Source organism: Tasmannia lanceolata, unplaced genomic scaffold (assembly GCF_043159265.1).
Source record: "Tasmannia lanceolata isolate RefF3 unplaced genomic scaffold, GAP_Taslan_0.1 ptg000015l, whole genome shotgun sequence".
In the NCBI taxonomy this organism is placed as follows: domain Eukaryota; kingdom Viridiplantae; phylum Streptophyta; class Magnoliopsida; order Canellales; family Winteraceae; genus Tasmannia; species Tasmannia lanceolata.
Window position 1 is genome coordinate 23,582,539 of NW_027518692.1, and position 288,358 is coordinate 23,870,896.

Sequence of the window (288,358 nt, forward strand, 5' to 3'; positions counted from 1 at the left end):
GGAAGGACAGACTCCTAAACCCTCTAGGACTGACTCTAAAGAGGAAGAAATCCCTTAACCTGCGAAAACTCTAAGGCAGGAAGGGAAGGGGTTGGCTCAAGATACACTCCGTCATAGCCCAGACCCGACAGAAAAATTCTGAAGTCGATGGACAAAATGGGAACCCTGAGATCTAGGGAAAAATTCTAAAACTAAGAGAAGCCTCGAAAGGGAAGGAAAGCGAAAGATAATGGCGCTCAATAGCAGACGAATCCGGCATATGGGACAACTCTTGAAGTGGAAGGGGATGTCATCGACCTCATTTTTTGGTGAGAAAAAGGGGAGATAAAAGTACAAGCACAGGGCACTTTGACACAATATCCGCTTCGGACGACCTTGAGCAAGATAGGATTCAATACAGGTTCCACATTTCTGGGCCCGAGACTAATGAAAATGACCAACATATTCATATATATTTCTTAAAGAATATATACCATAAATCAATGCGACCGAACCCGCGCTCCCCAGAACTAAAATTATAAGATCAGCATAAACAGAAATGAACAGGGGCTGAGTCACAAACGGCACGGGCTGAGCCTGTGCTGAAACAGGGGGCAGCAACGGACTAGTATAGTGCTGAAACAGGGGCAGCAACGAGGCCGAATCTGTGCCGAAACATGGGGCTGAAATAACTAAATGAACTTACACCACCAGCCCTCTATACCTTTTCCACAACATCAGATGCCCCATTATTCGGAAATTAACATGCATGTACTTAGATCAGATACCGCTCAAACAATGACCAAAACAAAAATCCAAATGTAGAAGGATCGGTTATCGTTACCTAAAGCATGTGACATACTAAACAAATGTAAATATAAAATATATATGAAGGAAAACTGAGGCTGACTCTAGCAAAGTTTAAATTAGCAACTATCTCTGGAAGGCACTATTTCCTTTGAAATAGGATCTTAAAATAGAGAAAGGGATGTACCTGAAGATCGCTACAAACTCAGTTCTGATGGCGGGATGCCAGAATGGTATGATCGGTGGAAATGGGTGCGATTGGTGGATGGGCAGAGGCCGACTGGAGGAGACGGAGTTGAGGGTCGAGCTCCCTCTCTTTCTCTCTCTTCTCTCTCTCTCTCTCTCTCTCTCTCTCTCTCTCTCTCTCTGCTCGAACTTATTAAACGAAAATGGTTTTTTTTTTTAAAAAAAACAGAGATGGGTTGGAGCAGAGATGGGGTGGGAGTGGAGAGGCTTGATGGGTTGTGGCGAGGCTTGCCGGATTCCGGCAAGCTCGCCGGAGATGGTCGGTGAAGTTGATGGGCGAACGGCAGATGTGGGTTTTCAAGATGGTTTTTTCTTTTTTTTTTGGGAAAAGGGGGGTAGAGGTGGTGGTGGTTTAATGGAGGTTGGGTGGAAGAGAGGGCAAGGTGGAGGTGGTGGAAGATGGGGGTTGCCGGAAAAGGGTGGATAGCCGGCGGCTGTGGGGGAGGTTAAAAAAATGATTTGGGTTTTTGAAATAGGTTCGGAAAAATGACAGAGGGTGACCGGTGGTGGCGGTGGTCAATGGAGATGAGGGAGGAGAGGATGGCCGGTGGGTTGGATTCCGGCAAAATCGCCGGAATCGATGGGAATGGGGTTTGGAGCTCAAAAAAAGGTGGTTCGAGGGTGGTGGTGGTTGGAGGTGGAAGAATGTGGATGGAGTGGAGAAAATGGGTTTGGGTCTTGGGGATTGAGGATGGCGGCTGGTGCGGCTGGTGCGGTGGAGGTTGGTTTTAATGGTGGATGGGTTTCGGATTTTTATTTTTTTTTTATGATGGTGGCTGCAATGGTGGAGGTCGCGGCCGATGGAGGTGGTGGCTCGGTGGAGTGGGTTGGAGGTGGAAGAAGGTGGGTTGGTGGAGGCAAAGGGGGAGGCTTGCCGGATTTGCAGAGGTAATGGTCCGGTGGTGGCTTTTTGGTTTTTTTTTATTTGAAATGGGTTTCGTTTTTTTTGGGGTGTAGAGGAAGGGGATTTCGGTTTTAGGTTTGGAGGGAGGTGAGGATGGAGATGGAGGGGATTTTCGAAGGGTTGGGTGGTGGTGGCTGGAGGTAGACGATGGTGGAGGTGGGTGGAGGATGGGGAAGCTTGCTGGTGGTGGAGGTTGCAGAGAATGGAGAGGATGGAGGAGGAGGTGGCGGCTGTGGGTGGATGGTGGTGGTGGTTGGCAATGGAAGAAGGGAAGAAGAAGAAGGTGGGGGGTAGGCTTGCCGGATTCCGGCAAGCTTGCCGGAGAAGAGGGTGGCGGCTGCGGATTTTTATTTTTTCTCTGCCTCTTTCTCTCTGTGTTTTCTTCAACGAGAATGAGCTCCCCTCCCTCTGTTCTTGGTTTTTTTTCTTTGAAAGAAAATCCTCCCTCCCCTCTGTTGATTGATTTTTCTTTTCTTTTTATTTTTTTTTGAATTAACTCCCCTCCCTTCATGCAAGAACCCTCTTTGTTTTATACTTAGGGTTGAATCCCTAACTCTAATCCTAACCCTCTATGGGGCATCTTCCTCTCCTTGGGTGATCTCCACCCTTGATCTCCTCCATTGCCTTTACAAACCCTAGAAAATCTCTTCCTCACCTCATCCTACCCATACATTTTCCTCTTTGATCCTATGGCTTAGACTCATTGCTTCTCAAGCAAGCAATGAGAACATCCAAGAATACCCTTAAAGATGGGTTGATTTCCTCTTTGCCCAAACCCTTATTTTGAGGAATGATATGATTGACCCCCCCTTTTTGCTCTAGACAGCCCTATCCAGTGTATTTTAACTACTCTTATCCTTACAGGGGGGGCTCGGGTAGAAAAGGGGGGCGGAATAAAATAATGTTTTTTTGATTTGCCTATGGTAAGCTAGTATTGACACACCCATGCCCTGCTAATTCACCCTCCCTTTTATATTTCTTTAAGCTACGCCCGGCTCGAGCTCGAGACACGGGTTGGGATGCGACCTGGGTTGATTCATGAAATTCGGGTTGAGATTTTCCACTGCCAATCGGGTTAGGCTCAGATTAATTCCACTCATTGTCCGCCTGACCTCGGGATTTCATTCGAATACACGGGTTTAGGGCCCTGTCAAAATGGGGTGTCTACATGCTCCATCTGATTTGCCAGTTTGCATAGTAAACATCGAAAATTCATATCTCCCTCGTTTCTTAGTAGATTTCGACGTTTTTGTGCATTCCGAAAACCTTAGAAACTATTTTCCTTTAAAAATAATTTCAAAATAGTTTGAAGCTTCCGTAGTGCCGTTATCCACCTATTTCCACGAGAGACTAGAATTACACACTAAGACTTGACTTCTTCATTTCTTCGAGAATATTCAACTCTTGAAGTCATCTCTTTTTCTTGCTCCATGGATCTTCTTCTTCTTCCTTTGGCTCCATGCTCCGATCTTTGTGCTTTGATCCATGCTTCTATTTGTTCCATTTTGACCTTTATGAAGAATTCCCAAACACACTAAACACATTAGTATAAACATGACATATTGTGTTTGGAATCATCAAAATATGAATTGAGAAAGCGGCCAAGGTTAAACTCTTGGGCTAATAATAATACTGGGAGCCGTTATTTCTATAAATTAGAGTAACTGTATAGAATAAGAATAGAGGATGCGGAGGATATTTTCAGCCTCGTGAAATTTCAGAGCCGCTAAGCTAAAGTCACGCTAAATAATTTGTCTTTGACTTTGTAATATAGGCGAAAACAACCAAGAACGAGCGGAGTGGAACAAGTTCCTTATTCTTCGACTTCTATTTTTGTTATATTATTTGTAGCTTGGTTTTCAGGCAATAAATCTTGTCGATTTGGCTTGATTTTGCTATCTTTAGAAGAATTTTTCGATTACCTATCTAACGAGCCCAAGATAATGAGATTTGGACATGATTTGGGAAGTTAGGCGATTTATGGAAGTGATGTATGTCTACTACTAGATTTGCATTGTAGCGTTATTTTAGTCACGTTTATAGATTTTATTTTAAGTTACTTTAGATGAACGACTAAGGTTAGATGCTTAGGTCTTAAGTTAGATTTTATGGTTTCATTTACTTTGAAGGTGATCAAGGGCCCCTTTTCTTCTTTATTTTGCCTTTTTGTCTCCGCTATTGGGCAACGAAGAACCTTTGGGTTTTTGGACTGCATCAGTTGGTATTAGACAGATTCTTTTCTTAGGTTGAAAAAGTTTAGTAACGACGTTTGTGCGATAGCTATAGAGTACCTTCGATCACTTCAAATGAGAGTTGTCGAATGCCAAGACTAGGACGTAAATCCAAACTTGAAATCATTTTACTACTTAGAGAAAAAATTATAAATTGAGAGTCACCACCAATATATGATGAATATTCATATGATGTATATTTAATCGTTGCTAAAAGTTTAGTTAATCAGTCGTTTGCTTTTGGTGGTGACAAAATGATCAGCGAATCACTTGAAGAGATGATTGATGTGTCCTATAATATTAGGAATGAAGGACCAAAATAAATTGAATCTGGCAGCATATTAGGTGAATCAATAGAGATTGAAGAGATGGGTGGATGAAAAAAAAATCTTATATTGATTTCTTCATTAATTTATATCGATTCATTTATATTAGATCATCCATTGAAGCCTGTAGTGGATATTTATGAATTCAAGCTGGTTCAAGATCAAGACAGATTATCTTTTCGTCCTTGGGAATATGTAGCAGAGCTTTGTCATCAAGAGTTTTAGTTGATAAATGTTCTTCGCTACTTCAAAATCCGATGACAAGTTTTCTTGAACTAGGGGAGAATAATGCAAGTGCAAACAACCAAGAATGGGTGGCGTGGAACAAGTTCCTTATTCTTCAACTTATATTTTCATTATCTTATTTCCGTCCTAATTTTCAGGCAACAAATCTAGAAAGGTTTTTTGATTACCTATTCAACGAGCCTAAGATCAAGAGATTTGGACATGATTTGAGGAAGTTAGCATATCTACTATGAGATTTCTATTTTAGAGTTATTCAAATCAAGTTTATAGCTTTTATTTTTAGTTACTTTAGATGAACGATTGAGATTAGCTACTTACGTCTTAAGTTAGCTTTTAGAGTTTCTTTCGCTTATAAAATAGAATGCAATTTTTCTACATTAATAAAATTTTAGGCACTACCCGGGTCCCTAGGTAAATTGTAGGTTAGTATGTGATCACTCTTGTTGTTTCCTTTGAGGGTATGGATGTTGAAACAATTTCATGAATTATGATAATCAAGCACAAGTGGCAGTCTAAAGGCATATAAATGTTCATAGCATTAAGTTGATTAATCTTGATATTTTTTGGATGTTTTGGTGTGTTGAAAAGTTTTTCCAAGAATTTTTAATAGAAAATAAATTTTTCCAATGCCTGGTAAACTTATGTTCTATGTATTATTTTTTTTCAAAATAAAACTTTTCTCTATTTTAAAAGAAAATTAAAAGCATACTACACCATGGATTTTTTCATAAAATATTATCGTCCATGTTTTTTTTTTGCATAAAACCCTCTAGACCCAAACATGGCCTCAAGCAATGTTTGGATTGAAGGAAAAACATTTATGGTCCTTATATTTAGATTTGGAATTCTCACATTTGCAGTTGAGATTAAGATCCTTAGATTTTCAAATCAGCTACAATAGTGAAAAAAATCCGATTTTCAAATCTGTTCTGCAAGACATTATTTGGAAATATTTGTGGCAATTAACTTCACCTTCGCTGCTTCTCGACCTTGTTGCAGCAGCAGCTAGACGTCCCTCTCTCTCTCTCTCTCTCTCTCTCTACAACATGAGCATGAGGATGATTGATGTGTTTTGTATCCAAAACTCAAATCCAAATCCAAGTACAAAAGCATGAGGTATCCAAACGTCGCCTAAAAGAATTATTGTGAATTTCTTCTCTCAATCAGGACACATCGGGGCATGTTTGGCAACCCTAAAAAAAAATATTTTATGGAATATTAGTGAGTCGGTTGTTAGCGAAGCATGTAAAGCCCCTGAAAAACAGAAAAGAAAACCGGATTTGAAGTAGCGTAATAATTTTCACAATTTTAAGGGATTTGTCATGCTCTCCCACTTGTGCCTCAATAATATTCCATGGAATATTTTTCATGATTGCCAAACATGCCTTTAGTGACTATTTAATTGACCACTAGTTGAATAGACGAGTGGATTTCTACGGCAGCACTATCGGGGCTGGGCCCGCGAAATGGACAAATTCTTAATAATAATGATTGAACCATCCACTCTTAGACCAGAGTACAAAAGTTCTCCCCGAAGATAGCTATCCGGGTATTATTTTATCCTTGGATAAGTTTATAATCCTCGGCAAACATCGAGAACAGCCCAAATGCGTAGTGTGGGGTTTCTTGAAGATAAAATTATCCAAGCAAGATAACGTAATAACTTATCTAAGGACTTCAATCCTTGGGGAGAATAGCCCCAATATGGGTGCCAACGTTGTCCCTACTTATAAGTTATAACCAAGGTTTGAAATTTTGGTTTCGGTTTCGGCCTAAGCTGAAAACAAATTTTTGGTGGCAATTTTGGTTTCGGTGAAATTTCGATGTAAATCTTATAATTTCGGCTAAAATTTTTAAATTTCGGTTTCGGATTTAGATTTCGGTCCCTGCGAAATCCGAAATTTAAAACCATGCTTATAAGTAGAGGGCCACTGGAGGTCCGTAACAGCCCACTTCAAATTGCCCCATATGTTCAAAACCGCAATAATAACTACTTTTTTTTTGTAGTAGGACTAACCTTGGTTTTTTTTATAAAATAACAATATACCCTTATAAGCGAAATGATATTTCCACTCCTTTTTTCAGCATTCAAATTCCTTTTTTATTTTTTCCTAAAAAAAATCCATATTTTACCATTTTTTTTTTTTTGTCTTTCCCTAAAAATGGAAAAGTGCAGTAGGGCCCACCTACTTATTTTGGATGATCCGAACCGCTCATTTGTCGGTCCCTCCCGTACGTAGGCTGAGCCCTAAATCTCCAGTATATTTGGTTTAAAATGGACGGCTCAAAAAGTTTAAAAAATAATGGGGGCCATCCAATGCAGAAGATTTTTTGGGGCACAATCTATCTACCTCCGAGATCAACAGACGAACGGTTTAGATCATTCAAATAGGTGGGCCCATGTATATTTTTATTGCAAAGGCTGAGCTATTTGTGAAGAGAAGTAGAGAAGGGGATAGATAATGTGCATGAAATATTGGCAAGGTCATGACGTGCATTAGGGACCACTGTTTGTTGGTGTGGTAAAATTAAAAAGGAGAAAAGGGTGACATGCTTTCCAATCCCCTAAAACAAAGCCTCATAATTAATTTAATGGCGCGCGTACGGTGCAAATACTAAAAATATCCCAAATAACATGATAAACCTAGCTGTCGATGTCCTGTCACAAAAATAAAAAGGAGACATGACTCATGAATATGTTGGGGGCCCATTTCTTATAACATGTTGGTGGGTGGAGAAACAGTCACTTAAAGGAGAAATTGAGGGCCAAGTGTTAATGGATAATCCAAACTTGGGTCGGGCCAACCCAAACTCGATGGGTTTATCATGATTTCAGCTCGGAATGGGCTGGCTTTCTCTCGGGTTAGGTTAGGGTTGGGAAAAGCCAACCTGATTTGATTCCGGGTTGGTTTGCAATTGAGGGCTTGTGCAACCTGACCCGACCCGAACCCGATCATATCCCCCTAATTTTATTGCGACTCAAATATGAGACCAACATCCATTTTTTGTATGGACAAACCCGAACCCAACCTGACCTGATTTCAAAAATTAGGTTAGACAGGCTGGGTTAGGGTTGACCCTCCTCAACTTGAGGTTCGGGTTGAGTCGGGCTAGGGTTTGCTTTAACCTGGTCTAACCCGGCCGAGTTGCACCCTTATGTTACATGACTAAATGGGTCCCACCTTGGCTGTGATAAATCTGTTTAGTTATTTCTAATTTCATATTTGCTTTCTGGTTATGTAGTATAGGTAGGAGTCTTAGAGATAATGGTTCTATAGATTAGGGTTTTTTCTATAATTTATTAAAATCAATGAAGAAATTTGTTCCAGAAAGTGTCTTTGTGCACAAAGGAGGATTGAACCTTCCCTCAAAGTAGATCAAGAGGCTGATCTTCCCTCTGAGAAGATCAAATCTATTACCGATTAGGGTTCCTAACACCTTATCGTTACAAATATTCCTAGCAAGCTGTCAACAACCAACAAGGGAAGTATACAATGAAAATAGGAGTATAAATATTAAATCGAGGGGATGCTGATTTCATCTCCCACATGGCAATATATCTTTCCTTCTTTTATTGTAACACAAGTAAGTCAACTGTACAAATGCACACTAGAAGTTCTTTCTTTGATCTTGACAAGATCCTATTCCACTTCTCGTAGGTCACATAGCAAACAAACAAGTTAGTGGGTGACCTTTAAAGTCCTAAAAAAAAGATAAATTTCTTTTGATAGAGTGTTAATCAAGGACTTGAGATCATTTGATCTTGATAGAAACAATGGAGCAGATTTTTAATTATACACGTGTGTTACGTATTTCCCCGATGGTTTTTAGTCTCTGCCGCTAAAAATTAACAGATACGGACGGTTTTATATTTATGATGTACGGAATATCTTCCAAGGACAACTTAATGTCTCACTTGAAAATAAGCCAATTTTAGTGGCACCCAATAGAGATAAGGTTTCAGTTTGCTGTGAGTCACACAATTCAGTTGAACATCATGAACTTCACCCTCCACTCCCAAAGAGAAATGCAACACACAAAAAGACATTCAGCATAGATGGGACTGAATAGATGGATTTGGATACCTTTATTTTTCTAGGCGTTGGTGGAAAAGATGGGGAGCTAAACATGTGAGCATGTTTCACTTGATACAATTCCATTTTACATGTGTAAACATGTGGAGTTTCCCATGTCTTTCTCAGAGTTTGGTTAATGAAAGTGACATGTGGAGACTCACCAAGTGGCTGGGGGGCTATCTCCCACTTCTATGTCTAGTCATTTAGTTGGTCATTGTACTAGCTTGATGTCAAAATAATCGGTACGAAAGTAACTGGTCATGAGTGTTAAAAGTTTGTAATGTTGGATCTCTTTCAAGGCTCACAAGATCACTTGAATTGGGCCATGTCATTGAGTGGACCTAGCCATAGATGGGTGATGGCTCACCTAATCGCCCGTTGTCAGCATTCGACTGCTGGAAGCTGGCATTGAACGTAAACAAGAAGGTAGAAGAGAGAATGTTCTATGTAAACGGCACTTGCACACGAGTTAGTCAATCCCAATAGATGGGAAGCTCATCAAATAATGTGCAACACATGAAGACCGACTGCTTCTCGCATCGGTCTTACTCTAACTGCATCAGGTCTCCAAGGTGAACAACCTCTTGTCAATAAACAATGTGATGCAGACCGTGAAAAAAAATTGAGAAAATGTGAGAGAAATAAACGAAATTGAATAGAATTAGAAGAATAGGGGAAGAAGAAACGAAAATAACTTGAAGAATAGACGAATTTAGGGAGAGAAGAGAAAAAAATCAGAAGATAGAAGAAGAAAACCAGAATTAGAGGGAGAAGAATCTTTATTCAATATCAATAATCATCAAAAGTTACAAAATAAGCTGTAAAGAGGCCTATATATAGGCATATAAACAACCTAAAAGATAGAAACCTACTAAAATAAGAATTCCTAATAGACTAAACTTCATAATTCTAAATAATATGGAAAATAAAATCCTAAAAACTAAAATAACAGGGAAATAAATATCTAAAAGTCCTATTGGGCAAATATGCCTCTTATTGGCCTACTATCTGCATCACAATGTAGGCAAAGAAAGTCGGCAAAATGGATCCATAGCCTCGAGAAAAAGGCTGGCTCTCAAGCTTGGGCACGGCAGTCGGGATTTAGTTGAGCCGCACTGAGATTGGGTAGTCGAGTGTCGGTAGGGGGAGAGACTTAAAATGACCTCTTTCGGGAGCGTTACTCGTCGCTTGTTCGAATTAGGGCCCACCAAATGGCCAGCAGTGAGATAAAAAAATTAGATGTTTGTCAATTTAAGATCAATAGGGCAAACTTGGGCATAACAATTATGAGGTTGTTTTCAGGGTCCGGCAATGCCCATTATCATCATAAATATGAGATAATGGTCCATCCCGTGGGCCTCCCTGTGGATAGAAACTACACTAAGCCAAACTCTCTCATCAATTAGCCTTTTACTCAGCTTCATATGGTTTACAGACCATTTTAACGACAGTTAAGATCCATCACTTGATTTTTGGATTGAGGCCCATCAAAAGTGAGGCCCATTGGACCCGGTTTCTCCTTAGGAAATTTAGACTTGAAATGGACTCATTAGGTATAATCGTATAATAATACTGTATAATCGTCTGAAATTTTGCAACGCTGAAAGCCGTACATGTAGCGGTAGCAAAAACAAATAACGTGGGACCCAAATTATTGGGTGATCTAAACCTTTCATTTGTTGGGGCCCCGAGTAGACAGACCATGCCCCAAAAATCTTCTCAATAGAACCCATTTGTGGGTGTTTATAATGGACAACACAGTATAAAAACTTCCACAGATCGGAGGGTTAAGATGATCCTATGAAGATTTTCAGGGCATAAGCTATCTTTTTCAAGGACCACCAAATGAATCGTTTAGATGGCCCAATAATGTTCACAATACTGTATTTTTTTACATGCCGATAAGAATCCAAGAATGAAGCCCAATCTCGTATTCTTCCCTGGCTGACACTTGAGAATGTATAGATTTTAGAGTCCATAAGGGGCATCATGTCCATATGACTTTATTAGAGTCCATGAGGGGCATGTGAACTTTGTCTCCCCCAAAGTTCGTGTGTGTAAACACCAGCAGAATAAACAAATTGCACATGAAAGTAGAGAGGAATAACAGAAGGTCCACTTAATTATTCCTTTACTGTTATTCGATGACATTGGGGTGCCGTTGCGTCTTGTTTTTGCAAAGGCATCCTTCAGTTTAGCATTCCTGTATAAAACAAAGCTACTGATACTGGCACGACCATGTTTTGATAATGAGACTCTCTTTGTTTTACACTTCTCTAATGGGCTGCCAAGAGCTTTTTGGGAATTGTAATAGCCATTGACAACTGGTTACAGAACGTAAAACAAGGCGAGTTTGTCTCACTATCAAAACATGGTAGTTCACCCCCCTTGCTTTAAGGCAAGAAACATTAGTTGAACAGGGATGTCCCATTGCTTGCAGTCTGTATAAGTATGGCAGATGATCATTCAAGGTATAAAAATCGAAATTCAGTTTGTATTCTGTCTCTGAGGCCAATCAAAACTCAAATCAAATATGCAATCGAGTTTTACAATTTAACAGGCTTTTGTGGAATCTGATCTTTTGGGACAAAGGCTTTTTTTAGTTGAGTTGGAGTTTGTGGAATCTTATCTTTTGAGTTTTTCAACATTCAATCTAGTTTCTCAAGCAAAAGTACCTTTCCATTTTACGCTCTAATTCAAATGTTTCTTTTCAGTTCTTCAAAAACAGATGTCTGAAGCATGAATTTCTAAATTTTGACCATACAGAGAAGGCATTTGAGTCTGCAAAGAATGTCAGAAAGAAAATGCTCAATGGCAGTTTCAGAACTAGCATACAAGTAGTTTGTTACATAACGGTTTGAAGAACAATCTTCACAGGCTACCCAGTTGTGGGTGGTAAGGATAGAATGCAAACCTCTGGTTCATATTTGCACTCTCCTGCGACAAGCACCAAAAGCATCTATGCTTGGGACCCCAGAACTAATAGACTGTTCTTGTAGGAGACTAGGGTAACACTTCCTGCTTCAAGGTTTGGGTATTTCATCACTGATATAAAGAAAGGTTTAGTCAGAGAAACTGTGTTGAGTGGGCATCTACAAGTGATTTTTGATACGTTTCATCAAGGTTTCCCGGGCTTGAGGTAGTTCGCAAGATCCATGTTCAACGTTCAACCCGCTAATCATCGAAGGCGATTCTGCATTCGTCAATTTAATCTAGTAGTTCTCTTCCGTCTCCAATGTACAACAAGAAAAGGAGACCAATATGATACAATGAATATAGTATTGAATAAGAGTTTGTTTAAGGTTTTAGGCTTAGGGGAGGGGATATAGCAGCAAATACTAGTTAAAGAAGAGCTAAAAGCGGAGTTTAAATTGATGCGGTACAAAAAAGAGTCCACACGCCCACATTATGTCCAACACTTCTAGCAATACATTTAAAAGTGTCCAAAGGAGTGTGAACACGCATGTCGTGTCGGACACGGCACGACACATATATCAGCAATAAATTTAAAGTGTAGGTTAAATCATAGGATATAAGAGTTTCTAAGTCATTGATAAATGGCTTAAATACCCTTGCTTAAGCCACGGCTAAATACTACTCTCAAGGTCTAATATGGTCCAAGCTTAGTTATGAATTTTGTTTTGTTCTGTAATTCATTTTGGCCAGTGGAACGGAGGGCCGTTTCGGAAAAGACGCTATGATGACTGGAATTTTTTTAATAGTTAAAAATATTTAAAAAAAAATCGAAAAAAATAAAAAATTGCTAAAAATTGGAACAACGCGGTCATCCGATGCAACCCAATCCAACATTTACTTGAATGAAAATCAATGTCAACTGAAATGCCTGTGTTGACCGGTGCCTGATTAGATGAGAAATTTTTAGACACTAAATTATGAGATTTTTTACAAGACTTTTGGGCTTTAATAATGTTTGGATATGATAGAATTTATAAATTTTAAAATTAAAAAATACCACATCGTTTGGAAGTTAAGATTTTGACCTGGTCTGAAATGACAAAAATGGTCGAATTTTGTACTTAGAACTGGAAATTTGACTTTTTATCCTTTTAGAATTGGGTCTTGAAACTATTTTTAATAAATCCTAATGGGGCTAATTCCCTTATTTATATGTAAATCTTAAGTAAATGGACATTTAATTAAATGACTTTCCATGTAAAATACATAATTCTAGCAGGAAAGAAGAAGAGAACATAACTAAGAAGAGGAGTAAAAAGGGGTGTTTCGGTCGAAACAGGACAATTTGCCATATTTCGTTCAAAACATGGCGAAACAAAAGTTCCAGCTAAAACCGGAGGCAAAACAGAATATATAGCTATTCCGTTCCAGTTTTCCGGACGGAACGAATTGTTCCACCATTTCACCTGAAAGGAAACGAAATTGATAAGATTGGGTCCAAGTGTGCAATGAACCAGGGTGTGAGGTGGTGTGGCCCTACTTGATGTAGACAACCCCCACATTTAGGCCCCAAAATAGCAAAAATAGCAAAATAAAAAATGTACCAAAGAAAAATAAAAACTATAAGTAAAATATCCCTGAAGATGTCACATCAATAGATCAGCCGCTCAGCAAGAGATCTTGTTTTACATTTCAGAATCTATAATTTTGTCATTCATTTTCAGTTTATGTTATTGCTAATACTCGTCAAATATAGGAATCGACGTGGATCTGTCCTAAAGCAAACTGAAGTTCAGATCTATCTTGTATCATTGTTTTCACACTGAAATTTACATCAGATCTATCCTAAATCAGATTGTTTCCAAATAACAATACAGATCTGTCTTAATCAGTTTGATTGCAATTTAGATTTGTCCTATAACTAGTTTGTTTATAAACCAAAATTCAGATCTACTCCTGCATTCAGTCTGCTGCCCAAACTAAATTCTAGCACTTGTATGAACAATGAACCAGTATTCCTTCAATTCTGTTACTTTTTTTTTTTCCATCCTACTCTTTAGATCAGAAACCTATCACCAAATTGTTTCTGACCAGAAATCCCTATCAGTCAAGCCAAAGAACCGGCTGAATTTTACTTTTACACTGAGCTTTCCAACAATTCCACATCAAGGACAACAGAATTGCAGAGATCTGACCTGACCAACTGAAAATAAATTACAGCACCACTTGTCGGAACCAGTATTCCTTCACTTCAGTTTAATTCGGTTTCTATCCTACTCTTTAGATATAAAACGTATCACCAAATTGTTTCCAACCATAAATTCTTCTCAAGGTTTTAAACTTCGGTTTCAGTTTCGGCCGGCACGGAAACAGAAGCATTTCGGTCTTGGTGGAAATTTCAGTGCACATAAACAAGAACGCCATCCATAATGGCTGAATCATATTGAACACCTAGTGGCATGTGTCGTCGCACGTGCTGGAACAGTAAAGTCAATAAACAAGTACAATGTAATGAAGTATAAGAAAGTACAATGGCCAATCTCCCCTCCAAGGAACCCAATTCTATGTCAATACCATATAAGGTTAAGAGGTATTATTGGTCCCATGCCAGTATGGCATCCTAATCATAAGATACGGCTACGTTGTTGTGCAGTTCAATGATGTTGCCTACCAAATATCATTCTATACATTAATGAAATGAAATGCAAATTATAACATGTTTCCATTTTTGTTATCATTCCGACTGTTTCGGTCAAATTTTAGTTGAAAATTTTGGGAATCTCAAAGGAAATAATGACGTAGAAGGAATTCATTGAGGTTTCATTTCGGTGATGGAAATTGAAAATTTTCGATCGTTTCGGGAAAATTTTGGGGAATTTAAAACCATGATTCCTATCTATCAGGCTATAGATTACTTTCTTTCTTTTTTATTGGAAATGAATCATTAAAGAGAGGAAAAGAATGTACAACACCGACCGAGGAGGTCAGCTAAGAAAGAAAATAAGAAGAAGGCAAAAAAGGACCCATCATGGAGGAAGAAAGTAAAAAAATTAACACCCTTTTTGCTACTCCTTCCCGGACCAATCTACCCGCCTTCGAATTTGCGGACCTTTTCACTTGATGGAAGGAAATTCCGAATTGCCCCACCCACACCACAATCTCATCAATTCAACTAGAAAATCTCCATGGGTGCGAACTACTTCCTTTTAACCATTTGATTACGAGGAGTTCCCCTTCACTATCCCCCTTGCCATTGTGTCCGGCTCAATCAATTTAATGCCCTGGAGGACTGTCCTGACCTATGCTTCATCAGAGTCTGTAATCCCTAGAGGTCCAAAAAAAGCCCAAAGCATAGACAGTGTTTAAAAATGCGGATGCAATGCGGAACGCGGCCGAAGAAAATCTTAGTCGACTCGAAACGACACGATCGAGTACTGAGTTGACGCGGCTGGGTACTCGGTTGATGCGGTCATACTTCGGGAAAGTCAAAGGAGTTTTTGTTAACTCTGTAGGGCAAAACGCAGAAGAGCGGCGGCGAAATGCGATACATGGCCAAGGTAAAAGGGAGTCAACTCGGGGGAGTCCACGATGACACGGGGGAGTTATAAAACTATGAGCGAAGAACCATTCTCGTTTCTAAGGAGGCTGCCCACCCAGGAGGACAAGGATTTCCAAAGCTCGTTCCATCAAAATGCGGCTGACTGTTACTTCTACACTGAGCTTTCCAACAATTCAACACCAGGGACAACAAAACTGTAAGATCTGTCCTCCAACTGAATTCTGTGCCAGAATTTTTCTTCTCACCTGTGCCAACTATATTAGGCTTTTAATTCTATAGACATGTTAGCATGCCAGCTATGTCACCTTTATTGGCAAACCTGGCATCCATTACAAGCACCAAGACATCTTCACCAATGACATCACTAAATCAGTGAAGAGTTGTATGTTCCATAGGGGGGTTAAGGTGACTTTCCTTATGGCATACCCAAAGCAGCTAGCCTGTCGGCTTCAACTTTCTGAAAAGTAACTAGGGTGAATCTATTGCCTTCCTTTTTCTTTCGGAGAAAACATGCAGATAAACCTAGCATCCTTCCTGCCTTGCCTTTTGACAAGAAAAGTAGCTCGTTTTTGGTTACGAGTAGTTGTTCGAGTAAGTCAACCCACGATTAGATAGACTAAGCTCCCCTAGACTGGTTTAGGGAGAACAACCACCAGCATTAACAGTGCCCAATGGCGACTGTCGTTCTTCCTACACTCTCTGGCCACACATGTTTGGAAAGCTACGAAGAAACAAGTCAGCGAGAAAGAAGGATTCAATCCTGCCAATGGTTTTCCCCTATATCTACCCTGGTACGATATCACTCGAACATATACATAACTTGAAAGGTACGATACAAAGCGCACTCGAACATATACATAACTTACTTGAAAGAGCCCTCAGATGAAATTACTCATCGTGCCTCAAAGCATGGGGAAGCATTTATGACGTCTCTGTAGAGGAAAGGTATCAATCGATATGTGTGGCAGGGGTCACTTAATCACCAGCATTTCGCCCCTCACATAAGTTAAGTTTGCTTGTTGGAACAAGATAGTCAGTTGATTGTTGGTTTCCTACGAAGGCTCTATAGTTCCATGAACAGTCTTTTCCTAAATAGCCAAGAGGGAAGGCAGTTACCGAACCTTTGCTCTTTTTCCAACTAAAAGGTCGATAACACAAGAGAGAGCCCACTAATTTGGGATGACTTCAAAATGAGAGATGGCACGATAACTCTTTCAATTTTGTCAACCGATACTTGCATTCATGGCGTGTTCCTTATCCAAGGGATGGAGACCAAGGAGTATAAGGAGAAGCCCTAGAGTTTATTTCGAGACATAGAGACCGATACATATAAAACCATTATGCAGAAGGCAAGTAAGCCCCTTCTTCATCCAAATGGCTAACTGATGCATTCACACCTATGGTCTAATAGCTCAACCCCTATCTCTCTTACCAGCTGATGCACTCTCCAGACTAAGGTTGCCAGAGCGAGAAGCGAAGGCTCTCGAGAAGGTGGGAAGCGGGAAGGTGGGAAGCGGGAAGAGGGAAGGGTCGGAGAATTTTTTTTACTAGTTAAATATTTTTAAAAAATTACTAAAAAAATATAAGAAATAGGGATTTGTTAAGGTCCATCGCAAAAGGCATTTTGCGGCTGGTCTGTCACATGTCAGATCAGCCACCTCGTGAATGAAGACAACAGCTTTTGTCTCCATAAATGAGGTGGCTAGTAGGAAGTGCGACAGACCAGCCGCCAAATGCCTTTTGCGATGGACGCTAGCAATTCTCTAAGAAATAATTATATGAACCAGATATTAAAAAATAATTTTTATTAAAAGATCTAATATTCACTTAAAGGAAAATCACATGCTACGACGGAGATAAAATGGAACGATTGTCTAGAAGAAGGATTGGCAATGTCGCCATTGTCACTATCATAATTTCAGTTGGCAAAAAAATTGCAGAATCGGAAATCGAATTTTAGTGACATCAGTTGCGGGGGGAGGGGGGTGCCTTCACAAGAAATCGAAGGAAAGGAAATGGGAATTGGCACTACCCTTCCTGTCGGTATCTAAACTATGTGTGGCGAGACAGTAGTCGTTGGTGCTGCCGGAATAAAATTATTCCAAATGGAGGTCCCGCCCTTCTTCCCGCCCCCAACCTACCCGGACTTGGTCCATGGGCAGGGCAACCTTTGGCCTAATATTGGAACTATCTCTCACAAGATTGGGGGATCTCCGATATTGTGCATTTCGGGTAAGGAAGTGGATGTGCGGATGGAATCCCTAAAATCCTGTTTGATTGGAAAAAAGAGTACCCCTAACGGATCTTTAGAGGACCTTTTGGCTTTGGGCACAAAAGACTTGGAACATCCCATTGCTGCCATGCCCATGTATATTGTCGGAAGACGAACTTCTGTTTATGTTTGACTCTGAACTGCAGGCCTCCAAAATTCTCTGTAATAGCCCTAAATCTTTGGAACTTTATTTGTGCTCACTCGCTCCATGGAATAAGGAGTTTGTTCAAGGTGAGGAAGCACTGTGGGTTAACCTTTACGGCATTCCCTACATGCTTGGGCCTCATCAACGGTGGAGGCTATAGGAAGTTTGTTTGGAAGAGTCTTAGAAACAAGATTGGAAGGCAACCATCAGCACTGCATGAGCTTCGTCTCGGTAAATATTCTAGCCTTCCGAAGAATCGTTTCAGGCTCTTTTGCTAATCTTAGAATCTTGAACCATGTTTACAGAATTGGGATTGAAATACTCGAGATCTTTGCGCTTCTTGCCCCTTTGGCTCAACGGGTGCCTTCTGCCCGTTTGGCTTTGGCTCCGTCTGCAGGGCCGAGTCGGGGCCCGTTGTCCCTCCTATCCCCCGCCTGGATTCAAATTTCAAATCCCCTTTTTTGGTGGTCTGCCCAATGTGGACTGTTTGGTGCCTGCGATCGGCAGGTCTTTTAGTCTGGTGAGTTTGGCGGTAGTGCCCGAGGTTTTGGTTTCCCTGGCCTCTAAGCGTAAAGTTAAATGGCTTGATGATGAGGGCCATCCGGTCTCAAATCCTCTTGTCAGGGTGGGCCAGCCTGGGCCTTGACTCATCTTTTGCCTCTAGGGTTGGCTTTTGGAGTCTTTTAGGGTTCTGCTCTTTTTCTCTTCTAGGGGTAGTTTTGTCTTTTCTCCCGTTTTGGATTGTTTCTTCCTTTTTCCTTTCTGGGCCTTTGAGCTGGATTTATTGCTCTTCTTGTTCAGCTTAACCTATTTTAGGTCCCCAGTAGTAGTCAGCTTTAGGGCTTCTTTAGGTCTGTTTGGTCTCTCTTCTCCTATTCTTCGTATTTTCAAAGGATCTTCTTGGTTGCAGTTGCTAGGTTCTCGGGGCTTTTATCTCCTTGGTTGACTTTGTATCCGGTCTTCAAGAATCTAGTTTTGAGAATGGAGTCTCAAGGCGATGCCAGTAGTCCCTCTGCCTCCACCGATGGAAGAAGGAGGCGTTTATCAACAGAAGTAATGATTTTGGAAAATATCCTTCGGCGGATTAAAACGATGGTTTATGATGAAGAAAAAGCTGCTCTAATGGACCCTTTGCCTAGAGAGGTAGCCGATGACTTGCTTCGAAAGCAGTGGGATATCTTTAGATAGGAAGTCCAGGACTGCCCGTTTACCCTAACTCATCTCACTGGGACTAGTGAGATTAGGATAACCCAATCGCCTCTCTTCGCGCATCCCTTCTTTAAATTGTTGGAGTTCGGCAGGTGGAAGAAAGGATTGCTGATAGAAAAATCCCTAGCCGTTTGGAGCAGGTTCCGGATGAGCTTCTTTAGAAATGCCGAATTTTTTAATCCAGCATATTTTGGATGACCTAGAGAAGTGTGCAGCGTAGATTCCCAGGTAAGCACGACTTTTTGCTCATGTCTGGATCCTCTAGCTTGGCCATATCTTTTTGGTGTTGTTTCTTTAGATTAGAATCTAAGAGTGTGAGATTGATATATTTAGAATTAGCAGTTAATCAGTCGTTCAGAGGTGCTTGTTTTAGGCTTATTAGGGTTTTGTGTAGTCTGGAAGGGTACTGGAAATGCAATAGATATTCTTAAGAAGGCATGTTCAGAAAAGAACGGAAAAGGATGGAAAAAGAAGGATGGAAAAGGATAGTTTATGTTTTGAGGAAATATTTGTGTTGTTTCTTTTCCATTTGCTTCGGGCATGCCCGTGCCAGTATATGTTAATTTTGTACTGCAGGCTGGGACTGTTGGTCTCGAATGCTCTTTAAGTATTAATGAAATATGTCAATTTTCAAAAAAAAAAAAAAACTTAAAGGAAAATCACTATCAGCTGAAATGCTTGTGTTGACCGGTGCCTGACAAGATGAAAAATTTTTAGAAACCAAATTATGAGATTTTTTTATTGGACTTTTGAGATTTAATAATGTTTGGATATGATAGAATTTGTGAATTTTTAAAATTGAAAAAATACCCCATTGTTTGGAAGTTAAGATTTTGACCCGACCCGTATTTTTCGAATTTGTACTAGAAGTGGAAAGTAGAGTTTTTATCTTTTAATATTTGAGTCTTGAAACTATTTTTAATAGATTGAAAGGGACGGTATTTCCTTATTTACATGTAAATCTTAAGTAAATGGACAATAAAAATAGTAAAGACATTTACTAAGAAGAGGAAGAGAAGAAAATAGTAAAGACATTTACTTAAATGACTTTCCATGTAAGTACTACGAATAGGAAGAGAAGAGGACCACCAAGAAGAGAAGAGGAGCAGTAAGAGACAAGGAGGGTAGATAGATGCGCTTCCCACTCTAGAGACAAGGAGGGTAGATAGGAAACGTGCTTCCCATACAGTGGGAATCGCGTTTCCCACATTTCCGAAATGGGATTCCAATAAATTGGGGAATTGAGAAGATTCCCGTTTCCGAATCGTGTTTCGGGAAACACGATTCCCCATTTTGAGTAGAGATTCCTACTTCCTTGCTTCGGACTTCCTATGCTGCTGATGATGATGAGATAATCAAACACATGGCTTGATGGCTCTGGTTGACTATTTCGCTTAATTCTCTTATGTGGTAGTCAATGATGACGTTCAACTTGAAGAGATTTTGCCTCCACCAGTCACCCCCAACATGTGCTTCAATCGGATCAATGGTTCATCAACTAGGTTAACGGGATATGAGACCGAACCATCTTTTTCTAGCCATCCAAGATGTTTAATGCTTTGTTGTCGAATAGGTCTTTTTTTTTTGAATGGTTTGTCGAATAGGTCTTTCCTTCGTAGTAATTATATGATATATATTTAAGGTACAATTGTGTCATGACCTCGACCGGGAACCAGTGATGTGGGAGGGGGTAGAGAGCCTCGGGTGTGCTGAACTTTGCTGAGAATTGGTTGAGTCATTCCCTTGACCCCAAAATCTAGTTGCACATCCCTCCTCAACACGGGGCCTACGGCACCCACCATTCCCAATTGTGAGTCGTCGATATATCGCATGTAACAAATCCTGATCAGGTCGTAGTTATTTAAGGGGGGCAGCTTAAGGGCTAGGCGCCTCTGGTCTGAGAAATAGTATCGCATTCATAGTATGTCGGTCTCTCTCTATCCGTCTTTCTTTGTGTAGATTATGACAAGTTATATGAATTGCCAAGGAGTAGAACGAGTTGTATAAATTACCAAGAAGTAGGACGAGTTGTATGATTTGCCTATCTCTAATTTGTGGAGAAGAAATCAATTTGATGATCCTGTTGCAACCAACTAGAAGCTTGGAGCTGTTGTTGTCGCCAATCCAATTCAACCAGAAGAGGAGGAGGGGGGGGATCTAAGATGCATTGGTAGCAAAGATCTGGATCAAGATGGATTAGTTGCTAGTAGCCAGTGGAGATCTAAGCTTTTCAGCATCAAGCAAGCCCCTCGCTGGACTGCAAAATAAGGACTTCCAAAGTTTAACTCTATCCTAGACATCTACAACTGAAAAGTAACACAGTCCATAATTTTGGCTCCGCTGTGACTGTTGTCAGCTCTTATCACCTAGGAATTGGAAAACTTGACCATTGCTTTCTATTTTAGCAAGCAACGAAACAACTGTTTTATAAATAAATAATACATCTTGGGTGGTTAAAAATGATTCCAAATATGTCTATTCAGGAACCTATTACTGAGTAAGGTTTCTAAAAATATGCACGGACAGTAGCTTCAACAAAAAAAAAAGCGTATGGATTGCAATAAACATCAAAATGCATGTACAGGGTTCAAGCTGAACAGGTGTGACTGATTCAAAGTTTCAAACCTCAGATTCCATGCAGAGTGCTCTAAAGAAAAACTCTTTCCATTTATTCTCTACATAATTAGGAGTCTGATGGAGATATTTGAAGATATACCATCTGGGTGTATCCATTAAACACAGAAGTTTCGAGTCTACTTAAACCGAGTCTCTGAAACAAGCCAAACCTCCCATCTTCAACAATTGGATCCGGTGCACGGGCAGGATCATATCTTGTTTGATGAGTAAGGGAAGGACCTGCCACTGGTGGGAGCTCCCAATAGACATCTAACACTGACTCCACAAACCTGCTGTTCTGAAAATGTTCTGCATAAGAAATAACTTTGTTGCTGTGGTTGAAATCATCCCGCATCTCCCCTCTAACCCCCCACCATGCTTCCCCCTTCCCACATAGTTCCTCTATGTCCACTGCCTTTTCCCAGAATTTCTTCCTTTTCATCCTTATCCTAGCTTCATCACTGTCTCTAAAGCAACTATGCCCACCACCTACAAATAATAACATTTACAATAAACTTAAATAACAAAGCTTTAAAGATACCGCATGCAATCAATAGCACTAATCTTCTCTCAGATATATGATAAGTACCCACTTCAAAGAGGTTCAAAAACTTGGTACAATCCATATATACGGAGGGACAAACAAAAAACCCAGACAATGACTTCGCCACATTCACTGATCAAATTGGCATTCAAAAGAAATTTTGAACATACAAGACTCCGACAATTGAATCACAGATGACTGTTGCAGCTTATTCTCCTAAACAAGACTTCTAATCGCCCAGAAATGTTACAATTTTTGTTCCCGATTCTTAAAGAAAGGTTTGGATAGTCAGCTAAAAATATTTTGCAGCGATCCATAGAACTCATTCTGAGTAGCATCAACTCCATTGCTAATTTGTTTTCCTGTCAAATGTTTGTTGGGGCTTTCTTTGTTATATTGGCTAGTATTTCTGCCAACCCAAAACCCATATAAAGTTTCCACTAGGTCATGAGGCAATGTTTTTTAGTTCTGATTATATTGCTTGACTAATGAATGTCTCAGATATGCATGACAATGAAACTCCATATATATCACCTAAGAGACAAAAAGTAAAAAGGTAGGGTGCACACCTCTTATGTAGAACTGGTCACATATCTGCCTCAAGGAATAATGGTCTCCGGTTCCAGTATCATAATTATCCTCAAAGACAATATTCCGAAAGCCAGCTTTCAACGCCTGCTTTAATCTGCCCACTCAAGGATAAAGACAGAAAATTCAGAGTAAAAAATCCAAATTAGTCACTAAATAAGGGAAGTAGAAAATGATCTATCCAAGTATCAAGAGAGTTCCAAAACAAAAGCAGCACCCTCTTTAGAAGATCCAAGTCGTGTGTGCATATTCTACATGCCATACACTCTTGCGCAATACTTGGGTAATATGTGTGGGTAGTGTTGTTCCACCATGTATGCACATTATATAATTGACATATAAAAGTAACAAAATTGACAATTCACAGAGGCCTATACCTCCTCAGTTCGTTTTGATGATCATCAAAGAAGACAAGAACCCGATTGAGATCTGAAATTCCATGTTTCTTCATCACACTTCCCCAATCAAGGCTTCCGAAATCCACAAAATTTTTGCCTGCATAGTATGTGCAATTCCCATCAACATAAGCAGGCCCTTTCTTCAGATACTTCTCTGGATGCCGAGGAGAAAGTGACACAATTGGTGTTTCTGGCCTGGCTTGACGAAGAACCCACGTGGAGTGCCCCTTAAAAGCACCACTCTCAATCATCAAATCTGGTTTTAGCCACCGTGCAATGAACCAAAGTCCAAAGCTGTGGTCAAAACCCATCCCGTACATGTTGTTCTTTATTGGACGGGTTTCATAGACCGGGACAAACTCTTCCAAGCCCTTGAGTAGATCTTTTGATGTCCACTCGATTGTTCGCCCATGTTTCGATCTGCCTTTTGCCAAGAATAAGAATTAAAGGGCAGTAGAGTGTAAGAACCCAGTGTTTACTTAATTATCTTTCTCAAAGCTAAGCTGAGTTGCGAGTTGAATAACTATCCATTTTTATCTTTGATCATTATAGGCTTCCTATTAATAAATTATCATTTCAAAAAAAAAATTATAGACTTAGAGCTCATCGAGTTCTAGTCAGGAACCAACCAAATGAATTGTAGAATAATAAATCCGAGGGAGCGGAAAATCCAATCAGAAAGTCAAATGATCTAAGGAGCATAAACTATGAATAAAATGCCATTAAAAAAAATCATCTAAGTCTACCATAATTCTCTTAAAAAAGTTAGATGATGAAATAAAATAACCACAAGAATTTATTGTTATCATTCAATAAAGAAAAAAACGACAAGAATCCACAAGACCTAATTGAATGATTGAAACCCTAATAATAGAAAACTTATATATATATATATATATATATATATATATATATATATATATATATATATATTTTTAATGGCAATAGAAAAGTTATAATAACAACGTATTCTACATTACTTAATCATAAAGGCCACGATAAAATGGTACATCCACAGAGAAAAAAAAACATGAAAATGAGATTTTACAAGAAAAGATTTTCCATATTTAAAAAAAAAAAAAGAAGCTAAAGAACCAAAAAACACACGAAAATCCTTAAAAAAACATGAAAAATGGGATTTTTCGAGAAAAGATTATCCTTTTTAAAAATAAAAAAACTAAAGAACTAAAAAACACACAAAAATCCTAAAAAAAATGAAAAGTTGGATTTTTAGAGAAAAGATTTTCCTTTAAAAAAAAAAAAAAAAAACACACACACACACACAAAAATCCTAAAAAAAAAAATGAAAATGGGATTTTTCGAGAAAAGATTTTCCTTTTTGTAAAAAAAAAGAGCTATAAGAATAAAGAAACACACAAAATCCACAAAATCACATCTGATAACAAAATCCCCACAATAAACAAAATAAAACCATGTAATTTAGAGATTTTGAGCAGAAAAACTTACAGCAAGGCACACCGAGGGATCCGAAATCGGAATCGAGACCGTCTACAGCAAAGAAATTAGTCCGAGAATATGATTGAGAGGTAGAAACACAGACGAGATTGCGAGAACGGAAGAAGAGAGAGGTGATGAGAAGAATGAGACAGATAAAGAGGCATTGACCTAGGGTTCCAATTTTGGTAATAAGGTTTGTAAGTTTGATGGAGATAGAGGTGTTTTTCCTTGTCTTAGACTCGTCGTCTTTATCTTCTTCTTCTGGAAATGGTGGGACTCGGCGAGCTGAAAGAACATTCTCCTGCATTTTGGAAGATGAGAGAGAGAAAGAGAGAGAGTGGAAAAAAAGGGATTTTTTTTTGTTTAAGTAGGAGTGGTCACAGGGTTTTGGTGCTTTTGGTATGAGATGAGATGACCATGGACCTTAGTCTGTGGCTTTGCCGTTCTAGAGTTATGAGAGAGGGGCACTTTTGGTTAGGGCTGCAAATGAACCGAGCCGGCTCGCAAACATGTTCGGGTTCGGCTCGTTAAAAGCTAGGCTCGGCTCGTTTAGTAAACGAACGAGCCGAATCCGAGCCCAAAATTTAGGCTCGCGAAATAAACGAGCCTAATTTGAGCTTTGTATAGTTCGGCTAGGTTTTAGGCTCGGTTCATAAACGAGCCGAGCTTTAAAGCTTGGATTATGTTTGCTTTTTATATATAAAATAAAACAATGTGGGTTGTTTTATCATTCTTGAGCAGAGCCGAGCTTTTTCGAATACTAAACGAGCCGAGCCCGAACACCTCAAGGCTCGGCTCATTTGCAGCCCTACTTTTGGTTATTTAATTGGGACAGCTAGCTGTTGAGTAAGAGAGAAGTCATAAATACACCAGAGGGGCCTGTCCCAAGTAAAACATATTTTGGGAAATGTTATCAGCATAAATACACTATAGGGGACTGTCCCAAGTAAAAATTATTTTTGGGAAATGTTATCACTTTATTAAAAGTACTGTATAGCCCGCACCATACGATGATCCAAACTGTCCATTAGATGGGCTACAGCCTAAATAGGTTGTGCCCCAAAAATTATTTCAATCCTAACCCTCTATAGATTGGAAATGATTTTTGGGGCACAACCTATTTACGCCGTGGCCCATCTAATGGACAGTTTGGATCATCGTATGGTGCGGTCCATACCGTACTTTTATTGAAGTGAGGAGTGCCCTCATCAAAATACAGTAGTTCTGATAACATTTCCCATATTTTTTCATATAATGCTAAAAGAGAGTCCCGTATTAATCTTTAGGCCTAAGATTGATTTATAAGCTTCTGTTAGGTTTTGCCAAGAAAAATCCGTTGATTTTTAATTGTATACACAGAATGTCCGTCCGAAATATGAACAAGTGCATGTGAATCCAATATGAACAAGACCATGTGAATTGCATACTATTATATTATATTACAAGATCAACATGTCAGCATCACCCAACCTTGGCCTGTTTGGTAGAAATGCTTCTTTAACCCAATAGTCCATGGACCAAACCATGGGTGGTGCCTCAAGAAGAAGAAAGCATGAAGAAGAGGTATTCTAAAATGCCTTTCATTTTTTCCCTATGAAAACAAAAAGATAAGCATGTGATTCCTCTCGTAAATGAAAGTATAATGACATTGTTTTTCCTTTCCAAGGATGTTTGGATGTCAAACACTCCTCATTCGACTTTCCTTGTCTCCAAGAAAAATTTCCAAACAATGGCCTTCTGAGTGTGTTTGGTAGCAATAAATATACAAGTAGAAGGATTATTGATTCCCGTTTCTTTACTTTCCTTTCTCTCTTGATTTGAGAGGAAAGTGGAATAGTGTAAAATGGCTAGGATTTGGTCGACAAGGACTACCATGTGAATAGTTAATGGCAACCAAACAAAGGTAGGAAAATTGCCTCTTTTTTTCACCTTTCATGAATCCTCTTTCCTTCATTTTCCCATTTTTTGGTGCATCCAAATGAACTTTTAAGTCTCCTACCAAATCAAGAGGAAAGGGAAAGTAAACAAGATTTTGCCTTCTACTTTGTTTTACTTGAAAAATAATGTCATTTTACTTTCTAGTCTACTTAACATGCATCCAAATTGCCACAGTAAAGAGTTTGGCCGGTAGACATAAAGTTAAGATCGATAAATTGTTTAGATTTTTGACAAGTAGCTATTCAAATTTTATGAGGAGTTGTAAAACTATAGTTAAGACTTGTAAATTGTTCATTTAGAGGCCTTGTGTTTCCACAAGCTTTCTCTTCTTCCTCCTCTCTTCCTTAGGGGAAGTGGTCTTTGAACAAGAAGAAAAAGAAACACAAAGTTGAAGAAGACGAGGAAAAGGAAGAGGAAAAATAACTGCACTTTTTATAGAACTGAGCAATCCTGTGAGACCCTTGAGAGAAAGTGCTTTTAATCAACCCAATTTGACTTTACTACTATAAAGCTTGGATGTTTTCTTGAAATTGTATCGGATGTAGCGCGAAAAAGGTTTAGTATAATAGTTTGATCAAGTGCAAAGGCTAAATATAGATCACTGACTTTACCACTATAAAGGTTAGTTGTTATTAATTTTGGTGACTTTGGGGTTTCTCTCTCACCAACCATTTCTCTTATGTGACAACATCAATGTCTTGCACGTGACTGTGAATCCAAAGTTTCATGGTCGAATAGAACACATCGAATTGGTTTGTTACTATTTCAGAGATAAGGTGGCTCTTATTATATGCATGCTAAAAACATTCTTCATGCAATGAGTATCTCCCAATTTGACTCTCAAGAGTGACGCAACTCTTCCGTGTAAATCCATCTTTCTAGTCATTGTGAAGGTTGGCATTTAGGAAAACCTTCACGCGTAGATCTTTGTAATATTTCTGTTCTTTGAAGGTCCTCTACTCCTTTATGAACACCTTCCCTTTGTTCTTTTGGAAGTATTATAGTCTTTTAGAACACAAATATACACTATTGTGTAAATTGTAGTCCTTATAATAAGCATCACTGCAAGATCTCAGCTGGACTTGGATTCATTACTTGTTGTCATAAGCAAGAAAATCGGTAGGGAAACTTGAGCTCGAGTGAAGTTTATTTATTTTTAAATCTGCTGAGAACTACAGTTAAAAAAAAGATTCTTCTTCATAAGTGCTGAAATCAAATCTTCAAGACATCAAACTTCTTCCAATTTATCGTCATTAGGTCTGAAAGTTTTTTGGATTTTTTGGACCTAATCTTCTTGAATCTAATTCAGGATTTGTTGAAAAAATGCATTACTTCTTTGTTGTAACCGAAAAAATCTTAGTGCAGATCTTAAACTAAGAAGCAAAACAGTTTATATCTATTCACTGTCTATTGGTGGATTACTTAACTGTTGGATGGTAATTTTTGTGGGAACTCTTGCCCCCATCCTCAACTGATTTCACACGTGGTAAGACGATCCAAGTTCATGTATAGCGAACTCAATAGAACACAGAAGCTAAGAAGAAATTCAAACGCCAAAAGCAAGATCAACAACTTGGAGAACTTATGATCTCATAGCTTCGGATTTCTCATACATAGCAACGATCAAGTTAAGTTATCTAGTTGGAATTGTATGTTAATTTCATTAGAATACAGAAGCTAGCAGGCGAATTAAATTCCAGAATCCAAGAATGTTAGCTCAATTATTGTCTATGATCGAGAAACTAAATTTCTGAGATAGACAATAAAAAAAAGAGCACGATCCTTATGCCACTTGACTTGTTTGATTGAGTTCCTTCAAACGAAGATCAGACCTAACAAAAGCTCTGAATTCTAGCAAGATATTGATTCAAGTCAGTTCCTTGCTGAATATATATGCCTATAAGTTGTTTTTGATTTCTTTCTTAATGATCAGATATGGGGTCATTTACGAATTTGGATCAGTTCTATAGTAGTTTGTTAAGGGATTAGTGGGTTCATAGATTCTTGTGACAGGATCGATTTAAAATGACCTAACACTCTTGCTTAACTCCTTAGTTGAACCGAGGAATTATTCCCTGTAAAAACCAGTGAATTCAGGTAGACATGTTTACTGCTAACCAATTCAGTTGGTGGCCAAATTTTGACATCACTGAGAATTTCATATCCACCTAAAAAACTATTTTTCACTTCTTCAAGTAATATAATTCATTGTGGAGGAAATATGGTGAAGAAATACTTCTCAATCCTGGCTTATTTCTTACCTTTCTGGTTTGAACTTGGGACAGAATTGACTGCAGCTAAACAAATCCTCAACATAGACTCTAATTCTGATTTCTGCTACAAGGTCTGATCAACAATTATATTTTGGCTTCTGTTTTAGCTTCAAGACTCCTTGTTGTGTTTCTCCAAAGCAAAGGAAAAGGCTACGGATGTAACTTGACAATCATTAGGAGATGTCCTGCCCTGAACCGGGGTCCCTCATCCTCACAGGTGATGAAGGCTGACATATCAAATCATTACCTGTTTAATAAGCTAGTATGCAGAGCAGCTAAATTTCATAATCAAATTAATTATCAATAAATCTTACAAATAGTTCTTTAAAGATAAATCTCCACTCATAAAGGTCCAAACCAAGAATAAAATAACCAAAATAATGTCTATGTCAATGACTCTAAATTATATAATAAAACCTGGTGATATCCAAACTAAGCTACTCCTCGCTCGCCCAGATCCCATGTCACACATCTGTACCTACTGTTGTATTCAATTGGTTTGACAACTTTTGTGATCAGAAGTTCAGAACACATGAGTATTAGATGATGTGTTAATTGTTTGTTAAGGACATTGTTGTGTAGGAAAATGAGGGGGTTTTCCTATACATTTCTGGATGCATACAGCCTTCCTAATTGAGAATTGTTGTATGGATCTTTCATTTGGGTGATGATATCGTAGAAAAATGCAGCACACAGCTCCATGATATAGGACCATCATTTTATACCTCATGTTTTGATGTGATATGGCCACCATTTTACACCCATGCATAGCATGGGCCCAGAATAATAGTTTAGAGTCTTTAGAGTAGAGAAATAGTAACCATATTATCAGTATTGAGCTACCAATTGTAAAATAATTGACCCCTGAAGTTGTGTTTTGGTCCTTTTTGTTGGAAAATTTGTTGAGGGTACTGTTGATGATAGAAAACAGAAACTTGTTGCTTCAAGGCGTGATATCACTTTCCTTAAGACAAGATTCGCCCCCACTAGTAGTGTGCAAAGGGGATCCGCGAATTGCCTCCAAGATACAATGAAGCCTAGTAGGGAAGCCCTACTAATGTTTGATGACGCGTAGCACTAGCGGAATCAAACCCGAAATGCCCTTCCGAAATTTCAAGCCTTAGAGAAATCTCTAGATTCTGTTTCTGCAGAAAAACAGTATCTAGAACAGTAAACAAAAGAAAAACAGTATGTAGAAATACTTGGGGATTTTTGTAGGAGTGTAGAAGAGAGTGTAAAATCAGTCAGAATTGCCAATTCGATTTCTATTTGAAATGACTGAAGTTTGCACATTTTTATAGACCATCTGGTGTCTTTTCAGTGTGAAAAACACCTCTACAGGGCACCTTTCCAGAATGTTTGAAATCTGACCGTTAGATCGCATCCATTGATATTGAACGGTCCTGATCGATCCTAGATGTGACTGTTGGCTTGAGTAAAACCTCTCTCCAACCCAGTCATCGTTAGATCAACCATCTATGGTGTGGATCGCACCCCCTTGGCACATGACCGTTGGGGAAAGGGACACAACCCATTTGATCACACCTTTGATCGTTGGAGTCATGGGTCCGTTGGGCCGACCGTTAGGCCCGAACCGAAACGGGCCCACCGTTAGGCCCGAACCGAAGCCCAACCCAACTGAACCATTCGGCTTGATGGGCCTGCGAACCATTTGACCCACCCATCCGACCGGTCCACCTTCATCTTGATCCAACAGTGCAAAGTGCGCCTAAAAAAGCGCCAATAAAGCGCCACTATGCGCCCTATAGCCCATTGCCCATGCCGCGCGCGCGCGTGCGCGTGTGCGAACGGTGCGTTGCACCGTCCCGCGGGTCCAACCATGGGTTCAACCCAATGTGCAATCAACAAGAGGTAGAAAAGGTAGTGCTTTATAAGCCCTTCTCTTTCTTTTCTCTCATCCGATGTGGAACTATCTTTTCAACTACACTTCTACATCCTTTTGTAAAAGCAAATATTTCCAAGAAAACATTTTCTTTTTCCCAAACGCTTTTGATAAAACATTTTCCAAAACACTAAAACATGTAATATACATGATTTTGAAAATGCAAAATCACTAACAATCCCCCACCATTTTCAAAATCAAAGAAAATTTTCTCATCAGGCTTGGAAATCTTATGCATAGATGAAGGTATCTCTCGATTTGAACCTTCACTTAGTGAGGACATATCAAAGTTAATCAGAATTGCATAGTAGACGTATCTTTGAACTAGCTATTCTATTTGGTTAACCGGATACGTCTCACACACGAGATTTCACCTCTTTGGGCAATTTCTAAAACCGACACATGTACTGGCCTTGTGTCTATATCTTGGTTTCATGAGCGCTCTAGAGACTAGCCAGGTCTCATAGGAAGCGGCACCACTTCCACACTCACATAGGTAGGCTTATCAAGAGTGCCCCTGTAACTAAAACACTCCAACACTATGTTATAAGCCTATTAAGAGTTTAAATACTCAGCCTTCTCCTTTTAAACATTACAGGTACCAAGCACTTTACCTTGGGATGGCAAATAATACAGATTATAGTGCTTGCAATCACTCCATATGATGTACTTGGACTCATTGAACTCAAGACTTGATGTTTATTCAAGTGTTGAGTTGATGTTCCATCATTGGTGACTATTGGTTAATGGCTTTAACCCCATCCCTAATGATGTTTTACACACCAGATCTCTTGCAAGAGCTTTAGTGAATGGATCGGCCAAGTTTTGGCTCGATCTCACAAAATCAATAGTTACTACTCCATTAGTAAGTAACTCTCTTATAGCACTATGTCTAAGTCCTATATGTCTGGACTTACCATTATAAACATGATTATATGCCCTTGATAGTGTGGCCTGACTATCACAATGGACATAAATCGATGGCATTGGTTTAGACCATAACGGAATTTCCAATAACAAATTCCGAAGCCATTCCGCCTCTTTACAGCATGCTGCCAGAGCTATAAACTCTGCTTCCATAGTTGAAGTTGTTATGCATGTCTGTTTCTTAGATGCCCAGGAGACTGCTCCCCCACCAAGGGTGAAAATCCACCCACTGGTTGATAAATGGTCTATACGCTCAGTTATCCAACTAGCATCAGAGTATCCTTCTATTACAGTTGGATACCCACTATAACATAAACCATAGTCTATAGTTTTCTTTAAATATTTTAAAACTCTATAGACTGCATTCCAATGAGAAAAACTAGGATTACTGGTAAACCTACTAAGTTTACCTACAGCATATGCTATGTCTGGCCTAGTACAAGTCATAGCATACATAAGACTACCAATTACACTAGCATACCCTAGTTGAGAGATAGTCCTACCAGTATTAAGATACAATTTTATATTTGGGTCAAAAGGTGTTGAAATGGGTGAACATTCAAAATGGTTAAACTTTTTGAGAACTTTCTCAATATAATGTGATTGTGTTAGAATAAGACCATTATCCTGTCTTATGATTCTAATACCCAAAATCACATCAGCTTCACCCATATCTTTCATATCAAAGTTTTGAGAAAGATATGATTTAGTACTTTGAATGCTTGCAATATCAGAACCAAAAATTAACATGTCATCAACATATAAACAAATAACAACACCTTTGCTGCCCTTAAATTTACTGTATATACATTTATCTGATTCATGTATCTTATAACCATTTGACACTAAGACTTTATCAAATCTTTCATGCCATTGTTTAGGGGCTTGCTTAAGCCCATACAAAGATTTGATAATAAGCTTACATACTTTATGCTCTTGGCTTGGCAGAATAAATCCCTCAGGTTGTTCCATATACACTTCTTCATCAAGTTCACCATTTAAGAATGCGGTTTTAACATCCATCTGGTGAATGTGAAGTTTGTATATAGAAGCAAGGGCAATCAACACTCTAATTGTAGAAATCCTAGCAACAGGTGCATATGTGTCAAAGTAATCAATACCGGGTTTTTGAGTAAACCCTTTGGCAACTAACCTTGCCTTAAACTTTTCTATGGTCCCATCTACATTGATCTTCTTCTTGAAGATCCATTTACATCCTATAGGTTTAGACCCAGGTGGTAGATCAACCAAAATCCAAGTTTTATTACCCATGATAGAATCCATTTCGTCATTAATTGCTTCTTTCCAAAAAGCAACATCTTGTGACTTTATGGCTTCTCCATAGGTTTGAGGGTCACTTTCTATGCTTAAGTTTAACAAGACAGAACCTTGGAGTTTTTCCCTTGTCCCTTCTACCAGGTAGGTTACAAAGTCAGGGCCAAAACTCCTATCCCTTCTATCTCTTGAACTTCTTCTTATTTTACTAGGTTGTACACTAGGTTCACCAACTTCTGTTTGTGATTCTAAAGGATGATCTACAGAAGTTGTAGGTTCAATTTCTTTAGGAATTGCAGTGAACCTATTTTCATAGAAAAAGGCATCTCTAGATTCAATTATGGTATTGACATCTATAAAATCATTGGGTTCTATAACTAAGAACCTATAGGCCTTACTGTGACTAGCATATCCCAAAAAGATACACTCAATACCCTTTTCACCTAATTTCCTTAACTTAGGTTTAGGGACTTTAACTATAGATCTACAACCCCAAACTTTAAGGTAACTTAAGTTTGGTTTCCTTTTCTTCCACAATTCATAAGGGGTTATATCAGATTTCTTACTTGGTACCCTATTCAAAATGTGACAAGCTGTAAGTAAGGCTTCACCCCAAAAACTTTTATTTAAACCAGAATTAACAAGCATAGCATTAATCATTTCAGTAAGTGTCCTATTCTTCCTTTCTGCTACACCATTTTGTTGTGGTGTATAAGGGGCAGAAGTTTCATGGACTATGCCTACTGATTCACAGAAATGAGGAAAGTGATATTCACCACCTCTATCTGATCTGAGACATTTAATGCTTGTTATACATTGGTTTTCTACTTCAGTTTTATAAATCTTAAATTTTTCTAAAACCTCATCTTTATGACTAAGTAGATAAACATAACAGTACTTAGAATAATCATCAATAAATGTAACAAAGTACTTTTTACCTCCCTTTGTGGGAACACTATGAATGTCACATACATCACTATGAATTAAATCTAACAAGTTAGAAGTTCTATCTACTTTAGGAAATGACTTCGTGATTATCTTGGTTTGCATGCATGTTTTACATCTATCTACTAAGTCATTTTCATATTTAGGAATTAAGGTTAACTTAACCATATCATTCATTTTCCTAGTATTTACATGTCCTAAACGATTATGCCATAAAGATAAAGAAGAATCCAAAATATAAGCAAAGACATTCACTTTATTGATATTAAGTTTGAACATCCCTTCATACATATATCCCTTCCCAACAAAGGTACCCCCCTTAGAAAGAATGAACTTGTCAGATTCAAATACAAGTTTGAAGCCATTCTTGTTGAGAATGCTTCCAGACACTAAGTTCTTTCTAACTTCTGGTACATGGTAGACACCGGTTAGAGTGAGTCGCTTGCCGGATGTGAACTCAAGTTCCACCTTGCCCTTCCCTTTGACTTCAGCTGTCGACGAATTTCCCATGTATAACACGCTTCCATCTTCAACTGTTTCATAAGTTGAAAACAGGTTCCTGTCTTTACAGACATGCATCGTCGCACCAGAGTCAATCCACCAATCATTGCCATCTTCAAGCATATTTGCCTCTGAAATCATGGCGACAAACTTTTCTTTGTCTGTTGGTGCACTAGGATAAGAAGTCGGCACTCACTCTTGTAATGGCCTGGTTTGCCACAGTTGAAACAAGCACCCTTTCTTTTCTTATTCTTATTAGTATTCTTTTCAGGGTGTTTGTTTCTCTTCCAATTGCCTTTTCTTTGTTGGTTCGAATTCTTGATATTTTCCACCAAATGGATCTTAGAGGATACAGTTTCATTTTCTTTCTTGTCTCTGATTCTTGACTCTTCCTCAATCCTGAGGCATTGAGCCAAGTCTTCAATAGACATTTCCTCTTTCTTGTGTTTTAGACTTTTTCTAAAGTCTTTCCAATTTGGTGGAAGTTTGTCAATAATTGACGGGACAATGAAGGAATCATCAAGAAGGATGCCTTGCAAATGAATTTGATTAATTACATGTTGTATTTCATGTAATTGATCAATAACAGACTTATCATCTACCATTTTAAAATTTAAAAATTGACTCACAGTGAATTTCTTGCTACTGGCATCTTCCGCCAAGTATTTGGCTTCAAGTGCATTCCAGATTTCACTTGCTGATCCCATGCCTTGATATATGTCAAATAGTGTATCTGACATAGCATTTAGGATGTGCCATTTGCAAATGTAGTCATCATGTTCCCACTTCATCCTTGCACGAGCCTCCGCCAAAGTTTCATTTTCATTTGCTGACGGCTTTAGAGTAGTGAGAACATGGACCACTTTGAGTGATGTCAAAATGAAGTGCAACTTCTTCTGCCAGCGCTTGAAATTTCCTTTGTCGAAACGTTCGAGTTTGACAAAGTCTTGGGTCATTTGACGAACTGAATAAAGTGCCATTGAAACAACAGTAGAAAATCTTGTCTTAAGATTGTTGGAAAATTTGTTGAGGGTACTGTTGATGATAGAAAACAGAAACTTGTTGCTTCAAGGCGTGATATCACTTTCCTTAAGACAAGATTCGCCCCCACTAGTAGTGTGCAAAGGGGATCCGCGAATTGCCTCCAAGATACAATGAAGCCTAGTAGGGAAGCCCTACTAATGTTTGATGACGCGTAGCACTAGCGGAATCAAACCCGAAATGCCCTTCCGAAATTTCAAGCCTTAGAGAAATCTCTAGATTCTGTTTCTGCAGAAAAACAGTATCTAGAACAGTAAACAAAAGAAAAACAGTATGTAGAAATACTTGGGGATTTTTGTAGGAGTGTAGAAGAGAGTGTAAAATCAGTCAGAATTGCCAATTCGATTTCTATTTGAAATGACTGAAGTTTGCACATTTTTATAGACCATCTGGTGTCTTTTCAGTGTGAAAAACACCTCTACAGGGCACCTTTCCAGAATGTTTGAAATCTGACCGTTAGATCGCATCCATTGATATTGAACGGTCCTGATCGATCCTAGATGTGACTGTTGGCTTGAGTAAAACCTCTCTCCAACCCAGTCATCGTTAGATCAACCATCTATGGTGTGGATCGCACCCCCTTGGCACATGACCACAACCCATTTGATCACACCCTTTGACCGTTGGAGTCATGGGTCCGTTGGGCCGACCGTTAGGCCCGAACCGAAACGGGCCCACCGTTAGGCCCGAACCGAAGCCCAACCCAACTGAACCATTCGGCTTGATGGGCCTGCGAACCATTTGACCCACCCATCCGACCAGTCCACCTTCATCTTGATCCAACAGTGCAGATCAAATCTGAAAAATTAAAGGCTCCAATCGCTCATCGCGACGTTGCGTACGTGCGCCTAAAAAAGCGCCACTATGCGCCCTATAGCCCATTGCCCACGCCGCGCGCGTGCGCGTGCGCGTGTGCGAACGGTGTGTTGCACCGTCCCGCGGGTCCAACCATGGGTTCAACCCAATGTGCAATCAACAAGAGGTAGAAAAGGTAGTGCTTTATAAGCCCTTCTCTTTCTTTTCTCTCATCCGATGTGGAACTATCTTTTCAACTACACTTCTACATCCTTTTGTAAAAGCAAATATTTTCAAGAAAACATTTTCTTTTTCCCAAACGCTTTTGATAAAACATTTTCCAAAACACTAAAACATGTAATATACATGATTTTGAAAATGCAAAATCACTAACACTTTTCTTTCTCTTTGGAAGCTTTTGTTGATTCTTATGTTTTTTCCTGTTCTTTTGTCATGTAATATTGGTGGTCTCGGAAATAATATATTTATCAAGATAATCTAGAATTAGAATCAACCCACCGAGGGTTTTCAAGTTTCAGTTACTTTCATGCTTCACTAGACAAAATCAATGAGAGAAATGGATCATTGCAAAGCTTGTACCCAATGAAATGGGTAGGAAAAGGCCATGTATTTGTGCATCACTATCAGAGAGTGGGGAGTATCATTCACAGAGACCACGACCCTCTCTTGGACACCAACAACTCAATATCCATGATATAGCATGTCATCGTATAGTTTTTCATTGCAAAGGTTAAAGTTAGGATGCTATTCTAGCGAGAATAAAGTTCATAACAAGGAATTTTACACTTCTCCTTGGCTAGTTTTCCATTGGGAACTGGTTGCTTTAATCCTTTTGTAAATTATTTGTTGCTCTGGTGTCAATTTCAATATTTTCGTGAACGTACTAGTATTTTCTTTGAAAATTTTGACAATACAATGGTAAGTGTGTTGTAGAAAATAAGACAGAACAGAATGCAGAAAATAAAACAGTAGAATTTGTTGGGCAAGGCACTTCCAGGAAGCTATTTTTAAGATAGTAATTTCTCACGTATAGTTGCAGATGGTCTCTTGAAATTATATCTCCAGGATACAATGCCCAACAGTGAGAATTTTAACAAGACTGCACTTCCTGTATTCTCCGAATCAGAACCCACTCAGAAAAAAGTATGAAAAACAGAAGAGAAAGACTAGAAATTATGGAAGAAGAAGATATTTTTCTTAAACAAACTCGGATCGAGTCCCTTTTAAGGACTTCGAATAGGTGCAAAGACACCCTTCTAAAGAGACTCAGAATCGGTGTAAAGACACCCTCTCATGAAAAGATTAGCATCATTCTAAAGAAGAGGCGCAACTCTTCAAATATAGCCATTTAACAGGAAACTGTTTCGGCAATTAAAATTGTTTATGTTTAAAAAATGACCGTTATAGCCGTTAGGCCTAACTGTCTTTTTATTTCTTCTTCTTCTTCTTCTTCTTCTTCTTATATATATATATATATATATATATATATATATATATATATATATATATATATATATATATATATATATTATTTGAAGTTCTTTCATGGTGCTCTCTCAGACAGAAAGTGCTCCAAAGAACTTGAATGAGATGAGAGAAACTATCTCATTTTAATAAATGAAGGAGTTTGAATCCTAAATCTCCATGTGGGTTTCACCAAATTTCAAATAATTCTCACCAAAGCATTTGAAAAGATTCCAAATGAAAAAGATGGAGGGAACTTTGCACAACTTTCAAGACTTTGATTTTTTTCCTTCAAATTAATGGAGGGAACTTGCACAAGTCTCAAAAATCTGATTTCTCCCTTCAAAATATATTATTATAATATAATATAATTTATAATACCAAATACATTATTAGTAATATACTATATTTTATAATATATAACAAAGTGATCATGTTTTCTAGTGATGATTGTGGGATCTATTAGTTGTTCTACTAGTGGATCCAAATTACTTCATTTGCTTTCAACTCTTAAAATGATGTCAACTTAACTAGTAGATATCCTTGACCACTTGAGATCATTGAATGTTTTTCATTGACACTTTCTAATTGTTATGATTATGATTTTTTGATGTATTGCAGGTGATGATAGTGTCATATTGGAATTTATAAGATAAGTTATGGTTGTTGCATGAGGGAGGAAGGGATGGTTGCATGAGAGAGCTGTATTATTTACCACTTTTTTTCCTTATTTTGACTTGGGATATTCGTCGTCTTGATAGTAGACTTGGGATTTACACTTTTTATGACCATGTTTATTTTTAGTTTCGTAGTGTGGTGTGCATGGTTTGAATGTTATTATTTGGTGTAAGATGATGTTATGGTTAGAATGAGATACGAATGAAAATTGAATGAGGTAGATCAATATATGGTAATGTAGTTTTAATTAAATTGAAAGTGGTGGCATACAAAGTTTTTATTGAATGTGGTGTTGTAAAGTGAATTGAATGTATATTTAATGTTAAAATGTTGAATTTAACTTTATCAATGTAAACGGGTTAAATTTAATCATGTACCCAAATATCTAGGATTTTTTTTATAATTAAGAAATATTTAAATTAAGAGATCAGCTGTCTGGACTGCCTGCATCTTAAACAGTGGCGGTATTGAATGCCTGCATATATAACAAAATTAATCGTATGAAACCACCTATTGAGGCAGTCCTGTATGTCCGTAAACACCGGCGGTCATCTAAGAAACACCGATTGCCAAGACATCGGCGGTGTTTAAACCGCCGCCTAACGGGCGGATAGGGTATTATGTAGCATCGGTCTTGACCGCCTCTTAATCCCTAGCAAAATTAACTTGACCTTTAAAGGTCAAGTTAATTTTGCTTTTCTTACTTTTATGATGCAAACACTAACATGTCGGCTGAAACTAGTGACGACCTTCATTATTACATCACTTTACATTTAACAAAATCTGTATTGAATATGATAGTCTTGTTCTTGTTGATATTATTAATGGTGAAGAGAAAGTTCAATGGCGTGCCCATTATATCCTAAAAGAAATAAATGATATATCATCAGGTATGGAATTGGTCATCTCTCACATTTTTTAGGGATAACAACCTTGTCGTGGATAGCTTGGCTAATCATGCTTGCACTACTAAGTTTAATGCAGTCTGTTGAAATTAGGCTAGCTTCCCTATAAATTCTACAGGAGCTGCCAATTGTAACTAGTTGAGCATTTCCTATATTCAAATTAAATAATGAAATTCTTTCTTTTCTTAAAGGGATTTTCTCCTATCTTTCAAGTCTAAGGTCCTCTTGTAATCTTATATTTTCATTAATAAATTTAAAGTTCCGCCTCGAGTTCTTAGTTTAATTTTGGGTTAAAAAATGAGGCTCGACAGATCAAAGGGCCTAGGATCATCCGATCAAAGCTATTCTCAAAGGCATTTTGTTCGAATTACAGTTTCCATTCGGATCAGTGGATATGACTGCATACAAGAAGCACAAGTAGGGTCAATAAGCATCTTTTATGAAAGAGTGTAACAACCCCTCTTTCACACCTGGTTAAACAAATATTCCATGGGGTTTTTTTCATGGTTGCCAAACATGACCTGTAAGAAATATATAAATGGGATAAATGACGCACATGACTTCACCTACACCCCTTGAATTTCTTTACACTATAGAAGGCAACTTGAATTGAAATCGCGGTGCCTTGTTGCTGTCATGAGAATAATGAAGATTTTGTAGGTAGATATGCACCTATTTAAACTCATTTCCTGGAATGGTTTCTGGTCATACAACCTATTTGATTTATGCAATCTCCCGTAAACTATTCAAAGCACCATCCTCAATATCAGATTTGTTAAATTATATAAGATTCTTTCCCAATCCATATTTTTATCAGAACCCCATATCTTCGGCCAACAGGATTCCCATTTTTTATAAGATTTTGGTGATTATAGTCCTCTCTCTCTCTCTCTCTCTCTCTCTCTGATAAGACTTAAGAGTATAGATAGATTGGAAAACCAATCTCAAGGTTGGAATGTATTTACCCAGAAGTTGCATTAACGAGTCCTTTATTATTATCTGATCAATCATCATACGATTAATGTTTCATCTTCCATAGCTTGAAATTTTGAGGTCGATGAGAGCTTTTTTGTAGTTCAATCCTTTTCAGCTTCGTCATTGCCGTCTTCCTTAACTTTTCATCTTCGCATTTCCCAATAGATTTGATTTACCATTCAGTATTAGAAAAGGGTGCTGATATTTTCCACCCCCTTGGAGGGAAATGCTATTTCCCTCTGACGGCCACTAACTATTTAGTAGTCACTCCCTTTTTCTCTCGCCTTCTAGGAACTAAGGATAAAATCACCCTTCTAGGAACTATGATCTAAACCATCCATTCGATTGCCCACAACGTAAATAGGTTGCACCCCAAAATATTATAGATCGGATGGTTGCTATCATCCTGTGGAAATGATTTTTGGGCACAACCAATTTACGTTGCGGCTCAGCAAATGGACGGCTTGGATCATCCTACTGTGTGGACTGTACACTTCATTTTGAAAAATATATATGAGGCCTACAATTAAGCCTTAATGTTACTGTACGACATGAACCATAGGATAGTCCAGACCATCCATTCGATGGCCCACAACGTAAATAGGTTGCACCCCAAAATATCATTTCCAAAGGATGATCACAACCCTCCAATCTATAGAGGTTTCTCTTTAGATCGGAGCTCGGATCATCCTTTGGAAATGATATTTTGGGGTGAAACCTATTTACGTTGTGGGCCATCGAATCGAATGGATGGTTTGGATCATCCTATGGAGGGGCCTACCTTGTTCACAGATTGAAAGAAGTTAATTGTTGGGCCCACCAACCGTTCATGCATGTTGGAGAGACAGAGACCGGACTGCTTTATGGGTTACGCCTCACTTTTACTTTTCTAGTTAGTGGGCCGTCACGGGGTGGGGAGGGGGGTTGCGTGGAATAGCCTTGGGGGGTGGCGGGGGGTGGATATCAGTGCCCATTAGAAAAACACCAAACAAAACAAAATCATATCCAAGGTAGATCCTGATGGTGCGTCGGATGTAAGTTCTCTAGGAGACAAATGAGATCGTATCATTAAAGACGACAAGAATTTTCCTTGACATTATTAAAAAATCCATGTCCTTAACAGGGGAGTTGACGTGTGTAGCATCTCCACATGTGGGCATGAGCTCTTTTGCTTATCTTCTACTACTATATAGCTAGAGAAAAAAGGAATTTCTTTTCTTTTTATGTGAGATTTACACATCAGCATTACTCTTTTATCATTAACTCATTTGCTGATATCTAACATCTATCTCTATGTGAGAAATTATTTGAGGGTAAAATCGTAATCTACATATGAAAAGTACCGACCAGGGTACCTATCTATGACAATTACGAAAAAAAAAACTACCAAGAAGAGGTAAAGACATATGACAATGATAAAAGAACTACTTTATATTACTCATGCAGTACACTTGCAAAATATTGACGGATTCCGAGCACATGAAGAGGAACAACAATTATGGGAACCTCTATCGATTAGAGGGCTAGGATCAGCCTATATCGATTGGAGGGCTAGGATCAACCTATGGAAATGATTTTACGGATACAACCGATTGATGTTGTGTTTGGATCAACATATGACCCGCTATAGATCGAAGGGTTCGGATCAACCTATGAAAATTATTTTTGGGGCACAACCTATGTAGGCAGTGGCCCATTTAATGGACGGTTTGGATCATTCTATGGTACGGGCCATACCGTACATTTTAATAAAGTGAGGAGTGAGATCATCAAAATACGGTGAGTAGTGCTATTATAAAATATGGTAGTGAGGACATTAGCACTATATATAATTTGAAACCATCGTTGTTACTTAGATGTTCTCACGCGGTCAGGTTCAACCCGAATTTGGGTTGGGTCGGGTTAAGCTTTTTTGCAAATCGGGTTGGGTTGGGTTGGGAAAAATCAACCCGAATTGGAAATCGGGTCGGGTCGGGTTGGGCTGTCGGGCAATCCGACCCGACCTGAAACCCGAATTTGGGTTCCATCTAAAGAAGTTATCTATATGTGTTTTTCTTTTTCAACATTGAAATAGTCTCCACAGTCCACGGTGCGGGCCATACCGTACTTTAATAAAGTGAGGAGTGTGATCATCAAAATATAGTAGTGCGGATAACATTTCCCTTTGTTAATTGTTAGTCCCTGTTTGGTTTGGATTTTGAGAATCGATTGTGAGTTAAAAACTGATTATTGGTGACTCATTATTGGTTCTCAAAATCCAAAACAACCCGGCTTGATTTGAGGTGGTCAACAATTGGTACCATATCTAATCGGGTCAACTCGACCCGAATTGAAAATCAGGTTGGGTTGGGTTGAGGAAATTGCAAATAAGGTTGGGTCGGGTTGGAAATCGCGAACTACTTTTCCTTATTCACTATGAGCGGGTCAAATTACGGAAAGTTTGATATTACGAATGCAGGAAACCTATAAAAATATTGACGAATTCTGGGCACCTTAAGAGGAACAACAATTATGGAAACCTCTATAGATTGGAGGGCTAGGATCGGCCTATGGAAATTATTTTTCCGGCACAACCTATTTATGTTGTGTTCCCCTCCTTTATGCTTTTTTAATAAAAAAATCTATAGGGCAATCTTAACTATCCGATTTAAGAGGAACAACATGTTATGGAAATCTCTATAGATTGGAGGGATAGGACCAGCCTATGGAAATGATTTTTGGGGCACAACCTATTTATGTTGTGTTCCATCACATGGACGGTTTGGATCAACCTATGATGTGGTCTGTACAGTTCTTTGTCGGCCCGTGCATCGCACGGGGTTTTTTACTAGTATATATATATATATATATATATATATATATATATATATGAGGAAAATGATTGTGCGCTCGACCGCACCAAGCTTAGGTGCGGTCGAGGGCCCAAAACACATGGGTCCCACATTGTTAGGATGGTCCAAAGCATTCATTTGCATGGCCCCATCATAGATAGGGTGTGTACAAAAAATCAGCTCCATAGGATCATCCTAACCCATCCAAAAATGGAGGGCAAAATGGACAGACACCGTTTGCCACAAATCTGCCCATTTTTGCCCTCAACTTTTGGAGGGGTTAGGATGATCCAATGGAGCTGATTTTTTGTACACACCCTATATATGACGGGGCCTTGCAAATGAATGGTTTTGATCACCACAAAAAGTGTGGGACCCATGTGTTTAAGCCCTCGACCGCACCAAAGCCTAGGTGCGGTCAACCGCACACTCCTTTTCCTCTATATATATATATATATATATATATATATATATAAGAAGGCCCAACAATATACGGAAGAAAATCCAGGAAGACTTCATGATCAGAAAGCAATATTCTTTACTTAAGAAAACCCAATTTTGATTGATTAAATTTAGGGGTAGAAAGCATGGAAGCTGGATATTATTTTAATGCGGAATCAGAAAACTAGAACCTCTTTCCATCACCCCCATTCGGCACAAATCAGGCATCCATGAGAATCCTGTGATTCATATCATTTGGTTTAATTTAGGGGAGTGATAAATCGACTCCCAAATTGATAAATCGACTCCCCATGTGTCTTTCTCTCTCCTCTAGGCTAGAGAGAGAAAGAGGAGAGAGATAGACACATAGGGAGTCGATTTATCACTGCCCTTAATTTAAGGCAATATACATTTTGAAACATTTCAATATGTGTGTGTTTAGAGAGAGAGAGAGAGAGAATGGAGAGAGAGGAATGCTAAACTAATCAAGGGTACCCTTGGAAAAATCAGCTGTAAGGGCGGCCCCATAGGATCGCGTCACCAATGACACCAAAAGAAAAGAAAAGAAATAATTAATGCCCTTTGGTGACCAGGCGGATTTATTTTACTCTTGGTGAAATATTTGTTTGGATAAAAAAATAACACACAAAAAAAAAACCTGTGCCCTAAACTTAAATTTCATTTACCGACCGTCTTTTATTTGGTGCTGATAAAGATCCTTTTTTTTAAAAATAAATTTAAAACTATTTTTTTTTTTTTAAAAAAGGTCTTTACCGGCGGTCATGACCATCTGTAATCTGACATGTATATTTGTCACCGCCGTTAAAGATTATAACAGCAGATTTTAGAACTTTTACCGGCGGTCATCACCGCGGGTAAAACTCAGTTTTCTTATAGTGACAATTGTAATTGAATAAATTGGATATTTGAAAATATAAGTAAGTATTTCAGCATAACATTTAAATGAATGTCACATATTAAACTAATTAATTCATAAATTAATTTGAGTGCATAGACCCAAATGTGATTTTATACGTGCGAGATTAAGTGGGTAATGTGATAATAATATGGGAAATGATATATTTTCCCTTTTTTTTACTTGGCACAGCCCCAAGTGTAAACGAGCGGTCATAAATACACTAGAGGGGGCTGAATGTATCACTTGTCTAATAATAATTGTTGAATAATTAATTGATTGATTAGAAATGAATATTAGTTTGTAATAAGGTATTATGTAAATAATGTGACATTAAATGAAATAAGGTATAAAAGATCACAATTAAATGTAATGAATATTTCTAACGGTAGTAAAATTTAAGAACAAAAATGCATAACAAGAAGAGAACAAAGATGTTTTTTTCTTGAAACTAAGAACAGACGAGTGGACATTCTCTTTTTCTTGTATCACTACTTTATTTCATATCTTAATTCCATCATCTCCAAAATAACTACAATTAGCCCTTTAAATAGAAATGTTGCTTCATATGTTCAATAGCAACCAAAACCCAACATGTTTTTCACTTTTTACAATCCTAACTTCACATGACTATAACTGATAAGCTTCTCTCCCTAATAAATAGCATCTGGACTAAATCAATAACATAAGATAAGAATAAACAAGAAAGAGACTCCTTGAACTATTCCAACTTCTAGAATACCCACAAGCTAATTCATAGTTTGGTATATGTTTCCTAACATCCCCCTTTATTCAAACTGTGAGGCTAGATCAGCTTCCATCATGTAACCAGATCTCTTGAACTTTTCTTCGACAATGTTTCTATGAAGTATCCACCATTTGGTCTTTAGTGTTACAACAAATTTGAATGTGCTTGGTCCTCCCTTGATTAACTGGAATCTTGGCCTCTAGATTTGAAAGTACAATGAGGAATTGATTCTTAGATTCCCAATCACTATCTCTAAACACACTTCTAGAACTCTTCGCATCTTCCTTTTCAACTCCATTAGTAGTTGTTTCAATCTCTTCCTTCAATGTTTCACACCATTCCTTCTTTGTCACCACATCGTCAAAACAAGTAGGCTCCATGGCAAAACAAGGAGTGTGGCTAGGCCTATGGGTTGATAAGTGTGGAACCAGATCCGGGACGGGCGTGAGGGGACGGGCCCCCGCGCGAGTCTCTGGACCATCCACGTGAAAGAGAGCCCCACCAAGGAACCCTCGAAAGAGTGCCCCTCACAGCATGAGCGGCGATGTAAAGTGAGATACCTCTCGATTCGGGGACTAGCCCGGATTCGAGACGCACCTTAAGCAAAGAAAGAGTCGCCATCCAAGGAAGTGGGCCCTGGATCCCATGCTGTGCTCTGTCGCAACAGATAACCAGAGATACAAAGGGTTCGTGCCTGATGACGAATGGGGAAGGGATTAGGCGCCCCCAATTCGCCCAAGTGCTAGCACCTGGTCTCTTATGCCATTTATTATTAATTTTGAAGAGTTTTGGGAGAAAATCATGTGAAATGGGAACGAATATCTCCGAGATAACGTCTAGCTAATCATGCATGTCTCGGAGATGAATAAGAAGCACACACAAAAGAAATGAAAGATATGTCGCCTAAGAATAGTTAGATTATATGTGACATGCCTAATTGGTGTCTAAGTTCTGGTGGACAAGCACATGCATGCTACAGCTAAAGGTATATGATCTGTACATGAAAATAAGAAAACACAGCAAAATACGCAACACACGACTCAACAAGACAAATCCTAAAATTCTAATGTAGGACTTGACTCGGACCAGGATGGCCATCCATCCTAGCTGCACTACGTATCCCGGCCTCGGGAAGAATCAGAGCCAACGTAGTTCGGTGTCCTATGCTAAACTACAATGCCTAAACCTCTAGGACCGCTATCCTAGACTCGATCAACTAGACTCGACTAGTTTTTAAAGCTTTTTGTGCGATTGCTTAAATTCAAGTGGATTGTGATTTTTAGGACTCTCTATATGTCCTAACTAATGCAGGTTGTTTAGCCTTAAGCTAATGCAGGTGGGCCCTACATCCTATGTGTATCTAGGCTGTGCAACATAAAGAAAACCATGGGCTGACTATATGCTTCCTAGTCTAGCCATCGGTTCGACTAAGTGTCTGACCGATCGACTCGAGGCCTCCTAACTCTAGGGACACTCACACGACAGGACACACCACATCAATACAAATCAAGACCGACTCCTAACTCTAAAACACCCTAAATATCTAGGATAGACTCCTAACTCTAGGGGAAGATCTTTTTGAAAAGGTTTTGAAGTTTTTTGTATTTTTTGGAGGTTTTGAAGTTATGAAAAATGGTGAAAGTTGTGAGAAATATTTATAAAAAATGGTGACTGAAAATGGTGAAAGGGTGTAAAAATGGTGTCTAAAAATGGTGACTGAACTCAGGGTGCCAGCAGCACGCCTGAGCTGCCTACGTACCCCTCAGCTAGGGATCAAGCCATCCGTAGTTCGGACGGAAAGGTGAGAAATAAAGAGTGATAAAAAAAAAGGTTGGTGACTGCACTCAGGATGCCAGCAGCACGCCTGAGCTGCCTACGTACCCCTCAGCTAGGGATCAAGCCATCCGTAGTTCGGACAGATTTTCCTAACTACACTCTAATGACTCGAGATTTTTGAGATTTTTGATTTTTCAGATGTTTTTGATTTTTTTCGACACAAGAGGACAAAATCCTATCATCACAAGTGGAGGACAGACTCCTGATATCCCGCAAAGGTTGGACAGCATCCTATGCTTTGCGGGGGGGATGAACAGAATAACAACTCTGCAAGGGTTGGACAGCATCCTATACCTTGCAGGAGTGAATAAAATCACGTGATTGGATGAGGGGATGGACAGAATCCTAACCCCTATGATGATAGGACAGACCCCTGAAAGACTGAAGGACTGACTCCTATGGCTGAAGACTGACTCTGAAAGATGGAAGGACGGAATCCTAAACTCTCTATGACAGACTCTAAAAAAAAAAGAAGAAGAAAACCACACAAACGGGCCCCACATCAGCGGGCCCCACATAAACGGGCCCCACACACAGCGGGCCCCACACGTCAGCAGGTCCCACACCAGCGGGTCCCACACCAGCGGGTCCCACACACAGCGGGCCCCACACACAGCGGGCCCCACACATCAGCGGGCCCCACACAGCAGCGGGCCCCACACGTCAGCGGGCCCCACACGTCAGCGGGCCCCACACGTCAGCGGGACCCACACATCAGCGGGCCCCACACGTCAGCGGGCCCCACACCAGCGGGCCCCACACATCAGCGGGCCCCACACACAACGGGCCCCACACACAGCGGGCCCCACACACCAGCGGGCCCCACACACAGCAGGCCCCACACATCAGCGGGCCCCACACATCAGCGGGCCCCACACACCAGCGGGCCCCACACAGCAGCGGGCCCCACACAGCAGCGGGCCCCACATCAGCGGGCCCCACACATCAGCGGGCCCCACACATCAGCGGGGTGTCTACAATCACAAGCAACTCAAGCCTCCAAATAAAACTCAAGAACAAAAACAAACATTCAAGAGAAACTACTTACAAGGACTGCTAATCGAGTTTAAAAAAAATGATCAAAGCTCGGAAAGATTTGAAATCAGCAGCTTGATCCTCTCTCCTTTCAGATTTGCAGACCTCGGATCTTGGCCGGAGATGGAATCATTGCAGGAGGTAGTAAAAATCGACGGAATCCGATGATACTGACCGAAGAAGGGAGAAATTTGCCGGAGATCCGCCGGATCAATATAAAACCACCGGATCTGAGACGCTTGTGGCGTAGATGGAGATGAAGAAGGTGACTGGTAATGAGAGATGTGCGATCGGATTCCGGCAAGGAATTCGCCGGAGAAGATGACTGGCCGGATCTCTCTCTCTGCCGATTTTCTTCTTCTTCTTTTTTCTTTTTTTTTTTTTTTGGTTTTTCTCCTCTGCTCCCTTTTTTTCCACTGTCGATTTCCTTTTTTTTTTTTTTTTTTTCCTTCGTTCTCCCCTCATGCGAGAGACCAGGGGGAGACTCATCATGAGTCCGAGACTCATCATGAGTCTTCATGAGGGGAGAAAAATGAGGGTTTTTTTGTCCCCCTCATGTCCCCCCATTTCCTCCCCATTTTCTCATTTTTTCGTAAAAAAAAATAAAAACAATCATCACAAATGGCATCGGATGCCATAAAAAAAATAATAAAAAAAAAACATACTCATTACCGGCCATTTTAAAAACAAAGGAAATGATGACTGTCCTTATTCTCTCTTTGAATACAAGCGCATCCCACATTAGCGGGTCCCACACAAGCGGGTCCCACACAAGCGGGTCCCACACCAGCGGGCCCCACACAAGCGAGTCCCACACAAACGGGTCCCACATCAGCGGGCCCCACATCAGCGGGCCCCACACAAGCGGGTCCCACACAAATGGGCCCCACACAAACGGGCCCCACATCAGCAGGTCCCACACAAAAGCGGGTCCCACACAAGCGGGCCCCACATTCCCTTTTGCTCGGATTAATTTCATTCATTTTCCGCCTGACCTCGGGATTTTATTCGAATATGCAGGTTTAGGGCCTTGTCAAAATGGGGTGTCTACAATAAGGGTAACAACAAATTGAAGGTGGTGAACTCTGCACACACTTCTAAAACTCTTCGCAACTTCTTTTTCAATTCCACTAGTAGTTGCTTCAATCTCTTCCTTCATTGTTTCTCACCATTGCTTCTTTGTCACCGCATCGTCAAAACAAGTAGGTCCCATAGGAAAACAAGCAAATATACATAAATCATATATATCTGCAAGACTTCTCATTCTTGTAGAAGTCGAGTCACAAGATAAACTTGAAGACTCGCTAAGATTTGGTGAACAAATCTCAAGGACAGGTGCCACACATGGTGTGTTTTCATTTAAAACACATAAGGGAACTTTTCATTATTTTTCCAATTCCAAGTATCTTTTTCATTAAAAATAACATCACGGCTTATTATCATTTTTTTCAAAATAGGATCATAGAGTTGATACCCTTTTGTCTCCACATTATAGCAAATAAAAATATACTTTACTTTTATCATCTAACTTTTATCTTTTTTCAGATGGAACAAAAGCATAGTCTATAAACCAAAATTTTTTAAATGACTCTCACATTGGGTTTTCTTCCACTACAAGCCTCATATGGAGTTGTACTCTGTACGAGAGCGATTGCATAGATTTACCGATGTCGCAATTGTTTCGGCTCAATAATCATTTGCCAACCCCTTGTCCTTTAACATGCTCCTTGCTGCCTAAACAATAGCACTATTCTTCCTCACGACTCCATTTTGCGGTGGTGTATAGCTTGCTATCAACTATCTTTTGATTCTATTTCCTTTATAAAAATCTTGATATTCTTCAGAAATCACCACCACGATTAGTACGCAGAGTAACAATAACATGACCGCTTTGGTTTTCAACAAGAACCTTGAAATATTTGAAAATAGAGAAAGCCTCATCTTTTTGTTTCATGAAATTTACAAATGTTGATACCGTTCGATCGACGAAACACAATCCTTTGGGTTGTGGAGGAAGAACAAGAAGTAGAATTCTTGCCAAAATACTTAGAAACTTTTCTTTTTCAATGATAATTGTCATTACAGATGTTTGCTATCCTTTTTCTAGAGGAATACAAGACAAAAAACTTCCAAGCATCTCCACTACTAGCTTAGGGACTCAAATACATCATTAATATCTTAGGAACTCACATGACTTGGAATAGCCTAGGAACTATCAGACGCAGTACACTAAAACATCTATAACCCACAAAACACTTAGCTAAATTAAGAGTGTAAATATTCATTTTAAACATCTCAAAAAGTTCTACAACTTCCCAGTACATCATTTTTCCACATCCTTCTAGCTAATAGTCCAAAAATGGGATTGAAAATCAGACAATAGTATTGTAGCGGGAATGCACTTGCATCACATGTAATCCGTGTATAATCATCAGCAAATGTGATGAAATACTTATTTTTACTTAAGGATAAAGTTTACATAGGGCCACAAATATTGACATGCACAAGCATCAAAGGCCTATATGCCTGCCAAGATTTATCACTTGGAAATTACTTCCGATGATATTTTTTTTAAAACACATGCTTCACACACTTTTCCATCATATTGAAAAGGAGGAAAATCAATTCCCATATTCAATTTGTGCATTCAAGATAAACCATCAAAATTTAGATGTTCATACCTTCTGTGCCACAACATTGAGTCTTCATCACATGCACTTAAAGAATTGATTACTAGTTTTGAAAACACTAGCGGAAACATCTTGTTTCCTGACATATTAATAGAGTAAACTAGTTTCATACCCGTCTAATCATAGAGTTTGCATTCTTCATCATCAAAGATTGTATGATACCCCTTTTTTATCAATTGGCCCAAACATAATAAATTTTGAGCCAGCCTAGGAACATACATAACATCTTAAATTTGTTTATTTCCAACCATTGTAGAAACTATAATGGATTCAATTCCATGAGCTTTAACATTATTGTTGTCACACATTCTTACTTGTGGCTTGACAATATCATCAATTTCCAAAAATAGTTCTTGTTCTCGGTCATATGGTTACTATATCCACTATCTAAGTACCAAAATTCCATCGTCGATTTCAACATTAGTAGTAAAGCACGATAGGAAAAAATTTATCCTTTGTTTCACATTTGTTAACATTATTTTCTCCTTTTTCAGTACTATTTTCTTCATGAAAGTTTGCTTGTTCCCTAGCCTTCTGGTAATAATTCTTTTCAATGTGGCCATATCTTTTGTAATGATAACACTGTAGTGTGCTTCTATTTTGATTTTTATTATCAGTATACCAACAATCCTCATCAATATGATTTGTTCTTTTACAACAAGAGCATGATCATGAAGTAGAGTCTTTGTTACCTCCATTTTGTTTTCTTTAATATCATTGAATTGGCTTCTTCCTCTGCCTTTTTCTTTGTTACCTCCATTTTGTTCTTTTCTTGAAATCCACCTTTGCTTAAAACGCTTGCTCTAGTTAATTTTCTGCAATCATATTCAATCTCTGCTCATGTGCTTGTAGAGAACTCATTAATTCATTTATAGAATATTTGGATAAATCCATAGACTCTTCCATGATAGCAGCTACATCATCATATTTAGAATGAAGACTCCTTAACACTTTTTCAACAATTTTTTGATCCTCGAAATTTTTGTCATATGCTCTTATTTGATTCACAATAGAACTACCTCTTGAGAATTTTATTTTTTTTGAATGGTCTCAGAGTTTTTCATAAATAAATTCTTAAAACTACGAGAGAGTTTGTAACTTTACCGAGATACCTTTGAAGTGTTGGTATTTTAATACAAAAATAGCCCTGGTTAGTATTTTACAAAGTTCTTTTGTTTATAAAAAGAAGCCACTTTGGTTTTGGACAATGGTTTGCTCACTTCCTTCACAAAAGCGAATAGTCCCAATTTGGAAAGTGGAGAAAAGCTTCATGTGGTTATATAGCTTTTCACTTCCTTAGCTTTGTGAATGAGAAGAGGAGAAAGGGGACCTACGCGCATGAGCCACCAAGTGGACCCAGTGGGCTTTTGGCTATAGCAGGTGCGCTGCCCGGCCGCGCGTGTGAATCAAGGTTTTTCCTTCCCCTATATTTTAATTTTTTATCTCTATCTGTGTTTAACTTCCCTTTACCTTTGCCGTTATTGATAAGGTAAGTCGGCGTACCTGAAGTAAGCTGGCTTACTGGATCGTCAATTAACTGAGTAAATAACGGCGCAGTTCTCTGGTAAGCCGGCAGACCGCTGGCGTACCAAATCATTGTGACTGTTGAGCAAGTGTCTCTTCGCATCTGTAACATTTTTTAACGGCTCTTTTCTTAAAGGTCGTCTTTACTCCTTTAAAGGGTGCGTTGAACGGACATATTTTGGTATATAAAAGAGGAAGTTCTCTGTGTTTTCTAAATAAAACTTCACAACAAAAAACTATTGTTTTTCTTCTTGCTTTCTCTATTTTACTGTAAACAGAGATTTTTTTCTTCTTCTTTTATTTTACGTATTTTGTTGGGCAATCAGAGTGTTCGGGGGTTCGAATCTCTTAGATCATGCAGTTTTTGGAGATCGACGGTGCGTCGAGCTGTTGTATCATGGGGGTGATTGCAGCCAGTAATCTGCTGCATCGAAATTAATTTCTGCAGATGCGCAAATTCACCTTAAAGCTAGCGACATAGTCCGTGCCTCATCTCGCCGCACCAGAAAAGGTTTCACTAACATTGTTTGTTTGTTGTTTATGTTTCTCAACAGAAGTCTGGTAAGCCGTATTATTCCCTAAATCCTCAACATGAAGTATCTTGATACTCTTCTTGAAGCAACTCCCACACTTATTTTGATATTGTTGTAGTCATAATCCTTAGAAATATCAGTTCATCCATAGCTTTTTGGATGATATAAAGTGCTTTTGCATCCTTCTTTTGCTTCTCGCTTAATTCATTCTTTTGTGCCGAGTTAATCTTTGTTGTTCTGCAAAATCATCGTACCAATTCACTACCAATTTCCATGAATCAAAAGATATAAACAAGTTATTAATTTTAATATACCAAGATTGATAATTATCACCTTGAAACAAAGGAACACTTTGCTGAGAATTCATTGTAGAATTATTATTACCTGCATGATGCAAATTTACTGAAGCCTTGCTTGTTGCCTTCTCTTGAAAATGTCTTAAGGTTCCCCACTTTGTTGAAAATGTCCCAAGGCATTCTGCTCTGATAGTACTTTGTAGAATTTAAGAACAAAACTACATAACAAGAAGAATAAAGATGCTTTTTTACTTTTTACAATCCTAACTTCAAGTGACTAACTGATAAGCTTCTCTCCCTATAAAATAGCATCTCCACTAAATCAAATAAAATAAGATAAGAATAAACAAGAAAAAGACTCACACATGATCCTATAAGAGATAAAATTAACTTGGGTGGGGCCCACAAGCTAATTCATAGTTTAAATTATGTTTCCTAACAACAATTATAAATAGATCTGACTTGATGTACAGAATAGTACACACAAAAGACATTTTTACACTTATACTCTTATATTTTTGTTGTTTTCAACAATATTTCACTTGGGCACCATATTTTTCCTTAACGTTTAACATTGAAAAAAGTTTTTGTTCTAGGATAGCACACATCTGAATGATTTATATAGTTCATTCAGTTCCTAGAGATTGCACTCAGAGTCTTAATTGTCTAAGGGAGAACCCTATTTAATGTGAATATTCCTTATGTTTGTTTTTAAAATAATCTTTACATGCCACCGATCAAACAGCTAAGATCATTTGGTCTGCACGGTAGGACCCACCGTAAGGACAATAATTTGATCATTTGATCTCCTACACATATATCACATCTATGCTTTTTTTAACGCGTGACACTTGTACATCAATTTTCAATTGCAAAAGGGAGTGATAAATGCACTACCATATATTAATAACGGCACCAATCACTTTGTTTTACACTCTTTCGAATGGCTGTTCAGAGCTTTTTGGGAAATGTAATTAGGGGTGCAACTCGGGTCGTGTTGGGTCGGGTTGAGGCCAACCCGAACCCGACCTGAGCAAGCATTTACTCAACCTGAACCCGACCCGAGTTCCAACCCGAACCAACCGGAGATTTTAAGTTTAAAAAAATAAAAAAATATTAAAAATGTCGGGTTGAACTTGGGTTGGGTTGCCCAAGCCCTCAACCCAAACCCGACCCAAACTCAACCCGGGTTGAGAAAACTCACCCCGAACCCGACTTGAACTCAACCCAACCCAACCCAACTTTTTTCCGGGTTGAACCCGTCGGGTTCATGTTGAGCCCGCACAAGTTGCACCCCTAAATGTAATAGCCTTTGACAGCTGCTTAGAACAAGTTTTAATCAAAGAGTAGTGCTATTATCCAAATATAGTAGTGTGGTCACCCCTTACTAATGTATTAAAAAATTTCAACGCAGATACGGTTTCGATATTTTGACGATTAATTGCAGATAATTTGATTTCATTAGAAGTGAAAAGTTACAGAGAGATTTCTTGAAGTTATTACTCAATTAGAAGGTGATACGGTCTACCTTTATATTTTTAATTACTTCTTTCTCATGAGTAGCTTATTGAAATCTTTAAAAAATGCTTATATTATCTTTCAGAAAATAATAGAAAATGCTTGTGTACATTAGGATATAGCCATCTCTTTCATGTGGGAGTTCTTACTTTGAGAAAGAACTCATACTACAGATCTCCTTACAATCACCCAAAGGAGAAAAACACAAAACCTAACTATATTTCACTAAACCCTCATAGCTTAAAGGGGTCGTGGATATGTGTCTTTCAAAGTTTTAGAGATGTTGTAAAGGCTGGTTTTGCTGTGAATTTTATGAGAAGAGAGATGGGTAGCAGTTATTTTGGTGAACCAAGGTTGGGAGATGGGAGATCTGGGTCATCTAGAAAGGGAAAGAAGAACAATTTGGACAAGCCAAAGCAGCCCCAAAGAGGTCTTGGTGTAGCTCAACTAGAGAAGATCAGATTAAGAAACCAAATGGGATATTGCTATCTCCCATCTCTTCACAATCCTTTACAAACTAATCTAAAACAGGTCTTTTGGTTTTGATTTTTTTTTTCTCCTTTTCTTCTTCTTATACATGTTTGGGTTCTTAACGAAATATTATTGTATTTTATTGTGTTTGTTTCTGTTGTTTCCATACATGAAGGAGGAAGATATGACTGTGGAGATGTCATTTTCATCATCAGCTTCGTCTTCTTCGTATTCTTCATCATCTTCATTTGGTCTCAATATCATGGTATTTTAGACTCAATTTCATTTTTTTCTTCTTTTTTTGTCAAGATGTGGGTATTGATTTCCACAGAGAATCTGAAAAGAAAAATGCAATTAACAATAGGGTTTTCTGCATGAAGCTTTATGTGCAACAAATCCCTAGATAGATCAACTTCTAGTCATTCCAGCCATGATGTTTCATTGACTAGGAGAAAAGCTCCAATCTCTTGTGTTGAAATTTGCACCAATTTGACATGGAATCTTTAAGTCCCACAAAAGAATCATTATCAATCAAGTGGTTTCAGCCCCTATTACAAACTTGATTTCTTCTTAGCAGTGAAAGAAATGGAATTTTGGATGAGTTTTATATTCCTCTCTTTCGTTCATATGACTTTTATCTATCTTCCCTTCATGGTTTTAGATGGGGTTGGGAGACATTGAAAGCACAGAGGTCAGATATGGCGACTCCCAATCTCTTACAGTCGGGTGCATTTCTTTCTTCAAAATCTACTTGGGTTTTTTCTTGGGATGAAAGTTTTGGACATTTTTAAATTTCAAACTTTTAGAGGTGAAACATCTAATCTTTTGCAAATTTTGTTAGAACCAGGTGGAATCACAACAATAGAATCTTACAGCCCCAATACACCACACAATCAAGTGTGACACAACATATTCAAAGACTACCCATGGAGGTATTTTCTCTTCTTGCTTTCTATTGACGTTTTCTTGACAATCAGTGTTCTACATAATATAATCTAACTCTTCTATGACCAATCCGGTATGTAGGACTCAGTTCAGAAGAAGAGAAGGCATGACGGGAGCGATTCAATGGGTTCAAGCAGTCAGAATTCTGATTCAAGTGATGCACAAGAACTAGACTTAGATCTGAAGCTATCGCTTTAAGGTTCAATATGGCTTGCTTCAAATGAATGAATTCCAATTCTAATCTACAGCTCAGAGCTACCCATGAACAGATGGTTTTTCATTCAGATTGAGTTGACTGAATTGTGTTAAATTCATGTACCTAGAAAGGTTTTGTATAATGGGATATATAAAACCACCAAAAAATGGAGATGTATTTGAAGTTCTTCGCTGGAAATTATACTGAATCTTTGTTGGAATGAAACCAACTAGATGGAGGGAGAAGAGGAGATTCAAGAGAAGAAAATTGTTCTCTTGATGCCAAATACGCAAAGAATGAAATACAAGTTGTTACACTAGTCTAGAGACTTCAAGTTTCACTAAAATGGCTTGTAAAAGATGAAAATACAAGGCCCAAAATATATGCTACAATTCAAAACCGAGATTAACATTTTTTTAACTGTATTGTAACCGTTTTTCTCATTGTAAACGATCTTAAACAAGATCTTGGGCAATCAACGTGGAAGGGAGGGTGCCCGAATCCTTATAAGCCCATCTACATCTAAATCACTTTACCGATGTGGGATTAATTGCTTTCACGTGGAACCCCCCAACAATCCCCCCCTCCACGTGGAAGCACCGTGGACAATCTTGCCCCTCCACGTGGGGGCAACGTGGGAACTACGAGATCTTCCCTGAGGGATTTTTCCATCCTCGGATGCATACCGGGGTTACCGATATTCTTCCCCGAGGGATTCTTTTTGGTCCTCGGAGGCACACCGGGGTTACCACGTCCTAGCTCTGATACCATTTGTTGGGACCTGGGGTAGAACTCACCCTCAGAAGCTAGCCGTTGAAGGGAGGGTGCCCGAATCCTTATAAGCCCATCCACATCTAAATCACTTTACCGATGTGGGATTAATTGCTTTCGCGTGGAATCCACCAACACACTTTTCAGAAGATTTTGTCTTCATTCATGAGGTGGCTGCACTCAAGGTTTAAAATTTTGGTTTTGGTACTGGTTTCGGACCTTGAAATTTCGAAATTTCGACCGAAATTTCAAATTTTCGGTCGAAATTTGGTACAAAAAAAAACAATATTTTATTCATTATTAAATTTCGGTGAAATATTAAATTAATATTTTAAAAAAATAGATTTTTTGTGTCAAATGACTCAAATTTCGGAAAAACCGAAATTTCGGCCGAAATAAATGACCATTTCGCTTTTGTGTAGTTTCGGTGTCGGTCTCCACCGAAATCCAAAATTCAGATTTCGGTCAAAATTTAAAACCATGGCCGCACTGACATGCAACAGCCCATCCGCGAAATGCCTTATGCAATGGACGCTAGCAAATCTCAAGTTTAATTGCTTATGTTGGGTAGAGAGTGAGAGTGGGAGTTTAGATTAGTTTAATTAATGTATGACCTTTGTATAGAATTATTGCCATAGATGGTTCTGGTTATCTTTTGTTCAGCCTTGTATCCTTGTAGAGGTTTCTTTGCAGGTATATGGCGCCGTCATATCTTCGGCTGTTTACACAATTTGGGGCGTGACAGGAAATCCGCCAAAGGTTAAACTTAAACCCAAAAGTGAGCCTGTGTGGCTGCTCTCACATGCAATAGCCCATCCGTGAAATGCCTTTGGCGATGGACGCTAGCAAATCCCATTAAACTTAGTCTATTATAATTGTTCACATAATATTCATTGTCGGATAACTCAAATGAAACTAATAAAAAGATTGAAAGATTTATGCTTCCTCTCCCTCGCTCGTACCATGGGGATCAAAATCTGAAAATTGTAAATTCACAGTCAGCTAAAGCTCAGTACATAATAACATGTTACTTCAGTCAGGCTATGCATGCAAAGGGACAGGGTTAAACAATAGAGTCACACCAAGGTATCAAGAGTCCACCCGAGAAGAATGCCATAAGTCAAGAAAGGTGGATCATATATATTGGCTAAGCAAAGAATAGCATATATGTTCAAAGGATTTGAGAGTAAAGGCAACAATTCAAAAGATGCATATAGCATATTCATTTGAAGAACACAGTCAAACGACGAAACAACCACTTCAAGGTGATCGGCCTAGTCCAAAAGGCATGTTATTGCTATCACCGGCTGCCCATGGTGTTTGGAACTCGCTCCTACACATATCATATACCTGTCGATAGGGCCAACGTTCCTTCCCACTGACGGGATCCACATAGCCAATGAACTAAGCCCACTGGAAAGGGCCCACATAACTAATACACTATCCCCAATTGGTAGGTTCCAGATAACCTAAGCCTCCACAAGAAGTGTCCACAACAAAGCAATATCGAAGGATTCATAGCAGTGTGAGAGGGTCATGGTCAATCAAGGTTATTCACATATTCATACGACTTATCATTCATAAGGTATTCATTGTCACAAGGATCCAAGAGGAACTTTATAGGCTCACAGTAATAAAGGAAAAATGCATGCAAGACTCGAATAAGCTATAAATGGTGGCTCAAAGGATTTATACGTAAATATTTATGGCGGAACAAATCATGGTTTTCAGGATTTCCAAAGGTTCGCAAAAGATCAAATACTAAAGTAATATGGTATTACGTATCTCAAAGGAAACCCTTCACGTTTTCTGGATTCAAAATCAATTACATACCAATACAAATCACATACTATTAAGGGAGATCTAAAACGAAGAACCCATGCAATAAATATCCAAAATCCAGAGCAAAATGGAATTAAACAAGGGTTTGGGGTGTTGGTTAGTCGACCGAGTTCTGAATAGCTGACCGACCCTCCCTCGGTCGACTACTTCACCCATCCTGTGATTTTTTGGGTTTTTACATCTTTGAGAGGTCATAACTTGCACACCAATCCTCTGTTTCACCCATGGTCAAATTCGTTGGACTCCATACGATGAGAGAATTCCATCAAGTCCAATCCGGTCACCGAAAACTCTCCAGATGGTGATCAGTGACAAAACAAGATCTAGTTCAGAAATCACATATTTCCAATTTAAAAGATTAAAACTAGGCAATCTTGGGTTCGATGAACTCTTATGATCGGTCGAACTCCAAGGAATCCAAGATCGTTGATTTAGATTCTCCCAAACACAAGAACATGAACGAAACACACTGTTTCTATCAATAAGATCACCTTTTTAGGGTTTCAAGAGTCAAGAAACGATCTTAGGACGGAGATCTTACCTTGAATTGGGATCTCCGGCCTCCAAGCTTGCTTCTCCACCTTCTTCCTCACAGAAATCATCCTCTTGGGATGTTGCACGATTAGGGTTAGGTTAATCTCTGCAGAAAACCACTAAAAGGTGATATTTATACTTGTGTCATGAAGCCCTAATATTCTTTTGACAAGGGGAGAAAAATGCCCTTCTAAACAAAAAGGAGGGACAAATTTTTGATGTGAGTATTTGGGGTATTTCATTCTTCTCCTCTTAAAAGATTCTGTCCTTGAAATTTAACTTATCACATACCTAGGTCATTGAATAAAAAGAGATACTTTGTCCTCAACGTTCTTCCAACTCCCAAGTGGCCTCATGCTCCAAGTGATTCTGCCACTGCACTTCACATATGGTATTGTCTGCCGCCTGAGAATTTGTTCCTTACAGTCAACTATGCAAATTGCTTACTCCTCAAAGGACAAATCCTCTCTTGGCTATAAAGGGGCCAAATCGATCGCATGATTCGGACCTGGCACATACTGTCACAACATCGACACATTACATTATGAACAACAGATATGGATGGGAGTAATGCCAGTCTGATCCACCTCCCAACCTTCTTCAATATCTCGAAAGGTCCTACAAATCTTGGACTGAGTTTTCCTCTTATCCCAATCACATTACACCGGTGGTGGGTGATACTTTTATAAACACGTGATTCCCAACTTGGCATTTCAGTTCCCTTCTTCTAACATCCGCGTAGCTCTACTGCCGGCTCTGGGCCATGCGAAGTCACTCTCAAATCAACTGCACCTTATCCACGGTCTGCTTGACTCACTCAGGGCCTAGGAGCCCTTTTTCACCCACATCATCTCAGCAATTGGGCGACCTACGTTTCCTTCCATACAGAGCTTCAAATGTGGCCATCTGAATACTGGCATGATAATTGTTATTATATGCAACTCAACTAAGGGCAGGTGGTCATCCCACGAACCCTACAAATCAATCACACAAGCCCTGAACATATCTTCCAAAATTTGAATCATCCTCTCAGACTGACCGTCTATCTGAGGTTGGAAGGCGGTACTAAATTTGAGTGAAGTTCTCATAACCGAATGTAGACTATTCCAAAACTATGACACAAAACGGGTGTCTCGGTCTGATACAATGGACATAGGTACCCCATGGTCTGACCAATGTATAGCTTGGCTAACCGTTCTAGTGTCATGCCCGTCTTGATGGATAGGAAATGGGCCGATTTCATCAATCAATCAACGATCACCCACACAGAACCATAGCTTGAAGGGGTACGAGGCAGATCCGTCACAAAATCCATAGTGATTTCTTCCCATTTCCACACAGGGATGGGAAGCTGCTACAATGTTCCAGCGGTTTCTGATGCTCGTCCTTAACCAACTGGAAGGTAAGACACTGAGACACGAACTAGGCTGTATCCCTTTTCATATTGTTCCATCAAAAATTTCCTTTCAAATCTCTATACATCTTTGTGCCTCCAGGGTGTACAAAATAGCTAGCAGTGTGTGCCTCTGTCATAATCTCTTTCTTTAATTCTGACTTGTCAGGAACACAAACACGATTACCAAACCTCAAAGAACCGTCTTCGTGGTTACAAAATTCTGATTCAGCTCTCGTCTCCAAATTGCTACGAATCTTACACAATTTAGGGTCAGTTTCTTGAACAGTCTTGATCCTCTCTAGGAATGTGGGTTGAACCTGAAGTGCTACAATCTGAATTGCAACTTTGCCTACAAATTTTGATGACCGCTCTTCAGAGATCCTCCAAAATATGTTTCTAAGATGTAAGCAATGCTACAATATTAACTGATGACTTTCGACTAACAGCGTATGCTAACATGTTGGCCTTACCAGGGAGATCCTCCAAGTTATCGTCAAGTCATAGTCTTTCAAAAGTTCCATCCACCATATCTATCTTATATTCAGCTCCTTTTGGGTGAAAATATATTGCAGACTTTTATGATCCGTGACCACTTCACATGGTTCTCCATACAAGTAATGCCTCCAAATTCCAAAGCAAAGACTGTAGCTGCCAGATCCAAATCATGAGTAAGATAATTTTCTTCGTAAGGCCTCAATTGACCGGAGGCATAAGCAATAACCTTCTCACCTTGCATTAATACGCAGGCAAGCTCTCTCTTTGAAGCATCGTTGTATACAGTGAATCCCACTCCACTGGCAGGAAGAGCGAGGATAGGAGTCCTAACCAGCCGTTGCTTTAATTCTTGAAAACTCTTTCACATTATTCTGTCCAAACAAACCAGATTCCTCTTTGGGTTAAGCGGTCCAACGGTCAGGCACAACCATATAAAAACTCATGTATCACGTAGTGTAGTGTATTAAAGTATCCACGTAAAGTAGTTAGTGTATTAAAGTATCCACGTAAAAGAAAGGCTACTAATATCTGCACAACCATGTTTTGATAATGGCTAGAACTCACCTTGTTTTTATCGTTTAGCAAGCTATCAAAAGGCTATTACAATTCCCAATAACCTCTCAACAGCCAATTAAAAACTACAAAACAAGGGGAATTCGCCCCATTATCAAAACATGGTGGATTGGAAATCTGGAATCAAGATCTGATTATGACTGGCCTGATTCTGACATTTGGTTCGAAAAAAATAGAAGAATGCAATCGAGGGGGTGAAATACTGAAATTGATATCAAGCTGGAATCAGAGGGGGATAAAATGCCAGAATACCTTAACAGTCCCAAGAGCTGGTATTCTGATTCCACCCGGAATTGAATTTTTATTACATTTAAAAAAAAGAAAACTTTTAGGCAACTGATATTGGCACTACCTTGTTTTAATAATTGCACAAACTCAACTTGTCTTTTCTGTTTTAAGTGGCTTATGAGTTATGAGAGCCTTCTGAGAAGGGTAATAACCTCTGGCAGCTCTTTAAATAATAAGAGAAAAGGTGAGTACTAACTTAGTACAAATACTAAAACATTGTAGTGCCAAGTGCCAACCTCAGTTGCCAATTTTTATTTTTATATTTTTCTCATTCAATTTAAGGTGGAATCGGAATAGGAATCGGAATAGGAATCAAGAAATTTTCCCTTCTTGATTGACGCTATCAATATGCCAAAACCCTAAAACCCCTGATCTCTGAACTCCATAACTCTAGGGTTCCTCGATTCCCAAAACCCATCTCAGAATCAAGAAATTTCCCAAATCAAAAGAACCCTAAAAAAGCCCTAAATTCCTTACAGAAATGGCGTCAAACACGCCAAACTTAGAGTGTCGAATGTATGAAGCTAGGTACCCAGAAGTGGACATGGCAGTGATGATTCAAGTGAAGACCATTGCTGATATGGGAGCTTATGTTTCTTTGTTATAATACAATAACATTGAAGGAATGATTTTGTTCTCTGAATTATCGCGACATCGAATTAGGAGTGTTAGTAGTTTGATAAAGGTGGGGCGACAAGAGCCTGTCATGGTGCTTAGGGTTGATAAGGAGAAGGGTTATATTGATCTTAGTAAGAGAAGGGTTTCTGAAGAAGATATAGAGGCTTGTGAGGAGAGGTATAATAAGAGTAGCTTGTTCATTCTATCATGCGTCATGTGGCAGAGACAATGTTGTTGGATTTAGAGGTACTAGATTTGGTCTTATGATCCATTTTTTTTTTTTTTGGTCTAAATGGAATTCTTAGAAAGTTGGGTTTTATCTCTATTGGTTTCTATCGCTTGATTGCTTACAAGAATCTGTGTTTGTGAAATATGTGTTTGTGAAGATGGATTGAGTGTATTGGTGTCTAACTTCATTGAACAACACAAGTTTGCGAAATTATTAACAGACATTATTTGATTGATATATTGCACTTGCATTCTATTGCAAGGGAGTTTGTGCTTATATGTGTTTAAGCATGTATGTGTTTAAATTCATGGAGATTTCGGATTATACCAATAAAGCAACAGGAATAAAGAAATACCTGCAAATAATCGAATCCAGCCTGTAGAAGGAATCAAAATGTGAGAAGAAAGAACTTACCTGTTGAGTTATGTATGTTCACAATCATACTAACACGCACATCATAGTTACCGTATTGCTCTATTCACCCTATGAGTTGTGGACTGATTTAGTGAACTAGTTTGCCACTTTAGGTTATTTTACTTATTTCTTTAATAATTTCATGTGGAATATAGTGTAACTGATTTAATGAACTACTTTGCCAGTTTAGGTTATTAGGGGTGCAACTCAGGTCGGTTTTTTTTGGAATTCTGATTTAGCTTCTACCTTAGATATCGGGTCAGGTTCGGGTTGATTCCTATTCATTTTTCAGCAAAAGCTCAACCCCACCCTACTCAAGTTGCACCCCTATAGGTTATTTCTTTCATAATTTCACTTGGAATATAGTCCATTTCAAACTGTAAGTAGAACGTACTGTGAACTGGGTTTCTATCGACATTCAGCAACTGCACCTTAATTAATAGGGAACTTTCAGCAAAAGTACAAATTTATGAACTGAAAAGATACTATTTTGGGTTCCAAAGCATAAAAAATCCAATATAATCAAAAGGAAGCGTGGTGTCCTATGTAGAAGACTTGAGCAACTACAAGCCATGTGCATAGACATAAGCATCTGTATACTTCTGATACTTGGAATTAGCAGAAGGCATCTCAAATATGCTCATGTCAAAAGCATGGTAAGTTGGTAACTAGAATTGTCAGGATTTTGCCTCAAAAAGCTTGAAAAAAGCCTTAACTGGCAAACTCATATCTGTCCATGATTTGTTGATTTCAGTTGAACATGGATTGGGAGATTATTCATCTGTTTTAATTCTCCTTTACCAGGAATCGTGTAAATGCACTTCATTCCATGAAGATCCTTCAATATGAGGGCTGTTACCACGTCTTTGTGCCGATAATCTATTCTCTTCTTTCCCTTTTTTTTTTGCATCATAATCTCTTCTTTCCCTTAATTACAGTACAACCATAATTTAGGTCTATTCAAAAGTAAATCAGCTATTTTCATTTCAAAGTGTGCTACTATTTCATTGCAAGATAGTCAGGAACTCTCCACATACTCTCTACTGGTATTTAAGCCGAAAAGTCATCTTTAATTGTACATCATAAAGGTTCATTACTTTCATCAGTCACACTAAAAGTTTCCCACAAAATAAAGTAAAAAATGGGCTACACATGAGAATTTTTACCTAGTGTATGAGGGTGATTCTAATGGCAACTCATGACGTGCTATCACTAAATTAAATTCCCTTGGCCACCATTGCACCCACTGATGGGACCATCCTAAAGTCCCAATTTTAATTTCTAGGTATCTTTTAAGTCCCTTAAGTTATATTAGGGGTATTATAGTCTTTTCCCATGAATATCACTTGGCTTATTTGACTTATGAGTGTTTTAAGGGCCCGCAAAGTGTGCGTTCGAGAAAAAAAAAAAGACGTGTTTTGAAGTGAATAAAAAACTGTGTTTAATTAGAAAGTTAATCGGCAAAAAAGTCAAACTCACATCTAGGTGCCTCCTTCACCAAAAGTTTCCCTTTATGTCGATCTATCTCTTCGGTGCATGCTTTGATTGCATTGTTGAGAACTGATATGCCTTGTTCCTGGCCAAGAGAAAACAATAGCATAACAATATTGAATAAGAGGCCAAGAATGATGAGAACACCTAGCAGTTCTCTCAAGCTCAAAATATAGCACAATTGTGAAGTTACTTGTCCAGAAGTATACATGATATGTAGATAGTAGACCTATACGAATCAAAATTATAATATAGATAATTGTCCAACAAGCAACCCTTTCAAAATGTTATGGCCTGTCTTTCTTCTTTTTCCTTTTGTATTCTTGTGTGACCTATGCACATTTCATCATTTTGGTTCCACTGAGGCTGCTGTATGGGTGCAGGTGAGTGAACGGGATGATAAGCTACTTGCTGAACATATGGCAAAATTGCACAGTGTAAATGAGGAGTTCCCTGGCGATGAAGGATCTGAAGAGGAAGAACATACAGGAATGGGTGAAATTGATTTGACCTTTTGACAATATTAAAACTGCCATTGGTACTTTAGCCCTCCCCAGATCCCACAATGGCGGGAGCCTCATGCACTGGGCCGCCCTTGGTACTTTAAACGACTGGGTTTTCTAGCATTTTTTTCTGAATCTTCCTTTTCCTCCAAAAAGAAAATTCCTTGCTTAAATTCATAAAAGATTTACATGTGTCTTTTAGCAGTTCATCTCCCATGTCAACTTGGTACTTGGGTCATTCTTTCAATGCAAGGACTACTGCTTGCTCTGTTTTTCATCTCTTTAATTTTGTCTGTCTTGCTCCTTTCCTACTTAAATATTTTCCCCCACCCCTAAAATGCGGAGAGTCCCTCAGTAATTTGCCAGTGGAATGAGTGAAAGTTACTAAATTTTCATTTAGTTTTCTTATTTCTTATTATCTTCTCATTGCTCTTGACAGTGGTTCCCAACATAGACCTCCTCCTGCTTGCATTTTTCCATGCCTCAATCATGTCTTGCATCCTTATTGTTTGTATTTTCCTGCTCGTGATTTGCCTTTCACTAGCTTCATTTCTAGCTCTCAATCATTTTCATCGACGCTTATGACATTATCTCCCCTGTTTCTTGGTTACTCAGTACTGTAAATGTGAACCTCGAATTACGTTTCGCGTTGATTTTAACCTTGCCGACAAGTCTAGTTGTTGATGTTTCCTTAGCTATAATGCATCGATTTGAGTTGGTTGTTTCAAAGGCTAATTCAAGGGCTTGTTATGTTGTGGATTGCCTTTAAAGGGCTTTGAACCAGTTTCTTAAAAGTATCAAGTGTTCTAGTCTATGGAGCTGCATTCCATTCCCATACACAGTTGGAGTCCTGTGAGTGCGGATCTGTCTACAGATATTTAGTACAATCAGTTCCGGCCAATGTGGGTCAGATTGAGATGGAACAACTTTACAGCAACTTGCTACGATAATAAGCCATTGGAGAAGATTGTTTCACCTCCCTCAACTAGGGAGCCGTTTGGATACGCGGATTTTAGAATCCGGGTTTTCAGTTTGAAAACAGTATAAAAGAGGGTTCATGATCAAGCTGTTGTATGCTGTCTTGGCAGCGTTTCTTGAATTGTAAGTGAGAAATTCAGGTTTTAAAAATCTCTCTTGTGTCCTCACATTTCTAAAACCTGGAAATATGGGAGGATCTGCTACTCTCTTGCTGTCGGAAAGAAGGGCGAGAAGTAAAAAAAGAGTAAAAAACGACGGCTGGTCCTCTTCTTCCCTTGTCTCTTAGCTACAATTTTGAAGAAATCCCCGATTCTAATCCGTGTATCCAAACAGCCTGGTGCTCCGTTTGGATGCCAGAATTTTTTTGGTTCTTGGGACTTTTGTGGAATTTCCGCAGGAAACCCACGTTTGGTTGCTAGTTATATAGTGAGCAAAAAAGAATCCCACAAACCAAAATAACCCCGCACGAAACCCAAAGCTGGAAAAAAAAATCCCAGGAACCAAAATAATCTCGCATGAAATCCGAGGAACCAAAATAACCAAAAGAAGAACTTTTTTCTTCCCAACAGTTCAAGCAACCAAACAAAGGGATTTTTATTTTACCGGGATTTTTTTTTCCCACCATAGTCCGGTCAACCAAACATGGGATTTTTATTTTACCGGGATACTTCTAGGGAGTTTTTTTTCCCACCATTCTCCCAGGAAGTTTTTTGTTCCACAAAAGTCCCAAGAACCAAAATAATTTTGGCATCCAAACGGAGTAACAAGTGTCCTACCCAAAAATCAGCCTTTCACTTTTTTGTGAAGGACCCTGATTAAAAACATGTTTTTCAGTGAGATTAATCTCAGCCCTTCCACAAACATGTTTTTTACATTACATGGATTGTGATAAATTGGTTTGAAGCAAAGCATAAAAGTTGGGTTTGATCACTCAGTTGCATGGTAATTATTTTCTCGTGAAGGTTATTAGTTGTTGCTGTAAAATTGGTGGCAATCAGCCAATCAATGCTGTGCGTGAGCAAAACACTGTTGGCCTAACAGTTGTAAGGTGGGGACTGCTATTCTGTGATCTGCATGATCTGCACCGTTCAAATCACCTAAACTTAGCAGGCGGATTACATGAACAAATCAGTTGATCTTGTTTTCTCAATGCCAAATGGAGATCTCTCCATTCTGTTAAAGGTTTGTAATTACCTTCTCAGTAAAAATCAACCTAGGAAACCAAAATTTATTAGGGCCTTTTCGCCATGGCTCCGTTCAGTTGGGCTACTTGCCGTGAAAATAAACTTTCCATTTGAAAATACATAGAGCAATGACTTTTGCATCTGTAAAATAGAGATATCTTGTGTGAAATCTTGTGATTCATGATGATTCTGACAGTTCAAATAATTTTAGGGATTTGAAAGTTCTCTTCTGTGGGTCCAGTTACTATATATGACTCAAAAAGTATCTTATAGAACATGTTTCAAAATCATCTTATAGCACATGTTTCATGTGAGGAATGGTAAACTGAAGGGTGACCTACCAGGGCTTCTTTCTATTCACTCTATTTCTTTTCTGGCTTGAACAACTCTCACTGAGGCTGAGTAAGGAAATGAAGCTAGCAGCTCCCTAGAGTTCACCCGTGAGGCTCTTAATTGCTGACACATTGGTCCACCCAAAAATTCGAATTTTGGGTTGAACTGTAACAGGATTGTCTTATTCATTTAATTCATCTGATCTGGCTGTTGTCGTGACCCACAAAATGGATTTCCGCTAAATTGCCTAGCAAATTCCTGATCAAAATTATTAAACCAAATTACAGATAAGAACAATATGGTTCTAGATTATACTAATATACATTGACATTCTAGACCATGCACATTGAGAAAACTAGTAAATATTTATGATTGCCTTATCTCCAAGACGAAACCCATATCGTTAACTTAATTTTTATTCAATTCTTTGTATTAACATTCAACCTAATTTAAAAAGAAAAAGAAAAAGAAAAAGAAAAAGAAAGGAATGATTCATATGTTAGTAGATTAACATGAGCATAGAGTCTACATGGAAAGAATTTGCTAATAAATAAAAGTTTATTATAATCCTGCCAAGAAAGAGAAATAAGTTGAAAATGCAACGTATTATGCTGAAGATTTTGTGTATATTCATAAAAACCTTAAGCTACCATCGAGAGGAGAAGAGAACTACAAAGTAGGGCCTTCTAAATATAGGGATGTTGTTTCGAAGCGCTAGACTTAGAAGTACGTATAGATTTGGATCTGAAAAAATCTTTTTCTTAATGATCCAGTGCTTGAGCACGTCTCGGTACCATTAGATGAAGATTTAGAAGTCGATGATGGTATTTATGTCGAACTTGATTTGTTTTGTTTAGCTTATATTTTGTTGATTTGTTAATTTTTTATCAACACTTTTTGTAACATCACTTTTTATAATTCTTCACCGATTGTTTGTTGACATTTTCCACCAAACGGAGACAAACCCCAAAATCACTTTTGGATAACAAGTATGCAAGATACTAGTGTCGGTATCCCGATAATAATAGAAAACTAGAAGAAAAACTTCAAAAAAGAATAAAGAACGATTTTTCAAAGGCTTCAAGAGAGTGAAATGCTTTGGAAATTCTCAACTTGGGTTCTCCATAATGGAATTTCATATTATCCTGCAAATGGTTAGTTTTAACTCTATTTATAAAATATTTGGTGTCTTTTCCGTTTGAAATACACCTTTTCTAGGCACCTTTTCAATTCGGGTTGAAATATGCGGTTAGATCGTGCCCATCTACAATTCTACAATCCAGATCAATCCTAGAGTGAATGTTGATTTGTGTAAAACCTCAATCCTCCCCCTGTAAACGCTAGATCATCAATCAACGACAAGGATTACACCATATCGGCTTATTATCGTTGGGATGCGACTGGACTTGATCCAATAATCCACAACCGATCAATTAGTAGCCGTTACTGTGATCCGACACACAAGATCACATCCATTCCAGCACTACGAACACAACAGATTATTCTAATCGTGATTGAATGGCTCATATCCAATCTAGAAAAAAATTAAGCACTCCAATCACTTCCCATGACGTACGCCAAAATGCGCCCCACTGCCCACGCCGCGCGTATGCCAGTTTGAGCAACAAAGAAAGAGAGAAGTAGGAAGGAGTATATTAACCCCTCTCCAACTTTTCCACTTTTCCAATCCAGGACTATGTTTCAGTTTCCGAGAAGCATCTCTTTCAATAAAGCGCCTACTTTTCAAATAAATTACGGCTTTTCTTCTCAAAACCTTTTCCATAGACATTTTATTTTGAAAATATTGCGTCACACTTGTCCTCATAAATCATACTTTTTCAAGCCTTCTTTCACGCTCTCGTCACTCATGCCCGCTCTAATCTTTTCTTCTCTAAAGCCTCTCTAGCCCTCTCACAGCACTTGACAAACCATGGAACAGAATTTCATGGCAGCCAACACATGGCCTTAATATTTGTTTGAGTGGTTTTTTTTCATCAACGCATCCTATCTGAATCACCAATGCCACTCCTATACTTTTTGTTGTCAACATGATGCAACCCTACTTCCCCATCTCTCTCTCTCTCTCTCTCTCTCTCTCTCTCTCTCTCTCTCTCTCTCTCTCTCTCTCTCTCTCTCTCTCTCTCTCTCTCTCTCTCTCTCTCTCTCTCTCTCTATATATATATATATATATATATATATATATATATATATATATATATATATATATATATATATATATATATATATAGCAACAATATCCTTTTGAATCTCTATGTGGAGATTATGAGGTCTACTATTTTTCAAAAAGCATTTTGAGGCCCACTTCTTATGATGATCCAAACCCTTAATTTGTTGGACGACAATGTAAATAGGCTGTACCGCGTAAATCATCTCCGTAGGCTGATCTTAACCCTCGAATCATCATAAGAGGTTTCTATAACGTGCAGTCTCTACAAATCGGAGTGTTGAGGCCAAACAAATGAACAGTTTGGATCATCTTATAAGGTGGGGCCCAGTTTACCTTTTTAAAAATAGTTGACTTCACATGCACACCACATATAAAATCTCCTCTATGTAAATGGCCACCTAAAGCCTCCTTTAAATCTATCTATCTATCTAGTATATATTAAGTATGTTTCTTTCCATTTGTCATTCACATTTTCTTCTAAGAAAAAACTTTTATTGGAAAACAATTGTAAATGCTAATTCGGTTATGAGGGCATTTTGTCAGTTGTGATGGTACTGATTCGGTTTCCAATTTCGTAATTCGGTTTTATCACATCTCTAACTTCCGACTATGCTATGCGTTTAACTTTCCCACATAATAAATCTTTCTATTTGATGCTATTTTATTGTTTAAATTTTGGGCGCTGATATTCCCTTCTTGACGGCTGGCTAACGTTTTCCCACCATTTGACCTCTCTCTCTACACACACACAACAGGAACAGTTGGTGGGCCCAACAGAAACCGTTGGTGGAATGGTGGGCCCATCTTTGAAAAACATAGGCCCCGCCCATACCACACCATAGGATAATCCAAACCGTCCATTATGGGCCATAAACGTAAATAGGTTGCTTCCCAAAATATTATTTCCATAGGCTGATCTTAGCCCTCCGATCTAAATAGAAACTACATCTTATGCAACCTCAATAGATTGTAGGGTTGTGATCATCCTACGGAAATGATTTTTGGGGCACAACCTATTTACATTGTGGCCCATCAAATGGACGGCTCGGATCATCCTATGGTCTGGACGGTACACTTCATTTTCAAAAATATGGGTGGAGCCTAAATTGGTACGAACCACACCATAGGATGATCCAAACCATGGACGGCTTGGACCATCCTATGTTGTGGACGGTACGCTTAAATTTGAAAAATATCGGTGGGGCCTACGATTGGGCCTTAATGTTAGTGTACGACCAACTCCATAGGATTATCCAAACCATGGACTGCTTGGATCATCCTATGTTGTGGACGAGCCTTAATGTTTCTGTACGACCACAGGATGATCCAAACCATTAATTTGATGGGTCAACCCTTTTGGGGGCACAACCCATTTACGTTATGGCCCATCAAATGGACGGCTCGGATCATCCTATGGTCTCGACGGTACACTTCATTTTCAAAAATATGGGTGGGGCCTAAATTGGGCCTTAATGTTACTGTACGAACCACACCATAGGATGATCCAAACCATGGGCGGTTTGGATCATCCTATGTTGTGGACGGTACGCTTCAATTTGAAAAAATATCGATGGGCCTACGATTGGGCCTTAATGTTACTGTACTACCAACTCCATAGGATTATCCAAACCATGGACGGCTTGGATCGTCCTATGTTGTGGACGGGCCTTAATGTTACTTTACGACCAACTCCATAGAATGATCCAAACCATTCATTTGATGGGCCATGATGTAAATAGGTTGTGCCGCAAAAATCATTTCCATAGGATGATCACAACCCTACAATCTATAGAGGTTGCATAAGATGTAGTTTCTAATTAGATCGGAGGGCTAGGATCAGCCTATGGAAATGATATTTTGGGACGCAACCTATTTACGTTTACCTCATGTTTATGCATAGAGTAGGGCCACCATTCTACACCTCATGTCTTGATGGGTGGGGCCCATTAATTTTCCACCATTGGGTACGTAGCACGGGCCAAGGCTGCTAGTAAGTATATCTCCATAGCCTCCTAACTAAATTCAAAAGTCTGAGGTGGAGAGATGATGGTTTTACCACAAAATATCTTGGCTACTGGTATTTGCACTTGATAATGGCCCGTTTTATTACTCAATTGGTTTGTGAAAACTCTTTGATATCTGTAATAGCCTCTAACCGCCAATTTAATAATAAAAGACAAGGAGACTTCGTGTCTCATTATCAAAATATCAGTGGCCAATTTCTCCTCTTTGACGACGATGCCACTCTTCATCCTTAGAATAACAAAAATACCCTCCTCAATCCTTACCATACCGCCTTTGCTACCTTTTGTTTTCATTTCATTCCCTTCATTCATTTCAGACCCAGAAAGTAAAAAAGAAAATAAGGGCATGGTGAGAGAAACCCTAACTGCTACTTCTTCTTCTTCTTCTTCGAATCAGGATCCTCCACCAGTAGATGCTTGGATTGATACCTATCGAGAATTACTTCCTCACTGGCAATCTTTCAAGGCTGAATCTTCGCAGGTACTCTTTTATTTTATTTTTTTCTTTCAGGAAAACATATGGAGGAAATTTTGGCCTAGGGTTTTGTTTTCTTTGTTCGTATGTTACTGTGATTCAATGTTGTACTTCCAGTTGTGTGAAAGCTTGCTTTTTTCTTTTTTTTTTGTCTTGTATTATCTACACTGAACTCCACGTATTTCCTCTTCAAATTCGGTTGAAGAATTAGGGTTTTTAGGGCAGAAACTTGGACTGTTCTCTCCGTTTAGGGTTTAGGGTTCGTGATTTATATTCAGGTTTTTTAGAGAACATGTGTTACTTTTCCATTTGGTTGTAACACAAATAAACAAAATAAAAGATAGAAAAGAGGATGAGAGAGGTTGATTCGAGCCATCCGGACCTCCTAATGGTTCAATTCGAGAGGAAACATGACTCTCCTCCTAAACAAAGATTCCTTCTTGGTTATGAAATTCTTTCTTTTCATTGAAATACAACTACTTAAATACATGCGCAGAGGTAGTGCAACATCACAAGCCCATTTTCCCACTTACAAGACACATAATCAATAACTAACACCCACCAGGCCTAAAATACATAACCATAACCACATAATAACTACATTGTAACCAAGGTTTTAAATTTTGACCGAAATTCGGTCAACAAAGAAATCGAAATGTCCTGAAACCGAAATGGGCGAAATTTACCAATTTCGGCGAAATTTTAGCTAAAATATTATTATTATTTGCTTACAAAATTTCAGTCTAAATTACCGAAATCTCGGCCCAAAAAAGCTACGTATTTCGACTTTCTACCAAATTTCGCCTGAAATATCGGGATTTCGGCAGAAATTTCGGTTTTGTATAGGACCGAAATTCATGCCGAAACCGAAATTTAAAACCTTGGTTGTCACTTCCCCATATGCACCACTAACACACACTAGCTTGTAACTTTTTTTCTATTTCTGTTAATAGTATCTTAAATTTAGAATTTCTGAGTTGGTTTATCACAATATCAAATGAACGTTCTTTTTCTTTGTCTGCTTTTTTTAATGTGAATTTTTGAACAGGCGTTGATCCCGATTTCAATATCTAGAGTTAATCAGTTCGATGCAGCGAGGTTAGATGTGGAAATATCGGCCATGTTAAAAGAACAGTTAGTTAAGGTCTTCTCTTTTGTGAAGGTATTTGCTTTCGATTTCGTGTTCCTTGGAGGAGTTGTTTGATAGTTATCCATTTATTACCATTTGTCTGGCATTTACTTTTCCTTTTTCTTTCTATTTTTGGGATTAGCCAGGATTCTTATTTCAATACGAACCGGAGCTAGATGCTTTTCTGGAATTCCTCATATGGAGATTCTCAATATGGGTAGATAAGCCAACTCCTGGAAATGCCCTTATGAACCTAAGATATAGAGATGAGGGTGCATCCGCGATGATAGGAAAAGAAGGTTTGAATAGTCGATACGCTTGTTTGTCTCTGCTTTGATGATAGCTGATTGGATCTTGAAGTCCATTTTGATGTTAAAAAGTTTATATGGGGGTTTGAATCCTATTTGAAAGATATCAGACACTGCCTCATATGGTTGCATGATTGTTACTGGTTTTAAGTTTGACATTATCTAATGAATTGAAGCATGATGAACATCTTCCTAATATCTGATTGGTGTGAATGCTCTATGGAGCTCATTACTACCACATATGCACTGTAAGGCTAAAATCTAGAGTACTCGAAATGGTTAATTTGCTTGGATGTCATTTCCCTACATTTTAAGTTCCTTTTTTCTTTTTTATGTTTTTATTTATTTTCACAAAAGGGTAAAAAGTGTGTGAATATTTTTATGCGTAAGTGACTAGTAACATTTAAGTGGCTAACAGCTCACAACTATAAGCTATACATCTGCAATTATTGCTGCATACAATTTTTTATGCTAGATGCTGTAGGATAGGACAACTATATTCTGAACTTCAAAACTGGGATATATGGTTTATGTATGCATCATGCCAACTATAATTGGAAGTTTAAACTTCCCCACCTGGATCACTTCTGGCGATTGTTCCAGTTGCTGTCCCTGTAGGCTCCAACGCATTTCTCGACAATGTATGAATCCTGAAACGGAAACATGCCAATGGTGGTAGGGATGTACGCGGTGGAAAAAATCTATTTTGATGACTAATAAATGTATTTTTTTTAATGAGACTAATAAATGTAGTTAACTTCATTAAATTTCCTGAATCTGAGCATCTATGTCTAGCCCTAAATTTTTCATCAGTTTCTTTAGCCCTTCTACTACTTCTTGTTGGTCAGACAACTTTTCACTGTGCTAGATCATGGGGTTCATTTCAAATGGTGCATCAATATGGGAAGGTTAGAGACTAGTGATAAATCACTGATGCTTTATTAGAGGTTAAATTTTTAAGGTTTTTGCATCCCAAAAAAAGTTTCAAGGTTTTTCTTTTTTATTTCTTTTTTGAAAGATAAAATATTATGCTTAATTTTTAGTTTAAGGTTGAAATTTTAAACATCTGTTCTAGAGTTCAACCTCCACATGCAATTGATTATGTAATTGCTTGTCTTGTAATCATCTTCCATACTATCGCAGTCTCAGTAATATACAAACTTACACAAGCTTTCATTGCCCTGATCCCTAAAAAAGAGGGAGCTGCTGAATTGAAGGACTTTAGGCCGATAGACTTGGTGCAGCATGTTCAAGTTCCTGGTCAAGATCCTACCTGAGAGGGCCTAAGTGGTTATAGAGGATATCATTCTTATTTCGGGGGTGTTCATCAAGGGTAGGCATATTTTGGATGTGGTTCTCATTACAAACGATGCAGTAGACTCTAGCATCCGTAGTGGTGAAGGGGGGGCACCCTAACCAAAATCTACATGGAGAAAGCGTACGACCACATGGATCGGGCATTTCTTGTCTATGTATAGGAAAGAATGGGTTTTGGGAAGCGTTGGAGATCTTGGATCAAGGAGATTTTATCTTTGGCATTGTTCTCCATTCTTCTTAATGGGATTCCAGTGGGCTTTTTCAGGAGCACAAGGGGTATCAGTTAGGGGGGCCTTTTTTTTTAATGATTCTTAGAGTCTTTACATCAGTCTAGGTTTTCTCTTTAGTATAGGATTTCTTCATTTGTTGCATAGCCTAGTGGTAGTTTAGTTATTTCCCTAGCTTTGCATATTTTTTATGCCTTTGTAGCTTCAGAGGGGTAGTTTAGTTATTTATTTATTTTAATCACTATTCATGGCATTTTAGTCATTTGGCCTTAGATAGGGGTACTTTTGTCTTTTTACTTTGTAAGGGCATTATATATGCCCATTTCCCACCATTTTGTAAAAACTGCGTCTTTGATTTTGAATTTGAAAAGACATTTAGCTTAGATTTTAGATCTATGGAGGTATTTTGGTGGGAAACCTCTTGCAAAGAGGATTTCTAGTGAATTTTCGTCCAAGGAAATCTTGAGCTTGGAAATCAAGCTCCTCCATAGAATTTCAGTCCTTACTTGCCTTGAAAATCAAGGTTTTCATCATTATAATTGAGCTAGGCATTCCTGCTTGGTTGATTTGAGTTTTGTGTAAGAATCGAAGACTTTCAGCAAAGAATTATGGAAGATTTCCTTCCTGTTTGTGAGATCAGGAAATTTGTAGAAGAATTCGTGAAAAATCACCAATTGAAGAACAAGGTGCAGAATCTGTCCCAAATTGTAAAGGCTGCTGGAATACGTTGTTGTTCACGAGTTTTGGTACTGATTTTCTTCCATTTAAGTAGTTTCTTTCTCATTTGACAATTATAACAAGTTTGCTAGAAACTTCAAGGGAACTAATTGTAAAGGCAAGAAAAGAATGAAATGGAAGCTACAGTTCAGTAAGTTATGAACTGTGCTGCCGTGGTGTTGTTGGACGATACCTACCTTCTGATCCAGGATTTTTCTTGCATAAAAAGTTAGATCTCTGCCCTGTGAGACTTGTTGGTACAGAGAGTGTAAAGTTCCATGGAGAATTCTTCCAGAGTTAATGGAATTTGCACAGGTCTAAAGACCTTGTAGGACACGGTTTTTCAATATGGATGGTTCTGCTTCTATTTCACATTTAGACGACTAGTTCTACGAGGGGTTGGAAGGAAGGGTTGGACTCGGTGGAATCAAGATGAGGAACATATCCCTATTGGGGAAATGGCTATGACGGTATGGACTATGGAGAGGAGGCGGCATTATGGCATAACATCATCAACGACAAATACAGGCGAGGCTGGGATGATTGGGAGTCTAGGAACCCTCCTGTAGGTAAAGGATTGGGAGCATGGAAGTCGATCTGCGTATCTAGACCTTTCTTTTAACCTTGCATAAGATTATCGGTGGGCATTGGGGTAGTTACACGATTCTGGGCAGATCTTTGGCTAGGGGAATCTCCGTTGTGCGACGCTTGCCCATACCTTTATCAGTTAGTGGCTGGCAGAGGGGCGAGAGTTTACGACTACATTGACAGAAAAAGGAATAGGGGGTGATTGGATTATCAAACTCCAGAGAGATCTCAAGGACCAGGAGATAGCCTCTCTCTCTCTCTCTCTCTCTCTCTCTCTCTCTCCCCTGTTGCTTCTGTGTCATCATGATCATAGGGTTTGCTCCTCTGACATTTCTGGTCTCTTCTCTGTTCATTTTTTTTCTGCAGGTTGGTTAGCAGCGATGGTTCATATACGGAGTTCTCGGTGATATGGGGGACATCAGCTCCCCCTAGGGTGGCTGAATTTGCTTGACAATTGCTAACAAGCAGATAAACACTTCTGTTCGCCTCAAGAGATGCAAAATTTCTATGGCGTTTTATCTTCTGTAAGTTAGAAGAAGAGTCTCTAGATCATATGCTTCTCCACTGCTCCTCTCCTCTGTGCTATGCAGGGCAGTTATAAATAGCTTTGGTTTCTCATGTGCTTTCGAAAGGTCTATCCGAAGAACAATTCTATATTAGCCTTCTAGCCTGTTTGTGTTTGGAAAGATGGGTCGATCTTTATGGAGGTTGGTTCCCTACGCACTCTCATGACACATATGGAAAGAGAGAAATGACAATCATTGAAGAAATGGAAGAAAGCTTTACTAGAATCCTATCGGAAGAAGATCAATGTTATAGCTTGGGCCAAATCAGAGGACTTCTTGGCGATCTATTCTATGGCTAACATTATTCGTAACTGGTGTTCGATTATCTTGGAGAAAGGTATTAAAAACAGCCCCTCTCCTCGCTGGCAGCTCCCCTCAATCACTGGTTGGCTAAAACTCAATTTTGACTCGAGTGCGAGGTGAACCGGGTCGGACAGGGATTGTGGGTCTGATTAGGGATGCAAAAATGGCTGCACCTTGGTTTCCTTTTTTGGTCCTGCGAATGTTTGTGAGTCTAATGAGGCGGAAGCAAAAGCATTGTTGTGGGGCCTTAAGTAGTATGCATCTTATTTCTCCTCCCCTTTGATCGTGGGGGGTGATTCTTCCAATGTCTTGGCTTGGACAAGCGGTTCTGTAATGGGTCCTTGGAAGCTTTCAAGTATTATATAAGAAATCTGGGATTGCTGCAACTCTATTTCACCCCATTTTTTGCTCATGTACAGGTCTACAAATGACAAAGTAGATGAGTTGGCGAAAGCATGGAGGTGATTCAGTCCTCTACGGATGGTGTATCTTTTCATTAGCCCTTTACTTCAGGGGACATCTTGTCCCCCGTCCTTAGCTTCTATTGGCTGTTTTTCCATGATCAATAAAGTTACCGTTTTCCAAAAATAAAATAAAATAAAGTTCCTGTTTAAAAAAAAACATCCACTAGTTTTTTAAATCAATTATTATCTCAACTAAACCTACTTTTAGTATTAAATGATTTTTTTTCTGAAAATGATACCCAATTTTATAAATTTATATTCTAAAGATATATCGGCATGCCAATAGGAGATCGCTTTTCTTTGTGTATGTCATTCCTAATAATTATACAGTTCACACGATCAACTTGCTCAACACTGAAACCATTTATTCATTTTCAGAAAAAATAACCTTGCTCAGCATAGAATAATGCATTCCTGTGATGCCATTAAAAAAAAAAAACATTCCTGTGATGCTGTTTGGAATGATCATCACCGGCCTTTACTAAGGGCTGTTTGGACTTTGGATGTAGGGATTTTTTTTCGGATGTTTTCCCTTGGAAAATGAATTTTCCAGTGTTTGGTAAACTGATTTTCCATGGCAAATTTTCTCCATGATCTGAAATTTTTGTTGTTTTTCAAAGAAAAACTGCAAACCTACTAGACCCTGAAATTTTATTTTCCATGAAATTGCCCCCTTGATGCAGACACTTCCCAAGTCTCTAAAACTGGAGATAAATGCTACAAAATGCCACAGGTCCATGTGGGACACTGTTGTTGCATCTTTAGGCACCCTCCTTGCCCGAACTTCAATGCCCAGACTCATATATGGGCACGGTTACTGATTTGGATAAGTTTATGATCGCAGTGCTTCTCATCATTCAAAATAAAAAGACCGCAGAGCTTCTTATAATGTATGAATTTGTATTCAGCCAGACTTTGATTTGTGGACATGGACACAAGTGCGGAGTGTCGGATACGGCAAACTCCCAAAATTTAGAAACGAGGACACGGCTAAAATAGAAAGTAAATATAATCATGATTTGTGGACACAAATTCGTGTGCTGAGTTTAGACACGAATACGAGGTATCTGACATGGAAACCCCTAAAAATCTAGAAATAGCGGCACAATCATACACGTAAATGCACATAAAGTTACTGACACTTCTAGCAGTACACTTAAAAGTGTCGACACGGGTGTCGTGTCGGTGTGTCTCAACAATAAATTCGAAGTGTCGGGCAAATCATAGCAGCCAGACTATCCTATCAGACACTTGTACTGATAATTATTATGCACTATGCCAGTTCCTTGATATGTATGTCAAACTACCTGATCCGGCTAAACATATCTCCAGTATATATTATTCTTATTCATATTATATTTATGCCCATTCCTCCAGAGATGTTGGAGCCATCTCATTTGTCGAGTGTGCTTTATATTCATTCTAATGTATTCTCTGTAGCTGTTAATTTCTTCTTGCTCTTTTTCTTTTTTTTTTCTGTTTTACGGATGGTAAAATAATACCAGACTAAATACTTCTTCCTCTTGCATCTTCTATTCAGTGAGAACAGGGCTGGAAGGACCTGGGCTCACTGTTTCTCAGAAGATTTGGTATTGCATTGCGACAGTTGGTGGTGAGTATATATGGGCCCGTTTACAGTCTTTCTCTGCTTTCCGTAGATGGGGGGATTCCGAACAGGTATTGTTTCTTTGAGATGCATTTCATCTGATATGGCCTATGTTGAGGTTCAGAACTATACACTGATTTGTCTTGCATATGCTTCAGAGACCATTGGCTCGTCGGGCCTGGGCTTTAATACAACGTGTGGAGGGTTTCTATAAAGCTGCCTCCTTTAGTAACCTGCTGATCTTTCTTTATACAGGAAGGTATCATTTTCAGCACCAAATATATATATATATATATATATATATATATATATATATATATATATATATATATATATATATATATATATATTACTTGTTTTAAATGACACTTGTACGAAGTAATTTTTATTGTCAGTTATAGAAAGTAGAATATGTAAACTGTATATGCCTATAGAGTACAAGGTTCATTCTCTTTCTTTCTTTTTTCTTTTTCTTTTTTTTTTTTTTGAAATTTTTCTAAAGGATTCATTTAGCCGACCCGAACTAGTTTGGGACAAAGGCTTTGTTGAGTTGAGTTGATTTGATGAAACTAAGTAAAATAGTTACACGCAAATATTATAAGTCAAAAATCTTTTTTTTTTTTTTTTTGAATAGGTCAAGGTTCATTCTCTTGTGAATGTGATACATTCAGTAACTTAGTGGGGCTGAGAGATGAGCACATACAACAATAATTATTTTATATTTAATGAAATCCATAAACAATTAGTAATTTCTTGAATACAGGCTTCAAGGAGTTCAAGGGCCTCTGATTTTTTCCATAATATTTGTTGAAGCTTGTTTTAGAACTTTTTTTTTTTTTTTAATGAGATATTTCCCCATTCGCCCACTTTTACTGGCCATGAAGCTTTCAAATGGCCAAAAACTAGAAGTTGCTATCTTAACATTTGTCATTTAAATGAGCCGAAGCATCATGCTAAATACATTAGCAACGAGTCATGAGGTTCACTGCATCAAAACATGCAAAGATTCATGAGCAGCAAATGAGCATGGCCATCTAGGATATTGTTTTTAGAAATATAAATGGGTGATTTACTTGTTTCCATTCAAAATTTGTATTTAGTTGAATATCTTGTTATACAGTTTTGTTTGGGTTTCATCAGCAATATCGCTTGCATATGAATTGATTAAGGAACATGTAGGGATGGAGGAGGCGATTTATTTTCAATTGATTCTAGAGCCTAATTTTGACCAGTAGACTACTTTGTGTAAGAATACGCGAATTCATGTGCAGAACTTATTTGTTTGGTTTCATTGTCTTGATGTTCATTCATGAGTTGTTGAGGTTTCTTGTCTGATAATGCAGGTACCGGACTCTTATTGAGAGAGCTCTTAGAGCAAGGCTTGTGTATGGGAGCCCAAACATGAATCGAGCTGTTAGTTTTGAGTACATGAATCGACAATTGGTGTGGAATGAATTCTCGGTAAATCTTCTTCTTAACGTGATCGTGGCACTGATTGCATGTATGTTGATTTTAGAGTTCCTATTTTATTTTATTTTACACACACCTCTTCATGATGATCAAGAAGAGGCAGTAAAAACTCAATTGCCGGAAGTTATGCCGAAAGTACCAAAACACCTCTTTGAAGTTATGCCGGAAGTACCAAAACGTCACCATCCTCCCTCCCACTCATAGCAAGCCACAATATGACCCCCCTTCTTGCGAACTAACCTATAAAGCGTCAGATAGGCAAGGTCCAATGGGACACTATCTAACAACAAATCTTCCCCAAACTTGATCTTTTTTCCCCTCCCCAACCTTAAACTAATGAATGGCGAAAACTTTTATTTTTGAAATTAAGAACCTAACAATGGAGGTATGGGGAGGAGAGTCATAACCTATAAACCAGGGTTACCAAATGCAAGCACGGATCTCTACCAAGATATCCGATGACAAATTTAGACACTGTGGAATGACAATATGGAGGGACATCCGGAGTCAAAAACATGAGTTGAATGAGCGAATTAGATTCAGTGTTTACACGGGTGACATGATCAAGTTTTGGTATGACAAGTGGTGTCAAGAGGCCCCATTGAAGGACGTGTTCCCAGCCTTGTTTCCTTTGGTTTCAGATATGGAAGTATTTGTTCAGGATTATTTCGAGTGGGTGTAGAATAAGATATCGTAGAGTTTAATGACCTTTTATTGGTAGGGGATGTTTTTGGGATCACATATAAAGAAGACTTGGGGGCAACTAAAAAAAATGTTCCTTACAATGAAGAAAAGAGATAAGGAAGAACAAAAGGCCAGGGCCAAAGAATTTTGAATCAAGCCTGGAGTAGTTGTCTATGTTGGTGAGTTGGGTGGGGGTGACCCTCTGATACACTTCCTGAGGGATAAGTGCATAATAGTGTTAGTCTGGCGAGTTTGGTGGAAAAAATAGGATTTGGGTTGTAGGAGAATGGGGTGTAATCCCCTCAATCAGGAGTTGGGTTGCTTAATGTTATTGGGGTGCTGGTCGATTTTAGATCCAATAGCTGAAGCTTGAGAGATTCGTTCTTTCGTTGTGGTTATCCAGTTTGAGTGCACCAATCCAGCTAGTGCTCTTGATTTTGCTAATCCTTGAACCTTACACACCCGGATGGTTCTAATCCTGAATTAGAATTTGTGGCACTGGTGGTTCATGAATCTCTATTTTGTATAGTCTCAAGTAGTACTCTTTTAGATATGTTAAAATTTTGTGCAGACCAAAATGACATAGATTAAAGAGATGAAGAAAGGAAAGAACAATGTACAAAGGAAAGGATACGTATACAATAGAATATGTAGAGGTACAGGGATATGGGTGTTACAATAGAGGAAAGGAGTAGTTGAGGCTTGTAATATTTTCTTTTCTGCTTTTGAATTGGCTTCAGGTTTACTCGTGCTAATTCACTTTAATATTTTGTAATTGCAGGCTGGGACCCCTGGTCCCAAATGCTATTTGAATATTAATGAAATTTGTCATCTTTTTAAAAAAAAAAAAACTTTAGAAGGAACTTCTTTGATAGAGAACTGGATCAAGTAGCCAGGATGTTGGGGATGGTGGAGGCCTACTATATCAAGAGAATCAATGACAATAAAAGGGTTTAGATCAGGTCTCTTAATCGTCAAATCATTTTACCATTAGTTGGCTTCGTGCTTTGGAACTTCGCCTTTGGCCAGATTATAGGACATTCTGATGCCCCTAGGGTCTGTGCAGTCAGATAAACCGCCTTCACCGACAAAATCCTCACAGTCATCTGTGTAATCGCTACATGTTGATCATGGATCAATATGCCCTCTGCGTAGTCTCAGACGAGTAAGTGAACCATATGTTCCTTCATTGCCGGTTGTCTGGGAGCCTGGGAATGTGTGGAGCCAAGTCATCAGTAGATTCAGAATGCTGTGTTTTTTTTTTTCCAAGGCTCATTGGCATATTGGAGTGTTGGGTCTTTGTTCCCTGGTAGAAGAAAGGAAAGATTCTCTAGACTGGGATCTTGTTGGGCACTATCTGGATTCTATGGAAGGAAAGGAATGCACGAGCTTTTAAGGGTTTGGTAAAGAGGTCGGTATTTATCTTTATGAAGGTGATAACTTTAACCATAGCTTGGGTAAAGACCCTTCCTAACTCCAGGTTTGTCTGAACCTTCATCTTTGGCACGGATGGAGAGAGATTTGCAATAGTAGTGAGCCGGTGGTGACTCCTCCTCTTGGATGGATGGGATTTGCTCGGTCCGAGTGAAGATAAAACTCAACTTTGATGGGTCTAGCATTGGCAATCCTCGGCTAGATGGAGTAGGTTTCTTACTTAGAAACGAGCATGAGTCGACAAGGTGAGCTTTCTCATGACCTATTGGGATCGTGGGTTCTAGTGAGGCGGAGGTAAGAGCAGTTCTCGATGGTGTGAGGATCAAAGAGTATTATCTTGGATTGCCTGGAAATAGAGCGATTGTCTTAATGTAATCATATGGTTGATGGGAACTCATCCTCAACTGTGGAGATTTGTGCATGGGATGGATGAGATCCGAGAGGACGTTGCGGGTTCACCATTTCTTACCACCATGTTAGAGGATCGGAAAATAGTGAGGCTGACAGGTTAGCCAGAACCGGGTCGCCAAGGAAAGATTAGAGATGTTAGATTTTCTCCCACTCGAGGGTTATCCTTATGGGTTTATGTATTCTTTTTTTATCTCTATTCTTCTTGTATTGACTATCTCGATTGCCGGGGTCCCCTCCCTTCTTTCTTAATAAAACTCTTCATTAAAAAAAATGAAAATGTTACCTAACCACAAAGATCTAAAGACTGTGACTGCTCTTTTTAAAAACGCTAATGTGAAAAAACCGAGATATTTAATGCTCAAGATAGGATCAAACAAGAAAGATACAAGAAACACAATCACACAAATCAAGAACACATGATTTACGTGGTCCGGTAGTGTGCCTATGTCCACGGAAGTAGAGTTTCACTATTTCGGTTAGGGTTAGAAAAATATGTCTTTCCCCTTGGCCAAGAAACTCACAGAGCATTTTGACTTGTAACCTAATACGTATCGTGTGTGTATGTATATTAATGTAACTACATCAATACATTATCGATATACCCTTTAGCACAAAACCAAAATTCGAATTTTCCTTCTAGGGCGCTGCCCTAGAAACCTCGGCAGGGCACGCTACCCCTGCACCCTTAGCTCGACCCGCGTGTGTGTCACTCGCATTAGTTCGCCAAAGTGATCAATCACTGTCAAAATGCACTACAATCTCCACCTTGGCTTGAATTCTTCGTATTCCTGAAGATCAACACCACTATATACTCTCAAGAACACGTTTCCATACCTCCTACACATGAAGTGTCCCACCAATCATCAACAACTGCTGTTACTAGCCATGTCCAAGCAACACTTGAACTTAGTCACTGTAATTTACTTTGTCAACATATCCGCCACATTTGTCAATTGTACGTGTTCTCTTCAAGTGAATACTTTTATCTGCCACTCACTCTCTTATTTTGTGATGTCTCACATGAATGTGTTTAGTCTTGACATTATATAGTTGATTCTTTGCTAAATGTATGGAACTCTGTCTGTCACAGTTTAACAAGACTTCTCCTTACTTCAGCCTCATATCACGAACCAATCTAGCTAACCAAATAGCCTCTTTGGCAGCCTCACCTGCTGCCATCTACTCTGCTTCTGTCGTAGACAAGACAATTGTAGACTGAAGAGAAGCCTTGCATGAAATGGGCCCGCATTCTAATGTGAACACATAGAGCATGTAGTAGATCTCCTGATCCAAGTCTCCTGCATAGTCTGACTCTACGTAGCATGTCAAACCATCTTCAATTTTGTCTATGCCATACACCAAGACAAGATGGACATAAGGGCTTGTTAGACAATGCGTGTCCGTTTTCCATCGGACGAGCATAAGTGCTTACCCAGGTTGAAGTTATATGCCAAAGGAGTGCCAACTGATTTTGCATTTTCCTTATTGAACCTCTGTAACATTTGTTCAATTGGCCTGCAAAAGTCAAAGCACTCCATTTTTACTGTCTCGTCTAATTATCATCCCAAGGATCCTTCTTTACAGCACCTAGATCCTTCATGTTAAATTCCTAACTTATAATAGATTTTATCTTATCGTTTTCCTGGCTAGTGTTAGCAACAACTAGCATATCATCAACGTATATTAGTAAATATATGAATGAATTATCATCGCTAGAACAATAATAAACACAATAATCAAAGCTACTACACATGTACCCTTTCCTTATGATAACTCAATCAAACCGTAGATACTACTGCCTAGGTGACTACTTCCAAGGTTTTGAAAATCGGAATCGAATCGTAAATCATAATACGGGTCGAATCGTATCGGATCATAAATCGTAAGATTCATTCAAATATATAGGAAAATGATATCATCACTTCAATGTTTTGATATCCTCGCTCTCCTTGCTTTTCTTTCAGTATTTAATGGGCTTGTGAGAGCTTTTTGGGAACTGTAATAACCCGTTGACAGCCTTTTAAATACTAAAAGACAAGCTAGTTGAGCATGATATCAAAACATTGGAGTGTTGATACCATTTTCCTCTATATTATAAAAAATAATAAAGAAATTTTTTTACTTTGAAAAATTATAAACAAGTTAAAATAGAAAAAATAGCCAATTATTCATTTTTCATCCAAATTCATTAAATACAAATAGAAATTATCACGATTAGTCATTTAATATGATAATATGAATTGTTTGCTAACAAACTTGACACATACTATTCATCTATTTCTCATCCAAACCCATTCATATTGAATAATAATCTTAAAAATAAAAAAAGACATGGGATCATATCAATTCTCAAAGTCTTGAACATCAAATGACAAAAATCAATCATAAAATACTGGCGTCGTTGGTGTTGTCCTCATTATAGCCGTTTCCCATCTCAATGTAAGTAATGCCTTCAAGCTCATGCACTGTGCTTGATTGATTCGATTCATTCGAACTGATACTCCTCTGTCTTCTTCCTTCTGATGAGAAGGATTTCGAAGGCTTCTTGTAATGTATACAAAAAATGAGGTCTTTCGAAAGAAAATCCTGTTTTTTATACAAAACTTAATTTGGATAAATCACATGATTCGTATGAATCGTACGATTTACGATCGAATCGTAAGATTTAATAAAAAAATCGTAAGATTGATACGGGGATTCAAATCGTTATACATAAGGTTTGATTTGATTCATAAAATAGAATTGTAAATCGTAAGATTTTCCAAACAATGCATATAGTTGCTTCTTGAGAAATAATTTATTGGTTAGCAATTTCTCCTAATAGAATCTTCTCGAGTCTATGCTAAATCTCTGTTGCAATCTCTTCGTTGATTACATTTTAACAACCTCATCTGCCAAACACAAGCGGATAACGCTAACCGCCTTCATATCTAGCTTTTCACAATCATCTTCGCTCATCTTTTTTGGTTTCTTGTCTTTACGTAATAAAACCTTCACCAGACCTTGTTGAACCAAGAGACTTTCACTCTTGCTTGCTACAAGCTGAAGTTGCCTGCTCCCATTGAATTTGACCATCTTGACCTAGGCGCTCATCATTGCTGCAATCGTCTAATACCATTTTGTGGAAAACCAAGAAATCTCTAATCTCTCAAAAGAAGATCAAACACAATATGCAGCAAATAACAAGAAAGATGCAAGAAACACAATCACACAAAGCAAGAACACAAGATTTACATGGTCTGGCAATGTGACTACGTGCACAGGAGAAGAGTCACTGATTCAGTTAGGGTTACAAAACTCTCATTTTCCTCTCGGCCAAGAAAACTCACTGAGTATTTCGACTCGTGACCCTACTACGTGGCTTATATATTAATGCCACTACATCATGAAATTAACAAAATACCCTTAGCGCAAAGCCAAGGACATAATGGAAATACCCTTAGCGCAAAACCAAAAATTGAATTTTCCTTCCGTGGCGCTGTCTTATGTGCTTGATCCATTAAGCCTCATTTTCGGTTCTGCCAGAAAAGCTATACCACTGATATTTGTGCTCCTTTATCTTACGCTTGGGATGTCCGTTCGAATTGAGACCAAGACCATGTGGGCTGCTTCATGATGTTCTACAAGATCAATGGTCTTGATTCATATACATGTCCCCCTCTGGGACCTAAAATTGCTTGTCACCATTGATCCCAAGAGTGACTTTCTGCCTACTCGTTCTCGTATGACTAATGCCCGAGAACTAGAATAAGATATGTTTCATAAGATAAGTCTCCTTTCCAATAGCAGGGCCATCATGTTTTTGGCAAGGCAACTTCTTACAGGTCAATAAAAAAATGTTTGTTAGACTGCAGGGAATTATGACAGGTCAATAAATGTAGTAGAAATTCGACATCCATGGGATAAGGGTCAAAACTGCATGTTGATTGAACAGTCTTCAGTCTCCTCGTCCGGAATATACTGTGTAGGGACCTCTGCCATCCCTCAATTTTATCACATCTGCTTCCAAGTCCGATTCACCAAGCTTGCCTGCATAACAAATCACAATCTTTCATTCTAGACTGTCCTGCTGCTGCTGCATATATTGGAAATGTTGATGGTGTCAATTCTCCAAAATCTTATTGGAGTTCCTGTCATTTAGATTTGTCGAAAACTGCCTTGTGTGAGAATTTCTCAAATGTTGGTCGTGACTTAACTTGTGGACATCTGAACGCATCCAAATATCTGAAAAAACTTGGACCTGCCAATTCTATGTGCTTCTACAATTTACATTGAATTTTCTTGAGTGAAAGAAGCGTTGCTTAGTGAATCTATGTTTGTAATTCACTGATTTTGTTGGCTTTTATAGGAACTAATAATACAAAAGGCAGGTTTTTGCATTTGTTTTTTTGTTTTTTTGAATAGCAAGGCAGGTTTCTGCATTAGTTTTATGAATTAGGCTATGCCAATGCAAGCGGCCCTTTTATTGCAGTAAGTTGAGAAGTCTGATCGAGTAAGTGTTCTATGGGGTGTTTAGCATTATTGCTTAACCCCCATGCTTTATGATTCAGATCTTGTGATTCTATTCAACTTGCATACTTGATCCCCACATTCACAGTTTAACTTGGAATATATTTGTTAGACTTAGAAGTAGTGAATGGATCCTATTATTCAGTAAGAAAACTAATTGAATATGGTAAATTTAGCTGTATCTTATAGACTGTAACTAGATGATAGATAATTGCAATAGCAGACTGATTTCTTTCCGGATTATAGGTGTTCAATCTTCGCATTTTATGTAATTTTGTTCCTTTAGTAAATTTTGTTTATTCATTATGAATTCTTTTAGATATCAGATTGGTCTAGATTTGTATTGACCTAAATTTGCTACAGAATGATAGAATGTGGTTGATTGTTCTACATTTTATTTTACTTTGGATGTTCCATATCGTTAGAAGTGTTTTCCTATTCATTGCTTTTATTCTGAAAAGTTTGGAAAGAATCGTCACACATCCGATTTTATGAATCAATTGATTCTGCCCTTAATTCTGAAAAGTTCTGCAGTTTTAAGAACCTTTGGGTCTGATGTAATGTGAAATGAATTGGCAAATGTTCGATAACTAAATTCTCAAGTGTCAATTATATTTAACTGGTTCTGGCTGTATTGATGTACAGGAAATGTTGCTGTTGCTTCTTCCACTTCTCAACTCATCATTGATGAAGAAATTTCTTCTGCCGTTCTCAAAAGACAAATCTACCAGTTCGTCTAGCGACGAAACAGCATGCCCTGTTTGCCAGGCAAATCCAACTATTCCATTCATTGCCGTCCCTTGCCAACATAGGTCTTGGACTTCATCTTCTTATTTTATATTTATATTAAGCTGTTGATTTGTTTTTGCCTCAAATCTTGCCAAAAAAAAAATCTTTCAAATGAGATCTGTATTCCACTTTAGACCTGGATAGATCAGCAGTCCTTATTAGCATATATGCCACATCTGCACTGAGTTATGGCCTTTTTCGCTAGGGGTTCAACTAGGGCTGCAAATGAACCGAGCCGGATCACGAACATGTTTGGGTTCGGCTTGGCTTGAGCTCGTTCGTTTACTAAACGAGCCGAACCCGAGCCCAAAAATTAGTCTCGTCAAATAAACGAGCCCAACTCGAGCTTTGTATAGTTCGGCTCGGACAAGCTCGTCAACTTTTTAGGCTCGGTTCATAAAGCCGAGCTGAGCTTTAAAGCTCGGATTATGTTCGTTATATATATATATATATTAGGAATAAGATTGTACGTTCGACCGTACCTAAAGTTAGGTACGGTAGAGTGCCAAATCACATGGGTCCCCCATTTTTGGTGGGCATCTAAACCATTCATTTGCAAGGCCCCATCATAGATAGGGTGCATACCAAAAATCAGCACCATTGAATCATCCTAACCCCTCCAAAACTGGAGGCCAAAATGGGCAGATTTGTGGACAAACACTGTCTGTCCATTTTGGCCTCCACAAATGGATGGGTTAGGATGATCCTATGGAGCTGATTTTTGGTATGCACCCTATCTATGATGGGGCCTTGCAAATGAATAGTTTAGATGCTCACCAAAAATGTGGGACCCATGTGATTTGGCACTCTACCGTACCTAACTTTAGGTACGGTCGAGCGTACAATCCTTTTCCTCATATTAGGAATAAGATTGTACATAGATGGGGTGCGTACCAAAAATCTATATATATATATATATATATATATATATATATATATATAGAGAGAGAGAGAGAGAGAGAAAGAGGAAAATGTTGGTGAGCTTAAGCGCCCAATCACATTGGGGCCTACTTTGTTAGGATGATCCAAAGCATTCATTTGAAAGGCCCTTACATAGATGGGGTGTGTACCAAAAATCAGCTCCATAGGATCATCCTAACCCATCCATTTGTGGAGGTCAAAACGGACAGACATTATTTGTCCACAAATCTGCCCATTTTTTGTCCTCCACAAATGGAGGGGTTAGGATGATCCTATGGAGCTGATTTTTGGTACACACCCTATCTATGATAGGGCCTTGCAAATGAATGGTTTGGATCACCACAGAAAATGTGGGACCCGTGTGATTGGGGCGCTTAAGCTCACCAACACTTTCCTCATATATATATATATATATATATATATATATATATGAGGAAAAGGATTGTACGCTCGACCGTACCTAAAGTTAGGTACGGTAGAGTGCCAAATCACATGGGTCCCCCATTTTTGGTGGGCATCTAAACCATTCATTTGCAAGGCCCCATCATAGATAGGGTGCATACCAAAAATCAGCACCATTGAATCATCCTAACCCCTCCAAAACTGGAGGCCAAAATGGGCAGATTTGTGGACAAACACTGTCCCATTTTGGCCTCCACAAATGGATGGGTTAGGATGATCCTATGGAGCTGATTTTTGGTATGCACCCTATCTATGATGGGGCCTTGCAAATGAATGGTTTAGATGCTCACCAAAAATGTGGGACCCATGTGATTTGGCACTCTACCGTACCTAACTTTAGGTACGGTCGAGCGTACAATCTTATTCCTCTATATATATATATATATATATGAGAGAGAACTATTGGTGCACTTAAGCTCACCATTTTTTTGGTGCGCTTAAGCGGGACCCAAACATTTAAACGAATGGGAAGCGTTATAACAACTTAAGCGCACCATTTTATGGTGCGCTTAAGCTCACCAACAGTTCTCTCTCTCTCTCTCTCTCTCTCTCTCTCTATATATATATATATATATATATACTAGTAAAAAAACCCATGCGATGCACTGGCCGACAAAGAACTGTACGGTCCACGTCATAGGTTGATCCAAACCGTCCATGTGATGAAACACAACATAAATAGGTTGTGCCCCAAAAATCGTTTCCATAGGCTGATCCTAGCCCTCCAATCTATAGAGGTTTCCATAATATGTTTTTCCTCTTAAATCGGATGGTTAAGATCACCCTATAGATTTTTTATTAAAAAAGCATAAAGGAGGGGGGTAGGATTGAAATTATGTGGCTTTAATGGGTGCCTTTGTTAAAAAGCTTAAAGGAGGGGGTAGGATTGAAAATATGTGGGTTGAATGGGTGCATTTGTTAAAAAAAAGTCAAAAAAAGTGATGTGTAATTCTCATAGAATTTACAAAAAATTCAAAAATTCTCTTCTTTTCTTTTCTGCTATATCTATATCTATACAGTAGAAGAGAAAATAAGAGAATTTTTTGTAGAATTACACATCACTCTTTTTGACTTTTTTTAACAAAGGCACCCATTCAACACACATATTTTCAATCCTACCCCCTCCTTTATGCCTTTTAACAAAGGCACCCATTAAAGCCAAATAATTTCAATCCTACCCCCCTCCTTTATGCTTTTTTAATAAAAAATCTATAGGGTGATCTTAGCCATCTGATTTAAGAGGAACAACATATTATGGAAACCTCTATAGATTGGAGGGCTAGGATCAGCCTATGGAAATGATTTTTGGGGCACAACCTATTTATGTTGTGTTCCATCACATGGACGGTTTGGATCAACCCGTGATGTGGTCCGTACAGTTCTTTGTCGGCCCGTGCATCGCACGGGGTTTTTTACTAGTAGTATATATATAGCAGAAGAGAAAAGGAGAATTATTTGAATTTCTCCCAAAATTCTATGAGAATTTACACATCACTTTTTTGACTTTTTTTAACAAAGGCACCCATTCAACCCACATATTTTCAATCCTACCCCCTCCTTTATGCTTTTTAACAAAGGCCCACATTAAAGCCACATAATTTCAATCCTACCCCCTTCCTTTATGCTTTTTTAATTATGGAAACCTCTATAGATTGGAGGGCTAGGATCAGCCTATGGAAATGATTTTACGGGCAGAATATTGATGTTGTGTTCCATCACATGGACGGTTTGGATCAACCTATGATGTGGTCCGTACAGTTCTTTGTCCGCCCGTGCATCGCACTGGTTTTTTTACTAGTGTGTGTGTGTGTGTGTGTATTACTTAATGGTATATATTTGATGTGTTTACTAAACAAGCTGAACCTGAACCCAACCAAGCTCGAGCTTGGCTCTGCTCGGCTCGGGCTCGTTTGTTTACTAAATGAGCCAAGCCGAGCACGAACACCCCAATGTTCGGGTCAATTTTTTGGAATTCGGATGTTCTTTTATCATAAAATTAGGGCAGGTTCTGGTTGATTCCAATTCATTTTTAGCACAAGCTCAATCTGACCCAACCCAACCCAAGTTTCACCCCTATTTTTTCGCTCATCAAGACGAGATTATTTCAGGGTGCTTATTTGTTTCATGACATTATTTCGCTCATCCAACTTTTGCGAACAGGTACTGTTACTACTGTCTCCGGACGCGATGTGCTGCTGCCCCCTCATTCCGGTGCTCACGCTGCAACGAACCTGTCATCGCAATGCAACGGCATAGTTCTAGTGATGGCAAAATACCATGATATTCAATTTAAAAAGAACATTGTTACAACATTGTAATAAAATCCCAAAATTGGGCAATATGTGTTTCGTCCATTGTCAACTTTCACTAGCCCTTCTCAAGGTGTAATCTTTTCTCGGCTTATTTCACAGGGTTTCGTTGCTCCTCTTTCAATTCTCTTTTCCCAGCCGCTGAACTGCACATGTACGATGCCGCTGAACTGTACTTATCTGATGTCTCTACTGTCAAAACCCCTTGTTTCAGGTCTTCAGAGATGGTCAAGACCTGGCAATGATAGCAAATTAGTCTGCTGCAAATAGGGCCAAGTTAGCTTTGGTTGTAAACAATTTGGTCTGAAGTTGGTTCTGTTTGGGCCTAATTTCACACACCCTTGATTAGAAACCTGCACAAGCTGCTCAAAGCCGCAAATATTACTCATGAAAAAAATCCATATGAATGCGAACATGAAATTGTGTTTTATGGCCATTTTGATGGAGTGGTAGCAATCTTCCGACGTACTTTGCTGAAGTTGTCTTGGAAGCTTTTGGCTTAAATTCTTGAAATTTACTGAACTGGTATGAAGGCTCCATTGCGATATATTTTGAAAGGTCTTGTTAAATAATTTTCGGGCCCGTTTGGATGCTGAGAAGATTTTGAATTGGTTTTCTCACATTTGCAGCCCATTCTGCGTTGTGATTTGGATCCGGATCAAATCCTTGGATTTCCAAATCAGTGGCTGACAGTGAAAAAATCAGATTTCCAAATATGCTGTGGAAATAAGTAATTGGAAATCCACAGATCTGGCAGTTTCCTTCACCCTCTTTGCCCCTCAACCTCCCCCTTCCAGTAGTAAGTACCCCTACCCTCTCTGTCTTCCTCAACATGAGTGGGCAGATCTATTCATTTTGTATTCAAAGCTCTGTTCCAAATCCAAATACAAAATATGAGGTATCCAAAAGGGCCCTTAGCTCATGGTTTTGTAAAATAATTTGGAAGAATCTGAATGTCTCTTTTAAAGTTGTTTGAAAATATAGGATATTGTGCAGACATATTTGGTCCCTTGGTCTATTCCTTGTAAAAAAATTTGAGTTGAACTTCAAGCAATTAGGAGAATTACTTTGAATCTAACTAAAATTAGTACTTATTTCCTCGCAAGGACCAAGGTATTTGCTCCTTTATCACAAAAAGAATAGGAGAAGAAATACTTTGAATCAGACACAGTTTCATTAAGTATTTGTTCCTCACAAGATAAAGTAAAGAGTAGTTATTTCGGATTTGCTAGGATCCATAGCAAAAGGCATTTAGCGGAACGTGTGTTGCATGATACAGCAGCCACATATGCTAACTTTCCAACAGATTTTGTCATTATTCATGATATGGCTGCTGTCTCACGCAACAGAAGTTCCGTTAAATGCCTCTTTCAATGGACCCCTAGCAAATCCCTAGTTATTTACCACTACTTCACAAGGAACAAAGTATCTGTCATTCATTGGTGCGCAGTTTTTGGCCTCCTTCGGTCCGGGCGGGTGTGTGTGATCGCGTGTGTATGTGTGGGCATGCCAGCCTCTCTCGAGGCAAGGGAAGGGCCCGAGGGGGCAATTGTTTAGTACTCTTGTTAAACTCTTTAATGTGATGTTACGGTTTAACAATAATCCTCATGGAGAGGAGTTTATTATTTCATAAAATAAAAAAAATCGTATACATGAAAAAAGAAAGAGAATCCTTTCTTCTTAGTAAGTCCTAATTGGAGCCCCATTTTCTAAACCTTGCTTGCTCCAATGGTACTTTAGAATAAGAATAATAGGTTTAGAGCTCTGACTTCCGACCGACCAGAGGGAGGGCGGGGCTGAGTAACCAATGCCGAAGACACAGCCAGCTCTCTCACTCGGGCTAGCTACCGCTTTCGTCGAATGGAAGTAATAAGAGGAGAGATGGGTTGGAATCTAGGCTTCCATGAGAAGAGTGTCCTGTTCTCATTCCCTGATCCTCCTCGTTACACGAGGATACAGCAGCTTAAGCTCAAGGAAGAGGTCATTTATGAGGTGTTGGTCCCTGCTACTATCACTCCGGTTGCTGCTTTCACTCGGATTCTCCTCGGGCGGATCAAGGCATATTGGCTTGGCTTGCGAAAGAACTGATAGTTGCTGGATGGTTGGTTGACGGGTGTCTGGCTAGCAAAGAACCCAAGTAGCACCCTAGGCTATTTGATATAGTATAGCTGCGGAGACTACTTGCTTCAGGGTAAAGCCCCCTTTTTGAGTAAGCTCCTTTAGAGATACACCTTCCCCTAGGGGATTTGAGTGTCCTTTCTACCCCAGGAGGGCCTATTAGTAAGGGCCTCAGCTAAGATAGATGTGGCGCTTCTCGTTTTTGGCAGGTTCAATATCTATCCTTACCTTTCATGGTCAGTATAAAATCAGTTTTTATGTAGGTTATTTGTTTCCCGGTTTTGGATTTCGGGTCTGATAGGGTCCGGACTCAGCACTGAGGGAATCCGGACTCAGCAATCCGGACTCAGCACTGAGGGGTCCGAACTCAGCATCCAATTAGCTTCTGGCACGTGGCCCTCACAAGGACCGTTGGAAGGCCAACACCTGTCTCCACTAGGTGTGACACCTGGACCAATCAGGGACCTCCACCTGCCCTCCTTAGGCATGAAACCTGGTCCATACAGAGGCCACCACCTGGCTCAAAACTACCACCTGTCCTAGACAGGTGGCTCAGAATCACTATAAATAGCCTTCACTTGTGCTAAGGTGAGGGTCCTGAAAAATCTGAGAACCAAAACTCTAAGCTTTTTGCTCTGACATTGCTCTACACTCCTGCTCATACTGACTTGAGTGTCGAAGCGCCCGTCCGGAGTATCACTCCGGGTTGGTCCTCTGACCCTTTTCTTTCTTGTCTGTACTCTGTGCAGCGCAGGACTCAACCAGCCATTCAGCCGTGGCTCGTTAGCCCGGACCACCCAGCCCTACCATAACCTGTTACCGATTTTAGGCCTAACAGATTTGGCGCCATCCGTGGGACCACGCAACAAAAAGCTGTTCGAAATCTCACCCAGATAAAAATGGTAGGACAGACCGGCAAGCGAGCACCTCCGACTTCTCGGGCTACCCGGGCTACGGCCCCCCGTGAAGGACGAAGTGAGCGTCTGGCCTCACAGGTGGAGGTCGGGGCGGCCGTGGAGCGGACTTCGCCCCACTCGGACCGTTCAGATCCCACCCCGACCCCGAGGGAAATGAGGGCTCTTTTCCAGGAAATGACCGCTGTAGTTGCGCAGTTCAGGAATGCGGTTCCCACACTCCAGCAACACCCCGTCGAGGTTTCTCGACCCGTTCAGAGGGGAGAGAGCTCCCGCAGAGAACGCGCCTCTCCGCCCCGCGACCAAACTCGTCACTCCACTCGAAGAGACCACCCCTCGCGGGACAGGAGCGTGCGCCCTGAGCCTCGTCGACAGCATCACCGGTCACGATCTCCCTCCGTGCAGAAACGGGGCAGCAAGAGAGACCCTATGCACGGAGAGGGATCGCGGCACCGGCGAAGGAGTCCCCTCAGCCAGTCCGGATCCGCAAGGAGCCCATCAGCCGTAAGGAGTAGACCTGCCCGTCTGGCCGAACAGAGGGATGATCCGATGTTACTAAGAATCCAGAAGATCGATAACAGAATCGAGGAGCTGGCTAGAGATCATGGCCGCCCTGCTTCAAGGATCTTCAGTAGCAATCCCCCTTTCACAGACAGGGTACTCGGTGCGACAGTCCCCTTGGGCTTCAAGATGCCGCAGATCCCTCAGTATGATGGGACCACCGATCCCGTGGATCATCTGCAGACCTTCAGGACCACGATGCTTCTCCACGGGGCGTCGGACGGGTTCCTTTGCAGGGCACTCCCCACCACATTAACTGGAGCCGCGAGAGACTGGTACTCACGGCTGAAGCCCAAGTCCGTTGACAATTTCGACGACTTCGGGGACGACCTGGCCCGGCATTTCATGAGCAGCAGAAGGCCTCGAAAGACGACGGCTTCACTGATGGCCCTGAGGCAGGAAGACGGTGAGGCCTTAAAAGCGTTCGTTGGCCGGTTCAACAGGGAGGCCCTTCAGGTACCCAACCTGGATCCCTCCGCGGCAACGAATGCTCTTCTGGCCGGAGCCCGATCCACCGACTTCCGAAGAGCCGTCGCCCGGCGAAATCCGCAGTCCTTGGCAGATCTGATGACCGGGGCGGAGGAGTACATCTCCGTCGAGGAGACTCTCGCTGCCCTGGATTCCGTCAGCAAGAGAAGACCAGAGGAGAAGAACCCCGCCAAGCAGCGTAGGGATGACAGACCTCAGAGGAAGGAGAGCAGCCCGTCCCGGAAGGAAAGGAGCTCCCCCCGCCCTCGAAAGGAGAGGAGCCCCCCGACGAGGGAGCGCTACACGCCCCTCACCGCATCTAGGGCTCAAATTTTGGCAGCCATCCGGAAAGAAGACTTCATCCGGTGGCCGAAGAAGCAGACGTCGGAGGCAGGCACCCAAGACATGTCCAGGTATTGCCGGTTCCATAAGAGCCACGGCCACGACACCAACGCCTGCATTCATCTCAAGGAGGAAATCGAGCAGCTGATAAGCAGAGGGTACCTCGGGAGGTACTTAAAAAATAACGACAACAGAAGGGAGCGCCAGGACAACCCGAGACCCAGAGACAGAAGTCCTCGAGACGCCCAACCCCTGGGCGACCGCATCCAGGCTCCAGCCCCGGCCGTTCTCCCTCCTCAGGTACCTCAACCTCAACTCCAACCTCATGGTGTTATTGGTACCATTTCAGGAGGGCCGACCGCGGGAGGGACCTCTTCATCGGCCCGCAGAACCTATGCCCGGCAGGTCAACGCCGTCCATGCCTGCAGCAAGAGGGCCGAGCCAGAAAATGAGATATCCTTTTCGGAGGCAGATCTTGACGGTCTGATCCTCCCGCACGATGATGCCCTGGTCGTCACAATGCTAGTGGCGAACTGGGAAATGAAGAAGATCCTGGTCGACAACGGGAGCTCCGCCGACATCCTCTACTACCACGCCTTCGAACAGATGATGATCGGAGCTGACCGTCTGAAGCCGGCCAACTCAGATCTGTTCGGGTTCTCGGGAGAAGTTGTCAAGGTCGAAGGGCAGATTGAGCTTCCAGTTCTGATCGGGGAGCCGCCCCGCCAGTCCTTCGCAATGGTGACCTTCCTGGTGGTTAAGGCCAAGTCGGCCTATAACGCCATTCTAGGACGCCCCGGCCAGAACCTCCTCCGAGCGATTCCCTCCGCTTATCACCAGAAGATGAAGTTCATTACGCCAGGAGGCGTAGGTGAAGTCAGAGGGGATCAGCCCCAATCAAGACAATGCTATGCGGCAGCACTGAGAGGGAAGAATGCGTCTGAGTCTCTTCCAATCGAGCTGTACGATCTGAGAGACGAAGCGCAGGTCACAGTCAACCAGCCCGCAGAGGACCTCATCTCTATTCAATTGAACATCGATGATGAACAGAGGGTTGTCCAGATCGGCTCTGCCCTGCCAGAGGCCGCGCAGCAGGATCTCGCTCAGTTCCTCAGGGCCAATGCAGATGTCTTTGCCTGGACTCCTTCAGACATGCCCGGCATTGACCCGTCGATTAGCACCCACGAGCTCGGTGTCGATCAGACCTGCAAGCCCGTGAAGCAGAAGCGTAGACACTTTGCACCGGAGAGACGGAGAGCCATCAGAGAAGAGGTGGAGAGGCTTTTGAAGGCCGATTTCATTCGTGAGATCCAGTATCCGGACTGGCTCGCGAATGTGGTAATGGTAAAAAAGTCCAACGGGAAGTGGAGGACCTGTATAGACTTCACAGACCTGAACAAGGCCTGCCCAAAAGACAGCTACCCACTTCCAAAAATAGACCAGCTCATTGACGCTACAGCAGGTCACGAGCTGCTCAGTTTCATGGATGCTTTCTCGGGATACAATCAAATCAGAATGTACGAGTCAGACATCCCGAAGACATCATTCGTTACCGACCAGGGGACTTATTGCTATCGGGTGATGCCTTTCGGACTGAAGAATGCGGGAGCCACTTACCAGCGTCTCGTCAACAAGCTGTTCAGAAATCAGATCGGCCGGAACATGGAGGTCTACGTTGATGATATGCTAGTGAAGAGTAGAAGTGCTTCCAACCACGTCTCCGACCTCGAAGAGGCCTTCCAAGTCTTGAGGGAACACAACATGAAGCTTAATCCGACCAAATGTACGTTTGGCGTCGGAGCAGGCAAGTTCCTGGGCTTCATGGTAAGCCAGAGAGGAATAGAGGCGAACCCGGAGAAGATCAAGGCGGTAATGGAGCTGACTCCTCCCAGCACTATCAGAGAAGTACAGCGGCTGACCGGGCTGGTGGCAGCTCTGGGGCGGTTTATTTCAAAATCCGCCGAGAGATGCCTCCCTTTCTTCAATGCGATCAAAGGTATAAAAACCGCGCCCTGGACTCCGGAATGTCAAGCAGCGTTCGAGGAGCTGAAGCAGTATTTGTCCTCCCCTCCCTTGTTGTCCACGCCGGAGCCAGGAGAAGAGCTGATTCTGTACCTCTCAGCGGGACCCTTGGCGGTTGCAGCAGTACTGGTCAAAGAAGAATCTAATCAGCAAAAGCCGATCTACTATGTTAGCAAGGTCCTCCATGATGCAGAGACCAGATATCAGAGAGTAGAGAAGCTCGTGTGCGCCCTCATTACGGCGGCCCGGAAGCTAAGGCCGTACTTCCAGGCGCACACAATCAAGGTCCTGACAGGACAGCCTCTCAGACAGATCCTCCACCGGCCAGACACTTCGGGCCGGCTTGTCAAGTGGGCCGTGGAGCTCAGTGAGTTTGATATCAAGTTCCTACCCAGGCCGGCGATCAAAGCTCAGATCCTCGCTGACTTCATAGTCGAGTGCACAGTTCCGGACCCAGACCCCGGGCTAGTAGCAGTTCCATCTCCAGAAGCAGAGCTGGCCGTGCCAGAGCCTCGGGTCGTTTCCAGAGCATCACCGCCCCCCGGGCCTGAGACCGTCATCACGCACCCAGTTTTTGATGAAGAGCCGCTCTGGGAAGTTTATGTGGACGGGTCCTCGAACAAGACAGGGTGTGGTGCAGGGCTAGTTCTCACTGGACCAGAGGACTTCGTCCTGAACTATGCCCTGAGGTTCGGTTTCCGTGCGTCCAATAATGAAGCAGAATATGAAGCGCTCATCGCCGGGATGAATCTTGCTGTGCAGACCCGTGCTCAGAGGCTAAAGGCGTACTGCGATTCACAGCTCGTCGTCTGTCAGATCCAGGGAGTATATGAAGCCCGTGAAGAGCGAATGATCAAGTACCTGGGGAGGGTTCGCAGTCTGGCCGTTTATTTCAAGAGCTTTGAGATCGTCAGAATCCCCCGAGCAGAGAATGTAAAGGCAGATGTGCTATCAAAGCTCGCAGCCTCAGGTTACACCGCCCTCAGGGAAATTCGCATGGAGTTTCTGAAGAGGTCCAGTATCGACGCCCAGTCCGTCGTGGTGATGCAGATTGACGATGAACCGTGCTGGATGGATGAGATAATCAGGTATCTGCGCAGCGGAGAGCTCCCGGGAGAGAGAAAGGAGGCCCGTAAGGTCATGCAGAGGGCCGCGAGGTTTTCACTGGATGGCGAGACTCTATACAAGAGGTCGTATACCCTCCCGTATCTGAAGTGTCTTCGCCCCAGTGATGCCTTGTTAGCCCTGCAGGAAACCCATGAAGGAATCTGCGGAGAGCACCTCGGGGGCAAGGCCCTGGCCATTAAAATCCTCTTGAGAGGTCTGTACTGGCCTACGCTGAGGAAGGACGCGCTGAGCCTTGTGAAAGAGTGTGAGAAGTGCCAGAAGTTCTCTCCAGCCGTCCACCAGCCACCCGTTCCGATGACCCCGATCATCAGTCCTCTTCCCTTCGCAGTATGGGGAATGGATATTCTGGGCCCCTTTCCGCCGGCCTCAGGAGGCCGTGAGTTCGTCGTTGTCGCCATTGATTATTTCACCAAATGGGTAGAAGCAGAGCCTCTGGCCAAGATCACTGAACAGAATGTACAGAACTTCTTCTGGAAATCAGTGGTGTGCAGGTTCGGAATCCCCCGGGTCCTCATAACGGACAATGGCAAGCAGTTCGACTCGAGGAACTTCCGAAAGTTTTGTTCTGACCTGCACATAGAGCAGAGATTCACATCTGTGGCACATCCTCAGACGAATGGGCAGACAGAGGTGACGAACAGGACCCTCTTGCAGGGGATAAAGAAGAGACTGGATGGCAAGGCAGGGCGTTGGGCAGACGAACTGTATCATGTGCTCTGGGCGTATCGGACCACTCCGCGTACGGCCACAGGCGAGTCACCCTTCAATCTCTCCTTCGGAACAGAAGCAGTGATCCCGGTTGACATCGGCGTCCCCTCCCCAAGGATCGTCCATTTCAGTGAGCAGCTCAACGGGGACGGACTCCGTGCCAACCTTGACTTGCTTGAGGAAGTCCGAGAGGAATCTCAAATCAGGGCGGCGGCCTATAAACAGAAAATATCCAGATATCATGACGTCAAGATCCGACCAAGAGAATTCCGTGCAGGCCACCTAGTCCTGAGGAAAGCCTCCGTTTCCCAGCCAAGAAGCGTGGGCAAGCTCTCTCCGACCTGGGAAGGACCGTACCGAGTCAAGGAAGTCATCCGCCCAGGAAGCTATCGGTTAGAGTCCCTCGACGAACAGATGCTGCCACATGCTTGGAATTCTAGAAATCTTCGGATCTACTATCAGTAATTTTGTTTGCCTTCATAGGCTTGTAAAGAACTGCTGTAATCATCCAAATTCTGTAATGAATAAAATAAGTTTCCCAAATGATTGTCCTTCTTTGAGTAACTCATTTAGACATCAGTATATAGCAGCAGTGGTGCACTCCGGCTCATCCTAGTGGCTTGGAGATCAGTTCCAGCCAGGACGCCCGCAGTGGAAACCACCTTCAAATATTTCCTAAGTGTTTGAGTACCAAGCTTCCAGCTCGGTTCTCGCAGACTTAGGACGAGCAGCAGTGGTGCACTCCGGCTCATCCTAGTGGCTTGGAGATCAGTTCCAGCCAGAACGCCCGCAGTGGAAACCACCTTCAAATATTTCCTAAGTGTTTGAGTACCAAGCTTCCAGCTCGGTTCTCGCAGACTTTGGACGAGCAGCAGTGGTGCACTCCGGCTCATCCTAGTGGCTTGGAGATCGGTTCCAGCCAGGACGCCCGCAGTGAAAACCACCTTCAAATATTTCCTAAGTGTTTGAGTACCAAGCTTCCAGCTCGGTTCTCGCAGACTTTGGACGAGCAGCAGTGGTGCACTCCGGCTCATCCTAGTGGCTTGGAGATCGGTTCCAGCCAGGACGCCCGCAGTGAAAACCACCTTCAAATATTTCCTAAGTGTTTGAGTACCAAGCTTCCAGCTCGGTTCTCGCAGACTTAGGACGAGCAGCAGTGGTGCACTCCGGCTCATCCTAGTGGCTTGGAGATCAGTTCCAGCCAGGACGCCCGCAGTGGAAACCACCTTCAAATATTTCCTAAGTGTTTGAGTACCAAGCTTCCAGCTCGGTTCTCGCAGACTTAGGACGAGCAGCAGTGGTGCACTCCGGCTCATCCTAGTGGCTTGGAGATCAGTTCCAGCCAGGATGCCCGCAGTGGAAACCAACTTCAAATATTCCCAGCTCGGTTCTCGATGCAGCACAGAAATAATGCGTACAAAAAATAAGAATGCTGTACAGACAGTTGAACAAAAAATGTATTTGTATTCAGTATTCATATTCGTATTACAAAATTGCTCTCTTCGCCGAGCTGGCTTACAAAGAATAGGCGTTACCAACTGTGCAAACAAAAAACGTATCATCAAAAAAGAAAGAAGGCTGCCGATCAGGCCTCCTCGTCGGCCACCACCTCGGTGACGACCCCTGCGGGAGTGAGGGCTGCGAGCTCGCCACCCTCCGCCGAGGAGACGGCGGCCACAGTCACCTCCGCATCCACCTCAATAGGCCGGGAGGAGTCCGGTTCGTCTTCCTCCTCATCTTCCTCATCCTCTGGAGGTGCATACGGGACGGTTAGCCCGTCCAAGGAGATGTCGGGGTGAATCTTCTTCACCTGCTCGGAGCAGAGAAGGAAACCCGCCCTGTAGGCCTGGAGGCCTAAGTCGAAGTGCTGGGCCTCCTTCCTCTCCTCAGTTTCCTTCACGGCCTTCTCCACGGCCGCCTTTTCCTTCCTTCCGGCCCTCTCAGCCGCACTCAGGAGATCCTGCACGGCCTGGTTTTTGACCCTCTGCAGTTCGTCCTGTAAGCTGTTGAGCTCGGCCTCTTTGATCTGGACGGCTTCATTGAGCTCGCCGTTCTCCTTCTGGAGCTGGGCCTTTTCGGACTCGATCCTTGTGATCGTCTCAGAGAAGAGATATCGCTTCTTGGCCATATCCCTTGAGTACACCTGGAGTTGATAGAGGGCGGAGCTGATTGCCGCTTCGCAGGTCTCCGGCACCTCTTTTTCGACTGCTAGCCGGTCGCGGGCGAGGACACCCTTGTACATCAACTCTGCGGCCACCCGGGTATCCCCCAGGCCGGTGTCCGTTTTCTGCACGGCCCAGTTCGGGCGGAAGACGTTGTCGCCTCCAACCGATGTCGTAGCCGGCATACCCAGTACTGCCCCGCCGTGCTTTGACCCCGTCGCCGCTCCGGACTTGGAGCTCTGACCCGTGGTGTCTGCCCGGCTCGATAGGGCAAGCTTATGCGTCGCCCGGCTGCTTTTAAGAGGCTTAGCCAGCGCGACCATCGGCGGGGTCGACTCCGGCACCTTCCTCTTCTTGCCCTTTGTTTGGGGCTGCTCCTGCGCTGGGGACGCGCCCGAAGACTGCTTGATTCTGTCCAAAAGGGACATCTGCTTCACCATTTCTGCAAAAGAGAACGGAGCGCAGTCAGCAATATGAAAGTTGAAAAATACTTCAGAAAAATAAATGCTATCCTATAGTATCTACGTACGTGCCGGCGTCGCACGACTGACCCCGAGTGCGACCAGCTCGGCCTCTTCTTCGAACTCTGAACAGTGAACTGGACCTCGCTTGAGCTCTTCTTTGATCAGAGCGAAGGTCATATGGTCATAGTCTTCGAGAGCTGGTTTTTTACTAAGGCGGCGAGTGTCCGGCGTTCTCCATTGTAATGAGAACGGCCACTGCGAGCCCGGCGCGGTGTCCTTTACATAGAAGAACCTGTTCTTCCATGTGTGAATGGAAGAAGGTATCCCAGTGATCATTTTCATTTCAGGCCTCTGGCTAATGTAGATCCAGCCGCCGTCCTTATGCCTCTTCAGGTGCGCACACATCCTGAAGACGGGCACGGTGGGGTTCCTACGGAGCCGGACTTCAAGAAGGTACAAGAAGCCGATCAGTGTCCTCCAAGAGTTCGGGACGACCTGTGTAACTGCCAGCCCGTAGTAATTCAGTGCATCCGCAAAGAAGGGGTGGAAGGGGAGCCTAAGCCCGGCCCGGAAGGCCTCCTCATACACGCAGAGGTCTGCGCTATCGTTGCTGGCCCGATCCCCTTCGACAGCCGCCCTCAGAATGTACCGGCTAGGAATACAGTATTTGTCCCTGACGATCTGAAGCCTGTTCGGCCACAGATGGTTCACCTCGTATAGGGCCCCGATGTTATACTGCGGGTTGGCTTCCATCTGTGCCTCCGCTATCACCTCGACTGGCATGCGCGACGATTGAGGGACTGCCGTTTCGACGTCCTCATCATCGTCGCTGGTTTCTACCCGATCCGGTCCGTCCCCACAGGCCGGGATTGTGTCTAAGTCCACACTCATTTCCTCACCGCTCTCCTCGTCTATTATGATCACTAGCTCTTCGCCCTCAACACCGGCCTCCCCTATAGGTGAGGCCGGAACCGCCCTCTCCGATGCCTCGGACCCCGATGCGGTACTGGTCGAACCGGACTCCTTTGAACTGGAGTCCGTCTCCGAACTAGTGCTAGACATAAAAAGGAAAAAAAGAAAAGAAAGGCTAAAAGCTAAAAAAGATTACCGAACTGGAGTGTTGGACGAGGACCTCCGGGCTCACTGATCCGAAGCGGGCAGAAAACTTGAGCAGCCGAACAGAAGAGGAGGAGAGTAAAAGATGAAAAGTAAGAAATGAAGAGTAAACTCCTGTATTTATAGAGAAGCTGGGAAGAGCGGGAAAAATCCCGCCCATTTCCGCCAGCCGGAGTGCGCCACGTCGCCTTCCGCATTAAATGCGCCGCTCGCATTAAATGCGCCGCTCGCATTAAATGCGCCGCCTGCATTAAATACAAGGCACAGGTCCCAAAGCGCCAGAAGACAAAAGACCTGTCCGGCTGTCCGGACAGGATATGGCGCGTTCGCTAGACGACAAAAGCGCTAGACGACAAAAGACCTGTCCGGCTGTCCGGACAGGATATGGCGCGTTCGCTAGACGACAAAAGCGCTAGGCGACAAAAGACCTGTCCGGCTGTCCGGACAGGATAATTCAAAAGACAAAGACCTGTCCGGCTGTCCGGACAGGATATGGCGCGTTCGCTAGACGACAAAAGCGCTAGACGACAAAAGACCTGTCCGGCTGTCCGGACAGGATATGGCGCGTTCGCTAGACGACAAAAGCGCTAGGCGACAAAAGACCTGTCCGGCTGTCCGGACAGGATAATTCAAAAGACAAAGACCTGTCCGGCTGTCCGGACAGGATATGGCGCGTTCGCTAGACGACAAAAGCGTTAGGCGACAAAAGACCTGTCCGGCTGTCCGGACAAGATAATTCAAAAGACAAAGACCTGTCCGGCTGTCCGGACAGGATATGGCGCGTTCGCTAGACGACAAAAGCGCTAGGCGACAAAAGACCTGTCCGGCCGTCCGGACAGGATAATTCAGGAGACAAAAGACCTGTCCGGCTGTCCGGACAGGATATGACGCGCTCGCTAGGCGACAAAAGCGCTAGGCGGCAAAAGGTTTCACCAGCAAAGACCTGCCCGGCTGGCCGTTCACAGCCTTAGCCGAACAGGACCACATGACTTCCTGAACCAAGGACGTCCAGGACCCCTGGCCGCCCAGGCCTCTGGTCAAAAATTCAGCCGTGCTGGATAGTCGAATGCCTTCTGCCCGGCCGTACTCCTTCAGGCCAAACGCCAAGGCCAGGCCAGGGCGCCAGGAGTCTCCTGTCCAGCCACTATTTCTCCTAGCTGAGTCTGAGCCCGGCCTCAGCTGCCTGGAGGTCTTAAGGCTGACCCGACGCTGTCTTTACCTTCTCTTTGCTTCTTCTAGCCACTTTCATGGCTTGAAGAACCAGGGGGCAACTGATAGGGTCCGGACTCAGCACTGAGGGAATCCGGACTCAGCAATCCGGACTCAGCACTGAGGGGTCCGAACTCAGCATCCAATTAGCTTCTGGCACGTGGCCCTCACAAGGACCGTTGGAAGGCCAACACCTGTCTCCACTAGGTGTGACACCTGGACCAATCAGGGACCTCCACCTGCCCTCCTTAGGCATGAAACCTGGTCCATACAGAGGCCACCACCTGGCTCAAAACTACCACCTGTCCTAGACAGGTGGCTCAGAATCACTATAAATAGCCTTCACTTGTGCTAAGGTGAGGGTCCTGAAAAATCTGAGAACCAAAACTCTAAGCTTTTTGCTCTGACATTGCTCTACACTCCTGCTCATACTGACTTGAGTGTCGAAGCGCCCGTCCGGAGTATCACTCCGGGTTGGTCCTCTGACCCTTTTCTTTCTTGTCTGTACTCTGTGCAGCGCAGGACTCAACCAGCCATTCAGCCGTGGCTCGTTAGCCCGGACCACCCAGCCCTACCATAACCTGTTACCGATTTTAGGCCTAACAGGGTCATTACATCGTCAATCTACATTGGATCAATATCAGCCATTTATCCTTCTGTGAAAATCTGAGATTACTTGAGATATTTAATAGCTACGGAAAATTTAAGATTATAGATAAATAGATAAGGGATTTAGAAGCCATTAGATTAGTTAGACATATTACTACCTTGACAAGGGAAATTTTAAAGCATGTTTTGATATTTGCACTAACCCGGCTTGTCTTTTACTATTTAAAAAGCTGTCAAAGGTTATTACAGTTCCCAAAAAGTTCTCACAAGCCACTTACAAAGAAAGGAGAAGGTAGGTATGTGCAAATATTATTTTTTGAATGATAAGAAAAAGCTTTATTGAGAATATGAGGAGAGGAGGTAGATTCATGAGAAGAGCCATAAACATCAAACAAACGATGGAATACAAAGGAAAATAACAAATGAACTCATGGGGGAAGGTAATCAAAGATAGTTAGAGACTCGCTACCCACTCCATACATGCTAATCTATCTGACTCTGCATTGTCTGGCCTCCGCACATGATGAAAACACTAATTTGTGCAATTAATAAAACATGGTTGTGTTGGTATCATTTCCCTTATGACAATTATTTATCTATTATATGCAGATAGTTCTTATGGATATTCAAAGAGGCCCAATTCTCAAAGATCATTTGCATCTCTATTCTTTAAAGTGAGTTTTAGTAGCTAGAAATTTTGAGAAGCCAGGACAGCCACTCATCCTATGCCCTGCATGTGGGCCATACCATCATGGGCCCACCCACATGATGTCACCATGATCCTAACCATTCAAAGTGCAGCTGCCACCTCAGAAATGCCACATCTAAACATCAATCTGATCAGAAAATAGTTCTGATCATTACCTGATAGGTTTCATTCAAAGGAGGGTCAAAACAAGTAGGGCATAAGAAGCTACAACCCCTAACTCTACTAAAACTGCCTTCTTCAATCACTAATGCTACTAGTTTGGTGTTTAATTAACACAAACTTGGAAGCTATGATAGAAAAAAAAAAGGTCCCATTACAGGGTGTTTACGCAAATTAATACAGCTTTGACACAGAATAGACAGCTTGGAAGATCAAACTCCCTCCTCATATGGTAATATCTACCTCAGTAAACATCAAAGGAGAATAATGATTGAGAAGAAGTTTCAACATGAAATGCAGATTAAAGCAAACTTGTGTATTCATCAAAAGAAATAATCTTTTTTTTTAATGGAAAAGAAAAGTTAATAGAAAAATCTTAAAAGTAGGAAATGGAGTACATCTGTACCAAGTTATATCTGTTCCAATGCGGCAGAGCTTATGCGAATCAAACCAGCTGGAGACACAAGGGCGTCCAAAGGAATGCCGTGCGGTGTAACAGGGATGACTCCCTCATCCATTATCTGCAAAGAGTATGATAGTGCAACTGCAAGCAAAACAGGACGCACCCGAAGGCTTAAGATCAATGGTTTCTTGAGATTTACTGTGAGACATACTGCAAACCATGGTTTTAAATTTCGTCCGTAGTACCGAAATTTTGGATTTCGGCTGGGACCAAAACCGGAATCACATGAGCCGAAATTTCGGCCAGAATCCCAAATTTCAGCCAAAATTTCGGGAAAATGTCTTCTTTTTTCAGAAATTTATTTTTTTATGAAATTTCGGCCAAAATTACCGAAATTTGGGTAATTTCAATCAAAATTTCGGCACAATAATGAAATTTACTGAAATTTAAAACCAGATGCTTGTACTGCAGAGATGCAAACCGGCAAGCAACTGTCGTGGCTTGACAAACCTTGCCGCAAACATAATATATGGAAAGAATAATAAGTGTTACATTGCTATGTACCTAGAAGGGGCTGCTTCCAGTTTTGCTTGGCTGCCCTCCTCATATTCTTTCAGGAATACGTCGTAGTAACTTTCAAGTTGCCCACATGTAGAAGAGAAGCATGCAAAGTCTATCATGAGTTTTGATGACTAAAGTGGAAAGACTAAATACAACATGCCCCTTTTACCAGTTAAGTTCAATAAAGCAAAGAGGAAAGTGTTCGTGATCTCGAGCTCAGATAAGCTTATCTGAGCTTGAGCTCAAAAACTCATGTGGCCCCACATTTTTGGGGTGATTCAAAGCATTCATTTGGAAGGCCCTTCCATGGATATGGTGTGTACCAAAAACCAGCCCTATATGACCATCCTAACCCTGCCATTTGTGGAGGGAAAAAATGGGCAGAAACATGGACACACAGTGTTTGTCCATTTTCCCCTCCACATTTGATTGGGTTATGATGATCCTATTGATATAATTTTTGGTACAGACCCTATCCATGGAAGGGCCTTCCAAATGAATGCTTTGGATCACCCACCCCAAAAATGTTTGGCCAAATGAGTTTGGTAAGCTCGAGCTCAGATAAGCTTATCTGAGCTCGAGCTTACCAATTTTGTGAAAACCCAACCAATTTCAAGGAAGATTCTGAAGTTCGTGAAAGCAAGGGATCAATTTTTTGAAGCAGCTATAACAGTTTCGAGAAATAGAATGCCACGATCCACGTATTTCTTCCTCTTAGATATGTGAGGTTTAATTCAGGAGATAGATCTTTAAAATGTATTAGGAGAGTGCTTCGAGTTAATTTGAGAGACATTGGAAAATCTTGAATTTCATTTGAATACATTCTGACTTTGGGATGTGTCATTCACGAATTTGCATGGAAGCTACACAAAATTGCTAGATAAGAGATCATGAAATTAATTGATTGGAGTAATAGAAAATATTCCATACACAAGTCCGTTTGTCTATTTTCACAGAGCTCTCATAACGACTGACAATAGTTATAGTTATTTAAAAAAAAACCCAACCGGTTGGTTGGGAGAAATTTCAAACAAACTAATAAGGGGACAAAATCATTGCAGTTCCAAAAAAAAGATAAATAACAATGACTGACAGTAAGGAAATGGATCCATCACAACTGAAGGTTTATGGGTAATTTTCCACATAATGCTTAAACATGAAAATATTATGTTTCTTGTGAAACCAATTGTAAATTCCGGGTAGAGTATGTAGAACAAGTAGGTTCAATAAGTTATATGATCAACTCATCTCATTCAGAGACATAAATTAGACTCTGGCTGCACAAAAGATAGAGGCAAAATCCTACCCTCCACCATGGCCCAAGCGTCTTCCAGACCTGTCAAAGGCAAGCCCTGAAAAGAAAGAGCAAAAAGGATCAGGTAGTCTAACTAAGTTTGCTTTTGATATCTGGAATCATGCGGGAAAAAATTGAGAGAGAGAGAGAGAGAGAGGGAAAATGTTACCGGGTAGGAGGAACAGGTCAACTGAGTGACTTACCTGCATAACTGCATCAAGAGACACCCTTTAGATACATAAAATCATCTAGTTTTACATCAACTCTGCACCCCAAATCCATTAATTTTAGAAAGAAACAAATCCAAGTTAGTCATGACAGTTAAAAAATGAAGTAACCCTTGCCAGATATCTTCCACTAGTAGGTCAATACTAATCTCACTAATTTGGAATCTATGACAGCGAAAGCCAAAGGACTGACTTGCCTTCATAGTCTGATAGAAAGCGCCTTCCTAAATTTATATAGGAGTTAAGGAAAGATAGGCCTAGAATTTTCTCAGATGTAGTTTCAACCTATGTCACAAATATCATTCTTGGGAATCTCTCGGGAAGGGAAAATCTAGCTATATATTAATTTTTAAAAAATTCAGGTTTATATCGGGAAAACAATCAAATAAAATTATTTAAATATATATAAATTAAGAAAAAAAATTAAAAAAATATCACGGTATTATCGTGATAAATGAAAATATTGCTATATTTTTTTAATTCTGGGGATTACATCAGGATTTCGTCGTTTTATCAAAATATCGTGATAAAATCACTATATTTTGAAAATATCAGAGATATTTTGAAAATATCAGAGATATTTGTCACATAGGTTTCAACATACTGGAATTGTAGAGTGATTTCTAAACAACAGATTTATGCTTAGGTTAATTTTCTAGCCGACATAGCCAATTGTGGACTCTACATGGAAGCTTGCGTACTTGGCTTGTTTCTATACTCTGCTTAGTAGTTTTTGGCAATCTTTTAATTAATTTACCAAGTGATTCAAACTTAAAGACAGATGAGAATTCCCAATCGAATGGCTATGATGTAAGTTGTACAATTGCTGACATCACAACGGCCCTCCTTAGAACACCCCAGCTATATATTACTATTTATAACAGGTTTCCTCCTTGTGATTGTGATTCTTGAGATGGTCCATTAATTTGGAAGAAAATCAAGGATTTCCACCAATATTGCTTTGGTAACATGTTAGCAGAGAGTGAAGATGATAGAAAGATCATGAGAGAGAACGTCCAGCCTCTCACGTCTTTAACCCTATTAATAATGAGAATAATTACATAAATTCCTTTGATTATTCAACCAATAAAGGGCGAGAAAACAATAATTTGTAACATACTTGAAAAAAATAAATTTATAACAATATTTTTTAAAATGGGACTTATAACAATAATTTTTATGCTATCAAATCAACATTTAGACAAATATTTTTTTGATAAGAACATTTAGACAAATATTATCTAACATGTAGAAGAAAAACGTTCACTTCCTAATTAATTATCATATTTGACGTCAAGGATTCAAGTTTGTAGATGAAATCACCATATTTTAAGAAAAAAAGTTCACTTCCTAATTAATTATCAGAGTTAAAGTCAAGGTTTCAAGTTTGCGGATGAAAGCACCAGATTTTCTGAAAGAAATACAAAGTTAAACATAAAGAACGCATATGCCCTGCAATGATCAGAAAAGGCAGACAAAAATAATAATGAAAATTTTAAGAAATTTACCATCTTCACGTTGATTTCCATCAGCATCCAAGTTGGCTGGTTCCAAGATATTCATCGAATTAGCAATTAAATCATTAATACTTGAAATATTTAGCATCCGCATATGGCTATTCTTGTCCTCCACGCGTGGAACGTAGAGCTTTTTCTTGACCTGCATATGACACTCGCGACTTTAAAATGAATTTTAAGAAGTTCCAAAAAAGTAAAATATATTTATTTCAGTATTTCTTTACTACATGTTTTTTTTTTTTTTTTTGAGTTTTATTTCTTTACTAGATGTTAGCACATGGAAATGCACCATAGAAAAATAATTACTGACAAAGAACATCAATATACGGGTACTAGATATAAGTGGGATGCTATTACATACCACCAGTAGAAATGATATTGTACTTATTCTCTAAGTAGGTTTCCATAAATTCGGTTCATGTACATAAGCCAGGAGCTATTATATCCCTTCTGCGGTTTTAAGAAAACAGTTAACTGGTTACCATAAAGACAGTACAAATGAAATTTAATTGAACCCCTAAGATAAGCAAATAAGAAATAAAAGCGTACATTTGTCGAATCACGGAGAATTTCTGACAGAATTTTTGATGTATCATCTTCTCGCAAGGCCTCGCAGCTTATATAAGCACATAATCTTGTAGTAGATTTAAACCACGGAGCTTCCAAAACAGTATTATGAACTGCAACATCTGGATAAAAGACAATATTTCAATTAGGTGAGTGATAAAATAAATTATGCTTGCATTAAGAAAATTAAACACCATTAAATATCTCAAATTATCTATCATAAATTAGTTTCATGTACATAAGCCTTACGAAAGAATCATCTCTTTTTTGCAAGAAAACAATGTTGATGGAGTCAGATTGGCTTCTCAGACTGGATCTGCAAAGTTGTGGTTTGGAGGTAGCCCTGTCAACACAGTTCGACGGCTTAAGAAGGATCCTTGAAGATTCAGGAAGTTTATACGAAGGATTTTTTACTTATTGAGACAGATCAACTGTTCCTTCACCCGTATCCATGGAGAAGGAAACACATCCACCGTGATGTGCTGGCCAATTTTTGAGTCTAATGTACTGACTCATTGATATGTCATGGAGATGCCAAGCTCGTGGTTTATTCCCCTTTTTCCTTCTTTGTTTTGTCTGCTAGCACTGGCTAGCTGGGTTCCAGTTCATGTTTTACAAAAATTACCAATAGTTCGGGAAAAAAAAGTTGAATTATAAGATTAAGAGAATATCTGCAGATAGAAATAGCAGACCCCAAGTATGTCAGATCTATGGTAGGGGATTCAAATATAATTTATGCAGCTTATGCATATTTCCAATTAACATGATGTGTATGGTTAAAACTGAGGAAAAATATAATTATGATATATATCTATTAGCATGGCTAGCCTCAAAACTTGGGAACTAGAAGTTTTGACTTACACATCAGATATTCTCTAGTTCACAGTGCACACAAAGAAAGCTCAACACTTTGGAGGCTAAATTATATTTGTAACAGTTCATTGTTTTAACTTTAAACAGAAAAAAGCTAACCCAAAGTCCCATTTTTTTTTATTTTTCTGCAGGGGCTTGAGGAGTATTAGTTTGGATTTCACATGAAATCGGAAGCAACAAGCACCCTTCTCTTCCATCCTTGTAAACACTCCATACATTTTAGCGATTGATCCGTGTTCTATCCACAACCAATCAAATCAATCATTTCATGGCAGAAACCAATCGTATGAGATATAGAATCAGTTCCCACGAAAGTGACAGTTAAAGATCAAGAGTTGTAACATAATTGAGGTCCCCAACCACAAACCAAATGTAACTACAGCTCTACCAAGGGAGATCATTTTTCTTTGCAAACACACTTATAAAAAATGCAAGACTAGAGATCTCAGCTTTAGGATTGTTAGAGAGAACCCATAAATTCTCTAGTTCAATAGATATTTTCTTCTTCCACGAGCCGTTAATCCTATTTAATTGGAACCGTCATCCGGTGGAGCCTACCATAGATTATGTGAAGAAAAAACCTCACTAAACAAACAATCCTAACCACCTAATTAGCAGTTAACTGTTAGAATATATGATCGGATCTTAATAGATATGACTTTGGATCATTTAGGGTGTAGATTACGCAGCCAAATTTAGATTTAGTAGTATTCTAGATTAGGATAATCTTTAATTTATCCATTTTAATACTTATCTTGATCTCTTGCTATGTTAATCCCTCTTGAGTGTTCCATATAAACACTCATTAGGGTCCACTGTAAATCAATCAAGATTAATAGAAATCTGCATTATTTTTCATTAATAAATATAACACTTAAAACAGAAAAAAAGTGTACACTAGTTCAAATTCAACAGACAGAGTCCATTGATCAGACAGCTGGGATCATCTATCAAGCTAATCTTATGTGGTCCCTGATTCAAATTACTGATGATTCTAAAAAAAAAAATCCCCAAAATGGATTGATTCTTTTCCTCCAATCCATAAGATTTATCAGTTACAAAAAACACTAACATGGAATATAAATTTCGAAAGCAGGCAATGAATCCATCCTGCGATGATAACCAACAACAAGAAAAAAGTGAAGAGATGAAGAGGGAGCCAACCGCAATGGCGGTGGATGCAGCTTGGGTCATCAAAACCTTGGCCTTTTGTAGACCATCTCCAACTCTCATTCTTACCGTGCGCTAAACAAACATAATTTCTCAAAAAAAAACAAGGAAAAACTTATCTCAGCACGTACACAGCCCTACCCCTGCTGTGAAGAGAGGCTGTTTCCGTGACTCGAACCCGTGACCACCAGGTCACAATGGATTCTAGACTATAAATAAAACAATAAAAGGATTGAGCCTCTAGGTCAATGGTCAAGGATTTTTTCTTCAACCTGGAGGTTGGAGGTTCAATCCCTACTTACCTAACAAAAAAAAAAACCACATGGAACAATTCCTATTTTTTAGTATTTTTTTCATTCATCTCTTCCAAGCGAGGTTTAAAATTTCGGATTCGGTACCGGTTTTGGACCTTGAAATTTCGAAATTTCGGTCGAAATCTAGTACAAAACCTGAAACAAATATTTTATTCAATATTAAATTTCGGCCAAAATTACTGAAATTTCGGTGAAATATTAAAGGGAAAATTATTAAAAAACGCAAAGTTTTGTCTAAATTGTGAATAAAGGGTAGTGATTTGAAATTTATAAAAAAGGTGTTGTCAAGTGAGAGAAAAAGGCTTTTAGGACAAATATACCCCTCCTACCTCTTTTTTCTCTCCACCTTTTTGCACTTATCCATGTGCACTTATTACCTTCTCACCTACCACCTTCTTCTTCCTCAAGACTTTTCTAACGTGGAAAACTCCATGGAAGGGTTTTGAAGATTGCCATTTACAACAGGTTTAGTAATCATGAGGGTTTATCCATGATAAACTTATCGAAGCAGTGTTACAAAATGCAAAGAAAATAAATTTTGAGCTTAAAACTGAATTTTGTTGTTTTCCTCATTTTCAAGATAAATCTATTTTCTTTGCATTTTTTTTATTCTAAAACATCAAAATCAAGCTTCAATTTATGGTTGCCTGCATGACACTAAAATCACAATGTATATTCCTATTATCCTTCGAATTTTTACTCAATTTGAAAATAATTTTTTTTGGAATTATCCCTATTCTACTGGCTTCCGTCGGAAGTAAGCCAGTATACATAACCAAAATATTGGTTCCATTCGGAAGTCCGAAGGTTTGTTCGGACTTCCGAGTTTGACTTCCGACGGAAGACAGTCAAACTTTGTAGTTCGGTAATTGTCATATGTTAGTGCATCTTTTGGTATTTATTCGTAATTTTAATACTTTGCTTCCATTTTTTCATTTAAAACTTAACACTTCAACCACAAATCCTTAATGATTACTATTTTTTTCAAGTAATGATTACTATTTTTTTTTAATTATGCTTTTGCTAGCCACCTTTGCACCCATATTACTTCTGCCAATCTTTGCATCAAAAGATGGGCCACAAGCTGAGAAGTTGCCTCGGCAAAGGGGGCTAGCAAATTCCCATACAAAAAAGGGAAATGTTATCCACACTACTGTATTTTGATGAGGGCACTCCTCATTTAATTAAAAGTACGGTATGGCCCCCCATAGGATGATCCAAAGCGTCAATTAGATGGGCCACAGCCTAAATTGGTTGTGTCCCAAAAATCATTTCCATAGGTTGATCCTAACCCTCCAATCTATAAAGGGTTAGGACCAACCCTCTAACATTCTAATCAGAGGGTTAGGATAAACCTACGGAAATGCTTTTTGGGGCACAACCTATTTAGGCTGTGGCCCATCTAATGGACGGTTTGGATCATCCTATGGTGCGGGCCATACCGTACTTTTAATAAAGTGAGGAGTGTCCTCATCAAAATACGGTAGTGCGGATAACATTTCCCAAAAACATCTTTAAAAATACGGCAAAAATTCGGGTGACACGCGGGTCGACCCGGCCCGTACGGGCCCGGTGTGAGAATCACATTTTCTACCCCGGAACCACTAAGGAACCAAATTTTATACCTCGGAACCACTAGGGAACCACATTTTATACCCCGGAACCACTGGGGAACCACATTTTCTACCCCGGAACTACTAGAGAACCACATTTTATACGCTGGAACCACTAGGGAACCACATTTTATACCTCAGAACCACTACAGAACCACATTTTATACCCAAGAACCATTACGGAACCACATTTTATACCTCGGAACCACTGGGGAACCACATTTTATACCCTCGAACCACTACCGAACCACATTTTATGCCACGGAACTACTAGGGAACCACATTTTCTACCCCGGAACCACTAGGGAAACACATTTTATACCTCGGAACCACTAAGGAACCACATTCTCTGCTCCGGAACCACTAGGGAATCACATTTTCTACTCCAGGACCACTAGGAAACCACATTTTCTACCCCAGAACCACTAGGGAACCACATTTTATACCCCGAAACCACTAGGGAACCACATTTTATACCTCGGAACCACTACGGAACCACATTCTATGCTCCGGAACCACTACGGAACCACATTTTATACCCCGGAACCACTAGGGAACCACATTTTATACCCCGGAACTACTAAGGAACCATATTTTATACCCTGGAACCATTACGGAACCACATTTTATACACCGGAAACACTAGGGAACCACATTTTCTATCCCGGAACCACTACGAAACCACATTTTATACCACGGAACCATTACGGAACCACATTTTATACCTCGGAACCACTAGGGAACCACATTTTATACCCCAAAACCACTAGGGAACCACATTTTCTACTCCGGAACCACTAGGGAACCACATTTTATACCCCAGAACCACTAGGGAACCGCATTTTATACCCCGGAACCACTAGGGAACCACATTTTATACCCCGGAACTACTAGGGAACCACATTTTCTACGCCGGAACCACTACGGAACCACAGTTTATACTACGGAACCACTAGGAGGGGTATATTTGTCCTAAAAGCCATCTTCTCTCACCTGACGACACATTTTTTATAATTTTCAAATCACTACCCTTTATTCACAATTTAGGCAAAACTTTGCATTTTTTTTAATAATTTTCCCAATATTAAATTAATATTAAAAAAACAGATTTTTTGGGTCAAATTTTGGAAAAACCGAAATTTCGGCCAAAATAAATGACCGTTTCGGTTTTGATCAATTTCGGTGTCGGTCTCCACCGAAATTTCGGATTTCGGTCGAAATTTAAAACCGCATCCCTCTTCTCTTCATTCTATACCCATTCCCTGACTACCTAGCTCATTGTTGCTGCAACTGTCATGTTCACACTCGCGTTCTTCTCTTCACACCTACAGTTTCTATGTTTGTATGGAGAGAATACCTGAATTTTACTCGAACCCATTATCTTGTACCAGATCAAAACAAATATAATGCAAGATTTGTACAAATCCAAGTTGATTGGTGACGACTCAGCTCTCATTCCACACAACCCCATCATTCAGTGTCACCCAACCTTTAAATATTTCATTCAATAAATTTCTATGGGCATAATCAGGATATTTATCCCGCTGCTCAATCATGATGAGCACACTATGGCCCTGTTTGGATTCCAGGAATTTTCTGGAAAAGTTTGGAAAGGAAAAATATTTTTAAAATTTCCTACTTTTTTTTTTTTAACACATGAAAAGAGATAACTTCGACAGGTCCTATTCAATTTTGACTTAAAGAAATGCAAGCTTACCAACCCCCCTTTTTATTTTTAGTGATGGAGGAAAGGAGAAAGCCTAGCAGAAACGGTTTTTCGTTTTTGTGGGGGTAAATTACCGAAACTACCCTTACACATAAAAATGCCGGATGCAGTGCAACACGTTGAACGTATGGGTATCAATGGAAATGCAGCCTAAAACTATCTCGCATAAATTTCCTACAGCATTATAAAGATGCAAGTATGAGCTAATAAGACAAGCCAATGGGCGATCCACCTGATCACTAACAACGTAGATGCAGGTCCGCTGTGTCTTGTGCGGCATTCACGCTCTCCACGAGCATGTCATATACCTACACCCCATGTTACTGCCAACCTGGTCCTAATAAAAAAGGAAGTAAGGTTGGGATTCAACTAGTTGTCCGATCTGGCGATGCCGGGCGCTGTCTCTAGCAGTGGGGCATTTCTAATATTGAGCTACAAGAACATCGACGACAAGTTCTAAAAGTCTTCAATTTGTCTCGTATCTATATAAGAGTGTTAGAGTTCATTGGTTTTGGATGAAGAACACTAGTTGGAAGTAAGGTTGTATTCGTTAATTGCTCTCGACGACGATTGATGGGGTGTAAAAATAGCAGCTTGTAGCAGGCCGACACCTATCCTGGAGTAAGTGAACTCAAGCCTATCACAGGCCGACACCTGTCCTGGAGTAGGTGAACTCAAGCCTATCACAGGCCGACACCTGTCCTGGCGTAGGTCATCCCACGTCATCGAGTTTCCCTCTATAAAAGGGGGTTCAAAGTTTAAACCAGGGGTAATAACCTTCCTCTCCTCCAAAAAACTCTTAAACTAGCTCTGCACCTGGGTTGGTCTTCTGACCTCGTTTGCTTCCGTGCAGAACACAGCCACTTCATTTCAATCCCGCCGAACTCGACTCCTTCACTTCGGTTCCTCTGGTCATCCAGCTCAGCCCTTACGTCACTGCCGTACCTGTTACCGATTTTCGGTCTAACAACGATGATGTTTGCATTTTTGTTCTTGAATAATGAACTATCGTGCTTGCCAAATCCGACCCATTCTGTCTTCCGCAATTTCCTAGAAGTTAATATTACTAAATTCTTCGAGCGAATCAGAGTCGCTGCAAGCAATTCACTGGAGTCACTCCAAATTTCCGCCCATTTTGCTCGCTATGACGCGATGATGATATTGAGAAGCATTGAAGAAAGCTGCCTTAATTACCAGCATAAAATATGGCTCCCCTACAAATGTTTGTGGTGCACCTTCTCTCTTTTATTTATCAATAAATTACTAAATTCGGGCATCTCACTCGGGGTGTCAACCGATCCATTTCGGATGTAATGCACCTATATCTTAATCATTATACATTGGAATCACTTATCAGTCGGATCGGATCCAGAATGCCCTTCGGATTCTATTTCCTGTGCCTCAGTCATGATCCATTAAATTAAAAAAATAGATATTGATAACAGGAAGGGAGAGTTATTTTAGTGATTTTTTTTTTGTTAGTGCCTATTTATTTACCATTTTACCTATAAAAAATTACAGATTTTTGAAGGCAGATAGATCGTGATTTTATTAATTAGAATAAATTTAGGGGGGTTCTGGTTAGTAAATTACAACCCTCTTTTTTATTTAATACATCTGGTCCGGGTCCTGTCTAACCCCAGCTTGCCAAAAGTAAATAAAAAAAACCCTCTTTTGTAAGAGACAGGTGGGAATGACCAAAATAAGAGGGTCCCTTTGTCTATTTATGTCATTTCACATTTGACTATTCCTAGGGGTGGCAAAATTGGCCGAACCGAACCGGAACCGAGCCTAAACCGAACCGAAAATTCAGTTTCGGTTTGGTTTGGTAACCAAACCGATTCAAATTTCAGTTTGGTTCGGTTTGGGGATCAAACCGAACCGAAACCGAATATTTCCAATTATTATGAGTAAGGGGTGGCAAAATTGGCGGAACCGAACCGAAAATTCAGTTTTGGTTCGGTTCGATTCAAATTTCGGTTCGGTTCGGTTTGGGGGTCGAACCGAACCGAAACCGAACCATTGCCGCCCCTAACTATTCCCTCCATTATAAAAAAGGAAATGATATATTCGCCCTTTTCTACTTGAGACAGCCCCACTAGTCTAAAAGAGGAGTTCGAAATAGACTAAAGGGGGCTGTTCCGAGTAAAAAAAAAGTTCGAATATTTCACTTCCTTCTATAAATCCAAGCAATAGGGTAACAAAGAGGCGTCTATCTTTCCTCTCTATCTCTTCGCCCCATTTCCCTGCCGTCCAATCAAATTCAGCGGTGAAATCAATGGCTCCGATCGCAGTCGGCGATTCACTCCCTGACGGAACTCTGGCCCACTTCGACTCGGAAGACAAGCTCCAGCAGGTTACCGTACACTCCCTGGCTGCCGGTAAAAAGGTCATCCTCTTCGGAGTCCCCGGTGCCTTCACCCCCACTTGCAGGTAAAATCTCCAGTTTCCCGGTATTTTTACCACATCTTTCCGGTCAAGCTATAAAGGGTTTTCTTCTCCTTAATGAGAATTTATACGGTGTAAGCCCTTATAGTCTCTTATTTTTCAGCAAGTACGGTACGGACAACACTATAGGATGATCCAAACCGTCCATACGATAGCCCATAGCTTAAATAGGTTGTGCCCAAAAAATCATTTCTATAGAACGATCCTAGCCCTCCGATCTTAGATGAACTGCTTATTATGGAAATCTTTATAGATCGGAGGGCTAGGATCGTCCTATGGAAATGATTTTTCGGGCATAACCTATTTACGTTATGGCCCATAACATGGACGGTTTGGATCATCCTGTAGTGTGGTCCGTACAGTACTTTATGAAAAATACGGGGCTTACACCATATAAAATCTCCTTTTTAGTTATATTTGAGGACTTTAAAATGGAAATTTTAGGGCAGAAAACTGGGGTTTTACCCTAATCAGGATTTCTTTTGGGAAATGATATATTCGCCCCTTTTTCTTACTTTGGACAGCCCCTGTAGTGTAAAAGAGTAGTCATAAATAGAGTAGAGGGGGCTGTCCCGAGTAAGAAGAGGGGGCGAATATATTACCTCCCTTTTTCTTTTACTCTTGAAAATGGAGAAATTTCTGCAAGGAAAACAAATGATTTAGGTTTCATTTTGATTCTGTTTTCAAAATACTAATTTCCCCCCTTAATTTTCGGGGAAAAATATGCATTTGCTCGGCGTCCGGGAATTTCGAGGGAGGGAATCATATTTCCAGCCTCTTGTTTGTCTTTTCCCCCTAAAAAATCGCTTACTTAATTTTCAAGAAAAGTCAAACGAAAGGGGTAAATTTGTCATTTTGTAGCACGTGCTGGGGATTTATTTATTTGTTGATTTAATATTTTATTAATTTTTGTTGCAGCATGCAGCACGTGCCGGGGTTCATCGAACGTGCAGAGGAGCTGAAATCAAAGGGCGTTGATGAAATTCTGCTCATTAGCGGTATTTTCTTGAATCTTCTACTTTTATTTATCTGCTTTGTATATCTTATAGTTGAGGGCTAGTTTTACCAGCACTATGTTTTTGGTGTATTGGTTATCATAATTCCCAATAGCTGTAAAGACCAATGAAACAGCGTAAAATAAAGAAGGATCAAAACATGTGGTTGGATTTCATTGGAACCTCAGCCCACGTTGTAGACGCATAGAACAATCCTGACCGTCTGTTGGGCTGCCTGCAACTTTTATTAGTAGTTGAGGAAAATTGTTGATTGGGATTATGGGTTCAGGAGAGAGGAGATTCAGCATGAAGTCTTCATGTAGATCCTCCCTTACTGGTAAACAATTTTTCAGTCCTTGAGCACTTAGAAGAAGAAGCCCATGCAGGCAAGACCCAACCCACACCAAACAATACCAAGTAAATTCGAAAAGTGCTTCTCCAACACCTTAGGAAACCGGCTCCAAAGGTGAACCATGGGACACTGCTCCAAAGAAGGAATACCCCCGCATTCCTTGCCTAAGATGCTCCCAAAATGATCAACATGCTCCCATCAAGCCAGCTGATTATGTAATTCAAGAGTATTGAGTAGTTTGAATTCGTAGGTTTAGTGTTCTTTTTGTTGTCTATTCCGAGTTTTGGATCTCCCTCCCTAGTGTGTTCCGAGTTAAGGATGTTGTCTTGTACCGACAAATGGAACATCTTTCTCTTTATCTAATCCCCAACTTACCTACCAAAAAAAAAAAGAGATTCAGCAGAAGAGGAATTGGGGTTTGAGACTGAACTGAATTGAAAGACAAGATACAGATGGGGTTTTGGTTTTTTAGACTACATTGATTTTGTTATATGGGTTTTGGGGGAGCAGATAGAGAAGAAGTGGAATTGGGTTTTCAGAATGCATTGAATTGGGTTTTTCTTTTTTCTTTTCTTAATTTTTATTCTCTCTCATGGATGCTTTTTTATTATGATTTATCCTTTTTACATTATATTTTTGGTAAGTTAATGGAAGAAAGACTGGATATTAGGTGATTACGAACTTATTTGTTTTTGAGGAGGAGGGGAATTGCAGAAAAAATGGATTGAATGAGAGTCTAAAAAGCGAAAAATGATATCTTCGTTAAGCAAAAATAAATGAGATTGTAGCCATGGCTCCCCCAAGGGCTACTTCTATCATCTTCATGGTGGCTGCTTGTTCTACCAATCCCCTTACTTTACTGAACTGATTCACGCAGGTCCCCCCCCCCGTGATCGAATGAGAATGGATAAGAGGCTCGTGGGATTGACGTGAGAGAGTAGGGATGGCTATATTGCTGGGAGCGAACTCCAGTTTTGGTTTAGGATGGGAGCGAGATCGCTCCTTTGTTGGACGGTCTCCATATCAGTATTGGTTAGGGTTAGGGTTAGGGTGTGGATTGGGACTTTGAAAGAGAAGTACACATTTGTAAGGTTATTCTCTATTATGGTGTAGCCTTGGTCACATGCAGTGACTAAATCATCTCGCGTGGGTTTAGAAAACCCATACTACAATTTTGGAGAAAAACTCCGATATTACATGTGAAAGGAACCAAGCTCCTTCAACCCATGTGAGAGTCAAGGCTCTCTTCACAAAGTATATTCCAAAAATTTACTTTATTCAAATCTATCTTTTCCTTTCTCATGTCATTACATTACATAATTGGCCAAATCTCAAAAATAGAAACCCTAAATGCTAAGTTATTTAAACAATAAATCTTAATCTTCCATCTAAAGAAACACCTAAAAATTAGAAACACGGCTAAAATAACCCTAAAATAGAAATCCCATAATAGGCATGTACCATATCCGTAAATTGTCCATAACTTCGTCAAATTACATTCAAATCGTGTGATCTTGAGCTTCTTAGATAGGTAATCGAAAAACCTTTCTAAGAATACCAAAATCAAACCAAATGAATGCAATTTGATGCCAAAAAAAAAAATGCTAAATTTAAGATGACGAAAATAGACATTGAAAGACTTGTTCCACGCTGCACGTTCTGTATCATTTGCCGGCGCTTGAAGAAAACCCGACCTTAAGTTTATGCCATTATCTTCCAAATCTAATTATTTCTCAATCAAGACATAACAACGAATTTTCATCAACCTTCCCTTCTTCCTTCCTTTTTTCATCGTTTTGTGATCCCCCACGTGATCCTTACCCATTAAATTTCGAAGGCGCTCTTAGATCCGTAGGTATCGTCCTAATGGATGCGGGCTTTGAGTATTACTGGTTGTGCATGAAAGTATCCACTTGTTGGAGTTGTTCGTTCTACGTGGCTAGATCAGTTTGGCCTACATTCGATACAATGACTTCTTTCATCCCGCCGTGCATGTGTTGGCGATATCCTGTGCTCTGATACTAACTGGTGCTGGGACTGTTGAGTAGCAACACAAGATGGAGATCACACAAGCAAAGATTAAATCATCTCGTGGGGGTTTGAAAAGCTCGTACTAAGGTTTTGGAGAAAAACTCCGACATTACACGTGAAAGTAGCCAAACTCCTTCAATTACATGAAAGAGCTAAGGCTCTTTTCTCAAAGAATATTCCAAAAATTTGCTTTATTCATATCTATCTTTTCCATTACATTATTTGGATGGTCAAAAGAGAAGTCCTAACCGCTAAGTGCTAGCTTAACTAAACAAGTAATCTCTACCCATAAAAAAACAATTAATCTCAATCTTCGATCTAACATGATTAAAATAATTCTAAAATAGAATTTCCATAATATGCATGTACAATATCCATGAATTGTCCATAACTTTGTCAAATCACATCCAAATCGCGTGATCTTGGGCTTGTTATATGGGTAATCAAGAAACCTTCCTAAGGATACCAAAATCAAACTAAACGAACATGATTTAATGCCCAAAAAATATGCTACTAATAATATGGCGAAAATAGAAGTTGAATGACTTGTTATACGCCACATGTTCTGCATCATTCGTCCCCGCTTGAAGAAAACTCAATGAAGACATCATAGCAATGAGGTTTCATCAACCTTCCCTTCTTCCCTTTCTTTTATTCTTTTGTGATCCCTTACATAATACTTAGCCATGAAAAGAGGCTCTCGAAGGAACTCTCATATCTATAGGTACCTTGCTAATGGATGGGGGCTTTTAGTAGTGCTAATGCGTGTGAAAGTATCCACACATTAGAGTTGCTCGTTCTTTGTGGCTAGTCAGGCTAGCCGACGTTCAGTGCAACGACTTCTTTCATCCCGTGGTGCATGTGTTGGCGATATCATGTGCTCTGATACCAACTGATGCTAGAACCGTCAAGCAGCAACACAAGATGGAGATCACACAAGCAGCATCTTAATCATCTCGTGGGGATTTGAAAAGCCTGTACTACGGTTTTGGAGAAAAACTCTGATATGGCACGTGAAATGAGCCAAGCTCTTTCAACTGCGTGAAAGAGCCGAGGCGCTCTTCCCAAAATATATTATAAAAATTACTTTATTCGGACCTATCTTTTCCTTTCTCATGTCATTACATTATATGGATGGCCAAAACCCAAAAATAGAAGCCCTAACTGCCAATTAACTAAACAATTAGTCTCAATCTTCTATCTAAAGCAACACATAAAAATTAGAAACATGACTAAATAACCCTAAAATAGAACATGCACAATATTTGTAAATTGTCCATAACTTCATCAAATAGTGTCCAAATCGTGTGATATGGGGCTCGTTAGATATGTAATCTTAAAACCTTCCTAAGGATACCAAAATCAAGCCAAGAACACGATTTGATGCCCAACAAATATGCTACAAATAAGATGACAAAAATAGAAGTTGAAAGACTTGTTCCATGCTGCACATTCTGCATTAGAAACCCACACGACGTACCGCGCAGGCATAAGTGTCGTGATCATCACCGTCGGTGGTTCGGTTGAAAATTAGCGAGATCGAGGAGGGAGAAGGGAAAGGAGCTTTTGCATTGAACAACGGAAAAATATATAATTTGATAAATAAAACCAAATGGCAATTGTCAGAAGTTAGTCTCAATGATGTTATACAAATTATTTTTCAAGATCCCAACTCTGTTGACCCAATTGCAAGAAAAATATTCCTTTCTGAAAAATTGTTCCCAGGAATATTTTTTATTCCTCGATTTAGAGAGCAATGATATGGTTAATTCTTAGAGGAATATCATTATGAATTGAAGGTCCCTCGAGGAAAATTTTCAATTTCAGTGTTTGGGGTTAGTTTTTTTTCATGTGTAATCAAACATTGTTGTTAGAGCAGGAAATTCTTGAAAGAATTTTCTTTTCTAAACTTTTTTTTTTCAGAAAATTATTGCAATCCAAACAGGGCCTTAGAGTTGATGATCATTAATGACTAATTGAATAATATTTTGCAAACTGGGTGTGTTCATATTTAACTCACCTAGATATTCTAATTTTAGATATTATTTGCTAAAATTGCACAGAAGAAGCACTTATCTAAATACTCAAATAATTTAAATTTGTTTCAAGCTTGGTGATAATCTCTGATTAAATCCCTTTGCAGTTAATGATCCCTTTGTGATGAAGGCGTGGGCAAAGACATACCCGGAAAACAAGCATGTTAAGTTCCTTGCGGATGGCTCAGGGATTTACACACATGCACTCGGTCTAGAGCTTGATCTATCTGACAAAGGGCTCGGCACCCGCTCCCGAAGGTTTTCTATATTGGTTGACAACCTGAAGGTGACAGTCACAAACATCGAAGAGGGTGGAGCCTTCACTGTATCCGGTGCCGATGAGATCCTCAAGGCGCTCTGAGCAACGCTCTCGAATAGCCAGGCATTTCAGTCTATTAAGTCTGGTTTGCTTTCTATTGTGGTAATAATCTAATTATGTGTATGTTTAAACTCTTCTTATGTGTTCGATATGGTACTTCATATGTTTAAACTCTTGTTATGTATTTGATATGGTACTTTAATTTTGGGAGGATATGAATGTTGTGTTTATTTATATTGCATGTGTTTGTGGTATGTCAAAGTCCAATGGAAATTAGGCTTTTATGACTACACTCCTGAGTCGTTGCTTCTCCTGAATCCAATTGACTGAATTCATTGGAGGCAAGATGTGTTCACACTTACCTTTTTTTTTTGTACTTCCAGCATCCTCATGAGGATCAGCAGATTGGATGGCCACTCTTTGAGCCACCATAAGACCCTTGGCTTTGGTCTTCTATCTAGTCAAGGGGTGAGTCCAGTGGTACCTCAACCGTGTAGCTAAAGTGAGTTTTGCAACATTACGGATGGCTAATAAATGCACATTTTAGATTGGAATAGAGGAGTTGAGTCGACACTTGCGTCTTTTGCCACGTCCAAACAATGGGCTTATGCTCAAGGTTTTGGAGTCTATGTGATCTTAGGCTCTGTTCACTTGCGTTCCCGGGAAAGCAAATCCCTGGAAACAGACTCTTTTTTTCTTGACAAGACCTTGACAAGACATAATTCTGGTGTTCACTCGCTTTCCTGAGAAAATAACAAGCCTGGGTGGAATATGTCAAATAATGACATGGAATTGCCAAAAATGACGTGGAAATGTCTCTTTTCTCACTAGTGTGGGAAACCAAATCCTATTATTTTGGTCGGATTTGCTTTCCCGGGAAAATTAGTGATAAAAGGTGGGCAAGCAGTTTCTCAGGAAACATTTTCCTGCATAGATCCTGCGCACGTGAACAGGCGCGGGAAACCTTTTCCTACACAGTTTTTCTGGATTTCTTTTCCTAATGCCACGTCAGAATCCCGGGAAACCTTTTCTTTTCCTTTCCCGGGAAAACAAGTGAAGAGAGCCTTAGTATTTGTTCGTACGATATTAATTAGGAATTACTAGGAAATTTTGAAGAAAGCCATTTTGGGGGCTCACTTTTGCAGTATAGCACAGAAACCTCAGATGCTTTAAATGAATGAGACAAAATCTGCTAAAAAAAAAGAGCTGGTGTGACTGTTCTGCTAAGTGGCTTTCTATGAAATCCCTGATTAGCTAAATGAAAAGAATAGTCATAAATGCACTAGAGGGGATGGAGGGGATGCCCAGGGAAGACATGGGGTGAATATTTCACTTGTTAATGAATATATGAAAACACTTCAAAAACGGAATTCTGTCCCTAAAATAGTGAACATGATAGCTGATTTGGCCATTTTCACCGTGATTTTGGTGTTGCCTAGGGCGTGAGCTCTATTATTTGTTTTTTTTTTTTTTTTAAAAAGAGGTAAGCAATATATATAAAAGAAAAAACTCTATTATTTGGTTACAGGGAGCTCCTGTTTTCTTTTCTTTTTCCCAGCAACCGTTGACACTCGGCCCAAAAAAAAAATCACACAATTAAAGTTGGAAGGAATCAAAATGTTACTTGTTGAGCAAATAACATGTTGTGTTAACTGCTTCAGCCCAGAAATCTTTTTCTAATTCAGCATTGCTCAACATAGTGAGCCCTCACTAAAAGAATCTTGTTGAGCAGTTCTACAACTCCATTATGCTATAGAGTTTATGGTACTGCAAAGTGACGACTTGTGCCCCTCTTTGATTGTTTGGACTTTGGAGGAACTCTTGAAGAACCTTTCTTCAATGAAGAAAGAAGAATAAAATTCCTTTCTTTAGAATTTAGAGAGAGAGAGAGAGAGTGAGAGACTTTGAGGAGGATGGGAGAAAAGGGAGCTGGAGTTGGACGACCAACCCTCTCTCTCTTTTCCTCTCCCTTTATATAGAAAACAGCTTTAGGGTTGGGCGTCCCAGTTGCCTTGGGCGCCCTACTCTATTCGAGTTTTCTTTTTTCTCAAAGACTTTCTAATGGTAATTCTATTACACATTTCTAAGAGATCTTTGAATAAAAATAAGGACATTTCTTTTTATCCTTCTATCGTTTCCTTATTTCTCATAATTAGAAACTTCAATGTAGCAATCTTTTCTCTTTCACCAAACAAATTTTTTCTTTTTAAATCTCTCTCTCTCTCTCTCTCTCTCTCTCATTTCTCGGAAAAAAAAATAGCTACTCTAAGTTTCAACTTTAATTAATTAATCGCATTAATCAATTTGGGATTTATCCAAAGGAAAGTTTCAAAAATAGAAACTCCTTATACCATAATTAATTAATTAATCACCACACACTACTACTATGATATATGTACCCAGGTGCATACACCATATATGTGCCCAAGTGCATACACTCTGAAGATGACCATCATATCATCCAAATATCACTAATCACATCCTATGTGTACATCCTACCTCCAATCCTCATCTATTGGGCTGGGTTTTGCGTGAGGTGGACACTAACTACGCATTTGGCCAACTCAAGATATACCTTTCGATCTAGCAGCCAGGGCTTGCAAATGCATTTGCAAATTCCTTTGAAAAACAAACAATGGTTTTTTGATAAATATTTAATCAAATCGTTTGGCGAGACATGTTTTAGAGACCTATGCTGAGAATAAAACCATAAATGACTTTCCTCTATATAAGAGGTGGAGGATTCCTTATTGGCCATCCCTATTAACCTGATCTTCAGGAACCATGGTTGGGTAGACGAAAGCCATAAAGCAGGCCCAAAAACCAATATGACCCTTCAAATCTAAGGACATATAGAGGGTCATGCCTGGCATAATGGCTTTATCTTTATTTCCTGTCCACAGGTTATTTTGTAATGATATGTTTAGAGCGCAAAACTTTTGTTGTACCCTTTCTACCTATATAGGGTCCACTGCTCTAGTGGCTGAGATAAGCCACCCCAATGCGTGTTTGGAGGCAAGGTCTGATGCTAGTTATGTACAGGATGAGATGTCCAGTCTTAACCCTAACCAAGAACCTTTTAAATCTGCAAAGAACCGAAATATCGTGTCTCCTTGCCCCTTAGTATCGGTGAATCCATGGACATTATATTCCTACGATGCTACCTAAGGAGAAATGTGCATTGAAGTTAAATAAGCACATCACACACTCCTATATGTTAACCAGTGAGTGCCATGATATGAAGCTTTTTATTGATAACTATGGAGTTCAATACATCAATGACTCGCTTTCAGGACATAAACTCTAACAAGGCATGTTCAATAACCTCTGGTTTTAGACTTAATGACTGAGGAGAAAGCGTCATCCATGGTGAGTTTTGTGAAGATGCTTAACTAGAGGGAGACCGACTTGTATTGTGAATTTTCCACCGAAATCCTCTTGATCTATGCAAAAAAAATTGATGGGGGGGGGGGGGGGGGGTGGGGTTTGGATTCTTTGTGTTTTCTTGGCCAAGAAGAAGTGAGTTTGTAACCTAGACCGAAATAGTGGGAAATCTTCCCCCGTGGATATAGCATTGCCGAACAACGTTAAATCTTGTGTGATTATGTTCTTTGCATCGTTTCTTGACGTATTTTGTCGCACATCATGTTCGATCTGTGTTGAGAAGGTATTTCTCGGTTTTTCTACAGTATTTTTGAGGGAACCTAATAATTTTCTATTTGAAATGAAAATGTTCTATTTTATCTAAGAATCTTTATTCGAACATTGGAATGTCTGGTCGGATTAGGGGGTAGCAAACCAAATTTTTTTTTTAAATAATTTTTGTAGTCTTTATAAAGATATTTTCTAGTGGATTTTGGTAAAAATGCCTCTCAAGGCCATTTTGAATAACTCATGGCAAAACAGGAAAAAAAAAACAACAAAACATATTGGAAAAAAACGAGTGACCCGCAGGTCCACCCGGCTCGTACGAGTTGGGTCCGGTCCACCAATTAGTGACCCGTAAAATTACGGGTCATTTTTTACCCGGCCCGTATGACCCGGACCCATACGGGTCGGGTGAAACTCGGCCCGGCCCACCTGTTTGCCAGGTCAAGTGAGAAATCAGAAAACGAATAGAAAATGACGGATGGTCTCCTTCTCTCTCGTCTCTCATCAAAAAAGGATTATGAGGAAATCCAAGATTCTAAAATCCGCATATCCAAACTGCGAGCAGATATTTCTCAAAACAGTTTAATGGTTGATATTCTGTGGGTCCTGATCAAGCAAGCCTAAATTCAGACCTCATCCAACATAAATTGGGACAATCTTGTATGCTTCTTGGTGCCTCACAAGATCAATGGCTTCGATCAACAACTCCCCCCATTACAACTAAATAAAGTAATAAAATTGAAAAAGAAACCCCCTCAAAATCGAGTGTGAGAATAAGAGAGTGGCACTAGCAATCCCCTCTGCGTTTCTATTAGGTCAAGGTGTGTACACCCCCCCCTGCCCAAGCTCATCTTCCGTGCCTATATAATCGTTCCTTGTTCCAGGCGTCACAGAGAGAGAGAGAGAGAGAGAGAGAGAGAGAGATGGGGTCGCGAGAGAGAGAAAGAGAAGAGACAAAACATCATCATCATCATCAGGTGAGCAGTATGGTAGTTCGTCCCACAGATAGTGAAGGAGGAGGGAGTGATTACGAGTCTGGAGAGGTCCGACCTGATAATCCTCCTTTCTATTCTCGATCTGCTCCTCGTTTCCCTGATAATCAAGGTTCGTCTCTCACAAAACCCTAGAAAATTCTTACTGAAAAATCGTCTCTCTTAAGTCTTTATAAATATGCATATACTTATTTTCATTGAGTTTTATTTGGAGAGAAAGAAAAAAAAAAACTAGGTTTGATTCTGTTTAGTGATGGGTTTCTAGTTCATTTGTGTCGTGTGGTGTGGGAATTAGGGTTTGTCTTCTAAGTTCATTTGGGCGGTGTGGGAATTAGGGTTCGTCTTTTTAAGCTACATGTTCGTCTTCTCAAGCCACAAAACCCTAGAAAAAGAATTTCTGGGGTTATTTCCTTTCTTTGATTTTGGTTACTCTCCAAATTCCAAATGTGAACAATAGTAAGTGGGAATTAGGCTTTAAAAAGTTAGGATTTGGGAAATTACTGTTCATTCTCCATACAAACGCGCACACACGAAACCCTAGAAAATTGCAACTGAAAAAACCTGTCTCTCCGCTCCTCCTTATAAATCTGTATGCCTTTTTTCATTGAATTTTCTTATTTTCTCAGACTCGAAAGGAAAAAAATACCATATATGATCCAGTTAAGTGATCGGTTTCTAGGTCACTTGGGTGGTGTGGGAATTAGGATTCGTCTTCTTAAGTCACAAAACCCTAGAAAAAGAATTTCTCGGGATATTTCCTTCCTTTATGTGTTTTCCCTTTTGCTTTGGTTACTGTGCAAATTCCAAATGTGAACAATAGGAGGAGGGAATTAGGATTTAAAAAGTTAGGGTTTGGTAAATTTTGGTTTGGTCTCATCCGCAGAAACCATAAGAATGAACTCTATTTTTTTTATCCGCGTTAGTGTTTTTCTTTGTCATATTTCTTCCTGGGCCATTATCTTGTGCTGTTGGTAATCTTGGGATTGTTAGGCAAAAACAGATCCATATTTTTTTTTTCTATATTTTCCTCTTTTAGTTTTGGTTGTTTTGTGGCAAAATAAGCAGGAATTGTTTCTCAGAAAATTCGTCATTTCATCTGCTACTAACCTTTGGGGAAAGCGACCCTGACCTTTTCTCTTTGATTTTGGTTTTTTTTTTTTCAATTATTAGATGCCTAGATTGATACAAGATAAAATGAATCTAAGAGTTATAAGTGTTTTGTTTGTTATCTCATTTGTTGGAACTTTGGAAAGAAAAAGAAAGAAAGAACTCACAGTTCCGATTTTTCCCCTTATAATGTATTATATAACCTTAACACAAATAAATAAAGTAAAAGATAGAAAAAGAGGGAGAAAGGTCGATTTGCGGCAACCGGACCTCCGAACAGTTCAATTTGAGAGGAACCATGACTTTCCCGAAACAAAGTTTTTTTCTTGGTTGCAAAACTCCTCCTTTTCATTGAAATGAAAATACTTAAATACAAGCACAAAGATAGTGCCACATCACAAACCCATTTACCCACCTACAAGACACATAATCAAGAACTGACACCCACAAGCCTAAAATACATAATAACCACATAATAACTATATTGTAACTACCTAAATACACTACAATAGCATGCACAATGTTCTGAAAATCGGAATTGTATCGTAAATCGTAAGAGGGGTTGAATCTTATTGAATCGTAAATTGTAAGATTTTTTCAGATTTATATATAAAAATCAGAAAAAATTAATAAAAAATAGGAAAAATTACTAATAAGAATAAAAAGAGCAATTATTAATTTTCCACTCAAAACCATTAAAATAAATAACATGAAATGCTTGATAACCACTTAACCGATTGTCATAACTCATAAGTAAAATTAATTAACCATTCATAACTCAGTTCAAACAAACACAATAGGGCACACGGCACGGCACACCCTTGTTTGTTTTAGATTAAAATCAGAACTTCTATTATTGATTAAAGGCTCTGTTTGTTTTGGATTTTGAGAACAGATTGTGAGTACATAACATTAACAGATTATTTGACCCAAAATTAAACGTAAATTTGGGTCTAATAATCAGTTTTGCACATGAAATCAGTTCTCAAAATCCAAAAAAAAAACAGAGCCTTTTAATCAGTTTTGGACTCTAAATCAGTTCTCAAAATCGAGAACAAACAGAGCCTAAAAGGAGTCAGTACTATTTGTTGTGGATTTTAAGAACTGATTGGAGTCCAATCGGTTCTCAAAAGCCAAAACAAACAGAGCCTAATCAGTTTCAGACTCAATCGGTTCTCAAAAGCCAACACAAACAGAGCCTAATCAGTTTCAGACTCAATCGGTTCTCAAAAGCCAACACAAACAGAGCCTAATCAGTTTTGTACTCTAAATCAATTCTCAAAATCTAAAACAAACAGAGCAAAGGGTCAGCCCTATCTGTTTTCAATTTTAAGAACTGATTTGAGTCGAATCAGTTCTCAGAATCCAAAACAAACAGAGCTAATCAGTTTTGGACTCCAAATCAGTTCTCAAAATGGAAAACAAACAGAGCAAAGGGTCAGCGCTATCTGTTTTGGATTTTAAGAACTGATTGGAGTCGAATCAGTTCTCAAAATCCAAAACAAACATAGCCTAATAATCAGTTTGAGACTAAATCAGTTCTCAAAATCGAAAACAAACAGAGCCGGAGAGATGGAGAAGGTAGGAGGAGAAAAAAAACAGAAAACAAAAACCAAAAAAGATGAAATATAGAGAGCTTACCTAAAACCGAAGTGGGTTTGGGAGCTTTCTTCTTTTCCTTTTCTTCCTCGTCTCGTATTCCACTCTTTCTTCTTCTTCTTGCCTTGAACGAATGGAGGAGATTGGAACCCTAAGATCGAAGTGGGTTTGGGCTTTTTGGGTGCTTTTGTAACCCTAAAGGCGTCGTAAACAAGAGAAGTCGAGAGAATGGGAAGATAAAGTCGTAAAAACCCTTTTACATAAGTTGTGGGGCCCACTTTATTTAAAAAAACAGATTCTGGATTGAATCGGACGATTCACTTGCATCGTACGATTCACGATCGAATCGTACGATTCAATCCAAAAAATGATTCAAGCTAACGATTTAAATCGTGAGGTGTACGATTCGAATCGAGAATCGTACGATTTTGACAATGTTGAGCATGCACATATCATTCCTTCTGCTTAAAAACAACCTTTTCCTCCATTTTCGAATTATTGGAGAAAAAATTTATTCCACCGTGTCCCAAATCACATTGGTCACAATTTTGTTGAACAACACAATTAGCTTTAGACCTTCACATTCTTCAAAAATACTAATCATCTTTCTGTAGACACCCCATTGCTCCCTCCGACTGTCCGGGATCCACACTTTCAAACCCCGCTTTCAAAATCCATTATTATCAAATTTGAAAGGAAATGCGGTTTTTACCATTGAAAAAAAGGAACTGCGATTTTTGACGAAGGCGCATCGAAACGATAGAATGGTTGAATATGTCGGCAAAATCAAGATGTTCCTTGGCTATGTGTTCGACTAAATCATCTTTGTTGCCATCATCTCTTTCATATTTTCTATACTCAAACATCAACATTCTCAAGATTCAACTTTCCTTCGTCTTGCAACATTTCCTCAATCACTATGCTGATTTTGTTCAAGCCATCCGCAAATTGTCGTTGCTCTTCCATTGTTTTCAAAAAAAGTTACTTTGATCTCTCAGAAATTAACACATATGGAATTCAAAATCTCCCAAGATGGAGCCACGGCGCTGGATCAGTTTCTCTAATACGACATGCTAGGTGCCTAATTGGTCGTAACACAAATAAACAAAGAAAAGGACAGAAAAAGAGGGGGGAAAAGGTTGATTCGAGGCAATCGGACCTCCTATCGATTCAATTCGAGAGGAACCACGATTCTCCTGAAACAAAGTTTTTTTTCTTGGTTGCAGACATTTCCTTTTTTCACTGAAATGAAACTACTTAAATACAAACACAAAGATAGTGTTACATCACAAACCCAATTTACCCACTTACAAGACACACAATCAATAACCAACACTCACATGCCTAAAATACAAAACCACGTAATAACTGTATTGTAGCTACGCAAATGCACTACAATAGCATGCATATACCAGTCTTCTTCAAAATATGCTTATTTTGTAAATATCAAATACAAAATAGATGTACAGAAAGCGTGATTTATTCGTTGTTAATATGAGCGTGCTGTTATTTTGACTTATCTGGTTTGGGAGATGGTCAGAAGTTACTGAAAATCAGATGTGGAAGTGATATGGGAAATAAGGGTTTTTTTCCGTCTCTTCCTTTCCGTTTTATTTGACTAACCACACCGGTTGCCAGGTTTTGTGGTTGTGGTGTTATTCAGTGGCTAGGAATCGGTGAGATTGACATGTAATCAATATGTTCATGCCGTCTTCTCGTAACTTGTCAGCAAGAGGCAGATGGGCGATGGAATTTTAGTCGCAGTTATTTTTGTTTTAGACAGTGAAAATTTTCAAATGATGGGTCATATTCTTCTATTTTCATTCGTCATTTTTAGATAGAAACATGGGAATTGCTATAGAAATGAAGGATTTGGCAGCATAACTCTAGGTTTGTTTCTATAGGAAATATCAGGAGTCAAATGTATAACGTTGATATGTCAATTCTTTCCTTTCCTTTTTTCTGACCATAGGAAATGGTCTAGGAATGAAGGAATTGACATCATAACTCTAGGTTTTCTTTCTATAAAAAATATCAGTAGTCAAATGTATAACGTAGATATGTCTCTTCCCTTTCCTTTTTCCGACCATGGAGATGTCATTGGAATTATTCTATTTATTTATTTATCCACAACTATATCCTTAATGTGTTCACTCCTATGTCATCCTGTTGCAAATCGTAGATTTTATTTTGGAATTTTTGTTGGGTGAAGTAACTCAACACATCCCGGATGCACACGCAACAGCATTTATATTTATTTATTTATTCTGAAATAATTAGTTCTGCTGGTCATCAAAATTTAATAAACATTTTTGCTTCCTTACCTGGATGTAATTTGGTCTACTCTGTGTATGCTAGCTAGCACTCAAAATGTTTGTGCTGGATAGCTTTGTCTTGTATAGCATGTACAAATAATGTTTTCTATATAAAACACATTATATTGTTTCCATAGTTTTTGGTGCATGGGAGCATGGTGGGTTTTTCTTTCGACTTGTGGGTTGCTTTTGTTCAAGGTAATATATTGATCAAGTTGCATGAGGATTGTCTAATGGAAGGACCATTTGCATTTGCATTTTTTGTGGGCTCCTTCGTTTCCATTTGCTTTTTTGTGGGCTGTATTTCCATTTGCATGAGGATTGTCTAATGGAAGGTTCATCACGTAGTGCTGCACCCCCGTATTCCTTTATTCCATTTACACTTCAGTGTAGAATGTGGATTGGTTTCGAAACTGATGTGCCTCACCTCTTCCTTACTAGTTACATCTTCTATATTCTACTGTTGGCTTGAGATAAATTCCATTCTTTCCACCGATTGAATGATGGCTGAGCCATTGCACTGCCTTCCTAAGCCTGTCTCCATCTCTTACAATAATATCCATGGATATGTTCGGGTTGAAGATTGCATGTCGAATATATTATGAGTTATGTCATTTGACATATAAAAAATGTTTCTTGTGACCCCTTTTTTTTTTGACCCATAACTGATTTGATTAATGAAAGAAAAAAGGCAAACTGACCAAGGATGTCAGGAAACAACAGAAAAATAAAGCCAAATAAATAAAAAAAGAAAAAAAATACACAAGAGATTAAGGAGGCAAAAAATCAAATAGGCAAGACAGACTATCCCTATGGACACCCCGCTCTAGCCAGCCGGCCAGCCTCGCTGTTTGCCAATTTTCTTACATGGAGAGAAGCCATATCATGATTCTTCTTTCGGTCCATTATTTCTTCAATCGAATGCGAGAATCTCCATGGTGGTGGTGGCTTGTTGAGATGTGTGTGTGTGTGGTTGGGCCTGAGAAGGCTCATCTTGTTGATCCCAAATCATCCCTTGGAAGGCCTCCTACTCCAGCCATTCCCAGATTGCCTAACTTGGAGCCATCAAAGTTGAGTTTTAACTTCCTTGGCTTGGGAGAGGGACCATCTAGGAGCATGAGCCTCTACCTGCACCCTATCTCCCATGACCACTCAAACTTTTCCATAGGTTAGTGAATGATTTGAACCTGAAACATGGGAGAATCTTCAGCCATGATATAGTCAGCAATATCACCTTAGAAAATAGAAACAAGGGGCCTTTAGATATTCCTTCAAATATGCGTGCATTTCTTTCCTTCCATATCACCCAAATGGTGGCTAGGAGGGTCACTTTCCATAAAATCTGCCCTTTCTCCCACAGAGAAAAAATCCAGCTTTTAAGTAGGTTTGCGACATTCGATGGGAATACCAAGACAACACAAATCTCATCAACAAATGGCTCCAAATGAATCTCTCTACCTTGCAGTGAATGAATAGATGATCTGCTATTTCCCCGCCTCTAGGCAAAGGGTGCAATGGTCCACTATAAGCATTCTACGCCTCTGCAGCTTGTCCACCGTAAGGATCTTATCTTGGAAGGTCGTCCACGCAAATGCACAAACCCTCTAAGAAGCCCGGATGCTCTACACCCTAACTACACCAGAGACATCATAGCAAGGAACAATATGGTTGTAAAATGACTTGACGCTGAACTCTGCAGAGGAGCACCAGATCCAATCCCTTTTGTCTTTGCCTGTTCTTTTTATATAACAGGCTTCAAATAATTCCAACAATCGAGCTACCTTTTCAGTCTCTCTTTCAAAAAAGCAATCATTAACAAATGCCTCCTTATTTAAAGCCACGGCAAGTAGATTAGGGAATGCCTCATAAAGTAGCCGATCTTGACACCACCAATTGGTACAAAATTTGATCCTGTCTTGATGCAGAACGTGCGGCGTGGATCAAATCTTTTATTTTTAATTTCTTATTTTCGTGATATTTTTTTGGGATGTCAAATCTTGTTCTTTCAGCATGATTTTGGTGTTTTTAGAAAGGTTTTTCGATTACCTATCTAAAGAGCCCAAGATTACGCTATTTGGAGTTGATTTGGCTAAGTTATAGGCAGTTTTAGGATATGGTATAGTTATATTACGGGATTACTATTTAAGGAAAGTTTTAGTCATGTTTCTTCTTTTTATTTATCTTGCTTTAGTTAAAAGATTGAGAATAATAGTTAGGCAAGAATTTAGGGTTGCTATTCTTAGGTTTTGGTTTTTTATACAATGTAATGGCATGAGGAAAGAAAGATAGATTTGAATAAAGTTTATTTTTGGGATATCACTTGTGAAGAGAGCATTGGCTCCTTTCAAGTGGGTGAAGGCGCTCCTTCCACGTGATATTGGAGTTTTCCTCCAAACTGTGGCATGGGTTTTCATACCCCCACGAGATTATTTTAGTGCTGCTCGTGTCGATCTTTATCTTGGTGTTGCCGCTCTCACGCTCCCTGCGTCAATTGGTATCAAAGCTCAAGGGATCTTCGACGAATGCACGACGGGATGAAGAAGTCGGTGCGCCTAACGTCAGCATGTCTGATCTAGCCGCGGAGAACGAAGATTTGGAGAATGAAGAATATAAGATTGATGCGGTGCCGAAAATCAGATTTGGAGAATGATGGCCTAAACTCGAGGTCGAGTTTTCTTCAAGTGGGGGTGAATGATGCAGAACGTGCGGCGTGGATCAAATCTTTTATTTTTAATTTCTTGTTTTCGTCATATTTTTTGTGGTATTTTTTTGGGATGTCAAATCTTGTTCTTTTAGCATGATTTTGGTGTTTTTAGAAAGGTTTTTCGATTACCTATCTAAAAAGCCCAAGATTACGCTATTTGGAGTTGATTTGGCTAAGTTATAGGCAGTTTTGAGCCGGGTAGATTCTTTCACCTTCTTCATGAAAATTTTCTAAAGGATTCATTAGCCGACCCCAACTAGTTTGGGACAAAGGCTTAGTTTAGTTGAGTTGAGTTACTTCTTCTTGAAATTTCTCCTTCAGGTTCCCCTCTATTCTTTTTTTTTTTGAAAATGAGGTTCCCCTCCATTCTCCGTCTCCTCTTCTCCTCTTTTTCTTCCTCTTCTATTCTTCTCCTTCTCATCTCTTATTCTTCTCTCCCTAGCCTGCACCAGTTTGGTATCAGAGCGAAGGATTCGAGCGCGCCATCGATCTCCAGCATCACAACCCAAAAACAGCCTCAAAGCCTCCCTTTACTGCCCTCAAAATCCCACCATAACAGCCCTCTTAGACCCCACGTTCACCTCCCAACACACCTAACCCTAACCCTCATCTCCATAAACCATTGAAACCCTTTAAATCAGTCCTCATGTAAAACTTATTATCGCTTAATTGCAAAACCCAAAAGAAGAAAACCCTAACCGTTTCTTCCACCTTCCGAAGCCAAAAATCCCCAAAATGTCCCTACGAACAATAAAAAGATCCCTATGGCCTCCCCCTGAGTGCGACCTTGCCTAGAATAAACTTATAAGGGATGTCTACGATCCCCATCAACTCTTTGGAGGAGAGTTCTTTTCAGTAGGGAGAATTGTTGGGGATCAGAGACGTTCCTTACGGGTTTATTCTAGGTGGGCTTGCACTCAAGGGGCCATGTAGGGATCTTTTTATTGTTCGCATGGACATTTTGGGAATTATTTGTTGTTCGTAGGGATATTTTCAGATTTTTGGTTTTATTAGGGTGATTTTGGTCTTTTAATTGAGTTTAGGGACATGTTACTCTTTTTTATTATTATTATTGATGCCTATATATAGGTTAGTTATAGACTTTATAGTGACTTTGGATGATTTATTGAGATTATTACTTCTTCTTGAGATTTCTCCTTCAGGTTCCCCTCTATTCCTCTTCTCTTCTCCTCCTATTCTTCTCCTTCTCTTCTCTTATTCTTCTCTCCCTAGCCTGCATCAATCACACTCTAATGAACCTCTGATGGCAGCATAAAATTCTGTTTGTTCCATTTATTGAAAAAAGAGGGTGATACAATGTTATATACAGATGGTTGGATGCCCCGTTCTAATGCCATTCCTACTAGCATTGAAAATAAGAAGTTTGAATAGTAAAAAATGAAGTCTAAAGTTTGACAATTATGCCCAAACATAACTGAACCGTACTGAATTTACAGAAATATCTATGCTGCCTATTTATTGGAGAAAACAAAGTAAATACTATATATGTAATGTACTCCTCATCTGTCCTAATTGAGCCCCGTAGGTAGGGAACTTCCCACGGGTCCCACACCATCTTCATCATGCCAAATCAGAATTTGGGCTTTGCATTTCACTCCTTGGTGTCTCCTTTGATATACTTTAAAAGGTTGTTTCTGATTTCTATCATCTCTCCCCGACTGAAAAGAACTCGACCATGGTGAGTTAAAAGAATGGTATTGTTCATAAATGGGAAGGTTGAGGTGTTAGAACCCCTTTGATGTAATCCAAGTGCATTCTGATAAGGGACAACCTTTTCACTTAATGAACAACTTTTGATAACTACCACTATTTGGCAGAGACAAGTTTGATCTTCTAGAACATCTTCAATAACGTCTTTTGATTGTATGAATGAATGGCAATTGTGGAGTTGATTGTGAGGCCTGGGAATCATTATGGTGACGCTGATAAGCAATAAGATCTTCTATGATAATGATTGGACTGATACCTATGTTGTCAGGAAGCTCTAAAATATAGGCATTAGAATTGATTTTCTTCCCATTCTTATATGTTCCAGCACTACATGACTGTAGCTTTTTAAAAGCTAATTTAGGAATCTGCTCCCATCAAATTCACAGTCACCATGACACCCTCTTGAAAATCGGCAAAGCAACGATGTAAATCAGCCCATGATTCGATGGCTTCATTGCTTTGGGCAATTTTTCTGCTAACGTCACTCACACGTGCCTAGAAAACCCATCATTCACACATGTGCCGAGAAAACGCGCCAGGTTCTATGCTGATCATTGATCCTAGAGCTAAAGATATGAGGTCAATAGAAGTTCCGAGTTGGATGCCAATAAGTATTTCTAAAGGGATTCTACCCATGGATCTATTGACTCAAATGTTGTAAGAAATCCAGTCATATGCAAAATTTGATCTCATTTAGTCATATGATCACTGACGAAGCATCTTAATAAGTCTCAAGTTTCCCAGCCTTATATTATTGACTTCGGTTTGTTTGCCTATTTGTGCATGAAGCGAAGAAAACTATAGGTTTGTTTTGATCAGCTTCCACAAACGAAGGCCAGGAAGTTGCACTACTTCCTCAAAGAAGTTTTTAGTAACATGTGCTGCATCTGAGTTTTAGTACATGGAATAAAATGTGCCATCGTTTTGAGTATCAATCAACCACCACAAACACTCTAATAGTCTTGGGCAAACCAAGAGCAAAATCTATGCTAAGATCTTTCCAAGGCTCATGTGGAATGGTATGTAGACCTGTTTTGTACTTCTTCCCTTTGACATGTACGACATTCTTGAATGACTCTACTCATCTAATTCTTCAAATTGGGCCAATAAAATTTGCCTTCAACCGTGTCTAGGGTCTTATCAAGACCAAAATGTCACACTGCATTTCTAGCATGTAGTTCCCAAATCACTTGATCTCTGAGTGAAGTGTCTGGAAGACATAGATACATATCCTTTTTTTCATAGACAGACATAAAGTGCAATATATAGATCACACGGCTTTGGGCATCAACCACTTTATTCTCCATACAAGTCCGATGTTTGATAACAATCGTATGCTCATGTAGAAACTCCACCCACTTGCCATGACGATGATGGGTAAGCTTCTTTTGATAATTCAGATATTGAAGTGCTTGATGATTAGAATATAAGACTACAACTCAACTCAACTAAACTAAGCCTTTGTCCCAAACTAGTCGAGGTCTCCTTTAGAAACTTTTCATGAAGAAGGTGAAAGGATCTACCCGGTTCAAATTGACAAAGTCTAATCCTGGCACTAGTTGGGTTCGTCTACACTAACTTCTTAGAAATAAGGTAGTGTCTCCCATGACATGCAACACTTGTACTGTTATGTACAACTCTTCGTCTTATGTGCAGAACCTTTTCTTGTATTTATTGAATTTCTTACTATGATAAGCAATGGGATAGCCAACTTGCATAAGGAGTCCACCTTGAGGAGCATCACAACTGACTTCAAATGCATTAGAAAGTTCGGTAGCTGAAGAACCATGGTCTCTGTCGTCTTCTTGATAGATTCGAAGGCCTTGACTCTACGAACTTTCCCTTCATATAATCAATGATAGGAACCATGATAGCAATAAAGTTCTCGAAAGTGTCTAAGCCATGGAAATTACTCACTTCACACGGGTTAGTAGGAATAGACACTCTAAGATGTCTTTCACATTTTCAGGATCAACCTTAACACCATCAGACGATGCCACAAAACCAAGAAAAATAACATTAGAATTCATAAAAAGGCACTTCTTCATGTTAACTTAGAGTTTTTCTAGAAAAACTCTCATCACCTGTTGAAGGTAGGAAATATGCTCTTGGTTTGATTTACTGTAAACACGGATGTTATCAAAACAAACAATCTATCAGAAAGGTCCAAATATCCTTGTCATCACATCACACATGAGAGTTAGCTCTTTTTGGGCTGCATTTGCGAATGATACATTCGACATTTAATTTGAAATAATAAGTGTTGGCCTTCCCACAATGATAAATAACACATCTTAGTCAGACATTCAATGATGTTGAAGAAGCATGCGTGTGAATGAGTACAAAATTAAACCAAATTAGAGTACATTTTGTTACCAAAATAATACTCTTGTCCACCTAAACAATCTTGTAGGGACATGGATGTGGCCAAGCAGTCAATTGCAATCGATCAACAATAGCCTGTGACATTCTTACTGCTGCCGCTATCATTGATAAGCATGCAAAATTTATCCTCACTCTTGACTAGGGTGTGGAATATAGCGGTGCGAAGCCAATCCTTCTTTTCCTCTACCTTCAGCGCTGCTATATTCGCCTTACCACACAAGCAAAAGAAATATCATCATCTTCTGTGAATTTACCGACCTCGTGATTAGGATTCAAATGAAGGATCAACATCTTCTTCAATACCTACGTGTAAGTTCTTTGAACAGCATTGAAAGGCACCGCCCTTCCTCCGTATTAAAGAAACTATTGCTATTGTTGTCCCTCTTTGCATATTCGTTTAGGGTTTTTTTTGCTGTAGGATGGGCAGTTTCCATAGTTCTAGACCCACTATGCTTGGAGTTACTAGCATTATTGAATGCTGGCCTAGAAGTCCTCCCCATGTATGATGCTCTCATGATTTATCTCTCTCCACCTTGATTGTTGAGTCTCCTTTTAGTAGGCTGCCTCATATTCTTCTTCACTTTGAAGGACATTTGGAAGGTATCTTCTAAATCATATATGTGCATCATAATTATCTCATTTTGAATTTCCGATCTCAACCCATTCTTTAAATGAGAGAGGGTTTGTATTGCATTTTCAGAAGTCTCACATCTAATGACTACACATTGAACTTTCTCATGTAGTCCATTACAGACTAATCACCTCATCTTTAAGTTATTGGTGGCTGCCCCAACTTGTGAAGTCTTCTCTTCACGTTCCTCTATCATTCCTTGTTATGTCCTACCCATAGATATACCGGAAACTCCTTGAGTGAGTGGAAAACCCGTTTCCCCTAAAACACGTTTCTCACGGGTGGGAAACTCGTTTCCCCTAAAACATGTTTCCCACGTTTCTGAAACTTGATAAAAAAAGTGGACAAATGTTTCCGAAACGCATGGGAAATATATGGGAAACTTATGTAAATCATGTGTGAAATGCATGATAAACGTATGCAACACTCGTAGAAAGTACATGTGAAACATGTAGGAAACATGTGTGGAACTTACGAAAACCAATTTGGAAAAGATACATAAAAAATTGTGGCATAGATATTAAAAAAGAAAACAATAGCATATATTGTAATAAAAATAAAAATAAGAAAAACTCAAATAGAAAGTTGAAATTAAGAAAATCTAAATCTACAAAACCACATATTTCATGTTTTCCTTGTGTCTCATGTGTGTTTTTTCTATGGTTTTCTATCGTTTTCTCGTTTCTCATTTCCACTATATTTTTTTCATGCGTTTCCCGTTCCTGTTTCACGTTTCGTTTCCCGAATTCATTTCCCACCCTGGTAACTATGGTCCTACCTACTTCAGTCTTGCAAATCTGACCCTCTAGTCATCATTCATGTCATGCCAATTGCAATATTCTCCAGTCATCCCTCATGTCATGCCGATTACAATACTCTCCAATCATCAGTCATGTCATGCCAATCACACTACTCTTCAGTGGTAGCAAGCCAATCAACAAATAGTTGAGGTTCTATCTGCACCAAAATCAGGAACATATGTACGTGCCTTCTTTGTGATGTGTTCCTTGGAATCCACATTCAGAACTGTTCCATTCAAGCACATCATGTACCTCATCACTTAGAGAGATTTGAGGCACCTGATCCCATCGTTCCCTCGTGGAACCCTAGTAGTTGTCCTACGATTTGGCGTCGGTTGTTCTCCTTGTTCATCGTTGGACGAAAATTCAGCATGATCATCATCTTTCTTCCCATCGTGATCTCCAAACTCTTGTTACTACATTTCCTTGGTTAGAGAAAATTCTTCGAGTTCTTGATTCCCTCAAGTGAACCTCAATGTGGTCCAACCTCTTTTTCAAACTTAAGGGGAAATCAAGACTAGTTGGCAAGGTTTTAAATTTTGGTTTCGGTTTGGGTTTCATTTTCGGTCGCCACAGAAATGGAAACATTTTGGTTTCAGTTTGTAATTTTGGTGGGAATCATGTAAAATCCCAGAAACGTATGTAAACGTATGCAAATGATAGACTTTTAAGATGAAGCTTCAGAAAATGCTAGAATTAGCATGAATACATACTTAAAAACCATCACATAAGCAAGACAACCACCCATAATAGTTTAATAACATCAAACACCTGGTGACACGAACTATCGCGTATGTTTGATAATTTAGTACATAACTCATTTTACATGTAATTCATATAAATATTTATACAAATACATACACCACATTTCAAAAGAAATTCATATAAATGTAAATTTGTAACACATAGTTATATAGTGTAGCACTAATTCACTTACGATTTTGGTTTCAGTATGTATTTCGATTTCGGCATCATTTCGGTGGGGATGGAATAAAAAACATTTCGGTCATTTCGTGTCAGGATTTTGATATCGTTTCGGTGGGGATGGAATCGAAAACATTTCGGTCGTTTCCTGTCGGTTTTGTTGCAAATTTAAAATCATGCTTGTTGGAGAAATTGAAACAAGGCTGATGCTTTTAACAACAAACAATAGGAAGGTTTTAGGGTTTTTAAAAGAAGCTAGGGTTTTTAGTAGGGTTTGAGATTAGGGTTTACGAGAATATGTTAAAAAATGGTTTCTAGGGTTGTTGATTTGGGATAGTAATTATTCCTATAGGGTTTTGACGTGGTTTCTGAATTTCTTGTAATGACTAAAAAAAAGAGCAAGGTTACGGTTACTCAGGTAAGGGATTGGGGGTTAGGGACAAAGTTTTAAATTTCGGTTGGCACGGAAATGGAAATATTTTGGTTTCGATTTGAAATTTCGGTGGAAATTGTGTAAAATCACCGAAACGTATGGTACCATATGCAAATGTTGATTTTTTAAGATGAAACTTTGGGAAATGCTAGAATAAGCATAAATACATAATGGCTTACGTACTTAGAGAAAAAAAACACAAATATGTTCCTAGAAATCATAACCAAGCAAGAGAGTCATCCGTAATGGCTTACATCGAACACCTAGTGACATGCGTTGTTGCACAGGTCTGGAAAGTCAACACAGAAGTATAATATAGTGAAGTATAAGAAATAACAATGACCGGTCATCCTTCCAAAGACCCCAACTCTATGTCAATACCACATGGAGCTATGAGGAGGTAATGGTCCTATGCCGATCTGACTACCCATGCATATTATACGGTTTTGAAAAAATATAGCTTTATACACAAGCATTTGGAATATTTTTCCATTTTTTGTTGTTTAGGCCATTTCAGTCAAATTTCAGTAAAAAATCGGTTGAAAATTCGACCGAAATATTGTAGTGGAACGAATCCATTGAGATTTCATTTCATTGTGGATGGAAACAGAAACATTTAGGTCATTTCATGTCGGTTTTGGTGGAAATTTAAAACCATGTTTAGGGTTATGATAGTTGATGGGGATGATGGGCATGGGTCATATTTGGTTGGTTTCTTGACCAGAGAAACACAGTAGATCAATAGTAAGAAAGAAATCAACAAACAAAAAATAACAGAGAAATAAAAAGAAAGAAAGAGGAAGAATCTAGAATCACTTTAGGTAGGAATCACTCCTGGGGTGGAAGCATCACACTCCAAGCCACCACCACGACTATAAAATTCTTTATCTTCTATTCAATGAAAATAGATATAGGTACAAGTGCTCACCATCTCAGTCCTTGGTCTTCGACCTCTTTGTGTTTTATTTAATAATATCGCTGCGAATAAAAAAGGGATAGAGGTATCCAATGGTATATAGAGATAGCTGCGTGTCCCTGTCAAATCACATTCCTGCTAAAAATAACAAGTTTAAAAGGCAAACTTCAAGACTAAAGTTTGACAACTGTGCCCGGAGCCCCAGAAAATCGGACAACTGTGCCCGGAGCCCCGGACAATCGGACATAACTAAACAAAACTAAACCATACTGAAATCACTGAAATATCCCGGCTGCCTATTTTATTAAAAAATAGAAAAGAAAGACTAGATAATCCACTCTTCAATAACAAGTGAGCCCTGGAAATCTCCTATGTGGGACCCACACCATCTTTATCATGCCAAATCAGAATTTGGACTTTGGAATTCAATCCTTAGTGTCTCCTTTGGTACTTCAAAAAAACAGTTTATGATTCCTATCAGGTTCATTGTACCCATACCAGATCATCTTATTCTTGTAAATGCCACACGTCAGATCCTTCTACCTTTTTTTTAAAAGAAAAAGTAGACCGAGGAATTCTGTTTTTATTTAGTCCCATAATGGTCTGGTGATACTATATTTTTACCCAAGCGAGTTATACTCTATTAGTGACGAGCAGATAACTATGCAATTTTATCAGCTGAGCTACAACCTCAGTTGCTGTTAATGTTGACACGATTATCTTTATAGAAAATTAAATAAAAAACAATCTAGTTCAAACTTCTGTTGATTTATTTTGGATCAGAGTGTTAGTACTTATTTCTGTTTTTGATAAGTAATGATATCTAGCACTGTTACTTAATGTCCAATTAGATTAGTTTGATTCCTTTCCATATCGTATCCTTATCGTACCCGAATCCTAAGATTTTGGGGATTAGGGTATCCTCATACTCGATCCTTTACCTTTTTGTCCGCCCATACCCCTATCCCAGTCAACATTGCTTAGATGATTGTGCATTTGGAGCTCTCTTTCTTTTTGCATGATTTGCATTAGGGCCTGTTTGGTTTGTAGTAAAGCTCTTTCCGCCTTGGAAAGGCTTTCCAGGAAAAGCCTTTTCTTTTCCTTTCTCTTTCATGGAAATCCATTTCGTCGTTTGGTACAAGAAATATGAAATAGAAAGCTTTTTACTAGGAAGATATTTATTTTGTTTGGATACATGTTGTTGGGAAAAGAAATGTAAGCACATTAGTTAAGTGATTAATAATAGACCTGGCAAGAAGTGACCCGGACCCTCGGGTCGACCTGGCCCACTCTTATTTTCCGGGGTCCAGGTCACTCCTTTGTGACCCGTTTGAAAATGACCCGCGGGTCCACCCGGTCTGTAAAAATTGGGCTGGTCCAGGTGGACCCGCGGCTGCCCGTAAAAAAACAGAGGTGCAAAAACGGTTTTTAAACACTAAAAGAGGGGTGGAAATATCATTACTTTTTATAAATATCACTTGAATGAGGGTTTGAGGAGGAGCTCTTCATTTTGGGAAAAAAAGAGAAACCAGAGGGGGGAAAAAGGGAATATGGAGTTCCATCTTCACCTCTACCTACAACCGGAATCCGATCGTCTTCTCCGGTCACCTTCATTATCATCATCATCATCATCACCATCACCATCACCACTAAATCAAACCCCCCTCTGCTATTAACACATAAATCTCAGACCTGCACCTTGTTTTCATCTAAAAACCTCCATCTCTGGTGACCTCGCCGGTGATACTACCGGAAGCCGATCATTTTCCCCGGCCATCGCCTACACCACTATCCAAACCCCCCTCCATTTTCATTGGAGATTGAGAGAGAAGAGAAAAAAAAATACACATAGATAGAGAGAGGTAGAAGCTCGACCACAATCCGATCTTCTCCGGCCACAATCTCCGGCCGGCCATCATCCACAACCATCATCCTCACCACCAAATCTTAGCCTCCATTGCCCCTCCGAGATGTGAAAGGGGTCTTAAGGTTTGTAAATGAAAAAGGGGTTCTCTGTTAGGGTTCCAAAAGGGGTTTTGGGAGTGATATTTATTTTTGTAGATCAATTTTCATAATTCTCTCTCTTAGATTACCTACATTATTGCGAAGGAATGACAGCAAAAAATTTTTGGGAAAAAACGGGTGACCCGCGGCTTGACCCGGCCCGTACGGGTGGGGTCTGGGTCCACACTTAGTGACCCGTAAATTTTCCGGGTCATTTTTTACCCGTCTCGTATGACCCGGACCCGTACGGGTCGGGTCAAACCCAGCCCGGCCCACCCGTTTGCCAGGTCTAATTAATAATGACAAATGGGCCCTTCATTTTTCTTGTTGAAATTGGATGTTTCTAATTCTCTGTTCTATCTTCTATGACTGTTACATAAGTAAGCTATTGATGGATAGCTAAGATAATAGGATTTCCATGAGTTTAGCTCTATTTGAGCACCCATGTGGTGGTTCACCAACATGTCGCTGGACAACATGGCACTCAGTCATGCGATCCATATCCAGTAAAGGATGATTCAGAAAAAAATTATGCCTAAATGAGGAATTACATCTACAAGATACGGAACTCCATACCACAATCCAGACTTTATATCATTTAACACTAAAAGAGAATTCAAACCTCAACTATTGAACAAAATACAAAAGTTTCGCAATCAGACATAAACAACTTGGCTGCTTAGCAATCCTCTTTGTATTGCTTCCCAAGTGCTTCAGGAAGATCACAGTTATACAAATTTGCATAAGGAGTAATGCCTTTTTGGAGCATGTAATTAATCAACCGATTGCAATAAACCACTCGCATCCAATTTACCTTCCACTCCATCTGGGAAAATCCTCATTGAAATTAAAATCGAGCAGCCCAGATTCTCTACAAAAATACCCTCAAAGTTGACAGTTCAGAGGACAAGTATACAGACAATTGAGATCTGACAAGGAAAAACCTAAGTCAGAAACTAATCAATCAAAAACATAATGAAAAAACTGAGAAACCAAACCCAATGACAGACCAAACCCTAGACATCATTGAGAAGGGGAATCGCCATAAGAGAAAGTAGACAACAATTTCCGGTTGTAGTGCCAAGAAACAAGCATTAAAATGGAAAACCAACAGCCGTTTCTAAAGATCTCACCTTTGGATGCCGTTTCTAAAGATCTCACCTTTGGATGGAAGAAGAAGAACAATCTCGGCTGATGTGCTTGGAGACAAATATAGAGAAAAAGCTAGGGTTTCTGCTCTCTCTCTCTCTCTCAGAATGTTTCCTGCAATTACCTTCTTTTTTGGTGAAGATAGTGAAGTATGTGAGACGTAATAAGTCGTGAGACGTGATACACCCCGATATTTCTTTCCGTCCGTGGAAAGGAAACACGCATCCCAGGTTCTCAGACGGAAAGAAATTTGGGGATTTGCGACAAGTTTATTTAAAAAAATGGAAAGAGCTGGTGGGCCCCACAAATATGAAACTTTTTGTTGGATTCGATACAATTGAGGCTAATGGGAAATGTAAGGGGTAATGGGTTTTTCTTTTGGGCCAAAGAAAATGCTCTTGGGCAATTCATACCATGTAAATCTGGTGGGACTACTGGTCCCCATTGTAAATTTTGCTGCTATGAATATATTTGTCAATTTTCCAAAAAAAAAAAGAAAATGGAAAGAGCAACCTATGATGGATTTCCTTTCCATCTACAAACAAACACTGAACAGAGGTGAAAAGGTGAAAAGGGTTTCCTTTCCAGCTTTTTCCGCCCTTTCTTGCAAACCAAACAGGCCCTTAGTGAGGAAGGAATTCTTGTTTCCACTCTTATCTCTTTCCTTAATACATTGCATATTTGGAATAATCTCCGTATAAACAGTTCATAGGCTTATTGCCACTCTCCTGCCACATAAGAAATTAATGTTCAAAGGAAGATTGTACAATGTGTTCTTATGTGACAAGAGGTTGCATTTATCAGTTCAAAAAATAACTTTTATATGTCAAGTTTCTTCTTTTTTATGCTTTTATTTTGGTAATTTCATATATTCAAATGATACTATTTGCATAAAACACCATAATCTGTGGATTGTACTGCATGTTGAGTATGTTGGTCCACCACTTGGCGTCAAATTGAGTGTGAAATTTGCTGTTGGTTGTTACAGCTTCGAAGATAGTACGCTCACAGGGTATGGTAATTTTGCTTCAGGAAAATATTTTTTGGATTTTGGGGTATATCGGAGGATGGTTATATCAGTTGGAAAAGGCTGGTGTTGGATGCGTATATATGATATGTGAACCTGTAGGTGCTTTATAACTTAAAATAAGAATGCATCTCAATTTACTTTTTGAGATATGGTGGGTGGTCTTTTCGGGATTGGTGGTTATCCTCTGGGCTTCAATGCTCAAACTACTAATTTTCATTGCCCGATGGAATTGACACATGTTGAGAAGTTTAGGGGGTTCATAGGACTAGGTGGTCTAGGAAGATGAAAAACCAACATATCTTTATTAGATTGCCAGCAACAAGAGGAAGCTTTTATCTTGGCTTGTGGGTGGTAACTTATAAGTAATGATGGAATTGACTTATTTCAAGTTTGTTGCAATATGACACAATTTCTTGATATATCACTGTATTTCCACTGAAAGTGCTCATCATGGAATCTGACTCCATGAACTTTTTCTTTTTTTTGAGGATTATCTTTTGAAAATTGATTTGCAATAATTTTCAAATCTTGGAATATAGAACAACTGGTTTGGATTTGATTTATATTTATGACTAAGGGAGTAAAGTTTGCTTTTATGGACCTCTGGTGGGTTGGCATATTCTTTGCAACTGTGTAGAAGTGTAGTTGGGCGAAACAGTTAACATCTCTGGTCAGATGAATGGTTCGATTAAACTTGACACAGGGGCAGCTACTGTTTTAGATTTGATTCAAGCGAGTGGAAAATGAGAACTGGAGGGAAATTTGTGTACTTCTGTGACATGCTAATATATTGGATTCTGTTTAAAGTTCAGACACTTTTGTTTATTAAAATCGAACTTGACACAGAGGCAGTGTACGCCAAGAGTTGAAACAGTAGCTGAAATCTTGGATTTAGGACTTGACAACATTCAGCCCGTTACTTGATGGAATGGAAACGCTGATGATGGTTCTTTCCACTTACTCTGGATGTGACTCTGCTATATGATGGGTGTGGATGGAAATATTTTCAATAGCTGCTACTAAGGACAGTAGCTGAAATCAAGCTACTTCTCACGAGATTCTGTGATGGTTTCCAAGTAAAACCGGCCAGAATGTGTTCTCTTGGTTGCTGAGTCAGTTGCGTATCAGTGTCTTAGTTATTTCTCCTGCTCTACTGGGTTATTCCCATTTTGGCTTTTGCTATTGATGTCCATGGTAGTGGGTTGATCTCCAAACAGTTTACTTTTGGCATCATGGTATGTTCAAAAGGTATTTTAGGGACCTTGATATCGACAGCTACTATTTGGTACAGAAATACTGTTACAAGAAATGGCTGCTCTGCCTGGAATGAATCTTGCTGTATGATGTGTTTGGACTTTGGAATGGAAATCCGTTTAGTAGCTTCTATGAAGGAATGGATTTGGGTTATCAAATGGAAGGCTTCTCCAGACACCTTGATTGTTTCTGAGAAACTCCTCATGCTCTGGTTGGGTGTTCCCTTTTGGTTTTTGGATCCTGATGTCTCTTGTAAAAGGGTTAATTGTCTGAATCAATATCTCCAAAAAAATTACAACTTGGTTAATGGGTTTTTTACTTGGGCCCTCTCTGGTTTTCATGAAGCCTCTGAAAATCAATTTGATTTTCCTATTTATCTGTTAAGTGATGCTATGAATGGATTGCCATTTTCAAGTATTCAATTGTGCTTGTTTCAGACCCGTAATATGGTGATATTCACAGATATATATGTAGGGCTAAATTGTATAGTGGGCTATGGGATAGGCAGATTTCATTCCCATACGTAGGGCATTCAACTTATTCTATCCTTTCACGCTGTGGATAACTGGGGTCCACTGTAAACTTCGTTGATTGTGGCTAGTGGCTCATTGTGCTTGAAATGAATGATGTTGGGTTTAATTATTTTTTACATGGGTGGGTTGCTTGAAATCAAAGATGTCAGCAGGCTTCTTATTAGCCTGTTGCAATCCTCCATTACAATTCTTGTGTTTGTGATGGGATACCCGTATGGAGGGGAGGCCATGAATACAGGATAGAACTCTTTTCGAAGTGGTCATTGACACATGAGGTCAAGAAGCATCAACTTTCATAAAATTCCTCTTTCTACTCCTTTACTTGAACCTCATTTCTAATGCTTCAGATGTTACTGTTCTTTTCAGGATATGAAATGCGTGCAGGTTCTGTTTCACCGTTGCGCCGTAGAAAGATGGATCACCATCATGATTCTGATTATGATAATCTCGGTGGCGCACATCATGGTCGTGGATATGCAGATTCTATTTCACCGGTGCGCCAGAGAAAGATGGATCATAAGGATTCCAATTTAGATCAGCTTGGTGGGGCCCATCGTGGTCGTGGATATGCAGATTCTGTTTCACCGTTGCGCCAGAGAAAGACGGATTATGATAATCTTGGTGGCGCGCATCATGGTCGTGGATATGCAGGTTCTGTTTCACCGGTGCGCCAAAGAAAGATGGATCATAATGATTCCGATTTAGATCAGCTTGGTGGGGCCCATCGTGGTCGTGGATATGCGGATTCTGTTTCACCGTTGCGCCAGAGAAAGACGGATAATCATGATTCCGATTTTGATCAGCTGGGTGGCGCACATCGTGGTCGTGGATACACTGGTTCTGTTTCACCGGTGCGCCAGAGAAAGATGGATCATCATGATTCCGATTTTGATCATCTGGGTGGGGCCCATCGTGGTCATGGATATGCGGATTCTGTTTCACCCCCGCGCCAGAGAAAGATGGATCATCATCATGATTCCGATTTCGATCATCTCGGTGGTGGCCCACATCGTGGTCGTGGTGGATACGCAGGTTCTGTTTCACCTTTGCGCCAGAGAAAGATGGATCATCATGATTCCAATTTTGATCAGCTGGGTGGGGCCAATCGTGGTCGTGGATATGCGGATTCTGTTTCGCCATTGCGCCAGAGAAAGATGGATAATCATCATCGTGATTCTGATTTCGATCATCTGGGTGGCGCACATCGTGGTCGTGGTGGATACGCAGGTTCTGTTTCACCATTGCGCCAGAGAAAGATGGATCAATATCATGATCCCGATTTTGATCATATGGGTGGTGGACATCGTGGTCGTGGATTTATGGGGAGGAGGAGGGGTTTTGGAAGATTTCGAGATTTTTCTCCCCCTTTTGGTCGAGGAAGGGGGCGTGGTAGGTCATATGGGAGAGGCTTTGATGGACCTGAATTTGAACCTGAGCCATTTGGAGGCGAAGGCCTGAGTAGAAACAATCCAAATGTACCCCCAAGAGAAGGAGACTGGATTTGCTCAGAGCCCACGTAAGTCGTTGCTTCACCTTAATCTTTCTTTTTTTTCGTCATTCGCATTTTTGCATCAGTTTACATGGCAATGAAGTTTCATAGGGCATGTTTGTTTGACATTATGACAACCGATAGTAAGCCCAATAATCGGTTTGGGGGCTCACCATTGGTTGTCAAAATCTCAAATGAACAGAGCCTAATTGATTGTCAGCCCTGTTCGTTTGAGATTGTGCCAATTGATTGTCAGCCCCAAACCTATTATTGGACTCAAAATTATAAACGTAATTTTGAGTCCAATAATCGGTTTAGGGCTTACTATCAGTTGTCACAATCTCAAATGAACTGGGCCTTAGTGGTGGTGCATTCTGGTGATTATTGTTTCAAAACTGGAATTTTACCTGGAAAGCGTTCTTTTGATCACTAAGTTTAACATATTCAAGTCAATGGTAGCTCTTCAGCTCCATCAATATATTATATATGAGAAAAGTGTTCCTGCGCAGCTGCACAGGGAGTTACCTGCGCATTAGTGGCTTAAAAAGCCGCCGATTGGTCGTTTTTTGTGGACCCCGCAAAGGTGGTCCCGCCATACGAACCAATCGGTGGCTTTTTAAGCCACTAATGCGCAGGTAACTCCCTGCGCAGCCGCACAGGAACACCTCTCTCTCTCTCTCTCCTCTCTCTCTCAGCTTCAATGAACAGTAAAATAGGTTCATTTTATGAGAAAAGGGTTCATTTTATGGGATATGCTAGCGTCCATTGCAGAAGGCATTTCGCGGATGGTCTGTTGCATCTGATAGTAGCCACCTCGTGAATGAAGACAAAATCTGCTGAAAAGTGGGCCTCTCTGGCTGCTGTCAGATGCAACAGACCATCCACAAAATGCCTTCTGTGATGGACGCAAAATGCACTGAACTTGGTCTCAGTGCTCTAGCTAACCTGCCACGACTTGGCTAAGTTGTCAGTTGATGAACTGGCTTTCAAACATTTTGACATATGAGTCTATGCATTTTGATTTTTGTATGTTTCAGATGTCGGAATCTGAACTTTGCACGGCGAGCATACTGCAACAACTGCGACAAGCTTCGTTTTGGACCTGGAAGTAGAGGACCTGGCAGTAGTCCTCGAGGGAGTTATCCAGGCCCACCATCTCCACGCCGGCCACCACCACGCCTCCCTAGCCCACCAATGGACCGTGGCCCAGTAAGGGATATGAATGGATTTGGGTCCCCACCTCCTCGCTTTTGGAACCGAGACAGTCCCAGAGAGTTTGGAACTGGCCCACCACCTCCTAGGCACAGGGGAAGGTTTCCAGATCATATCCGAAACAAGGGAAGTTATCATGAAGAAGATGATTACAGTGGAAGGGGCAAGTTTGATAGGCCAATATCTCCTGAATGGGGCCATAGAAACCGTGGAAGGGACGAGTTCTTTCCCGAGAAGAGAGGGTATGATGGAGCGATTGGACGGCGATTCCCATCACCTCCGCTGTCTCTGCCACCAGTTCACCGCGGGCGGGGGCGTGGTGGCTATGTTCGTGGGCGTGGCCGATGGGCAGGCGATTGGAGGGAGAGGAGCCGATCACCAATGAGGGGTTCTTGGAGGGAGAGGAGCCGATCACCAATGGAAAGTGGACCCAAGGGCTATCGGCGAGGTTCGTACATGGGCAGAGGAAGAGGTGATCAACACAGCATGGGGCGGGGAGGGAGGATAATGGATGATGCCTATTGAGAGGCAGAGGAATACATATGATGATGTATGGGAGATTGTTCATTTCTTATATTTCAGTTGCTCTGCATGTATTATCACTTCATTTCATGTCCAATCTTTGTTGTATGGATGGATTTAATGGTTTAGGTAGGGAGAGTCTACGTATCAAACTTGACATGAAGCTCGGTTTTTTTGGTTTGTAGGCAAATATCCTATGGCAATTCTTATTTCGTTGTTATGAGTAGTACTTTGGAAGTTATAAGTTATGACAGCCTTTGAAAGCTTATTAGAAAAAAAGTACAAAAAGAAGAAAGTGAGTACCATTATTTGAAGAGAGTGCTGATATTAATTCCCTAATAAATAATTATTGTACTAACATCCATTCTCTCGGGTTTGCTCTTCATTTGAAACTCTTTGAATGGTGCTTGGTGCGTTTGTAATTGTCAAAATAAAGTTGGGAATGCCTGATTTTTTGCTGTCAAATTTAGGCCATGTTGGAAACCATGGGTGTTATTTTTCATCGGTTTCATTATCAAATTAAGGCCATGTTGGGCAACCATGGCATTGTTTTTTCTTGTAAAACTGGTTTACCCAATGGTGAGGGAGGGTGGGAGAGGGAGAGACCTAAGAGGGTGAGGAAAGGTTGAAAAACAAGGATAAAATTACTCAAAATATGATTTATATTCTCTCTAATTTTAGTTACTTCTCAAGCTCACTTTTGCCATCTCAAGTCTCTCCTCCCAAAGCCATAGACTGTTTTTTCTATGGAATATTGGTTTATCAAGTGCTGAGAAAGGGGCAAGGAGAGAGAGAGAGGGTGGGAAGTGGCTGAAAAACAGGGAAAAACAGAACTCTCCTGAAAATAGAGTTTTTGCTTTTCTTATTTTCAGCTACTTCACATCATCTCCTCACTCATGCACTCTCAATTCTCTGCCTCTCCCACTCACCATAAAATAAATTCACGGTTGCCAAACATAGCCTTTATGAAAACAAATGATGAAAAATTTTACGTTGTTCAGAAGGTTACATCTTGTATTTTTTTATGTACGTAGAGGCGAACAACCCAAACCCAAAACGCCACTAAGTTAGTGAACACTAATCTAGCCTACTAACCCAAATTTCTAAATTGGATTCAGGTTAGCACGTGAAAAGAAAATGATAGGTATTTTAGTATACTTTATTTTGTTTTTCCTTTATTTCCATTTTTGTCAATCCATTGAGTAATATGGTCATTTTTGTCAAGGACATTGATATTTGCACGACCTTGTTTTGATAATGACAAAAACTCACCTTGTCTTTTATTATTTAACCAGCTGTCAAAAGTTATTACGATTCCCAAAAGGCTATAAGCTGCCGATTAAAAAGGAAAAGGCAAGGGGAGTTTATGTCAATATTGAAATAGATAGTGCAAATATAAGTAGCCTTTTGTCAAACGGCATGTCGCCGATGCTTGTTGCATGTCAGAGCAGCCACACAGCCAGATAGATTGTCTTCATTCACGAGGTGGCTGCAGCAGCAAATGCAACAGAGCATCACGAGATGCCTTTTACTTGGACGCTAGCAAATTCCTTCTAACATCCTTGGCCCATGCTATTCTTTGGTTATAAATAAGTGGCCTGCCCCATCCAAATATGTACTGTAAAACGGTGGACGCCTTCCTAATGCATGGGCTTGGGTAGAGATCGTGTTTCCTACTCCATCAAACTACGGGTGCAACTTGAGATGGGTTCAACCCGATTTTGGCTTGGGTTGGGTTGGCATTTCCTCTGGTTGGATTAGGGTTGAGGCCTTTGCAACCCGACCCGACCTCCGTCCTATAATTTTAATTTGATTTTCTTTGCGTTATTGGTCGCCTTCGAATTTTATTTTGATTTTATTTTGGGGTTATTGTATTTTTGCTTGGGCCAAGGTGAACCCGAACCAACCCGATCTGTGTCCTCTAATTTTATTTTGATTTTATTTGAGTTATTGTATTTTTCTGTTTGGCCCAAGGTGAACCCAAACCAACCCGAATCAACCAGACCTGATTTTGGGTTAGATGGGTTGGGATAGGGTTGAGAGATTTAGAGGCAGGTTGGGTTAGTATTGACCATCTTCAACCCGAGGCTAGGGTTGGGTTGGGTTAGGGAATGCTATCTTGGGTTGGGTTAGGGTCGGCCTCAACCCGATCCAAGCACCCTTTCATTAAACTATGAGGTAAAATGCTGGACCCCAGCGGAAGCATGGGTTTAGGTGGAGTTGTTGGGACCCACCCTATCAAAACATGGTGTAAAATGATCGGCCTCACCCTATGAATGGATTTGGGGGGAGATTGTGGGCCCACTCATGGGAGTAAAATGGTGGACGTTCATATTTGCATGGGTTTGAGTAGAGATGATGGGCCTAACCATATCAAAACATGATGTGTAAAATGTTGGGCCCCCCTCATGCTATGCATGGCTCTAATATAATGGGCCTCACCTTATAAAAACATGTGTTATAAAATGATGGGCCTTTTTTTTATTTTTTTTTCATGAGGTGTTAAAAAAAAAAAAAAAAATCCTTGTAAACAAAATTCCAATAAAAGCTTTTTACAAAAAACTTTTCCATGAGAATAAAGCACATGCTGTGTGTGTATATATATTATAAATAAGGGATTTGCTAGCGTCCATTGCAGAAAGCATTTTGCGGACGATCTGTTGCATGTCAGGGCAGCCACCTCGTGAATGACGACAAATTCTACTAGTGAGCCTATGTGGCTGCTTTTGACCATCTGCGAAATGCCTTCTGTGATGGACGCTAGCAAATCCCTATAAATAAATGGGATTTGCTAGGCAATTTTGCAGAAAGCCATTCCACGGCTCACTTCCGCACAACAACAGCCATCTGTCCTCATCATCAAGAGTGAGCCACGAAATGGCTTTCCTGCCTACCAAATCCTTAATCCCATTCTAAAAATGTAATTAAAGTTTAAAAATGTAATTAAAGTCCTTCCCTAAACAATTGGAAAAACTCAGCCAATCTCAACCGTCTATTCACCAAAGACTATAAATAGAACCCAAAAACAAAAGGCGAAAGACTATATTACAAAAGGCTACTGATGTTGGCACTTCCATGTTTTTATAATTGCACTAACTCATCGTGTCTTTTATTATCTAAACAGCTGTTAGAGGTAATCATAGTTTCCAAAAATCTCTCCTTACTCCTTAGCCAATTAAATTAAAACACAGTAGTGCCAATATCAGTAGCCTTGCAAAAACCATCAGCCAATAGTTAGAAGACCTCAAAACATCATCATATTAAAATGATTTTTTAGGGCACAACCTACTGGCCCATCAAATGGACGGTTTGGATCATCCTATGATCTGATCCGTAAGTACAAAATTCTCTCTAATTCCACTCACAGTAAACCTCTTTTTAATCCTTTAATCCTATTTGCTATGAATTTCAGCCCTTAGATAGTTTAAAAGTCTTCCTGCCGTTCGATCTTATGTCACCCACCTATCTGACCGTCCAATAATAGAATTCAATTTCAAAACTAGAGAGGGAGAGAGAGAGAGAGAGAAAGCCTTTATTACCTTCTTTCCTTCTCTCCCTTCGTTTCCATTTCTCTCAAGTACTCACTTTCCCTCTGAAAATCCTCTTTCTCCCTCTTTTCCTCTTCCCTATCTCCCCTTCCACCCCCGATTTTACTTTCATGAATTCCCAAATGATTATATGATGTGATTCTGATTATAGATAATTCCTTTCTTTATTTGTTCTTCCATTTTTTTTCCTCTTAAATTCAAGCTCCATGGAGCAAGGGCTTGAATCAGGGGCATTAACCGATTTTCAGCCGAAGAAGCTCGCGCGCCAGCTGGATTTTACGACGTTCTGTGGCGCATCCACTGTTGTTTCAGAGGCGCCTCACCCGCCTCTCTTCGTGTGAGTTTCCTTATGATATGATTGTAATTTGTTTGCTTGATTATTGTTTCTTTTTATGTTTTTTTTTGTTTTTTTTTTGTTTGATTTTTTTATTTTATTTTTGGCTCTGTGGATTAGGGGTTTTAATTCCTTTATGTTTTTTGCAGTGTTTGTAGATCCATTTGGCTTTTATGAACCTTGTTGGATTCAGAATTGATGTTGGGGTTTGGATTTGTTGTGATTTTTAATTTAAGTTGATAGAGATTCTTAGGTAGAAATTTCAATTTTAACCAGTGAATTACTGTTTTTTCTTTCTAAATTTGAAAATGGGTGAAATTTGGGAGATCAAATTCTTGCCAAGTCTACAGTAAGAATTTAAATTTTAAAATTTAAATTTTCTCTCATTGTTTATTAAAATAGTTTATGCCTTCTGCGAATTAATGTATTTTCTTGTCAGTTTTTTTTTTTTATTATAAATTTCTTTTCCTTATTTTGGCCAAGAGAGTATTTAAGCCTCAAATTTGGCACATATACTTTTAAAAAAACCTTTCAATCTATTCATTTGAAATTATTCGGGAAATTTGACTTGGGTGATATTTCGAGACTTGAAACTTGGTGATTTGGTTGAGCTTTTACAAGTTCGAAAATTATATGGTGCCGGAACACTTTTTTCCTTTTGTTTTTAAAACTTTTCTTGCTGTCAGAACAATTTTATTGGCAATTAGTGTTGATGGAATACAGCTGATTCAGTGTGTTTTTCAAGCAATGGGTTTCTGGACAATGTTTAAGCTAAAAATATGCTATGTACATTTAGCTATAAGTAGCCAGAAAACAATCTAGTATTTTTGTTTTGTTTGCTATTTGCACTAGTGAATACCTATGTTAGCAAGCTCAATATTGCCCATCTAGATTTGTTGTGGTTTCTAATTTTAGCAACCTAATGTCTTTCTTCAGAAAGCCAGAGTCCCCAAAATCACAGCCACGGCCATGGCCTAGCTTTGAAATAAAGGATGGTACTCCAAAGAAACAAAAACAGTGCAACTGTAGAAACTCCCGATGCTTGAAGTTGTAAGTGTGCCACCTCTTTGGATGGTTATTCTTAAAAATTCTTTTGGAAAAGTTGGTTTTTTAATTTTCTATGTATCATTTTATTATTACATAGTTCCAAGGCCATTGAAGAATGATCATACGCCATACACTTTCAGCATGTTATGTTTATTGGACAAATTATATTTGTATTTTTATTGCAAATTACTTTGATTGGCTTTTGATTTGTTGAGATCAGATCAGAGCTTTCTGTAAGCTATTTTTTTCCCTTCTATAGAATATAATAAGTAGCATCACATGTAAGATAGCTTCGTGTTCGTTTAATGGGATTGCCTCCAAAATGCAACATAGAAGCTCCACACGACAAATAAAAAAATCATCAACGAAGGTTTGACTTTCATATTAACTATATTTTTCTCATGGGTTTTGGATATCTAGAAACTTAAAATGAGAGTGTTATGGATGTTTTACTCTATACCTCCATGTTTTACTAAATAGACCATAACTCTCTCATCCCTTTGACTTTTTTGGTGGTGTTTGTTATGTTTCAAAGAAAACTTCTAGATGAGGAGATAGAGACTGATTTCGTTTGATTTGGACTTAAAATGAGAGAGTTATTGATGTTTTACTCTATACCTCCATGTATTACTAAACAGACCATAACTCTCTCTACGCTTTGACTTTTTTTGGTCATGTTTGTTATGTTTGAAAGAAAACTTCTAGATGAGGAGATAGACATTGATTTCATTTGATTCGGACTTAAAATGAGAGAGTTATGGATGTTTTACTCTATACCTCACTGTTTTACTAAACAATCCATAACTCTCTCATCCATTTGACATTTTTGATGCCGTTTATTGCGTTTGTAAGAAAACTTCAAGATGAGCATATAGAGTCTGATTTCATTTTATTCGGACTTCAAAGAGTTATGAATGGTTTACCCTATACCTCGTTGTTTTACTAAACATACCATAACTCTCATGATGGTAGAGGAGAAATACTACCATCAATAATTGATGGTAGTATTTCTCGTCTACCATCATGAGAGACATTGAGAAACTGAGCTCTTGGGCTACAATCAACACTGCCATCAATGTCAAGCAAGTTTATTGCATCCTCCAAGAAGTCTTCTTGCAGTTCTAGCGTAGTAAGCTGGAAATGGCTGCAGGCCTGAAACTTATCTAGCAACAAGGGAAAAGATGCCACTCCCTTAGAGCTTAGGAGTGTGGACGTTTTTTTGTCGACATCCCATGTAATCCAATAATTGGTACTTCCATATCATCTGTTTACAGCACCACGAGTTAAATCACTGACTCGCTCGAGTTGACTCAGTTTTGGCCTTACCGAGTCTTTAAAATTTGTTGTGACTTGTGAATCAATAAACAACTCATCACATCAATCATTGAATCGCTGGACTCGACTCGATTTTAGAGTTTACGCTGCTCCATCTACTCACAAAAGCATGTTTGTGGACATCTTTTTAGAAATATGGCTGATCATCCCTACACAGTAGTGAAGAAGTCTAAACAGAGAGACACTGACTGCTCTTCATTCCAAAGCAGTCGTCAACATTCCCATATATAACAGAATTAGGAATCCCAGAACTGGTAATTAATGAGCTTAAAAAAACCCCACTTTTTACCTGAAGGAACAGAAACCAATATCCAAAACGTTGTTTCTTCCTCTGTATATAAGTAGAGGTAAGGACTAAGGATGAGGGTGGTGACAACTCACTAGCTGATCCATCCTTAATTTTAGCACAAGCTACGAAGTGGGAAAATGCTAACTCTTGTGGAGCCACAACAGGCTGTGCCCTTCATAATGACCCAAATAGAGGGGCACCCCCTTTCCCCCATTCTTTTAACATTTGTCCTTCTTTAGATGCTATATTTATCGGCACGCACTCCCTTGGTGGAATGCTGTAGGCATTCTACATCAGGAATCTATGTACCACCTCTGATTATTGAATGACTGAAAGTAATTGAATGGGGGCTGTAAATATGCCCGATTTTTTATTATTATCTGTCTATATCAACTTGATGCTTGTAGTGTAAGTTGTCATCTCTTGATCAATGCGGTGACTTGCTGTAGTTGAAGGTTTTAATGTAGTGGTTTGGTTTCTTCTAAATCATTTTGTTTTGCTCGCCCCTCTTCTTTTTTTTTGGGTGAGGTCTTCATTGAATATTTCAGTAAATCTTGTTAGCTAGGTTAAGCTGATCCTATCAATTTATGGCCAGGTATTGTGAGTGCTTTGCATCTGGTGTTTACTGTGATGGTTGCAATTGTATGAACTGTTATAATAATGCTGAGAATGAAGCCGCCAGACATGAAGCTGTTGAAGCCACTCTAGAGCGCAATCCAAATGCCTTCCGGCCAAAGATAGCTAGCAGTCCACATGCAGCTCGGGATAGTAGGGTATGCATTTTGATTCTTTCAAGTTTTGGAAAATCCATTTAAATTTGGCAATATACCTTAGTTTTTATTACCTTAGGTGTTATTGTTGTTATGAGAGTGGTTTGTAACACATTTTGTAAGCTTTGAACTGATAATGTTTTTTTAAATACATCCTGTTGTGACTTTTGAGTTTGATGTCTTTTGACTATTGATGGTGTCTCCAACATTGCTGTTTTCTTTTTGAAAATTTGGCATTAGTTTGTTGTTCATCTTCCTTGTCATCTTATAATGTCCCTTTTGCTACCTTCTGTTATCATTTTTCAATACGCCCGTGTTTATTCTAAAACAGCCCAGATTTAGTTGGGCAATTCTGCTGAGGAGGCACAAATCTAGACCACACCCTTAACCATGAAATCCGTCATCAATTCATTTTTGAGGAAAGCTTTACCTGAACGCGAACCCCTTTCACGCCTAGATATATTGACAGGTTTTCATTCTAAATTTATGCAATGTGGCAGGAGCTGAAATATGTTCTTTTCTGGTATAACTATGTATGAGGCCATGTAGGTAGCTCCGTGTTATTTACTAGAGCAGAATCTGCTTATGTCTGGATTTTGAGTACCATTTTTCAGACTGAATGCATGGAATGAAACTATATGATGCATTCTTTCTTTGTTGGCAATATGCAAACTCCACATCTTTAGTGTTATGCCTTTTGGATTTATTTATATGGATATTGTTAACTTACCAACTTCTCCAAAAGCTTAAGCTGTTGGAGAAAGGCGTTATTTATCTTTTATACTTTAATACTCCCCGGCACGTGTGGCCCACTTGGCAAACACATGGTACATGTGGTCCCACTTTGGGCCGATCATCGCATGTGGATTTTTGCTATCCGGGAGGTTTGAACTCGAGACCTTTGGCTCTGATACCATGTTAACTTACCAACTTCTCCAAAAGCTTAAGCTGTTGGAGAAAGGCGTTATTTATCTATTATACTTTAACACATATCTTTTTTGCACCAATTTAAATGCTATGTGCCTTCAGTTCTAGTTTTCTTATGTATTTCATGCAATGCATAGAACCTGTTTGTATTGGAGGGATTGGAGGTCTCATTCAGGCACCTACTCAGTCATAACCTGTAAATTTCATTTAGGCCTTAGCAATTTGGTCTTCGGTGTTTTTTCATCCCTAGTTGGACTTCCTAGTTTGCATATTCATCTTATACTAGACCATTGTTTAACATGGTCAAATCGTTAGTGTATTAGTGGTATACTTTTTTTTGGTTGGTAAGCAGGGATTTAACCACCGACCTCAAGGTCAAAGAGTAAATCCTTTACCATTGAGCAAAACTAATATTGTAGTGGTCAATGAGCAAAACTAATTTAGTAGTGGTAAATCGGCAAAACTAATGTTATATTAGTGGTATACTATTTCAATATAACATAATTATTTATAAGATATACTAACTATGTTTGTTTCTATTGTCATTCGCCTTTTTTCCAGGACTTTTTTTTTGAAAATTTATTCCTTAAAAATTCCCTTTGCCGCTATAAGTTAGGTTTTGCCGCCCCCCTACAAAATCAGTTTTGCTGTATTTTGCTCTTCCTACAAAATTTGCCGATATACCACTACTAATTCGAACTCCTACAAAACCGGCTGGCTCGTTCTGTCTCTCCCTCTCCCCCTAAAAAGTAAGTTTTGTCACTGATTTTGCAACGCTGAACGCATTGGTTTCATGTTTTTGTGGGTTCCTCTCTCTCTCTCTCTCTCTCTCTCTCTCACACACACACACACACACACACACACACACACACACACTCTCTCACACACACACAGTGGTGGGGGGAAAGTCAAACATGTCTTGATATGGTGGGGCCCACCTTTTATACCCATGCAAAGCCAGTGGGATCCAACACTTTACATGTCATATTTTTTATGGTATGAAACCCACCGTTTTATACTTGTTTTGATGTGGTAGGGCCCACCATTTTATACCCACACATAGCATGGGTGGGACCCACCATTTTGCACATCATATTTTGTAGTGTGGAACCTATTATTTTACACTTCTGTTGATGTGGTGGGGCCCATGCATAGCATGGGTGGGACCCCCCATTCTGCACATCATAATTTTATGGTTTGGAGGCCCCCATTTACACCTCATGGTTTGATGGGGTGGGGCCCACCATCTCTACGCAAACCCATGCATATAATAGGAGCACCATTTTACACCTCATGCATAGCTTGGGTGGACCACTATTTTACTTCATGTTTGGATGGGGTGGCCCCCACCATCTCCACCCGAACCCATGCCTGGGATGGGCCCACCATTTTGCACCTCATATTTTTGATGGGATGGGCCCCTCATTTTACAGCTCAGGATTGATGGGGTGGGGCCGACCAACTCTACCCAGACCCATCCATAAGGTTGGACCCACCATTTTAAACTGATGTTTTGATGCGTGGGGCCATCATTTTACACCCATGCATAGCATAGGCAAGGAATGCTAGTATTTATATAAATTGCATGTGAAATGTTGTGTATGTATTATGTATAGATGTTTTTATCAATTACATGTCAAATATGGTATTTACTAAATTATTAGACATGCGCGACATTGCATGTCATTACTTGTCGGATTGTCCAATGTTGCTAAATCATTATGGATGGTTGTCTTGTTTATGTGATGGTTTCTAAGTATATATTTGTGATTTTTCTAGCATTTCATGATCTTAAAATTCTATCATTTGCATATGTTTCCCTATGTTTTTGTGATTGATTTTCATTAAATTTTTCAATCGAAACCGAAATGATTCCATTTCCATGACGACGACCTATGGTATCAATTTCATTTTATTTCGACCGAAACATTTCGTTCCGATCTAAAAAATTTAACAGAAACATATTCTATTCCATTTCGGCAAGAATTTCATTCCATTTCGTACATGTTTCTTCTGAAACACCTTTTTTTGACAAAAAATGGTTGTTTCGCCCCCTTAACGACTCTTTTTTTGGTTTTTTACTGTGTTACTCTTATTTTTTTGAGATTATTTTTCTGTGGCTTCAAAAAATCTTGTCTGGGAAGGTCGTTTTACTCCTATTTTTTAGCTGATTTGAGCGTTTTATAGCCATTTGAAGGGTATTTTTGTTGTCCTTTTTCATCCCCAGACATAAAACCCACTATTTAAACCCATCTAAACCCTATATAAACTGATGTAAAACCTATTATTTTTTAATTTATTTTGTTGATGTATGGTGGTAATAAATTTAGTCTTTTAAGTCATAAAATGTGTGTTTTTTGGTTAATTTGGTTCATCTAATGGTTTCTTGTATTTTCTAGCAATTTTCTATGATTTTGGATATTTTTAAAATTTTAACTATTATTTTTTTTCTCGGTCGTAGCGTCTTTTTGAAACGAAACACTGAAATGACTGAACACCGAAACGTTCCGTCTCATTGACCAAAATGAAATGACTAACGAAACGGAATCGACAACTTAGATGACGATCAGCTGTTCAAAAAAAAAAACTTAGGTGACGGTCGAAGCCGAAATCAAAACCGAAATTTAAAGCCATGATAGCTGCATCTAGCTAGGGTATGATATGGCAATGGCTTCACTGGGAGTCATATGACATGAATCCCCAAGCCGAATAAACTCTTTTTAGTTAATGATTGATTCAGGAGTTTTTATGCATTATTCATAGGGTATTCTGTTCTGTTGAGAAGTGGATAAGGTAGAGAAGAAGGAGAAGAGAGAGGGAGAAGAAGAGGGAATCTCCACCAAGGAGTCCTCCCATGAATATGATGTATATATAAGCCCAAAGTAGGGCAACATAGTACAAAGACTACAATACCCCCCAACATATGTGTAATGACTAAACTACCCTACAACGCTCTTTAGCACTCCCCCTCAAGCTGGAGTGTATATACTATAGAACTCAAGCTTGTTACAAAGAAAACTACAATAAACAACTATAATACCCATATAACAAACAAGGCAATAATCCCATACACACAACCAGCTTGGTATAACACTTCCCCTCAAGCTGGTGTGGTGAATACATAGTGAAAAAATAGCAAAAAGGGCAACGACCACAGAGAGTAGAACGGCATGATCAATGGCTACCTAAGATAATAGCTCCCCCTGAATCAGCACTGCTGCCAGAGCGTCACCACAGGCCCCCCTGAATTAGATCTCGGAGGTGCATGTGTCTGTTGAAAAGCACCTCGTGGCTGATGAGGAGGTCCACGACAGAACAACGACCAACGAATCTGCACACTAAGAATGATCAAACGGAGGTGCCTCGACAGGGAAAGAGCGACGATGCATCGAACAAAATAAGCACACCAAAGGCGCGCACACGAGTAATGCCGAAGCACCACAAGCAGAGACATCAGCTGAGCAGCACAACGCCAATAGAAGAAGAACAACAATCACCAGAAAAATGATCAGATGCAAGAACCAACGAACATGGCGCTCAACAAAGGAGCGCACGACGACCAACCAGCGACGGGGGATATCACGTCGCATGGAGAGACAACCAACCAAAGATGGCAGACAACACTTCGCATGGAGAGATAACCAACCAACGATGAGGGACATCAAGTCGTCTGGAGAGACAACCAACCAATTACGGGGAAACCACGTCGCCTGGAGAGATAACCAACCAACGACGACAGACATCACGTCGCCTGGAGAGATAACCAACCAACGACGGGGAACATCATGTCGTCTGCAGAGACAAGGCCGAAGGCAACGCTAACGATCGAGCATATAGCCGGAGACAATGATAAGGTGGATTGCAACGCAAACTACAATCAAAACGTAAAACTACGCAAGCAACTACACACGTGTAGAAGCACCAACAACAAGCAAGATGAACAACTAACAATGCGAACCACTGACAAAGACTGGTGAACAACATCAACTACAGAAGACAATAAGGCAGAAGAGGAAGATCAGCTACTAAGAAGAACCACCAACAAGGGGGACGAAACTACATCATGCGGAGACGACAAAAAAACTCAACACTCCAACAAACACCAACTAACTAAAAAAGGAACATACTAACAACGTGAGGAAGTAAGGTATCAACTAACAAACCTACAACAAAGGGGCGAACCTATATCGGCCCGGCGACAACGATAGCTCACCACACTCCATCCATGGAACTACATGAGGCCTAAGGCCTTCAACTTGCAGCGGAAATGAGACTTTGAAGATACAACACCTATCTCAGACATTTCATCAAACACTTGGTGTGCACCTTGGAGATCAAGACAAACTCCATAGAATACAATGAATATAGAGATAAGATGACTAAGATTAGGATGAGTGGATGGGGAATAGGCTCAAAAAAGAAAGAAAGGGAGGATTTAAACTATAGAAGAGGGGGTTAGAAACTAGAAGGATCCCAACAAGAGTAGGGGTTTAGAAGAGAAAGAGATTTAGGGATTTAGAACAACAAAGGAACAAGACATAATGTTATGGATGGAGAAAAGAAGAAAAAAAGAATATACAAAAGGGATCTTTTTTGTTTTTTGTTTTTTGGAAATGGATGGATTTAGAAATGGTATTTACAAAAGAGGTTGGGGTTTAGGGACTCACAAAGAGGATTAGGGTTTTGGAATTTAGGGTTTGTAGGGTTTGGCATTAAGGATTTGGGGTTTTGCATGGAGATTTAGGGTTTGGGGATGCAAAGGGGATTTGGAAAGAAGGTTTCTTCCTTAAATGGGATGTTGGTGAGAAAGTATGGAGGAATAAGGGATTAGGGTTTGTATGGAGAGGATATGGGGTTGTGGATGGAGGTTTGGGGAATATGATTTGAGGAAGAGGGTGTGTTTACGGTTAAAGAGGATGGGAGTGGGAGTTTACGGCAACAAGAAGTGGGTTTTTTTTTTTTTTTTTTTTCTGTTTCCCGGAATGAGTAGGGAGGGGTTACCGTAAGCAATGCGCAACTACGCAAAGGCGAGTTATGGGAAGTGGAGAGATTTTAGTGTCTGTGGAGAGTGATTTTAAAAAACAGAGGCTAGTGGAGAGATTTTAGAGTTTGGAGGGGTTTTATACGCAAACCCAAAAAGGTTTTACGGGAAAAAAGGGGAGAAAGGGAGTTCACGGCGTGGAGAGATGGAGAGAAATTAGGGAGAGGTGGTTACGACAAAGCTGTATGGGAGAAATAGAAGGGGTTTTTGCGTAAGAGCGTGAGGGTGGGGCAACGGGATGAGAGATAGAGAGAGAGAGTCTTCTTTCCTTTTTCCTTTTCAGGATCTTTGCTCTAATATCATGTTGAGAAGTGGATAAGGTAGAGAAGGAGAAGGTGAGGGATTCTCCACTGAGGAGTCCTCCCATGAATATGATGCATATATAGGCCCAAAGCTATGTCACAAATATCTCCGATATTTTTAAAACATAGCGATTTTATCACGACATTTTGATAAAATGAAAAAATCCCGAAAATTTTAAAAATATAGCAATATTTTCATTTACCATGATAATATCACGATAATATAGGGATATTTTTACGATTTTTTTTTCTTAATTTCTATATTTTTATATATTTTTAAATAATTTTATTATTCTCGCGAACAAACAGCCCCCTACACACACCTAGGAGCACCCCTTCCTGCGTATCCATACAAGACCCGAGTAGGCGGGTCGAGGTCCTACGAGGTACCCATTACTCTGAGTACCCTCCCAAAAAACAAAAAGATGTGTCTGTCAGGTTCGGTTCTTCTTAGTTGGGTTGGGCTGGTTCAACCAGAAATGCTATGCTTACGCACAAGACTACCCCTCTTCCCGAAAGCTTCGCGGGGACTACTTGACGACGACCGCCCGTAGGGGGTTTACTGCTTTTTATCATTTTTCCTTGGCATAAACCTGAAAAAATAAAACAAATTTAATATATCTCAAGATTTTCCCTTGCCGAGAAATTCCCGAGAACAATATTTTTGACTTAGGCCCAAAGGAGGGCAACATGGTACAAAGACTAAAATGCCCCTCAACATACACGCAATGACTAAACTACCCTACAACACTCTTCAACACGTTCAAATGAAGTTTCAATTCACAAGAGTAACAGTTCAATTGGATTTTTGGTTACCTCTTTGGTTCAATGACTCCAAATAGATAAAATACCCTTTTGTGGACAGCATCCCTTCATTTTCATAAAGTAAAAGAAGTCCCCTTGAGTTATGGTTCTTTTGTAACTCTGACGGTCACTATGAGTATTTCTTTCTGTAGTTTTTATTTTATTTTATTTAATCTAAAATCCAGTTGAATGGTATCAGGCCTTCTAAAGGATCAAAATCTTATTGATTATAGTGATAAATTTTGTTTATTTTATCAATGAAAAGTGATATCTTTTGTCAGTAATCTGATAAAAGTGTCCTGTTTGTGCTGGGTGCTAGTAAATTAATTGTTCTTATCTTTTTAATTTAATTTGCACCTGGTTGAATATGAATCTAGGAGGAGGCACGAGAACTACTAGTGGTAAAGCACAACAAGGGATGTCACTGCAAGAAGTCAGGGTGCCTAAAGAAGTACTGTGAGTGCTTCCAAGCCAACATTCTCTGCTCTGAAAATTGTAAATGCATGGACTGCAAGAACTTTGAAGGCAGTGAAGAGAGGCGGTCTCTCTTCCATGGTGACCATGGCAATGCCATGACCTATATCCAGCAGGCCGCAAATGCTGCCATTTCGGGGGCTATTGGATCCTCTGGTTATACCTCCTCACCATCAAACAAGAAAAGAAAAGGCCAGGAAATCTTATTCAGCACAACAGTCAAGGATCAACCCATTCACAGGCTTGGACATTTCCCGCAGGTATTTTCTAGTTTATCCAGATTTCGACTGTAAAGAATAATATTTTCCGATTACTTGAAAGGCTTATCTAATTCTTACTGCTTATCTATGCTGCATCAGTACGGATACGGATAGTCGGATACGAGTGTCGGAATTCGACACGGGTATCGAGTGTCGGATTCGCCAAACCTCAAAAAGAATGATTTGTGGATTCGCCTAAATATTTTAATGAATTATCAAATTTTATTTTTTTACATAATTATATGGTTTTAACAAGTAATATATTGAATATTTTAATAGGTTAAGTAGATATAATATTTTATTTCCATTTAAGAAACATAATATTAGGATGGGTAAAAATCAAAACATACGGTAATTGTAAAGTTGTGTGTTGGTAGTATTCAGAAACAACGGATAAAATAGATCAAGAAGTGTCTCAGATAATCTTGAAGTATTGGAATCCGAGATGTGTCCGACACGGATTCTTCGCCCATTTAGAAGAATCCATGTAACAGAGCTACTTATTAAGCATTTGAATCAAAATTCTTTGAACAGTGTTTTACTTGTCAAGGTGTTGTTTTGTTGGTATTTTCAAAATATCCTCCAAAATCATTTATTTGTCCCTATTATTTGAGACTTCTCTTAAACCTATCCATTTTTGCGTTTCTGTTTTAAAAAGGGAGAAGAATTGCTAAACATTAAATCTATAAATAATTTCCGGTAGTTGTTTCTTTTGATGGAATGCCATTCCTTTGGGCCCATATTTTTTGGAGAGAGAATGTTTAAATACCTGTACTATTTTTCTTTCTCCCATTAAGTGCTCCATTCCATTTCATCAAACCACAGTTAATATGGGAACACAAAGTGGCTGGTCTACACTCCCTCTGTATTAATGAAATCAAACATAATCTGTACATGCTTGTGCGTTTGTCACATCTATGCGAGCATGGTGGATGCAGATTTTTCTCACTTTTTTTGTTTTTGGTAGTGTAACGACCCGGAATCCAAAACCGGATCACTACGGAAAGAAACAAGTAACCTGCGTAAAAATACCAATATTTTTTATCTCCTCAAATTTGTCAAGAGATCGCTTTGATCCCTCTTGATCGACGGCCTCATGAAGTAGATATGAAATCGGATCATTTCGGACCGTCGGATCCTTCGGACCATCGATCGAGCTCGAGGGTCCTAAGGATGCCGGATCATAGATCTAGACCGTTAATCTCTGATTACAGAGATCGATGCGATCAGATCCATCAATCAAGGGAGCTATAGCCAGGATTAGCTAAAATTACTCACATCACCGACCCTTGGTGGGGTGGGGCATTACAGGTAGTTGCCAAATTGATCTTAGTTTCTCTGGTATTCTAATCCTTTCGTTATGAGTTTTGTTACTGAAAGTTGGGCACATGGCCTGATTTGTGCACTTTTTATTCAGCTGTTAAAGATCTCAAGCACTCACGGTGTCCTATGTTTACCAGGCAAATCATATCAAGGCTACTGCACCCTCCACTTCATTATCTTCCATTCCCGTAGCTCGTGTTGTTAATCCTCATGTACTGGGATCTTCAAAATTCACATACAGGTGTTAATCTGTTGTCTGATTTAATCTTGGAAATATTTAATTGGTGATTTTGGATATAAACTTCTTTGAAGCTATTTTCTTTGCAAAAATTAACTGGTTTTTTTCATTGCTTAGGTCTCTTTTAGCAGACATCATGCAACCAGAGCATGTGAAGGACCTTTGCAAGCTTTTGGTAGTAGTATCTGGGGAGGCTGCCAAGACATTTGCAGGTATTTTTAAATGAAACAAATCATTCACAAGCGTATGAAGCATTTCAATTTACATCCTATATCTCTTTGGGTTCCAAATATGAATAATGTGCATAAATAATAAGACTAATATATAAAAAGATTAGTGCTTGGTCAGGTTTGGTTGGTTTACCTGGATCTGAGCAATTAGTGTCAAAAACTTTGTTGTTTTTCTTATTAATACTAAATTAACTGAGCTGATGGCTGAGTTGTTGATTCAATTATAAACTTGACTCAAACTGAAAACTGGACAATGTGACTCTTCTTTCTGATTTTTGCACAATTGTTTTGCTTCGGCATTTTTTTTCCTGGTAAATTTTGAGTTCTTTCAAACCCATCCATCTTCCCCACCACTCGAAATCGCCCATCTCTGTCCAAATTATTCAAAAGAATGATTTCTCTCTTCTCTTTCTCTGTAAACCTACTCTAATCTACTTTTACAACTCAACTCAACTAAGCCATTGTCCCAAACTAGTTGGGGTCGGCTAGTGAACCCTTTAGAAAATTTTCATGAAGAAGGTCTACCAGGCTCAAATTGACTAAGTCTAATCCTGACACTAGTTCGGTTCATCTACATGGATCAATTTCTTCCATTCTCTCCTATCCAAGGTCATGTTCTCTGTTATGTTCCTAGCCCTCAAGTCTTTGCTCACTGTTTCTACCCAAGTTGTTACTCCATCAACTTGGCACGAGTCACTTCTTCTCACTGGAGCATCCAAAGGCCTACGTTAGATATGCCCAAACCATCTTAAGCGGTGCTTTACTCTAATATACTTTTATGGATCTTAAAAGCTTTCTTCATTCCAGCATACCAACTCAGTGAAAACTTGAACTGTAAACCTAGATTTTTCTCTTCCTATCTCCAAACTTAAACTCTTCAGCTTTCTCTTCCTAACACCTACGAAGCATTAAATCCAGGATATTTAGGTCCCTTGATCTTTCATTCATTTCTTTTTTTCATGATCTGTTACATTGAGTTCCCATTATCTGAGCCAAATTGCCTAAGTTTCTTTGACTGAGATTCAGAAAACAATCTCTGACTTGATTTTGACTTTTAGAACATTATGACTAATGCTTGTTGTCACAATCCTTTGACATGGCTTTCCTTGGAGCACATGGATCTGAGGGATCCTCATAGAATTGTAACTAGTCTTTTTACCATTTAAAGATAATGATGAAAGTGTAAAGTTTTAAAATTGGATAAATTATCACTGTTTATTGATTATTGAACTAATTGTATATGTACTTATGCATGGTCAGTGTCCAAGTCACTTAGGTACCTATAACCATGGTTTTAAATTTGGGCCGGGGCCGAAATCAAAATTTATACCGAAATTTTTAAAATTTTGGATTTACACCGAAACCGAAATTTCCACCGAAATTTCGTTTTCAGCTGAGTCCAAAACCGAAATTTCAAACCTTGCCAATAACTGTATATACACATGTTCAGGTTACCTTTATGATAATGAGAAGAGAGTCAATTTCCATGGACGATATGTTTATTGGCTTCTTAGATATAATATTAGTCTCAAACTCTCAATCAAGTTGACAAACGACTGATTTTCCATGTACTTGATTTTCTAACCTTGGTTCTTTTCGAATTCTTAAATGGAGCAAGTTGATTGAAAGTAATCCCTGATTATCTTAACTGACGTGATAAATTTTTCCAGAGAAAAAAGGCACAGAGGATAAGCAAAAAGGGAGAGAGGATCACATGGAAAATTCTCTTGCTTCTTCAACTCGAGATGGGGATGATTTATCAAAAGATCCAGATGTTCAAAAAGCAACAGGTGACGACCGTTCCAATGTGAACCGGGCTGATATAACGGGCACAGACGAGTCTAGTACAGATATTGCTGATGTGCAGAAAGGAAGGCCGATGTCTCCTGGAACACTTGCACTGATGTGCGATGAGAAAGACACCATATTTACATCAGCATCCCCATCTGGATCTGTAACCCATGGCCTTGGGACCCCTTCGCACTTTCCATATGGCCAGGGCATGTCCGAGATCTATGCTGAGCAGGAGAGGTGTGTCTTGACAAAGTTCCGGGATTGTCTTCAAAAGATTATCACCTGCGGAAGAATAAAAGGTTGGCTCTCAACCATACTATAGATTCTTTGTATTCAAACTTTAAATTGATATCATGACCAGACTTTTATTGAAAAGCCCTAAAAAGATGGCTTTATTTAAGGCCTGGTCAAGGGTCATGATGCTTCTTATCATGGTGGGACTGGGGTTGATGGAACAGACGTTTGGTGGCCCCATCTACACTTCCGATCATGATATGCGTGCCATTTGGATGGTGTATGTCTCCATATCATTTCTCTTGAGACTAGTCATCAAACTCTACTGAAACCAAACCATTACTGTGCCATAATCTGACCAAATTGCTCCTTGAAAATCTCTCTGAAAGCTTCTAACAGTTAATAGATGTCTTTTCCAAAAGGGAGTATATTTGTCGTTCCGGATAGCACCTGTTAATTGACTTTTTCAATTAATTGGCCTTTTATCAAACCTGGAAATGTTCCCATGCATTAATCATAAAGTTTCAAAACTCCCCGCATCATCGTGGATTCCCGAGTCAACTCCCTTTTACCCTTGGCCACGTTCAAGTCCGAGACCGCGTTTTGCCCCACAAAGTCAATCAAAACTCTTTCGACTCCCCGAGCTTTGACCACGTCAACCTAGTACTCCGCCGCATCAACTAAGTACTATCCATGTCGTGCTGAGTCGACTAGGATTTACTTACGCCGCATTTTGACCCGCATCAGCGTTTTGAAAAACTGATTGATGCACATCCTCATCTATTCACCCACATGCATTTCTTGCCCCCGCATCTGCTTTTACACAGAAATTCTTTGCAACTAGGAAACTCCATTTCCTTTTGATTTTTTTTCCTGATTGGGAACTATTAGGAAAGACTTCCAAATAATCTTTTATCTTATTTTTGGTATTTATGGTTTTATTGCATATCTACTTGGTTCTCAGCTTCACTTTCAGGGTGAACTAGTTATGTTTCTTGTATTGTGAGTTTTATTTGTTTGGCAGAATGAAGCCATTTCCTGAATTTGATCCTGTACTTTGTTATTTGAGGTCCACCCAAACTTGAAAAATCAGTCATCATCGGCTCCAGTGTCTGAATTCTGCCCCTTCTTTTTCTTCAGATATAGCAACTACATTAATAACTGCCCGCGAGGTCTCTGATTATTTGATTTTTCTTCATTCATACTCCGTTACAGAAGCGAATTACTCTTTGATGGCTTCGAAAACTGAACCACCGAGTCATTCAGAAGCTGTTGGTAATTGCATTGCAAGAGCTACAGCTCCGGCCGCCCCAGAGGTACAACTGGCTGTAAATTTGGTCGCTGCTCCTTCTAACTGTCTGCCTCCAAAGGTAGGATACCCAGTCGAAAATGGAGAAATTAAACCGAAGATTGAGAATGTAGAGATGTAGAAAGAATGATTTCAAAGGCACCATTTGGTCTCGCCGCAATTGCTGCAGTCTGTAAGCTAATTTTTCACCATTCTAAAATCCGATTGTGGTCTAATAATTGATCGCGATCGGACCCAATTTTTCTTCTGGTCATTTATGTATTTATATATAGTTCTTACAGCCTCCGACCCAATTTTTCTTCTTATCATTTATGTATCTACATATAGTTGTTTCACAGCCTCTTGTTCTCAAAATTTGTTGGGTGCACATGGAGCTGAATTTGTTCATGATCTCACATTGGTTTCATTTAAGTGTGCATTTAAGATTTGTCAATGTGCAGAGTTTAACTTTAAATGCTTTTTTGAATACCATCCTTAATTTGTAAATAAGGTTATCTTAAATTAATCTTATTTGCAAATAGGAAGGACGTTAGGGCCTCTTTGAAAGCTATTGTCTCTATAGTTTGGAAATAGATATAAAACTATCACTATAACCTTTATTTGTGTATTATAATGTATGCAAATATGATAACATATACTTGTATAATTATATGAAAATGATTTTTGGCGTAGTTTTGTGTGTCAAAAAGTTTTCTCAAAGATGCAGAGGTTTCAAAGGGCTTGCACATGAGTAAAATAAAGAGACCAGGAAAGAGTGCACAGACTTATTTCCTATATTTTTTTATTTTTTATTTTTTTTTTTTTGGGGGGGGGGGGGCACGAGGAGTGCTAGAGTGATGGGCGCCCTTGGAAAAAAAAAACAACTTGGGTCGTTTTTTGGGAATTCGGGTCGCCTTCAGCTTTTCCCACAAAATGGGGTTGGGTTCGGATATATTTCAATTCATTTTTAACAAAAGCTCAACCTTCCGAATTCATTTTTTTCAAGCCCAAGTCATTTGCAAGCCGAAATTTCACTCTTTTTTTAAAAAAAACTGCTCCAGACAAATGCACAATGAAAAGTTATGCTTCTTAGGTTGTGTTTGGTTGCACAATTTCTAGGGTTTTATTAGGTGTTTTGTTTGGTTTTGAGGTACCACATCATCTACCGGTGATGTTTGGTTGCATGTTTTGATTCTAATTTCTAGGAGACTAGTTGCCTTGTCTCTTCCATGTTCGTCAACATGACATTTGTCCCCCACTAATACTTGAAAAAGAAATTTTCTTTTTTTCTTTTTTTGCTAATAGAGTCTTAGGATTTAGCATTTTTCTATCTATTATGTTCTCTCTATATTGATGATGACACCCCTTACTGCCTCTTATTTTGATAATAACACTCCGCACCGAAAAACTTTAGTTGACAACCAGCAACTACACAGACTACTTCACCTTATGGTACTTTGACTACTCCAGTTCTAATTCCCCACTAATCTACAAGACAACTACTCAACAAGACAACGATGTAACTCTAAATTCTTTGATAAATTTTGTAATAAACCTCTTTTTGGCTCGATCCATGGCATCCAGATGGTAGATTTGTTTATAAATTTTTTGAAAAGGGCAATTTATGCTCATCTTCTTGAGGCCTAATGATCTTAAATCTTCGTAATGGGCAATTGGAATTTGGACTTCTTCTCAAGGCCTGAATTGGTCCACAACAGCAGCATCGTATTCTCCTCAAGTTAGCAGGGGAAGAGAATCTCATTCATGTCAAGCAAACCAGAAATGTTCACTCATTTGCCGACTACGAGGTCGCCCTGTTTTGATTCTTGTTTCTAGATACCGAAATCCGCTTGCGAGAGAGCTGCTAGGAAACCATTCTCTTAGTCTATTGTCACAAATATATTTCTAAGTTCTAGCAAGTCTCCATATTGTCCCATGTGTCAAATCATATTTTAATAACATAGAGGTACACTAAACCCAAGGGCACCCTTGCAAAAATGGGGTGAAAGGGCTTCGCCATTGGCTACTCTTTTGACTTGCAGCCATCATAAATGTATGATGGTGACGTTCAGCCAATGGGGGAACCCTTTTGAGCCTATTTTTGCAAAGGCGCCCCTGAGTTTAGCATTCCTCTAATAACTATTTTTTTAAACTTAAATTAATAACTAGGGTTTTGCTAGGAACCATCGAAGAAGGCATTTTGCGAGCCGGTTGTTGCATGAAGGTGCGGCCACCTCAAATGAATTAAAATGAATAAGACAAAATCTGTTGAAAGTGAGCACATGTAGCTGGACCATCATGCAACAGCCTGCCTGCGAAATTCCTTTTGCAATGGTCCCTAGAAAATCCCTAATAATTATTATTTCATAACAATGACCTTCTCTTTAATAAATTGACAAATTTATCCCTAGCCTACACATGGCAATATTAAGAGGGACGTCTGGTTCATCTTGACGCCAGTGTGTCTTGCATATATAAAATGTTGGTAAAAGAACAGATTTCAATAGAATTTATTCCCACGAAAAAAAGAAGATTTCTCGCTAAAATTAGCTTCAAAATTTCCAAATGAAATATCCCTAGCTATTCAATGTAACAACCCGGATTTTTAGAAATACATACTCGGGGCAAAGGAGAATATTAAATACTAAATTACATCATTTATCTCAAAGACTTTCATTATTCCCAAAATCTCAAATCCAACAACCATGTTTAGGGGTTTACAGAAATTAGGTCTAACTTATTACATCGTAATTCAAGACATAGTTAAGACATATTTTATTCATATTTACTATTCACAGTAGGACCCACCAAGTACTATTCACCAGCGGGCCTCACCACTAGCGGGTCCCACACAAGTGGGTCCTTCCACTAGTAGGACGCACCACAAGCGGGACTTACAAATAGCGGGACCCACCACCAGCGGGACCCATCACTAGTGAGAACCACTACCAGAAGGACACACCGCAACCACTTTCATTAACTCATGGACTAAGCGGGTGAACTCCACAACCACTATCATTAATGAGTGGTTGCACTTTACCGACGAAAATAATAATTAAATAATATTAATCATTCGATTATTATTCAAGCAGCCATTACTATTCATTTATTTATACCTTTACTATTTATATATTTTCATAAATGCATTTAAGACAGTAGTTGAAAAAGTTGACGAAAGTTACGAAAATTATCGTTCCCTATTCAGTGTCACTATCCATTCACTATTCAGTCACTATTCAAAGGTCATTATTCAAATACTATTCATGTCACTATTCACTCCAGTTTTCCTTATAAATAGAGGAAGAGAAGAAGAAGAAAAACAAAAAGAAAGAGAGAGAGAAAAGAGAAAGAGAGAAAAGAAAGAGTGTTAAGGAAAAGTAGAGAGAGCGAGGAAAAGAGAAAGAGGTAGAGAAGGAGAAAGGAGAAAGAATAATACTTGGGAAAATCACTTTTTCTGGTTAAAGTAAGTCTTTAATATGCATCATTTTAAAAGTTATTTATCATGGGTCGGTTCTACCACCTATGTTAGATTTTGTTTTCAAATATGAGTTGGTTCTACCACCTATGTTAGACTTCATTCTCAAATATGGGTTGGTTCTACCACCTATGTTAGATTTTGTTTTCAAAATATTTGAACGGTGAAATGCTAGCATAGTAGCCGTAAAATAAATTTCAATCAAAGAAAGGCGAACTGCTGAGCATAGTAGCCAATAAATAAACTAAATCAAATAATGGTGAACTGCTGAGCATAGTAACCTATGAGGTCCACATGAATAGTAACCTGTGAGGTCCACATGAATAACAGCATTAGGGGTCCACATGAATAACAGCATGAGGGGTCCACATGAATAGTAACATGTGGGGTCCATATGAATAGTGCATGCTGGGTCCCATGATCTTAAAATTTAACAGAAAGAACACTGAACATAGGGAACATTATTTTGGACATAGATGGTCCAAAATAATGTTCAAATCTAACATAGGTGGGTAATCATTTATCCACCTATGTCCAAAATAATGATTAAAATAGGTGAAAATACTATGCTCAGCAGTTCACTATTCTTTGATTTAGTTTATTTCTTGGCTACTATGCTCAGTAGTTCGCCTTTCTTTGATTGGAGTTTATTTTACGGCTACTATGCTAGCATTTCACAGTTCAAATATTTTGAAAACAAAATCTAACATAGGTGGTAGAACCGACCCATTTTTTAGAACGAAATCTAACATAGGTGGTAGAACCGACCCATATTTGAAAACAAAATCTAACATAGGTGGTAGAACCGACCCAGGATAAATAACTTTAAAATGATGCATATTAAAGACTTACTTTAACAGGAAAAAGTGATTTTCCCAAGTCTTTTATTTTCTCCTTTCTTCTTCTCTACCTCTTTATCTTTTCCTCGCTCTCTCTACTTTTCCTTAACACTCTTTCTTTTTCTTTCTTTTCTCTCTTTCTCTTTTCCTTCTCTCTTTCTTTCTGTTTTTCTTCTTTTTCTCTTCCTCTATTTATAGGGAAAGCTAGAGTGAATAGTGACGTGAATAGTGTTTGAATAGCGACTGAATAGTGAATGGATAGTGACCCTGAATAGGGAACGACAATTTTCGTAACTTTCGTCAACTTTTTCAACTACTGTCTTAAATGCATTTACGAAAATATATAAATAGTAAAGGCATGATGTCCTCATGACCGATTAACTCGGGAAAAAATGAGTAATGGCCGATGATTACCCACCTATGAGGCTATATATATATATATGAGAATAGAGTTCCTAAGGTGTCACCTCATATAGCTTATATGAGGTGGCGCTTAAAAACATAAGGGGCCCACTTTGTTTGGATGATCCAAAGCATTCATTTGATAGGCCCTCACATAGATAGTAGGGTGTGCCCAAAAAATCAACTTCATAGGATCATCCTAACCCTTTCATTTGTGGAGGTTGAAATGGATGGGTATAAACCTCCATAAATCTGCCCATTTTTAACCTCCATAATTGGAAGGGTTAGGATGATCCTATGGACCTGATTTTTTGTAGGCACCATATCCATCTAAGGGCTTTTCAAATGAGTGGTTTCGATCACCCCAAAAATGTGGTCCCCTTATGTTTTGTGAGTGCCACCTCATATAAGCTATATGAGGTGACACCTTAGGAACTCTATTCTCATATATATATATATATATATATACCGGTTATTACATTCAATCACATCTTGAAGGTAATTTAAAATAAATTTAATACGATAGATATTGTCTTAAAAATGAGAATCTGCATAAACAGAAAATTTTTCTTTGTATGGTGGAATAAAAAAGGGGCGATGATATTTTCACACCCCTTGCAGTACGCATGTGCCCCCCTTATAGCATGATTTGACGTAAAAAAACATTAAAATTGCCCACTGTTCACGTCAAATCACGTTATAAGGGGGCGCATGCGTATTGCCGGGGAAAATATCATCTCCCTAAAAAAAAATGTATCCCATGGGCCCACTTCGTTTTGAATTTTGAGAAATTATTTTGGGAAATGATATTTACGCCCTATTTGATCACCAGGGACACTAAACGCCAGTGTAAGGTGCAATCAAACACGTATTTTTCTAAAGTCAAGTACATTAGCCCCCCTTTAGTCATTGATACACTGGCGCTGAGTGTCCCTAGTGATCAAAAGGGGCCTAAATGTCACTTCCTTTTATTTTGAGTCAAAAACATTATTGGACTCAAAATTACGTTTAGGCCATGTTGGGCAACCATGATTTTTTTTTTTCATGGAAACCTCTTCCGTAAAACTCGTTCCCCTTTATTGACATGGCAACTATGAAACATTATTTCATGGAATATTTGTGTGTCCAACTGTGTGAGAGGGGCAGAGAAGGAAGGAGATGGAGAGAATTGGGCTTGACTAGAGATGGAGTGAAAAAAAAAATCCTAAAAACTAGTGAAAAGAAAAAAACCTATTTAAAACCTAAAAACTAGTGGAAAGAAAAAAACCTATTTAGAATTAGTTTTTTATAAGCTTCTCATGCTCTCCCACTCTCTCAAGTCTCCCTGTCTCTGGCCCATCTCTCACAACCGGCTCCACAATTATTTCATAGAATATATTTTTCATACTGTCCAACACATAGCATTATTTGTCGTATTACTGTTTTATAGTGGAGGATCACCCAACATCAACCCTTATAAAAGGGAAGTAATTGGTACAGCCTCATCTAAGTGCATTTATGACTACTCTTTTACACCATAGGGGCTGTCCCAAGTAATAAAATGGGGCAAATATTATCATTTACCTAATAAAAATAGGCACAGTAATTTAATTTTGTCTAAAATACAAGGGTATGTCTGTAAATTGGTCTTATCTAAAATGGCCTATTGTATGGCACCCTCCCTTTCTTATTGCCATATGAAACCCCTTTCAAGCGCCAACCATGGCTTCCTTGAGAATCAGCCCTCTGCAACAAAACCAACTCTCCTCCATCACTCTCTGTAAGTACCCATCTGCCCCTAATCTAAAACTTCACTCACCTTCTCTTCTTTTCTCCATCTCAACTCTCAGACATAAACTTTCGATTGTAAAAGCAAATGCTAACAAAGTATCTTCTATTAGACAAAATACCCATACAGACAGAGCTATAGATTCTACTATTCATAGAGAAATAGGTGAACTATTTTCCTCTTTGAGGTCTACAGATGAAAGGGTCAACAGAACATATAAGAAACCCAATGCTGAACAATCAGTAGAGAAAACTAAATTTAGGAGACATAACCATGAGAGAAAAAATGTAGATTCTATTAGTCAGAGTGGAGTTTCTGATGGGTTTTTTTCTCTGACGTCTAGAGATGAGAGATTAGGGAGAAAATCCAAGAAAGCTAAGGTTAGTCAAGTAGTAGATGAACATATTGAAAAGAAATTTGGAGAACATAAACTTGGAACAAAAAGTATGGACTCTAGAATTAGTACAGAATTGGATGATGGGTTTTCTTCTATGAGGCCTAGAGATGAAAGGGTAGATAGAAAATCAAAGAAAACTATGGGTAGTGTGATGGTAGATGGAAAGATTGAAAAGAAAATCAGAGAAAATACCCATACAGAAAAGAGTGATAAGTTTTCTTCTACGAGGTCTGTGGGTGGGAAGGTAGATAGAAAATCAAAGAAAACTCAGATTAATCCAGTTGGGAAAAAGTCTAAGAAAAGTAAGGTCAATTCAGGAGAAGTTAAGCTGAGAGTTGGGTTGGATATGTGCTCCAAAAGAGGGGATGTGATGGGGGCGATATCGCTCTATGATTTGGCGGTGAGGGATGGTATGAAGTTTGGGCAGTACCATTATAATGTTCTTCTGTATTTATGTTCTTCTGCGGCCGTGGGCATCATTCACCCTGCAAAAAGTGGTAGCAGCAGTACTAGTAGATGGAGTTCCGATAAAATGGACTCAGATAGTGAGTTTTCTAATGGGAATTCGGTATACTCTGATGAACATGGGGACATGGGTAAAGGAAGTTATTTAAATCATGATACAATAGAGTTGAACTCTGACCTTTCAGATGCGTTTACGGTAGAAATAGGGCAAGAAAATTCTTTGAATGCAACGGATGGTGGCGAAAATAATGTTGATTATGGAATCCGAGTTAGTGATGATGTCAAACAGTATGCACTCACGAGAGGATTTGAGATATATGAGAAGATGTGTTTGGAGAAAATCCCTTTGAGTGAAGCAGCTTTAACATCCATTGCTCGGATGGCGATGTCAATGGGTAATGGAGATATGGCATTTGAAATGGTGAAGCAAATGAAGGCCTTGGGCATAAACCCCAGATTGCGGTCGTACGGTCCTGCACTGTTCACTTTCTGCAATAATGGAAATATTGAGAAAGCTTTTGAGGTTGAAAAACACATGCTTGAGTCCGGAGTTTATCCAGAAGAGCCTGAATTGGAGGCACTTTTGAGACTAAGTATAGGGGCTGGTAGAGGAGAAAAGGTTTATTATCTTTTGCATAAGTTTAGAACTAGTGTGAGACAGGTGTCTTTATCTACAGCTGATTTGATTGAGAAATGGTTTGAAAGCGCGGCTGCTACAAGAGTGGGAAAAAGAAAGTGGGATGGGAAATTGTTATCAGAAGCAATGGAAAATGGTGGAGGGGGTTGGCATGGCTTGGGATGGTTGGGTAAGGGAAAATGGACCGTCACACGCACAACTGTTGGAGATAATGGTGTTTGTGAGAGCTGTGGAGAGAAATTGGCCACCATAGATATTGACCCACTTGAGACTGAAAACTTTGCCAATTCAGTAGCAGCCATAGCAGGGAAGAGAGAGCGGAATTCAAGCTTTCAGAATTTCCAAGTATGGATTTTTCTCAACGATGTGGCTTATTTGATAATTAAAGCTTTTAGCACTTTCATTTGTATCTTGTTCGAAACCATTCAACTATATGGATTGTATTATTATTTAGTAGCCTCAGATTTTATGCTATATTTTTTCTCAGATTTTAATTATGGTATGGGCTAATGAGGTGAAATTGCAGAAGTGGCTGGACTACTATGGCCCTTTTGAAGCTGTTGTGGATGCGGCAAACGTGGGTCTTTTCAGCCAAAGAAGATTTTTAGTATCTAAGGTGAGTTAACAAGTGTTGTTTCATGTGACTTTGCTTCTCGACAACTCCTTTACTCTTTTGTGATTACTATTTAGGTCAATACTGTTGTAAACGGTATACGCCAAAAACTTCCATCAAAGAAATGGCCACTTATTGTTGTGCATAACAAGCGCATCACCGGGGGCAAGATGGAAGAACCAGCAAATAAGAAGTTGATAGAGAAGTGGAAAAATGCTGATGCACTTTATGCAACTCCTACTGGATCAAATGATGATTGGTAAGAAATATCTCTTCTCCATCTGCATGTTACTATTCTGGGTAGATTACTGAAAGTTGAAACAATCTGTTAGTAAAGGGGTGGATAAAATTGAACCGTAAGAATGATTGTAAACTGATTTTCAAAAAAAAAAGAAAAAAAGAATGATTGTAAACTGTATGATTATATTTTCATTTTTTCTTAGGAATTATAGAAAATAAAAGAAAAACTTATGAAGTTATATAAAAATAAGTTGAGTTTGGGATTGAGCCTCTAGCTCAATGGTCAAGGCTGTGTTCTTCAACCTAGTGGTGGGAGGTTCAATCCCAGCTTACCTACCAAAAAAAGTAAGTTGAGTCTGTATCAACTTTTTTAAAGTCTACGCACCTGAGGATTACGTGTGGGCAGTGCTAACCAAGGATAGGCTCCCACCCAGGGAGCATGACAAGTTAACCCAAGAAAAAGAGGGGCCTGCGAGGTGGTTGAAAGGATCAATGACAATGCTTATAGGTTGCGATTACCCCAGTTACATTCGGACTCATGACGTGCTCAATGTGAACCACTTGGTGCCGTATGTCAGCGATAGCTCGTCGAATGATTCAAATCCGGGGTCGAATTTTCTTCAACCCGGGGAGGATGATAGGGCTGAGGCCATCCATGATAAGATTGAGCGGAAGTGGGCCCATCTCAAAGTGCTAAGGAGATCGGCGAAGCTCATGGACAAAGCGAGTCAACCATGAGAGTCCGTAGGGCGCGGCCCACTACAAAAGCCGAGACATATTTATAGCATGCCTTGATTTTTTTTTTTGAATGGTAAGATATCATTAATAAGGAAAAATAGCATACAAATAGAGCAAAGCCGACCGAGAGGGTCAACGAAAAGAAATGACAAGCAAAGGAAAAAGCATAAATGCTATACAGAAGGGATCGTCGAGGGGGAAGAAAGTCAAACAGCTCTAATTCCTGCCTCCCCATACTGCCTCTAGCAAGGCCATCCACCTCAACATTAGTAGACCTTTTGACATGCTGACATGCCACATCCGCTCCTCCAATCCGGTCTCTAATCTCATCCATCCCACCAACGAATCTCCAAGGGACGGAATTACTTCCCTTTAACCACCCTATGACATTCAGTGAGTCGTCCTCCTCTATCACCTTAGCCAACTCCAGAGACTCAGCTAACCTAACACCCTGAAGAGCCGCTCTGATCTCCACTTCATTAGAATCCGCTAAACCTATCGGGCCAGATAAAGCCCAAATCGTGGCTCCCAACTTGTCTCTCAGAAGACCACCAATCCCTAAAGGGCCTGGATTTCCAAGACTAGATCCATCAAAATTGATTTTAAGACAACCAGGGGAGGAGGACACCATTGAGGGCCACTCGTCTTAACACGTTCGGCACTAGAACACACCACCCTCCAGCCATGCCAAATGTCATAAGCTGAAACAAATTCAAATTTTGGGAGATATCTAGCCCAAGAAATCGTTAGAGCAAGAACCATGGTGGAAACATGACGAGGACTTCTTTCCACTCCTTTAAATATTCTGGCATTTCTTTCCTTCCACAGCGACCAAAGTTGCTCATAGATAGACTCCATAATATTTTACCTTTCTTAACCCAAGGGGAAAGTTCCCAGCTGCTGACTAAATCCACCAACTTCGCAGGAAATACCTACCTCAAACCAAACCTCTGAAGGATCCTACTCCACACACAGCGAGCAAACTTACAATGCAAAAGGAGGTGGTCCACCGTCTCTCCCGCCTCCAAGCATAAAGCACAGTGATCCACAATCAACATTTTTCGAATCCTAAGATGGTCGACAGTAAGAATCTTATTGAGAATAGCCGTCCAACCGAAGGTGCAAATCCTGGGAGGAGCCGGAATGCTCCATACTTAGGAGGTGCAAACTCTGACAGTAAGAATCGTATAGCATGACTTGATCCTGTCCCAATGGAACCATGTCCCGCCATTGGATCTCATCCGTCAATCACGTCTATGCCTTGGATCATGCCCAACGGCCTGATCATTTCCATTCCTATGCATGACCAATTAAGTCATTTATTTCCATTCTCATGCATGGCTAAATAAGGAACATGTCTAGTCACATGCATGGCCAAATAAGGCCTTTGGGTTGACTTTACTTTTTAGTTTGGATTGCTTTTATTACAATTGCTCTTGATTTAATATGTTGGCTTGTTTTGATTTAATACGTTGCCTTTTCGTTAGCTCTTTCTTTTAACTCCCTCCTACTCTTCCATTGTAAAAGGACTGGACAATCATATGTATGGCAGCTTGGTTTTTGATTATCAAATAAACGAATTGAAAGAGAAAACATGCACTCTGTTAACTAACCAACTTCTCCAAAAGCTTAAGCTGTTGGAGAAAGGCGTTATTTATCTTTTATACTTTAACACCTCCCCCGCACGTGTGGCCCACTTGGCAAACACGTGGCACATGTGGTCCCACTTTGGGCCGACCATCGCATGTGAATTTTTGCTATCCGGTAGGTTTTGAACTCGAGACCTTGGGCTCTGATACCATGTAGAATTTAGGATTTTCTACTAAAGTTGAATGATTTACATTAAGCACAATGAGTGTTTTTATAGATCACTCAAATGATAAACATAGAAGGGAGGTCAAGATAAGTATAGAAGAAAATAATCCTAATCAAATCTACTTTCCTAATCTCTTTTGGTTGCCTCTTCTAATCCACATGCCTAATTTATCCACGTGCCTCATTTAGCTAACTTACCCAATCTACCTCCAAGATGATCCAACGGTGAGATCTTATCCCAATCCAACCGTTGGATCCCACATATTCTAACATGCCCCCTCAAACGTATATCGACGTATATGGATTGAAAATCGATATACGTTTAACAACAATAAAAAAATTCCCCAATACAGTAGAATGTCCCAAAATACAAATGTAATCAAAATCAACCGATTTGATGCACACTTTCAAAAGTCGATGACGAAGATCCTTGTTGCTGCCAATGATCATTGATGATGGTTGTCGAAGAAGAGGCCGTTTATTGATGTGTCACGAAAATGGCATAAAAGCCAATAGATCATAGCCTCGATGGGACTAGATGATACTCAAGCCTTGATGGACGAGTAGAATTGGGTCACTATGGACCAAAGCCAGAATGGGCAAAAATTGGGTTGCTATGAACCAATGTCGGAATGAGCAAGAATTGGGTCACTATGGACCAATGCCGGAATAGGCAAGAAAAGGCCTCGATGGGCAAGACAACATGGGTCGGTTTTACCGATCCTCATGGTATTGAAAACTCTCTTTCAGGCACGCACTTCAAAAGAAATGAAGCACCTCAACTGAAAGGAGATAATATTCCAGGCACGCACCTAAAATGAGGTACCTCAACTGAAATACATCAAATGAGAAAGGAACTTAAGATTTAGAAAAGAATAGAGAAATTAAGAAATTGAGAGGCGCGACAAAAACAATGGCTAAGGACATTGATGGCAAACAACAAAGATCATTGGACATAAAAAAAAGGCGTGCAAATATCAAATATGAGGATCTTTCACAAACGACAATAAAGGGGATGTTTGTAGAAAAATCAGGGCAGCACCTATTGGGAAAAAAACTTGGAAAAAAGTATGAGAGAATGGGGTGGCTGACTTTATCAATTTTGATAGTTGGGGTTAAGGTAAGGACAAAAGGAAGCACATGTGTGGATCAAATCTACTTTCCTAATCTCTTTTGGTTGCCTCTTCTAATCCACATGCCTAATTTATCCACGTGCCTCATTTAGCTAACTTACCCAATCCACCTCCAAGATGATCCAACGGTGAGATCTTATCCCAATCCAACCGTTGGATCCCACATATTCTAACACACTCTATGAGTTCTTTTCCCTTTATTTGCACCTATAAGTCTACGATTTTCTGTTCTTGATCAATTCGTATGCAATTACATCACGAGGAAGAAAGGCTTTTGCTGCTTTCAGCGTTGCTGGTCATGGGTTGGGGCCGAGCGGATGGCCGGTTGTCCATAAGAGAATGAGGATTGTTGAGTTGGATAGAGGGCTAGGTCTGTTCGACTTGCTATAATACCTTGTTAAAAACTGATTTCACTAATCTTGGTTGATTACAATAAACCCTAATGAGTGTTTATATAGAACACGCAATGGATAAACATACCAAGATAATGGTAAGTTTATAAATACATAAAGATAGAATGGTTCTAATCGAGCCTAAGTACCTCATCTATCCTTGGTTGCCTAATGTATCACCTAGACTTCCAACAGTGATCTGATGGTTTCTCATCTATTTCAACATCCAACGGTGAGAAGAATAGGATATTCAATTTTGTGGCCAGGTTGCATGTCGAATATTATACCTGTAATAGAGGAAATCTGAAGTTTAATAGAGCCCTGGGTGACAAATACAAGTTGAGATGTGACCATGGTGGATGATTTTGTCTCACAGGGAGAATTGCTGGGATATTGTCCGCTAATCGGTGAAGTATAGCCGGAATATGGCTCATAATTCCCAATCGATGACTAATGTTGCAACTACGTCCAACACCTCTCTGTCTATTAGTGTTGAATAGACACCCAAAGGTCCCAAACTGCCTTTTTGGACATCCCCAGTTGGATCAGCCAACTCGTGGAATGTAGTAAATGCCTCCTAGGATGATATGGAACGTCATCATCGCTTCCTTCTCAACTGGAAGCTGCCTTTGCGTACTCTTCCTTTGAGCATTCAGGTACACTAGCATTTGCTTATTGTGTCTACTTTTCTTCTTCCTCCCGTCCATCCTAAGATATTGACTAAGGAGCCTTGCCTCATCATGATCTAGCATATGATAAATGGAAGTGTGATAACTTAATGTTTACACAAAAATAATCAGCCACTTATATCTCTTGTCTGTCTTGCATTTTCTTTAGTTATCTACTAATTTATATTACTGATAATAGAAAAAGTGGGGGGAACCTATGACCAAGGAGGTCAAATACACTCAAAAGATAGCCATACAAGTAAAAGGAATTTGATCAAGGCCGGCAACTACAGTAACACCAAAAAACTGCTGAGGGCGGCCAAAAGTCGAAAATCTCAAGCCTTCGAAACTCCTTCCCTAGCCATACGATCAGCATCTCTATTGGCTGATGATCTATTGACATGATTGAAAGAGATCGCCGAGTCTTCTATTTGATCCTGAATTTCGTTAAACCAATGGGCAAACCTCCACGAAACGGGAGCACATCCCTTAAGCCACTTAAGGGGCGTACTCTTTCCTGATTGTAGTGTGTTTCAAGACTTCATGGTAGGGAGGATGATTCAAGTGGTTTTTAGGCCTTTACATCCTATGCACTCCACCATTGTGGTCTTCAATTGTTCAGTATGGTAGTCATGGTCTTAGTGTTAGTACAAATCAAATGAGGTTATGGAACACTCATTGGGCTATTTGTCATTTCAGTCATTACAAGTTATGTTTCCAGAGTTATTTGCTTGTGTTTCACCATCGTGTCTACAGTGTGATCTGAACATTGTATATTGATTTTCCACCGAGTAATAAAATAAGCGCTGGTTCCCTTTCCTATTGTACATACTGATGTGTGGTGTCTTTCCCCGACTGTGTCTATGGTTGGTTATCGACGCTTTATTTTGTTTGTGGATATTTTTCGAGATACACTTGGCCTTGTCTAATACATATAATCAAGATGATTCACACTTGTTGACCCAGTTTGAGACACAAGTCAACATATTTAGCTCTGATAATATAAAGGAATATTTTGAAGGTGACCTCAAGGCATGCTTGGAAGATCAAGGTATCCTATCCCAAAGCATCTGTGATTATTCCCCACAACAAAATGAGAATCTAGAGAGAAAGAACCTCCATTTGCAAGAGGGAACTCATGGATTGTCACTCCGTATGCACGCACCAGAAAAGTTTTGAGATGATGTGGTTCTCATAGAACATACCTGATAAATTGGTTGACATCCTGTACGCCACAGCTGAGGTCACCTATTCGGCTATTCCCCTGTTGTGTCTAGACCAACCATCCTTATTCTTCCTCCTCTTGTGTCGAGTGTGTTTGGTTCTTTCATGTTGTGTGACCAAATCGATCAAGACTGGATCTAAAGGATTTTGTGGGATATTCCTTGGTTACTCATATGCTCAAGAGAGATCAATGTCTTGATCTTGTGTCTGAGAAAAGGTATGTCCCTACGAATGTTACCTTCTTTGATTCTACTCCATTTTTTTCACCTTCGACCTCTCTTCAGGGAGAGCATAACAATTGTATGGAAGAGAGATAGCCACTTCCTGTCCAATTCCTCTGACTGAGTCTGTTCCTCTGTCTATGATTGAGTCCGTTCCTCCTAAGGTTTTGAAGGGGCTTAAAAATTACAAGTGTATGTGAGACGCAAGAAAGGGAACAACACCAAATTCTCTACTCCAAATGTATGCCTTGGAACCAAAGACCACCGGGGTTGAGCCTAACCTTTCCTATCCTACTTTGGAGTGTAGTCTTGTGGAATATGTTCTTCTTAGTGATCCTGATATTCGAATTGCTCTCCACAAAGGAAATCCTCATAGTATATTGCATCTTATTTCCAACTTCGTTGTGTGTGATTCTTTGAATCCAACATATCATTCCTTTGTTTCTTCTATTTCTTTCACAATAGTGTTGCAGAGGTTATTTCCAAACCAAAGTGGAAGGAGGCAATGTGGGAAGAGATAAAGGCATTACTGAAAATTCAGAGTTCTTCACTCCAGACTTATGCCTTGGAACTAAGGGCTACCGGCATTGAGCCTACTTTTGACTCTAGTCATGTTGAATATGTTCTTAGTGATCTTGATGTTTCAAATGCGCACACACAACATCATAGGATCACAACACACACAGGATAATGGCCACACCTTTTGTTGAAACAAGATTTGCGATCGCTAATGCCGTTTGGTTGCCGGAATTTTTTTGGTTCTTGGGACTTTTGTGGAATTTCCGCAGGAAACGTACGTTTGGTTGCTGGGCCCAAAATAATCCCAGGAACCAAAATAACCCCGCACGAAACCCTACCCTGGAAAAACAAAATACTCCCAGAAACCAAAATAATCCCAGGAACCAAAAATAAGTGCAGAAGAATTTTTTTTCTTCCCAACAGTTCAAGCAACCAAACAAAGTATTTTTTTTCCCACCATAATCTGGTCAACCAAACATGGGATTTTTATTTTACCGGGATTCTTCCAGGGAGTTTTTTTTTCCACCAATCTCCCAGGGAGTTTTTTGTTCCACTGAAATCCCAAGAACCAAAAAAATTTCGGCAACCAAAAAGGAGATTTGCAATTGCACAAATATTTTGAGATAGCAAAATGAGGCCAGGGACAACTTCTTTAACGTAGCGCAAACACGTCACATGAACATCCCTTCCATGCTTTTATGATTGAAGAAAGACACGTAATGCTTCCAACCTCACACTACCCCTATTTTGGTGTTCACCAAGAGAAAAAGAGAAGCAAAGGATATACAGAAGTTATAGAGAAGAAGATATAGAAAATGAGGATCAACCCTTAGAGGCCGTTTTGGATACACGGATTTTAGAATCTTGGATTTCCTCAAAATCCTGAATGAGAGACGAGAGAAGAAGGAGACCGTCCATCGTTTTCTGATTTCTCACCCTTTCCGTCGAGCGAGAGAGTAGGAGATCATCCCGTGTTTCCAGGTTTTTGAAATCTAAGGAAGGGGGAGAGATTTCTAAAATCTGGATTTCTTACTTAAAATCCAGGATAATGGATTGTAAAATTACTAAAAGCAGGATTCTAAAATCCACGTATGCAAACGGCCCCTTAAAGTGCAGGTTGTAATACCATGTTGGTGGTTGTGTATTATGGAAATAAACGAAGGAAGAACAAAGTGGAAGAGAGAGAAAAGAAGAAAGGAGAGAATTGTGATAAGATTATAGATAATCGTCACTCACGTTGTATATTTATATACTAAAAATGTGATGGATAATAATGCCCTTACACTTATAGACATATTCCAACATAGATTAATGCTTGCTGTTTCTTATATGAATTTTCCTCTTATTTTGCTATTCATAACTCATATGTTTGCTGTTTTTCTTCCAGTTCGCCTCTTATTTTCTTTTCAGCTATAAAGTTTAAGTGCTTGATTGTGACTTCAGGTACTGGTTGTATGCAGCTATAAAGTTCAAGTGCTTGATTGTGACCAATGATGAGATGCGGGACCATATATTTCAGATCTTAGGAAATGACTTCTTCCCCAAATGGAAAGAAAGGCATCAGGTATGTAAACTTGTTCAATACTTGAAGCTTTTCACATTGTTATTACAGTTATGCACATAAAATCTTGTCGATATTAACTAAATATGCACTATCATTTTTGTCTTGATAATATGAAATGGGTCTTCCAAGGTGTCATTTGTCGGCAAGAGTATTAACTGTTCTCTTAGAGAAATCAGCATCAGAACTGTATACCATAAAATTTTCTTTTGACAATGTGCACCGAACTTTGAAAAAGTATGAACTGTTCTCTTTCATGATTGTCATAGTAGTCCTTTATTTTCCTGGGCCTTTGTTTTTTCTTAGCTTATTTACATCACTATTCCCCCTCCCCTCTCTCTCAGTGATGGTTGTGTAAGAAATAGGGGAGTGATATATCCACCGCTTTTCATTACCTGGGACACCCAACTGCAGTGTTTATATGACCGCAAAGGGGCTGTTGTACTTCACATGGGAAGGATTCAATGGATTTGATTGCCAACGTACACTGCAGTCGGTTGTCCCAAGTAATGAACTGGGGCGGATATATCACTTCCCTTTCTGCACAATACTTAATCCAGAAGCAATATTTTAAAAATTTGGACCTTTAAATTCAAGGGCATAGACAGAATTTTTCTTTTTACTCCCTTCTCCATTGATGGTTGTGTAAGAGATATTCTATACACTACTTAATCCAGAAACAAGATTTTTAAACTTTTTAACTTTAAATTCATGGGCGTAGAATAATGAACTTAAGATACTTCAAATGTATGTGTTTGATTCTTTTAAGAGATTCCACAAGCCTACAACCAATTCACCTACAGTGAGAGATGGCCGTAAGCATAAATGTTGTATGAATCGCGAAAGAGATTTTTTGAGACAGATTCATTACAAAAAATCATATGCTTGAATTGTTATGATTATCTCGGCACAACAATTGTTACTTTATTGGTGACCCTAAACATGTCAGATTTTGTCTTGTTTACAAAACTGTTAAGTTTTCGGGGCTTCTTCCTAGTTTCTGATAAGATCCCAATTGAATAAACTGAAAATAAGATAAAAAAAATTGTCTTCGAGGGGAACGGTTCCTCCAATTTCAACTTCCGGTTTACATATTTTTCATGATAGCTCTCTTCTCTCTTACATCTCTATTTATAATCTCCTAATTCTAATTCTAATTCAAATTCAAATTCAAATTTAAATTCAAATTAACTACTAAAAAGATTCCCTCCTAATTACCATCCATCTTAATTGCGATTATGTTACTAACCTACCATTCTTAGCCACATTCAAATTCAAATTGACTAATAAAAAGATTCTCTCCTAATCTATCTCCTAATTACAAGCCATTATTCAAAATCCAATTAACTAATAGAGCTAATCTTATCAACCTACTAATACTATTCTAGGCAATTATTCAAAATCAAAAGATCTATGGTTGGATTGTGGCCATATGAACGGCTAAGATTGATCATGCTCGAATCCTCCTTCGGTTTGTATCATACCACCCCATTGAAGGAACCTGGTCCTCCATGTTCATCTTTGAAGTTCTCATCGTCCCTGTCTTCATAAACCTCGTCCGGCCACTTCCCTTCAATTAGAAATAATTGTTGTGTTTTACAACGATGCCCTTGACTGAACTTCTTGTCGCAATTGTAGCATAAACCCTTGTCACGACGTTCTTTAGCCTCGATTGGTGTTAAGCGTCTTATAAAGGGAGGAGGATGGTTACTTGATCTAGTTGTAGTTTGCTCATCAATTACAAGACTCCATGGTGTCGTGGCCCTAGCATGATGTCGTTGTGCAGTCAGCTTCTCCTCTTGAGATGGAGCAAGGGCAATAGCATGCATCAAAGTACTCGGACGCAGTACTTGAACCTCATGAAGAATGTCCTCTCTAAGGCCACTGATAAAGCTACTCTTGAAGAACGATTCCGTAAGCCCATAAGTGCGATTGGCTAGTCTTTCAAATTGGAGTTGATATTCTCGAACGGTGGTCGTTGGAGAGAGCCAAATCAATGACCCGGTGAAATCTTCAAATTGGCTCGGTCCGAAAACGAACACATAGAGCCTCTACAAATTCAGGTCAAGATGGTGTACCTTTCATCTTTCTATACCATTGGTACCATTGGATGGCCTCCTTCTCCAGATGGACAGATGCAATTTGTACTCAGGCTCCCTCACTTATTTGATAAAAAGAGAAATAATGCTCGGTCCTATAGATCTGTCTGGTTGGATCATCCCCATCGAACTTATAAGGTCAATCTTGGGTGGGCATGGGGCTCCATGTTGGTGAAAAGTGTCTTTGTATTGTTGGGCTGGTGGTGGAGGCCGTGATTGAAGTTGCGGGCATGATTGTCATGATCGGTTCTTGATCGAACCAATCTCCTCTTGCATTACTTGTATTGATGATGTTACTTGATCAAATCGCTCATGAATCGTTGCTACTAACTCAGCAAAACGATCCTTCATGTGATTGATCTCCTTTGCAAGCTCTGCATTAGTAACCATGGTGGATCGAACTGCTCTGATACCAGATGATAAGATCCCAATTGAATAAACTGAAAATAAGATAAAAAAGTTCTCTTCAAGGGGAACGGTTCCTCCAATTTCAACTTTCGGTTTATAGAGTTTTCATGATAATTCTCTCCTCTCTTACTTCTCTATTTATAATCTCCTAATTCTATTTCTAATTCAAATTAACTACTAACAGGATTCCCTCCTAATTATCATATTAATTGCAATTACTTTACTAACCTACCATTCTTAGCCACAATCAAATTCAAATTGACTATAAAAAGATTCTCTCCTAATCTATCTCCTAATTACAAGCCATCATTCAAATTCAAATTAACTAATAGAGCTAATCTTATCAACCCACTATTCTTGGCTATTATTCAATTTCAAAAGATCTACGGTTGGATTGTGGCCATATGGACGGCTAAGATTGATCGTGCACGGATCCTCCTTGGGTTTGTATCAGCTTCCTAGTTTGACTAGGTAAACAACTTGAGGTTTAGGTTTTCTTAAGGAACCTTATGTAAAGGTGTCCAAGAAAATTAGCCGTGTGGTGAAACGACACAACGCAGAAAAATTATATTGAGAGAGGTTATGAGGAGGGAGATGAGAGAAAAGATAGGCGAAAAAATCTCTATGTATGTGATAGAAAGTGGTTTTTTTATCCACAGTGAAGAGAGAGGTAAGGATTTACATTTTTGCTAGATTTGTTATGAGATCTCGCTCTGTGGATCTCAATTATTTCTTCTTGGAATCCTTATAATATCTCATTTAGTGTAAACCGCTCCTCACCACATCGATTCGGGCATTCTTGCTGAACCACACAAGCTTAGTTATAAATTCTGTTTCGTTCGCCATTTCGTCTTGGCGACCGGAACGGAACGTTTCGGTGTTTCATCCGTTTCATTCGGATTTCGGTCCGGAACGAATCGTTTCATCCATTCTAGACGAAACAAAACGGAATTGATATCTAAGCACTGAAGTAATTGTGTTATCTTTGTGTGCTTGTGTGATTTCTATTTTCCTATTTATTTGTTCCTTGTCCGATCGGTTTTGGCTCAATAATTTTCTACAAATTGGTATTAGAGCTGTTAGATCGATCTAGTGTTGATTAACTTTATCAGTGTGTGGAGAGAGATTTTTTTGCTCACATTTTATGAGTTTTTTGGATTTTTCTGGGGGCAACCGAATTAGCGTGTTGTTTAGAGGTGTGGGGTGATCCGAAATGTAAGCAAAGAAGGGTGAATGATATCCTAGTTCAAATTGGCTTGACTAAGATGTTGAAGGGAAATGATGGTTAGCCGTAGAAGATTTAGGATGATGAGTTAAATGACACCGAGTGATGTGTTGTTAGCACGATTTGACTTTATCTAGCATTTAATGGTATCTACAACATTATGGATCAAGAATCAACGCTGAAATTATGAGATAAGTTGGAGAAGCTCCATATGGTGAAGAGCTTCACTAACATACTGTATTTGAATCGTCAATTGTGTTAGATTTTGATTTTCAAAATCTTGTTTTTGTAGTTAAACTAGTATTTGGAAAATATTTTCTAAGTGTGTTTTGAAAAAGAAAAATTTTGTTTTGGGAAAAACTTGCTTTTTTATAAGAGAATGTAGAAGTGGTGGGAAAAATAGTCCCAGATGGGAAGTGGAGAAAGAGATGGGCTTATATAGCTTTCCACACTTCTCTTGTATGCTTCATTGCACATTATCTCATCTCCATGTCTAATTTACATGTCATAACTTACTGAAATACAAACACGTTTGGAGAATTTGAAATTTATACTTGATTTATTACATGGTTTTGTTTGGTAGTCAGCTGAATTGGGCATGTCAACTGCAAATTAAAATACTCATTATGGATACAAACTAGTTTTTGGTGGGCCATTGGTACATTAATCAATCATTGGACCTTTTAAAGAAAAATCCAGTCTCTGTGACACTGACTTGGAGTGTGAAACTGAAGATGCTTCCATATTCTCACTAATAGAACTTTTCATCAGTTTCATCACAACTTTTGTAATTCTATAGCTTTTGATGTGTAAAAATACTTTTAGAAGCCTGTATATGATGGTCCTAACAAGTGAATTTCTGTCATTGTGGAAGGTACATTTCAGTTTTTATGAGGGTAGCCCCGAGTTTCACTTGCCGCCTCCTTGTTCTGTTGTTATTCAGGTTAGCATCACTTCAGTTTATCCTAGTGCTAGTAATGATTTAACAGCATTTTATTTTTCTTGTGAAAATTATAATGGGGTGAAAATAAAAGTTCTTTATTTGTATAATCTTTGACACTTCTAGGAAATCAGAGCTACTGATTTTTTTTTTCCTTTTCTGCAATGTCCATCTATTCACGAAAAATATGGTGGTCACCTCAATCTGTAACTGTGCTGGCTTAACTTGCATATGTACATGAGATCGGTGACCTCCATTTACACAGTTGTCAAAAGAATAATAGAAAGTGAAAATTTACCTGAATCCATAAAATTACAAAATAAACCTTTTTTGGGACAGTACCTGTCCTAGTTAATTTTGATGGGCATGGCCCACTGCCATGTGTACGGACTTGGCAAGTGATCAGGTCCGTTGATCTGGTTGGTCAGCACCAGTTCAATCCATTGCTGTCACTCCCACCAATCGGATGATCCTGGCACTTTGATTCAGAGTTATCTTCTAGGTTTTCTAAGAAGAGCCTATTGATTTGTTCAGCATTGGACTAAGATCAAAAGTGCTGCATGTTGGTGGTCATCAGATCAACTGTCCCCATCATCATTAGAGGGCCATACTTTCCAAATTTATTTGGATTTGTTCTATCTCAATAATCAATCTCCTACCAGAAATTACCAAACTCTGAGAGAGAGAAAAACAAATTCCCTTAAGGGCCTATGATAAATGATGTGATCCATAGTGGTTTCGTATATTTGTTGTCTATTCTGTATTGTTTTTCCCCCTTTAATTGCAGCTTTTACTTTGGATATTTTAATTTCTAATTTCCCATCCTCTTACAAGAGTCCTGCATTTGATATATGTGCACTCTTTTTCAGGGCGTGCCCAACGATTTAAAATTACATGTTATCGCCGATATTTGTCATTAAAATCTTCTGTTGTTTGTTGCCGCGTGTCATTCATTGCCTCCCATCTCTTTGTTTTTTTTCTTTGTTGCCTATTCCGGCATTGGTCCATAGTGACCCATTTCTTGCCCATTCCGGCATCGGTCCATTGTGACCCATTTTTTGCTCATTCTGGCATCGGTCCATAGTGACCCAATTCTTGCCCATTCCGGCTTCAGTCCATTGCGACCCATTTCTTGCCCATTCTGGCATTGGTCCATAGTGACTCAATTCTTGCCCATTTCGGCATTGGTCCATAATGACCCATATCTACTCGCCCATCAAGGCTTGCGTATTATCTAGCTTTATCGAGGCTATGATCTTTTGGCTTTTAAGCCCTCTTCGTGACAAAATGTCAAGCGGCATCTTCTTCGGCAACCATCATCAATGATCATTGGCAGCAACATCAGTCTTCATCAAAGGATCTTCGTCATCGACTTCTGGAAGTGTGCATCAAATCGGTTGATTTTGATTACATTTGTAATTTGGGGAATTCTATTGTATTGGGAATTTTTTTATTATTGTCAAACGTATATCGATTTTCAATCCATATACGTTTGAGGGGGCATGTTAGAATATGTGGGATCCAACGGTTGGATTGGGTTAAGATCTCACCGTTGGATCATCTTGGAGGTAGATTGGGTAAGTTGGCTTAATGGAGCAACTAGATAAATTAGCCAAGTGGATTAGAAGAGGCAAGCAAGAGAGATCAGCAAAGTAGATTTGATTATGATTATTTCCTTCTATAATTATCCTAATTCCATTCCATGTTTATCATGTAAGTGCTCTATATAAGCACACCTTGAGATTATTGTAAAGCATCCAAGAATTAGTGAAATCTCAAAATTTGTCATCCTAAAACTACAGGAATCAGAGAAAGGTCACTGGCATATTCCCCTTGTACCATTGCAAGAGTCCGAGAGAGAAAGAACATGGTTATGCGTGACACATGCCAACTCTCACACAACAGTGCAAGAATCATCCAACCAAAGTAAAGGTAATAGTCTAAAAACAACCAATCTCGTAGTATTTTTTCTAACCACTACTTTTTTGGGTCTACTATTACTCATGATCTATGTAGCTTATACAGACGCATGTTTGTTCAAACATGCCATCATGGAAAACCATAATGTTTACTATTAACACCCCTATAATCATATATACCATCAACGATTTATTATTTTGTAAAGAGCTCATAACTGGTCTGTTGTGACTAACTGAGATGCCTTTGTCACCATCACAACTGTCCACATGGCTGAATAGCAGGAGTGTGGACCATCAATATAGTGGGCCCTACTATGGATGGTACATTACAAAAATCACACAAATTGGACTATCGTCTCGATCTATGAACTTCAAACTCACAGTAAAAAGCGAAAATGGCTCAACAGTACACATTCAATGGGTGCAAGTCCAGAGATCAGATGGTTAGGACTTTCTGGTTGGTATGTTTTTCTTCTTTCGTTCAACCATGACAGGGCTAGCCATAGGAACAGTCCAGTCCAGATTCTCCGACCACACAGCCTGTTGGGATATAAACCCATCTTGATTCCTCCTACTGACCAGAAATGATCTCTCTTATATATATATATGAGGAAACTGTTGGTGCGCTTAAGCTCACCAAAGTTATGGTGCGCTTAAGCGCCCAATCACATGGGTCCCACATTTTTGAAGGTGATCCAAAGCATTCATTTTAAAGTCCCTTACATAGATAGGGGGTGTACCAAAAATCAGCTCCATAGGATCATCCTAACCCCTCCATTTGTGGAGGACAAAAATGGACAGACACAAATCTGCCCATTTTTTGTCCTCCACAAATGGAGGGGTTAGGATGATCCTATGGAGCTGATTTTTGGTACACCCCCTATCTATCATAAGACCTTGCAAATGAATGGTTTGGATCACCACATGTGATTGGGGAGCCATGTCATTGGGGAGCTTAAGCGCACCATAGGTTTGGTGCGCTTAAGCTCACCAACAGTTTTCTCTATAATATATATATATATATATATATATATATATATATATATATATATATATATATATATATATGAGGAAACTGTTGGTGAGCTAGCTTGCCCAATCACATGGGGCCCCACTTTGTTAGGATGATCCAAACCATTCATTTGAAAGTCCCTTACATAGATGGGGGGTGTACCAAAAATCAGCTCCATAGGATCATCCTAACCCCTCCATTTGTGGAGGACAAAAATGGACAGACACAAATTTGCCCCATTTTTGTCCTCCACAAATGGAGGGGTTAGGATGATCCTATGGAGCTGATTTTTGGTACACCCCCTATCTATGATAAGGCCTTGCAAATGAATGGTTTGGATCACTCCCCAAAATGTGGGACCCATGTGATTGGGCAAGCTAGCTCACCATAAGTTTGGTGAGCTTAAGCTCACCAATAGTTTCCTCTCTCTCTCTCTCTATATATATATATATATATATGAGAAAACGGTTCCTACACACATGTGTAGATAAGTTATCTACACACTAGCTTAAAATACGGTGGGGGCCACATTATTTGGGTGATCCAAACCATTCATGTTTAAGGCCCTCTCATAGATAGGGTATCCACAAAAAATCAGATCCATAGGATCATCCTAACCATTCGAACGGTGGAGGCAAAAAATGGACTAATTTGTGAAGGTTTAAAGACATCCATTTTACCTCCACAAATCGTAGGGTTGGGATGATCCTATGGATCTGATTTTTTTGTAGACACCCTATCTATGTGAGGGCCTTTAAAATGGATGGCTTGGATCACCCAAACAATGTGGGCCCCCACTGTATTTTAAGCTAGTGTGTAGGAACCGTTTTCTCATATATATATATATATATATATATATATATATATATATATATATATATATATATATATAGAGAGAGAGAGAGAGAGAGAGAGAGAGAGAGAGAGAGAGAGAGAGAGAGAGAGAGCAAGTATTTGCTGCGCTCGAGCGCAGCAACCCTTTTCTCATATATATATAGGGGGACATAAATTATAAATAATGCTAGAAACAAGGAAAGAGATAATTTGGTGTTATGAAACATGTTTTTGGTAACCTGTTTGTCCATCTCATTCCAATGTAAAATCTAGCTGAGTGAAGAAAGTCAATGATTGACATAGCGAGTTTCTGATTGGTTCAGGCAAGTCAGGAATTCCTGGTTGATTCGGAAGGTCTGAAACTGAGTTGACTTAGTAGGGTCATTGATTGACTCAAGTTATTAGACAGGAATGTAAGTCATAACAATAATACACAGACGCACTATAAGATGAATGGTTGGGGTTGTACACTTGATTCTTTGTTTTACAGATGTTAATTTATTTTTGTTTCTTTTTCTCTGATTTTTTTTTTCAAATTTTTTATTTTTTGGATGGGGCCTCTCATTACGTCCCCCACCCCCACCCCCTCCCCTCCCTTCTCTTTGTTTAATGATTTCATTTAGGCCATGTTTGGTGACCATGCAATTTTTTTCATGGAATATTAGTTTCATCAAGTGGTGAGAGAGGGTGAGAGTAGAGAGTCTAGAGACTTGAGAGGGCATGAGTGAGTGAGGGTGGGAAGTGGCTAAAAAACAGGGAATAAATAAATCATATTTTGACTAGAGTTTTATTTTTCATTGTTTTTCAGCAATGGGCAAGCTAATATTTCATAGAATTTTTTTTGAAAGGTAACAAATTTTTTATTGAAGCTGTAAAACCCAATACAACCATGGGGGATGAGTTGTCTCACCATCAAAGCGTGCTACAGCAGCTCCCTATAACATGGCAGAAACTTTGGTGGTTCCTAACAGCCCAATGAACTCGATCCTTAACAGCCCTTCCCTAGTTTATGTATCTCTCGACTCGGGTTAGCTCCTAACAGGTGAAGGACACAAACGCCCTCCCCTCTGAAGCATCCAGCTGAAGGACACAAACGCCCTCTCTGTCTATACCGTCTTTGGCCAGCTTGTCCGCTTCTTCATTAACTGAACGCTGATAGGTTGAAATGAAGGCGTAATCCGCTTGATGAGATCCCTTATTTCTTCGATGATATCCGCTAGATGCCATGGGCCAGCTGCTTTATTGGTGGCCCAAGCTAAAACTTTTGCCAAATCACCCTCAAATAACAACAGCCTGGATCCATGCGCTACGGACCATTCAATCCCCATAGTAATGCTCTTGCCTCCACTTCGTTGGCATCACAAATTCCAGTAGGCCCTGAGAAGGATAGCAGCATGACATCATTAGAAGCGTGACACCATCACAAGCGTGAAACTATAGAAAAAAAATATGGTTGCCAAAAAGGGCGTTAGAGTTCCTCTTTTTTCTCCGTCCCATATATTTTTCTATCTTTATCTGACCTTAAATCTCTATCTCTCTCTCTCTCTCTCTCTCTCATTTATAATTTCTCTTCACTCTCTCATGCCCATATATAAGGTCTCCCTAAAAAAAAGGGCGGCCCAGTGCACGAGGCTCCCGCCATTGCGGGGGGCTAGATGTGCGCAGCTTACCCCTGCTTTGCAGAGAGGCTGTTTCTCCCACATTTTTTTCTCAGAAAATGATATCAGCACAACCATATTTTGAAACCATCTTGTCTTTTAGTATTTAAAGAGTTATCAAAAGGTTATTACATTTCCCAGAAGCTCTCACAGAACTAATTAAAGAAGAAGAGACTGCTGGGTTTGTGCAAATATCAAAATATGGTTGTGCTGATAACATTTCCCTTTTTCTCATTAAAACTGTGTGTGTGTGTGTGTGTGTGCGCGCGTGTGTGTGTGTGCGTGCGCGCGCACCCATAGTCCATTCCCTTCAAGGGGTGAAAGTTCCATAAGTATGGTGTGGGTGCATGTGCTGATCTACAGGTTGTTGTCTGTAAGAGGAGGAAGACTTGGATAATCTTTGATTTTTTTTTTTTGGTACTTCCCTTCTAGGTGTTAATTTTTTTGTAATTTTCTTTTCCCATGATGCTCTAAGGGGCATGTAGGTTTGTTATTTGCCAAGGGATGTTTTAGGTTTTATTTTTTCAAATTTTTATTTTTTTAGTAGGTGCTTACCTGTTTGGTATATATCATTATCTTCTAAAATAGTTTGTGGATGATCGTACTAGATGTAAACCTTAACTTCAAGTGTCTAACCTTCTTGCTCATAAAATTGAAGGGTGATAATATCAGTCGCCTTTTTTATATTTGGAAAATAGACCTAGGTTATCACTAGCAGTCATCACTTCTGAAACTCAATCAGCCAGTCATTTTGAACATTATTTTCTTCTTCATTCCTCTTTGTTTGGATTTCGAATTATTCTTATGATGAATCACTTTATACTTTAGGAAAAAAATTAGCCTTAAGAGTATCATATTAAAAATGAGTGCAGTTCCATAGGGATACAAAGGCATTTGGGCAAAGAAGGCACGCTCTTAGAGTTACTTTGAGGTCATTTTTGTAGAAATAAGTTTATGTTAATATAAGTACCATTTAGGGACATATAGGGGGTAGGGCAAAGAAGCCATGCTTTTAGAGTTATTTGAAGGTCATTTTTGTCGAAAAAAGTAGATGTTACCAAATGTAGATATAAGGGGAAAGATCTGATACATTCCTCTCCTTTTAGCCTTGCCCCAGTTGTCTTTTTTTGTCTATGACCAAAATACCATTTTCATCTATGCTTTGACAGAGCCCGTTTTTTTACCTTTGGTATGGGATATCTCATTATTTAAGAGTCTGACCAACTTCTTCACGTCTATGTCGACCAACTTGATGGGTTCATTATAGAAACATTTGCTGTGCTTTGGGTCAAGAAGCACTGGACCTTACCAAAGTCTTGCCTTATTCACACAAGCCTGGTTGGACAATTGAATACCTTGTGCTGTGATGGAATGATTGATCTCAATTTTTTGACTTTTGAGTGTGCCCAAGGTGGCATTGATGTCTCTTCCAATGTAGGACATTGCATTTCTCATGTTTGTACAGGACTAAGGAATATATGGAAGAAAAGGTGGGGTGAAGAGTGCATAGAAACCGAGTATGGTGCTTAGGGATTTCGTTAGAGACCTACGAATCCTCTAAAAGACAAAAATGAGGGGGTGACATAGGCCAAAAGAGCAGGCTCACTTCTCTTGTTAACACTATCAACAACCATTTACAGAAGTATTTAATAAAGTGACGAGTGTTATTATCAAACAAAGTGAGAATACACACACACACACACACACACACACACACACACACACACACAGTCACGCCCCAAACCGAGTTTCCGGTCTAGGCACATAATAGCGAAGAGAGAGAGTCACGCCCCAAACCGAGTTTCCGGTCTAGGCACATAATAGCGCCACATATTCATCAACCACGAATATATGTAAGGCATTCACACTGGAACTATGCAATAAACAGAGCTACTAAAGCGAAACTAATTTATTAATTCATCATCAGAGTAATCAATGCGGAAATTAAACCTCTTGTCCAACAGACTACATCAATTTAAATCAAAGTAAATGTCTCGATGTTCATTGCAACTAAAACTACTATCTGAATAATTGAAAATAATAAATCTCCTAATCTATCGCCCTTGCTCACTCCCAAGCCCGCGAAACCAAACATCCTACTGTCCATCACCTGTGACATAGAATGCGTGGAATGAGCTAATGCTCAATGAAATAAACATGTTTACACTTAATAACATAATACTAATTAAATAAACAGAATAATTGGCAACGTATGTAAATCTGTAACTGGCATAGCAATCTAGCGAGCAAACTGTATAACTGGCATAAACATGCATAACTTATAACTGGAACTGTATCTTGTAACTGTAACTGTAGCTTCGCCTGATGCCTAGTGTAATGAGACTAGTACTACTAGACTACGTAGCCAACAGAACCTGCCTGCTAACTCGTAGGAAGCCGAATCTCAGCGATTTTGTACGGGATTTCACCCTCATAGTACCTCGAAAAGTGATACTGCGGCTTGATCCGTGACCATTACCTTGACGGCCTAGAAAGAGTCTCATACACTAGTAATCATGCCAAACACTTTGTCTCAACGGACATTAACCGTTGCATCCTCACTTGGACAACACCCTATCCTGATGCAAGAACTGCAACTATCAAGTCAGACTGGCAGATACGTGCGTACGGTAGATCCAAACCAGGAGTCAATACCATACCATGACTATCAAGTCTAACCGGCACCCACTTGCACATGGTAGATCCGAACCAGGAGTTGATACCACACTATGACTATTGACCCTCGTGTACACCAACAGAGTCAATAACAATCATAAATATGCATAACCTTGCATAAGAAATCATATTCAATATTAGAATAACTGTGGTAGAACAAGTCTACTCACTTGTGGTACTTGTCTGATTTGTCTCCCACGAAGTAACTCCTTCGATTACTGTGTAGTATCCCCGACAGTCCATATTAACCCTTAATCAATACTTTGGATTAATATCTAAGTCCCCCAGGGCAGATCTGTGCCCTCCAGAATTATTGGAAAACCTCCAAAATAAATTTACAATTTCAGGTCATTGGCAGTCGACTGGCCCTTGACTACTGTTTTAAACAACAACAACAAAAAAAAAAAAACAGTTTTAGCGCACCAGTCGACTGTCCCCTGGAAAAACTGGTTTTTCGATCAAAACCCAAAAGAACACTAGTTTCTTCCTTATTTCTACCCGAAAACCCATCTTTCTTCTTCCTTCGAACATGCTAAACTTCTTAATAGCTTATTTATTAATCTCCCCCACTTGATTAGGGCATCTAACGCGAAAGATTGCAAAGGTCTTCGGAGAAAACCTATTTCCTCCACCCTAATCAATGGTTCTTCAATCGAAAAAACACAAAGCTTGATTAAATCACCATGATTACACTATTATCTTTATTCTTAAGAGATTTGAATTTCTTTTAGGGAGTAAAATAACCCAAAATTACATCTACATACCTCTTCGAAGATGAATTCCCTGAACTTTTCTTCGTTCTTCTCTCCCAAAAGCTCCACAAGTTTCTCTTAGGATTTAGAGTTCCAAAATCTGTAGCTTAAGGGTTTATTTATAGACTCTTGCTTTTAAGAGTCCTAACTTATTAAGGCTTTTGGAAACCCTAACCCACTCTAACTAGGAAACTATCTTATTCCTCTTTTTAATTTACTAATTAAATAAAATTAATATTTTATAATTTTTATATTTTGGGGCGAAAATACCCTCTCCCCCCAACGTTTCCACATTTGGGTCGGGTTTGGGGTATTTCAGAGAGAGAGAGAGAGAGAGAAGGGAAGAGAAGGTACTCCCTGGAGTAGATAACTTATCTGCTCCCTAGCTTAAAATAACAGTGGGGGCCAAATTGTTTGGGATCCAAATCATTCATTTGATGGGCCCTCACATAGATAAGGTGTGCACAAAAAATCAGCTCGATAGGATCATCCTAACCCTTTGAAGTGTGGAGGCAAAAATGGACGTGTATAAACCTCCACAAATCTGTCCATTTTTTGCCTCCACAATTCATAGGGTTAGGATGATCCTATCGAGCTGATTTTTTGGGCACACCCTATCTATGTGAGGGCCCATCAAATGAATGCTTTGGATCACCCAAACATTGTGGCCCCACTGTTATTTTAAGCTAGGGAGTAGATAAGTTATCTACTCCAGGGAGTACCTTCTCTTTTCTCATATATATATATATGAGAAAACGGTTTCTACAGTGTAGATAAGTTATCTACACACTAGCTTAAAATACAGTGGAGGCCCACATTGTTTGGGTGATCCAAACCATTCATTTGATTGGCCCTCACATTTGATTGCCCCCCGCCAACCCCCCCCCCCCCCACACACACACATGAGAAAACGGATTCTCCACACTAGCTTAATATACAGTGGAGGCCCACAATGTTTGGGTGATCCAAACCATTCATTTGATTGGCCCTCACATAGATAGGGTGTCCACAAAAAATCAGCTCCATAGGATCATCCTAACCCTTCGAACCGTGGAGGCAAAAAATGGACAGATTTGTAAAGGTTTATACACATCCATTTTACCTCCATTTTCTCATATATGTATATGTGTGTGTGTGTAGCGCCGCGGGGGCGGGGGCGGGGGCGGGGGCGGGGGGGGGGGGTGTATTAGTGGCTCCTCATATAAGCTTATATGAGGTGACAACTAGAAACACCGTGGGCCCACATTTTTGGGGTGATCCAAACCATTCATTTGATAGGCTCTGACATAGATAGCGTGTGCCTAAAAATCAGCTCCATAGGATCATCCCAACCCTTCGAACCGTGGAGGTGAAAATGGGCGGGTATAAATTTGCCCATTTTTCACCTCCACAGTTCTAAGTGTTGGGATTATCCTATGGAGCTGATTTTTTGAGCACACCCTATCTATGTCAGGGCCTATCAAATGAATGGTTTGGATCACCCCAAAAATGTGGGCCCATATATGAGGGGCAGCTCATACTCACTTTTCTAAGCGATTTCGTGGAAAGCCATTTTGCGTCTCACTTTTGCATGAGGGAACACCCGCCTCGGATGAAGTAAATGACTAAGACATGATCTGCTGAAAAGTGAACCTCTGTGGCTATTCTCTCATGCAAAAGTTAGCGATGAAATGCCTTTCTGTAAAATTCCCTATCAAACCCAAATATTATCATGTTTCAGTAGATTTTGTCTTATTCATTTAATTCATCAAAGGTGGCTGTTCTCTCACTGTTTCCTCATGCAAAAGTTAGCCTCTGCAAAATTACCTAGCAAATCCCAATATATATTATTCAAAATGACCCCAATGGTTCTTGGTTCTATTGGAATACCATGCTTTCTATCTATTTCTTTCACATTAGGCCGGCCATAATTTATATGAATTGTTCACATCTTAGGCTTCGACTTGGATTGCACATAGCCTGGAAATTAACCATTTTAAAAATGTTTTTAATAGCCTTTATGACCTTTCAATCTGCATCACTGCTTGCTTATATCTTATATTGTTTTTGTATTTGTCTTGACCGCATTGTTAGGATCACCAAACCATTAAAATTTTATGATCAATCATGAATATATTAATATTAGAGGGGTGGTGAATATAAAAGCTCTTTTTTTTTCCCCAACAAAGTTAAACAGTTATTAATATTAGAGGAGTGGTGAATGTAAAAGCTCTTTGTTTTTTCAGTTGCTCAATGTCAAACAGTTATTAATATTAGAGGAATAGTGAATGTAAAAGTTTTTTTTTTTCAGTTGCTCAAAGTCTAACAGTTATTGATATTAGAGGAGTGGTGGATATAAAAGCTCTTTTTTTTCCCCAGTTGTCCAAAGCCCCTTTTTTTTAGTTGCTCTGACAGTTATTAATATTAGAGGAGTGGTGAATATAAAAGCCCTTTTTTCTTTTTTTTGCAGTTGCTCAAAGTCTAACAGTTTTAGCTTATTGAATATTATTCTTTGTACAGCGACTCTAATCCTAGGCTTTGCTTATTAATACCTGACTAAAGATTGCCAATATGCTAAAACAGAAACACATTCTCCAGATAAGATGGAAAATGAAAGTTCAGATGCACAAACCAGGAATCAGATGAAGCTTTCACCACCATACAAAGGCTTTGAAGATAACTTGCATCAACATATTCCAAACCCATCTCAAGAGATGTACACAACTCCTAGAAATATTCAGTCAACTTCTCAGTTTTCGGTCTATTGTACAACCATATCAAAAATTGAGGCTGCAGAAAAGCTCGCCGGCTGTGTTATTGATTTTCAAATATGAAGGAAAACTTGGACCCAATGATGGAGCCACTGAAAATTACAAGGTTCTTTCTTCTGCTCAACCAATGGAAATATCGTTCTTCTCGATGAAGAGATGAAGTGGAGGATTTCAAGTAATTTGTTTCCTTTTGGCCAATTTTAGTTCTGTTGGCGTTATCTGTACTTTACTATTTAGTTTATCAGTAGTTTTTGTAACTCTCAATTTTTCATGTAATAGAGGAAATAACAGTTCATTTCTTTATCTGAGGTATATTCCTAGCCCAGGACCAAGAAGACCATTCTTTTCAATCCACTCTGCCAAACCTCTTCTTCCCCAACATTCAGTCTTCCTCCACTAATATAAAAATGATAAGTCTTTGGCATTTTTCTTATGCAGAATGGTCACAGCCTTCCACTCACAGCATTTTTGTATGTATACTTGGCTTTTGGCAGCGACAATCGCTGCCCTTTTGATCAAATTAGTGCTTGGTTAAAAAACATAGATACGGGACAGGGTATACCAACATAATGAAATGAAAAACAGATCAGTCACTGATCTTACAAGTCTCAACTTTACTAGCATGGATTTGTTTGGCTTTGTCTTGGCCATGTTTACAAGATCAAACAATATATTCTCCAGCTTGGCTGGCTTGTTGTGCTGAAGGTAACCACAAGTACGCATGTGATAAGAGATGGTCATATACATGTCATCATCAGGAAAGCCCGTACATTCTCTGTTCAAGGAACTGAGGCTAACCATATTCATGGCTTACTAGCTGGCTGCTTTAGTAGAGATTAGTGTTTCAAAATGCGGATGTGGCATGGAACGCGGCTGAAGAAAATCCTAGTTGACTTGGCATGATGAAGTCAAGTACTCAGTTTACATAGTCATAATTTGAGAGAGTCAAAGGAGTTTTTATCGACTCTGTAGGGCAAAACACGGAACATGTTAAATTTTGTATTTTCCACTAATTTCTGAATATATCTTCATTTGAAGAGTAAATGGTGCTTAAATAAGCACTTACATAAAAAGAGATAAACATGAGAGATAAAGATAAGAAGATCATCATCCTAATCTAAACCACCATCCCTAATCTACCACATCCTAATCTAAACCAACTCCCCTAACCTACCACCAAATTATAAACGACCATATCTTATCATGATCCGATTTACAAATCTTAACACTCCCCCTCAAACGTATATTGATTGAAAATCTATATTCGTTTGCATACAATGAAAATTCCCAAATTGATTACAATAAAAATCCCCAAACAATTACAATAAAAACACCCTCAACATACTCAAGTGGAATATTGCTGAATCTTCTAGTGTAATGCACACCAAGTTGATGAAGGTCTATTAACGCTGACTGATGCTTCTTGTCGATGTCCATAGAATTCGGCCGTCGAAATGAAGTCGCTTGCAAGACGAGCAACAAAGTAGATTCAAGGCCTTGATGGGCGAGCCTACATGAAATGGGTTACCATGGACCAATGAGAATGAGCCCACTGGGCAAGAAAACTTTATCCGGCACGCACTCCAAGGGTTTGAGGAATACACTTCAATGGACTGAAGCACCTCAACTGAGTAGAGTAGCTATTCTTTCAGGCATGCACCCCAAGGGTCCGAGGCATATACCTCAACGGATTGAAGCACCTCAACTGAAATACTTTGGAAAAAAATGGAAGAAAAACAAGATAAAGAAGAATGACAACTAGCGGCTTAACGACAACAATCATTGGCAAACATCTAAGGCAAGAGGAACCTAAAAGAAAAAAACAAAGGGGTGCTATTATCAAGTTGGGAATGAAACAGAGAGGGGTGTTCACATCAAATGAGAAGAGGATATTTTATTTTGCAAAAGACAAAGAGATGGGTGATAAAAGGAAGGGCATTCAAGGCAATGGAAAACCAGGAAAATGTAGAGGAGTGACATGATCAATATCTAAGACTGCATTACTTCCTAAACGAAGGAGACTCTTAAATTTAAATGGAGAGCCATTATCAATAGGTAGAGATGCATTTACGGCAAAAGGACTTTTTAGAGTCAAATGTGAAGTCACTGCTTTATGCAAACACACAGATATGTGTAGGATGAGGACGCCAAAAAAAACTTAGTTTCTAGGGCGTGTATTGTTCCACTAAAGACGAAAGAATGAGGTGTATATGGAGAAAAAAAATGAGTTTAGAATTTTCAATCTTTTCTTGCCTTTTTACAAACCCAACAAAAAAACATCTTCTTAATGGCATTCTCCTTTGCCATTATTGCACAACGCTTCTCCAAAACTCCTTTCCATCTCACCCCAGTCATGGTTGTGAGAGGAAGAAAAAGAAAAGATGTGGACACCCACAAAGACGCATTTCAACCATTTTCTTCCATTTGTTGCTTACGCTTCTAACATGCAACTTGGGATTTTTCCATGTCTTGGTGTTTGGTGAAGAAGAAGAAAAATCAGCAGCATGAAACAACGTCCATAGGTCTAGAGCCGATGGCCATTGGAGGCAACGATGAAGAAGCTTTGGGAACCAAAGAGAGAAGCAAACAGGAAAACGAAGGAGAAATTGTAAACCCTTCTAAATCCTAACAGTGGCTTGTGTGGAGAAGATCAAGTCGTGCAACAATGGTATTTTTTAACTGCAGCGAGCTATGGAGATAGTGATGGAGATTGACAGTGGCCTGGTGGACAGCCGATCTAGCCGTTCGCCGGAGAACAAAACTCTGTGCGTTGTGCTCAGCGTCGGATTGGATCGGGACGCTTTGATACCATGTTAAATTTTGTATTTTCCACTAATTTCTGGATATATCTTCATTGAAGAGTAAAGGGTGCTTAAATATGCACTTACATAAAAAGAGATAAAGATGAGAGATAACAATAAGAAGATCATCATCCTAATCTAAACCAACTTCCCTTATCCACCACATCCTAATCTAAACCAACTCCCCTAATCTACCACCAAATTATAAACGACCAGATCTTATCATGATCCGATTTACAAATCTTAACTGAACATGGCGGCAAAACGTAGAACATGGCTAAGGTAAAAGGGAGTCGACTCGGGGGAGCCTACGATGATGCGGGGGAGTTTTAAACTATGGTAGAGATATCATGTGGCTTGATTGTTGAAGGAGACTCCCTTAATGTTATCGAATGGATGGATCAAGGTAAATCCACCCATGGAGGTTTGTCAATGTGATCAAAAGAATTCAGGAGGAGTGCATTGAGGCATTCAGTTGAGTTTCGACATGTAAGGAGATCAACTATTAGAGATGTCAATTGGATGGCTCCCTCAAGTGTTTATAGGACCCGACTTAAGCTATTTGACTTTCTTTCTCCTTAAATATCCTTTTTAAACGTCGGAGAACTGTTGCAGTGGGAGAACTGTTGCAGAATGAGCACTTTTTAAAGGTATTTTCTTCTCTTTTTTCTCACTTTTTATGATTTACAATGTACAATAGTTATAGAGTTAGAGTGTTTCGGTCTCCACCAATTTCTACGAATCTCATTTTCCGAAGGATGTATTTTTTAAGACACAAATGTCTTTATTTATTTTCTCATCCAATAGATGCGTCTTTTATTACACAGATCTATCTCTCATTGTTTTTTTTCATCCAACACTTACCATTGAATTTAAAATTGTGTTGTTATCTCTCCTTTTGAATATTGAAATTAGAGAATTAGTTGGTAGTTATTGTTAGTTGTAATGTCTTTTGAGAGAAGGATTTTCAACCATTGGATGAGTTTTTTTTCGATCAATGGTTGAGATAACCTACAATGGAAAGACTTATAACACATAGAACCTTTGGTGAATCCATGACATTTAATATATTGGAAATCAAATTACTTACCAATATACCTAAATGTTTTTTCTTGAAAAAAAATAATCAAAACTATTAATTTTAATTACCTTCTTTTCAAAATACCCCAACAAATTCCAGTCCGGGTGGGCTCTGTGATGCCAACGAGGCCGACGCGAAGGCTCTCTTAGCGGGACTGCGATGGTACACAAATCATAATTTGGGCCCGCTGATTATTGAAGGAGATTCGTCTAACGTAATCGGGTGGGCAAAGAATTTGGGGGTGGCCCTTGGTATCTTCATCAAATTCTCGATGAAATTCAGGATCTAGTACGGATAGTCCACCCCTCACTGCGGCACCGTAGGAGAACGACAAATACTGTGGCGGATGTTCTGGCGAAAGATGGGGCTAATCTACCCGAAACTCGATTCGTATCTCAAGTCGATTCGGGTGTCGATTCTCCTTCATGAGATTAGTGTATCTTCTATTTTTTTTATAGGGGACACCTTGTCCCCAACCGGATGTAATTTGTTCTGTTAATAATAAAAGTTACCTTTAACAAAACTATGTATGTATCATTCCACGTTACTGTTTATCATTTCAGTGTAAAATCTATATCATTCCAAGATACTGTATGTGCATGGTAGTGTACATCATTCCATGGTATTGCAGTCTAGCATATTCCAAGGTACTTTGTAGAGAATTTTGTATTTACCTCTAGGATACTGGGTGTATCATTCCAAGGTAGTGGGTGTTTGTTCTAAGATTCGTAAAATGAGCATAACTTTGGCCAGTTAAAAATGATAATTTCATACCCGTGGCCAGGTTCTTGTGGATGGGGATGGACTCGGGTGAAAGATGGAGAACGAACAATAGTTTGGCAATTTCATACTTGGTCTCAAAAATAAAGAAAGTTAGCAAGCAAAAATCTCAACTCTTTTTTGGTTTTAATAATGGCACTCCCCTACTGATTAACACTTCCCTAATTGGTTGTTAATGTTTGTTCCAATTCCCAATAAAGAAACTTTGACGAGGAAAAAGCAAAACAGACTAAAAAGTTACTAAAGAAAAATATCAACTCTTTGTTTTTTTTTTTGGATAATGACACTTCCCTACTGATTAACACTTCCCTGTGTTGTTAAAGTTTGTTCCAATCCCCAATAACCCACCGACACAAAACCATCTAATCAAGAAGTGTAAATGATAAAGTAGTACCACTAATCACCATTCAAAATCTAAGGGAGCAAATGATAAACCATCTTCCCAAAGAAAAGAAAATTCGTTGAGAGTAATCACGAGACTGAAACATCTTGTCAGCTTTCCCCTTGTCTTCTCTTTATCTTCTATCGAGGAACTCTAAACAGAGATAGACGATCACAAGACTGAAACATCTCGCCAGTTTCACTCTCAATAACTTAAGAAGAGAGAGAAAGAACATTCTTTATTATCCAAGCTTGCATTCTCTATTAACCAAGTTTCTACAATGGAGAATTCAGAATCATCTCACAAAAGAAACCCAAATCCGGAATCCGATGACTTTGATCGATTTGGCAAATCTCTCCAAGTTCATACTCTTCATCTCTCTTTCTCTTTTGTCTATTTTTTTGTCCCATTTTTCTTTTATATCTAATTTTTGGACTGAGTGAGATAAATCTCATTTCAGCTTGCTTTGATTGCAGGAACTCAGAGATTTACGCCCTCAACTCCATTACGCAGCCGATTATTGCGAAACGGCTTTTCTCAATGGCAATGACAGGAAATGGTAGCTCCTTTTCTCCTAAATCCATTCAAATTGATATTAACGTAAGGAAGATATCAGCACAACCATATTTTGATATTTGCACTAACTCATCTTGTCTTTTATCATTTAAAGAGTTGTCATTACGTGAGATTTTATACAGTGTAAGGCCTTACAACAATAAGGCCTTTGTACCGCCCTTGATATTTGGTCCAACCGGAGCTCACTTTTTGAGTTTTTTGAAGAGCTGCAGATCAAATATCAAGGGTGGTACTTCCACGGTACAAAAGGCTTAATTTTTGTAAGGCCTTGCACCGTAGATTTCTCGTCATTACAGTTGCTTATCCAAATAAAAGGTCATTACAATTCCCCAAAAAGCTCTCGCAAACCCATTAAAAAAGAAAAGATAAGCTGGGTTTGTGCAATTATAAAAACATGGTTGTGGTGATATCATTTCCGTGAGAGAATAAAAAAGGGCTGTAATAAATTCCTCATTCTAAGCCACAACCTGTACAACACTATTACAACCGTACCTCTCTCTCTCTAATATGAACGGTTGGTGTAACCAGCAATTAATTTCTTTAAAACTTTGAGCAAGGTAGGCCCCAACCATGCTTTTCAAAATGAACTGTACGTCCACACCACACGATGATACAAGCTGTCCAATTGATGGGCCACATCGTAAATAGGTTGTGTCCCAAAAAATCATTTCCATAGGAAGATCCTAGCCCTCCGAGGAACTGCATATTATAGAAACCTCTATAGATTGGAGTGTTGCGATCTTCCTATGGAAATGATTTTGGGGGCACAACCTATTTACGTTGTGGCCCATCAAATGGACGGCTTGGACCATCCTATAGCGTGGACCGTACACTTCATTTAAGGGCTGGCAACGGGGCGGGTCGGGGCCGGATGTTGGGGTCCCCTACTCCTTCCCCTCTGCGGGGAATTTCCCCCCTCCCCACTGCGGGGATGGTGGGGAATCCCCCTCCCCTCCCCACGGGGAATATCTAATCCCCATCCCCTCCCCTTCCCCGCCTCGCATCCTTCGGGGACAACCACTTTACTTTCTCATTTTACTTTGTTAAATGTTAGGTTTAAAACTAAAGATTTGCTAGGGACAATCACTTCAGGCATGTTGCGGCTTGGCTGTTGCATGTGAGAGTAGCCACACAACCTACATAGGCTAAGATTTTGTCTTATTCATTTATTAACCTGGGGACAAAGGTGGTTGCTCTCAGATTCATTTAATTGATCACTAGTCCCTAGCAGATCCCTAATTCCCAATCCCACTTGCCAAAAAGTACTGTACGTGCCACACCATAGGAAGATCCAAACCGTCCATTTGATGGGCACACCATACTACCATAGGCATAGGATGATCCAAACCTTCCACTTGATGGGCACATTGTAGGATGATCCTGTCCATTTGATGGGCCACAACGTAAATAGGTTGTGGCCCAAAAATCATTTCCATAGGATAATCCCAACCCTCTGATCTATAGAGGAATTGCATATTATGGTACCTTCTATAGATCGGAGGGTTGCAATCATCCTATGGAAATGATTTTTGGGCCGCAATCTATTTACGTTGTGGCCCATCAAATGGACAGTTTGGATGATCTATGGTGTGGCCTGTAAAGTACTTTAAATTGTAGCCTATCAAATGGACGGTTTGGACCATCCTATGGCGTAGCCCATACATTACTTTTTGAAAAATAATGGACTGTATGAGCGCACACCATATAAAATCTCATCACTCATCAGAGAGATGTTGCCTTTATTTGGGGGAGGGAGAGTTTCAAAGAATTTAATATTGCCTTACAGTGATGGTTCGAGGGAGAGATTTTAGGGATTTCTAAGGGTAATATACTAATATAATGAGGGACAATGCCCAATGGATTATGGGTAAAAGAAAACATAAAAAGCTATGTCAGGGACAAAACTGTACTAATGAAAATTATGAAAATTTTGGGAGAATCTTGTAGATATGTTTTGATCCAAGGGGTTTCTAGTTGTTTTCCCAAAAAAAAAAATAATTTAAAAAATACAAGAAAAAAATGGCATTAATGCGGGGCGGAGCGGGGCGGGGCCAACTCCATCCCCTTCTCCTCCCCTTCCCCGCACCGAGGAATTTTTTAAATCCCCTTCCCCTTCCCCTTCCCCACTCAAATCGGGGAATCCCCTCCCCAAGCGGGGCGGATCCCCCGCTTTTCCGGGTGAAATTGCCAGCCCTACTTCATTTTGAAAATATGGGTGGGGCATACAACTGGGACTTATTGTTTATAATCTGCCCGTGAAATGGACGGCTTGGATCCAAACTCTTTGATCTATAGATAAACTACACGATAGAGAAATCTCTATAGATTGAAGAGTTAGGATCATCGGATGTAGATGATTTTCATGGTATGACTTATTAAGGTTGGGACCTTCCAATTGAATGATTTATATATTTGAAATGGTGGACCCCACTTTATTTTTAAAAGAATACGTGCACTTTCGTATATATTCCAATATAGAGATGATTTTCAACGAAAGGCCTTTTTTATTTGGCCCATTAAGTATTTTTCAAGACGGATTGTACGACCCACACCATAGGATGATCCAAACCATCTATTTGTTGGGCCACAATGCAAATAGGTTGTGACCCGAAAATCATTTCTATAGGATGATCGCAATCCTCCAATCTATAGAGGTTTCCATAATATGCAGTTTCTTTATAGATCGGAGGGCTAGGATAATCAAATGGAATGATATTTCCCATTGCAACCTATTTACGTTGTGGCTCCGTGTCAGGATTACATGACTTCCAGTCCCTAGTGGAATTGATACATAAGGAGTATTTTGTACCGATTAATCAGATAGCGAACACGTTCAGTGATTAGCTACACAATATCTGAATCAGTGAAGTGGATACCTCTGGATTGAGGGACTGAACTGAACGACTAAACCACTGCTGCTAAGGGGGCATGCTTCGCTTAGGAACCATATAAGTATTTGCCCCAAGGAGGAATCCTAGAATCCCGTCTGTTTTCTAGATATGGAAAAGTGCTGATTTTCAAGAATGGGAATCTCATGACATGTTGGGAATCTCTTATGAAAATCATCCACATCAAATGAACGGTTTGAATCATCCTATGGTAGGGGCTGTACAGTTCATTGGAAAATATGGTTGGAATTTATCACTGCCCAAAAAAATACAGCATTTTTTCGCAAGTGTTCTTTTGTATAGGTGGATGCATCATGCATGTCTGTAACTTCTATCATCTTTCCCAAAATGCCCCATGAAGAAAAAACTGTATCAATCTTCCCAAAGATCCCTCTGTCATGATTTCCATGTGAATAAAAAAGGTCAATGTAAGTTCCACTCTCTTTTTTATGGAGGGATTTGCTAGGCTCCATCACATAAGGTATTATGCGGAACGTCTGTTGCATGAGAGAGCAGCCACATAGGCTCACTTTTCAACAAATTTTGTCATTATTCATGATGTGGCTGCGCTCTCATGCAACAGACGTTCCTCAAAATGCCTTTTGCGATGGACACTAGCAAAACCCTTTTATGAATATGTGGCTTCTCTCTCATGCAACAGACATTCCGCAAAATGCCTTTTGCTATGGACACTAGCAAAACCCTTTTATGAATATGTGGCTTCTCTCTCTCATGCAACAGACATTCCGCAAAATGCCTTTTGCGATGGACACTAGCAAAACCCTTTTATGAAACATCAGCTGCCCGAGATGTTAAGGAAATCCTAAACGTTGGCGTGTCTTCCTAGCAGCTTTCTAATTGTTTAAGAGGAAGAAGATGATCCTGTCACTTCTTATCATCATTAGATTAACAAAAAAATTCTTATCACTTCTTATCATCATTTGGTTAACAAAAAAAAATTTTTGAAGTGTGATGGAAAATACAAAGGAGTACATATGCAAGTCCATGGTTACAGTTGTAGATCACTTGGGGACAGTTTCTACAAATCTTGATTGCCTTCTCAATGGAGGTGTCCAAGTTTCACAGACAGAGCTTCGGATCCACTACTTGAAAGAGGTACACTTTTTTCAAGAAATTTATCATCAAGAAACCATTTTATCTATAATCTATCAATCTATAAGATATACTAAGCATGTTTCTTTCAGCTGTCATTCGATTTTGTTACAAGAATATTTTTTATTGGAAAACCTTTTGTTTATGCTTCATGTTTTGTTTTGATAGGATGGGCCAAACAATTAAAGCCCAAACATAGCATGGGTGGGGGTCTGATTTTACACTTGATCTGGTGAGCCCACTATTTTACACCTCATGCTATGATGGGGTGGGATCCAACATGTTATAACCATGCCAGGCACGGGTGGGGGCCACCGTTTTACACCTCATATTTTGATGTGGTGTGCCCACGATCTCCACTCAAACCCATGATAGGGTTCTACCATTTTACATCTCTTGTGATTGATGTGATGGGGCCGCGATAGGGCCCAAACCTATGCATATTGTGGATCCCATCATTTTACCCCTAATATTATTGTTATGTACAGGGTCCACCATCTCTATCCAAACCTATGCATTAGGATGGGCCCCACCATTTACACTTCATGTTTTGATGGTGTGGGACCCATCATTTTACACTCATGCATGGCATAGGCCCATAATACTAGTGTGCGTATGTATGTGTACACCCACACACGCACACATACATATAGAGAGACAGAGATTATCTGATGGGTGGCCATACAAACCCAGTACTAGGGCCAGTAACGGGTTTCTTATACTTTCTCTTATAGTCTTATCCAACACCTACTACAGCTGCGAGACTCTCTCTCTCTCTCTCTCTCAACCTTTAGTGGGCCCAACGATGAATGGTTTACATCATGGGCCCACTTTCTTCAAACATCCAAGCTGTTTCATTTGCTACGACCCAACAGAAGTATACCTTTCCTAAAAAAATCATCTCTCTATGATGATCCTAACTCTTTGATCCTTAGAGATTTATATATATCTTGTTTCATCGTATAAGATCAGAGGGTTAATTAGGATTATTTGATGGTTCCATTGAGTCCCAACAAATGAATTGTTTGGATCTTCGATCAAAGTGGCCTCAGTGAATTTTCTAAAAAATATGCATTACATGATGACCGGTACCATTTCAGGTATTGTGGACTTTCGTATAATTTCAGATGAAATCTTAAAATGAAATTTCGGATCAAAATTTCGGTCGAAATCCGGTACCATTTCGGGTATTGTCGATTTCAGTTTCGGTGGTGACCCAAATCTGAAATTTTGGATTTTGCTCGAAATTTGAAAGCATGGAAGAAACCCAAACTATAAAATTATACTTTGGAAAATATGTTGTAACGACCCAGATTTCTATAATCCCTAAAATCTGGATTGTTATCTGACTAATATAATATACTTTAGAAAATTCATATCTAAAGCCTAATTTTACAAATCATAATTGAAAGAACATTAAAAACCATGTCTCATAACTCTAAAGACAACTAAGTTTAAAATCTTATACCTGCTAAATGCACAAATATACATCAAAATTTCCTTCTAAACTAGCTAAACAAATCCTATACATCGCCTTTCTCACTGAACTCCCATATCCTCAAAATTCTCCTTCTTTAAAATTTTATCACCACCTTCCATGACGATGTTGAGGGTAAGTACAAACATTCAAGATTTAATATAATAATTTAAAACATTTAAAGAAAACCTTTAACATAAAGAACTTAATCACTTAATCAATTGAAAAATAAATCATAATTATAATATTAAGTTAATTAATATCGTAAAATGGTTATTTAAATGAAGTTGTTAACATTTAATGAGCTCACACCCAAAAACATACCAACATAGGTAGCTCACTGATGCAGGTGCCCATTGCATCATTCACATGCTGAACCAAGCACACCTGGTGCACATGAGCTCACCATGCTGCCCCATACCAGCACGGCTAAATCACATGCTGAATCAAGTGCTGCTAGTGCATGCAAGCTCACTCTGTTCTCTCATACTAGCATAATTAACTTGCCGAACCAGGTGCTCCTTGTGCACACAATCTTACCATGTTGTCGCATTTCATATGCTGAACCAAGTGCTCCTAATGCATGCGAGCTCCCACTATGTTATCTCATACCAGCAGTTAACATCTAATGAGCTCACAACTGAAAACATACTCATATGAACACAAACATGAATTTTAAATGCACATATGAACACATACACCATTCAATTTTTTCAAAAATATGCAACTACAAATATTCATCTATCCTAACTTTTTTTCCTTTTCTCTTTTTTTTCTCTTTTATAACAACCTGCTCTCCCATACGGGCCAAGAGCTTCTACTACCAATTTAGCATGTGGAATTCTATTACCAATTCGTCCTATGGAAAAGTGTTGCTTCGAGTACCTCCCAAATTTGATCTAGGCATAACAATAGAGTGGATCTTTACACGGGTCGTTTATTGCCAGGGTCTCTTACCAATTCGGCCTAGGTTTCACCACCAAATCAACCCATGAATCTATCTCGCATGGTCTCATACCAATTCGGGCCGTAAGTATACTCCATATGAGTATTGTAGATAACCCACCAAATTTTAACAGTATTCATCATTCTGTTCAAAGGATCTCATTGTCAATATGGTCTATGAGTCCATTCCATTCATACATTTCCACAATTATTCACATGATCATGGTTTCACTTATTAATATGATGACACATGAATTACATTTGCAAGACTCCATTTGCATAAACTCATGCATTTCATTCGTATGATTCTGCATGCATCTCATTCTTACATTTAATTTCACATTCCATTTCATCTTCCCACATGAATCCTATTTTGACATTACCAAATGCATTAATACACATAATATAACCGCTAAATATAATTTCCATAGAGATATATCATCTAATATCATTTTTTTGACAAAAGAACATACATTTTAAAATTTTACAACAATGGGATTGATTGAGGTTTAGTCAATGTAAAACCCATATCAAATCAAATTGTAATTCAAATTGAGTTAAACCACTTGATTTGTAAAGTTAATCCATGATTACAAAACATATAAATTTTCTAGAATTTTTTTTAGGGAAATGATATCAACACTGCAATGTTTTGATATCCACGCTCTCCTTGCTTGTCTTTTAGTATTTAATAAGCTTGTGAGAGCTTTTTGGGAACTGTAATAATCTGTTGACTGCCTTTTAATTCTAAAAGACAAGCTAGTAGAGCGTGATATCAAAACATTGGAGTGTTGATATTATTTCCCTTTTTTTTTATCATGGGTTTAAATAACTGGAAAATCAACATCAAAATTCAGATTTTAGATAGAATTTCTATACAACACAGTTTGGAGTCTTTTTAGTAGATAATAATAATAATAATAATAATTTCAATTTAAAATCAAATTACCTATACTTAGTTTCATATGAAAGATAACTCCCTAATATATCACAAATTAAAATCTCATAATCATATTCCTCTTTGAAGATGTTCAATTGCAATTAAATATTAGATACTGAGATTACATAATTCTGTTTATAGAAGAATAGGTAGACCAAATTTGAAAGCTCATATATATTCTTCATTTAATATCTAAATGAGGTGATTCAAAAGGGGATTTAAAGATAAAATCCTTTAGAATAAGTCCTGCAAATCTAAGAATTTTTGGAGAAAATTACATAGTCAAATCCATCAAAAATCAAGGTCAAATTTTCTATTTTGCAATTTGGTTAAATAATATGATTAATAGTAATCAAAATATAATGCAACCACTTAATTTTTTAAGAATAAGTTAATCAAGGGAAAAAAAAATTCAAATATGCATTATATTCTTTGGGTGTTACTAATCATGAATTAACTTAAACTAACTACATATAAATCTAGAACAAATCAAGAATTTGCATGCCAATCTTACCTTAATTCATGCTCAAATTCAATCAGATCTTTTCCCAAATCCCTTTCCTTATTTCTCCACCTCTGCTCCTTCTCTTCTTCTTTTTTCTCTCTCTATCATGCAAGCATGGGTCGTTTTTCCTTCACCCCTTTATTTTTATAGCTTTTATTATTGGTTAATATGATTAAGTTAGTTAATAAGGTGATTAATGTTAATGGTGGTGAGGTATGGTAATTAGCTTTAAGACAAGTGTGTTGGATTTTTCTGTATATGGATACTTAGGTATGGAGGGATAAGATTCATGGCTTAAATCCATGCCGCAGAAAGTCCTTTGGATGAAGTTTTACCCTCACGTTTCACAAATTTACACTTTTGCTACCACTTAAAAAAGTACATTCTCTCCTTGTTGCTACTACAATTTACACCTCTTGCCACTCAGACTCCTAGCCTCATTTAAAAGCTTAAATGACCATCTAGTCCTAGGGTTTTGGGCATCGTGTGACTCCATCAATGCCCAATACAATGAAAATGCAAATGCAGTCTAGGTAAGGGTCTTAAGAGGGTACCACTCAAAGCTTCTTACTCCTAATAATCCCTCAATCTTTTTTAACCTTCTTTAAACACTCTAGGTGTTACATATGAATGGATATATTAATACTACACATGCTCTAGGTTTGAAACCTATATATAAATCTCTCTCTCTCTCTCTCTCTCTCTCTATATATATATATATATATATATATATATATATATATATATATATATATATATATATATATATATATGAGAAAAGTGTAGCTACACATACGTGTAGCTAACTTAGCTACACCGACGGCTTAAAATACAGTGGGCCCCACATTGTTTGGGTGATGCAAACCATTCATTTGATGGGCCCTCACATAGATAGGGTGTGCCCAAAAAATCAGCTCCATAGGATTATCCCAACCCTACGATTTGTGGAGGCAAAAATGGACGTGTAAAAACCTTCACAAATCTGTCCATTTTTGCCTCCACAGTTTGAAGGGTTGGGATCATCCAATGGAGCTGATTTTTTGGGCACACCCTATCAATGTGAGGGCCTATCAAATGAATGGTTTGGATCACCCAAACAATGTGGGCCCACTGTATTTTAAGCCGTCGGTGTAGCTAAGTTAGCTACACGTATGTGTAGCTTCACTTAACTCTCTCTCTCTCTCTCTCTATATATATATATATATATATATATATATATATATATATATATATATATATATATATATATATGTGTGTGTGTGTGTGTAAACTTTTATTTCTTATGTTTTTGGTTTTTATTGCATTTTCAACTAAATGTATGCACACATCTATGCAGAGGATTCTCACGTGCCATGATTACACTCGGCAGCTAGACCTTGCTAAACTGCGATGGACTACAAAGTTCCCAAGGCATCACCCTCATTACATTTTACCATGTAACTAATTTCTCCTATCTCCTAGTTTAGAGATCCACATGTTAACTCTCTCTCTCTCTCTATACACACACTCACATAAATAAATATCGCCTATGCGCGACCCCTAATTTTTAGGAGATAGTAGCCACTTCATAACTAGCTTTAAGTTATTCTTTTATTCCATTCTATATGTGGCTCTTCTCTCCTAAACAAACAGGGTGTGGAATCACCTTAGATGCTCTCATGTACATAATATGTACATATACAAATCACGCACAGAGATATACATATAATATGAGCATGACAGTGCCTAACCATGATTACCACTTTTCTGTCACACCCCAAACCGTAATCACGGACCGGCATGAGACATTGTCGCACACCTGCAAGGCAAAACTCACGAAATACAACACATTCAATTTCACCATAACAAGATAAACCAAACATTTAATTAATGGTTTAAGTCTCTACATCAATAAAGAATAATAAACATTTATGACGATTCCTTCTAAAAAAAACATAAAGAATAATAAACGTTGTTAAAGTCGCACTCCCATCCCAGAATATAACAAGGGAAATTGTTCCCCCCCCCTCTTTAATATTATTCGTTAAGTTTTAAAGGCAAAGAAAAACTTTAAAGGGGGTGAATTTATCCTCAACCAGTGAACCATTCTCACAGAAACCATTGAAGGGGGGATTTTATCCTTTTTAGAAGAAAAAGGAGGCGCGGGGGGGTGGTGTATCATTTCCCTATAACAGAACCATAAAAATCCGTCAACACTGTCGTAATTAGGATACTCACTCTAAGCAGTGAAAGTAAAAAATAATCTACATCTCCAATGGATAAAGGCTCCACTCCCACCGTACACCTTCGCAAGAGTCAATTCTCAAGATCTGAAATATAAATCATGGGTGAGTGAATGGCCAGTAAAGTAATAAAGCATTACTATAGTTATGGCTAAACAGACCAATAGAATGAAAAGTAGGAAATGAGCAGTAAAAGCTGGTGGCACAAGATTTAATACACAATCACATGTTCTTAAAGCAATTTCTCTATCATAAGGGAATTCACAAACATGGTGTAAAGCAAAAGGGATTTACTTCAAACACAAGTCAATTAACCAAAGTGTCACATTGTTAAAATCTGACAGGGTTCAAAAGAGTCACATACACACACGCCAAATGTTGATACCACTAGGAGGTTAGAGACTTGGTTCACATTCACATCGGGCCACAGAGTCCTATAGAACCTCGAGGTTCACATAGACACGTTGGATTATGAGCTGGCGCTCAATGACTTAACAATTTCCTGTCGACAAGGCCAACGTATTAAACTCCATTGGTGGGATTCACAGTAATAGTCCGAGCCTCCATAGGAAGTGTCAGCAATACATATAGTCGATGTCATAAAGGGTAGGTACACAATGAAATCGACAAGAGTAGCATACTCAAGTTGTCACAAATGGAATTTCATATTCATAAACGGAGTTTGATTTTCAGAGTCATACTGGGTGACTCAACAGAGAATGAAGACATAACAAATATGACACCCAAAAATGTATACTGAACTCAAATCAAGTCAAAAGATACAGTAGTCTTAAGGTCTCGTACGAGTAGATTTTATACATATCACAGTTTCAAAGAAGAGCCAAGGAATTGATTTGTGATAGAAAAAAACTAAGTAATGTTGTATTACTTACATTGATCAAAAGTCCAAACGTCTTCAACGTCCAAAAGGTTGCTTAACTACATCAAACTCCCTAATTATCAAAACATACCTTAGTAGGTTCAAATGTCACAATCAGTGAGAAAGATATCATCAAAGATGCCCTGAATGGGCTAAACACAGTTTTGTGTGAACACCGGTACGGTCGACCGACCATGTTTTCGGTCGTCTGGGCCCAAAAATTAAAAATCCAGTGTGCTTAGTTCAGTCAACCAAACCCCTCATATCGAGTTTTATAAAAAAATATCCAGTAGCTCGAGTTCGGTAGAGTGATCCGGATGGTGATTTTTCTCATCTGATTTTCCTCAATCTTTGGACTTCTAAATCCTTTGTTTCTCATCAGATTTGAGCGTGGTTGGGCTCGTTGGAGAGCTTGTGACACGAGGCTTCCAAGGAACTCAATGACCTTATTGGAGATTCGTCGAAAAGCAAAAAGAGGGTAAATTTAATATCTTAACAACTCTAATCTTTGAAGAATCCATATAATCAATAGGTTTAAGCAAAGAATAAAGTCTGAACACACATTGAATAGATCTCCTCGGTCCCTTAAACGGTCTACAGTGGCTCACGGCTCCTCTCCACACGTTCTCCTCCAGAATTTAGGGTTCTTTCTGAAGAAAATTAACATATTATGAGTATTTATACTCAATTAAGGAACCCTAATCTAGATTTTGAATATTTTGACCAAAATAACCTCTATATTAAAACTGAATTACGATAGATGTATTTCAATCAACCAGTGTTGGTTCATCAATATTTGCATGAACGTTATGATCATCCATTGCATAATCCTCATCATCCTCAATATCTTCCTCTACATTATTTGCACAAAGTTTTTCTCATCAACAGACTAGTCATCATCTCTTCAAATCATTTCTTATGGAAGGATAAGAATCTTTAGCCAAATCAAACATAAAACAGACAAGACATGTAATAGTTTATATACTGTTTAAATAATTTATGTAAATAACTCATGCAAGTAAGGCACATATGCATATAAAAGTTTATACATTGTAGGAGTCTCATTCATTATTGTATGGCTACTTGGCTAGTGTCATCATCGTGTAGATCTTCGTATACGAAGCTTGGTCAGATAGACATTGTGCAAGGTAAAATCGGGGGATTACATCTTTCCAAATTTTGGTTATTTATAGAATGACAAATCAAATCCCTTGATTATAAACCATCCTCATCGAAATTTCTAGGTCATCATCACCTTTGACTTCATATAGTATATCAACATCTTATAATCAAGTAGTGGAATCAGGTAGTGGAATCGGCATCTTATTCCCATTCGAGAGTTTAGTTCAAAAAAGGAATAGAAACCAGTGGCATAATTGTCACTGGTGTTTTTATTATTTTTTATTATTGGGGGGATGATGCCAGCCTGCCAGGATTTGTTTATTGCCCCAAGATGGGGTAATTCAATTCCTATCAGTCAGAATGAAATTTCTATTAGTTTCTTTCGTTATATTTACAAGGGAATCAGAATAGGAATCGTAATAGAATGCCAATTCCAATTCTTGATTCCGGTAATCCAGGAACACAGTGAGAAGATTGTTAGGATGGGGAGAATCCAGTCTTCTCCTTGCTAGTGTGTTCACCACATGCCTTTTTCATGGCATCAGGATTTGAAAAACTCAACTATCCTCCCTTCCATTGCCCTTACTCCTTAGTATTTTCCTTAATAATGATAACCGTACTACCTTGTTTCAATAATACCACCCCATCCATTATTGATTACTTCTTATTTGCTTTGGATAATTTTATCGTTTACTTCTATATGTATTATTCATATTTTATATCATGTAAGTGACTGATATTCTTGACTTACATGGTTTCATCACACAGCTAGTCCACCTCATGAGAGATCTAAAGGAGGTTTGAGGTACCTTCTTCCCTTCTCTTATCACCTAGTTTTAGAGCTTACTACTATTTCATTTGAAATTGAAGAACATGACTCTTATAAGGGAAATCCTATATGAGAGGCTCTTGATTGGGCCCACTTTAGATGACATAAACATGATTTGAACCGTTCATTTATTGGGCCCAGCATGGAGATACCTATAGCAAATATACAGTAATCGGATGATCCTGAATGTCCAATTAATAGGTGGTAAAAGTTGAAAAAAAAATTGAACAATGGCTAGGATTGTCCGATGATTATAAGATTTAGGTTAAATCTCTACAGTGGGGGCCATCGGATTCACGATCATGGTGATGTTACATGGGTGGGTCCAGCCTAAAGTTCAGGAAATACTGTATTTTAGCCTCTGCTGGAATATCTAACTTGTATGCCATAATACTTAGAATTGAGTTTAAGATTTGACTTGACTGCCATAATTATTTGGCGATAAGGTTTTACTATGATGTATTCCCAGTCTCCAACCTCAAGATTTTTTCTATTCCTTTTTTTTTTCCAGTTTGAACTCTTATACAGTCCTTAAATTTCTACGAATTCTCCTCTAGCAATGCTAGTATCTTATTCTTGTCACCCAGATCCCTATCCAATTATTCCACATTTGTAGTACCTAGCAAATAAGTTAGAGGTGGTCGACCATATACATCCTCAAATGGATAAATTTTAATGGATGAATGATAAGTGGTGTTATACCTGTTAGAGTCAAGCAAGGTTGCTTGAAGCATTAAACCCTAGGTATCTAGTTTGGAACACCTAGTTTGTTGCCTCCAGCCCCTATATATAAAGATACGCTAGGGTTATTGATTGGTTAATGGACTCTAGCCCATGCAGGCCCACTACACCGGTCCATTATCTTATTGTGCTTATATTAGAACATAATTAGGGTTATACTATGTACCCAACAATCTCCTCCTATATTCTACATATAGCACAATTCAATAGATAGATAATGTGATGTCTAAACAAAATATTGAATCACCCATATCATCATATAAAAAAAGATCCATAATTATCTTATCATTCCAAAGAATCATCCCATGTTTACATTTGGAATGTTACAATTATCTTATCCAAATTCGAGTTTAGTTGTATCATCAAGTTTGGAATGAAACAACTTTCCCAAGAAGGATATGTCATCAAATGTGGAATCACATAAAGACAACTGTAAACATCATTGAAACATATCAAGTGTTTATCTTAGCCAAGATAGGGAGATTCGAAAAATTCAAAATAACATGGATGTAGGTTAATTTCTGTCTATACGGTCTTTAACCCCATCTCCCCCACAGTTTTGAATATTCGATCTTTATTCAGTCCCTTTGTGAGAGCATCAGCCATATTATCCTTCGACCGCACATCAACCAAAGTGATAATACCTTGTTCTATGAAATAATTCAGCATGTCATGTTTCAGCCTGAGATGTCTCCTCTTACCATTAAAGAGTGAGTTCCTTACAATCGTAATTGTAGCTTGATTATCTCAGAACACACTTAAAGAATTAATCTTTAAACGGGTCAGTGGAATGTCCATGATCAGATCTCTTATCCACTATGCTTCATCTCCTGCAGAAGCTAGAGCATAAAGTTCTGATTTCATAGATGATAAAGCAATGTAAGTCTGTTTCTTTGACTTACACGCAACAACTGCTCCACCCAGTGTAAATATATAACCGCTGGTAGATTTACTGTCTCCTAATTCTGAACCCCATGATGCATCAGAATATCCTTCCAGGATAAGAGGATGGCCACTATAACATAGAGCATAATGTAGAATACCCTTAAGGTATCTCATCAGCCTCATAAGAGCATTCCAGTGCTCATGGCCAGGATTACTAGTGAAACGACTCAACATGCCTACCGTAAAGGCTATGACTGGTTTAGTGCAACTTATCGCATACATGAGACTACCAATCAATTTAGAATAATCCAATTGATTCATGCTGGCTCCTTCATTAGGTCTCAGCTTTTTGGTATAATCAAACGGTAGTTTCTCAATGTAATGAGCTTGGCTAAGAGTGATCCCTTGCCTATTAAAACTTACTTTCATACCAAGAATGATGTCTACCACACCAAGATCTTTCATGTCGAATTCTTTAGCCAACATTGATTTCACGTCACTCACTACAGAATGATCGGAACCAAGAATCAACATGTCGTCTACATACATGCAAATAATTGTAATATTATTCGACACAGAACGAAAGTAAAGGCATTTATCGGAAACAATGAAGATACGTCTTCAAACATTTATATAGCACTTTTGTTTAACCATTCGTTTGAGGATATATGGAAGGAACTACTCATCTTCAACTCTGTTCATTGCAACCTGAAGATGTTTTTGCTAACAAGCGTTGATTCTTTGTCTGACATAAGACTTTTTTTGCATACTGTGATGTTTGGCAATGCTATCTACATAAAGCCTGGGCCACCATAGCAGCAATATATAGGTGAGATAGAGGTACAAAGTGAGCAAATTTTTATTACTGACCCACTACCACTATAATAGTAGTATACCTATGAGCTTTTGGCAAGCTGTCTATCAAATCCCTTGACACAAAATCCCGAATTTGAGTTAGAATGGATACATGCTTTTTGCCATCTAGATTTTTCTTACCATTATTTTTATAAAGGACATTCAAATCTTAACCTATAAATTTTGAAATTCATTTTTGCTGCTCAACAGTGGTAGGCTTTTCGTCCTTGAGAAATTGTAAACTTCTATGATCCGTTTTTATGGTGAATAAGGTCTCCACTTTTGAACAGTATATAGCACTGCTATCATTTCATTTTCATAAGTGGATTTTGCCAAATTTTTCCAGAAAATGCCCTACTAAGAAAAGTTATGGGTTTCCCTCTTGCATCAAAATAGTCCCATATTTCATTACCAGATGCATCACATTAAATTTAAAAGGGCTTAAAAAATTTAGGTATTGATAATATTGGGGCTCAAGTCATGACAGATTTTTACCGGACGAAGTCTTGTTGGCCTTGGTATCCCAAATAAACCCATCTTTTCAAAGTACCTAGTCAATGGTATACAATTTTTTTTATAGTCCTTAATAAACATTCTATAACAGCTAGTAAGCCCCAAAAATCCTGTAATCCCTTCAATGTAGACGGTTTAGCCTAGTCCATCATGCATGGCACCTTGGAAGGGTCAACCACGATACCTTCCCTTGAAACTATATGCCCCAAATATGTAACAGATAGTTGTGCAAAATAACACTTGGTTTTTGTTATTTAGTTGATGTAATTGCAGAATTTCAGATATCTAACATAAATGTTGAAGATGTTCTACCCAAGTTTGGCTATAAATTCGAATATCATAAAAAAATATTTAGAACATCCCTCCTAAGATAGGGTAAGAACACATTTTTGATCCAACACTAGAAGGTTGAAGGTGCATTTGTTAATCTGAATGGCATTGTCATGATCGCATAATGCCCATCATGAGTTCAGAATTCTATTCTAGGAATACGGGTTTGTAACTTCGTACAACCCGATTTGATGATATCATGAGTGTAGATCAAGCTGGGTGAAGATTATGGTCCTATGCAATTCTTCTAGAAGTTTTTATATTACAAGAAAGGATATTTATCATTGATTGTGATTTGTTCAAGGTGCAGTAATCAACACAACTACGAAGAACCTATTAAAACTGACGAAGCACAAGGGCAAATGTTGGACAGATGCCTTCTTCTAGAATTGTCTTAATACTATTCCCTATCTTATTTTTCTGAATGTAGGGCTAGTGGTAAGGTCGAACCTAGACATGAGAAGCCTCTACTTTCAATACAATTTTAGTTCTGTTTTCATTACGATGGAAGACCGTGTTATTCCTCGAACACACCAGAGAACTCTATAATCAATGCCTCACTATCAGAATGTAATTTGTTTGGTAAGTCTGTCTCCGTTGTTTCCAAGGCTTGAAGCCAAGCCACCATGGTACCTTACTAACCATGCAGAAGCCGATTAGCCTTGGATTGCTTCAGCAGACAATGGGATCATAGTTGTTTACCAATCAATTCATGATAATGTCCTTCATGATGTAATCCCATAGACCGTCGTCTAAAGATCCACATAATTGAATCTAGCATCTCAAGTCAATGAATTCTGAACACCACATTAGGTTGAAACATGAGCATTTGTAGATCCGGTTCTGTTCGATATGTTTCAATATGCAAAGAGATCTTGTTGCAACACTTTCTACCCTTCCACTATTTGCGACAATTATTGTGGAACCAATATTTTTCATCGACCACATACCCCAATCTCCAATTAAGACGAGAATGAACAAAATTATGTGTGCTACTGCTATCAACAATAATGATAACTACATGCTTGGAAATTTGACACTTAAGCTGGATATCACGAGGAGTCAAAGTTCCCATAATAGCTTTGAAGGAAATTTATGGAGTCCCATGGTGCTCTACTTCATGATTTTCTTCTTCTTCTTCCCTCTCACCATCAGAAACTTCAATCAATTAAAATTTGGGAAACTTGCTCTTGTGAACAGTATTAAAGTGTTCTTCACAATTGTAATATGGCCTATTAGAGTGTCTCCCCTTCATCTTTGCTATTATAAACCATGAGGAGCCTTCGGATATGATGCAGTGGGTGGGGCCTTTTGAAGTTTCTTTCACTGTTGGATCTTCTCCTCCAATGGGTGTGCCAACATAAAAGTCTCCTTCAGTGTCTTTCGATGTAAGACCTGAACTTCAGTCACCGATTCCCAGCCAGGCCCTTTTCAGTCCATTCTTCAACCATATTGGACATCCTCTCAAAATATTTATGATATTCTCTTACTGAAGCACTTTGGTGAAGTTTGTTGAGCCCAAATCAACGTCTTGAAACATTGTAGGGTCATATACAACACACCAGGCTAGTTTCAACTCCTTCCACTCCATATTCTTATGAGTTTTCTCATAATAATGAAACCACTGGAAGGCTTTTCCTTCCATTTAGAATGAAGATAGAACCTTCATTTCTTCATTAGTTTGATGGAACCGAAAAATTGCTTAGTAAGGTAAGCCCATGGCGTTGGTTCTTCTAATCCATTGTATATCGGAAATTCAAACCGAGCAAACTTCGTTTGGACATATTCGCGCAACTTTTTTACATTGGCTTTCCATCACCTTGGAAACCATCTCCATCACGTCCCTTGCAGTTGCTTCTAACTGTTCTACTATTTCTTCCATTTTTTATTTGATCTGGGTCTCATTTGCCATACAAAAATCAAACCTGCTCTGATACCAAGTGATAAGTACTTGCTAGTAGAAAAGAAGAGATGCAAAATGGTTCGTTTGGGAGAACCAGTCCCTCGTACATGAATACTAAAATTGGTTGAAACTTATCTGCACTTCACATAAAAGTTTAGACTATATATTTCATATTTGCTGAATATAATGACATCAACTTCTGGCATATCTAGGACTCAACAATCACAAACCAATAGAATAAAAGATAACTATGAAATAACTAACAGCTAGCAACAAAACCAGTTGTTCAGGACTCCAAATCGACCAGAAAATCTCAACATATGAGCAGCCACAAACAGCTTAACTTACACATATTCTTGTTTCTGCACAGGGTTACTGCTAAGCCAAATGAGAAACTGACAGGTGTTGTGCCTGCACCATCAAGTATTCGTCTTAACAAACATAATCCCAGTTTAACTGCTGGTAAGAAAGGTAGAAGGTTAGGTATGGAATCCTTTGCAATCCACATAACTGCAGTGTATTTCTCTTATCCTTAATTGATAATGGGCTTTGTTTACAGGATTTGAATTATCTGAAACATTAACAATCTCAGATGGGCCATCTATAATTTCAAAGCCACGCATTCCATCATTTCGATCCCAAATTAAGGTAAGAAACCTAGAATTCTTTAACAAGTTGTGCATATTCATTTGAGAATAAAGCTTAAATAAAGAGAGAGCAACCAATGTCAAAACAAGGGGCGGAGGATATTTGCAGCCCCTCAATATTATAAGCTTAATGAAAAAAATCTGATAGTTGCAGACCATGTGCGTCTATGGATTTTGTTGATCATCACTCCAGCATGTAGGTCCTGGTCTCTCCCACATTGGATGATATTAGACCGATCAAACATGATGAAAATTATTTCCCTTATGATGTCTTTAAGTCATTGATTCTTCCACGTCTCAATCTTCCAAATCAGACATTGGTTTGTTGGGACACAACTCGGGTCGATTTTTTGGAATTCGGGTTGAGCTTTTACCACTTAATTGGGTTGGGTACGGGTTGGTTCTAATTCATTTGTAGCAAAAGCTCAACCCGACCTGACCCAAATTGCATCCCTAATTGCATCCCTAAATGGTTCGGAGTCAGACTGGGAGCACTAGGTTGCCCTGTGATGATGGCCATAAGATCCGGTTCGGATCAAATGAAGCACAAATGCCACGTGTGCATTGAGTCATGGTAGGTTTCATTCATCAAAAGAGATCATTTTTCTGGTTGATCTCTTATAGATTTTAAGTTATTTGCAATATAACAGAGTCTCTTATAGATTTAAGTTATTTGCAATGTAAGAAAGTGCTAAATTCTTGCAGGAAACTCATCAAATTGGCTGCAATGAGCACTTGTCATCGTTTCTTCAGAGACATAAGAGAACCGTTTAAAATATGCTTGGAAAATGACCATTGAACTCTTTTTCTACAGGGGTGTTCTGATTCGTTATTTAACTTCATTTTTGTCATATTTTGGGTGTTTCTTATGCCTTCTTAAACTTTGAGAAGATAAAAGAGTCATGGGATAAACAAATTAGCAGTTAATTCTTCACACAATTGACATTCACATTGAAGTGCATCACATTAATATGTTATTCGCAGAGATAAATAAAGTATTGCCTAATGAAAGTCCAAAGCCTGAGTTTAGATCCCCTGACATAGTATATTGTTTGTTGATTAGCGGGATTGTGATGATGTTCCGGTGTTCGGCCTGAGGTATGCCTCCGGTGCGGTCGGTCAGTGCACCAGGTGGGTGGGTGGGAGGAGGGGGCGCGGGCCGCCAGTCGGAAACTCAATTCGAGTGTTTTCACGACCGAAATATTTCCATCCTTTGGGATTGGATTTCAGTCGATTGAGAAGAAGAGGGGAATGACACCTTTTCTTTACGGTCCTCTACCTTTGCACAGATGAAAAGGACTTTTTCAGTACAGGTGCGATACCAAATGTGGGGATGTCGACACATGCAAAATGTGCACGACATGTCGACATGTGCAAAATGTGAATGACTCGTGACTGGATGATTTTGAACGTGAACGTCAAATGTGGAGGGCACCCCAATCAGGGAACACATGCTCAAGATGATGGCATATCTGAATGAGCTGGATGTGTTGAGGGCCTCTTTAGATGTCGAATCTTAGATGGATATAGTCCTTCAATATGTTTGTGTAGAATTATAACACGAACAAGCTTGAAGTGACGATGTTAGAGCTGTTGAACATGCTTTAGTCAGCGGAGGACCTCTTGAAAATGAATCAAAAGTCCGCTTTCATGGCCGAGGATAGTGTAACCCAAGCCGAAATGCAAGGGTAAGAGAAAGAAGGGCAAAGGCTCCAAGAAACAGACTCAGTCTTCAAGAAGAAGTCACAGACGGGCAATGAAGCGTGCTTCCATTTGGAAAGTTCGGAAGTGCAACTGTCGGTCCTACTCGGCGAGCTTGTAGAGTGGCAAGCCTTCTAAAGGTATATCACATATCTTCATTTCTTAAACCAATATGATTAGTCCTACTTTTACTTGGTGTAAGGATACTGGTGCGACCTCACATGTCTGCAATTTTTTGAAACTAATTTATTTCTCTCCCCACCAGGATATTACCCTGGAGATGACCATCAGATCTTCCAAACACTCCTAATCACATCATATGTGTACGTCCTACCTCCAATCCTCATTTACGAGATGGGTCCTATGGGGGCAGACACTAACTACGCCTTGGGCCCACCCAAGGTATACCTTCCAATCTAACAGCTTGGGCTCGCAAATGCATTTGCAAATTCCTTTGAAAAACATACAATTTTTATCAAAAGTATTTTGATAAATACTATAAGCCCAAGGGTTTCCATGGGTTAATCATTCACCTTACCTTCTTGTTTTGATGCTAGCAAAACAAATTGATTAGCATTTATGGACTAATGTGTTGCTTTGAGGTGTTGTGTTGTATACAAGATTTTCATGTCATAATCGCCATTACACAACTCTTCTCAACACATGGCTTGTGGATCAAGAAGCAAAGGAACCAAGAGCTCTCACCTACATTGGAGACATCCTCATTTGAAGATGGTCAAGTCAATAAGCTCAACATAAAGATCCCACAAGTTCCCTAAGCAAGTGTCAAGAAGGAGCTTGGAGTTAAACATGCCATGGTAACACCTCATGTACCTCAACATGCATTGAAGATTGGAGGACAAGTCACAAAAGCCAAGACAAGGTCAAGATGTTCACCGGCTAATGATGGCTCCAAAAAACTGGACCCGGAACCGAACCATCAAAGTCTAGACCCAAAACCGAACCGAACCGAACCGACGTTCTTCGGGTTAGACCCTACCCATGTCTACCCCTACCGTACACATTCTTCCTACTTAGGGTCCACTACCCCAGTAACCGAGATAGGCCACCCTAATGTATGTATGTAGGCAAGGTTTGTGATGGTTGTGTACAGGAAGTGATTTCTAGTTATAATCCCATCCAAGGACTTTTAGGTCTACAAAAAGCTGGAATATCATATCTCCCTGCCCCTTAGGATCAGTGAATCCATGGGCATGATATTCCTATGATGCTACCTAAGGACAACTGTGTGTTATAAAGGAATACGCATATCACACACTCCAAGACATACCCAAAGAATGTCATGAAATGAAACTTTATTAAGGAATAAAATAGTTCAATACATCAAACTACTAGCTCTTAGGACATATACGCTAACAATCTCCCACTTGCACTTGAAGCCAATTATGCATGTATCTAAGACCGATGCCCCCTAGATGTTTCTCAAACACCTTTTGCGAAAGGTCCTTGGTCAATGGATGTACCTCGTTGTCCGTTGAAGCTATTGTATTGAATCGGAGAGACCAGCCCTCCTTCTGGCACGCAATCGCCATCACACCAAGCACGAAAGAAACCATCTACTCAATCAGTGGGGCTTGGGTGCTGAAACCTGAAAATATAATGATAGGCCCAAGTATGTGGCAACTAAGAGGGGGATTGGGTTCCAAAAGATCAATTTAACAAGAAAGATAAAAATCAAAGTGCTAATAAAAAGATATATAAAGTGAGAAGAATGGAACCAAAGATTTTTATAGTGGTTCGGTCTTAAACTCTAGACCTACTCGGCTCTCACCAACAAATGTGAGATAGCTTTCACTAAATTTATCTTTCTTAAAGAGGGTGAAGATCAAACAACTACAATCGGAGAATAGCTCTACATCTCCTCCACTTGCTGTCGGAGAGCCAGGAGATGGCTCTCTGTCCCCAAACACTTTCCAAAGAATAATGGTAAAAGAATGAAAGAAATGCCTTCAAAAGCTATAACCAATGTATACAGGGGCAGAGGCACATATAGTGTGAGGGGGCCATGCCAACCCCCCCACTCCCCACGCTCTAAATTACTTGCAAAAATCCTTTTATGGTGAATGACTCTACATGCATGCTTAGCTAGTTTAGTGCCCCCCTCCCCCGCCCCCAAAAAAAAGTGTAAATTTCTAGCACTGCCTCTGAATGTATAGAATATACAATATACATCATTTCTTCAATCCTCTCAAAAATGATCACTAGAGGCAAAAAAGGGTTTATTGCTTAGAGAATTTATATGATGGGTGGCCGTGAAAACACGTGAGGTCTAAAATAGTAGGTACGGCCCACATTTTTTTATGATCCAAACCGTTCATCTGTTTGGGCACAACATAAATAGGTTGTGCCCCAAAAATCATTTCCATAGGATGATCCTAACCCTCCGATCTGAACTGATCTGAATATGGAGATTTCAAAAATCATTTATGGAATCTTCTACAGATCAGAGGGTTAGGATCATCCTATGGAAATGATTTTTTGGGCACAACCTATTTACGTTCTGCCCAAACAGATGAACGGTTTGGATCATTAAAAAAAGTGGGCCGTGCCTACTTTTTTTAGACTTCACGTGTTTTCACGGCCACCCATCATATAAATTCTCTATTGCTTATATGATGTTCAAATATAAGTTTGGAGTGCGTGACTTGTGCTTAAAGGGTGCGAACCCTTTTTAAGGAGAGAACAACCCAAAACTAGCCGTTATGGGTCTCCCAATGGTCATCTCGGGCGATCTTCGGACGCCCGACCAACTAGCCGTTACATATATAAAAAAACTGGAAAATTCACCCTCGGACGCCGGACCAACTCTTCGGACGCCCAGACCAACTCGTCGGACGCCCGAACAATTTTTCAGGCTCCCGAAGCAACGTGACTAAGAATTATCATGTTTATGTTATGTACTTCGGGCGTTCGAGTGGGAATTGTTGCAGCCTCTGATCATGGCATTTTGACAATTCCAAATCACTTCATTGCTAGGGCATTCCACTTGGATATTGCTCAATCCCTTTATGTGTTTAACTTATTCTAGAGTATATTTAAACTTTCTTTAGTGCCTCTTGAAGACCCTTGATAAGGATTGAACTTATAGATTCTAAATGGACTTGAATTTGAATAAAGTCTTCAAGATCAACTTCCTCTTTTTGTCAAGCCTCCAATTCTTCATGGGTACACTTCTTTGGGTATCTTTGAATTCCTCAAGCTATTTTCATAGCCATTAATCCTTACACATGTTGACTTTGATCTAAATGTACAACTTACAACAACAAACACTGTTAGTGATCATAATCAGTTGAGTGCTGGAATCATCAAAATAAGATGGAAGATTGCAAAGGGTAGAACCATTGGGCTAAAAATCTCCACCTTTTTATGATGACAACACTTAAGAGATTTTCTGATAAAACTCCCCAAACTACATGTTTTAAAGAAAATAATAATCCCTTTAACATCTAACACCACTTTAAAACATGACTACCATATTTCTCTCCCCCTTTGTCATCAACAAAAAGAAGGGGATAGAGAGATCATGCTTGGGGTTTGAAGATTAGAAGCAAATTTTGTGCTCCTTCTTACTCAATGAAAATTTCAAAACATGACACCACCTTTTGATTTAAAATGCAAATTAATAGGGTTTTTTCAAAAAAAAATGTTGCCAAGGGTTTTAAGATATGCATTTTGGGAAGAACCTTGGGCTTTATAACACAATCTTACAAGGTATATTCAATTTTTTGAACAAACCCCTAAATCTAAGAGAAAGTCACTAACCTTGGGCTTTCTTTTATTAGTTGCTCCACTACTAACCCACTTATGCTCACATTGAAATTGATAATGACCATAAAATCCACAGTAGTGGCATCTTATGGTTGGATTAGCATTAGATGAATGAAAATTTTTCTTTTTAGACTTGCATCTAGTCTTTTTAAGAATTATGTCTACTATTTTATTACCATCAGTAAATTCTTTTAGACACATTCTTAAACAACCATTTTCATTTTGAACATCATTAATTTGGTTTATAAAACCATTTATTTCATCTTCATTCCTTTTTTTGGAACAACTTGCCAACTTATCATTATGATACTTAAGCTCAAAAATTTGGTTAGAAAGGTCATCTATATTTCCCTGAGGGTTTCATTTTCTAAATTTATTTTTTCAAATTCTTCTTCAATTTGATTTTTGGAAGAATTCACATTTATTCCTAAAAACTTCAAGGGCCTGTTTGGATGTCGAGAATATTTTGATTTGAATTTCTCACATTTGCAGCCCTTTTTGCATTGTAATTTGGATCAGATCAAATTCTTGGATTTCTAAGTCAGCAGCTGACAGTGAAGAAAATCAAATTTCTAAATTTGCTGTGGAAATAAGAAATTGGAAATCCACAGATTTGGTAGTTTCCTTCACCCTCTTTGCTCCTCAACCTCTCCCCTCCACTAGGAAGTACCCCCTTCCCTCCCTCTCTCCCTCTACATGAGCTGCTAGATCTATTCAATTTGTATTCAAAACTCAATTCCAAATCCAAATACAAAACAGGAGGTATCCAAACGGTCCCCAAGTTCTTTTTCAGCTTTTGAAATTGATTTTTTGAGAACTTTATTTTTAGGAATTTGATTGAGTAGTGTATTACATAATTCATCAAAAGAAATATCTACACTACTACTATAAGAGCTACTAGAATTTACCTCATCTTCATGGGTGAGTGCCAAGAAGGCTATATTTGCATCTTCTATCACTTGAGCTTTAACATGAAGATCGGCTCACACTTTCGATGTCATCCCATGTTGCCACCTTTCCTTTCTTCTTCTTCTTCTTCTTCTTCCAATCTTTCTTTTTGCCTCAGAATTTTGAAGATGGTGATTTGTTGAGAGGACACTACGACCTTATGTGACCCGACTTTCTGCATTTGAAGCACCTAATCAAATCTTCTTCTTTTTTGAAAATTGACAAATATATTCATACCAGCAAAATTACAATGGGGACCGGTAGTCCCGCTAGATTTACATAGTATGAATTGCCCTGGAGCATTCTCCTTGGCCCAAAAGATATACCCATTACCCCTTACATTACCCAATAGCCTCAATTTAATCGAATCCAGCAAAAAGTGCCAAATTTTTGGGACACCCAAGTCAAGATCGTGACCTGCCACGTCACACCGATTTATCCACTGCAATCCGCTGGTAAATTCGACTTTCAAAAATTCCACTAAAGGCCCAGAGCTATTGTGTGTCCCTAACCGTGCACGATAGCCAACCACCCAACATCATCATCCGATCTCCGGCGGCCTCCACCTCGAACCACCACCAAACACCGACGGCTCCCCATTAAAAATATATCAAATTCTTCTACCATCTTCTCCAAAACCTACTTCCACTAACCCAAAATCATCACATCCAAAAATATACTCCTAGCCCTAACCCTAAACCATAACCCTAAAGACTATACTACTCCCCCACCTCCTTCCCCAGTCAACCCTAACCCTAAAAACCCTAAAACTCCCCTCATCTTCCTCCTCTTTCAAACCTTAACCCTACAAGGTTCATTGCCACTATCCACAACCTCTCTCACCTCCATATCCAACCTCCTTATTTTCCCCTGAATCCGAACATCCTTTTTCCTTATATCGGCCCTTTCCACAGCCTCCAACAACTCCCTCATCTATTTTCTCCATCAACCCTAACTAGATCCGGCCCTTTCACCATTAAATCCGGCCTTCTTGATCCCAGCTCTGGCCATTCTGCCCTATATATGGCCCCCAGCTTTCCATGACCCCCGAATCCCATAATCCACCGCCTCTAAGGCCTCGCACTGCCTATAGCTGGCCTTCCACTGCTCCGGGTCTAGAACCCCACTGCCTTTCACGACCACCGACAACCTTCACAGTTTTTTCCGGCTCCAGATCCAGCTTCACGGCCTCCATGGCTTCAGATCCGGCCTCCACGACCCCAGATCCTGCCTCCACAGCCCTAGATCTAGCCACCACGAAAAAGCCATGTTCCAGATCTGGCCTCCACGGTTCCCAATTCGGCCTCCGCACCGATCTTTTGCCAACCATGGAGAGACGGTAAAAAGAGGGTTAGCAATGGAGAGAGAGAGAGAGAGAGAGAGAGAGAGAGTTGTGGGAGAGAGGAAGACGAGAGGGAGAAACTGCCTCCCTCCCAGACCGACGCCCTAGGGAGGGAGCTTTTTTTATCGCCCTTTTTTCGCCCAAACCACCCCACTAACAAGTGATTGATAATTGCTAATGCATTTTTTTTAAGGGAAATGCATCCCTAATCAAATCTTCTTTCTCACTCTGTTTTTCTTCTTTCTTTCTTATTTTTCTTTCTCCGCAAGCTCTTGCACTTTTGGATAGCTTCTTCATCAGTATCCCTTTCACTTGAAGATGGTGTTGCCTTCAATACAAAGTGTCTTGACTTCTTTTTTCCTTCGGCTTCCTCTCCGCTTGTCGGCCTTTGATGAGCACCCCATGAGTAGTAAGAGAGCCAACAAGCTCCTCCAATGTAAACTTGGTGAGATCCCTAGCTTCTTGATGGCGGTCACCTTTTGATCCAAACTAGAAGGTAGTGACTTGAGCAACTTTCTAACCAATTCATTGTTAGAAAATGATTTCCCAAGAGATGTTAATTCATTAACTATAGTAGTAAGTGGGGTATACATTTCCAAATACTTTCATTTAAATCCATTTTAAAGAGTCCATACGTGCTAATCAACAAATTTATTTTGGATTGCAAAGTTGGGTTGGACGAATTCTCTAGGGAGAAATTTTATGGGCTGGGAAGTACAATTCATCCACCCTAGTGTCCTTTACATAGAGCTCTTAAGGGACATAGTTTCCCTTTTAGGGATCTCCCTTGATTTTGGAAACTTAGTTTGCATGGAAACCAAATAAGGGTAAAACATATTTTGCACATGGGTAGATGTGTGTAGAAGTTTCCAAATTCAAGTGGGTTTCCCAAACATAATCTAGCTCTCTTTCCTTCTAGAATTCCCAGTAATAATTCACCAATTTGTAGCCATTAGGATTTCACATAAATCCCAACCAATAGGATTCAAGAGTTTAATTAAGCACGTGCAAATTAGATCACTTAAAATCCGACCAATAGGATTTAATCAATTCACTTAAATCCCAATCAAGTGGATTGGGGCTTCTTCTTTAACATTTTAATTTGCACATGTTAATTAAACATACACACACCTAATATGGTGTGTTTCTTCTTCTAATTAGTGTGCATGTACCTGTGTATGGTGTGTCTCCTCCCTGTAGCACATACAATGGATCCAATCCATTATTCGCACGTGGTTAAGTCCGGAACCCGGATCGTCTAACACTCCTTAATGGTCTAGAGAGTTGTGAGTAGGATCGTCGCAGAAATTCAATCGTCGTTCCGACAGGGCCCATGCAATCTCATGCAATGTAGTCGAATTACGACTGCATTAGGCAAGTAGCCCCCACAATGACATTACCCTGAAGAAGACCATTAGATCAAAATACTCGAAGCACATCCAATGCGCATATTCTTTCTCCAATCCTACATTTACCGAGTTGGGTCTAGGGTTGGCAATTTCACCCGGAAAAGCGGGGATCCGCCCTGCCCCGCCCCGCTTGGGGAGGGGATTCCCCGATTTGAGTGGGGAAGGGTAAGGGGAAGAGGATTTAAAAAATTCCCCGGTGCGGGGAAGGGGAGGAGAAGGGGATGGAGTTCGCCCGGCCCAGCCCCGCCCCGCCCCGCATTAATGCTTTTTTTCTTGTATTTTTTTAAGTGTTTTTTTTTTTTTTTGGGAAAACTACTAGAAACCCCTTGGATCAAAACATATCTACAAGATTCCCCCAAAATTTTCATAATTTCCGTTAGTACAGTTTTGTCCCTGAAATAACTTTTTATGTTTTCTTTTACCCATAATCCATTGGACATTTGTCCCTCATTATATTAGTATATTACCCTTAGAAATCCCTAAAATCTCTCCATCGAACTATCACTGTAAGGCAACATAAAATTCTTTGAAAATCTCCCTCCCCCAAATAAAGGCAACATCTCTCTGATGAGTGATGAGATTTTATATGGTGTGCGCTTGTATAGTCCATTATTTTTCAAAAAGTAATGTATGGGCTACATCACAGGATGATCCAAACCGTCCATTTGATAGGCTACAATTTAAAAGTACTTTACAGGCCACACCATAGATCATCCAAACCGTCCATTTGATGGGCCACAACGAAAATAGATTGCGGCCCAAAAATCATTTCCATAGGATGATTGCAACCCTCCGATCTATAGAAGGTACCATAATATGCAATTCCTCTATAGATCAGAGGGTTGGGATTATCCTATGGAAATGATTTTTGGGCCACAACCTATTTACGTTGTGGCCCATCAAATGGACAATTTGGATTATCCTACAATGTGCCCATCAAGTGGAAGGTTTGGATCATCATATGCCTATGGTATTATGGTGTGCCCATCAAATGGACGGTTTGGATCTTCCTATGGTGTAGCACGTACAGTACTTTTTGGCAAGTGGGATTGGGAATTAGGGATCTGCTAGGGACGATTGATCAATTAAATGAATCTGAGAGCAACCACCTTTGTCCCCATGTTAATAAAATGAATAAGACAAAATCTTAGCCTATGTGGGTTGTGTGGCTACTCTCACATGCAACAGGCAAGCCGCAACATGCATGAAGTGATTGTCCCCCCGAAGGATGCGGGGCGGGGATGGGGATTATATATTCCCCGTGGGGAGGGGGATTCCCCACCATCCCCGCAGTGGGGAAGGGAAGGGGAGGGGGAAAATTCCCCGCAGAGGGGAAGGAGTAGGGGACCCCAACATCCGGCCCCGACCCGCCCTGTTACCAGCCCTAGTTGGGTCTTACGGGGGTGGAAATAAATTATCCCCTGGGCCCACTCAATGGTGTACCTTTCAATCTATCAGTTTAAGCCCGTAAATGCATTTGCAAAGTCCTTTTCAAAACTAATATAGTTTTTCCAAAAACTTCTGATAAACACTTTTATCAAATTAACTAACCATCCTTTAGTAAAAGGGCTAAGGTGAGATTGAAACTATAAATGTAATTCCTTAACAAGAGAGGTGGAGGATTCCTTATTGGGCATTACTATAACACTATTGATCCCATGGGTTTGCCCGATGACTCAGTACTACCCGTTGGCAATGCCAATTGGACTATGGTTAGATAGACTAAAGCCATATGACTTGCCCATAGACCAAAAGGACCCATCAGGTTTAAGAACATATTCAAGGGTCCTTTCTGATAGAATAACCTTATCAAATCCCAATCCATAGGTTACTCTGTTAAGTGATCCATTCAGTGCCTAATCCAATCATCTCACTTATTCCACCTACTTAGGGTTAGCTACCCCAGTGACCGAGATAGTCCACCCTAGTCCGTGTATACAAGTATGAGGTGTCCGACCTCAACCCCAGTTGTGATCTTTCTAGGTCTTGCAAAGAACCGGAAGGTCATATCTCTATGCCACATAATCTCTATGTGCATGACCTATCCATGATCCTACCTAAGGACAAATGTGTGTCTAGAAGCACATCACACACTCAAAGAAATACTCAAGAGATGTCATGAAACAATGAAATCATTATTAAATATAAGTTTCAATACAAGTAGGACTCGCTTTTAGGGCACACATTTTAACGTGAGGGGGTAAGAAAGGGGTGCAAAGGAGATAGAGGAGGGACAAAGGAGGGGCAAGAGGTGGGGGGAGAAGGTAAAGGAGGGGCAAGTGGGTAAGGGGCCAAAGGAGGGGCCAAGAGGGGGGCGGGGGGCAGAGGAGGGCAAAGGAGGGGGCAAAGGAGTGGAGGGCAGGAGTGGAGGGCAAGGGAGGGCAAACGAGGAGCAAGAGGGGGCAAAGGGGGGCAAGAAGGGGGCGAAGGGTATGAGGGGGGAGTGGGCAAGGGGGACTAAGGAGGGGACAAGAAGGAGGTAAGAGGGGTGGGGGCAAAGGAGGGGGCAGGCAGAGTGGGAAAGGAAAGGAGGCAAAAGGCAAGGCAAAGGAGGGGTCATGGGGGGAAAGAGTTGGGCAAAGTTGGGTAAAGGAGGGCAAAGGAGCAGACAAGGGAGCAAAAGAGGGGGCAAGAGGGGCAAGAGGAGGGTAAAAGGGAGGAAAAGGGAGGGAGCAAAGGAGGGGCGAGGGAGGCAAAGGAGCACTGAGGATTGGAGGGCAAGAGGGGCAGGCCATAGGAGTAGAAAATAGCGGGGAAGGAGGGTGGAAGGGAGGAGCAAGAGGGTGCAAGATGGGCAAGGGTGTTTTTTTTTTTTTTTGGCGGGGGCGGGGGGGGGGGGGGGGGGGGGGGGGGGCAAGGGACAAGAAGGGGGCGGAGGGTAAGAGGGGGGAGTAGGCAAGGGGAACTAAAGAGGGGAAAGGAGGGTAAGTGGTGTGGGGGCAAAGGAGAGGGGCGGGCAGAGTGGGAAAGGATGGGAAAGTAGGGGGCAAACGAGGCAAGAGAGAGGGCAAAGGAGGGTCATGGGGGAAGAGTGGGGCAAAATTGGGTAAAGGAGGGCAAAGGAGCAAGCAATGGAGCAAAAGAAGGGGCAAAGGAGGGCAAAATGTAGAAAAAAGGAGGGAGCAAAGGAGCGCTAAGGATTGCGGGGCAAGAGAGGCAGGCCATAGGAGGGGAAAGTAGGGGGTAAGGAGGGAGCAAGGAGAAGGGAAACGAGGGGCAAGGGATGCAAGCAGGGAAAATGAGGGTGCAATAGGGGCAAAGGAGGGGGCAAAGGAGAGGGGGTAAGGAGGGGCAAAGGGAGGGGTAAGGAAGGGGAAGAGGTGGCGTAGGGGCGAGGGGCAACGTGGGCAAAGGAGGGGGCAAGAAGAGCCAAAGAATGGCAAAGGAGCGGGCAAGGGGGACAAAGGAGGGGCAAGAGTGGGGCAATGGGGTGGGCGGGTGCAAATCCTTTGCCCGAGGGATGGCAAAGAGGGGATGGCAAGGGGGCAAAGGGTTGTTTGCTAGAAAACAGTGATATCTTTAGTTGGAGATTTGTTGGAGATTTGGAACAATATTCACTCGGATGGTCCTAAGCCTAGAGTTCACCCCACACCTACAGAGAGGCCAAAGTTGAGAAATCCAGGCTCAGCTATGTTTGGGGGCTCGTTGAGCAATGCAGACATGGAGATGTGGCGTTTTCCCAGCTCATTTAGAGAAAATGATGCTATCGAGGTTGATGTCACAACACTACTCAAGGTGTTACTTAAGTCGTTAGACTCGTTCTTGAGGATCACATCTACCATGATCACCGAGGGAGGCTCCCTTAATGTGATTAGATGGGTGAGAGATGGGAGCTGCTACCATAATCCTTTGGAAAGGCTCGACACAGAGATCCCACAGTTGACTAACATAGATGATGATGCTTTAGCGAGATCAAGTGTTGGTAGAGAGAAGACTTCTTCTATAACATTTACATCCTTGAGAATAAAGAGTTGGAGGCTAACTACCCTTGCGTTGGGTTTCTATTTTTTTTTTTTGTCTTATTTTCTTTTCTCTTTTTTGGCATTTACCTTTTGTATTGCGCCTTTAAACCATCTTTGGGCTTTCTTTGGATTAATAAATTATAGGACATTTAAAAACAAACAATTCTTTCTTTAGTTGATTAAAAATAGGTAGAGGAAGCATTTTAAAGTTACTTAAGACAATAGGAGAAGATTATAGTAATTTATATACACGTAAGCCATTTTCGGCCGCCATGAAAAAAAATTCATGTAATTTTAGTTTATCAAGTGGTGATTATCAAGTGATGAGAGAGGACTAGCCGACCCCAATTCATGTAATTTTAGTTTTGGGGCAAAGGCTTATTTGAGTTGAGTTGGTGAGAGAGGGCTAGGGAGGTTGGGGAGGGTGAGAAAGGGCTATAAAACAAGGCAAAAGAAAAACTGTTTATTTTTCCCCTGCCTTTTAGCCACTTCTCACCCTCTCCTCAGTCATCCAATCTCCTCATGATTCCCAAACGTGGCCTTAGAAGATTTGGGTTGATAAATTTCAATATCGGGGGTTGTGATCATTTTCCCTAAATAATAAGGAAACTGAGTTGAGAATGAACCGTACAAGTGGCAAGCACGCCTGCTAATTGAAACAATTGATCCGGTGGGCTACACAAATCCAGCCTGAGTATTGCATTTGTTTAATCTATAAGTGTTTATTAGAATATTAGTATTAAAAATACAAATACAAGAATAACCCTATTATTCAACAACCCATTGTTTTTTTAGCAGAAGGCTAGAATCACCAATACCAACCATATATGAGGCAAGCCTGCCCCGAGCGACGGATCCCCATGAACTGGTGCAAGTGATGGTAGCATTGCTCTTTGTTTCTATGTAATGAACAAAAGCTTTCTTTAACACATAAAAGCAATTACATGCAGGGTGGAAGCTCTATATAGAAGAGAAACTGGGCTCTAATGTTACGTCTTTGCTGCATCAATGTCAAGAAAATTGAATAGAAAAGCCGGTACCCGTTCTTGAGACACCACCGCCTTCTCCGAATTCGAAATCAGAATCTGATCCAAGATCGTTTTGGTCACGCCACTCTTCAGAGGAACTCTCATATTGCCCATCAATTGTAGAAGGAATTCTAAGCCCATTTAAAGGAACTGGTAGAGGCTCTTCAGTGAAATACCTATCACTAAGGAGCTCCATTGCAGTAGCTCTACTGATAGGGTCATAACGAATGAGTCTCTTAACTACGCTCATCTCTGCGGAACTGCACTTTGGTAGGCACACCTCCAGACCAAGTGAATTTTCAACATTGTTGAAGAAAATCTTGCCATAATCGGGAAGTTTTGAGCAACCCGGCCAGGTTTCTTCATTTAAGTTGCCCAGGACATTGATGATTCTACCTAGCTGATCGATATCTGAATTGCCAGGGAAGAGTGGCTGTAGAGTGAGAAGCTCGGCAAAAATGCAACCCAGTGACCAAAGATCAATCTCTTGTCCGTAATTTGTGGAACCATAGAGTAGCTCAGGAGCCCTGTACCATCTAGTTCCAACACAGGAAGTGAGGGCACCAGATTCATCTTCTGCACCCTCGTCTGCTTCGAAAGAGCTCTTGAAAGGATCATTTTCCAGGTCGCTCGTAGCGCAAGTAGCAAGGCAGGAGACTTCACCATCCTGAAATCTCGTTTCCTTATCAGCTTCATCCACAACATATTTATCCTTAAGGTCGCCTAGCTCTTGCAAATAATCTTCTTCATTAATAGTTTTTGGCTCTGGGAGTACATTCATCTGGTTTTCAGAATCTTCCAAATATGAACTTTCTTCTTCTTTAACTTCAAGCTGGTGGAGAATCAACATCTTGTCTTGACAATATTGCCCTTCTGGGTTATCGTCCGTAGAGATTATTCTAGGCTCAGGAAGAAGAATCGTTGACTGGCAAACCAAAGAAACCAAATTTCACAATTTCAAACCTTTATCATACTAAAAACTGACAGATGATGTGGTTGAGTAAATCAACATTTGTTCTAATACACAAATCACATAACAAGATACGTGTAAAGAAATAATAGTAACCACTTTCGGACATGATTAGAGAGAGTATAACAATGACCAACTTTGGAGAAGATTAGAGAGGAGTATTTGGAACCCACGGTATTCTAAGAAGTAAAACACTTCAAACATAAATAGGAAGTAAAAAGTAAGATTTGCTCATACATTTCCTATTCGGCACTGCTGTGGGATTGCATTATTCTGATGAACCTTAAAACAATTAAGAAGTTCCAAGGTATAGCCATCACATTCCAACAATCAGACACCAACAATAGCAATAACTTTCTTATATGTAACAAGTTTCTTCCGAAGGAGAGCTGGTATCTGCACATTGTCATACAGGTTCCACTCCAATTCAAATCCAGGGCTCGACCTGCTACCGGCTTCCGCATCTTTGCATTTGTTGACATTGATGAATATGAATACGTAATGAAGCCAGGAGTGCTAATCACATAGCGCAACTAATTGCTGACACATTATGTTTGGAGGAGAACTTTGTAATCACCACTGTCCACCATTTTCTTCTTTTTTAAGGTAACAATTTTATTAATTAGAGGGGGAGAGGGGGGTTCCCATACCATAAAATTCCCTCAAAAAATTTCAAACCAGTGAACAGGACCCTGATTTCTGCCTCGTTCAAATGACCCGGCCTATAGGGCCTGATAAGGATTGAAAACAAGATTTCAGGTTTCAGTTTCCGTATGCTATTCTGTCATGATGCAAATGAAAACATACTAGTTTTTGGAAGGAAATTTCGGTGAAAAGCCTGTGAAACTACGGAATTGTATGGAAACATATGTAAATGATGGACATTTAAGATGAAACTTAAGGAAGTGGTAGAATAAGCACAAAGAGTGAAAAAAATCATCCATAATGGTTTAACAACATCAAACGCCTAATGATGTGTTGTTGCGCATGTCTAATAATTCAGTATCTTAGTTGTCAATTATGTTCCATTCCGGTCAGGAAAATGGAGCAAAACGCCATTTTATTTTGTTTTGTCTAGAATTCTAGTCGATTCCAGTCCGTTCCAACCAAAACAAGGCGAAACATGCTATTTCAACTAGAACACAAGTTTCTTTAAAAAAAATTATAGAATTGCCCTCCAACAGCTATATGTTGTGTTTTGTCTGTTTCACCCGTATTTTACGCCTGTTTTTACTGTTTTATAGTCGTTTCAAGAGTAATTTTCGCTTTTTTGCAACCCCCCCCCCCCCCCCCCCCCCCACACACACACACACAAAAAAAAAAAAAAAAAACACACACACACACGCAGACTCACCAAAAAAAAGGACAAACAAAATCCTATATAAACCCATCTAAGGCCTCATTTTATTAACTTCATCTACACACTATCTTTCTCTCTCATTTCCTTGTAAGTTCTAATCATCACAACTCTTCTACTCATCTCAAAGGGAATTAGTATTGCTGTTGTGAACGAAGATGAGGACATCAATCATATTGATGTTCCTAGAGATGATGGTGATGACAAGGGGTACCATTCCATTGAGCATAATGATCTAGCTTATGACAGCCGTTAGAAGGAGATGACTTATGTTTGTGCGATGGGATATAATTTGTAACATTCTTAGAACTGTTCAAGATTCTCTGAGACACTTGTAGATCTCTTTTATCTATTGTTTCTGAATAGTGAATACTAATAGCACAACTTTACAATTACCATATGTTTTGAGTTTACCCATCATAATATTAAGTTTCCTAAATGGAAATAAAATATTATATATAGTCAACCTATTAAAATATTCAATTATATTACTTGGTATAACCATGCTATTATGTAAAAAAAATTGAGAATTGATTAAAATATTTTGGCAATTCATGAATCGTTCTTTTTGGGGTTTGCCCAATCTGACACTCGATACCAGTGTCGGATTCCAACACTCGTATCCGTACTAATGCAACATAGCAATGAATGAAGATGTGGTCTGCCCCTTCCTCTTCTACTTCCCATAGAGAACACAGGTTAGCAAGGGCATCGATGTCCACCGTTATGATCGGATAAGATAAAAGCGAGTCCCACAACTCATGATACAATTTTTTCCTTGTGTATGAATTTTGAGAATGCATCAAGCATCTTCAACTTTTGCCGGTCTTGCAATCTCATCTGCTTGTGTGTTCTCTTTTGAATAAAACCATGTTAACTTTTTGCTGCAACCGAGATTTTGGTATTGGATAAGGCAATCCATCCCAAATGATTCTTTTCCAAATTCTAATCACATCTATAGTGGTTGGTGGATTCACTGCTCTAATGTTCCTTTCCCCAGTAAAAAAGAAGTCATTAAGAAGGAAAACAAATGAGATAGATAAGGAGAATCAGTTAGAAAGAATAAAGGTACAAATCATGACAGAGAAAAGCAAACAAGAAAATGCTACCTTACAAAAATGGGTGTGCTACAGTTTGGAGATATTGGAAGATCTGGAAGGTCAGAAAAGTGAGAAAATGTAAGGAATTGAAAGGCTATTAAAGAAAGAGATATGGGAGAGAATAAAGAAATAGGAAAAAAATACACAGGAATGGAAAGAAAACCCTAGTTCTCAAATGAGAGATTAGGGTTGGGGTTTTGGCATGAAAAGGGGGTACTTTTGTCAAAGAGGGGAGATTTTCTAGCATATGGTGCTAATGCGTACCTATTTTTAAGTTAGGCTGTGAGAAGGAAACTAATTAAAATTATGATAGTGGATTGGGCCCTCTTTGTGTATTCGAGTCTCATTTACAGTCTTAACATGAGACTTAAGTGATGTATATGCTAGCAAAGAAGGAAAATTTCATCATTAAAAAAGCAAAGGAGGAAAAGTCATCTGTGGTGTGAAAAAGGTGAATAAAAAGGAAAGAGAAAATCATAAAAGCTCCAAAAGAGAGACAATAAGGTAGAAAAATGAAGGAAAAGGGGATCAATAATGAAAATAAAGGAAGAGGTTGTTTCTTTGGTATGAATAGTAAGAAATTTAAGATGGAGATACTAGTACGAAATAGAAAAGGGGATCTAGAGTTGTGGAAATATGAGAAAGATATGCAAAGAGTGCAGGTACCTCTCAAGAAATCGGATTCACTCCATTATTCTTGATCCTGATGATTTGATAAAGGGAATTAATAATGAAAATAAAGGAAGAGGTTGTTTCTTTGGTATGAATAGTAAGAAATTTAAGATGGAGATACTAGTACGAAATAGAAAAGGGAATCTAGAGTTTTGGAAATATCAGAAAGAGAAAAAAGGAAGGGATATGCAAAGAGTGCAGGCACCTCTCAAGAAATCGGGTTCAATCCCTTATTCTTGATCCCGATGATTTGATACCATGTAAAAAAACATCTTGAATCATATGATGAGGCTGTGGAAGTAGATAGAGGACAAGAGAATTTATATATAGAGAGGTAATACATCATATTATTATTAAGCAAAAAGTAATGTATACATTGACTTAAATACATACATTGAACAATTGGCCAAAGTTCCCTTAATGAAGGGTAGTCGGCCAAACAATTACAAATTCCATGGCACTCAATATTTCTAACAAGATTGATCCTATAAAATCAAATAGCAAGAAAAATGACCTTTCAGAACCTGCCAAGCATAGAAAGAACCCCTAATCTTGTAGGGCCTTTTAGAATAGTAAACAGACGCTGACCCGTTTAGGACATCCAACCAACTAAAACTTGCCCTATACACAAGGAACCCAGCAACCATAACCAGTCCTTTGTAGAAAATTCAATTCGAGCATTTTTTAACTAATCCTTTTTTAAGGTAAATGGATGAAAGCTATACCATCTTTCACCTCTTTGAAAGAGCTTCAAAACCATACCAAAATCACCAAATTCCACAACCTATGCATCGAATTATGGCAAAAACACTTGAGCATGCACCAAACATAAATTTTCCACTAAGAAAACTACATTTAGGAAAACCATAAGTCAAAGAAATAAATTATTCCATGAAACAACCACCGTTAGCTAGGTTATTAAGTTAGCATTCAAAACACCAAATAAAAAAGAAAAAATTGGACTCAATTCTTATAACCATGCTAGCCCAAAATTGAAAACCAAGACCGTGCCAGTTGAACGAAACCTTTTAGGAAGTTCAAGGATGAAACCTATAGTTAAAAGAGGTTTAAAATAAGACAAGGATCACCATATACCACTTCCTAAGCATCAAGCTATGACCAAAATAAACAAGCATCCACAGGAAGGATCTAACAATAATTTTTTGTTGCAACCTTCTACTTCAAAATATAATGAAAAGCCTATGAAACTTATATTTCCATGAAAATGCCACCATTAGTTAAATTTTCACGTAAGCACTTTAAAACTAAAAAAAAAAAATGTGCATTCAATTATGATAACCAAGATTAGAGATATAACCTGTTGTAGAGAGAATTGAAAGGAGGTTGGAATCATGGAAAAGAAATCTTGTTTCTAGAGGGGGAAGGCTTGTGTTGGTTAAGGCGGTGTTGGCCAATATTCCCATATATTTTTTGTCTTTGTTTAAATGCCCGGTCAGTGTTGTATCGCGTATTGAACAAATCCAACGTAGATTTTTATGGGGAGGCAATGAAAGGAAAAAGGGTATTTCTTTGGTCAGTTGGAAGAGTGTGTGCTTACCTGTTAAGAATGGTGGTTTGGGTATTAGGAGAGTGAAAGAATTTAATCATGCCTTGTTAGGAAAATGGTTATGGAGGTTCGGGGAGGAAAATTCTCAGTTGTGGGTTAGGGTAATTGGGAGTAAATATGGGTGCAAGCCGGGAAAGTGGGAATCTAAAAACCATTACAAGAAACAAGGTCTGACTGTTTGGCGTGACATTTTGAAAATGTCATTTGCTTTTCTTTTGAGGATTAGATTTAGAGTGTATACGGGGGATCTAATAAAATTTTGGAGGGATGTGTGGTGTGCTGATGAGCCTCTTATGAGTTTATTCCCAAATTTATATCGTGTAGCCGCTGAGAAAGAGATTTTTGTTTCTGAATGCTTTGCTCGAGAAGGGGGTAGTTTAGTTTGGTCCCCTAGGTTTAGAAGGAACTTCTTTGATCGGGAGCTAGAGTCGGTTGCCCAATTTCTTAAGCTTTTAGATGGTTGCTACATTAAGAGAAGCGGTATGGATAAAAGAGTATGGACTGCGGAATCGTCTGGTTTTTTCTCTGTCAAATCTTTCTATTTCAGCTTGTTGCCTTGCAGTGTATCCTCCATTTCAGCCGAGGTATGGAAATTTCATTGCCCGCCTAGAGTTGGTTTCTTCGGATGGGTGGTATGTCGTGATCGGATTCAAACGATTAACTTCCTCCGGAAGCGCGGTATGATGCTTGTTGACCATTGCCCCCTCTGCTTGAAAGATGGTGAATCTGTGGATCATCTCTTCATGCATTGCTCATTTATGCGTCAGGTATGGAGTTTGATATTTCTGAGATTTGGCATATGTTGGATTTTTCCATTTTCTATTCCAGAGTTGATTCTTCTTCGGACCTTTGTGCCATGGAAGAAGAAGGGCAAAGTATTGTGGAATTTGTGTCTTCTTGCAACAGGGTGGGTGATATGGAAAGAGAGAAACTCCCGTGTCTTTGAAGGAGTTGCAAAATCTCCGTATTGGATATATATGAAAATTATTGCGCTCACTATTTCATGGGCGAGAAGTTTACCGGCTTTCCGTTTTGTATCAGCCTTTGACTTATGGGAGGGTTGGAGGATTGTTTGCTTTAGTAGGAAGAGCCGACATCCGATTGTTCAGAGATGGGAGGCTCCGCCTATTGAAATGTTCAAAATTAATTTTGATGGGTCGAGTATTGGGAACCCGGGCCCGGCCGGTGTTGGTGGGTTGTGTCGGGATGCTTGTGGTGAAGTTATATGGGCTTTTGCCGGCCCTCTTGGAGTTTGTGATGCCTCGGAGGCCGAGGTGAGGGCGGTTTATCATGGCATAAAAAGGCTTGAGAGAGATAGCATGGATACCACTATTGTAGAGGGTGATTCTTTGAATGTGATTAAATGGTTGAAGGGGTTGGTGTCGCCTCCTTGGAGATTTTCTTCTATTTTTGATGAAATAGATGATTTAATTGTAGGCTCATCTATTGTTTTCAATCATGTTCGGCGATCTGCTAATGGGGAGGCGGACTCCTTGGCTAGAAGTGGGGTTAGGAGGTTGGAGTTGGAGTGGTTTGACTTCCTCCCTCCCTCCCTGAGATTTGTCTTTCTTGTTATTGTTGTTTTATTTTCTTGTAATTTTGGTTGAGGCCCACCTCGGTCCCCTTCCTTTTTAATGAATTCATCTTGCCATTTCAAAAAAATAGATTAGAGATATAACCAAGATAATCAAATGTTTATAAAGGTCCAAGATCACCTAAAATTGGGTCTAGTTGCCCCCACTAATTATCCTAATGCCATGGTAACACTAGAAACCCAGTTTCTATTTTTCCCTTCATTTGACACAATTTACAAGCTCAGAAAAATACCTAATTGAAACTCGGAACCCTTTCATTGCAAATTTCCTCCATTGTCTCCCTTAGTGAAATTAGAGGCTTGCTGTGTCAGATCTTTGGCAAGTGCCAAAATCAAGCTAGTTAACACATGCTCAAATCCCATCTCTACAACCTTTTGACAAATTAACAAAATAACCCTAGACCTAAACCATCGGTCAGGAAGCACTTAAGCTAGATACCACATGCTTGAATCCCACTTCTACACCCTTTTGATCAAATTACCAAAATAACCCTATACCTAAACCATCGGCCAGGATGCGCCTACTACCCACCTAGTGAACCTAATGAGTTATTAACTTCGTCTCAAACCTCATCTATATATTATAATAAAGACATATTTTGCCTCCGAGAGGGGTCTTCTCCCCATTTTAGACCTATAGGCCTCCGTAATCCTCGATTCAAAGTCATCTTCCCTCACACCCCTAGCTAAATTATATAGAATTTCTTGCAAGATAAAGTTAAAATTAGGGACAAGGAAGTGGTATTAACTATTAACTCAAAATTAGGGAGAATGAAGTGGTATCAAAGATAAAAAGTAGACAAAGTTATGGATAGTGAAATTGAGATACAACCCCATCGATTTGATAGGGACATTGGGTGTAGATTTTGAAAGACACTACCGGTACTTGTGCTTAGACTTCATTGCTCACTAGCCATGGCTCAACTAGAGTTCAGTGCTCGAAGAAGAACCTCTGATGCTGACAATGATGACATGGCCTCCATAGTTTTGGCAGCTACTTTTACAACCCAACCCTTCTTTGAAGTCTCTATACATCTTGGTCTATGTTTTGCTCACGAGTAAAATGCATGCCATCACGAAGTGGAGACCTAGGCATGCTAACACATTTTTTTCCAATTTTTAAATTATTTTAATTTAGCTTTCTAGCTACTTGAAGAGGAAAAGGCAGCTTCGATCTTTTCATTTTGTAGGAAAAGAACCCATTAGTGATAAGGGCCTGTGACTTACACTCCTATGCAACACATATGAACAACATGGGAGCTACATTACGCAAACATCAGTGTGTAAGTATTTGATGTGGATGGCTAAAATAGGTTACCACATCCATCAGACATGCTTGAGTGTGTTGCTTGGCTGTGTTGAAGCATCTATGTTCTAAGAGTGACTTTGAAAATGACTAACCATTCCCTATTAATCCAAAGATACAATCAGAATTTCCACTCCAATCAAAGACCCCAAAGTAAGAAGTTTATTAGATTTACTTACAAGAAAACCCTAGAATTTTATAGCATAAGCAGTGGAACTTTTTCTCCCATTTAACTACCAACAAGAAGCTCAAGCCTGGATCTTAGGGGTTGGCTAAGATTATTCTTCAAATTCCTGATTCTTTTTCTCCAATTTAATAACCAAGAAGAAGCTCGATCCTGGATCTTAGGGATTGGCTAAGATTATTATTCAAATTCGTGATTAGAATATTGTGTAGTTCTCAGCCTACACTCATATCCCTAGAAGCAATGATAAGATGGCAGATGGTTTAGCTAAGGAAGGGATTGAGAGAGAACCATTGTATTAGAAGCATGCTTCATTTAGGCAAGCAGTTCGCTAGTATTCTTTGCTTTCTGCTGCTTTCTGTTTGCTATTCTTCTTGGGGCTATGGCGTGTGCCTCCTTTCTCTTTATTGAAGTATAAATGATTAAATAACATCAACTCTAACATCTTAAGCTTTCGGAGTAATTGGTGGTTTCACATGATACTAACATCTTAAGCTTTCGTAGTAATTGGTGGTTTCACATGATATGGGAGCTATTGCCTCCGACCATGTCTTGGGTTCAAAATCCAACAACTCCTTGATATTAAAAATCCACATGCGGGGCCATAAATGAGGGGGAGTATGTTAGGGTCCTAAGTGGGGGCCTGCCTAGGTAACGGGACTAGGTGGTACCAGCCTGGTATGGAACAGGTTTAAAGTGCCTAGCCTAATGCCTTCCAGATTTCCATCAGCTCTAGAGCTTTTGGCCTATTGGTTAGGTAACTAACAGAGTATTGGAGTATAAATGATTCAACAACACCAACTCTAACAGCTTAAGTTCATTTACCTGTCCGAAATCCGCCAATTTGAGAACACCATCAGGAGAAATCAACAGATTAGAGGGCTTAAGATCTCGATGAACTATCGAATTCCGATGACAAGCATCGACCCCCTGTAACATCTGGATCATCCACCTCTTAATCTCACCAACAGAAATCCCATCCTCCCGATTCCTCTTCGCATCTCGGATCACGGACGCGAGATCAGTGAAGAGGAATTCGAGAACGAGAACCGCGTCTTCGTTTTCGCTCCAGAAGTATTCATGGAGAGCGACTATGTTGGGAGAATTCTGGAGGACTTGGAGGGATTCGATTTCACGGAAAGCGCTCTGGTAATCGTGGATCTCTTTTAGGGCAAGGATGAGATCATCGGAGATTCTTCGAGCTCTGTATACGTCGGAATAGGTACCGGAGCCGATTCGGTCTAGGATTTCGTATTTCTGAGTGATTTCTGTACGGTTGTAGATGCTCCAACTACGAGAAGGGGGATCCATGGGAGAAGGTATTGAAAAGCTAGGGTTTGTAGTGGTAAATGTAGGGATTTGATAGATAAGAGGAACCACAATTCTTGAGCTGCTAGATGATGGGTGGAGTAGTTTTGTCCGGGAATTAGAAAATAAATAGTGATAACGAGAGACACTGGTGGTAAAATGGGCCACACTGAGGGAGCTCCCATTTGCTGACATTGTTGGACGGTTGGACCCACGTGAACTTCTTAAGACACCACACCATATATAAATCTATATACATATCGAAGAGTTAGTATCTTCTTATGCAGATGATTTTTAGGGCAACTCCTATTTTCATTGAGGCCCTAAAAAAGAACGGTTTGGATCTTCGAACAAAGCGGGACACAAGTACTTTTTTTTAGAAAATATGTGTTATATGATGTGATGTGGTTCGAATCTGTTCTTGAGTCTGAACAGTCTGGATCGGCTAATCCTTCTTCCGAGGGAGGGGTGTGTGTCCTACTTGTTTCTTGCGCTCATAGACAAAGGGTTAAGTACCACCTTGAGTCAGAACTCCAGGGACCCTTCGACACTCGAGGCACCAGGAGGAAGGAGAACTGAAATGGAGAGTGTCGTGGCACACCTAGAGGGGTTTCTTACCCTATCCTTGGAATACCGAGGGTTTTCTGCCATGGAGTTCTCCTATGTTTTTCATCGTTGCTCCTTTGAATGGGATCCCCATTTGTATGGGCGGGAGTTCAGGCGTCTAGGTGTGATGTTACGATGACATAGATCGTGTGTATGATCCTAGAAGGCGATTCGAATGGATAGGAGAGCTGTTGTTGACATATTGGCGACCGGCTTTTGTAGTCTTTAATACAGCAAGACAGGGACCTAGGACATGTTCTGGCGACGCCAACTCATGATGGTGGAGTATTGTCGAGGGCCGGCTTCCTTGTGGAAGACGTACGTTGCTCGGAGAGGAGTGGAGACCGACTGGGGATGGACATAGGTAGGGGGACTCGGCTAGGATGGTAGTGCCACGTGTCACGATCTGAGGAGATTTCTTTCATCCATCACTTTGATGGGGTATTATGTGCACTGATAGCCGGATCTTGTGCCACGTGGTGTAATTCGAATTTTGACCCCAACATAATGTGTGCACATAGGTGGATGTATTTTTATTTTTTTTAAGTATAGATGGTCTACCTTGTTCAAACGTCTAACCAATTCATTTGTTGGCCCCCACCAAGGTTTCATTTTAAAACAGAGAGGAGAGTGTGTGTACCGGCTGTGAGAGTGTGTAGAGAGAGAGAGACGCTGTGGGGAGAGTATTGGCTTGCCAACCGGTAAGATGGTAAAAGGCGCAAATGCGGACTTGTAAGGGCAAATTCATCAGTACCCATAACTTTTTTTTAAATTTTTTTGATGGGTAGGCAAGACCCCCACCAGATTCATTGAAACTACAATAATAACAAAACATCAGAATAGTGTCACGGACCTTTGGTTTGGGATAGGCCATGCGAACAGCGCTGGACAAAATGGCCACGTGACAATAGGAAAGCACAAATATACAGTCTGCATCTCCCAAAGAAAAATAGAGGGGCCCTGGGCAGCATCAGTGATCCAGATTGGCAAAAGAGGGGAATAACACTTGGGGTATAGGGGATAATCCACTGGAACATAGCTACCCCGAGAAAAGAGGGTGCAAAGAATATCACTGGCAATTTCCAGCAAGATTAAGAACTGGACCTTCTAGAGAATACGGAGGAAACTGAGATCCATCGGAGATCCTAAGACAGCAGCACCATGAGGAGAAAGAGAAGCATAGTTACAGTCTACGGTACAAAGTACCAGAGGAATCCTCTGATAAAATAGTGGAGAGGTGGGAGGAATATTTGCAGGCTCAATCCTATCCCCTTTACAGCAACAATCATACTTTGACAAGAAATCAGCAGCTCTGTTTGCTTCTCTCCAGATGTGAGATACTTTCCATGAAGTGAATGAGGTGAGAAGTGTTGGAACGGTGGAGAAGATAACCTGGTTGTGCTTGAAGCATTGCTAACAAGCCATCTGGTGTGGAATAGAATGCCAGCTGCTCCCAGCCCCTATTTAATCAAGTTAAATATTAAAGGGTTTTAAAAGGCTAATGGGCTCCAGCCCATATGGGCCCACTACACCTGGTCCACTATCTATTGGGCTTTTACTTAGAACATATCCAACAATCTCCTCCTATGTTCTACATATAGCACCATCGAATAGATAGATAGTGTGATGTTCAAACAAAATATTGAATCATCCACATCACATTATCATAAAGATATGTTTTCAGTTGAAAACACGAATACTTTTATGAACAACCAAGAGTTTCATATACAATAAACTCGACCAAAAGGTAGTTTCATATATACATGAACTCCACTGCTCTTAAGAAGAATTCATTCATGGGATATGATTCTCATCAAGATTCAAAATAAAGTTTCACATATAAGTGAACTCTATACACATACTGAAAGAAGGCACTCAGTCTTTACAACTTTAGAAGATTTACTCATCAAGTAAGTCATCTTCATCAAAGTCAAAATCAAGATGCGCTCTTCATTTTTCACCAATCCCTGTGAATTACCAAAATATGGATTTCATAAGAATGAATCCAACAATTTGTGTAAAACATAATTACACACATGAATGGCTGAAAAAGTATCAGTATCACTCTCACCATAAGCATCATTGTCAAGTTTCAATAAAGAACAAGACCAAAATAGCTTGTTTTGCAAAGAACCATTCAATATAATTTTTAAGTTTCAATAAAGAACAAGACCAAAAAATTGGTTTCTTTTGCAAACAACCATTTCATATTTCCATAAAATGTTAAGTCATCTTATCCATATTTGAGTCAAGTTGAAACATCAAGTGTGGAATGTTCAACCCTTCCCAAACAGGATAACAAAGTTTAAGTTAAATTGTATCATCAAATGTGGAATGTACAACCTATCTCAAAAGAGGATATATCATCAAGTGTGGAATGATATACAATAACTTTAAACATAAAGAAAACATATCAAGTGCTTATCTAGGGCCATACAAGGAATATTCAAAAATTCAAAAGAACATGGAGAATGTAGATTAAGTCCATAACCTGGATAATATAAGTTAAGTCTTCTCTATAAAGGCTTTAACTTAATTTTCCTCTATCATTACAGATTTTAATCCCATTTCCTTTACAATTTTGAATGTTCGAGCTTTATTCAATCCTTTTGTGAGAGCATCGGCCATATTATCCTTCGATCTCACATCAATCAAAGTGATAATCCCGTGTTTAATGAGATAATTCAGCATGGCATGTTTCAGCCTAAGATGTCTCCTCTTACCATTAAAGAGTGAGTTCTTCACAATCGTAATTGTAGCTTGATTATCACAGAAAACACTTAAGGAATGAATCCTTAACCTAGTAAGTGGAATGTCCATAATCAGATTCTTTATCCACTCTGCTTCATCTGCAGCTGAAGCTAGAGCATAAAGTTCTGATTCCATAGACGACAAGGCAATGCAAGTCTGTCTCTTTGACTTCCACGCAACAACAGCTCCACTTAGGATAAACATATAACCACTGGTAGACTTACTGTCTCTTAATTCTGAGCCCCATGATGCATCAGAATATCCTTCCAAAACAGGAGGATGGCCACTATAACAAAGAGCACAATTTTGAGTACCCTTAAGGTATCTCATTAGCCTCCCAATGCTCATGGCCAGGATAACTAGTAAAACGACTCAGCATGCCAACTGTAAAGGCTATGTCTGGCCTAGTGCAACTCATAGCATACATGAGACTACCAATCAGTCTAGAATAATCTAACTGATTCACACTGTCTCCTTCATTAGAGATCAGCTTCTTGGTATAATCAAATGGTGTCTCAATCGGTTTGCACTCACTGCATCCCCATATAGAAAGTAGTTTTTCAATATAATGGGCTTGGCTAAGGTAAATTCCTTGCCTCTCAAAACTTACTTTCATACCAAGAATGGTGCCAACAACACCCAGGTCTTTCATGTCGAATTCTTTACCCAAGGTTAGTTTCACGTCACTCACTACAGAGAGATCGGAACCAAGAATCAACATGTCATCTACATACAAGCAAATAATTGCGACCTTATTCGACACAAAACGATAATAAAGGCATTTATCGGAGTAACTTGACAGAAACCCAAAGCTCTTTACTACTTTGTCAAATTTCTGATACCACAATTTAGGTGCTTGTTTAAGACCATATAAAGATTTGTTTAATTTACAAACTTTATTCTCAAAACCTTTAATGACAAACCCTTCAGGTTGATTCATGTAGATTTTCTCTGACAGTTCTCCATTGAGAAAAGCTGTCTTTACATCAATTTGATGCACAACAAAATGCTCAATAGATGTCAAAGCAAGAAGAATTCTTATCGTAGCCAAATGACAGATCGGTGAGTAAACATCAAAGTAGTCTATCCCACTCACTTGAGTATAGCCCTTAGCTACTAAACGTGCTTTATATCGAGCTATAGATCCGTCAGGATTAAGTTTCTTCTTCAATATCCATCTACAGCCCACAGTCTTGGCCCCTTTTGGCAAATCGACTAGTTGCCAAGTTAGATTTTGTAACAGAGAGCTCATTTTATCATCAATGGCTTCTGCCCACAACAAAGAGTCCCTAGATCTCATCGCTTCCTTATAGGATGATGGATCATTCTCTAAATGGTAGGTCACAAAGTCCTCACCAAAATTTTTGGGTACTCTATCTCGTGTAGAAACTCTTACAGGAACTGACTCAGATATCAATTTGGGACAAGTGTCAGAAGTAACTGGTTCAGACTCAACCGGCAATTCTGTAACCACCTCTATATCGCCTGGTATGGTCAAATCTTGATCTCTGAGAAATTTATTCTCAAAGAAAACTGCATCTCGAGATTCTATAACCATATTGGTTAATAGATCCAAAAATTGATCAGCAGCACTATCTTCTGCACCTCCTAGGTAAACACAAGTGTTTGTTTTAGGTCTCACTTTAGGTCTCCTAGGATCTGGTATCCTTACATAAGCAATACAACCCCAAGTCTTAAGAGTATCATATCTACAAAGATGTCCATGCCATAACTCATAAGGAGTGGAGGAACATTTTGAGTGTGGCAATCTATTCAGGATGTGATTTGCATTCAAAGCTGCTTCTCCCCAATAGCAATTAGGCATGCCGGTGTCAATAATATGGAGTTTAACATTTCTGTTAACGTCATGTTCTTACGCTCAGCTACACCATTAGATTGAGGCGAGTAAGGAGCAGTAGTTTCAAGTATTATGCCCTGAGAGGCACAGAATTCCTTGAACTCTATCGAAGTGTATTCTCCTCCTCTATCACTCCTAACTCTCTTAATTTTCAGGTTCAGTTGCAATTCAACTCGATTCTTGAAAACTTTAAACTTAGCAAAAGCTTCATCCTTTGATTTTAACAAATAAATATGACAATATCTGAACATATCGTCTATAAATGTGATCAAATACTTCCGACCACCTCTAGTAGTCAAATTTTTAAAGTCACAGAGGTCAGAATGTATTAATTCAAGAAGTTGTGTGCTCCTAGAAACCTGACGAAAAGGTTTTCTAGTGATCTTAGTTTGAGCACAAACCTCACACTTGTCAAAATCATTTGACATATCTAAAGGTATATCATAAGTTTTAGCAAGTTGGACTATTTTCTTATAGTTCACATGTCTCAGTCTGTTATGTAACAACTTAGGAGCAATCAAAGGTAAACTCACTTGACTAACAGTCTCATTTGCTAAACTCAATCTATACATACCATCTATTAAGAAAGTACATCGAAAATAATAAGAGTTAACTGTTAAAGTTACTCTACCACCCAAGAAAGATGTACACATGCCAGCATTGTCAGGCAAACCAATGGAAATCAAATTCTTTTGAATAGTAGGAACTACTTTAACAGCTTTTAAAGTTAGTATTTTACCTGAAGAAAGGGCCAGGTTCGCAGTACCAGTGTGAGTGACCTCTACATCTGCTCCACTAGCCACTGTAACAATTTCCTTTACTTGGGTAATATCAGTGAGAAGTTTCTTTGAGTTGCAAACATGACAAGTGTCACCTGTATCTAACCACCACTCAGAAGAAGTACTGGCCTTCCCTTTGTCCAACATGGCAACAAAACTTTTAGGCTTAGCCTTATCTACCATCATAGTAGCTTGCTTCTGTGGTGTGTCAGATTTAACCCTTTTAGGTTGCCTACAATCTGCAGCAAAGTGACCCCACTTCCCACAGTTGTGGCACTTGCCCTTCTTCTTCTTAAAGATAGGCTTTTTGGCCTCCAACTTAGGGGTATCACTTTTGGTTGACTTGGATGACTTAGGAAATTTCTTGGGATATAGCACAGTGTTAGCAGCTGACTGTTGCTGTCTAACAATTTCCAAGTTATTCCTAGCTTTATTCTCATCTTCGATTCGAATGAATCGTTTGAGATCATCCAGTCCCACTTGCACTTTCTTTCTGTACATTTCTGTTTTGAAAGAGTGCCATGCAGATGGTAACTTGTATATAATTGCACCCACCAGAAAAGCATCAGGTAAAGGAATGTTTTCATTGGCCAATTTAGATCTCAAAATTTCTAAATCAGATACTTGAGGAGTAATTTCCAGGTTCTCTTGGAATTTGAATTCCATGAATTTGTCCACAAGGTGAGTCTTGGACAATTCCTCCTCTTTTTTGAATTGAGCATCTAAATGATCCCAGATTTCTTTAGCAGTGCCAAATTTGCTGTAGGATTTTGCAAGACGATCTGATAAACAATTCAATAAGAAGTCTTTGCAGAAATCCTCATCCTTTTTCCATTGAGATTCATCAACATCTTCTCCCGTATCAGCAAAGGTACTCAGAACAGTATAGAAAGCATTCACATATTTCAAACCGAACTGAGTCTTTTGCTTCCAGGAATTGAACTCAGATCCTCCACAGGATTGAAGTTTGACCATCTCGAAGGGAATAACAGTCTTTTCCATTTTATAATCACAAAAACATAAATTGGAAAGAGTGCACCTGAGCTGAAGAACCAAATCGCGAAAACCGAATCGCGAGAATCCAACCGAACCGCGAAACCGAACGCGAAAAAACATTTGCTAACCCGGCGGCAAGAGGAACCCGAAACGATTACCAAAATAATCACTCAACCCGAGAGCTAGCCACAATAAACAGCTACAACCCACGGCCAAATTTGGGAGAAGAGAAACCCACGTTCAAACAACACAATAATCAGCCACAAGAGGGTTCGGCCAACAATGATGGACCAACAACGATGGCCACGATCAAGAGCCAACCACAAGCACTCAGGCAAAAGACAAAATCCTCCTCCAAAACCTTCAACCCAACAAACCCCTTTTTATTGCCGAGAGTCTCACACCTCTCTGTGTGTGAATTCAACACAAAGGAGTAAGAATTGGATGAGGGACCGTCCACAAGAACCGAATATCAATCTTGAAATTCGCACCCTTCTTCCTTTGTTGCTAGGGCAAGAAATTCCCGTAACTGGTTTTAGGGTTGCTCAAAACCACTAAAAATAAACTTACGTTACAGTTAGAGTCATCCCAATCGACCCTAGTTTCAATTCAAAGGATGGGTTTCAGCCACAAAGAAATCAACGTAACTTACTGGTTCTTGTGAGAGTAAAAAAAAAAATGCTTCAAGAAATGTTGGAACGGTGGAGAAGATAACCTGGTTGTGCTTGAAGCATTGCTAACAAGCCATCTGGTGTGGAATAGAATGCCAGCTGCTCCCAGCCCCTATTTAATCAAGTTAAATATTAAAGGGTTTTAAAAGGCTAATGGGCTCCAGCCCATATGGGCCCACTACACCTAGTCCACTATCTATTGAGCTTTTACTTAGAACATATCCAACAAGAAGATCGCTGATTCGGTGGAAAGTTGAAAGCTTCTTCCAAGGGCAGCGGATGACACCATTTATAATCGTGTTACTATATCAGTACCCATAACTTGTTATTATATATGTGGGGTCATTTATTTTTTACTATTACGTCTTCCATGTGGGCTCCATTGTGTCTTGACCATCATGCACTTTTATATTGGCCCCACTAGTAGAACAGTAATTAGTATAACGTGTGGTAGCATACCCCACGTTATTGGGAGGTGGGAGAGAGAAAGAGAGAGAGAGAGTTGTTAGTTCCCAGTAAAAATGGGACATGCCCAATAATATATTCATAGGATGAACCTAACCCTCTTATCCATGGAGATTTCTATATGTTCTACTTTGTCTTGAGGGTTAAGATCATCCTATGGAGATATTTTTTGTGGCACGGTCTATTTACATTAGGGTCCAACATCTGAATGGTTTGTAATTAAGATGGGCTTCATTGTAATTTTTTTTAATTTTTTCTTTTGATTGGTAAGATGGGATTAGGCAGGACCCCAACCAGATATCATAAAAGGAAAAAGAGTACAAAGTTAGGGGGGCTTGAAGGCCGCACCAAAGGGAACAAACTCCCTTGGAATTACAGATAAGCACCCATCGGACTGTCATGTTTTGATAAGAAATCTGCACCTCTGTTTGCTTCTCGCCATATGTGAGATATCTTTCATTGAGAGAGAGTTTGAAGCACTTCTTTTATCCTATGAAGGATATGTTTTCTTCTCCAGGGGCAATTGGATTGACCTTTTATAATGTTAACTGCAAGGAGGGAATATTAACACTAACGTGCAGACACTATATACAATGGGACATTGGGACCCACCTATTATACGGCATAAAGGAGGAGATATTATATGGCGTGTTAGTAGATATGCGTACTTGAAAAAACACTATGTACTACCATGTTCGATATCCAAACCATTCAGTTCTTTGGTGCGTCAAAAATCATCTCTATTGGGTGATCCTAATCCTCTGATCTCTAGATAGACGTCACCATATATAAATCTCTACATATTGAAGAGTTAGGATCATCTTATGGAGATGATTTTTGGGGGCAATGCCTATTTCCATCCAGGCCCTACAAATGAAGCATTTAGATCTTCAAACAAAGTGGGAACAAGTGATTTTTGTTTAGAAAATATGTGTTATATGATGTGTGCACATAGGTACATGTATTGTTTGTATAGATGGTCTACCTTGTTCAAAGATCTAACCAATTCATTTGTCGGCCCCCACCAAGGGCTCGTGTTAAGAGAGAGAGGACAGTGTTTGTGTGTACTGGTTGTGAGAGTGTGCAGAGAGAAGGCAGTGGGGAGAGTGTATTGGCTTCACAACCGGATTGATGGTAAAAGGGAGGCAAATGCGGACTTGTAGGGGCGAATTATCAGCATCCATCATGCCCTTTTATGTTGGCCTCACTAGTAAATCACTGATTAGTATAACGTTGGGTGCATTGTTTTTTGACTTTTGTAGCTGTTATGCCTTTGATGCGGGACCCGCTAGTATGCAATTCATTACTATATATGTTCCATTACTTTTGTGACCTTTAGGCCATCTATCAATGTCCCACTAGCATATAACTAATTGCTATACAAGTGAGTCTCATTCTTTGGGTAACAAAGCATGCATCTTAATAAAGTAAATTATTGATTAGCAGACTCATGTGTTAATTTTCTTTTTGGACATTAGGCTCTCTATTTAGGCCTCCACTCATTACTTTATATGCGTGTTCGATTAGTTTTTGGGTGTTGGCCCTCAAACATAGCCCCACTGGTGGATAACTTATTAGTATACATTTAGGGTTCAATTTCTTTTTGCAATTAGGCCCTCTATTTCGGCCCCACTAATATGTAACTTATTAGCATATATGTGGCCTATATTCAACCCAATTTCAGCTTGGGTTGGGTTGGCATTTCCTGGTTGGGTTGGATTTGAGTAGCCCGATTTAATTTTCGGGTTGGTTAGGGTTGAGCATTGGGCAGTCTGACCTATATCCAACCCAATCATCTAATTTTATCATGTTTTTCAAAATCTTATGGTTATGTTTCTTATGTTGTATCGGTTTTTTCTTGGGCCAAAACTAACCCAAACTGACATCCCAACCCGATTTAGAAAAAATGGGCTAGGCAGGTCCGGTTAGGGTGGAGAGATTTAGACCCAGGTTGGGTTAGGGTTAACCCTCCTCGATCCAATGCTCAGGTTGGGTCAGATTAGGATTCGGGGTATGCTACCTCGGGTTGGGCTAGGGTTAGCCTCAGCCCCACCCAACCAGGTCCAAGTTGCATACTTGAAACCAAACAAGCTGGCCTTAACCGCACCCAACCAGGTGGAAATGGAATCCTTGTTCAAGTTTCACCAATTTCCGTTGTTTGGTTGCACAACAAAATGTTTGTCTAGGTGGACAGACAATTCGTCCGCCTGAAAGAAATAACGGGTAACGTGGACACCCTATAATTTATCTGAGGTTTCTCTCTTGGAAGCGAAGCATGGTTAATGGTCAGAGAGATGGATAAAATGATAATTGTACTCCCTTATATCGATAATGGCATTCCTCACTTAAACAAATAAGAAATTTTGGAGCTTACCTTGCCACATTATCATACGACACCCTATGATTTATCTGTTTTGTTTTTTCTTTCTCCCTTGTTGTGATTCAGAGCATAGTCTCTAGGATTATTCTGTACGAGAGAACCTTTTCTATCAGAAATATGAGGTAAAAACATTGGGTAGGGTATTCTGTCCCTTTGGTTGCCTTAATGTCGATTTACTGTCGTGAAAGTTGTGCTTTACTTCAGTAGAATATCCACTTTTGGGTTTGGGCATTCTGTCCCTTTTGCTTGAGATGATTACTAACAATATATTGCCTTAGTTTTATTTTCATTGTATTTTATTTTTTTCGGAAGGGTATTTTATTTTCAAATCTCTGTGACATTTGACAAAAAACAAACCAACTTTATTGGTATTTTCAAAATTGTTTTGAATTTAAGTTGTAAAATTGTCTTTTGATAATTTTTTGGCCAACTCATTTGTACTTCTAGGTAATGTTTATAGTTTCTATTGGGATTTAATTCCAGCCATAGATGGCCTTTGCTTTAATCCATGGCCAGGATCATTAGTTTGTGATTAAAACAAAACCTTATAGCTTGTTAAAAGAAATTATGTGAATGGTTTTGAAAGTGAAAAATGTGAACAAGATTTTAAGGGAGATCGGGAGGAAAGGACGTGCGATGTGGAGCACTTCTCCACTCTACGAACACCCCTATAAGAATGCTTTCTTGGCTCCCCTGCATACACACATGTAGACACCCATTTTGACCTGACCCAATTTCTTAATATCAAATAAAATCTCGAAATCCAGGTCCCAAAACCGAAGTCGAAGTCTACCAAAATCAACTTTCATGATTCTGGAACCGATTCCTGAAGAGTTTGAAACCGAGTCCCGAAATTTCCAAAAACCGAGATCTAATTGTGAAAGAACCTGAAAAAATCCGAAAAATGCCCATCTGGAGCCCATTTTTTTGAAATATTCTGAAAGCCCGAGTGTTCCCCGATTCCCGCTAATATTCTCCGTTCAATTGTCCCGACCTTCTCTTTCATTTGTGCAAAATTTACAAAATGTTACAAAATCTCCCAGAGTTTTGTTATTAACACTCCTCGAGTTAAGTCCTTTTGCTCCAATTCTTACCCATGACCCTATTTTGATATGTTCACTAACCCATCTTCTCTCAATATTTAAGTGCTACCAAAGGGTTATTCCATTCTCTAAATACCCCTGTGAGACATTTAAAAAAAGAAAAAGAAAAGACAAGCGGGGTTTGTGCCCATATCAAAATGTAGTGGTGTTAATATCATTCCCTTTTTAACACAAAAACTAAATAACCAGGTTATTCACCCCTTCTCTTGCTTAGATCACCTCCTCTAGAGCAAAAAGTTATTATAAATACACCATGGGTGGTCTGTCCAGGGGAGTACAAGGGGTTTTGAATATATCATTTTCCACCATGGTTGTTTTAACTTGGACCCCATCCTTATGTAAAAAAATAGTTATGAGATACACTAAAGGGGACTGTCCAAACGAAAAAGAGGGGTCGAATATATCTTTTCCTTTGGCATAAAAGAGAGACCGGCTAGGGTTTCAAGAGAGGAGGGGAGGTTGTTCATCTTCTTCTCCCAACAGGGGAGCTTCATTTGGGCAGCCACCAAGAAAAAAAAAATATAAAAAAAAAAAACAGGGAGAGGAGGATTTTCTCATACAGTAGAGAGAGAGAGAGAGAGAGAGAGAGAGAGAGAGAGAGAGAGAGAGAGAGAGATTGAGAGAGAGGGAGAAGAGAAAAGGGGAGCCGCCATCTTCGCCTCCCACTCCGGCCGGAATCCAGCAAGCCCAACCCATCCACGCCGGCGAGTCCACCACCGACCTCCTCCATCTTCTTCTCCTTCCTACCATCATCTCCTCCAACGAGCCACCTCTCAAACCCTTCTCTTCTCCACCTTCTCAGCCACCGACCCAAACCCACTTCATCCCTTCCACCACCATCCCCATGAATCACTACCATCTTCATCTTCCCTGTTAAAGTATAAAAGATAAATAACGCCTTTCTCCAACAGCTTAAGCTTTTGGAGAAGTTGGTTAGTTAACATGGTATCAAAGCCAAAGGTCTCGAGTTCAAACCTCCCGGATAGCAAAAAAAATCCACATGCAATGGTCGGCCCAAAGTGGGACCACATGTGCCACGTGTTTGCCAAGTGGGCCACACGTGCGGGAGAGTGTTAAAGTATAAAAGATAAATAACGCCTTTCTCCAACAGCTTAAGCTTTTGGAGAAGTTGGTTAGTTAACATTCCCCAAAACCCAATCGGTTAGGGTGTTTTTTGAAAAAAAAAAAAAAACCTCATTTGCAAAGCAGAGAGGGTAAGAGAGAAAGAGGTGTCCGGTCCCCTCCATGGTTGCCATCTCCTCCTTCCATCTCCACCACCACCGCAACCTCAACCTCCATCTTCATCACAGCCACCACCAAACCCATTTCATTTGTCTCTCATCTTCCTTAACCTCTCCACCATTAGAATCGACCCAAAGCTCCATCATCAGACTCTAATTGCAGAGGAAGAAAAGAGAACGCACAGAGAGAGAGAGAGAGAGAGAGAGAGAGAGAGAGAGAGAGAGAGAGAGAGAGAGAGAGAGAGAAGATCCCACCTTCGTCCATCATCTCCGGCCGGCGAATCCCATCCTCACCCTCTCCAAAACCCAAGCTCATTTTCTACCAAACCCTCTCCTCCAGCCGCCCACCATCTTTTTCCTTGACAGATCTTCCATTTTGCCTCCCAAACCCATCTCAAAAACCCCTCCATCTCCTCCACCATTAAATCCTTCTTCTCCAGTGGGATCCTCACCGGAATCCGACCACCCAAACCCATTTCTACCATCCCCATCTTCAATACCCCTTGTCATCTCTCCCATCAACACCACCAAAACCCCCTTTTTATTGCCCCATTCACTCCCAACCTCCATTAATTCCGGTGGCCTTGCCTTCGTTCCCCTCTACAGAACTCCGATTATTACCAAGTTCTAAACCCCATCTCTCATCTCCACCATAACTTCTCCTCATCAGCTCTTCCTTTCAGCCACCCCAAACCCACTTCATTTTCCACAATATTCCACCACTGTTTCCCTCCCTAAAACCCCTCTCTATGTATTTCTTGCTGATTTTCTAGATTTTTAAGGCTTCAAAGAATTAAAGGTTTGGGAATTGCATTTTTCGTTTGAAGAGAGAAGACCCCGATTCATCCGAAGAAGGTATTCTCTTACAGCACCTCTCATTTTTCCATTTATGGTTGTCTCGATCCATGGCCCAGTAGCTAGAATTGCCGTTTCCTGTGTCTGTGTGGATTTTAATTTTAGCATGGTCTTTCGAATGGAATTGGAGATGGGGTATTGATCTGCGAGGTTTAAATTTTCTTTGATTGTTGTCTTTTAATGTCATAGTTTTGAAAATTTTAAGGGAGGATTTGTTTTAATTTTGATATCCATTTTTATTTTGAGGTTTGGATTCTGCATCCTCGGAGAACAATGACTGAAACTGGATCTGTGAATTCCTTTTGGTTAAAAAAATAATAAATAAAAATAAAAGGAAGGTGGTGGTAGATGCAACCCCCTCTTTCTCATAACCCTCGCCACCTTTGCCTTCATTAGCATGCCTCAAAGACCCCTTCCATATTGACCAGATTTTCTCAGTTACCCCCTTTATTTTCCCTCAGTTTTTACCATTCTCTGGTCTTTGGTTTCTTCAGCACCAGAGAGACTAAAATCAGTCATGGTGAGCATAAGGAGGCGTAAACTTTTGGGACTTTGTTCTAGAAGAAATTCTTTCTTGGTTCAGTTTCCTAGGTTTAGTGAGATTGGAAATGCTTCAGAAAATATTTCGCATGGTGCCAAATGGGCCAAATCACTCAGTGTACATCCTAAACCTTCATTTGATTTTGGCCAGCAAAAGCAGGATCTTGCTTTTGTTGTGGTCGGAGAATATTTTTGTCAGGGGTTATTTCCGACTCAAAGAGTATCACTTACACAATAACCTTCGAGTCTTTGTAGACACCCCATTTTGACCGGACCCGAGTTCGCGTCACTTGTGCGAAGCCTCGTCAAATCAGTAAGTTGGGGTCCCAAATTGAACCCTGGGGTAGCTTAGGGTCTCTCATAGACCTCCGTAAAATTTCGTCGAGATCCGAGCGCGTTTGCTCAGTGAACAGGTCAAGAGAGTGAGCGCGATGCGGACCCAGAAGGGGAGTGAAACATCTGAAAAGGTGGCTGCCCGCGGGAGAAAAGGGAGGTAAATATATCATTTGTGTATAAAGGGGGGTGAATCAGCTCGTCTGGGACGGAGCTGATTCGTGCGCTCATCATTTTTTGTGCGCTTATTAAATCAGGGGTGCAGATATCAACACTGTTTCGTTGATATATAAAAAAAAAAACAAAAGAAAGGGAGATCACTGTTCATTCTCGTCTAAACGAGAGAGAGAGAGAGAGAGAGAGAGAGAGAGAGAGAGAGATCTTCTTCTCCGACGGAAATTTCGTCGGAGTCCGATCATCGCCACCTCCGATCATCCCCTACTTTGAACCTCATAGACTCTGGTGAGTTTACCCCTTTTTCTGGTTTTAAACCTCTAACCCTCGCCTCTATCATCGCTTAGATCTAATTTTCCTCAAATCTGTCCATAAAAGAGGATTATCAGATCCTAAATCTCAGATCTAAGATTAGCGAGGGAGGAAGAGCTGATTTTGGCAAAAATCCGATAGAAAGAGTGAGAGAGGTGGAGAGTTCTTTTTCATCTCCGGCGGTTTGACCGGAGCTCCGGCCGATCATTTTGTAGTCTATCTTTCCATCTTCTTTAATAGTTGCCTTTGCCTCTTGATCTTTCTTTTCCGGTTACTCCTTCTTCTCCGGCAAGTCCACCGGAATCCGAGCAATTTCACCGATATGAATTTTGCTTTGGTTGACTCTCCCTTGTGCTTGTGAACCCTCATCATTCAATACAGGTAACTCTTTATTTCATATGCTTGTGATTGAATTACCTGTGCAGTCTTGTAATGAGAAAAATTTAATTAGCTCTTATAGTCAAATGATTTCCATAATCTTACAGTTAATTGATTTTTTTTTATATACTGATTGAAAAATTCGCTCAATTCTTTCTATGTTCTGATGGCTTACCATAGTTGGGTATTTCAACCATGTGTTTGGTTCGGCTATGGAAAATGCTTGTATGGACTTAAGCTCCAGTATTTGTTTCGTTTCTTCACATCTTTGATTGAGCTACAAGCTTTGTGAATATTGAGGACAATTATATGGAAGTCAGGTGTAGCTAGCCTAAAGCAGGGAAGAGTGAGGCTGTTAACATGTTTTGTGGATATATGTTCCTTTGAAAGATTAGGGATGAGTGGGATGCGATAGGATTGGTTATAATGGGGCTGTTATAGATCACCGAGCGTAATATGACTTATGGTCATTCATACCGGTTGTCTGGCTTATTAGATTTTGATGGTTTTCATTGTAGGTTTGTCCCTTTCTTTTACTTTCATTTATATATTTGTAGTGATAAGCTGTTGAAGCGTGATCAGAGCCGGAAGATAGCGCATTTCCCTTTGCTGAAAGGTCAGAATGGTATTGTCGGGGCGGCAAACTGTGTTTGATCCTTTTGTTGGAAAGTATCAATGAGCCTCCCCACCTCTAGTTGGTCAAGTTGAAAATTCAAATATCCACCCTACTGTGTTTTCCCGCCTAGCAGCTGACTCTCTTTCCAAGGCCGCAATTTTAGTTTTCCATCCTTCTAGCAATAGGAGCAGTTCTGAGCCATTTTTTCTCTCTCATGCAATTCTTTAATCTCCTTAAATCCTGCCCCTTTGATGAAATTAAAAGGTTCCCAAACCGAGTTTTACAAGGAAAAACTACTTTAAACGGCTCAAACCTTGAACATGCCTCTCTTACCTCTGCAATTTAGCCCCTTGACGCTCCCTTCTCGATATCAGCTGATTCTTCTGTTAAAATTTCAGCTCTCATTGTTATTAAGGCAAAACCGCAATCCTTCTTAAATTGTTTACCTCGTGGCTCTGCTGGTAGTCTCAGAGTTTTAAATTCTCCTTGTGACTCCCTCCCTGATGGTGGGAATTGTGCAATTGAGAAGGATAATCCTAATTTTTTAAGAGACTCCCACCTTGATTCTTTTCAAATCAAAGCCTTAAATGAAGCTTATGTCAAAAGGATCCTTGCTAGCAGCTCTCATTCCTTTCTTTCTTCCCAAGCCATTCCAGCTCGCATTGAGGAGCTAGGAGGCAGAGGTAATCTGGTTCAATGGTAGATCCGTTTCTGACTCCCTCCTTGAAGACAGGTTATGTCTCGATAGAAGAGCCCATCCTTAGGGGACTTGCTCAGTCCTAGTAGCGTCCCCCTCTTTTATTTAGGAGACTTTCTAAGTCTCTTAGATATCTTTTAGATAGAGGAACCTTTTGTTTAGGAGATCACTGTGGTCTCGATAATGAGTTGCACTAGGAGACATGCCTTGTCTCATTAAGGTGTTTCTCCCTCGGAGACAAGCCTTGTTACTTAGAGCCTCCCTTCTAAGAGTCCTTTTTAGTTTGGTAGAGAGTTTGTCCATAGGAGGCAGGCTTTGCCTCATTTACCGAGTCCCTGTTTGGAGACAAACATGGTCTCATTTAGAGAGTCCCCCCTTTAGGAGGCTTACTTAGCCTCATATTGGACCCGTCTTTGTGTTTTGGGGCTCACCGTTCTTTTTGCACTTGAATCTGCACAAGTTGATGCCTTCTGCTATGCACTACAATTAATACAAATTGGAATTATCGTAATCTTTTGATATTTTTAATACTCTTCTTTTATGTAAAGTTTTGAGTTAGGTTCTGAAGATGGTTATGAATGGATTATTCAGGTGAGATTATCTTGAAAGCTCATTATATTCATCTCTCTTTTATTTCAATAAATTGTTTAATTGAAGGAGGAAATCAGATGACTACTCTATTCGATATTATCGACATGAGTACTGTCTGATTTCAAGGCGGTTTGTAGGAATATTATATGTGTATTGAAATCAGATGATTACTTTGGCATCATCTGATCTCGCTGAGTCCCTGTATTGGGGTTTGTGGTTGGCTTTGAAGTGTTTGATATTGTTTTTACTTTATTAGGCTATCCAGCGGCTGGTCTGGACTAATTCAATGTTGTTTATCATCTTATGATTGCTGTTCTTACAGATTGTGCACTCTTTAGTTGTAAATCATACTTTGCTAATACTTGATTTGTTTTTTATAATAATTGAATGGAAATTTGAGGTTATCTGGTAGCCTTTTTCTTCTCTATTTTGATTAGACTAATGCGGTCTTCTTTATTTCTTTTAGACTTCTTTAGATACTAGAACCTGTACTAGGAGACATACTTTGTCTCGTTAGGCAATCCTCCTTTGGAGGCAAGCTTCTTTTTTAGCTTAACCTCAGGGAGGTTGCTTTGATTTTGATGAATGGTGTACCCATAGGAGGCATGCCTTGACTCATTTAGAGAACCTTTGAATCATTCATTTGTGTGGTGATGTTATCGGGGGAGTCTTTGACTCGTTTGATCTTTATTGATGTTATTAGGGAGTCATCTGTCTTAGCTTTGTAAGTAATTAGCCTTTAGAAGGCCTGCTTGGCCTCATTTGTAGAATCCTCTCTGAGGTTGCACCTCAGTTTGTGCCTCTGTTAATTAGAGGCCTTTTTTGTCAATTAGTTGTCTTAGCCTTGCTATCCCTTTGCAAGGGCATTGATAAGGTTGCTTAGAGCCGTCTTTGTGTGTGTTTAGGAGACCCGCTTGGTCTCATTCTCTCGTTAGATCTCCTCTTTGTGCGTTGTTTGGTTTTTTGGGAGAACACCCTACTCGGCTTGGCTTCATACCCCTATCCTATATGGGTATCTGGTTGCACATTTGTTGCACCCTAGGGCTAGGTAGCTGTCCGGCCCTGCTGGGTGTTTTACCTTTGCCAAATATGCACAAGGTCTCTTTTTCCTTTTGCTTGTGAGCTTCTCCTTATTCGATAGTTCATTCGCATAGGAATTAGCCCTTGATTAGAGAGTCTTTGACTCATTCATCCTTTAGATGGTGTTATTAGAGAGTCTTTGACTCATTTGCCTTTTAGGTGGTGTTATAGGAGAGTTTTTGACTCATTTGTCTTTAATGTAGTGTTATTAGAGAGTCTTTGACTCATTTATCCTTTAATTAGCATTAGTGGAGTCTTTGACTCGTGTTTCTTTCTCTTTTAGAGAGTCTTTGATTCGTTTATCCTTTAGTCGGTGTTATTGGAGTCTTTGACTCATGTTTCCATTTCTTTTAGAGAGTCTTGGACTCATTTATCCTTTAGTTGGTTGTTTTGGAGTCTTTGACTCGCGCTCCGTTTCTTTTAGAGAGTCTTTGACTCATTTATCCTTTAGTTGGTGTTTGTAGGAGTCTTTGACTCGTGTTTCCATTTCTTTCAGAGAGTCTTTGACTCACTTATCTTTTAGTTGTTATTTTTGGGAGTCTTTGACTCATGTTTCCGTTTCTTTTAGAGAGTCTTTGACTCATTTATCCTTAGCTGGTGTTATTAGAGTCTTTGACTCGTGTTCCTTTTCTTTTAGAGAGTCTTTGACTCATTTGCAGTGTTTTTGGAGTCTTTAACTCATTTATCATTTAGTTGCTTTTATTAGAGAGTCTTTGACTCATTTATCCTTCAGTTGCTCTTATTAGAGAGTCTTTGACTCGGTTGCTTCCTTTGTGCTCTTATTAGAGTCTTTGACTCATTTGCTCTTATAACGGTGTTATTAGAGCATAGTTTCCCTTATTTACCCTAGGGTTTGGCCCTATGGTTTTGCTTGTATATTCTCTCCGGTCTTTGGCCAAAAGGGAGAAAACATCAGAAATTGTAAAATCCATAAGCATTGAAATCGTTAAAAATCTCAAAAACATTAGAAACTTAAAACATAAAAAATAGTTGATTTGCTGTAAGTGTTTGTTAGTTTGAGAGTTCGTTTCGAACTACGTTGGCTTGATCCTCTTCCACGAGGTACATAGTGCAGCTTGGGATTTATATCCCAAGTCCAGCCAAACTTATGTAGATAGCATTTTAAATCTTTTCGAATAAGCAACCTTTAAAACCTTCATTTTCAAAAGATCTTCCTCTAGAGTTAGGAGTTTCTCCTAGATAGAGAGTTTTAGAGTTAGGTTGTGTCTTTTGATAGGTTGTTTGTTTGTTTGCTTGTTGTGTGCTTGTTTTAGAGTTAGGGGTTTGTCCTAGAGTTATAGGAGCGCCTCCGTCCGGTCAGTCGGCGATCCACATCGCCGAGTGATGACTAGAGTAGGATACGCTAGTCCACCTTTGGTTTTCCTTAGGAAATACAGCCTAGTTACACATAGGTTGTAGGAACTACCTGCATTAGCCTAGGGCTAATCTGCATTTAGTTAGGGCATATAGGGTGTCCTAAAATTCACAATTCACTGGAATTTAAATAATCGTACAATAAACTTTAATAATTGGTCTGGTCTTTTAGATCGAGTTTAGGGTAGAGGGCTAGGTGTCTTAGGCATCATAGCTTAGAATAGGCGCGAAGAACTACGTTGCCTTGATTCTCGTGGAGGCGGGGATACGTAGGCTTCTTTGGATGAATACCAGACCATCCGAGGACTCGGGCTAATAATTTAGAGTCTTAGGATTTATTATGTTGTTATTATATGTTTTGATGTGTTTTCTTACTTTCTCGTACTGATCCTATACCTTTTGCTGTAGCTTGCATGTGTTTGCACATCAGAACTTAGATACCCACTAGGTTTGTCACTCATAACCTAGCTATGCTTAGGTAGCACATCTTTCATTTTATTTTATATGTGTTTATTATCTTTATCCTCAGGAAATGCATGCTTAGGTAGACGATTCTTGAGGATTGTTCCCATTTCAGATGATTTTTACCCAAACTTCTTTGGAGTTAATAATAAATGGCATAAGAGACCAAGTGCTTGCACTCGGACGAATTGGGGGTGCTCTCAGACCTTCCCCATTCGTAACCAGGCACGAACCCATATATATTTCTGGTTATCCATTGCAGAGAGGATTTGATTTTAGGGTTCCATGGCATATCCATGGATGGCGACTCTGAGTTTATTTCAGGTATGTCTCGGTTTCGAACCTCGGTTCCGGATCGAGACATATCTCTTTCTTTTTACATCGCCACTCGTGCTATGCTATGAGGGTGGCATCCGTTTTGAGAGTTCCTTGGTAGAGCTCTCCTTCACACGTGGATGATCCAGATGGTGTTAGGGACCCGTTCCCTCGCCGCCTATCTCGGATCGGGGTCCACAGGCTGGCGACTCTGCTGGGGATTTCTTGAAACATTGCCTAACTCTGTTAAAATGCCATTTTTACTAACTTTGGGAGAAATTTGATCTAAAATCATTTTAAATGGGAACCTTTTTGCTTAGAATCCAGGGGCACCAGATAGGTGCGTAATTAAAACAAGGGATTCACACACTGCACATCATGCATTATCATATTTGTTATTTATTTCATTGTTTTTCCTTCTTGGCTCCACGGGATAGATTCGATGCGTACCCGACTGGGATGTCTTCACCCTGATGGTACTGTTGAATCTATTTCCAAGCTATGCGCTAGAGCTGCAATCGTAGACATTGGGCGTACTTTTGTCTACAGCAGCCGATGAGCAATGAAGCATACTATGTATGACACGGGGCGTACTTGTGTTATACATGTTAAGTATGTTTCATACGCATAGTACCCTTTATATTGAGTCCGGAGCCCTACTTTGTTTTTATATATTATGTATATACTTACTGACCTAGTGAAATCCAACTAGGAAGTACCCTTGTTTATATGAGTATATTACATTCATATAGGGTCGAACATGTGTTGCTCACACATGTGGAGCCTAGAGTTAGGAGCTTTGCCCCATTTATAGACTAGGGTAGCTCATTTTATATGGCTACAACACGGTCCTAGCACACTCACCAGTCTGTCTTGAGTCGAGATTTTCTCGACTCCGCTAGATTAGAATTAGGGCTGGTGCCCCTGGTTAGGATTTGTGTGTATGTGTATATACCTATATATACTGATTATGTATATTAAGGTTCTCCTCTTAGTCGAGATTCCTTATTCCTTTCAGTTTGTTATATCCATTTGTTATTCAGATCTAGATCTAGTCAGTGACTTTTGACCACCATTACCTTGGCCAGGTTTAGTCCTTGATCTGTAGATTATAGGGTTTGACCCGTTGTTGTATATTCTCACCATTGGTTAGTCCATCAGTTGATTACCTTTTTCTGGTAACCATTGTTCATATACCTTTGGTTAAGCTATGAGGATCCCTTGTATAACTTTTTCTAGTAACCATTGTTCACATACCTTTGGTTGAGCTGTGGGAATCCTTTGTATAGCCGTTATACTGTCGGATTTTATTTAGAATATTTTGAGCATGACTGCTATCTCTTAGAATTAGGAAAGCCATTGAGTTTACCTTACCTTGACTTTCTTGTCTAGTCGTTATGCTGCCGAATTTTTCGCAGAATATTTTGAGCATAACCGCTATCCTTTAGAGTTAGTTAAACCATGAGCTTACCTTGACCTCCATGTATAGCCGTTGTGCTGCTGGATTTTATCCAAAACATGTTAAGCATGATTGCTATCCTTTGGAGTCAGTCTACCTTATCTTGATTCCCATGTATACATTGCTCAGTAGGATTAGATCCTTACCTGTTTTGTCTTGAGATCTGGCCGATAGCTCGTTTGCTGTCCTTATGACCATGATCTATCATTTCTGATCATATTGATCGTACAGTTGTTGATATCCATCATTTAGATTTTAGATCTGGTCTTTGACCCTACTTTTGTCATTCTTATGGCCATGATCTATTATCTGAGTCATTGATTTTCATTTGATCCGTGTTTACCAATCATATATTTTTTACCCTTGGATCATTTCAAAATCATTGATGCAAAAGTTTAATCTTACCTGTATTCTTTGAGTGCATGATCATTGATGAGATCGAAACTTATTTAGATTAGGGATGTTTATCGTTCCTGACTCTTTCATACCCAAAAGAAGAACATTTGTACTCAAATGAAACTTAAAGGTGTGAATTGAGAATTCATTGAGACCCTGTTGATGTAGGCCATATTATCAATGTCTATTTTTCTTTAACCTTCATAGACAATATTTCTTTGATTTTCAGAATAAAATACCCTTTGGTGTATTTCAAGATTACTCTTTTCTCTATCTGTTCAGAATCTTTATCCCATGACTATTGATCTAGTGTGTGTGCTTCCAAGTCAACAGTCTATGTTTAGTGAAAGACCATTCTTTCAAAAGACTGACCATTTCTGAACTCATTCGATACAGCAGTCTATTGCTTTACCCACATTGTCAACATAAGCCTTTTGTTGCCCCATTTAACCTAGACCTTGTGGAATTGCCTTTTCTGGGATTCTTACTCCGGGATCGAACTTTATAGTTATCATTATTATGAGGAAAGATGTATCATCTATAAACCTTCAGTGTCAGTTCACTACCTTTGAAGAAGTGTCCCGTGTCTTTAGATTTGCCTTTCATTGAGTGTACATCAACTTTCTTTTCTCTAAGTTGAAAAAGTTCAGTTATGTAGATGTTAAAAAAAAAAAAAAAGAAAGAGAGAAGTGTCATATCTGTCAGTCTTTCTTATATAGAGTCAGTGTTCTGTTTTCTATCAGAACTGATGAAGAGCCCATCGAGGCGTGTCAAAAATCATCAATGTACTTACAGTCTTCAATTCTATAAAGTGGTTGATTTCGTATCTTTGATACTCTATGATTCACTCTTAGATCTAATGTTTAAACAACTAAAGACCCCCTTCTAGGATGAGAATGCAGACGAAATTCACCTCGAGATCTGAAAGATGGTCAAACGAGAGGAAGAGCGTCGAGCATAGCCACTTAAAGAAGAAATCAAAGCCATTGATAGTGGTATCGAAATCCGAAACTCGGGAAAGATGGATTGGCAAAACTTTATCTCCTGAGGAGCGCAAAGAATTGATAAACCTGTTTATAGGGGTTTGAGGTAGTCTTGCTTGATCCTATAAGGATAAACCAGGGGAATACCCTGTCGTTGAGCAGAGCAAGACTTCATCTGCTTTAGACATCCAGTTGAAGAGTAAAATTCTAAAGAGTTGAACGTCAGGCACCCTGTGGAGCTGATGAAATATTGAGAGAAGATTTTCAGACAAAGTTGTGGTATCTTGAGCATAAATTCAAGATCTTCGAGATGGGAGTGGAGCACAGTGGTTGAAGTTTTGCCAGAAAACCGCCAGACTCCTCGAAAATTTTTTCAAAGATTTGAACCTTAAACAAAAGAGCTTGTACATTAAATACATCAGGAGGCCATCCTTGATCGTTTGAGCTTTTATAGCCAAAATCCTAATGTTTTAAAATTCATTTGTAAACCCTTTGGGCCAAAAGCAAAATTAAAACAACTTCTTTTCAAACACATTATAAACCCGGGGCATTTATGCACCCGAACTACGTCGGACCTGATCCCCATTTCTTCAGGGGTACGTAGGCAACTTGATTAATTCAAGTTCGGTCAAACCTTGGGATAAAATCCCTTTTCAAAATTTTGAAGCTAAATGCTAAACCATTCTTTGAAAAATCCTTAAGCGAACTACGCGGATCTGATCCTCCATTTTTGGGGTACGTAGGTAGTCTGGCTAGACCAGATTCGGTCCAAATCCTTAGAACCTTAGGTATTCAACCCTTTTGAACCCAAGCCCACCTAGAAAGTCCTTCTGGTGAAACAAGCAAAGGTTCGAGACGAATGAAAAGAAAAACAGAAAGAAAAGAATGAGAGTCTGTAGACCCACTAGGTTGAAAACCCGAAAGGGCGACCTAGAGAAAGGTGAAAGTTGTTTTCTTGCTAAGTCAACAAGCAAAGGGATTGACTTATCAGAAAGTCAGGGTAGTGGTATGCTAGATTGGAAACTTGAAGATACAATCTAGTCAGAGGCAAATACTTCCCATGAAAAGTTGAGTTGAATAGAAGCAGAATGAGTTCCTCAGTTACGTAGAATTCCCAAGTTTGAGTACAAGCAAAAGTTGAGATAAGTAGTCTTTTAGACTGAAAGCTTGGAAAGCAAAAGTTGAGATAAGTGATCTTTTAGACTGAAAACTTGGAAGACATTAATTTTGACTTCTTCCGAAAAAAAGATATCAAGGAGACTGAGAAGCAACCTTTACACAGAGCATGAATCTTGGAATCCGAGTAGTGTCGATAAGACTTACTTTGGGCACCTTTTTAAACTAGGGGCATTAAAACCGAGCAATCCAAAGGGGGTATAACCATGACGGAGATCTCGATGGAGGAAATTAGGTCCTCTTGACATGGTTTTTTAGAGTACTCTAAGAGTGGCTAACCTTACTATAACAAAATAACACATTTTATCTAAGGGTGAATCAAAATTTAGTCAAGTCCCTTGAATATTGTAAGTCTTCTTTGAAAGAGTCCTTAGGAGTCTGTTCCTTGTTTCTCATTGTTTTCTTTTAGAATTCAAAGTGTTTGGCACTGGAGAGAATGGGTGTACACCTTCTGAAATATAAAGAAAAATCTAGAGTAGATCCTGGTTTAAGAATCAAAAAAAGGGCAAGAGATTTTTTATTCAGACCTGCCTGAAACATCAAAGCCTCAAGCACTGAGCAAAATGAAGAACTCTTACGTTCAACCTTTGTGGAGATGGTTTTACCACTATAACAAAGAAAGAATCCATGCAAACTCACATTTTTCCTACTTACCTTGGTTCTGCCTTCTTAAGACCTTGTCATGGAAGCACATCATACTAGGGGCATCTTTTATGACTTGCGTCATAAAAGATATTGCACAATGATAACTGGGATATCTATTCTTAGCAAATAGAAACCAGAGAAGCTTGAACACACTCTTTGAGTTGAATTCCTTGATCAAATTGTTCATTCAGGAGTCAGTTTCAGAAACTTCAATTCCCAGCGGAGTATAGAATCTACTCCTGCATCCTTCAAACCTCATCAGGATGTTTTTCACCTGTTAAAGAGAGTCGGCACCTGAAAATCTCATCAATCTACTTGAGTTTTGCTTTCAGCAAAGATCATGCGCTCGTAGTTATTCTCGGTAAGAGATGACTGGCCCATTATTGAAATCAATCAAAGATGGTAAATTCTTCATTCCTTTTGAAGCTTTTTAATAAGGATAGAAATTGATGGTTCCGTGTTCCATGGTTTGGTTTTTCTTCCATGGTTTTAGAAAGTTTTCAATAAAGGAAGAAATTAATATATTCTGTGTTACACGATTTGATCTTTTCTTCCATCATAAAAAAAAAAAAAAAAAACCTTTGGTTTACACTTGTTTTGCTAAATTTTTTTTTATACAGCTATAAAAAAAAGGGGCTCTTTGAGTGATTAGTGTGTACTTATCTGATTTGTACTCTTTGAGTGTTTGTTTTTTTGTTTGCTTTGACAAATTTTTAATTCAATGACAAAAACTCTTTGAGTGTTTTTAAGAGATGAGCATTACTGAACCTGTGTTACACGGTTTGGTCTTTTTGAAAGATTTTAATAGGGGAAAAATCACCGATCTTGTGTTACACGGATTGGTCTTTTCTTCCTTCTCCCGGGTATTTAGTACCCAGATGATTAGTAATGTAATGTCAAGTAGTGACTTACCTAATCATCGTTCCGCAATGTGCAGCTTCCTAACGTGTTAGGAGTCATGTGTATCTGCGAAGAGGTTTGTATGGGACTGTTTAGTAGGACATACGAATTTGGGTTTATGTGGAACTGTTTAGCAGAACCGCGTGATCCGGAGTGATTCGCTACCTTGAAAGAGAGGAGTCAGAGTTACTCGGATAGTTAAACAGATTTATTTTCAGCAATGATCTGTATAACTATCGCTGGGCTTGAGACTTAGTCTCGCCTCGGGTTTTAGAAGTTTGAGTTTAGCTCGAATATTCGAGTACCCTAATAGGTGGTCAAGAAAGTTTTAGACTGATCGACGAGATTTTATCAGAGTTTGAAATTACCGAACTTGCGTTACGCGGTTTGGTCTTTTTTGAAAGATTTTAACAGAAATGGAAATTACCGAACCTGTGTTACACGGTTTGGTCGTTTTGAAAGATTTTAATAGAGATGGAAATTACCGAACCTGTGTTACACGGTTTGGTCGTTTTGAAAGATTTTAATAGAGATGGAAATTACCGAACCTGTGTTACACGGTTTGGTCTTTTTGAAATGTTTTAATAAGGAAAATATTTCCGATCCGGCGTTACACAGATTGGTTTTTCCTTCGCCCGGGTACTTAGTACCCAGATGATTAGTAATGTAATGTCAAGTGGTGACTTACCTAATCATCGTTCCGCAATGTGCAGCTTCCTAACGTGTTAGGAGTCATGCGTATCTGTGAAGAGGTTTGTATGGGACTGTTTAGCAGGACATACGAATTTGGATTTACGTGGAACTGTTTAGCAGAACCGCGTGATCCGGAGTGATTCGCTACCTTGAAAGAGAGGAGTCAGAATTACTCGGATAGTTAAACAGATTTATTTTCAGCAATGATCTGTGTATCTATCGCCAGGCTTGAGACTTAGTCTCGCCTCGGGTATTAGAAGTTTGAGTTTAGCTCGAATGTTCGATTACCCTAGTAATTGGTCGAGTCTTTGACTGATCGGCATGATTTTAAAAAAAAATTTAACTCTTTGAGTGTTTGGTTTTGAACTTGTTTTGGACGAGTTTTGATACATTGGTCTTTGACCTATTTCTGCAGGTTTCTAAAAAAGAAAAAAAAAACTCTTTAAGTGTTTGAGTTTGTGCTTGTCTTAGACAAATTGCAACGTGGTTTCTAAAAAAACAAAAAAAAAATGATGAAAGCTCTTTGAGTAATTGAAGTGATTGGTTTGTTTGTTTGGTTTGTGCTCTTTGAGCAATTGTTATGTGTACTTTGACACCAGCTTGATATAATAAAAAAAAAAACTCTTTGAGTGTTTGGTTTTGAAATTGTTTTGGACGAGTTTCAATACATTGGTCTTTGGCCTATTTTGCAGGTTTCTAAAAAAATTAAAAAAAAAATGATGAAAAATGAAAACTCTTTGGGCGACTGAAGTAATTGGTTTGTCTGTTTGGTTTCTGCTCTTTGAGCAGGGGTTATGTCTACTTTGGCTTAGCCTGATAAAAAAAAAGAGTGTGTGTTTTTATAATCGTTCATTCATCTTTGTTAATTAGTTTAGATAGACGAGTCATAAGTATTAGGGAGAGACTATCTCTTTGAGATGTTGTAGACACCCCATTTTGACCGTACCCTGAGCCATCCAATTTTGTGCAAAAACCCCATCAAATCTTTGAGCTAAGGTCCCAAACTTCACCCTTAGCTAGTTTAGGTTCCTACCAAGGTCCCTGCAAAATTTCGTCGAATTCCGAGCGCGTTTGCCTGGCAAACAAATCAAGCAAAGTCGTAGGTCAAGTTCGCAGAAAGGGGGGTGCATTTATCCTGAGCAGTGTCTATCCGAATCCGAAAAAGACAAGGGAAACCGCACGATCATCAATTTTTCGCTCGCCTTATCAAAAATCCGCGCGCCCATCAATTAGTATTGCCAATATCAATTTTGTCATTTTTCTATAAATACCGAATTCAAGCGTCTTTTTTTAAAAAAAAAGAAGAGAATCTTCGTTTTCCCTTTTAGAGAGAGAAAATCTGAGAGAAATTTTAGAGAGAAATTAGATCTGCCATTATCTCCGGCCATTCCTCCGGCCAACTCCCGTCGACAAACCTTCCTCTTCTCCGATCGACTTCCGGCGGGATTAAAAGCTCTGGCCGGCCAAATTCTCTTGCTATTCTTGTTTTTCTTTTTCTTTTTAATTCATCTCCTACGCTAATTTTGAGCCAAAGGTCTGTTGATTAACAGAGATCTGATTTTTCTTCATCTGAGAGAATTTTCGCTGCAATTTAGAGAGAAAGAGTGAGGAAAGAGAGAAGCCTAGTGAGAGAAACTAGATCTAGATCTTGAAACCTTAATCCTGTTGTTTTTTCTTTTCCGTCCATTTTCTCCGGCAAGCCTCCGGCGAAACTTCGATCCGGCCTTCCTTAGTCTCATATTTGGTGCTTATTCACCTCTTTTCCTCTTCCAGTTATAAAAAACCCTTGCTTAAAACCCACCTCATCTTTCTAATTGATTTTATGAGATCTACTCTTTGAGATCTCAAATCTGAGCCCTAGTTGAAAGAGCTAAAGAGAGAAAGAGAGAAAGAGTAAGAGAAAATGAAAGTTTAAGAGAGAGAAAGTGAATCTCAAACCTCAACCCTTCTTCTCCGGCGATCCTTGGCTTTTCCGGTCATTTTTCCGGCGAGATTAAAGAAAAACTCAGAGTTCAGATTCAAGAAGAAAAGGAGCACGGATTTTAGTGTTTCAGGTATTTTTTTTTATTCGGTCATGATTTTCTATATCTCTGTTTCAGTACAAAGTGAATGATATGCTATTTACAAATCTTATTTTTTTTATGTGATCCTTGGATTTTGCTATTACGATCAATTGATGAGGTTTAATAACATGATTTTGTTTCAATGAGATTATCATAGTGATTTCTTCTTTAAATAGGTTGCAGATAGTTTTTTATTTATTTATTTTTATTTTAGCAGATCTCAGTATGTATTTCTTAATTGATTTTGATAAGTGATATTATCTCTTTTGAGATCTAAACTAGCAATAAAGTAGAATAGATTTTCCATATTATTTTCATGATCTAGTTTGAGCAGCTTTGTTCATTTCTAAGAGGTTTCGTTTTCAATTATTTTTATGATGATGCTGTATTGTTCAGTTTTATAAAATATGTATAAGGCTTGAATCTATTTGGGTATAGAATTGTTATAAGGTCAAATATTGAATAAATGTTCAGGAGTAGTAAAGAGATATAGGCTCGTAGGATTACTTTGATTAATTTTCATATGGAAAGGTTTTACATAATTGAATTTTAATGAGAAATTTGTGATTTTGCTTGTTGATGATGAGTTTCAGTGTTTTGTCCTTTTGATAGATATCTTTTGTGTGAAATACCGATATAATGTAAAAAATATATATATATAAATAATTCTATTGAGCCTATATGTTTGTATTGAAATGATTTAAGACATTACACAATATTGAGAGTTGCTTTAAGACATTACAATTGTGTTTTATCAGTTACACTAGCTAAGTTCTCTTTCTCTTGTAGTTATAACCTGACGGTAGAGCATATGTCTGTGATGCTATCGTATTTATACCATATGTTGATGTTATAGGTTAGCACATGAAAGTTGCTTATAGGTTGTTAGAATAGTGCATAATTTCAACAGTCAGGTGTATAGTTGAGAATTGGATGCATTCGGTCAATCATCTTGAGTACAGTATGATTTATTTTATGAGAAATTAAATTTTTAGCTGGTGATGTCATGCTAGAACAATGCACAGCTTGGTTTTTGAATTAGAGTCTATTTTGTACATTTTTCCAGGATAGTATTAATGTCTTTAAAGGTTGTGGTCAGGTTTGGTTCATGTTTTCTTCTTAATAAATGCCATTAGACTACTTATATTTTTTGAAGCAGTAATAGGGGATATGCACAGAAAAGTAATGCAAGTATTTCATAGAGTGGAAGTTTCAGCGTAGAATAATTTTGAGAGTTTATTCTTGTCATAAGATGAAAACTGGGGTAGCAATGGTGGTCTAAGTGCAAAATGTTATTGATGATCAGCCTGGTGGAGGTGTTAATGCCTTGAATTTTAGCAAGTTTGAAAGTTCTGCTCTACAAGCCATGTTGTATGGAGTCATATTTAGATGATTTAAGGGTATTTAGGAGTTTTAGTGTGAAAAGTATTTAATGATAGCTAGGTCAAGTTGCAGAGGATGCCTGCTATGAGTGAGAAAGCTATCAGATGGGAGCTTAAAAGAAGCCCCAAGGTGTTGTTAAAATGTGCGAAAGGAATCTTTTTACTTGGTCTACAATTATTGGCGAGCATGTCAAAGAGCAGAGATGGAAAGGAATCATAGATCTTTTCTTTCAGATGAGGGGAGAAGGCAATGATATCTGATTTTTTTTTAACCCAAACTCATTTGATGAATGAATTTTCTTAAGAGGATTTTTTTTCCCATGATTTCACGCTAGTTATTAATAGTATATAATCTGGTTCGTTTAAACTTTGGTAGACCGATAAATAAATTGAGCTGTATACCAGACTCATGGCTTCCAGTTTCACTTGACATAAAAGGCATTCTTGTATTTTGTATGATCACGATCACTTAATTATTATCAGAATTTTGGCTATTATGAATATTGTATGATTACGATCATTGTTAGTCTTTGTAGCTGGCAAGGTTTGATCCTTTATGATTAAAAAGAAGGTAAATTTTGTAATGATTAAATTTGTTTACAGATAA

General features: G+C 39.4%; 10 protein-coding genes and 2 pseudogenes across 22 annotated transcripts; 8 read left to right on the plus strand and 4 right to left on the minus strand.

Annotated features, from left to right (window-relative positions):
• Positions 1-21,442: 21,442 nt before the first annotated feature.
• On the minus strand, positions 21,443-24,960 carry LOC143845523 (uncharacterized). The gene is made up of 4 exons (XM_077353899.1): positions 24,530-24,960; positions 23,042-23,486; positions 22,646-22,761; positions 21,443-22,021 (listed from the first exon to the last, which is right to left on the minus strand). Exons 1-4 carry the CDS (start codon positions 24,825-24,827, stop codon positions 21,600-21,602), a joined length of 1,281 nt encoding a protein of 426 aa, XP_077210014.1. The 5' UTR covers positions 24,828-24,960; the 3' UTR covers positions 21,443-21,599.
• Positions 24,961-54,675: 29,715 nt separating this feature from the next.
• On the plus strand, positions 54,676-56,519 carry LOC143846921 (protein SPEAR1-like). 2 transcript variants are annotated; one of them, XM_077355534.1, is made up of 5 exons: positions 54,676-55,060; positions 55,176-55,265; positions 55,662-55,726; positions 55,842-55,932; positions 56,027-56,519. In XM_077355534.1, exons 1-5 carry the CDS (start codon positions 54,842-54,844, stop codon positions 56,141-56,143), a joined length of 582 nt encoding a protein of 193 aa, XP_077211649.1. In that variant the 5' UTR covers positions 54,676-54,841; the 3' UTR covers positions 56,144-56,519. The 2 variants fall into 2 exon arrangements, with proteins under 2 accessions (XP_077211649.1, XP_077211650.1); XM_077355535.1 differs by having other exon boundaries at positions 55,848-55,932; positions 56,027-56,518.
• Positions 56,520-60,740: 4,221 nt separating this feature from the next.
• LOC143891873 (uncharacterized) lies at positions 60,741-61,420 on the minus strand. The gene is made up of 2 exons (XM_077396376.1): positions 61,297-61,420; positions 60,741-61,033 (listed from the first exon to the last, which is right to left on the minus strand). The coding sequence occupies exons 1-2, from the start codon at positions 61,418-61,420 to the stop codon at positions 60,741-60,743; spliced, it is 417 nt and encodes a 138-aa protein (XP_077252491.1).
• Positions 61,421-62,366: 946 nt separating this feature from the next.
• LOC143891874 (eukaryotic translation initiation factor 2 subunit alpha homolog pseudogene) lies at positions 62,367-66,536 on the plus strand (annotated as a pseudogene). Its single transcript, XR_013255426.1, has 2 exons — positions 62,367-62,904; positions 65,176-66,536. The product of XR_013255426.1 is annotated as a eukaryotic translation initiation factor 2 subunit alpha homolog pseudogene (transcript).
• Positions 66,537-72,292: 5,756 nt separating this feature from the next.
• Positions 72,293-92,815, plus strand: TED3 (Pex2/Pex12 N-terminal domain-containing protein / zinc finger (C3HC4-type RING finger) family protein). The gene is made up of 8 exons (XM_077355235.1): positions 72,293-72,483; positions 73,526-73,639; positions 73,749-73,905; positions 79,637-79,773; positions 79,861-79,961; positions 81,046-81,163; positions 88,856-89,022; positions 92,543-92,815. The coding sequence occupies exons 1-8, from the start codon at positions 72,349-72,351 to the stop codon at positions 92,661-92,663; spliced, it is 1,050 nt and encodes a 349-aa protein (XP_077211350.1). The 5' UTR covers positions 72,293-72,348; the 3' UTR covers positions 92,664-92,815.
• A 14,927-nt stretch (positions 92,816-107,742) lies between these two features.
• LOC143891875 (5-formyltetrahydrofolate cyclo-ligase, mitochondrial-like) lies at positions 107,743-114,055 on the minus strand (annotated as a pseudogene).
• Positions 114,056-119,845: 5,790 nt separating this feature from the next.
• Positions 119,846-126,060, plus strand: LOC143845529 (peroxiredoxin-2C-like). The gene is made up of 3 exons (XM_077353905.1): positions 119,846-120,078; positions 121,012-121,091; positions 125,615-126,060. Exons 1-3 carry the CDS (start codon positions 119,924-119,926, stop codon positions 125,866-125,868), a joined length of 489 nt encoding a protein of 162 aa, XP_077210020.1. The 5' UTR covers positions 119,846-119,923; the 3' UTR covers positions 125,869-126,060.
• Positions 126,061-130,233: 4,173 nt separating this feature from the next.
• Positions 130,234-155,574, plus strand: LOC143845530 (RNA-binding protein-like protein). 2 transcript variants are annotated; one of them, XM_077353907.1, is made up of 4 exons: positions 130,234-130,581; positions 150,156-152,259; positions 152,351-153,500; positions 154,511-155,574. In XM_077353907.1, exons 3-4 carry the CDS (start codon positions 152,359-152,361, stop codon positions 155,208-155,210), a joined length of 1,842 nt encoding a protein of 613 aa, XP_077210022.1. In that variant the 5' UTR covers positions 130,234-130,581; positions 150,156-152,259; positions 152,351-152,358; the 3' UTR covers positions 155,211-155,574. The 2 variants fall into 2 exon arrangements, with proteins under 2 accessions (XP_077210022.1, XP_077210021.1); XM_077353906.1 differs by lacking the exon at positions 150,156-152,259.
• Positions 155,575-158,718: 3,144 nt separating this feature from the next.
• Positions 158,719-175,899, plus strand: LOC143845388 (Tesmin/TSO1-like CXC domain-containing protein). Its single transcript, XM_077353708.1, has 8 exons — positions 158,719-159,092; positions 160,026-160,139; positions 162,356-162,533; positions 169,982-170,338; positions 171,799-171,902; positions 172,017-172,111; positions 173,800-174,222; positions 175,373-175,899. The coding sequence occupies exons 1-8, from the start codon at positions 158,962-158,964 to the stop codon at positions 175,585-175,587; spliced, it is 1,617 nt and encodes a 538-aa protein (XP_077209823.1). The 5' UTR covers positions 158,719-158,961; the 3' UTR covers positions 175,588-175,899.
• A 5,919-nt stretch (positions 175,900-181,818) lies between these two features.
• LOC143846267 (proteinaceous RNase P 1, chloroplastic/mitochondrial-like) lies at positions 181,819-208,932 on the plus strand. 8 transcript variants are annotated; one of them, XM_077354700.1, is made up of 7 exons: positions 181,819-183,773; positions 183,955-184,044; positions 184,119-184,300; positions 192,435-192,555; positions 197,159-197,227; positions 199,027-199,156; positions 208,638-208,932. In XM_077354700.1, exons 1-7 carry the CDS (start codon positions 181,863-181,865, stop codon positions 208,886-208,888), a joined length of 2,754 nt encoding a protein of 917 aa, XP_077210815.1. In that variant the 5' UTR covers positions 181,819-181,862; the 3' UTR covers positions 208,889-208,932. The 8 variants fall into 8 exon arrangements, 5 of the variants coding, with proteins under 5 accessions (XP_077210815.1, XP_077210816.1, XP_077210819.1 ...); XM_077354701.1 differs by lacking the exon at positions 199,027-199,156 and having other exon boundaries at positions 208,638-208,847; XM_077354704.1 differs by lacking the exon at positions 199,027-199,156 and having other exon boundaries at positions 197,170-197,227; positions 208,638-208,656.
• Positions 208,933-213,915: 4,983 nt separating this feature from the next.
• Positions 213,916-234,327, plus strand: LOC143846939 (putative protein ABIL5). Of its 3 annotated transcripts, none has more exons than XM_077355556.1 (8): positions 213,916-214,230; positions 214,346-214,428; positions 218,302-218,449; positions 223,650-223,749; positions 227,306-227,342; positions 232,964-233,076; positions 233,153-233,241; positions 233,946-234,327. In XM_077355556.1, the coding sequence occupies exons 1-8, from the start codon at positions 214,150-214,152 to the stop codon at positions 234,012-234,014; spliced, it is 720 nt and encodes a 239-aa protein (XP_077211671.1). In that variant the 5' UTR covers positions 213,916-214,149; the 3' UTR covers positions 234,015-234,327. The 3 variants fall into 3 exon arrangements, with proteins under 3 accessions (XP_077211671.1, XP_077211672.1, XP_077211673.1); XM_077355557.1 differs by having other exon boundaries at positions 232,964-233,055; XM_077355558.1 differs by having other exon boundaries at positions 218,349-218,449.
• A 12,717-nt stretch (positions 234,328-247,044) lies between these two features.
• On the minus strand, positions 247,045-257,688 carry CAK1AT (CDK-activating kinase 1AT). The gene is made up of 2 exons (XM_077354632.1): positions 256,995-257,688; positions 247,045-248,344 (listed from the first exon to the last, which is right to left on the minus strand). The coding sequence occupies exons 1-2, from the start codon at positions 257,670-257,672 to the stop codon at positions 247,403-247,405; spliced, it is 1,620 nt and encodes a 539-aa protein (XP_077210747.1). The 5' UTR covers positions 257,673-257,688; the 3' UTR covers positions 247,045-247,402.
• Positions 257,689-288,358: the final 30,670 nt, after the last annotated feature.

What these genes read in the sequence shown, in the direction of transcription:
- LOC143845529 (XM_077353905.1), top strand. Translation starts at nt 119,924, where the DNA reads ATGGCTCCGATCGCAGTCGGCGATTCACTCCCTGACGGAACTCTGGCC. An exon ending in GCCTTCACCCCCACTTGCAG is followed by an intron (nt 120,079 to 121,011) that starts GTAAAATCTCCA and finishes TTTTTGTTGCAG; the next exon opens with CATGCAGCACGTGCCGGGGT. An exon ending in TGAAATTCTGCTCATTAGCG is followed by an intron (nt 121,092 to 125,614) that starts GTATTTTCTTGA and finishes ATCCCTTTGCAG; the next exon opens with TTAATGATCCCTTTGTGATG.
- LOC143845388 (XM_077353708.1), top strand. Translation starts at nt 158,962, where the DNA reads ATGGAGCAAGGGCTTGAATCAGGGGCATTAACCGATTTTCAGCCGAAG. An exon ending in ATGCAGCTCGGGATAGTAGG is followed by an intron (nt 162,534 to 169,981) that starts GTATGCATTTTG and finishes ATATGAATCTAG; the next exon opens with GAGGAGGCACGAGAACTACT. An exon ending in CACCTGCGGAAGAATAAAAG is followed by an intron (nt 174,223 to 175,372) that starts GTTGGCTCTCAA and finishes ACTCCGTTACAG; the next exon opens with AAGCGAATTACTCTTTGATG.
- LOC143846939 (XM_077355556.1), top strand. Translation starts at nt 214,150, where the DNA reads ATGGAGAATTCAGAATCATCTCACAAAAGAAACCCAAATCCGGAATCC. An exon ending in GATTTGGCAAATCTCTCCAA is followed by an intron (nt 214,231 to 214,345) that starts GTTCATACTCTT and finishes CTTTGATTGCAG; the next exon opens with GAACTCAGAGATTTACGCCC. An exon ending in AATGGCAATGACAGGAAATG is followed by an intron (nt 214,429 to 218,301) that starts GTAGCTCCTTTT and finishes AAATTTTTGAAG; the next exon opens with TGTGATGGAAAATACAAAGG.
- LOC143845530 (XM_077353906.1), top strand. Translation starts at nt 130,401, where the DNA reads ATGGGGTCGCGAGAGAGAGAAAGAGAAGAGACAAAACATCATCATCAT. An exon ending in TCGTTTCCCTGATAATCAAG is followed by an intron (nt 130,582 to 152,350) that starts GTTCGTCTCTCA and finishes TGTTCTTTTCAG; the next exon opens with GATATGAAATGCGTGCAGGT. An exon ending in TGGATTTGCTCAGAGCCCAC is followed by an intron (nt 153,501 to 154,510) that starts GTAAGTCGTTGC and finishes TGTATGTTTCAG; the next exon opens with ATGTCGGAATCTGAACTTTG.
- LOC143846921 (XM_077355534.1), top strand. Translation starts at nt 54,842, where the DNA reads ATGAGAAGAGAGATGGGTAGCAGTTATTTTGGTGAACCAAGGTTGGGA. An exon ending in TACAAACTAATCTAAAACAG is followed by an intron (nt 55,061 to 55,175) that starts GTCTTTTGGTTT and finishes CCATACATGAAG; the next exon opens with GAGGAAGATATGACTGTGGA. An exon ending in TTCAAAGACTACCCATGGAG is followed by an intron (nt 55,933 to 56,026) that starts GTATTTTCTCTT and finishes TCCGGTATGTAG; the next exon opens with GACTCAGTTCAGAAGAAGAG.
- LOC143891873 (XM_077396376.1), bottom strand. Translation starts at nt 61,420, where the DNA reads ATGCAAGGTGAGAAGGTTATTGCTTATGCCTCCGGTCAATTGAGGCCT. An exon ending in GGAATTTGGAGGCATTACTT is followed by an intron (nt 61,034 to 61,296) that starts GTATGGAGAACC and finishes CAAAATTTGTAG; the next exon opens with GCAAAGTTGCAATTCAGATT.
- LOC143846267 (XM_077354700.1), top strand. Translation starts at nt 181,863, where the DNA reads ATGGCTTCCTTGAGAATCAGCCCTCTGCAACAAAACCAACTCTCCTCC. An exon ending in CAAGCTTTCAGAATTTCCAA is followed by an intron (nt 183,774 to 183,954) that starts GTATGGATTTTT and finishes GTGAAATTGCAG; the next exon opens with AAGTGGCTGGACTACTATGG. An exon ending in GAAGATTTTTAGTATCTAAG is followed by an intron (nt 184,045 to 184,118) that starts GTGAGTTAACAA and finishes ATTACTATTTAG; the next exon opens with GTCAATACTGTTGTAAACGG.
- TED3 (XM_077355235.1), top strand. Translation starts at nt 72,349, where the DNA reads ATGGTGAGAGAAACCCTAACTGCTACTTCTTCTTCTTCTTCTTCGAAT. An exon ending in TCAAGGCTGAATCTTCGCAG is followed by an intron (nt 72,484 to 73,525) that starts GTACTCTTTTAT and finishes ATTTTTGAACAG; the next exon opens with GCGTTGATCCCGATTTCAAT. An exon ending in ATCTTTCTTTATACAGGAAG is followed by an intron (nt 79,962 to 81,045) that starts GTATCATTTTCA and finishes CTGATAATGCAG; the next exon opens with GTACCGGACTCTTATTGAGA.
- CAK1AT (XM_077354632.1), bottom strand. Translation starts at nt 257,672, where the DNA reads ATGTCAGCAAATGGGAGCTCCCTCAGTGTGGCCCATTTTACCACCAGT. An exon ending in AATTGGCGGATTTCGGACAG is followed by an intron (nt 248,345 to 256,994) that starts GTAAATGAACTT and finishes TTGGTTTGCCAG; the next exon opens with TCAACGATTCTTCTTCCTGA.
- LOC143845523 (XM_077353899.1), bottom strand. Translation starts at nt 24,827, where the DNA reads ATGCAGGAGAATGTTCTTTCAGCTCGCCGAGTCCCACCATTTCCAGAA. An exon ending in ATCCCTCGGTGTGCCTTGCT is followed by an intron (nt 23,487 to 24,529) that starts GTAAGTTTTTCT and finishes TCTTGGCAAAAG; the next exon opens with GCAGATCGAAACATGGGCGA. An exon ending in TGACCAGTTCTACATAAGAG is followed by an intron (nt 22,022 to 22,645) that starts GTGTGCACCCTA and finishes TATTATTTGTAG; the next exon opens with GTGGTGGGCATAGTTGCTTT.